This window comes from Rhinoderma darwinii, unplaced genomic scaffold, assembly GCF_050947455.1.
Source record: "Rhinoderma darwinii isolate aRhiDar2 unplaced genomic scaffold, aRhiDar2.hap1 Scaffold_425, whole genome shotgun sequence".
NCBI classification, from domain to species: Eukaryota; Metazoa; Chordata; class Amphibia; order Anura; family Rhinodermatidae; genus Rhinoderma; species Rhinoderma darwinii.
This window is the reverse complement of record NW_027463790.1, coordinates 1-229,365: the sequence shown is the minus strand read 5'-3', so window position 1 is coordinate 229,365 and position 229,365 is coordinate 1. Positions and strand designations below refer to the sequence as shown.

Genomic DNA, 229,365 nt, shown 5'->3' with positions numbered 1-229,365 from the left:
TGTATTGTGTGTGTACATCTGGGCGTGTATTGTGTGTTACATCTGGGCGTGTATTATGTGTGTTACATCTGGGCGTGTATTATGTGTGTTACATCTGGGCGTGTATTATGTGTGTTACATCTGGGCGTGTATTGTGTGTACATCTGGGCGTGTATTGTGTGTGTTACATCTGGGCGTGTATTGTTATTATGCTGCTGCAGAATCAACTGTAGCCTCTGGTGCCCAGATGTTGCACACATAATACACGCCCAGATGTAACACACACAATACACGCCCAGATGTAACACACACAATACACGCCCAGATGTAACACACACAATACACGGCCAGATGTAACACACATAATACACGCCCAGATGTACACACAATACACGCCCAGATGTAACACACATAATACACGCCCAGATGTAACACACATAATACACGCCCAGATGTACACACACACAATACACGCCCAGATGTACGCACACATAATACACGCCCAGATGTACACACAATACACGCCCAGATGTACACACACAATACACGCCCAGATGTACACATAATACACGCCCAGATGTACACACATAATACACGCCCAGATGTACACATAATACACGCCCAGATGTACACACATAATACACGCCCAGATGTACACACACAATACACGCCCAGATGTAACACACACAATACACGCCCAGATGTACACATAATACACGCCCAGATGTAACACACAATACACGCCCAGATGTAACACACACAATACACGGCCAGATGTTACACACATAATACACGCCCAGATGTAACACACATAATACACGCCCAGATGTACACACACAATACACGCCCAGATGTAACACACAATACACGCCCAGATGTAACACACACAATACACGGCCAGATGTAACACACATAATACACGCCCAGATGTAACACACATAATACACGCCCAGATGTAACACACATAATACACGCCCAGATGTAACACACATAATACACGCCCAGATGTAACACACATAATACACGCCCAGATGTAACACACATAATACACGCCCAGATGTAACACACAATACACGCCCAGATGTAACACACACAATACACGGCCAGATGTAACACACACAATACACGGCCAGATGTACACACACACAATACACGCCCAGATGTAACACACACAATACACGGCCAGATGTAACACACATAATACACGCCCAGATGTACACACAATACACGCCCAGATGTAACACACATAATACACGCCCAGATGTACACACACAATACACGCCCAGATGTAACACACATAATACACGCCCAGATGTAACGCACATAATACACGCCCAGATGTAACACACACAATACACGCCCAGATGTAACACACAATACACGCCCAGATGTAACACACACAATACACGGCCAGATGTAACACACATAATACACGCCCAGATGTACACACACAATACACGCCCAGATGTAACACACACAATACACGGCCAGATGTAACACACACAATACACGGCCAGATGTAACACACAATACACGCCCAGATGTAACACACACAATACACGGCCAGATGTAACACACACAATACACGGCCAGATGTACACACACAATACACGCCCAGATGTACACACACAATACACGCCCAGATGTTACACACACAATACACGGCCAGATGTAACACACAATACACGCCCAGATGTACACATAATACACGCCCAGATGTAACACACATAATACACGCCCAGATGTTAAACGCATAATACACGCCCAGATGTACACACACAATACACGCCCAGATGTAACACACACAATACACGGCCAGATGTAACACACACAATACACGGCCAGATGTACACACATAATACACGCCCAGATGTACACACACAATACACGCCCAGATGTAACACACACAATACACGCCCAGATGTACACACACAATACACGCCCAGATGTACACACACAATACATGCCCAGATGTTACACACATAATACACGCCCAGATGTACACACACAATACACGCCCAGATGTAACACACACAATACACGCCCAGATGTTACACACACAATACTCGCCCAGATGTAACACACACAATACACGCCCAGATGTACACACATAATACACGCCCAGATGTACACACACAATACACGCCCAGATGTTACACACATAATACACGCCCAGATGTACACACACAATACACGCCCAGATGTAACACACACAATACACGCCCAGATGTACATACACAATACACGGCCAGATGTACATACACAATACACGGCCAGATGTACACACACAATACACGCCCAGTTGTACTTTTACTTTAAACACACCCAGTTGGAATTTAGCAATACACGCCCAGATGTAACACACACAATACACGCCCAGATGTAACACACACAATACACGCCCAGATGTACACACACAATACACGCCCAGATGTACACACACAATACACGCCCAGATGTTACACACACAATACTCGCCCAGATGTAACACACAATACACGCCCAGATGTAACACACAATACACGCCCAGATGTACACACACAATACACGCCCAGATGTACACACACAATACACGCCCAGATGTTACACACACAATACACGCCCAGATGTTACACACACAATACTCGCCCAGATGTAACACACACAATACACGCCCAGATGTACACACATAATACACGCCCAGATGTACACACACAATACACGCCCAGATGTTACACACATAATACACGCCCAGATGTACACACACAATACACGCCCAGATGTAACACACACAATACACGCCCAGATGTAACACATAATACACGCCCAGATGTACATACACAATACACGGCCAGATGTAACACACATAATACATGCCCAGATGTAACACACACAATACACGCCCAGATGTAACGCACACAATACACGCCCAGATGTAACACACACAATACACGCCCAGATGTAACACACATAATACACGCCCAGATGTACACACACAATACACGCCCAGATGTAACACACACAATACACGCCCAGATGTACATACACAATACACGGCCAGATGTAACACACATAATACACGCCCAGATGTAACACACACAATACACGCCCAGATGTAACACACAATACACGCCCAGATGTAACACACAATACACGCCCAGATGTACACACACAATACACGCCCAGATGTAACACACAATACACTCCCAGATGTTACACACACAATACACGCCCAGATGTAACACACACAATACACGCCCAGATGTAACACACACAATACACGCCCAGATGTAACACACAATACACGCCCAGATGTAACACACACAATACACGCCCAGATGTAACACACACAATACACGGCCAGATGTAACACACAATACACTCCCAGATGTAACACACACAATACACGCCCAGATGTAACACACACAATACACGCCCAGATGTAACACACAATACACGCCCAGATGTAACACACACAATACACGCCCAGATGTAACACACATAATACACGCCCAGATGTACACACACAATACACGCCCAGATGTAACACACACAATACACGCCCAGATGTACATACACAATACACGGCCAGATGTAACACACATAATACACGCCCAGATGTAACACACACAATACACGCCCAGATGTAACACACAATACACGCCCAGATGTAACACACAATACACGCCCAGATGTACACACACAATACACGCCCAGATGTAACACACAATACACTCCCAGATGTTACACACACAATACACGCCCAGATGTAACACACACAATACACGCCCAGATGTAACACACAATACACTCCCAGATGTAACACACACAATACACGCCCAGATGTAACACACAATACACGCCCAGATGTACACACACAATACACTCCCAGATGTTACACACACAAGACACGCCCAGTTGTACTTTTACTTTAAACACGCCCAGTTGGACTTTAGCAAGCCTCATTTGCATAAATATAAAAATGGTCATAACTTGGCCAAAAATGCTTGTTTTAAAAAAAAAAAAACAAAACGTTACTCTTATCTCCATTGCAGCGCCGATCTGCTCCAATAGCACACAGGGGTTGCAAAATCTGGTGACAGAGCCTCTTTAAGCCAAAATGGGAAAAAGGTTTTATTTTATATTTAATAATATTTTGTAGAGAACTAATAACTTTATCTAACTATTATTACCAAATGGCATTACTCTTCTGGGGGACGTGATCTAGTGATGATTAGATCGCTGGTACAATACACTGTAACACTAATATCGCAGTATATCGTGATTACGTTTAAGGGGTTAATGGGAGCAGAAAGATGGCGGACCTTCATAACCACAGGCTGCCATGACAGCCATCCATACCCCGTGATCGTGTCGCGAGGGGCCGATGAGCTGTCACAGAGGACCCCCCCTCTCTTTCTTACAGCTTAGATTCTGCAGTCGCTATTGACCGCAGCATCGAAGGGGTGAAACGGTTATAATCATAGTCCTCTCCGGTCTCCGACCTTTGCAGCAGGTGTCCGGTCTTCCCTATGTCATGTGAACAACTCCTGTGCAAGAAGGGGTTAAATGAGTCAAATACAAGTTTATACAGAATCTTATCCCACAAAACAATGTATCACTCTGCTCCGCTCCAGACAATGACAGAGAGAAAACAAGAAAGCGCACAATAGTGCATGAAACTGTGTATACGGGTGTGAACAGAGTGCTAACCTTAGCATCACTTGCACTCTGGATGTCATAACCACACCAGGTTAGCATCACTTGCACTCTGTTCACACCTGTATACACAGTTTCATGCACTATTGTGCGCTTTGTTGTTTTCTCTATCATTGTCTAGCCACGTCTTTGGGATTGTCCTAGGAACCCATAGATTGAACCCAAGTGTTCTCTACCAAGCCGCAAAAGATAGTCTTTGGAACATCAAAGAAAAAGGAAAAACTATCTATATCATCCTACAGCTGACTCCCTGCAACGATGGAACATTTTAAACACCGAAAAGAGTCCCGAGAGAGACTCCTAAAACTACTGACTGCAAGTAATCCCTCTATCCGGCCACAAACGGATTCCGAGACTGTAGAACTTAATGATGAGGATTCACAGAAAATGACCCATCTTTTTAATGAGCTTGAAGACACATCTAGATTAGAAATGCAACATCATATTGATGTCATCTTTTTATCTATGTATCTAAAAGAAAAAATCACACCCAGAGGGCTTACAATGCCTTTCTACATTCAAAGATGACATTATCTTCACAACAGATTGGGAAGAGTATATGGAAGAATGCACTAAGGCCTCATTCACACGGCAGGGTTTCCCGGCCGGGTGCCGGCCGTTCATAAATCGGCCGGCACCCGGCTGCATTAGGAATAATAGACCCCTAATGGGGCTATTCACACGACCGATTTTTTGACGGCCGGGAAAACCGCCCGTCAAAAAATAGGACATGCTCTATTTTCGCCCGGGTACCCGGCCGCCCGGCTCCCATAGAAGTCTATGGGGCCGGGTAATACCCGGCCATCACCGGGATGTGTCCCGAGTGACGGCCGTGTTTTCCGGCTCTTGCGCTCTATCTCCTCCTCACAGCGCAGAGTGCATGTGAGGAGGAGGAGTTGATGCCATTCTGACGAATGGCATCGCTGTACACGGTGTGGCAGGGCCGGGGTGTACAGCAGGTGGAAGGGAGCGCTGCGCTGGCTCCCTTCTCCTGCTTGTTTTAAAAGCGCCCTGGCCCGGCGACACCTTTGATGGCGCCGCTAGCAGCTGCAGCAGCTGCTGCTGCTGCTACTACTGTAGCGACGCCACTATAGCAGAGCGGGGAGGTATCTCCCCGCTCTGCTATGTGCTAGCCGCACTTTAGCTCATTGAAGGAGCGGAATCCCCGTGTGTTCGGGGATTCCGCTCCTGGACAGAGCGCTTGATGTCTCTGTCCATATCTGGGCAGTGACATCAGGGGAAACTCCTGAAGCGGAATCCCCAAACACATGGGGATTCCCCTTCAGGAGTTGCCGCTGATGTCACTGTCCGGATCTGCCCGGCACGGATGCATAACTTTATGCAAACCGGCCGGGCAGAATGGCCGATTTTACCGGCCGGCACTCGGGCTCGGACGCGACCCGGTCGTGTGGGATGATCAATAGATTGTTATCCAAACGGAAAATACTATGTGTCAAACTCACCAGTAGAATTGAAACAATTATAGAACAACTAAAAACTTACTCCAAACATCAAGATTTCCACCACATCAACCATAATATCAATCATAGAATCTTCAAAGCCAATAAACTCACCAGAGATAGAACAGACTATCAAACTAACCAAATCAGATTTTGGAATAAACACCCTTCCCAATATATTCGTCCCGAACGAACACATACAATGAATAATATCCCTCAGCCAATCAGTACCCTTCCCCAATTAGACCCTAAAAAAATTGAATTAGAAAAAAGATTTGAAATGATCCAATCACGTAGAATATTCCTTAACAGCAAATTTGGCAAAGTAAATCATGGAAATTCACCAAACAACAAACCCAAACCAATAGAACAGAATATCAAAAATGCAAATTCAGTTAACCCCAGTTTCTCTGATTCTTCCACAGTTCAGAACCTATCCACAAGAAAATCATCAATTGACATGTCTATACTGACAGTTCACAATTCACCCGACCATTCCCCAATCAGAACTCAATTGAACCCCTCCCTTTCCCACCCACCCAATACACCTATGTCTTCCCCTAACCCTTTATCGCTGTGCCCCATTGATTGTTCCCTCCCCTCGGGAACCAATACTATTGATAACACCAGAGCTGGTTCGAATATGTCCGTTCCATTCCTAGCCTCTGCATTTTCTACGCAATTAGAAGAGCCTATACACTCCAGCTCTCAACCTTCTTCTCTTTTTTTAGAATCAATCCCCCCATCCAACTCACAAATGTTAACGATCACTCATTTTTTTCATCCCAAAAAAAGAAAAAACGATACAGAGGAACCAGGGGAGACAAAAAGAAAAAAAGAATAACCACCTCCCCCACACGACAAACCTCTATCTTTAATCTCTCAAACCACACTCTAAATGGCTCGGAAACGTCACTCCCGAATAAAGGTCTGGCTTTCTGTCCAACGGCCAGTACCAATGGCTTTGACTTATTCCTAGATCTACACAGACTGACTAGGAAATTAACACTACATAGACATTTTCAAGTCACAGCCACAAAAAACAATTCTCCTAACTCAGACAATGTTAATAAAGTAAATGCAATCCTAGATACAGAGACACCTGATGCATTTAGACATACAGATCTCAAACCCATATCTAAGTTCTATCCTGTGGGAAACCAAGGACATTTCATTAACACCTTCCACCACCTAGTTCTTAAAGGCAATGTGTTGCCAGAAAAACATGTTTTTTTTTTTTAAATTAAACATTTAGTGTGTGGGTGATTAAACATTGTTCAAATTTTTTTTATTTTTTTCACGAGTCAGGAAATATTATAAATTGGATTCAATTGGATTCAAATTTATAGTATTTACCATTTCTGGTCACTAGATGGAGCCATTCCCAAAAGCATGTGGTAAAGCAACCACATAGCTTTTCTGCTGCAAAATTGGGTAAAAAGCCCTCGCTCTAGTGAGCTCTCAGCATCCCCCCCTCCTTTATCCTGGCTAGTGCCGGGATAAACGAGGGGTTTGAACGGTGTAACCTCCTACACTGTGTGTCGCCATTTTTTGAGCTAACACACAGTGTAGTAGGTTTACATACAGTAGTAAACACACACAAACACGAACATACATTGAAATCTCTTACCTGCTCCTGCCGCCGCGGCTCCCTCCGGCCCGTCCGCTCCGTCTGCTGCCGCTGGTCCAAGTGCACAAGTCCGGAAGCCGCGACCGGAAGTAGTAATATTACTGTCCGGCCGCGACTTCCGGTCCACAGGAAAATGGCGCCGGACGGCGCCAATTTCAAATTGGACTGTGTGGGAGCGGCGCATGCGCAGTTCCCACACAGACGCCGTACACACAAGTGAATGGGACGGGAGCCGTTCGCAGTCCCTATGGGACTGTGGCTGCCGTATTCCATGTCTGTATGTGTCGTTAATCGACACACACAGAAATGGAACAAAAAATGGCAGCCCCCATAGGGAAGAAAAAGTGTAAAAATAAGAAAAAGTAAAACACAAACACACAAATAAATATAAACGTTTTTAATAAAGCACTAACATCTTGAACATATGAAATTTTTTTTTGTGATGACACTGTTCCTTTAAAGATCTGGAGGAGCTAGACTCGTATAAAATCCGTGGTAAAAACAATCGAACTCATAAAGAGAAAATAGCTCTAAAAAATGTAAAAAGCAATGATCAAATAGTCATCCGATCAGCAGACACGGGAGGGGGTACAGTAGTACAAAACATTATGGATTATCATGCAGAAGCCATGAAAATGTTATCAGACAAGAACTATTCTATTAACCTTACAGATAATCCACTATCGACCATTATGGAAGACCTCAAAACCATGGTCAACCAAGCCTTATCCAATCACATTCTCAATAAAAATGATAAAAACGATCTGATCCCGAGAAACACCAACATGCCTTATTTCTACCATTTACCAAAAATACATAAAACCCAACCAATCCCCCAGGCAGACCCATTATATCAGGTCTGCCATCTCCCACCTGCCATCTCTCCCATTATCTGGATTTCATTTGACAAAAGTATGTGATGGAGTTCCCCGGCTTCCTCAAAGATTCAACACAATTGATAAAGGATTTAAACAAAATTTCGATCAAAGAAAATGTATTGTTTATCACTCTAGATGTGACCTCATTGTACAGCAATATCGAACATACATTAGGTCTGGAAAACCTGAAAATAAGATGAGAGGGATACTGAATTACTTTCTGCACAATCCGACTTTTTATGCAGGAGTATGGAATTCATCCTAAAAAAGAACATTTTTACATTGGACCAGAAACTGGACCATCAAACAAAAGGCACGGCTATGGGGACGCGAGTAGCACCCAGTTATGCCAACATTTTCATGGGAATGTTTGAAGAAGAACACATTTCGCAACACCCGTGGGCAACTACTAATATTTTATTATTTAGGAGATACATAGACGATCTGTTCCTGATTTGGGAAGGTGATTTTACAACAGCGACAGATTTCTGTCAGACACTAAATAATAACACCTGGGGATAAAATTCACCTTCAATATACAGTCGACTGAAATAGATTTTTTAGATCTTACCATAGCAAAAACGACAAAATTATCACCCGTACACATTTTAAAAAAAGTGGATAGCAACAGCTATCTGGACTATAAGAGCAGTCACTATCTGAAGTGGCTAAAAAATATACGATCTAGCCAGTACAAGAGGATCCGAAAAAACTGTACATTAAACAAAGACTTCAATAATCAAAGCCGCATTCTGCAAAAACGGTTTAAAGAAAAAAACTACCCACAGACACTCCTTTCAGATGCATATAAAAGACAGTAACTTTAAGCCAAGAAGAATGCTTACCTTCTAACGATACAACATCAAACAGAACTAAAGAGAAGGACACAATGGGTACAAAAAAGGCGAAATACAAATACAAATACAATGCAGCACATAAAAACATAAAAGATATTATGAATAGACACTGGCACATCCTACGCGTTGACCCCTTTTTAAAAAATAGTTTACCATCGAAACCGATAATAACATTTAAAAGAGCAAAGACTGTCAAAAATATCTTGGCACCTAGCCGGATTAATTTTTCTGGGAAACAAGAAATACCTCAACAAATTACCGTTAATTCATGTTTATATACAAAAGGGAGCTCAAAATGTAGAAAAAAGAGATGCTTATGCTGCTCCAGCACACTCTCCAGCACACTCTCCAGCACACTCTCCAGCACACTCTCCAGCACACTCTCCAGCATACTCTCCGGCATACTCTCCAGCATACTCTCCAGCATACTCTCCGGCATACTCTCCAGCATACTCTCCAGCACACTCTCCAGCATACTCTCTCCAGCATACTCTCTCCAGCATACTCTGTCCAGCATACTCTCTCCAGCATACTCTCTCCAGCATACTCTCTCCAGCATACTCTCTCCAGCATACTCTCTCCAGCACACTCTCCGGCATACTCTCCGGCACACTCTCCGGCATACTCTCCGGCATACTCTCCAGCATACTCTCCGGCATACTCTCCAGCATACTCTCCAGCATACTCTCCAGCACACTCTCCAGCACACTCTCTCCAGCATACTCTCTCCAGCATACTCTCTCCAGCATACTCTCTCCAGCATACTCTCTCCAGCATACTCTCTCCAGCATACTCTCTCCAGCACACTCTCCAGCACACTCTCCAGCACACTCTCCAGCACACTCTCCAACATACTCTTTCCAGCATACACTCTCCAGCACGCTCTCCAGCATACTCTCCAGCACACTCTCCAGCATACTCTCCAGCATACTCTCCAGCATACTCTCTCCAGCATACTCTCCAGCACGCTTTCCAGCACGCTCTCCAGCATACTCTCCAGCATACACTCTCCAGCATGCTCTCCAGCACGCTCTCCAGCACGCTCTCCGGCGCACTCTCTCCAGCATACTCTCCAGCATACTCTCCAACATACTCTCCAACATACTCTCCAGCATACTCTTTCCAGCATACACTTTCCAGCACGCTCTCCAGCATACTCTCTCCAGCATACACTCTCCAGCACACTCTCCAGCATACTCTCCAGCACGCTTTCCAGCACGCTCTCCAGCATACTCTCTCCAGCATACACTCTCCGGCACGCTCTCCGGCACGCTCTCCGGCACACTCTCCGGCACACTCTCTCCAGCACACTCTCCAGCACACTCTCCAGCACACTCTCCAGCACACTCTCCAGCACACTCTCCAGCACACTCTCCAGCACACTCTCCAGCACACTCTCCAGCACACTCTCCAGCACACTCTCCAGCACACTCTCCAGCACACTCTCCAGCACACTCTCCAGCACACTCTCCAGCACACTCTCCAGCACAGTCTCCAGCACAGTCTCCAGCACAGTCTCCAGCACACTCTCCAGCACACTCTCCAGCACACTCTCCAGCACACTCTCCAGCACACTCTCCAGCACAGTCTCCAGCATACTCTCTCCAGCACACTCTCTCCAGCATACTCTCTCCAGTATACTCTCTCCAGCACACTCTCCAGCATACTCACTACAGACATTTTTCGATCAAATCAAACGAAAAATGAATATCAAATTGAAACCCATCTAAACTGTCAGTCAAATGATGTCATATATCTCATCAATTGTATTTGTGGTCTCCAATACGTGGGAAGAACCGCACAACCTTTACAAATAAGCATCGCTCTAATTGTAGAAAACAATCCTTCTACATAGTATCTCTAAACACTGCACTTTGTTTCACAATGATGATTTTAAATGTTTTAACATCATACCCATTGAACATATAAACGAAAGCCGAGTGGAGAGGTTCGACTCACTCTGTAAAAGAGAAATCTACTGGATCTATAAACTTAAGACCTTAAAACCTGAAGGTCTCAATGAAATCACAGAGATAATAATTTAATGAAACAAATTTATCTTAGATGAGGTCCATCGGACATAAATAGCTAATACATTCGTTATATATCACAATATATTTTTTTAATAACTGACAGACTGTATGAAAGAAGAAAACATAAAAGACACAAAATATGACCACTCCGTTTCAAAGAAATACTGAAACAGTCTTGAAAGTAAGATTGAGAAAAGAATCAGTACATCTATTACCATCTGTCACGAAAAAAGCACATTTATAGTGAAAGCGCATATACATATATATATATATGCACATAATATACAAAAAACTATCAAATCACTTTTCTTAGCTTAATACCTACGAATCTATATATTCAATTTAAGAACAAAATAAAATGATTAAAAATGGAATTTATACTTCAGTACAATCCCAAGAATAATTGAAAAATAGGATGATACTCCATTTGTATGCTGAGCTTCTTCTATGACAATCACGGATGTGAAATAAACCACAGATGGATCTTAAACTATTAATATAATAAGAAAATTATCGAAGATTTCTTCATAGATCCTTTTACCAACTTACATACATTTTTTAAGATAAAATACATACACATATATTTTTTTAAACCATAATAATAAAGGAATTTTTTAATTGTTATTTATTATATAATAATTGGAAGTCAAGTAAGTTTTTAACACAACAGACACTTTTTTATCTAACATTTTTATCTAATTGTTTATAATTATTTGTGTTGTTTCATACGTATGTTTATCAGATTTGACCTGTATACCTGACCCGGTAGTTCTTACCTCAAACCGACCTTTAACTCGGTTATATAACCGACACCCCACCCACCTGTTCATTTGTATTTTACCTGAGGAAGAAACCGCTCCGGTTTCGAAACAGTCCGCTGTTAAACAGTCTGCTGTTGTTTTATATACCTGCACCATTAAATCCTTCAACTACTTACCTTGTCTCCATTCTTGAGACATATGGATCGCACTCATCACGGATGATATTCCGACCGGCAGCGCCTGGAAAAGTACCCGTTTTTTCTTCTTTTTATTCCTTCCATGATGATAAGAGATCACACTGCATGTTCCCTATATATAATGTTACCTCAGCTGCTGCAGAACCTCACAGTTCATATCAAACACTGACTGCATAGTGTGCACCACGTCTTGTGAGATGTCAGCAATGTCTCCCCAGTATCCGCCATGTATCAGGTTGTCAGGAGTCAGGTCTTCATTGTCTGGGGGGGGGGGGGGTGTCTTCATTTTACTCTTCTCACCTGAGATATGCCATAAATGTCTGATATATGGGGGTCCCACCTCTATGTGGAGAATGGGGGTCCCCCGACCCGCCTGGTGAGGTGATGACTACATCCAGGTGGAGAATGAATGGAGAGGTGACCACACATGTACACGACTCTCTCCATTCACTTGTATAGGAGTTCCAGAAACAGCCGAGCACGGCCAGAGGTGGAGCCGCATCTATCAGACATTTCTGGCATATCCTGGGGAGAAATGTCCGTGTTGTGAATACCCCTTTATTCCATGTGGTGATGGCTCTGAGAAGATGTTTCTCTCAATGATGAATAAGTGAGGTTCTGTATGTCACACATGATGTTGTCCCCTGTATGATTTCCATCTTCTCCTCTCATAAAGACGTCTGCAGTACTAGATCCTCCAGTTTTCTCATCTTCTCCTCCACAACGTTCCTTCTCCTGAGTGACCCACCAAGGATGGACGAGGACAGGAATGAGATGAGCAGAAGAATATTAGACTTCACCTTGGAGATCATCTACCTGTTGAGCGGAGAGGTAAACTCTTCTACATTATAGAACAAGTCCCACATAGGGAAGGGACAATACATAATAGGAAGTAATAGGAAGAATCCAGTGTCCTGTATAACAGCGTCCAGACCTTCCAAGTGACATCAAGAAGCCACCAGCAGAAAAGCTGAAGATCAGCCACCAATATGGTCAGTTATGTGTCATGTCACCAATGCAGCAATAGTAATGTTGTAGAGCAATGACAAGGAACCAGGAGGATCAGGATGACCTATATAGAAACATAGAAGATGACGGCAGGAGGAGAGCACATGGTCCATCTAGTCCCCCCAATATTATTTCCTTTGTAGTTTTGGCCTCGTTCCATTTTCTCAATGTCTTTTTGTAGGTGAGGTCTCCAGTATTACAGATGTGGGGTCACTAGAGGTCTATACAGTGGGGTCACAATCTCCCTCTCTACTGAGGGGGGAATACTGTGTTCAGTTCTCTAAGTATCTCTCTCCATACACAGGAGTACACAATAGTGAAGAAGATATCAGGTGACTGTACGACTCCCATCATCCATGAGTCAGGAGGATGGAGCAGTAGTCAGAGCCCCATCACAGAGCCTCTCCCTCACTCCCGGATACATGAGAAGAAGATCTTAGAACTGATCTACAAGATGACTGAGCTGCTGACTGGAGAGGTGACACTGCTGGGAATGCTGGGAAATTCTACAGTAACAGCACTGGAGGAGTCTGGGTAATGACTATCATTGTGTGTGTCAGGTTCCTATAAGGTGTCAGGATGTCACTGTCTATTTCTCCATGGTGGAGTGGGAGTATCTAGAAGGACACAAGGATCTGTACGAGGAGGTCATGATGGAGGACTACCGGCCGCGCACATCACAAGGTGAGAAGATACAGATATTATATTTTGTATGTTTATTTTTTGAAGTGTTAATTTCGTCATGTGCAGTATATACAGACATGTGATCCCTGATCTCTGATCACACGTTCCTTGCTTTGCTGCAGTGCTGCACTAGGTTAAGTTCACACGCAGAAGTTTCCATATATCTGAATGTGGTTCTTTCTGCAGCAGGTGCATGAATTTGTAGTAACCACATTCGGATGAGTTGAATGCAATTTCATCACAAAGTACTAATGCCGCACATCACTGTCCGAACCGTAAAGTCATGGAACCTGCTCCCACAGGATTTGGTAATGGTAAAGTGTGGAGAGAGATAAGAAAGGGTTAAAGATCTTCCTTGTGAGACACAATACACAGGGTCACTGGTAGTAATGAGGAATGTGGATCCGATTGTAAGTAAAACAGGTTGAACAATGTGTGTCTGGAGATATAATTCTTTATTTATTTTAGTCTCCGTTACATTTTATTTTAAACAATTTATTGGAATGGAGTTTCAGGGGGATTGAACTCAAGAACAAGAGGAATCCAGCAGCAGGACGCTAGAAATGTAGAAGACCTGGTCAGGATGGTCATGGACCGTTAAACTTTACTGTTACTGTGCAGGGAGAAGCTGCTGCTCATTACACGCCGTTCACCCTGCAGTAACACTACTGTCCGAGCTGTGCTCAGTACTTTTCCCCCTGCATGAGCACAGCTCCGGACAAGCAGTGAGAGGGTTAAAGAGCGACTTCCATTGTATTATATTTTTGGGGTTCATGTGATTGGGAGTTGTGTAATATTACATACATATTAATTATGTGACCCCCCGCAGTTTTGTCCGGTGATATGAGCTGATTGTCGGATCTTTCAGCAGCAGGACCCATGGCGCACGGCTACTCTCTGGACCAGCCTCCTATTTGAGAAGATTTGCTCAGTTAGAACAATCCATTTAGTGTGGATGTGTCAGGTCTCTTATGTTCCCCTATCAGAGAGCAGCATAGGATCGGGGGGTAGACGCTGAGATCTGGGATATAACGTTTTCTATTACATCATTTAGTATTTTCATGTAAAGAACGGTATAAGTACTGCCAGGACTCCTAGAGAAAGACTGTGAGTCCTGCTTCCCCCGCCCACACACAATGATTTCCCTTTGTCATCCTGCTCATAAAATCGGAGAGTTTGTCAGACGGTCCTGATGGAGCCGATGCCTGAGCTCCAAACAGACGTTCCTTACTTTACCTCCTGCCTGTGCTGAACATGTAAGGAGCGATGCTGGAAGGGGTTAATATCGGCCCCCTGTCATTTGCGGTATGAGCTTCTAACCTTGTGTAAGGAGACCAGACTCCCTTAAGATTCTGTTCTGATTTATCTGTATTCTGTTAGGAAGCGTCTGTGTCTTTAAGATCGCCATGGCTACTGATGTAGCTTCTGGGGGGTTCTGTTTCCTTCCTGAGCCTGTCCCACTTCTCTGTCTTCTTCCTGTCAGGTGTGGGGGGGGGGGTATTTATACCTGGCCTCCTCCCGCTTTCTTTGCTTGTGAATTTTCTCCTTTCTTAGGTGTTGTGATCAAGCTCTCACTTACCCTGTGCCCTGGACTTCTTGGAAACTGACCTCGGCGTGTCTCTCGTTAACCCCTTGTTTACCAGTTTTGATTATCTGCTCCCGGCTGGTTGTGACCTCTGCTGTACCTGATTTCCACTAGCTCTGTTTTGGACTTTTTGTTTACCCTCTGGCTGTCTGGTTACCTCTTCAGGTGTAGCCTGCATTGCACCCCTTATACAACACTAAACTCTGTTAGAACAACCTGGGTTCTGTGCCTTAAAAACCATCCCGCCTTGCGGTGGACTCTGGCGAATACCTCAGAGTAGCCTTAGATTCTTTCGATCAGAGTTGTGACGGATTTGAGGTTGGGGTTTTATTTGCACGCTTACTCCCGACGGTCTCCAGCAGACTTTTGTGAATTGCTTAACCAGTGATTCTATAACATATTCAGGTCGTGCAGATGATTTTTTACAATAATTAATAACATAGAAATACATTGATATCTAAACAGTAGAGGTTCACACCTTCTAAGAAACCTTGATCAACAAATAATATCTAAGGGAACCTGTCAGTAGGTTTGGAGCCACTAAACCACCAGCATACCGATATACAGCCAGGGTCTAGTGTTCAATACCTGCCTACCTCATAAACAGACGTTAGGGAATAGTTAGTAAAGTAAATTACAACTTACCGAAAGGAGCTCGGGAGCGACATCAGGCGCATATGAAGCAGAGGACAGTTCACTGCGCATGCACAGTAAAGTGAGGTGTAGTGTCCTCGTCTTTATATGTGCATGCACCCGATGCTGCTCGACTTCTTCCCGTAAGTTGTCATTTACTTTACTAACCATTCTCTAAATGTCCTTTTTTTGAGGTAGGCAGGTTTAGAGAGCTAAACTCCGGCTTCATGACGGCATGCTGGTGGTTTACTGGCTTTAAACCTACTAACCGGTTCCTTTTAAAGGCTATGTACACCTTTTTGAACTGAATTTGTTTTTCTTGTTAATTTTTTTTCTCAATGCAAAATGAAGCAACTTTCTAAATAGTCTTCATTACAATTTCCTGCCATTTGGCTGCTATGGACTTTGCAAAACCCCTGTAGACAGCTGCAAATTCTAACTCAAATCCGTCAGTGCACTGCTCCTAATGGCTGACTCTACTGCTCTTCCCCCTCCCTTCTCTGTGTTAGAGATGGCAGCGGAGGGTTGCACAGACAAGATCACACAAGCTGTTCGTATCATAGTGAAGATAGGAAGGAGAGCACACAGGCTATCAAGATGATTTCCCTATACTCGGACCTGCTATGTACCACCCCCCCCCCCCCACACACACAAACACACACAAACACACACACACACACAGACACACACACACCCGGCTATCTCTAACACTAGAATAAGAAAGGAGGAGGGAGAGCGGTTGAGTCAGTCGTTAGCAGCAGTGGAGTGACGGATCTGAGTTACAATTTGCAAGAGACCAGCTGCCTACAGGAGTTACACAGGCTCTACAGCAGCCAAGTGGTAGGACGTTTTTAATGACATTTTAATTTAGTAAGTTGCTTAATTTGACATTTAGGAAGCAAATGAGCAATAAAAATAATTCAGTTCAAAGGTGTACATAGCCTGTAAGTAGTACAATATTAAATGACATCCGCTCATGATTAAAAGCCGGTAGATCATATGATCCTACATTACTTTTTATTTTCAGTGTCTGAAACTAAAGATAACAAGAAATTGTGGCCCCTTATCCTCAGTGCGTTAGAGCCAAACACGGATATTATACAACAAAATCTCCGCCCAAAATGAAATGTGTTCAGAAAGCAAAATATTCGAATCCAAATATCCAATAATAATTCTGAAGTTTATTTAATTATTCAAAATGTAGCAAGTGGCCATTCCATAGTGAAGTTCTCCTACATTTCCCTCCTCTCCTGATTCTATCACTCTTAGTAAGAAAGGTTTAGTAAACAATAAGGAGAAATTCTTCTCTTCTACTAACATTATTGTGTTATCTGCAGTATACATTGCCACCGTATTATTCATAGTTGATACACATCTGTTACTGGCCCCTAGGATTATTTTAATATCTTTGTATATAAGAAATCTTATGGCCATACCTTGAACCATTACCGGAGGCGTCTCACTGAACCATCTGTTTGGCCTTCATCGGGCTGATATACGTCAGTATACAGCAATAAAACTGTATAGAATAGCGTAGTACACTACAATATTCCATCCTGCGGAGTCCAGTAAAAAAACATATACCCTAAACGTCATTATTTTTTTTACAATGGGGGCCTATAGCTGGCAGATGGCACTATATGGCATCCGTCACAGGACTCCGTTAAACGGATAAGGTCAGAAGCTCCAATGATGTAACTGAACAGTTATCACTGGACCTTCCCTGGGCGAACTCAATCCTTGCAATACTGTGTAGTTCCGCCTCGGAGGATCGGAAGAGGGATATCCTTGACCCTCCTCAGGCACTGTAGTATGCTGATTCCTGTGAAATGGCGCTTGTGTAGACGCGGCTGGCCACAACGAGAGGCGCTCTGTGTGTTCCGACACCTTTCAGTCATAGCCAGCATTATGTTTTTGAACAGTTTGTTTTGCAGTAGTTCTCCTGTGGGATCGGACCAGACGGCCAGGCTTTTGTTCCCCACGCACATCAATGACCCTTTCACCAGTTGTCCTTCCTTGGACCACTTTTGATACGTACTAACCACTGCAGACTAGGAACACCCCAGAAGACCTTCCATTTTGGAGATGCTATGACCCAGTCGTCTAGCCATCACAATTGTCAAAGTCGCTCAGATTCTTTTATCTGCCCATGTTTCCAACACATCAACTTTAAAAACTGTTCATTTGCTGCCAAATATCTCCTCCCTTGTCAGGTACATTGTCAATGTTCTTCATGTCACCTGTCAGTGGGTTTAATGTTATGGTTGATTATTGTATATATTGAGGAGGACAGTGGGGGTCGTCTTAGTTTAAAAATATTGACGTATTTGTCCTCATAGGTCCATGAGTCTTGCTACAGAGGAGGATGGGGGTGTTCCCTCTCTATATAGAGCTTCTGTCTCCTGTCCAGGAGGGAGGCCGTCTCTCTAATGGTGCGGTCATGGGCTCACTGAAAACCAATGAACTAAATGTAATCATATATTTTTATTTTCTCATTCTTCATAACTGCACCAGGTAAAAGGAAACTTGGTGTCATAAAACCGTAGAGCTTCCTCCAACACCTCAGTGGTTTCCCATCCCTTATGGAGAGAAAACTTGGAGTAGTTGTTTTCCTTAATACAGGTACTTTGCGTGAGTAATAAAAGATGAGGGTCTTCACGGTGGGTTCCCTCTCTTGAAATGTAGAATTCCCTAATAAGCAGAGGTGTCATTGTTCCGGGGCGTACCAGGGCACTTTTTTTTGGTTGGCAGGGAGCTCTTAATAAATGTCCTCTGCGCCCGACCACTTTAAACTGTATCCGCAAATCTCAGGACGCGAGCTTTAGACTTTGATTAAATAAACATGGAAATGCCGGTGTAGAGAGAAGTGTGTGATATATAGGCAGATATACAGTAGTCATGTATTCAGTCACTGTGTGTTTCCTACAGATGGATCCAGTAGGAGAAATCCGCTAGAGAGATGTCCCAGTCCTCTGTATTCCCAGGACTGTCCAGAGGAAAATCACAATGTCCCAGAGAATCATCAGGTAGATGAAGCTGAGCCCTATACCACATTTATATAGGGGGGTGTGGAGCTGTTTGGTCCTGCGGTCATAGATGGGGTTATAGATTTTGGTGGTTTCTTATGTTGATCTGTTAGATTCTTCGCACTCTCTGATGTATTATACTGAAATATTACATATGTGACATCAGGGGGAAGATCTGACTAATAATAAAGCGGAGGATGAAGAAGAGCGGGTGAGGGGCGATCACCCGTGTAAGAGTGAAGTGGAGGAGGAAATTCCAGGAGGTGTTACCACAGGTCAGTAATAATGAATTTAGAAAGTGAATTGGGAGGTTTGGTAAGGTGGGGTTCCTCCTTAGTTCTACATTACAGTAACACTTCAGACAATGTGTTATACATAGTGCCGGACCTGAGGGAATTGTGACTGCACATAGAAGTTCTCTACAAGGTGATCTATGACTCTGGTCATGCACTAGGCTTAGTGTCAGATTTTGGGGGGCACCAGGAGCCTGTAAAAATGACAATAACTCAATACATTAGTATGTCTGACGATCGCTGGTTCAATGCCCGTGCAGGGACTAATAAAAAGTGTTAAAAATAGTTAAAAACATTTTTTAGTGGTGTACAAAAAATAAAAAAAAACCTTTTCCCACATTTCCTTTTAAAGTATTGTAAAAAAATAAACAAAATTGGTATCATCGCCTCCGTAAAAAGTCTGAATTATTGCAATATAACATTATTTAAATCGCATGGTGAACACCGTAAAAAAATGAAACCGCCAGAATCGCTATTTTTTTGGTCACTTTAGCGCTAAAAAGTAATGTAACAAAAAGTCGTATGTACAAACAAAAACTACAGCTCGCCCCACAAAAATAAGCCTTTACTCTGCTCAATCAACAAAACAAAAAAATAAAATTAACCGGCAGGATAAACGTAGCGTGATTTATACAGAACCGTGAACGCCACATTTAAAGAAAATTGCCCTTTTTTGATCAGTTTGCCTAAAACAAATGGAATAAAAAGTGTTTAAATAGTTGCATGTACCCCAAAATGGTACTAATAAAAAGCCCTCAAACCACTACGTCTATGAAAAATAAAAAAGATATGGCTCCCATTAGTCGAGGATGAAAAAATATGCAGATGAGTCGGTCCGAGGGGAACTTTCCTTCTGTTTCAGGAGGAGATTATCAGGGCTCTAATGTTTGGGAACCAGGAAGAGAAGGGCCCAAACATCTGCTGGAAGCGAGGGGGCCCGGATTATACCAGGACAACACTTTCCCAGCAAAATACCCCAAACTACAAAGGTGCAGAGTGTGGACCAAAAGGGGATAGGAAAGCACAGCATTTATCAGTGTGACACCGGCCTGTGCATAAAGGATTCATCACAGCGTAACCCACATCTATGGAGAATTGTATTATTTACCCCATTATTATACACATTTGCACTGGACTTTCTTTACAGCCTGTTGACTGTTCTTATTGAACTGTAATAAGTGGCTTATGCGTGAGGTGGCCAGCGGCCTGTGTAGGCTACATGGCCAGCTCACTTATTATATGAGGGGAGAGGTTGTGATGGTGCATTATGTGTGTTTTATTGTGAGTCCTCAGCAGAGAGGAATGACTCTGTAATCAGGTACCACAGGTCGTGTCTCCAGCCTATGGACAATCAGAGTATTTAGAGGTACAGTCCACGAGACATCAAGAGTTCTCATTGTCCAGTCCCCACAGGGGGTCATCAGGAGGCACCACCATTACTCAGCTAGAGTGCAGACCAGCAAATCAAGCAGATCCAATTATCTTCCCCATTGTGTTCTCATCCTGGCTGTGGCAGACAATAGTCGGGCAATACACCTAATAGTGCTAAAGACACAACTCACTTACAGACAGTAGAAATACAAACTAAAGTCATTATAATGATAGTGACTAGAAACTGGCAAGATGTTCCTCCCCTGACGGGTGTATAAGGACTTGTCCTGGGGAGGATGGAGATCTTCTGTAATGTGTATTCAGAATCCTGACCACTTCTCTGTGATTTACAGCAAAGCAGGCGTAGTCTCTCGAGATTACGCTGTAAACTGCCATTTACAGCGAGATCTCGCTGTGCTGTAAATTGCAGAGAAGTGACAGGATTCTGAATACACATCCCGTCCTGGCTGGAGGTAATGTATATTCATTGTCATGACACTGCAGTAATGTTATAGTGTGTTTATGTGGCTGCACATAGCGATATAGCTATATCGCTATGTGCAGTGTAAATGAATGGAGAGAAGTGTATGACGCTGATTGGTCACTGATTGGTCAGCGTCATACACTTCTCTCCACAACGCCCACTTGGCCATATAGTAAAACATGCCCAGTTGTCCATTGAGAAACTCATTAGCATAAAGCTAATATAGGTCATAACGCCGTCAAAAATTATCGTTTTTCTAAATAAAAAACACTGCTGTAATCTACATTACAGCGCCAATCACATTATGTACAAGATAGGCCACTTATAATGTGGTGACAGAGCCTCTTTAAATATATCACTTATTTTAAGCCCTATATGTTCTGAGAAAAACAAGACCAAATACTTATAGGTTGGCAGAGAAATAGAACAACAATTCGCTATTAAATTGTCACATGACTAAAACTTGAATGAGGCCACTTCATTTCATTAGATTCACATTATCAGTACTTGACAGAACACTATTTCCCCTTAGAACAGCCTGAATTCTTAGTGGAATGATATTACTGTGTACTGGAAACCTTTATTCCAGATTCCGATTGATAACTTCACTCTGCCTATTCCACTACATCCCACAGATGTCCTATAAAATTGAGATCCGGTTACTGTTCAGCCATTAGGATATGCAGACCTCATTATCATGTCCATGAATTCATCCTGTGATTTGTCTCATGACACATTATCTTGTTAAATGTAGACTGTAGACTGTCTGTAACAATATTAAGTTAAGATTGTGTAGGCCTCATTAGTATTTAAACAGCCAAATGTGTTAGCAGAGAACAGGCTTCATTGCCAGACAAGGTTCTGCTTTTCAAAAAAAAAAATTTTTATTAAGTCAAGCTTTATGTAATAAATTAATAGTGGAGGACTGAGTGTAGACCAGAATCCTGGACTGTCATGGATTTATTTTAAAGTGAAATACAAAGCGTTATAAGGCTGGAATGGAGTCAAAAGTCATGGCTTAAACTTCTTCCTGCTTGATCCATTTCTGACTTTGGCTCAAAACACTGCATGTGTGTTTCCAGCCTAATACGAATGTTATAAATTTGTCAACTTTTCTATTGTGAAACAAAATCAACATTTTTTTTTTTAATCCTAACAGAAAATCCCAGTAAAATCTCTGAGGGAAACTTCACGTTATTGCTAAATTATAAAGTAGAAGATGAAGATATCATGCAGCAGTCTTCAGGAGAAAACCTCATTACCCTTAATGTACATCCAGGACTTCACAGTAAAGACCTATCATATAATTTCACCAATCATGAGGAACCTTCTCCTGACCAATCACAGATTGTTACCACAAGTACAGCTCAGAAAGGGGGTAAAAGGTTTCAATTTGGTAAACAGTTCACAAAAATCTCAGGTCTTTTAACAAACAGAAGAATTCACAGAGGTCAGAAGCCGTATTCATGTCCAGAATGTGGGAAATGTTTTACAGATAAATCACATCTTGTTACACATGAGAGAATTCACACAGGAGAGAAGCCATATTCATGTCCAGAATGTGGGAAATGTTTTACAGATAAATCACATCTTGTTACACATGAGAGAATTCACACAGGAGAGAAGCCATATTCATGTTCAGAATGTGGGAAATGTTTTACAGATAAATCAAGTCTTGTTAAACATGAGAGAATTCACACAGGGGAGAAGCCATATTCATGTTCAGAATGTGGGAAATGTTTTACAGATAAATCACATCTTGTTACACATGAGAGAATTCACACAGGAGAGAAGCCATATTCATGTTCAGAATGTGGGAAATGTTTTACACAAAAATCGCATCTTGTTGCACATGAGAGAATTCACACAGGAGAGAAGCCATATTCATGTTCAGAATGTGGGAAATGTTTTACAGATAAATCAAGTCTTGTTAAACATGAGAGAATTCACACAGGGGAGAAGCCATATTCATGTTCAGAATGTGGGAAATGTTTTACAGATAAATCAAGTCTTGTTAAACATGAGAGAAGTCACACAGGAGAGAAGCCATATTCATGTTCAGAATGTTGGAAATGTTTTACAGATAAATCATATCTTGTTATACATGAGAGAAGTCACACAGGAGAGAAGCAGTATTCATGTTCAGAATGTGGGAAATGTTTTACAGATAAATCACATCTTGTTACACATGAGAGAATTCACAGAGGTGAGAAGCCGTATTCATGTTCAGAATGTGGGAAATGTTTTACAGTTAAATCAAGTCTTGTTAAACATGAGAGAATTCACACAGGAGAGAAGCCATATTCATGTTCAGAATGTGGGAAATGTTTTGCAGATAAATCAAGTCTTGTTAAACACGAGAGAAGTCACACAGGAGAGAAGCCATATTCATGTTCAGAATGTGGGAAATGTTTTACAGTTAAATCAAGTCTTGTTAAACACGAGAGAAGTCACACAGCAGAGAAATTATATTCATGTTCAGAATGTGGTAAATGTTTTACTACTAAAGGCAAACTTAGGTCTCATCAGAGAAACCACACAGGGGAGAAGCCATTTTGATGTTCTATATGTGAAAGATGTTTTACAAAGAAATTTACATTTTGGAACTCTGCAGAGAATTCACATAAAGTAGAAACCATAATCTCGTTTAGAATGTGGGAAATGCTATAAGGGAAAAAAAAACACATTTTAAACACATCAGATTATTCACAGACTTTAACCCCTTAGTGACCAGCCTATTTAAGGCCTTAATGACCAAGCTATTAAGTTTTTCCATCGTCTCATTCAAAGAGCTATAACTTTTTTATTTTTGTCGACATAGCTGTATAAGGTCTTGTTTTTTGCGGGACAAGTTGTATTTTGTGACAGCACCATTTTGGGGTACATAGAATTTATTGATTTAACTTTTATAAAAAAAATGTTTGGGGGGGTATAGAAAAAAACAGCAATTTTGCCACACTTTTTTGCGTCCTAAATTTACGCTGTTTACCGTGTGGTATAAATAACACAGTAACTTTCTATATTTTGTATGTTTTACTACTTTTTACCCAGTAAAAACACTTTTTGAAAAAAAATTATTTGTTTTTGTGTCTCCATATTTGAAGAGCCATATCTTTTTTTTATTTTTCCGCCGATGCAGTAGTATGAGGGCTTTTTTTGCGGGACAACTTGTCGTTTTTATTGGTACCATTTTGGAGTACATGCGACTTTTTGATCACTTTTTATCAAATTTTTTTAAAGGCAGGATTCACAGAAAACTTAGATTTTTTTATTTTTTTTTATTTTATTTTTTATGGCGTTCACTGTGCGGGTTAAATAATGTAATAACTTTATAGTTGGGGTCGTAACGGACGCGGCGATACCAAATATGTGAACTTTTTTACTTTTTTTTTTTATAATGCATTTTGTAAGGGCAAAAAGTGGGTTTTTAATTTTTTTTCATGTATTTTTTTTTTTATTAACTTTATTCAACTTTTTGTTTTACTAGTCCCACCAGGGGACTTAACTAAGCGATCCTCCGATCGTTTTTATAATACACTGCAATACTTCTGTATTGTTGGTATTAGTGCCTGTCCGTGTAAAACGGACAGGCATCTGCTAGGCCATGCCTCTGGCATGACCTAGCAGGTATACTCTACATGCAGACCCGGGGGCCTTTATTAGGACCCACCGGCTGCCATAGAACACCGGCACTCTGCCATCATGCGCAGGGTGCCAGTGTATTGAGAGAGGGAGTGACATATCTGAGGGGTTAAACTGATATCTATCTCACCCGTGAGATCAGGGATCGTGAAAAGGCGTATTCACGGTCACTAATGGGTTAAACAGCCAATAAGTGTTTATTAATTTTTTTAGGTGGAATTAGTCTGGATCTGCCAAACACTCAAATTATATTTACCTGAGAGCAATTGTGACCGGGATCTATGAAGAAAACATATTGTGGATATAAGGAAGAATAGAAGAGCCTAGTTTACTTACAAAGCAGAGAAGCCAAATTGTCCCCATGAACCTCACGTCTTATTACTGTATTCATAAATTCCCCCGCACTGCAGGGGAATCCAGACTGACCCTAAGGACAATGTAAACTTATTGTTTTTAACATATATGGATATTTTAGATTTGACTTTCATTAAAACAGTATAAAAAGATGAAGGTGATGGAATTGAAGAAAAATAAACACTTAACAAAGTAACTTTCTAATTGAATAAAATAAATATTCACAGATTTATTTTCATGAAAGGAAATGCCATAAGTGTATTTATCACTGAATTAGAATCAAGGTTGGTGCCCAAAATCACGCCCAGATCTGGTGGCGAATGGCCAGTTTTTCTTGTAATACCCCAATATTTACCGGCTAAATCGTGTGTCCATTTGACATCTATGTGGTTGTGGTTGACGTTCCGTCTGTTCTTACCCTCGGGATAGATTCACTTGCGGCAGATTTGTAGCATAAATTTCGGAAACTAAATAGTTCCATACATCTGAGTGGAGTTGTTTCTGCAGCATGCACATGGATTCTGAAATCACCATTCAGATGAGTGGAACAGCTGCTGACACAAAACTGCTATTTGTGAACTGGAATCACACATGCAATTTAGCTAAAAAAAAAGCTCATGAAAACTGCACCTCAAAGCCAGAAGTGGATCCAGCCGGAAAGAAAAGTGTAAGTCCTTCATTTATATTTCCCAATACTTTTCATTACGCTCTTAGATTTGCCTAAAAAAAAACATGTGTGATTCCAGAATTAGACAGGATCCAGGAGGAACGTGTCTCATTTTAAACCCCTGACGTTTGGTTTCCCTCTGTTAGTGAAATGTGCAGTATCACCATGCCGAGAACCAGAGCGCTCTCAGGCCTTCAGAAAGGTTATGGATGTCTATGATTCAGGAAAGGGCAGTTGTCTAAAATCTCCATGTAGATGGTTTTCTGGACAGTGGAATCATTAACATCTAATAGTTTGACCATTTTCCCTTTGGAACATGGAAATACCAGTAGACCCGCCACGGAATGGCCAAAAATAAATAAATGGAGGATTCTTGAATGGCCAAGTGAAAGTCTAGTTCTAATTACCATCAAGATTCTGTGGGGAGATGTAAAACTGGTTGTGCATGCTCCACATGAAAGAGTAGGAAACGTCATCTCCCCTATAAGAGAATAGTAGACCGTAATGCCCCATTCACATTTGCAAATTTTATACAGTATTTTGCATCACTATTTAAAAGACAAAACTAGGAGTAGGTCCAAGACATGGAAGACATGCAGATCTTTCCATTGTACTTTTCTCTGTTTATGTTCCGCTCCCAGTTTTGGCTTACAGATACTGATGCAAAATACTGACCGAAATATACAAGTGTAAATGAGGCCTTAAAAAAGAAACGCCTGCTGGAGGTTGTTTTTGCCAAAGGGGCAGAACCAGGTATTTGAGCCGTACAAGGAAGTGACATATCTGGGAGGTGGGTTTTTTTTTTTGTTAAGTTATTGCAAATTCAATTTATGAATTTTTCTTTCATATTTTTATACTGTATGAATGAAGATTAAATATTAATACACATGTCAACAGATGTAAAGAAAAAAGATTACATAGGGTCTCTTTACGTGACCGTAGTAGGAGACTTAGACACTGCAGGGTCCATACATGTGTAGTTTTGAAGGGTAAGATAATGATTGTGAGTAAGAATAAAACGACGTTAGGGTTTCACCTTACACATGAAAAAACGTTATAGTTCTGTTACAATCCACCGATCAGGGTTTACATGAACTACCGCTCCTGTCCTGACACAGCCGCGCAATGATCTCCCATCATCTCACACTAAACCTTATGTGTAACGTTGTGTTGTTAGAATTTAATTTTGTAATAAAGTGCTTGTTTCTCACAATGTTTTTTGTTATTTTCGGTGTTCGTTGAATTGGGTTTTATCAATGTACCTAAAAGGGGTTATCTGTCTGTTTACAAGGCAATGATGTCACATCACATGGTAAGGATTGGCTGCCTTGGAGACAAGACAAAGTGACATGACACCTTATAAACATAGAGAAGCGGGAACCTGCAATGTGAGAATGCTGCAGAATAAAGTATTCCCAACACAGGATATGCCATAAATGTCTGGTAGATGCAGGTCCCATCTCGGGGACCCTGCACATATGTAAAAAACAGGGTTCCCCTGACCTGCATGATGAGTAGGCTGCTGCATCATGGCGGAGAATGAATCGGGAGGTGGCCGTGAATGGGCATACACTAGATCCATTTTCCTAAAAAAAAAAGTCTTGGTTTAAGGCCTCAAATCTAGATTTTTCCGGCTTAGGATGTCCACAACCATGTTTTCTGATCCTTTTAGAGGGAATGATGAGAGGGACAGATTTTCCTTGGCCCAGATGACATAAATAGTATTGTCAGACAGAATCTTGACATGGTGATGTCTTGATTGTAGAACGGTCAATTTTGCAGTTTTCCAGACCGCTCTCAATTCCTGGTAATTTGAAGATCTTAACCATTTGTCCTGAGGCCAAGTTCCCTGTAGACATTTGTCCCGTAAATAAGACCCAAAGGTTGTTTCATATTTGCTCAGGAATGTAGAGATTATGTTAAGATTCTTCTGACTAAAGCCATGAACAAAAAATAAATAGAAATTCCACACTGTAAATGTTACATAGTTTGTACGGTTGAAAAAAGACACATGTCCATCAAGTTCAACAAGGGATGGGAAAGGGGAAGTGGGATGGGAAAGGGGAAGTAAAAAATTTCTACACATAGGAGCTAATATTTTTTTGTTCTAGGAAATTATCTAAGCCTTTTTTAAAGCCATCTACTGTCCCTGCTGCGACCAGCTCCTGCGCTCGGCTATTCCATAAATTCACCGTTCTCACAGTAAAGAAGGCTTGTCGCCTCTGCAGGTTGAAACTTTTTTTCTCCAGACGGAGGGAGTGCCCCCTTGTTTTTTGAGGGGGTTTTACAAGGAACAGGATTTCACCATATTTTTTGTATGCACCATTCATATATTTATATAAGTTAATCATGTCCCCCCTTAGTCGTCTTTTCTCAAGGCTAAATAGGTTTAGTTCTTTTAATCTTTCCTCATAACTTAGATTCTCCATGCCCCTTATTAGCTTCGTTGCTCTTCTTTGTATTTTTTCCAACTCCAGGGCATCCTTTCTATGAACTGGAGCCCAGAACTGGACTGCATATTCTAGATGAGGCCTCACTAATGCTTTGTAAAGTGGTAATATTACATCCCTGTCCCGCGAGTCCATGCCTCTTTGGATACACGACAATATTTTGCTGGCCTTTGAAGCAGCTGATTGACACTGCATGCTGAAATTTAGTTTATGATTTAAAAGTATACCCAGATCCTTCTCAACAATTGACTCCCCCAGTGTAGCTCCCCCTAGGACATATGATGCTTGCAGGTTTTTCGTACCCAGATGCATAACTTTACATTTATCTACATTAAACTTCATTTGCCAAGTGGACGCCCAAACACTTAGTTTGTTTAAATCTGCCTGCAATTCACAAACATCTTCCATAGACTGAACTATATTACATAGCTTGGTGTCATCTGCAAAAATAGAAATAGTGCTATTAATCCCATCCTCTATATCATTAATAAATAAGTTGAATAATAGTGGTCCCAGCACTGAAACCTGGGGTACACCACTTATTACCGGGGACCATTCAGAGTAGGAATCATTGACCACAACTCTCTGGATACGGTCCTTGAGCCAATTCTCAATCCAATTACAAACTATACTTTCTAAACCTATAGTCCTTAATTTACCCATTAGGCGTCTATGGGGGACAGTGTCAAATGCCTTTGCAAAGTCCAAAAACACTATATCCACAGCGGCCCCTCTGTCTAGGCTTCTGCTTACCTCTTCATAAAAACAAATCAGGTTGGTTTGACAGCTTCTGTCCTTTGTAAAACCATGCTGGCTGTCACTTATAATACTATTTATTGTCACATAATTCTGTATATAGTCCCTCAATAGTCCCTCAAACATTTTCCCCACAATTGATGTTAAGCTTACTGGTCTATAATTACCCGGCAAAGACCTAGAGCCCTTTTTGAAAATAGGCACCACATTTGCCCTGCGCCAGTCCCTTGGCACTATACCACTCATGAGAGACTCTCTAAATATTATGAAGAGGGGGACAGAAATAACTGAACTAAGCTCTTTAAGAACTCTAGGGTGTAACCCATCTGGTCCCGGGGCCTTGTGTACATTTATTTTATTTAATTTAGCTTGGACCATCTCTACATTCATCCAATTCAGTATATCAACTGATATATTAACAGCACCGGCAGCGGCTACATCAGCTGCTCCTTCTGTTGTATATACAGAGCGGAAGAACCCATTTAGTAACCCTGCCTTCTCTTGATCCCCTGTGACCAACTCCCCATTACCACTATCTAAGGGTCCTATATGTTCAGACCTGGGCTTTTTTGCATTTATATGCTTGAAGAATTTTTTAGGATTTGTTTTACTATCCTTGGCCACCTGCCTTTCATTTTGTATTTTTGCTGATTTTATTACATTTTTACAGATTTTATTAAGCTCTTTATATTTTACAGAGGCTACAGCTGTACCCTCAGATTTGTATTTTTTAAATGCCCTTTTTTTGTCATGTATTGCCCCTTTCACAGAAGGTGTAAGCCATGTGGGGTTTAATTTTAGTCGTTTATACTTGTTACCTGTAGGAATACATTTTGCACTATAATTACCCAAAGTAGATTTGAAAATCTCCCATTTATCATTTGTCCCATTATTTGACATTAGTTCTTCCCAGTCTATATCCTGAATTGCCGCCCTCATCCTGGGGAAATTGGCTTTCTTAAAATTAAATGTTTTTGCCCTCCCAGCCTGCGTTTGTTTTTTACAGTATAGGTAAAATATAACTATATTATGATCACTGTTACCGAGGTTTTCACGAACATTGACATTCCCAACAAGCTCTGCATTATTAGAAATGACCAGATCCAACAGAGCTTAACCTCTAGTCGGGTCTTCCACAAACTGGCCCATAAAATTTTCCTGCAACAGGTTGAGGAAATGTCTCCCCTTTGCAGTTGAAGCCGAACCATGACACCAATTAATATCCCGATAATTAAAATCTCCCATTATCACAACAGTACCCGCCTGTGCAGCCCGCTCCATTTGTTTATATGTTTGACCTTCTATCTCTTCAGTTATATTGGGTGGTCTATAGATTACACCAAAAGTAATTTTTTCAGTATTTACTTCCCTTTGTAATTCCACCCACAAGGTTTCAACCTCCTCACAGTCTTCACCCTCTAATGTCTCATTTACACTCACCTTCATATCGCTTCTCACATACAGACATACAGCACCGCCTTCATATAACTTCTCACATACAGCACCACCGCCTTCATATAACTTCTCACATACAGACATACACCACCACCTTTCCTATTTGCCCTGTCTTTCCGAAACAGTGTAAAACCCTGTAGATTTACAGCCCAGTCATGTGAAGAGAATTGTCCAAAGATAACGTGAAGTCATAAAGGATTGGAGGAACTGATGAAATCTTCTCATCCAGTTCCATGGGAAAAATAAAAAAAAAGTAATAGGGGAAAAAGAAATTAACAAAACGGCGCTACATAGGAGGAGTACAATCAACACATTCACCTTGTTTAGCCTATTACATAATTAGTACGGTTGAAAAAAGACACCTGTCCATCAAGTTCAACCAAAGGATGGGAAAATGGAAGGGATGAAACAAAAATTCTACACATTGAACATAGGAGCTGATATTTTTTAGGCTGGATTCACACGAGCATATTTACGTCCGTAATGGACGGAACGTATTCCGGCCGCAAGTCCCGGACTGAACACGATGCAGGGAGCCGTGCTCCTAGAATCATAGTTATGTACGATGCTAGGAGTCCCTGCCTCGCTGCAGGACAACTGTCCCGTGCTGTAATCATGTTTTCAGTATGGGACAGTAGTTCCACAGAGAGGCAGGGACTCCTAGCGTCGTACATAACTATGATGCTAGGAGCCCGTGTGAATCCAGCCTTAAAGCCATCTCCTGTCCCTGCTGTGACGGCTCCTGCGGTGACTATTCCATAGATTCACAGTTCTCACAGTAAAGAAGACTTGTCGTCTCTGCAGAGTGAACCTTTTTTTCTCCAGACGGAGGGAGTGCCCCCTTGTTTTTTGAGGGGGTTTTATATAGAACAGAATTTCACCATATTTTTTGTATGTGTCATTCATATATGTGTACAAGTTAATCATGTCCCTCTTAGTCGTCTCTTTTCAAGGCTAAACAGGTTTAGTTCTTTTAATCTAATTCATAACTTAGATTCTCCATGCCCCTTATTAGTGTCACGGCGCGGGGTGTGGACCCACTGGGCCGTAGCGGGGTAGCAGCTGGCCAACAAGGTATAAAACAATGTCTATAGTTCTGAATGGGTACCTGAGGCAATGTAGGCAGTGGCAGGAACACGACTTGGCTTTCACAGCAGGTGACGCCGAGGATGCAGCGGGAAGACACGCCTTGGCTTTCACAGAAGGTGACGCCGCAGATGCAGCGGAAGACACGACTTGGCTTTCACAGCAGGTGACGCCGAGGATGCAGCGGGAAGACACGTCTTGGCTTTCACAGCAGGTGACGCCGAGGATGCAGCGGGAAGACACGACTTGGCTTTCACAGCAGGTGACGCCGCGGATGCAGCGGGAAGACACGACTTGGCTTTCACAGCAGGTGACGCCGCGGATGCAGCGGGAAGACACGACTTGGCTTTCACAGCAGGTAACGATAGTACGGGATGCAGGGTACAGGCAGCAGGAACGGGTAACACTGTGAACTGGAAAACACTGGGAGACATTTAGCAAGACAGACTAGGGTATACAATAACGCTCAGGCAAGGAACCAGTGGGCAGAGCCCCTTTTTATAGTCCAGCAGCCATTTGGGCTGATAATTGATTTTTGACAGCTGGACGCGTACTGGCCCTTTAAGGGAAACAGCACGAGGACCCGGGAGAGAGTGCGGGTGTCTGCCAGGAGGAGGAGGAGGATGCCGAGCAGAGAGGTGTCCATGGCCGGGATCGTCAGGGGGTGAGTTAGAACGGCGACCCCCGGCCATGGACGTAACAATTAGCGACGTTGTTCTTCTTTGTATTTTTCATTTTTTATATGAACTGGAGCCCAGAACTGAACTGCATATTCTAGATGAGGCCTCACTAATGCTTTGTAAAGTGGTAATATTACATCCCTGTCCTGCGAGTCCATGCCTCTTTTAATACACAACAATATCTTGCTGGCCTTAGAAGCAGCTGATTGACATTGCATGCTGTTATTTCATTTATGTTCTACAGGTATACCCAGATCCTTCTCAACAAGTGACTCCCCCAGTGTAGTTCCCCCTGGGACATATGATGCATTCAGATTGTTGGTACCCAAATGCATAACTTTACATTTATCTACAATAACCCCTTCCCTCTTTGGCCACTTTTGACCTTCCTGACAGAGCCTCATATTTCAAATCTGTCATGTTTCACTTTATGTGGTATTAACTTCGGAATGCTTTTACCTATCCAAGCGATTCTGAGATTGTTTTCTCGTGACACATTGGACTTTATGTTACTGGTGATAACGCAGTTCCCAAAAGGTAGATAGATCGACACCAATATGGCCGGAGACAAAAACAGAACAGATGTGTATCTGATTACTGTAGACGTCTGAGCTAGTCCCGGCCCCTATAGTTTATTTATACTCATTCTATATTCATGCAATACCATAAGACAATAAATAATACAAGACAGTATTTTGGCTAACATGCAGTAACATTACATAACTTGGAGACAATCAATCCTTCACCTTTAGTACAATTCTAAGAATTATCAGAACAAACCTGTTTTCTTCCTCTTCCCCTTCACTCCCCCAGTCTGTGTATTCAATCCATAAAATTCTTGCGAAATGATGACTAACTCCTTCCTCCCTCCTTTCCTTAAACAACATCTGGAAAAAATGTCCGGATTAACTCTTAGAATTACAATTATTTTAACATTACTCCCCTCTTTTTATCATTTGGCTAGACCTGTGACTACTCTCCCTGCCTTATCAAGAAATCTTAAAGGTCCGCCCTACCTACACAAGATATAGAGATACTAATCTCCATAAATTGTGAGACGTTCAACATTCATCCAGACGATCATTAAGTTTGGATTTCTCCTGTTACCATTCCCCTTTTGCTAGTGCTAATATAGATTTTAAAGGAAAATATGAGGGCTAGAAGAGTTAGTTAGAAATATATATATATAAATTGTTACACACACATGATATATATATATTATGACAGTAATTTGTTCATTCTTGTCTTTGTCAAATCAATTTGTTTCCACAATAAATGCAGTCTTAGATGTCATTAAGTGATTCCTTTTCACATATGAAGCATTTGGGTTTGATAGGAGTAATCATGATCATTACTGGGTTATCGTCTCGTTCAGGGGGAGGTCTTTTGTGTGTACTGCTACAGTTTGACTCTAATATTTTCCTAAATACAACAAGTAGAACCTTAAACCAATTGAGCTGGTTCAGCCAAGATAACCATCCCGGAAAATGCAATTCGGATTGAGCGTTACTTTTGCGATATCGTTCCTTTAGCTCCTGTGCCTGTTTAATATCATAAGCAACTTGCATCATTCCAGTAGGATTGATATAGTGACAAGATGCTGGTCCTACTATTTGACAAAGTCCTCCTTGTTATGCAGTTAGATAATCCAATGCCATAGTGTGTTGATTAGTAACTACTATTAATTGTTACGTAACACTTATAAGATCAAAAAGATAGTCAGTAATATTATCGAATACATCTGCTAAGGCTTCCATACGTTGGCCATTTTGAGTAGTTCTAAGTAAAGAAGTGACTGGACTACCAACGATAGAGGAATGCGTAAAGGTGTTACCCTCTTATAATTTTACAAATTATTAGTGTAATGAAATCACACTAGGTGTACACCACCAATTGAATAGTATATATGAAAAAGGGGGAGAAGGGATAGAGGGAAAGTAGTGTGATCGTATTGAATTGAAAAAATAATACATACTTTATTGATAAATGGTTAAAAAATGGCAATCTTAGATGTTGAATTAACAGTGACAATGACCCCTCACTTGACACTGTAGACAAATCGATGTCTTAAGTGAACATACTCCGTTGTGAATAAAATTACTGGCCTTCAACCTGTATGGGACAATTAGCCTCAAGCTGGGATGTATATATGTTTGATACACAACAGTTAGCCTGTTCTGAGACGGGAGTAGCAAAGTATGGCATAGACCTTGCAGACATAGGAGAATATGTACATATCCAGCAATCATTACAAAAATATTTTGCTAAAACTGCTCAAATTTAGCTATAAATGAAGGAACTGCGCCATGTTTCGGGGGCAAGAGAGGGTTCCCCATTTACAAATGACCGAGTCAGGTATCTTATTATTTGTCTGTGTAAGTCGAACGAATGGATGCCTAAGTCGATTCCATCAGACCCGCGGTTCGTTGCTTATTATGAAATGCTCTGGGACATCATTGTGGAAAATAATTATTTATACCCATTATAGTGAAAAAGGCATAATTTTTTGGCCCGCTCCGCGGGCTACATCTGTTTTAAAGACTCAGAACACTGCTGTGAGTACCTCACCAGTAAGTACCTTTATGTGCTATTTTACTGTGAGCTCTATGTCAATCGCCTGAGATCCATGAGTGAACCTGGCAGTTAATGATAGAACTGCTGGTTTCAGTGCTTCAGAACTTTCATCCTGTAACCATAAAACATCAATATACTTTCTCTACCCCCTCACTGTAAAGCCATAGTGCTTACATAGCACCCAGAGTGCAATTTTGACATTTTAGGGCGGTAACCCCAAAATGTGAGTGCCCCCCAAATTTCATGTGAAGGCTCAGAACACTGCTGTGAGTGTGCCACATCAGTAATGCATCAGTATTTTTAACCACACAGTTTGTGTAAAGTGCCATCTGGGCCATGAACGCATCTGTGGTGATCCACAAAACAGGATCTAGCATCTCTGGTGATGCAAAAAAAAAATGAAGCCGGCATCACTGTAGATGCCAAAAGATCAACCTGTCATCTACAAAGATGACGTTAAAACCAATCTAAAGTTGACTCAAAAAAACGGAAAAAAAAATACAGAGATCTACAAACGAATGGGAGCCTCCATCGGTTGGCCCGTTATGACCAACCTCTCCTACGCCGGTTGGGCCTATGGGGCATTCAGAGACCTGGGTGGAAGGGATCATCGCACCTGTATGGCCTGGCATAAAAACTACCGGGGTTGACAGCAATAAATTATTGAGCACAGAGATTTGTATGCTCAACAATTTTGTCCACAATGCTGTCCGAAAAAAAGAGCTTGAAAAACTCAATTTCGGTCAGCCCTGCTGTCTGGACTTTGACCCCTGCGGCAGGAGCTCCTGAACTGGATTTATATAAATAGAACATAGTGTCCCGATGGGCAGTGTTAAAAGCATCACAGCCTCTAACGAGCGGTCTAAGGTTCAAGTGGCGAAAAAATTCAGAGCGCGCTAGAGCGTGTTTTAGAGTCTACTTTACCTTTTTGGACCGAAAGTTTTGTATGGACAGACGCGGTCAGTTAGTGACTTTCGCCATCACCACCGGTGGTGCAAAGTCAATAATGAAATCTTCGGGGAAGCGACCAGCGTAGTTTCTGACTCCGGAAGTTTACCACTAAAGGTCTCACCCAAAAATATATACAGTTTCATAGCGGTGGCATGCTCGGTTTACGCCCAACAAAAACGCTCGAAACGCGTAGTCGAAAACTTTGACCGAGTCAGAAACTGAACCGTGGCCAGATGGACCTTAGCTACGTATCCATTCGTTCAACACCTGACTCGGTTGTCTTTTCTTAAAGGGGACTCTTCTTTTGCCCCATAAACATGGCGGAATTCCCTTATTCAGAGCTTAATATTGACAGTTTTACCAAACTATTTCCGTAACCGCTCAATGTGGAGTTACGAGCCGCTAAACTATTATACGTCACCATGTCCTGAGTATGTACGCCAAAACTCGTGACGATACGTCTTGTGGTTAGCGAGGAAACTCCTCGTTAGCAACGCCTGTTTCTACACATGGCTTCAATTTATTTTTATTAAAAAATATGTTAAAAACTAGCAGTTGAATATATCTAATATTTGTTACACATGTAGCCCTTGACACTCTGACCTATCCTAAAAAATGTCAAGGTTCTGTGACGCGCGCTTGGCCCACAAAAGCCTTGTGAGCAACGGCTATTTTTACACACGTTTACAATTTAGTTCTAATGAAAAAATAATGTCTTAAAAGCGAATCGCCTCAAACACATCAAACTTCTGACACCTGTAGCAGTTGATACTCTGTTCTACCCAAAAAACTTTCAAGGGTCTGCGTTGCATTCTTAGCCCCCAAAAGCCTCTTTAGCTGCTCCTGTTTTATGCACAGAGTGGGTAATTTACGATTTAATTCTAATAAATAAACAATATCATAAACAATAGTAGTGCAAAAGCCCTTATTTTTTATACGCATCTAGCCTTTGACACTCTGACCTACCATATAAAAACTCAGGCCAGCAGGATAGATGTAGCCCGTGGAGCGGGACAAAAAAATTATACCTTTTTCACTATAAGGCTGGGATCACACGACCTATTTTCAGGCGTAAATGAGGCGTATTATGCCTCGTTTTACGCCTGAAAATACGGCTCCAATACGTCGGCAAACATCTGCCCATTCATTTGAATGGGTTTGTCGACGTACTGTGCAGATGACCTGTAATTTACGCGTCGTCGTTTGACAGCGGTCAAACAACGACGCGTAAATTCACTGCCTCGGCAAAGAAGTGCAGGGCACTTCTTTGCAACGTAATATGAGCCGTTCTTCATTGAAGTCAATGAAGAGCAGCTCAAGATATACGAGCGTCACAGACGCCTCGCATAATACGAGGAGCTGCTTTTACGGCTGAAACGAGGCAACTGTTTTCTCCTGAAAACAGTCTGTCATTTCAGCCGTAAAAGCCTCTCATCGTGTGCACATACCCTCATGGGTATAAATAATCATTTTCCACAATGATGTCCCAGAGCATTTCACAACAAGCAACGAACCGCGGGTGTGATGGAATCGACCTAGGCATCAATTCGTTCGACTTACACAGATGAATAATAAGATACCTGACTCGGTCATTTGCTGTACAGGGGGAACCCTCTCTTGCCCCCGAAACATGGCGGAGTTCCTTCATTTATAGCTAAATTTGAGCAGTTTTTGCAAAATATTTCTGTAACTGTTTATTGTGAAGTTCCGACCCCTGGAACGTTCATGCATCACCATGTCCTGAGTATGTCTACCACAACTCATGACCCTGTGTTGTGCGGTTCGCCCAGAAAAACGTTGTCACGACGGCTGTATTTTAGGCTCATTTACAATAAAGAAACAATATCTAATAAAGAAAGAATATCTGAGAAACTAATCGTCCAAAAGCCATAACATTTTATATACTCGTAAATCTTTGACACTCTTACCTACACCCTAAAAAATCAGTGCACACAAACAAAAGTAGCCCGCGCAGCAGGCCGAAAATCCTGCCATTTTCATGAAAATAGTTACAAATAATCATCCCTAGAGTTTGGGTTCCTTTAGGGTTCTTGCACACCACTATGAAACATCCCACAACCTATACCTGACCCCTGGGCTCCTTTACAAGCCTATTGAACATTTTACAAACAGCAATGAGCCTCCAGAGCTCCTCCATAACTCTATATTTCACTGTGTTTTTTTCACAGATCCATCTAAAAACAGATTTGACATGGATTTGAAACAGAACCGTGGGTCCGATGGACGTGATCTAGGCGTCCATTCGTTCACCTTGCAGAGCTGAACAATATGACACTTGGGTGGGAATGTGGCATCTGTGGGCTTTGTAATCAACCCAATATATATATATTTGTCCACAGTGTAAACAAATTAGATCAGGAGGAGAATCTCAGTGTTCCTTATTACCTAGTCCAGGAATGGATTCTATTTCCACGCCACTGTCCATTGTAAATGTCCGTGGACCCGAAATAAGAATGCGCCTCTTCAAAGATCGGGATACATGGTGCGTTGCAAATTCTGAATTGCAAGCACATGAGGGAAAGAGGGGAGTAGAAACAATGGGTATTACAAGGGCACTGAGATCTAACACATGGGTATGTGAGTGTGGAAACACTCGCAGAACAGACACCTCACAGTACAGCTCAAAATGTAATACAGGCAGGCAACCTCCGACTGCTCCTCACCATGAGGTTTTCCCAGTTATAACACAGGTTTCTGTAGGTCCTGTAGAGGGAGGGGGGCACCCTAAAACAGAAACCACTACCTGGTATAAACCATGGAGCAGGAGTGACCAGTTGATAATGGCAAGGGAGTTACCAGATCTATATAAGAACCCAATGGGTTTCTTTAAAGGGGTGGAAAGGATATGTCAAAACTATAAAGCCACTTGAAGTGATTTGGCTTCACTGTGTACCATATCTGCAGGCACACCAATAGTCAACAAGATACAGAAAGTAGAAATAGAGGGGGGGAGTGCCATCAGTGGAAGAGCAGAAAACGAAGAAATCTGGTCAAATATTTGTTCAGGGACTCCAGGTATTAGCAAAAAACCCTTGCAAATGAGCTGTCTACAGGATTGCCTGAGGCTTTCCAGGGTGTTGAGTAGTCAGTGGATAAATATTATGCACGTTGTACAAGCATATTTGAAGACCAGCATTTTGATGTACGTACTGCTTCTGGCAAGGATGCTCGTATACTAAGGACTTGTTTTATTAATGGGTCGAGGGAAGACCGCAGGATAGAGTTACTGAAGATACGTCCAGAATGTATGTTTACTCCTGTAGAGCAGTCACTTGTAGTAGTCAGAAGTAATGAGGAACAAAATAATAAAAAGAAACAGAAGAAAATGCAAAAACAAGCTGTTGTGCCTATTATAATGTCAATAACAGCACCTCCTAATGCAAATATTGTGCCTGAAGTTAGAGGTATGGAATTTAAGCAAAGAACTGGAAGAATTAATACTGAAGAATATAGGAGGAAGGGACTATGTTTTGGGGGTGGAGGTAAGGGACATATGAAAAGGGATTGTCCTTCTAGAGAGTTCGAGCACAGAAGCATGTGCAAATGGTTGATACTACCCAGATGCATGATGATTCATACTAGGAAGAAGGCAGACCCCAAGGTGCTCCCGTTGTAATGGTCCCACCACAACCAGGACTTAAAACTGCAGTTAAATTGACACTACCTCATGGGAAACGTATACATTTTTTTAGTAGATACGGGGGCAAGCCGGACTATTGTTAAAATTAAGGATGTCCCTTCACAATTTGTGACAAATACTGAAATAACAGGGACTGGGTTAGGGGGAAAACCATATGTTATGAAGCAAACCAAGCCCCTAAAGATACGTCTTGCAGATACTACAGAAGTATGTGCGCAGCTGTTAGTGTCTGATAGTTGCCCAGTCAATCTGTTAGGAGCCGATACATTGTCAGCCGTAAATGCAACTATACGGTTTGGAAGGAAAGGAGTGTCCGTAACCGGACCACTACCAGAAACTTTTAGGACTATGATGATGTATCTGGATAACTTGGAAAATCAGACAGAACCAGGTGATGAAGAGGTGAACCAAATGTTGTCTCATGTACCTTCCTCTTTATGGGTAAGGGATATTGTAAAGGATCTGCCAGGCACAGCTTCGGGGTTAACTTCCTTAGGTAATCAGTCTTCACCTGAGTCTATCTCTCTGAGACTGACTCCAGCTTCCACCACTCAGGCTGGCAGGCTTAGGAGTGGGAGAGCCTATCGCGGCCTGGCCAGACTCAGCTAGCTCCCGCCCTCTGTCTATTTATACCTGCCTTCCTGTTCCTCCTTGCTTGTGATTCTTTCCATGTGGTTTCCTGGCCCAGCTACAGCTCCTAACAATTTGATCCTGCTCCATTCTGACCCTGGCTTTCTGACTACTTTTCTGCTCTGCGTTTGGTACCTCGTGCTCTCCTGGTTTGACTTGGCTCGTTCACCACTCTGTTGCTCACGGTGTTGCCGTGGGCAACTGCCCCTTTCCCTTTGCTTTATATTCCCTTGTATGTTTTGTCTCGTGCACTTACTGAGCGTAGGGACCGCCGCCCAGTTGTACCCCGTCGCCTAGGGCGGGTCGTTGCAAGTAGGCAGGGACAGAGTGGCGGGTAGATTAGGGCTCACTTGTCCGTTTCCCTACCCCAATCATTACAGATATAACTGATGTTATAACACCAGTTAAAATTAAGTTGAAACCAGGAACTCTACCAATTACAATCACACAGTATCCCCTGAGCAGAGAGCAGAAAGCTGCTATTACCACCCAACTGGAAGAATACCCAAAGATGAGTACTATAAGGGAATGTCGATCCCCTGATAATACGCCACTTTTTCAAGTAAAGAAAGAACAAGAAGCAGGGAAGGTACAGGCATATTGGATGGTTCATGTTAAGGGAACTTAACAAATTGATGATTATTGATGCTCCTATTGTATCGCAACCCCCACACTTTGCTGAATCAAATTCCCCCTAGTTCAAAGTATTTCACAGTCATAGACTTGGCAAATGCTTTCTTTTCAGTGCCAGTTGATAAGGAGAGCCAGCTTCTGTTTGCATTCACTCATGAAGGGAGACCATATTGTTGGACCCGATTGCCACAAAGTGGCGCCACTTCCCCTTCAGAGTTTTCAGAAGCAATGGCACTGGTACTACTTTCCTGGCAGCCTGAAAATAAAGATACACAATTACTACAATATGTGGATGACTTACTCTTATGTACAGTAGACAAGGAAATTTGCTTAAAAGAAACTTTATCTCTACTTCTATTCCTACAAGGGGAGGGGTGTAAGGCTTCTAGAGAAAAGCTACAAGTAGCCAAAACAAAGGTGATTTTCTCAGGACATTGCAAACTAAGCACATCACCCCTTTACGGAAAAAAGCTATTTCCCAGGCACTAGAGCCTTCTAATGTAATGGAATTGAGAACTTTTCTGGGACTTATAGCTTACTGCAGAGAGTGGATACCATCTGCCTCTTCTTTAAAGGAAGGGTGTCACGAAAAAAATGTATTTTATATTAATTTGCTTTTAGTGTTTTATTAAAATAAATTTTATTTATTTGTGTTTGCGTTTTACTTTTTTTTTTCTAACTTTTTCTTCACTATGGGGGCTGCCATTTTTTCTTTTATCTCTGTATGTGTCACTTAATGTCACATACAGAGATGGAATACGGCACATACATCCCCATAGAGAATGCGAACAGGAGCCGTTCCATTCACTATGGTGTACGCCGTCTGTGAGGGAACGGCGCATGCGCTGCTCCAATACAGTCCAAATGGAAGGTCTTCGGCCGAGCGACATCCGGCGCCATTTTCTTGTGGGCCGGAAGCCGCGGACGGACAATACGAAGACTACTTCCGGTCGCGGCTTCCGGACATGTGTTCTGAAGCAAGCACTAGGAGCAGAGGGAGCAGACGGAGCAGACGGACCGGAGGGGGCAGCGGTGGCAGGAGCAGGTAAGTTATGTTTGTGTATGTTCGTGGTTTAGTGTGTGATTACCACTGTATGCAAGCCTACTACAATGTGTATTCGCTCAAAAAATGGCGGCACACAGTGTAGGAGGTTTGAACATTCAATCCCCTCCTTTCTTCTGGCACTAGCCAGGATAAGGGAGGGGGGATTCTGTGAGCTCACTAGAGCGAGTGTCTTTACACCAAATTTGCAGCATAAAGCAATATGGTTGCTTTACCACATGCCAATGCTGCAATTTTGGGAATTGCTCCCTCTAGTGACCAGCACAGGGAAATGTTATAAATTAGAATATAATTTATAATATTTCCTGACTTGTGAAAAAATTAAAAAAATTGGAACAATGTCTAATCATGTATATAATAACTAAAAAAAAGTCATAATTTTCTAGCGACACATTCCCTTTAATGCAACCGCTGTTTGATGTTGTAGCAGTTTGCAATAAAGGATCACCTTTTTGCCTCACACTGGAGGCAAAGAAAGGGTTTAATGCTCTCACGTCAGCTATAGTGTCCGCCCCAGCCCTGGGAATTCCCAACTATGATTTGCATTCTAACATATTTTGTCACGAGGCTGACGGACATGCCAAGGGAGTTTTGACTCAAAGCCATGGGGGAAAGCATCGTCCTCTGGCTTATTATTCAACCCAACTAGATGTAGTAGCACGGGGACTCCATCTCGTATCCGAGCAGTGGTAGCTTGTGCCGTGTTAAAGGAAAAAGTCACTGACATAGTATTAGATCATGCTCTTGTAGTACAGGTTCCACATTCAGTTCAAGAATTGTCACAGGTAAAAACTAAGCATTTGTCAATGGCTAGACTCACTAAATATGAAGTAGCTTTGTTAACTCCTCCTAACTTAACCATTAAAAGATGCATTACACTAAACCCAGCTACTCTGCTTCCGGAAGTGAGAGCAGAACAAGATATCTCACAGGATCATGACTGTTTTGAGCTAATGAAAATTGAAACTAAGGTGTTGGAAAATGTTACTGAGACACCTATTCCAGATGCAGACTTCTATGTAGATGACTCCCGCTATTATCAGGAAGGAAAGCCATATACAGGATATGCCATAGTAGACTCACAAAGGGAGGTCAAGTGTGGAGCATTGCCGGCTGGCATGTCTGCACAAGAGGCTGAACTAACAGCACTCACTGAGGCGTGTATCATGGCTGAAAATAAAATTGCAAATGTTTATACAGACTCCAGGTACACATTTGGCATAGCTCATGACTATGGACCAATATGGCACAGCAGAAACTTTGTTGCTTCCTCAGGTAAACCTATTAAAAATGCAGGATTAGTTGCTCATCTCTTTCGAGCCCTGGATCTACCTAAGCAGGTAGCTATCATTAAAGTACAGGCACATACAAAAGAAAGGACCAAGGAAGCCGAAGGAAATCGCAGAGCGGACATTGCGGCCAAAGCTGCCCCCATACTTCCTCTCCCCGTGACGGCTTATGCTGCAGAATCAATGCAAGAGGCTGGGGAGATGGAGCTGGACTTGTTAAAAAAGTTACAGGCGCGAGCTCCAATTGTGGAGAAAGAGAGTTGGCAAAGGAAAAAGGCTGTAAAGAACGAGAGTGGTCTGTGGGAACTAGGCTCTGAGCTATGTATCCCGAGGGTGCTTCACCCTATGTTATGTACTCTCTCTCACGGCCCTACACACCAGTCCAAGGATGCAATGGTAAGTCAAGTTGCTCAAGGTTGGGTGGCCTCAGGATTCAACAATGCCGCTGCTAAACATGTCCAGAGCTGTGCCATTTGTGCCTGCCATAATGCTGGTAAAACTGTGAAGTTGCCACAGAAGTGCACCCCCAAGTCATTATACCCGTTTCAGAGACTACAAATAGACTTTACTCAGCTTCCCAAGGTGGGTGTCTATGAGTATGTCCTGGTATGTGTTGACCTATTTTCAGGATGGCCTGAAGCTTGGCCTTCTGCTAAAGCTGATGCAAAAATAGTGGCTAAAAAGATTCTTTCAGAAGTAGTATGCAGATATGGGATACCAGAAGTCATTGAAAATGACAGGGGTACCCATTTTACATCAGAAATCCTTAAATAAATCATGCAAGCCTTTAATATCACCCAATCGTTCCATACTCCATACAGGCCAAAAAGTAGTGGGAGGGTAGAAAGACTAAATGGGACATTAAAATTAAAAATTCAGAAAGTAATGGCAGAAACTAATAAGCCATGGACTGAATGTTTACCTATTGCCTTACACTCTGTCCGCATGACCCCAACCATGAAAATGAGACTAAGTCCTCATGAAATTTTATTTGGCAGTGCCCCTAAAACTGACTTGTATTTCCCTCAACAGCTTCAGTCATTATACTCAAATATGACAGAATATGTAGGGGCTCTACAGAAAAACCTGCAACAGATTCATAATTATGTTTTCAGTTCTATTCCGGATCCCTCCTCCATACCCGGTGCACATCAACTAAAACCTGGAGATTGGGTTACGGTTCGAAAGCACGTTCGCAAATCACTGAAACCGCGATTTGAAGGTCCATTTCCGGTCCAACTGATCACCCCAACTTCAGTAAAACTGGAAGGAAAACCAACCTGGATACATGCTTCCCATTGCAAGAAGTTTTATAAGGTATAAAGACATAATGGGGAAGTATTTCTTATTATCTGTGTTTCTAATGAGCATGATGATATGTGGTTTTGTAAAAGGATATCAGCAGCTGGGGGAAGAGGAGTGGGACAATAAGTTCATTAAGTACCACGGTATAGTAACACAAACATACAACCTGACTGATTGCTGGATATGTACATATTCTCCTATGTCTGCAAGGTCTATGCCATACTTTGCTACTCCCGTCTCAGAACAGGAATTGTTCCAAGATAATTGTTGGGTGATGAAACCATTGGATATAGAGGAACCCAAGGGAAAAGTTCTAATGGCATTGCCTATTGCTGGATGGGTGCAGTATCCCTGGTGGCAAGCGAACCTAACATCCAAGCAGGGGAATTGGTTTGATTTTAGAAAACAAGATGGAATTTGGGGAACAAAAGAGATGATGTTCATACATGCTGGTAGACTGCCTGTAGAAAACCTAAAAATACGTTTTGCCAGTAACAGTTTAGAGGATCAGAAAATAGATCACTCACTAGTAAGGAAAATTCATAATTCTAGTTGGCACCATGCTGATAAATTTCCACTTTGGAATAGGGAACATTGTGAGGCCATAGAAGCATTTGCCATAAGCAAAGAAGATGAAGGAGATACCGCAGGAATGGAAGGAGATGGGGCGGAACTAACATCTATCGATCCAAGGAAAAAAGTAAACCCCCTCAGATGTAACCGTATTGCATATTACAAATGGGTAACTACCAATGACCCAGACTCTTGGTGTCTCTATTCTAACACGACTCTTATGGCATCTATTGTTAATGCACTAGTTGTCAAACGACAATTTCAACTCCCGAAAGGAATCTATTTAATCTGTGGAAATAATGCTTACAGATGGCTTCCTGAGGGGACTGGGGGAACATGTTCCCTAGCAAGAATAGAACCTGCCACCTGGACGTGCAAGTCTGATCAATTCTTGTATCAGAATATTCCTCAACATATGTTAAGTAAACGTAGTCTTAAGGTACAGCATACAGAACCATTATTACACATAGGTTGGAAGGAAGAGTTAATGATGGCTCTGCCTATCGTTGGTAGTCCAGTCACTTCTTTGCTCAGAACTACTCAAAATGGCCAACGTATGGAAGCCTTAGCAGATGTATTCGATTATATTACTGACTATCTTTTTCATGCTATAAGTGTTACTTCTGCATATACTAAACAATTAATAGTAGTTACTAATCAACACACTATGGTATTGGATTATCTAACTGCATAACAAGGAGGACTTTGTGAAATAGTAGGACCAGCATCTTGTCACTATATCAATCCTACTGGAATGATGCAAGTTGCTTATGATATTAAACAGGCTCAGGAGCTAAAGGAACGATATCGCAAAGGTAACGCTCAATCCGAATTGCATTTTCCGGAATGGTTATCTTAGCTGAACCCACTCAATTGGTTTAAGGTTCTACTTGTTGTTTTTAGGAAAATATTAGAGTCAAACTGTAGCAGTACGCACAAAAGACCTCCCCCTGAACGAGACGATAACCCAGTAATGATCATGATTACTCTTATCAAACCCAAATGCTTCATATGTGAAAAGGAATCACTTAATGACATCAAAGACTTTTATTTATTGTGGAAACAAATTGATTTGACAAAGACAAGAATGAACAAATTACTGCCATAATATATATATATATATCATGTGTGTGTAACAATTTATATATATGTTTCTAACTAACTCTTCTAACCCTCATATTTTCCTTTAAAATCTATATTAGTACTAGCAAGAGGGGAATGGTAACAGGAGAAATCTAAACTTAAGGATCGTCTGGATGAATGTTGAACGTCCCACAATTTATGGAGATTAGTATTATAATCGGAATAAACCCATAAACCCATAAAGACTTGTACATATATATATATATATATATATATATATATATATATATATATATATATATATATATATATATATACATTGATAATATATCCGCCAAACTAACACAGAATTCATTAACATTAAAAATATAATAAAAAAATCACGTTAGAAAATATTAAAACAATTCTATTTAAAAGGATATATCTAAAAGACATGAAAAATATATATATACACACCCCTATCTTGGAAACACGAGATAAGACCATCCAAAAGAATGTAAATGCATATATGCGCTAATTGAAAGATATATAAATAAATAAATGAATAGATAGATATCTGAACATAAAACAGATTAGTGCAGAAGATAAAAATGGCATTAAAAATTATCACATCGTATATCTATATCCACTATATATGGATCCGACAAAACATATTATATAGTGGTCTTGTTGAATTCATTCAGACCTGTTGGTTTTAGTATTTTTAGTTTGTAGATGGTTTTATTGAATTCGTTCAGACCTGTCGGTTTTAGTATTTTTAGTTTGTAGGTAAAAATATATTACAACAATCTGGATGACTGATTAGAGTCTAATCAATTAAAAAAGGCTTAGATCATTTCCTAGAATGAAAAAAATATCAGCTCCTATGTGAATGTGTAGAATTTTTGTTTCATCTCTTCCCTTTTCCCATCCTTTGGTTTAACTTGATGGACAGGTGTCTGTTTTCAACCGTTGTAACTATGTAATAGGCTACACAAGGTGAATGTGTTGAATGTACTCCTCCTATGTAGCGCCGTTCTGTTAATTTTTTTTACCTTATTACTTTTTTTTTATTTTTCCCATGGAACTGGATGAGAAGATTTCAGCAATTCCTCCAATCCTTTATGACTTCACGTTATCTTTGGACAACTCTCTTCACATTTACAGTGTGGATTTTCTATTTATTTTTGTTCATGGCTTTAGTCAGAAGAATCTTAACATAATCTCTACATTCCTGAGCAAATATGAAACAACCTTTGGGTCTTATTTACAAATGTCTACAGGGAACTTGGCCTCAGGACAAATGGTTAAGATCTTCAAATTACCAGGAATTGAGAGCGGTCTGGAAAACCGCAAAATTGACCTTTCTACAATCAAGACATCACCATGTCAAGATTCTGTCTGACAATACTATTTATGTTATCTGGGCCAAAGAAAATCTGTCCCTCTCATCATTCCCTCTAAAAGGATCAGAAAACATGGTTGTGGACATCCTAAGCCGGAAAAATCTAGATCTGAGGCCTTAAACCAAGACTTTTTTTTTTAGGAAAATGGATCTAGTGTATGCCCAACTCTCGATTCATTCTCCGCCATGATGCAGCAGCCTACTCATCATGCAGGTCAGGGGAACCCTGTTTTTTACATATGTGCAGGGTCCCCGAGATGAGACCTGCATCTACCAGACATTTATGGCATATCCTGTGTTGGGAATACTTTATTCTGCAGCATTCTCACATTGCAGGTTCCCGCTTCTCTATGTTTATAAGGTGTCATGACACTTTGTCTTGTCTCCAAGGCAGCCAATCCTTACAATGTGATGTGACATCATTGCCTTGTAAACAGACAGATAACCACTTTTAGGTACATTGATAAAACCCAATTCAACGAACACCGAAAATAACAAAAAACATTGTGAGAAACAAGCACTTTATTACAAAATAAAATTCTAACAACACAACGTTACACATAAGGTTTAGTGTAAGATGATGGGAGATCATTGCGCGGCTGTGTCAGGACAGGAGCGGTAGTTCATGTAAACCCTGATCGGTGGATTGTAACAGAACTATAAAGTTTTTTCATGTGTAAGGTGAAACCCTAATGTCGTTTTATTCTTACTCACAATCATTATCTTACCCTTCAAAACTACACATGTATGGACCCTGCAGTGTCTAAGTCTCCTACTACAGTCACGTAAAGAGACCCTATGTAATCTTTTTTTCTTTACATCTGTTGACATGTGTATTAATATTTAATCTTCATTCATACAGTATAAAAATATGAAAGAAAAATTCATAAATTGAATTTGCAATAACTTTTTAAGAAAAAAAAAACCCACCTCCCAGATATGCCACTTCCTTGTACGGCTCAAATACCTGGTTCTGCCCCTTTGGCAAAAACAACCTCCAGCAGGCGTTTCTTTTTTAAGGCCTCATTTACACTTGTATATTTTGGTCAGTATTTTGCATCAGTATCTGTAAGCCAAAACTGGGAGCGGAACATAAACAGAGAAAAGTACAATGGAAAAATCTGCATGTCTGCCATGTCTTGGACATACTCCTAGTTTTGTCTTATAAATAGTGATGCAAAATACTGTATAAAATTTGCAAATGTGACTGGGGCTTTACGGTCTACTAGTCTCTTATAGGGGAGATTACGTTTCCTACTCTTTCATGTGGAGCATGCACAACCAGTTTTACATCTCCCCACAGCATCTCGATGGTAATTAGAACTAGACTTTCACTTGGCCATTCAAGAATCCTCCATTTATTTATTTATTTTTGGCCATTCCGTGGCGGGTCTACTGGTATTTCCATTTTCCAAAGGGAAAATGGTCAAACTATTAGATGTTAATCATTCCACTGTCCAGAAAACCATCTACATGTGGAGATTTTAGACAACTGCCCTTTCCTGAATCATAGACATCCATAACCTTTCTGAAGGCCTGAGAGCGCTCTGGTTCTCGGCATGGTGATACCGCACATTTCACTAACAGAGGGAAACCAAACGTCAGGGGTTTAAAATGAGACACGTTCCTCCTGGATCCTGTCTAATTCTGGAATCACACATGCAGTTTTTTTTAGGCAAATCTAAGAGCGTATTGAAAAGTATTGGGAAATATAAATGAAGGACTTACACTTTTCTTTCCGGCTGGATCCACTTCTGGCTTTGAGGTGCAGTTTTTCATGAGCTTTTTTTTTTTAGCTAAATTGCATGTGTGATTCCAGTTCACAAATAGCAGTTTTGTGTCAGAAAGGTCTGCGGCTGTTCCACTCATCTGAATGGTGATTTCAGAATCCATGTGCATGCTGCAGAAACAACTCCACTCAGATGTATGGAACTATTTACAGTTTCTGAAATTTATGCTACAAATCTGCCGCAAGTGAATCTATCCCGAGGGTAAGAACAGATGGAACGTCAACCACAACCACATAGATGACAAATGGACACACGATTTAGCCGGTAAATATTGGGGTATTACAAGAAAAACTGGCCATTCGCCACCAGATCTGGGCGTGATTTTGGGCACCAACCTTGATTCTAATTCAGTGATAAATACACTTATGACATTTCCTTTCATGAAAATAAATCTGTGAATATTTATTTTATTCAATTAGAAAGTTACTTTGTTAAGTGTTTATTTTTCTTCAATTCCATCACCTTCATCTTTTTATACTGTTTTAATGAAAGTCAAATATAAAATGTCCATATGTTAAAAACAATAAGTTTACATTGTCCTTAGGGTCAGTCTGGATTCTCCTGCAGTGCGGGGGAATTTATGAATACAGTAATAAGACGTGAGGTTCATATTGACTATTTGGCTTCTCTGCTTTGTAAGTAAACCAGGCTCTTCTTTTCTTCCTTATGTCCACAATATGTTTTCTTCATAGATCCCGGTCACAGTTGCTCTCAGGTAAATATAATTTGAGTGTTTGGCAGATCCAGACTAATTCCACCTAAAAAAATAAACACTTATTGGCTGTTTAACCCATTAGTGACCATGAATACGCCTTTTCATGATCCCTGATCTCACGGGTGAGATAGATATCAGTTTAACCCCTCAGATACGTCACTCCCTCTCTCAATACACTGGCACCCTGCGCATGATGGCAGAGTGCCGGTGTTCTATGGCAGCCGGTGGGTCCTAATAAAGGCCCCCGGGTCTGCATGTAGAGTATACCTGCTAGGTCATGCCAGAGGCATGGCCTAGCAGATGCCTGTCCGTTTTACACGGACAGGCACTAATACCAACAATACAGAAGTATTACAGTGTATTATAAAAACGATCGGAGGATCGCTTAGTTAAGTCCCCTGGTGGGACTAGTAAAAAGAAAAAAAGTTTAATAAAGTTAATAAAAAAAAAAAATACATGAAAAATTAAAAACCCACTTTTTGCCCTAACAAAATGCTTTATTATAAAAAAAAAGTAAAAAAGTTACACATATTTGGTATTGCCGCGTCCGTTACGACCCCAACTATAAAGTTATTACATTATTTAACCCGCTCAGTGAGCGCCGTAAAAAAAAAATCAAAAAAAAAAAAAAAAAGTTTTCTGTGAATCTTGCCTTTAAAAAAATGTGATAAAAAGTGATCAAAAAGTCGCATGTACTCCAAAATGGTACCAATAAAAACGACAAGTTGTCCCGCAAAAAAAGCTCTCATACTACTGCATCGGTGGAAAAATAAAAAAAAGATATGGCTCCTCAAATATGGGGACGCAAAAACAAATAATTTTTTTTCAAAAAGTGTTTTTACTGGGTAAAAGTAGTTAAACATACAAAATATAGAAAGTTATTGTGTTATTTATACCACACGGTAAACAGCGTAAATTTAGGACGCAAAAAAGTGTGGCAAAATTGCTGTTTTTTTCTATTCCCCCCAAACATTTTTTTTTATAAAAGTTAATCAATCAATAAATTCCATGTACCCCAAAATGGTGCTGTCACAAAATACAACTTGTCGCGCAAAAAACAAGACCTTATACAGCTATGTCGACAAAAATAAAAAAGTTATAGCTCTTTGAATGAGACGATGGAAAAACTTAATAAATAGCTTGGTCATTAAGGCCTAAAATAGGCTGGTCACTAAGGGGTTAAAGTCTGTGAATAATCTGATGTGTTTAAAAAGTGTTTTTTTTTTGCCCTTACAGCATTTCCCACATTCTAAACGAGATTATGGTTTCTACTTTATGTGAATTCTCTGCGGAGTTCCAAAATGTAAATTTCTTTGAAAAACATCTTTCACATATAGAACATCAAAATGGCTTCTCCCCTGTGTGGTTTCTCTGATGAGCCCTAAGTTTGCCTTTAGTAGTAAAACATTTACCACATTCTGAACATGAATATAATTTCTCTGCTGTGTGACTTCTCTCGTGTTTAACAAGACTTGATTTAACTGTAAAACATTTCCCACATTCTGAACATGAATACGGCTTCTCACCTCTGTGAATTCTCTTATGTGTAACAAGACTTGATTTATCTGTAAAACATTTCCCACATTCTGAACATGAATATGGCTTCTCCCCTGTGTGAATTCTCTCATGTTTAACAAGACTTGATTTATCTGTAAAACATTTCCCACATTCTGAACATGAATATGGCTTCTCCCCTGTGTGAATTCTCTCATGTTTAACAAGACTTGATTTATCTGTAAAACATTTCCCACATTCTGAACATGAATACGGCTTCTCTCCTGTGTGAATTCTCTCATGTGCAACAAGATGCGATTTTTGTGTAAAACATTTCCCACATTCTGAACATGAATATGGCTTCTCTCCTGTGTGAATTCTCTCATGTGTAACAAGATGTGATTTATCTATAAAACATTTCCCACATTCTGGACATGAATACGGCTTCTCTCCTGTGTGAATTCTCTCATGTGTAACAAGATGTGATTTATCTATAAAACGTTTCCCACATTCTGGACATGAATATGGCTTCTCTCCTGTGTGAATTCTCTCATGTGTAACAAGATGTGATATATCTGTAAAACATTTCCCACATTCTGGACATGAATACGGCTTCTGACCTCTGTGAATTCTTCTGTTTGTTGAAAGACCTGAGATTTTTGTGACCTGTTTACCACATTGAAACCTTTTACCCCCTTTCTGAGCTGTACTTGTGGTAACAATCTGTGATTGGTCAGGAGAAGGTTCCTCATGATTGGTGAAATTATATGATAGGTCTTTACTGTGAAGTCCTGGATGTACATTAAGGGTAATGAGGTTTTCTCCTGAAGACTGCTGCATGATATCTTCATCTTCTACTTTATAATTTAGCAATAACGTGAAGTTTCCCTCAGAGATTTTACTCGGATTTTCTGTTAGGATTAAAAAAAAAATTTGATTTTGTTTCACAATAGAAAAGTTGACAAATTTATAACATTCGTATTAGGCTGGAAACACACATGCAGTGTTTTGAGCCAAAGTCAGAAATGGATCAAGCAGGAAGAAGTTTAAGCCTTGACTTTTGACTCCATTCCAGCCTTATAACGCTTTGTATTTCACTTTAAAATAAATCCATGACAGTCCAGGATTCTGGTCTACACTCAGTCCTCCACTATTAATTTATTACATAAAGCTTGACTTAATAAAAAAATTTTTTTTTGAAAAGCAGAACCTTGTCTGGCAATGAAGCCTGTTCTCTGCTAACACATTTGGCTGTTTAAATACTAATGAGGCCTACACAATCTTAACTTAATATTGTTACAGACAGTCTAATCTTAGCGCTACAGTCTACATTTAACAAGATAATGTGTCATTAGACAAATCACAGGATGAATTCATGGACATGATAATGAGGTCTGCATATCCTAATGGCTGAACAGTCACCGGATCTCAATTTTATAGGACATCTGTGGGATGTAGTGGAATAGGCAGAGTGAAGTTATCAATCGGAATCTGGAATAAAGGTTTCCAGTACACAGTAATATCATTCCACTAAGAATTCAGGCTGTTCTAAGGGGAAATAGTGTTCTGTCAAGTACTGATAATGTGAATCTAATGAAATGAAGTGGCCTCATTCAAGTTTTAGTCATGTGACAATTTAATAGCGAATTGTTGTTCTATTTCTCTGCCAACCTATAAGTATTTGGTCTTGTTTTTCTCAGAACATATAGGGCTTAAAATAAGTGATATATTTAAAGAGGCTCTGTCACCACATTATAAGTGGTCTATCTTGTACATAATGTGATTGGCGCTGTAATGTAGATTACAGCAGTGTTTTTTATTTAGAAAAACGATAATTTTTGACGCCGTTATGACCTATATTAGCTTTATGCTAATGAGTTTCTCAATGGACAACTGGGCGTGTTTTACTATATGGCCAAGTGGGCGTTGTGGAGAGAAGTGTATGACGCTGACCAATCAGTGACCAATCAGCGTCATACACTTTTCTCCATTCATTTACACTGCACATAGCGATATAGCTATATCGCTATGTGCAGCCACATAAAAACACTATAACATTACTGCAGTGTCATGACAATGAATATACATTACCTCCAGCCAGGACGGGATGTGTATTCAGAATCCTGTCACTTCTCTGCAATTTACAGCACAGCGAGATCTCGCTGTAAATGGCAGTTTACAGCGTAATCTCGAGAGACTACGCCTGCTTTGCTGTAAATCACAGAGAAGTGGTCAGGATTCTGAATACACATTACAGAAGATCTCCATCCTCCCCAGGATAAGCCCTTATATACCAGTCAGGGGAGGAACATCTTGCCAGTTTCTAGTCACTATCATTATAATGACTTTAGTTTGTATTTCTACTGTCTGTAAGTGAGTTGTGTCTTTAGCACTATTATGTGTATTGCCCGACTATTGTCTGCCACAGCCAGGATGAGAACACAATGGGGAAGATAATTGGATCTGCTTGATTTGCTGGTCTGCACTCTAGCTGAGTAATGGTGGTGCCTCCTGATGACCCCCTGTGGGGACTGGACAATGAGAACTCTTGATGTCTCGTGGACTGTACCTCTAAATCGTCTGATTGTCCATAGGCTGGAGACACGACCTGTGGTACCTGATTACAGAGTCATTCCTGTCTGCTGAGGACTCACAATAAAACACACATAATGCACCATCACAACCTCTCCCCTCATATAATAAGTGAGCTGGCCATGTAGCCTAAACAGGCCGCTGGCCACCTCACGCATAAGCCACTTATTACAGTTCAATAAGAACAGTCCACAGGCTGTAAAGAAAGTCCAGTGCAAATGTGTATAATAATGGGGTAAATAATACAATTCTCCATAGATGTGGGTTACGCTGTGATGAATCCTTTATGCACAGGCCGGTGTCACACTGATAAATGCTGTGCTTTCCTATCCCCTTTTGGTCCACACTCTGCACCTTTGTAGTTTGGGGTATTTTGCTGGGAAAGTGTTGTCCTGGTATAATCCGGGCCCCCTCATTTCCAGCAGATATGTTTGGGCCCTTCTCTTCCTGGTTCCCAAATATTAGAGCCCTGATAATCTCCTCCTGAAACAGAAGGAAAGTTCCCCTCGGACCGGCTCATCTGCATATTTTTTCATCCTCGACTAATGGGAGCCATATCTTTTTTATTTTTCATAGACGTAGTGGTTTGAGGGCTTTTTATTAGTACCATTTTGGGGTACAGCAACTATTTAAACACTTTTTATTCCATTTGTTTTAGGCAAACTGATCAAAAAAGGGCAATTTTCTTTAAATGTGGCGTTCACTGTTCTGTATAAATCACGCTACGTTTATCCTGCCGGTTATTTTAATTTTTTTGTTTTGTTGATTGAGCAGAGTAGAGGCTTATTTTTGTGGGGCGAGCTGTAGTTTTTGTTGGTACATACGACTTTTTGTTACATTACTTTTTAGTGCTAAAGTGACCAAAAAAATAGCGATTCTGGCGGTTTCATTTTTTTACGGTGTTCACCATGCGATTTAAATAATGTTATATTGTAATAATTCAGACTTTTTACGGAGGCGATGATACCAATTTTGTTTATTTTTTTACAATACTTTAAAAGGAAATTTGGGAAAAGGTTTTTTTTTATTTTTTGTACACCACTAAAAAATGTTTTTAACTATTTTTAACACTTTTTATTAGTCCCTGCACGGGCTTTGAACCAGCGATCGTCAGACATACTAATGTATTGAGTTATTGTCATTTTTACAGGCTCCTGGTGCCCCCCAAAATCTGACACTAAGCCTAGTGCATGACCGGAGTCATAGATCACCTTGTAGAGAACTTCTATGTGCAGTCACAGCTCCCTCAGGTCCGGCACTATGTATAACACATTGTCTGACGTGTTACTGTAAAGTAGAACTAAGGAGGAACCCCACCTTACCAAACCTCCCAATTCACTTTCTAAATTCATTATTACTGACCTGTGGTAACACCTCCTGGAATTTCCTCCTCCACTTCACTCTTACACGGGTGATCGCCCCTCACCCGCTCTTCTTCATCCTCCGCTTTATTATTAGTCAGATCTTCCTCCTGATGTCACATATGTAATAATTCAGTATAATACAACAGAGAGTGCGAATAATCTAACAGATCAACATAAGAAACCACCAAAATCTATGACCCCATCTATGACCGCAGGACCAAACTGCTCCACACCCCCCTATATAAATGTGGTATAGGGCTCAGCTTCATCTACCTGATGATTCTCTGGGACATTGTGATTTTCCTCTGGACAGTCCTGGGAATACAGAGGACTGGGACATCTCTCTGGTGGATTTCTCCTACTGGATCCATCTGTAGGAAACACACAGTGACTGAATACCTGACTACTGTATATCTGTCTATATATCACACACTTCTCTCTACACCGGCATTTCCATGTTTATCTAATCAAAGTCTAAAAGTCGCGTCCTGAGATTTGCGGATACAGTTTAAAGTGGTCGCGCGCAGAAGACATTTATTAAGAGCTCCCTGCCAACCAAAAAAAAGTGCCCTGGTACGCCCCGGAACAATGACACCTCTGCTTATTAGGGAATTCTACATTTCAAGAGAGGGAACCCACCGTGAAGACCATCGTCTTTTATTAGTCACGCAAAGTACCTGTATTAAGGAAAACAACTACTCCAAGTTTTCTCTCCACAAGGGACGGGAAACCACTGAGGTGTTGGAGGAAGCTCTACGGTTTTATAACACCAAGTCTCCTTTTACCTGGTGCTGTTATGAAGAATGAGAAAATAAAAATATATGATTACATTTAGTTCATCGGTTTTCAGTGAGCCCATGACCGCACCATTAGAGAGACGGCCTCCCTCCTGGACAGGAAACAGAAGCTCTATAGAGAGGGAACACCCCCATCCTCCTCTGTAGCAAGACTCATGGACCTATTATCAATATATATTTATTTTTAAATGAAGACGACCCCCACTGTCCTCAATATATACAATAATCAGCCATAACATGAAAACCACTGACAGGTGACGTGAAGAACATTGACAATGGCGCCTGGCAAGGGAGGAGATATTTGGCAGCAAATGAACAGTTTTTAAAGTTGATGTGTTGGAAACATGGGCAGGCAAAAGAATCTGAGCGACTTTGACAATTGTGATGGCTAGACGACTGGGTCAGAATCAGCATCTCCAAAATGGAAGGTCTTCTGGGGTGTTCCTAGTATGCAGTGCCTAGTACGTATCAAAATTGGTCCAAGGAAGGACAACTGGTGAAAGGGTCATTGATGTGCGTGGGGAACAAAGGCCTGGCCGTCTGGTCCGATCCCACAGGAGAACTACTGCAGAACAAACTGTTCAAAAACATAATGCTGGCTATGACTGAAAGGTGTCGGAACACACAGAGCACCTCTCATTGTGGACAGCCGCGTCTACACAAGCGCCATTTTGCAGGAACCCGCATACTACATAGCCTGAGGAAGGTCAAGGATATGACTGAAACGTTACTGGCAAAATAATAAATATCTACCTTGAAAATTACTCCCGTTGGTGTACATTGTATCTTCTTCATACCTTACTGGGTTGGTCCCCTACGTATGCACCCACCTGAGGACCTGGTGCTATCTAGCCCTCGATAAACTGGAACACAGAGCATTTCAGCTCTCTGCATTTAGGGCTGTATCACTGCGGACTAGTCCTAGTGCTGATACCTGTCCTCTGACAAAAGCTTCTACAATGGGCATCAGAAATGGGCCATAAAGCAATGGAAGAAAGTTGCACGATCTGATTAATAAAGTTAACTTTTACATCAAACGAACGGCCGGGTGCATGTGCGTCGCTTTCCTGGGGTAGGGATGGGAAGAACTACTATAGAAATAATTGCAGAGTGGCTGGCGGCTGAGGAAGGGAGATGCTTTGGGCAATGTTCTGCTGGTAAAACTTGGATCCTGGCATTCACGTAGATCTTATTTTGAAACATACCACCTACCTAAACATGGTCGTATATCAAGTAACCCCTTCATGGCAGCAGTATTGTCAAATGTCAGTGGCCTCTTTTAGCAGGATAATGTGCCCTGCCACACTGCAAACATTATTCAGGAACGGTTTGAGGGACATGACAAAGAGTTCAATGACTTCAAAGTGTTCAGGGCTCAAAGTGTTCACTTCAACTCCAAATTCCCCAGATCTTAATCCGATCGATCATCTGTAGGACACGCTGGAAAAACAAGTCCGATCCATGGAGGCCCCACCTCACAACTTACAGGACTTAAAGGATCTGCTGCTAACGTCTTGGTGCCAGATACAACAGGAACCTTCAGAGTGTTTTGTTGGCACGAAGGGGACATACACAATATTAGGAAGGAGGTTTTAATGTTATGGCTGATGGGTGTATATCTTAGGCTCTGTCCAAACCCAGTTTTGAGCCTCCTGTCGGAGTTACACGTCAGTAGAACTCCCGACGTATACCTTCCACGGAAAGCTGCAACGTATCTCACTGTATAGACCTACAATGAGACACGTTTTCGATACAGTTCTTTTCCCCTTGCAGGCAGTGCTTCACTGAACAATACACGGTATAGGGGTACAAGGGTGATCTTTACCACTCCCATGCGGAAGATGCAGTCAGTGTAATAGAGGTAAACAGTGATCACCCCACCTCGCCTTCACCTCTTCCATACTCCTCCTTGTTCCCCATATACTATGTATAGTTCATAGAAACAACGCCTGTCATGCTGTATGTACTGTAGTTTGTTCCCCTCTTGCAGCCGCCTCATTCGGGGAGTATGTATTGTGCCCAGCTATGAGGGCCGGAAGCGGGGGGAGTGTTCTTGTCTGTGGCACGAGCACCGCAAGGTGGACATGACTAAGCATGAGCCGGGGGCACGATATATACTGCTGTGCTGGTGTGGCGAGGAGAAGGGGGTCACATCCACCGTGCACACTGCAGGCTCTATTGTCTCTGTTCTAGAGAATGTTATTCAAGGAGCAAGATCAGGTCAAGCCTCCTCCCATCCTCCGAGGCGGAGAATCACCGTATTGCAAGGATTGAGTTCGCCCAGGGAAGCTCCAGTGATAACTGTTCAGTTACATCATTGGAGCTTCTCATCTTATCCGTTTAACGGAGTCCTGTGACGGATGCCATATAGTGCCATCTGCCAGCTATAGGCCCCCATTGTAAAAAAAATAATGATGTTTAGGGTATATGTTTTTTACTGGACTCCGCAGGATGGATTAGTGTAGTGTACTACGCTATTCTATACAGTTTTATTGCTGTATATTGACGTATATCAGCCCGATGAAGGCCAAACAGATGGTTCAGTGAGACGCCTCAGGTAATGGTTCAAGGTATGGCCATAAGATTTCTTATATAGAAAGATATTAAAATAATCCTATGGGCCAGTAACAGATGTGTAACAACTATGAATAATACGGTGGCAATGTATACTGCAGATAACACAATAATGTTAGTAGAAGAGAAGAATTTCTCCTTATTGTTTACTAAACCTTTCTTACTAAGAGTGATAGAATCAGGAGAGGAGGGAAATGTAGGAGAACTTCACTATGGAATGGCCACTTGCTACATTTTGAATAATTAAATTAACTTCAGAATTATTATTGGATTTTTGGATTTGAATATTTTGCTTTCTGAACACATTTAATTTTGGGCGGAGATTTTGTTGGATAATATCCGTGTTTGGCTCTAACGCACTGAGGCTAAGGGGCCACAACTTCTTGTTATCTTTAGTTTCAGACACTGAAAATAAAAAGTAATGTAGGATCATATGATCTACCGGCTTTTAATCATGAGCGGATGTCATTTAATATTGTACTACTTACAGGCTATGTACACCTCTGAACTGAATTCTTTTTATTGCTCATTTGCTTCCTAAATGTCAAATTAAGCAACTTACTAAATTAAAATGTCATTAAAAATGTAAAGGGAAGTGTCCATATATATGTATATATATATATATATATATATATATAGTATGTATATATACAGTGTATGTGTATGTATAGTACATATAATGTAAAGGGAAGTGTCCATATATATGTATATGTGTGTGTATATATATATATATAGTATGTATGTATACAGTGTATGTGTATGTATAGTACATATAATGTAAAGGGAAGTGTCTATATATATATATATATATATATATATGTGTATATATATATGTATGTATGCAGTGTATGTGTATGTATAGTACATATAATGTATCATGAGCCAGGGCTGTAACAACAACAGCCCTGGTCATGAATACGGTTGGAAGCAGAGCAGGACAATTAGCATGTCCCTGCTTTGTTAGGAAACCATGGAGACAAGGGATAGTTATCCCCTGTCTCCATTTCAAGTCTCCCGCGCGCACGGACTGTCTCGTGCGGGCTCTCATGAGTCGGCTGGTGATACATTATCACCATGCCGACCCATGCTAGCCTGGGGCAAGCGCCACACTCCCCGCTGCGAGCGTACCGACAGGGTTAAATAGCCCTGCATCTGTACGCTCAGAAGCCGAGCTGAAAACGATCAGCTGAGAGCTGCCTGCCTGCCTCACACACCACCTCTCTCCTCTAAAGACCTCGAACAAGTGTAGCAGCAGCTACACTTAACCCTGTCTCTCCCTGTCTCCTCCTGCTGTAACCCTTGCTTCCCTGAGTTAACCCCTTGATCTCCCTGAGTACTGTCCCTGAGTTAACCCTTGCTTCCCTGAGTTAACCCCTTGCTCTCCCTGAGTCCCTACTGTCCCAGAGTTAACCCTTGCTTCCCTGAGTTAACCTCTTGCTCTCCCTGAGTAAGTTAACCCCTTGCTCTCCCTAAGTTAACCCTTGCTTCCCTGAGTCAACCCTTGCTGTCCCAGAGTCCCTGAGTTAACCCTCGCTGTCCCAGAGTCCCTGAGTTAACCCTTGCTGTACCAGAGTCCCTGAGTTAACCCTTGCTGTCCCAGAGTCCCTGAGTTAACCCTTGCTATCCCAGAGTCCCTGAGTTAACCCTTGCTGTCCCAGAGTCCCTGAGTTAACCCTCGCTGTCCTACTGTCCCCGAGTTAACCCTTGCTGTCCCAGAGTCCCCGAGTTAACCCTTGCTGTCTGTTTTACACAGTAACCCATTCCCCTTGTTCCTCCTTATCCCGTATTAACCCTTAGTGTATAGGGAAAGTTATATTAGGAGGGAGTGGGATAGAGATAGAGAGCGTGTGAGAATCACAAGTAACTTATGTGTATTGTGTTGTAACGTAACTGTATTCTGTGTATGTTTAGGTAAGTGGGTGGCGGTATAATATCTTGATACCGTGTTTATACTGTACTGTGATTAGTTACTGTATTATACATATGAGAGTGATTACTGTATGTTAATAAATATTACCTTTATTTACTATACGGTCTTATTCCCTTGAGTAGCCGCTAAAGCAATTAGATCGACGTTCGTATAAGGAAAAGTTAGGGGAACTAGGCATAATCCTAGTGACCCTGTTTATAAAGGCGGTAGTAATAGTGGGTGCCACTAACCAGTGAATCCCGTTATTACCCCACCCCCTTTAACAAAAAACGTCCTACCACTTGGCTGCTGTAGAGCCTGTGTAACTCCTGTAGACAGCTGGTCTCCTGCAAATTGTATCTCAAATCAGTCACTCCACTGCTGCTGGCGGCTGACTCAACCGCTCTCCCTCCTCCTTTCATTTTTTAGTGTTAGAGATAGCCGTGTGTGTGTGTGTGTGTGTGTGTGTGTGTGTGTGTGTGTGTGTGTGTACATAGCAGGTCAGAGTATAGAGAAATCATCTTGCTAGCCTGCGTGCTCTCCTTCCTATCTTCACTATGATACTAACAGCTTGTGTGATCTTGTCTGTGCAACCCTCCGCTGCCATCTCTAACACTGAGAGAAGGGAGGGGGAAGAGAAGTTGAGTCAGCCATTATGAGCAGTGCACTGACGGATTTGAGTTAGAATTTGCAGGAGACCAACTGTCCACAGGGGTTTTGCATAGTCCATAGCAGCCAAATTGCAGGAAATTGTAATAAAGACTATTTAGAAAGTTGCTTAATTTTGCATTGAGAAAGTAAATTAACTATAAAAAGCATTTAAAAGGAACCGGTTAGTAGGTTTAAAGCCAGTAAACCACCAGTATGCCGTCATGAAGCCGGAGTTTAGCTCTCTAAACCTGCCTACCTCAAAAAAAGGACATTTAGAGAATGGTTAGTAAAGTAAATGACAACTTACGGGAAGAAGTCCAGCAGCATCGGGTGCATGCACATATGAAGCCGAGGACACTACACCTCACTTTACTGTGCATGCGCAGTGAACTGTCCTCTGCTTCATATGCGCCTGATGTCGCTCCCGAGCTCCTTTCGGTAAGTTGTAATTTACTTTACTAACTATTCCCTAACATCTGTTTATGAGGTAGGCAGGTATTGAACACTAGACCCCGGCTGTATATCGGTATGCTGGTGGTTTAGTGGCTCCAAACCTACTGACAGGTTCCCTTAGATATTATTGGTTGATCAAGGTTTCTTAGAAGGTGTGAACCTCTACTGTTTAGATATCAATGTATTTCTATGTTATTAATTATGGTAAAAAATCAGCTGCACGTCCTGAATATGTTATAGAATCACTGGTTAAGCAATTCACAAAAGTCTGCTGGAGACCGTCGGGAGTAAGCGTGCAAATAAAACCCCAACCTCAAATCCGTCACAACTCTGATCGAAAGAATCTAAGGCTACTCTGAGGTATTCGCCAGAGCCCACCGCAAGGCGGGATGGTTTTTAAGGCACAGAACCCAGGTTGTTCTAACAGAGTTTAGTGTTGTATAAGGGGTGCAATGCTGGCTACACCTGAAGAGGTAACCAGACAGCCAGAGGGTAAACAAAAAGTCCAAAACAGAGCTAGTGGAAATCAGGTACAGCAGAGGTCACAACCAGCCGGGAGCAGATAATCAAAACTGGTAAACAAGGGGTTAACGAGAGACACGCCGAGGTCAGTTTCCAAGAAGTCCAGGGCACAGGGTAAGTGAGAGCTTCATCACAACACCTAAGAAAGGATAAAATTCACAAGCAAAGAAAGCGGGAGGAGGCCAGGTATAAATACCCCCCCCCCCCCACACCTGACAGGAAGAAGACAGAAGTGGGACAGGCTCAGGAAGGAAACAGAACCCCCCAGAAGCTACATCAGTAGCCATGGCGATCTTAAAGACACAGACGCTTCCTAACAGAATACAGATAAATCAGAACAGAATCTTAAGGGAGTCTGGTCTCCTTACACAAGGTTAGAAGCTCATACCGCAAATGACAGGGGGCCGATATTAACCCCTTCCAGCATCGCTCCTTACATGTTCAGCACAGGCAGGAGGTAAAGTAAGGAACGTCTGTTTGGAGCTCAGGCATCGGCTCCATCAGGAATGTCTGACAAACTCTCCGATTTTATGAGCAGGATGACAAAGGGAAATCATTGTGTGTGGGCGGGGGAAGCAGGACTCACAGTCGTTCTCTAGGAGTCCTGGCAGTACTTATACCGTTCTTTACATGAAAATACTAAATGATGTAATAGAAAACGTTATATCCCAGATCTCAGCGTCTACCCCCCGATCCTATGCTGCTCTCTGATAGGGGAACATAAGAGACCTGACACATCCACATTAAATGGATTGTTCTAACTGAGCAAATCTTCTCAAATAGGAGGCTGGTCCAGAGAGTAGCCGTGCGCCATGGGTCCTGCTGCTGAAAGATCCGACAATCAGCTCATATCACCGGACAAAACTGCGGGGGGTCACATAATTAATATGTATGTAATATTACACAACTCCCAATCACATGAACCCCAACAATATACTACAATGGAAGTCGCTCTTTAACCCTCTCACTGCTTGTGCGGAGCTGTGCTCATGCAGGGGGAAAAGTACTGAGCACAGCTCGGACAGTAGTGTTACTGCAGGGAGAACGGCGTCTAATGAGCAGCAGATTCTCCCTGCACAGTAACAGTAAAGTTTAACGGTCCATGACCACCCTGACCAGGTCTTCTACATTTCTAGCGTCCTGCTGCTGGATTCCGCTTGTTCTTGAGTTCAATCCCCCTGAAACTCCATTCCAATAAATTGTTTAAAATAAAATGTAACGGAGACTAAAATAAATAAAGCATTATATCTCCGCACACACATTGTTCAACCTGTTTTACTTACAATCGGACAGATCCCTGGATCCACATTCCTTATTACTACCAGTGACCCTGTGTATTGTGTCTTACAAGGAAGATCTTTAACCCTTTCTTATCTCTCTCCACACTTTACCATTACCAAATCCTGTGGGAGCAGATTCCATGACTTTACGGTTCGGACAGTGATGTGCGGTATTAGGACTTTATGATGAAATTGCACTCAACTCATCCGAATGTGGTTACTACAAATTCATGCACCTGCTGCAGAAATAACCACATTCAGATATATGGAAACGTCTGCGTGTGAACATAACCTAGTGCAGCACTGCAGCAAAGCTAGGAACGTGCGATCAGAGATCAGGGATCACATGTCTGTATATACTGCACATGATGAAATTAACACTTCAGAAAATAAACATACAAAATATAATATCTGTATCTTCTCACCTTGCGATGTGCGCGGCCGGTAGTCCTCCATCATGACCTCCTCGTACAGATCCTTGTGTCCTTCTAGATACTCCCACTCCTCCATGGAGAAATAGACAGTGACATCCTGACACCTTATAGGAACCTGACACACACAATGACACAGTCATTACCCAGACTCCTCCAGTGCTGTTACTGTAGAATTTCCCAGCATTCCCAGCAGTGTCACCTCTCCAGTCAGCAGCTCAGTCATCTTGTAGATCAGTTCTAAGATCTTCTTCTCATGTATCCGGGAGTGAGGGGGAGGCTCTGTGATGGGGCTCTGACTACTGCTCCATCCTCCTGACTCATGGATGATGGGAGTCGTACAGTCACCCGATGTCTTCTTCACTATTGTGTACTCCTGTGTATGGAGAGAGATACTTAGAGAACTGAACACAGTATTCCCCCCTCAGTAGAGAGGGAGATTGTGACCCCGCTGTATAGAGCTCTAGTGACCCCACATCTGTAATACTGGAGACCTCACCTACAAAAAGACATTGAGAAAATGGAACGAGGCCAAAACTACAAAGGAAATAATATTGGGGGGACTAGATGGACCATGTGCTCTCCTCCTGCCGTCATCTTCTATGTTTCTATATAGTAGGTCAGACTAGTGGTAGAAATCCTCGTCTCCAGGACAGACTCCGGCCATGTGATTCTCCTCCTGCCGTCATCTTCTATGTTTCTATATAGAGGTCATCCCGATCCTCCTGGTTCCTAGTCATTCTCATTGCTCTACAACATTACTATTGCTGCATTGTTGACATGACACATAACTGACCATATTGGTGGCTGATCTTCAGCTTTTCTGCTGGTGGCTTCTTGACATCACTTGGAAGGTCTGGACGCTGTTATACAGGACACTGGATTCTTCCTATTACTTCCTATTATGTATTGTCCCTTCCCTATGTGGGACTTGTTCTATAATGTAGAAGAGTTTACCTCGCCGCTCAACAGGTAGATGATCTCCAAGGTGAAGTCTAATATTCTTCTGCTCATCTCATTCCTGTCCTCGTCCATCCTTGGTGGGTCACTCAGGAGAAGGAACGTTGTGGAGGACAAGATGAGAAAACTGGAGGAACTGGAGGATCTAGTACTGCAGACGTCTTTATGAAGAAAGGAGAAGATGGAAATCATGCAGGGGACATCATCATGTGTGACATACAGAACCTCACTTATTCATCATTGAGTGAAACATCTTCTCAGAGCCGTCACCACATGGAATAAAGGGGTATTCCCAACACGGACATTTCTCCCCAGGATATGCCAGAAATGTCTGGTAGATGCGGCTCCACCTCTGGGTGGCCATGTTAGGAGCTTTCTGTAACTCCTATACAAGTGAATGGAGAGACACCATCTGCTCAGGTCCTCCTGCTATATAATTTGCTGCCAACGGAACAGACTGGTGGTCAATGTGACTTAATACCCCCCTAATTTAAGTCTTTACAGATATTAGAAGTTACCTCAGAGATCCTGGACCTTCAGAGACATCTAAATTTTGTATTTATTACAGTAATGACCTATTCCTTCTAGATGGTTTTACCACGGTTCATGGAAATCACCAGCCCAGCGTACACGCGCGGGAGGCCACGGCCGCCCAGTCCTCTGCTTCTACAGGGTGGGCCATTTATATGGATACACCTAAATAAAATGGGAATGGTTGGTGATATTAACTTCCTGTTTGTGGCACATTAGTATATGGGAGGGGGGAAACTTTTCAAGCTGGGTCTTGATTATGGCGGCCATTTTGAAGTCGGCCATTTTGTATCCGTTAGTTTTTTCAATGGGAATAGGGTCATGTGACACATCAAACTTATCGAGAATCTCACAAGAAAAACAATGGTGTGCTTGGTTTTAACGTTACTTTATTCTTTCATGAGTTATTTACAAGTTTCTGACCACTTATAAAATGTGTTCAAAGTGCTGCCCGAGCATTCCTAGATGAACAGTTTCCTGGAAAGTGGATTGGTCGTCGTGGGCCAGTTGAATGGCTCCCTAGGTCTCCAGATCTGACCTCCTTAGACTTTTATCTTTGGGGCCATCTGAAGGCAATTGTCTATGCTGTGAAGATACGAGATGTGCAGCAACTGAAACTACGGATACTGGAAGCCTGTGCTAGCATTTCTTCTGCGGTGTTGCTATCAGTGTGTGAAGAGTGGGAGAAGAGGGTTGCATTGACAATCCAACACAATGGCCAGCACTTTGAACACATTTTATAAGTGGTCAGAAACTTGTAAATAACTCATGAAAGAATAAAGTAACGTTAAAACCAAGCACACCATTGTTTTTCTTGTGAAATTCTCAATAAGTTTAATGTGTCACATGACCCTCTTCCCATTGAAAAAACTAAAGTTGGATACAAAATGTCCGACTTCAAAATGGCCACCATGGTCAACACCCAGCTTGAAAAGTTTCCCCCCTCCCATATACTAATGTGCCACAAACAGGAAGTTAATATCACCAACCATTCCCATTTTATTTAGGTGTATCCATATAAATGGCCCACCCTGCACATTACACTGTGCTCCTCCTTCTAGTCCTGTCCTCTGCCTTCTACATTACTCTGTGCTCCTCCTTCTAGACCTGTCCACCACCTTCTACATTACTCTGTGCTCCTCCTTCTAGTCCTGTCCTCTGCTTCTACATTACTCTGTACTCCTCCTTCTAGGCCTGTCCTCTGCTTCTACATTACTCTGTGCTCCTCCTTCTAGACCTGTCCCCTGCATCTACATTACTCTGTACTCCTCCTTCTAGACCTGTCCTCTGCTTCTATATTACTCTGTGCTCCTCCTTCTAGACCTGTCCTCTGCTTCTACATTACTCTGTGCTCCTCCTTCTAGCCCTGTCCTCTGCTTCTACATTACTATGTGCTCCTCCTTCTAGACCTGTCCTCTGCTTCTACATTACTCTATGCTCCTCCTTCTAGACCTGTCCTCTGCTTCTATATTACTCTATGCTCCTCCTTCTAGACCTATCCTCTGCTTCTATAGTACTCTGTGCTCCTCCTTCTAGACCTGTCCTCCGCCTTCTACATTACTCTGTGCTCCTCCTTCTAGACCTGTCCTCTGCTTCTACATTACTCTGTACTCCTCCTTCTAGCCCTGTCCTCTGCTTCTACATTACTCTGTGCTCCTCCTTCTAGACCTGTCCCCTGCTTCTACATTACACTGTGCTCCTCCTTCTAGACTTGTCCTCTGCTTCTACATTACTCTGTGCTCCTCCTTCTAGACCTGTCCTCTGCTTCTACATTACTCTGTGCTCCTCCTTCTAGTCCTGTCCTCTGCTTCTACATTACTCTATGCTCTTCCTTCTAGACCTGTCCTCTGCCTTCTACATTACTCTGTGCTCCTCCTTCTAGACCTGTCCTCTGCTTCAACATTACTCTGTACTCCTCCTTCTAGGCCTGTCCTCTGCTTCTACATTACTCTGTGCTTCTCCTTCTAGACCTGTCCCCTGCATCTACATTACTCTATGCTGCTCCTTCTAGACCTGTCCTCTGCTTCTACATTACTCTGTGCTTCTCCTTCTAGACCTGTCCTCTGCTTCTACATTACGCTGTACTCCTCCTTCTAGACCTGTCCTCTGCTTCTACATTACTCTGTGCTGCTCCTTCTAGACCTGTCCTCTGCTTCTACATTACTCTGTGCTGCTCCTTCTAGACCTGTCCTCTGCTTCTACATTACTATGTGCTCCTCCTTCTAGACCTGTGCTCTGCTTCTACATTACTCTGTGCTCCTCCTTCTAGACCTGTCCTCTGCTTCTACATTACTCTGTGCTCCTCCCTCTAGACCTGTCCTATGCTTCTACATTACTCTGTGCTCCTCCTTCTAGACCTGTCCTCCACCTTCTACATTACTCTGTGCTCCTCCTTCTAGACCTGTCCTCTGCTTCTATATTACTCTATGCTCCTCCTTCTAGACCTATCCTCTGCTTCTATAGTACTCTGTGCTCCTCCTTCTAGACCTGTCCTCCGCCTTCTACATTACACTGTGCTCCTCCTTCTAGTCCTGTCCTCTGCTTCTACATTACTCTATGCTCCTCCTTCTAGACCTGTCCTCTGCCTTCTACATTACTCTGTGCTCCTCCTTCTAGACCTGTCCACCACCTTCTACATTACTCTGTGCTCCTCCTTCTAGTCCTGTCCTCTGCTTCTACATTACTCTGTACTCCTCCTTCTAGGCCTGTCCTCTGCTTCTACATTACTCTGTGCTCCTCCTTCTAGACCTGTCCCCTGCATCTACATTACTCTATGCTGCTCCTTCTAGACCTGTCCTCTGCTTCTACATTACTCTGTGCTCCTCCTTCTAGACCAGTCCTCTGCTTCTACATTACTCTGTGCTGCTCCTTCTAGACCTGTCCTCTGCTTCTACATTACTATGTGCTCCTCCTTCTAGACCTGTGCTCTGCTTCTACATTACTCTGTGCTCCTCCTTCTAGACCTGTCCTCTGCTTCTACATTACTCTGTGCTCCTCCCTCTTGACCTGTCCTATGCTTCTACATTTCTCTGTGCTCCTCCTTCTAGACCTGTCCTCCACCTTCTACATTACTCTGTGCTCCTCCTTCTAGACCTGTCCTCTGCTTCTATATTACTCTGTCCTCCTCCTTCTAGACCTGTCCTCTGCTTCTACATTACTCTGTGCTCCTCCTTCTAGACCTGTCCTCTGCTTCTACATTACTCTGTACTCCTCCTTCTAGACCTGTCCTCTGCTTCTATATTACTCTGTGCTCCTCCTTCTAGACCTGTCCTCTGCTTCTACATTACTCTGTGCTCCTCCTTCTAGCCCTGTCCTCTGCTTCTACATTACTATGTGCTCCTCCTTCTAGACCTGTGCTCTGCTTCTACATTACTCTACGCTCCTCCTTCTAGACCTGTCCTCTGCTTCTATATTACTCTATGCTCCTCCTTCTAGACCTATCCTCTGCTTCTATAGTACTCTGTGCTCCTCCTTCTAGACCTGTCCTCCGCCTTCTACATTACTCTGTGCTCCTCCTTCTAGACCTGTCCTCTGCTTCTACATTACTCTGTACTCCTCCTTCTAGCCCTGTCCTCTGCTTCTACATTACTCTGTGCTCCTCCTTCTAGACCTGTCCCCTGCTTCTACATTACACTGTGCTCCTCCTTCTAGACTTGTCCTCTGCTTCTACATTACTCTGTGCTCCTCCTTCTAGACCTGTCCTCTGCTTCTACATTACTCTGTGCTCCTCCTTCTAGTCCTGTCCTCTGCTTCTACATTACTCTATGCTCTTCCTTCTAGACCTGTCCTCTGCCTTCTACATTACTCTGTGCTCCTCCTTCTAGACCTGTCCTCTGCTTCTACATTACTCTGTACTCCTCCTTCTAGGCCTGTCCTCTGCTTCTACATTACTCTGTGCTCCTCCTTCTAGACCTGTCCTCCACCTTCTACATTACTCTGTGCTCCTCCTTCTAGACCTGTCCTCTGCTTCTATATTACTCTATGCTCCTCCTTCTAGACCTGTCCTCTGCTTCTACATTACTCTGTGCTCCTCCTTCTAGACCTGTCCTCTGCTTCTACATTACTCTGTACTCCTCCTTCTAGACCTGTCCTCTGCTTCTACATTACTCTGTACTCCTCCTTCTAGACCTGTCCTCTGCTTCTACATTACTCTGTGCTCCTCCTTCTAGACCTGTCCTCTGCTTCTACATTACTCTGTGCTCCTCCTTCTAGCCCTGTCCTCTGCTTCTACATTACTATGTGCTCCTCCTTCTAGACCTGTGCTCTGCTTCTACATTACTCTGTGCTCCTCCTTCTAGGCCTGTCCTCTGCTTCTACATTACTCTGTGCTCCTCCTTCTAGACCTGTCCCCTGCTTCTACATTACACTGTGCTCCTCCTTCTAGACCTGTCCTCTGCTTCTACATTACTCTGTGCTCCTCCTTCTAGACCTGTCCTCTGCTTCTACATTACTCTGTACTCCTCCTTCTAAACCTGTCCTTTGCTTCTACATTACTCTGTGCTCCTCCTTCTAGCCCTGTCCTCTGCTTCTACATTACTATGTGCTCCTCCTTCTAGACCTGTGCTCTGCTTCTACATTACTCTGTGCTCCTCCTTCTAGCCCTGTCCTCTGCTTCTACATTACTCTGTGCTCCTCCTTCTAGACCTGTCCTCTGCTTCTACATTACTCTGTACTCCTCCTTCTAGATCTGTCCTCTGCTTCTACATTACTCTGTGCTCCTCCTTCTAGACCTGTCTTCTGCTTCTACATTACTCTGTACTCCTCCTTCTAGACCTGTCCTCTGCTTCTACATTACTCTGTGCTCCTCCTTCTAGCCCTGTCCTCTGCTTCTACATTACTATGTGCTCCTCCTTCTAGACCTGTGCTCTGCTTCTACATTACTCTGTACTCCTCCTTCTAGGCCTGTCCTCTGCTTCTACATTACTCTATGCTCCTCCTTCTAGACCTGTCCCCTGCTTCTACATTACTCTGTGCTCCTCCTTCTAGACCTGTCCTCTGCTTCTACATTACTCTGTGCTCCTCCTTCTAGACCTGTCCTCTGCTTCTACATTACTCTGTACTCCTCCTTCTAGGCCTGTCCTCTGCTTCTACATTACTCTATGCTCCTCCTTCTAGACCTGTCCCCTGCTTCTACATTACTCTGTGCTCCTCCTTCTAGACCTGTCCTCTGCTTCTACATTACTATGTGCTCCTCCTTCTAGACCTGTGCTCTGCTTCTACATTACTCTGTGCTCCTCCTTCTAGACCTATCCTCTGCTTCTACATTACTCTGTGCTCCTCCTTCTAGCCCTGTCCTCTGCTTCTACATTACTATGTGCTCCTCCTTCTAGACCTGTCCCCTGCTTCTACATTACACTGTGCTCCTCCTTCTAGACCTGTCCTCTGCTTCTACATTACTCTGTGCTCCTCCTTCTAGACCTGTCCTCTGCTTCTACATTACTCTGTACTCCTCCTTCTAAACCTGTCCTTTGCTTCTACATTACTCTGTGCTCCTCCTTCTAGCCCTGTCCTCTGCTTCTACATTACTATGTGCTCCTCCTTCTAGACCTGTGCTCTGCTTCTACATTACTCTGTGCTCCTCCTTCTAGCCCTGTCCTCTGCTTCTACATTACTCTGTGCTCCTCCTTCTAGACCTGTCCTCTGCTTCTACATTACTCTGTACTCCTCCTTCTAGATCTGTCCTCTGCTTCTACATTACTCTGTGCTCCTCCTTCTAGACCTGTCCTCTGCTTCTACATTACTCTGTACTCCTCCTTCTAGACCTGTCCTTTGCTTCTACATTACTCTGTGCTCCTCCTTCTAGCCCTGTCCTCTGCTTCTACATTACTCTGTACTCCTCCTTCTAGGCCTGTCCTCTGCTTCTACATTACTCTATGCTCCTCCTTCTAGACCTGTCCCCTGCTTCTACATTACTCTGTGCTCCTCCTTCTAGACCTGTCCTCTGCTTCTACATTACTATGTGCTCCTCCTTCTAGACCTGTGCTCTGCTTCTACATTACTCTGTGCTCCTCCTTCTAGACCTGTCCTCTGCTTCTACATTACTCTGTGCTCCTCCTTCTAGCCCTGTCCTCTGCTTCTACATTACTATGTGCTCCTCCTTCTAGACCTGTGCTCTGCTTCTACATTACTCTGTGCTCCTCCTTCTAGGCCGGTCCTCTGCTTCTACATTACTCTATGCTCCTCCTTCTAGACCTGTCCTCTGCTTCTATAGTACTCTGTGCTCCTCCTTCTAGACCTGTCCTCCGCCTTCTACATTACTCTGTGCTCCTCCTTCTAGACCTGTCCTCTGCTTCTACATTACTCTGTACTCATCCTTCTAGCCCTGTCCTCTGCTTCTACATTACTCTGTGCTCCTCCTTCTAGACCTGTCCCCTGCTTCTACATTACACTGTGCTCCTCCTTTAGTACTCTCCTCTTATACCTCCTCCTGTAATGTCCTCTGATATCACATAATAACAGTCTGGACATGCTGGGAGTTGTAGTCCTCTCCTCTTATATCTCCTCCTGTAATGTCCTCTGATATCACATAATAACAGTCTGGACATGCTGGGAGTTGTAGTTCTCTCATATATCTCCTGTAATGTCCTCTGATATCACATAATAACAGCCTGGACATGCTGGGAGTTGTAGTTCTCTCCTCTTATATCTCCTCCCTGTAATGTCCTCTGATATCACATAACAGTCTGGACATGCTGGGAGTTGTAGTTCTCTCCTCTTATATCTCCTCCCTGTAATGTCCTCTGATATCACATAATAACAGTCTGGACATGCTGGGAGTTGTAGTCCTCTCCTTTTATATCTCCTCCTGTAATGTCCTCTGATATCACATAATAACAGTCTGGACATGCTGGGAGTTGTAGTTCTCTCCTCATCTCCTCCTGTAATGTCCTCTGATATCACATAATAACAGCCTGGACATGCTGGGAGTTGTAGTTCTCTCCTCTTATATCTCCTCCTGTAATGTCCTCTGATATCACATAATAACTGCCTGGACATGCTGGGAGTTGTAGTCCTCTCCTCTTATACCTCCTCCTGTAATGTCCTCTGATATCACATAATAACAGTCTGGACATGCTGGGAGTTGTAGTCCTCTCCTCTTTTATCTCCTCCTGTAATGTCCTCTGATATCACATAATAACAGTCTGGACATGCTGGGAGTTGTAGTCCTCTCCTCTTATATCTCCTCCTGTAATGTTCTCTGATATCACATAATAACAGTCTGGACATGCTGGGAGTTGTAGTCCTCTCCTCTCTTATATCTCCTCCTGTAATGTCCTCTGATATCACATAATAACAGCCTGGACATGCTGGGAGTTGTAGTCCTCTCCTCTTATACATTCTCCTGTATTGTCCTCTGATAACACATAATAGCAGTCTGGACATGCTGGGAGTTGTAGTTCTCTCCTGTTATATATCCTCCTGTAATTTCCTCTGATATCACATAACAGTCTGGACATGCTGGGAGTTGTAGTCCTCTCCTCTTATATCTCCTCCTGTAATGTCCTCTGATATCACAAAATAACAGCCTGGACATGCTGGGAGTTGTAGCCCTCTCCTCTTATAGCTCCTCCTGTAATGTCCTCTGATATCCCATAATAACAGTCTGTACATGCTGGGAGTTGTAGTCCTTTCCTCTTATATCTCCTCCTGTAATGTCCTCTAATATCACATAACAGCCTGGACATGCTAGGAGTTGTAGTTCTCTCCTCTTATGTCTCCTCCCTGTAATGTCCTCTGATATCACATAATAACAGTCTGGACATGCTGGGAGTTGTAGTTCTCTCCTCTTATACCTCCTCCTGTAATGTCCTCTGATATCACATAATAACTGTCTGGACATGCTGGGAGTTGTAGTCCTCTCCTCTTATACCTCCTCCCTGTAATGTCCTCTGATATCACATAACAGTCTAGACATGCTGGGAGTTGTAGTTCTCTCCTCTTATAAATTCTCCTGTATTGTCCTCTGATATCCCATAATAACAGCATGCACATGCTGGGAGTTGTAGTTCTCTCCTCTTATACCCCCTCCTGTAATGTCCTCTGATATCACATAACAGCTTGGACAAGCTAGGAGTTGTAGTTCTCTCCCCTTTTACCCCCTCCCGTAATGTCCTCTGATATCACATAATAACAGTCTGGCCATGCTGGGAGTTGTAGTTCTCTCTTCTTATATCTCCTCCTGTAATCTCCTCTGATATCACATAATAACAGTCTGGACATGCTGGGAGTTGTAGTCCTCTCCTCTCTTATATCTCCTCCTGTAATGTCCTCTGATATAACATAATAACAGCCTGGACATGCTGGGAGTTGTAGTCCTCTCCTCTTATACCTCCTCCTGTAATGTCCTCTGATATCACATAATAACAGCCTGGACATGCTGGGAGTTGTAGTTCTCTCCTCTTATACCTCCTCCTGTAATGTCCTCTGATATCACATAATAACAGTCTGGACATGCTGGGAGTTGTAGTTCTCTCCTCTTATATCTCCTCCTGTAATGTCCTCTGATATCCCATAATAACAGTCTGGACATGCTGGGGGTTGTAGTCCTCTCCTCTTATACCTCCTCCTGTAATGTCCTCTGATTATAACATAATAACAGTCTGGACATGCTGGGAGTTGTAGTACTCTCCTCTTATACCTCCTCCTGTAATGTCCTCTGATATCACATAATAACAGTCTGGACATGCTGGGAGTTGTAGTCCTCTCTTATATCTCCTCCTGTAATGTCCTCTGATATCACATAATAACAGTCTGGACATGCTGGGAGTTGTAGTTCTCTCCTCATCTCCTCCTGTAATGTCCTCTGATATCACATAATAACAGTCTGGACATGCTGGGAGTTGTAGTTCTCTCCTCATATCTCCTCCTGTAATGTCCTCTGATATCACATAATAACAGTCTGGACATGCTGGGAGTTGTAGTCCTCTCCTCTTATCTCCTCCTGTAATGTCCTCTGATATCACATAATAACAGTCTGGACATGCTGGGAGTTGTAGTCCTCTCCTCTTATATCTCCTCCTGTAATGTCCTCTGATATCACATAACAGTCTGGACATGCTGGGAGTTGTAGTTCTCTCCTCATATCTCCTCCTGTAATGTCCTCTGATATCACATAATAACAGTCTGGACATGCTGGGAGTTGTAGTCCTCTCCTCTTATCTCCTCCTGTAATGTCCTCTGATATCACATAATAACAGTCTGGACATGCTGGGAGTTGTAGTCCTCTCCTCTTATATCTCCTCCTGTAATGTTCTCTGATATCACATAATAACAGTCTGGACATGCTGGGAGTTGTAGTTCTCTCCTCTTATGTCTCCTCCTGTAATGTCCTCTGATATCACATAATAACAGCCTGGACATGCTGGGAGTTGTAGTCCTCTCCTCTCTTATATCTCCTCCTGTAATGTCCTCTGATATCACATAATAACAGCCTGGACATGCTGGGAGTTGTAGTCCTCTCCTCTTATACATTCTCCTGTATTGTCCTCTGATAACACATAATAGCAGTCTGGACATGCTGGGAGTTGTAGTTCTCTCCTGTTATATATCCTCCTGTAATTTCCTCTGATATCACATAATAACAGTCTGGACATGCTGGGAGTTGTAGTCCTCTCCTCTCTTATATCTCCTCCTGTAATGTCCTCTGATATCACAAAATAACAGCCTGGACATGCTGGGAGTTGTAGTCCTCTCCTCTTATATCTCCTCCTGTAATGTCCTCTGATATCCCATAATAACAGTCTGGTCATGCTGGGAGTTGTAGTCCTCTCCTCTTAAACATTCTCCTGTATTGTCCTCTGATATCCCATAATAACAGCCTGGACATGTTGGGCGTTGTAGTACTCTCCTCTTATACCTCCTCCTGTAATGTCCTCTGATATCACATAATAACAGTCTGGACATGCTGGGAGTTGTAGTCCTCTCCTCTTATATCTCCTCCTGTAATGTCCTCTGATATCACATAATAACAGTCTGGACATGCTGGGAGTTGTAGTTCTCTCATATATCTCCTGTAATGTCCTCTGATATCACATAATAACAGCCTGGACATGCTGGGAGTTGTAGTTCTCTCCTCTTATATCTCCTCCCTGTAATGTCCTCTGATATCACATAACAGTCTGGACATGCTGGGAGTTGTAGTTCTCTCCTCTTATATCTCCTCCCTGTAATGTCCTCTGATATCACATAATAACAGTCTGGACATGCTGGGAGTTGTAGTCCTCTCCTTTTATATCTCCTCCTGTAATGTCCTCTGATATCACATAATAACAGTCTGGACATGCTGGGAGTTGTAGTTCTCTCCTCATCTCCTCCTGTAATGTCCTCTGATATCACATAATAACAGCCTGGACATGCTGGGAGTTGTAGTTCTCTCCTCTTATATCTCCTCCTGTAATGTCCTCTGATATCACATAATAACTGCCTGGACATGCTGGGAGTTGTAGTCCTCTCCTCTTATACCTCCTCCTGTAATGTCCTCTGATATCACATAATAACAGTCTGGACATGCTGGGAGTTGTAGTCCTCTCCTCTTTTATCTCCTCCTGTAATGTCCTCTGATATCACATAATAACAGTCTGGACATGCTGGGAGTTGTAGTCCTCTCCTCTTATATCTCCTCCTGTAATGTTCTCTGATATCACATAATAACAGTCTGGACATGCTGGGAGTTGTAGTCCTCTCCTCTCTTATATCTCCTCCTGTAATGTCCTCTGATATCACATAATAACAGCCTGGACATGCTGGGAGTTGTAGTCCTCTCCTCTTATACATTCTCCTGTATTGTCCTCTGATAACACATAATAGCAGTCTGGACATGCTGGGAGTTGTAGTTCTCTCCTGTTATATATCCTCCTGTAATTTCCTCTGATATCACATAACAGTCTGGACATGCTGGGAGTTGTAGTCCTCTCCTCTTATATCTCCTCCTGTAATGTCCTCTGATATCACAAAATAACAGCCTGGACATGCTGGGAGTTGTAGCCCTCTCCTCTTATAGCTCCTCCTGTAATGTCCTCTGATATCCCATAATAACAGTCTGTACATGCTGGGAGTTGTAGTCCTTTCCTCTTATATCTCCTCCTGTAATGTCCTCTAATATCACATAACAGCCTGGACATGCTAGGAGTTGTAGTTCTCTCCTCTTATGTCTCCTCCCTGTAATGTCCTCTGATATCACATAATAACAGTCTGGACATGCTGGGAGTTGTAGTTCTCTCCTCTTATACCTCCTCCTGTAATGTCCTCTGATATCACATAATAACTGTCTGGACATGCTGGGAGTTGTAGTCCTCTCCTCTTATACCTCCTCCCTGTAATGTCCTCTGATATCACATAACAGTCTAGACATGCTGGGAGTTGTAGTTCTCTCCTCTTATAAATTCTCCTGTATTGTCCTCTGATATCCCATAATAACAGCATGCACATGCTGGGAGTTGTAGTTCTCTCCTCTTATACCCCCTCCTGTAATGTCCTCTGATATCACATAACAGCTTGGACAAGCTAGGAGTTGTAGTTCTCTCCCCTTTTACCCCCTCCCGTAATGTCCTCTGATATCACATAATAACAGTCTGGCCATGCTGGGAGTTGTAGTTCTCTCTTCTTATATCTCCTCCTGTAATCTCCTCTGATATCACATAATAACAGTCTGGACATGCTGGGAGTTGTAGTCCTCTCCTCTCTTATATCTCCTCCTGTAATGTCCTCTGATATAACATAATAACAGCCTGGACATGCTGGGAGTTGTAGTCCTCTCCTCTTATACCTCCTCCTGTAATGTCCTCTGATATCACATAATAACAGCCTGGACATGCTGGGAGTTGTAGTTCTCTCCTCTTATACCTCCTCCTGTAATCTCCTCTGATATCACATAATAACAGTCTGGACATGCTGGGAGTTGTAGTCCTCTCCTCTCTTATATCTCCTCCTGTAATGTCCTCTGATATAACATAATAACAGCCTGGACATGCTGGGAGTTGTAGTCCTCTCCTCTTATACCTCCTCCTGTAATGTCCTCTGATATCACAAAATAACAGCCTGGACATGCTGGGAGTTGTAGCCCTCTCCTCTTATAGCTCCTCCTGTAATGTCCTCTGATATCCCATAATAACAGTCTGTACATGCTGGGAGTTGTAGTCCTTTCCTCTTATATCTCCTCCTGTAATGTCCTCTAATATCACATAACAGCCTGGACATGCTAGGAGTTGTAGTTCTCTCCTCTTATGTCTCCTCCCTGTAATGTCCTCTGATATCACATAATAACAGTCTGGACATGCTGGGAGTTGTAGTTCTCTCCTCTTATACCTCCTCCTGTAATGTCCTCTGATATCACATAATAACTGTCTGGACATGCTGGGAGTTGTAGTCCTCTCCTCTTATACCTCCTCCCTGTAATGTCCTCTGATATCACATAACAGTCTAGACATGCTGGGAGTTGTAGTTCTCTCCTCTTATAAATTCTCCTGTATTGTCCTCTGATATCCCATAATAACAGCATGCACATGCTGGGAGTTGTAGTTCTCTCCTCTTATACCCCCTCCTGTAATGTCCTCTGATATCACATAACAGCTTGGACAAGCTAGGAGTTGTAGTTCTCTCCCCTTTTACCCCCTCCCGTAATGTCCTCTGATATCACATAATAACAGTCTGGCCATGCTGGGAGTTGTAGTTCTCTCTTCTTATATCTCCTCCTGTAATCTCCTCTGATATCACATAATAACAGTCTGGACATGCTGGGAGTTGTAGTCCTCTCCTCTCTTATATCTCCTCCTGTAATGTCCTCTGATATAACATAATAACAGCCTGGACATGCTGGGAGTTGTAGTCCTCTCCTCTTATACCTCCTCCTGTAATGTCCTCTGATATCACATAATAACAGCCTGGACATGCTGGGAGTTGTAGTTCTCTCCTCTTATACCTCCTCCTGTAATGTCCTCTGATATCACATAATAACAGTCTGGACATGCTGGGAGTTGTAGTTCTCTCCTCTTATATCTCCTCCTGTAATGTCCTCTGATATCCCATAATAACAGTCTGGACATGCTGGGGGTTGTAGTCCTCTCCTCTTATACCTCCTCCTGTAATGTCCTCTGATTATAACATAATAACAGTCTGGACATGCTGGGAGTTGTAGTACTCTCCTCTTATACCTCCTCCTGTAATGTCCTCTGATATCACATAATAACAGTCTGGACATGCTGGGAGTTGTAGTCCTCTCTTATATCTCCTCCTGTAATGTCCTCTGATATCACATAATAACAGTCTGGACATGCTGGGAGTTGTAGTTCTCTCCTCATCTCCTCCTGTAATGTCCTCTGATATCACATAATAACAGTCTGGACATGCTGGGAGTTGTAGTTCTCTCCTCATATCTCCTCCTGTAATGTCCTCTGATATCACATAATAACAGTCTGGACATGCTGGGAGTTGTAGTCCTCTCCTCTTATCTCCTCCTGTAATGTCCTCTGATATCACATAATAACAGTCTGGACATGCTGGGAGTTGTAGTCCTCTCCTCTTATATCTCCTCCTGTAATGTCCTCTGATATCACATAATAACAGTCTGGACATGCTGGGAGTTGTAGTTCTCTCCTCATATCTCCTCCTGTAATGTCCTCTGATATCACATAATAACAGTCTGGACATGCTGGGAGTTGTAGTCCTCTCCTCTTATCTCCTCCTGTAATGTCCTCTGATATCACATAATAACAGTCTGGACATGCTGGGAGTTGTAGTCCTCTCCTCTTATATCTCCTCCTGTAATGTTCTCTGATATCACATAATAACAGTCTGGACATGCTGGGAGTTGTAGTTCTCTCCTCTTATGTCTCCTCCTGTAATGTCCTCTGATATCACATAATAACAGCCTGGACATGCTGGGAGTTGTAGTCCTCTCCTCTCTTATATCTCCTCCTGTAATGTCCTCTGATATCACATAATAACAGCCTGGACATGCTGGGAGTTGTAGTCCTCTCCTCTTATACATTCTCCTGTATTGTCCTCTGATAACACATAATAGCAGTCTGGACATGCTGGGAGTTGTAGTTCTCTCCTGTTATATATCCTCCTGTAATTTCCTCTGATATCACATAATAACAGTCTGGACATGCTGGGAGTTGTAGTCCTCTCCTCTCTTATATCTCCTCCTGTAATGTCCTCTGATATCACAAAATAACAGCCTGGACATGCTGGGAGTTGTAGTCCTCTCCTCTTATATCTCCTCCTGTAATGTCCTCTGATATCCCATAATAACAGTCTGGTCATGCTGGGAGTTGTAGTCCTCTCCTCTTAAACATTCTCCTGTATTGTCCTCTGATATCCCATAATAACAGCCTGGACATGTTGGGCGTTGTAGTTCTCTCCTCTTATACCCCCTCCTGTAATGTCCTCTGATATCCCATAATAACAGTCTGGACATGCTGGGAGTTGTAGTTCTCTCCTCTTATACCTCCTCCTGTAATGTCCTCTGATATCACATAATAACCGTCTGGACATGCTGGGAGTTGTAGTCCTCTCCTCTTATACCTCCTCCCTGTAATGTCCTCTGATATCACATAACAGTCTGGACATGCTGGGAGTTGTAGTTCTCTCCTCTTATATCTCCTCCTGTAATGTCCTCTGATATCACATAATAACCGTCTGGACATGCTGGGAGTTGTGGTCCTCTCCTCTTATACCTCCTCCTGTAATGTCCTCTGATATCACATAATTACAGTCTGGACATGCTGGGAGTTGTAGTTCTCTCCTCCTATACCTCCTCCTGTAATGTCCTCTGATATCACACAACAGCCTGGACATGCTGGGAGTTGTAGTTCTCTCTTATACCTCCCCCTGTAATGTCCTCTGATATCACATAATAACAGTCTGGACATGCTGGGAGTTGTAGTCCTCTCCTCTTATACCTCCTCCTGTAATGTCCTCTGATATCATATAATAACAGTCTGGACATGCTGGGAGTTGTAGTTCTCTCCTCTTATACCTCCTCCTGTAATGTCCTCTGATATCACAAAATAACAGTCTGGACATGCTGGGAGTTGTAGTCCTCTCCTCTTATATCTCCTCCTGTAATGTCCTCTGATATCACAAAATAACAGCCTGGACATGCTGGGAGTTGTAGTTCTCTCCTCTTATATCTCCTCCTGTAATGTCCTCTGATATCACATAATAACAGTCTGGTCATGCTGGGAGTTGTAGTTCTCTCCTCTTATATCTCCTCCTGTAATGTCCTCTGATATCACATAATAACAGTCTGGACATGCTGGGAGTTGTAGTCCTCTCCTCTTATAAATTCTCCTGTATTGTCCTCTGATATCCCATAATAACAGCCTGCACATGCTGGGAGTTGTAGTTCTCTCCTCTTATACCCCCTCCTGTAATGTCCTCTGATATCACATAACAGCTTGGACAAGCTGGGAGTTGTAGTTCTCTCCTCTTATACCCCCTCCCGTAATGTCCTCTGATATCACATAATAACAGTCTGGCCATGCTGGGAGTTGTAGTTCTCTCTTCTTATATCTCCTCCTGTAATGTCCTCTGATATAACATAATAACAGCCTGGACATGCTGGGAGTTGTAGTCCTCTCCTCTTATACCTCCTCCTGTAATGTCCTCTGATATCACATAATAACAGTCTGGACATGCTGGGAGTTGTAGTTCTCTCCTCTTATATCTCCTCCTGTAATGTCCTCTGATATCACATAATAACATTCTGGACATGCTGGGAGTTGTAGTTCTCTCCTCTTATACCTCCTCCTGTAATGTCCTCTGATATCACATAATAACAGCCTGGACATGCTGGGAGTTGTAGTTCTCTCCTCTTATACCTCCTCCTGTAATGTCCTCTGATATCACATAATAACAGTCTGGACATGCTGGGAGTTGTAGTTCTCTCCTCTTATGTCTCCTCCTGTAATGTCCTCTGATATAACATAATAACAGCCTGGACATGCTGGGAGTTGTAGTCCTCTCCTCTTATACATTCTCCTGTATTGTCCTCTGATAACACATAATAGCAGTCTGGACATGCTGGGAGTTGTAGTTCTCTCCTGTTATATATCCTCCTGTAATTTCCTCTGATATCACATAATAACAGTCTGGACATGCTGGGAGTTGTAGTTCTCTCCTCATATATCTCCTCCTGTAATGTCCTCTGATATCACATAACAGTCTGGACATGCTGGGAGTTGTAGTCCTCTCTTATATCTCCTCCTGTAATGTCCTCTGATATCACATAACAGTCTATACATGCTGGGAGTTGTAGTCCTCTCCTCTTATATCTCCTCCTGTAATGTCCTCTGATATCACATAATAACATCCTGGACATGTTGGGAGTTGTAGTCCTCTCCTCTTATATCTCCTCCTGTAATGTCCTCTGATATCACATAATAACAGTCTGGACATGCTGGGAGTTGTAGTCCTCTCCTCTTATATCTCCTCCTGTAATGTCCTCTGATATCCCATAATAACAGCCTGGACATGCTGGGAGTTGTAGTTCTCTCCTCTTATATCTCCTCCTGTAATGTCCTCTGATATCACATAATAACAGGCTGGACATGCTGGGAGTTGTAGTCCTCTCCTCTTATACCTCCTTCTGTAATGTCCTCTGATATCACATAATAACAGTCTGGACATGCTGGGAGTTGTAGTCCTCTCCTCTTATACCTCCTCCCTGTAATGTCCTCTGATATCACATAACAGTCTAGACATGCTGGGAGTTGTAGTTCTCTCCTCTTATATCTCCTCCTGTAATGTCCTCTGATATCACATAATAACCGTCTGGACATGCTGGGAGTTGTAGTTCTCTCCTCTTATACCTCCTCCTGTAATGTCCTCTGATATCACATAATTACAGTCTGGACATGCTGGGAGTTGTAGTTCTCTCCTCCTATACCTCCTCCTGTAATGTCCTCTGATATCACACAACAGCCTGGACATGCTGGGAGTTGTAGTTCTCTCTTATACCTCCCCCTGTAATGTCCTCTGATATCACATAATAACAGTCTGGACATGCTGGGAGTTGTAGTTCTCTCCTCTTATACCTCCTCCTGTAATGTCCTCTGATATCACAAAATAACAGTCTGGACATGCTGGGAGTTGTAGTCCTCTCGTCTTATATCTCCTCCTGTAATGTCCTCTGATATCACAAAATAACAGCCTGGACATGCTGGGAGTTGTAGTTCTCTCCTCTTATATCTCCTCCTGTAATGTCCTCTGATATCACATAATAACAGTCTGGTCATGCTGGGAGTTGTAGTTCTCTCCTCTTATACCTCCTCCTGTAATGTCCTCTGATATCACATAACAGTCTGGACATGCTGGGAGTTGTATTCCTCTCCTCTTATAAATTCTCCTGTATTGTCCTCTGATATCCCATAATAACAGCATGCACATGCTGGGAGTTGTAGTTCTCTCCTCTTATACCCCCTCCTGTAATGTCCTCTGATATCACATAACAGTCTAGACATGCTGGGAGTTGTAGTCCTCTCCTCTTATAAATTCTCCTGTATTGTCCTCTGATATCCCATAATAACAGTCTGGCCATGCTGGGAGTTGTAGTTCTCTCTTCTTATATCTCCTCCTGTAATGTCCTCTGATATCACATAATAACAGTCTGGACATGCTGGGAGTTGTAGTCCTCTCCTCTTATACCTCCTCCTGTAATGTCCTCTGATATCACATAATAACAGTCTGGACATGCTGGGAGTTGTAGTTCTCTCTTCTTATACCTCCTCCTGTAATGTTCTCTGATATCACATAATAACAGTCTGGACATGCTGGGAGTTGTAGTCCTCTCCTCTTATATCTCCTCCTGTAATGTCCTCTGATATAACATAATAACAGCCTGGACATGCTGGGAGTTGTAGTCCTCTCCTCTTATACCTCCTCCTGTAATGTCCTCTGATATCACATAATAACAGCCTGGACATGCTGGGAGTTGTAGTTCTCTCCTCTTATACCTCCTCCTGTAATGTCCTCTGATATCACATAATAACAGTCTGGACATGCTGGGAGTTGTAGTTCTCTCCTCTTATATCTCCTCCTGTAATGTCCTCTGATATCACATAATAACAGTCTGGACATGCTGGGGGTTGTAGTCCTCTCCTCTTATACCTCCTCCTGTAATGTCCTCTGATTATAACATAATAACAGTCTGGACATGCTGGGAGTTGTAGTACTCTCCTCTTATACCTCCTCCTGTAATGTCCTCTGATATCACATAATAACAGTCTGGACATGCTGGGAGTTGTAGTCCTCTCTTATATCTCCTCCTGTAATGTCCTCTGATATCACATAATAACAGTCTGGACATGCTGGGAGTTGTAGTTCTCTCCTCATCTCCTCCTGTAATGTCCTCTGATATCACATAATAACAGTCTGGACATGCTGGGAGTTGTAGTTCTCTCCTCATATCTCCTCCTGTAATGTCCTCTGATATCACATAATAACAGTCTGGACATGCTGGGAGTTGTAGTCCTCTCCTCTTATATCTCCTCCTGTAATGTTCTCTGATATCACATAATAACAGTCTGGACATGCTGGGAGTTGTAGTCCTCTCCTCTCCTCATCTCCTCCTGTAATGTCCTCTGATATCACATAATAACAGTCTGGACATGCTGGGAGTTGTAGTTCTCTCCTCATATCTCCTCCTGTAATGTCCTCTGATATCACATAATAACAGTCTGGACATGCTGGGAGTTGTAGTCCTCTCCTCTCTTATATCTCCTCCTGTAATGTCCTCTGATATAACATAATAACAGTCTGGACATGCTGGGAGTTGTAGTTCTCTCCTCTTATATCTCCTCCTGTAATGTCCTCTGATATCACATAATAACAGTCTGGACATGCTGGGAGTTGTAGTCCTCTCCTCTTATATATCCTCCTGTAATGTCCTCTGATATCACATAATAACAGCCCGGACATGCTGGGAGTTGTAGTCCTCTCCTCTTATATCTCCTCCTGTAATGTCCTCTGATATCACATAATAACAGTCTGGACATGCTGGGAGTTGTAGTTCTCTCCTCTTATATCTCCTCCTGTAATGTCCTCTGATATCACATAATAACAGAGGACATTACAGGAGGAGATATAAGAGGAGAAGACTACAACTCCCAGCATGTCCAGACTGTTATTATTTGATATCAGAGGACATTACAGGAGGAGATATAAGAGGAGAGAACTACAACTCCCAGCATGTCCAGACTGTTATTATGTGATATCAGAGGACATTACAGGAGGAGATATAAGAGGAGAGAACTACAACTCCCAGCATGTCCAGGCTGTTCTTATGTGATATCAGAGGACATTACAGGAGGAGGTATAAGAGAGAACTACAACTCCCAGCATGTCCAGACTGTTATTATGTGATATCAGAGGACATTACAGGAAGAGATATAAGAGGAGAGAACTACATCTCCCAGCATGTCCAGGCTGTTATTATGTGATATCAGAGGACATTACAGGAGGAGATATAAGAGGAGAGAACTACAACTCCCAGCATGTCCAGGCTGTTATTATGTGATATCAGAGGACAATACAGGGGGAGATATAAGAGGAGAGAACTACAACTCCCAGCATGTCCCGGCTGTTATTATGTGATATCAGAGGACATTACAGGAGGAGGTATAAGAGAGAACTACAACTCCCAGCATGTCCAGGCTGTTATTATGTGATATCAGAGGACATTACAGGAGGAGGTATAAGAGAGGACTACAACTCCCAGCATGTCCAGGCAGTTATTATGTGATATCAGAGGACATTACAGGAGGAGATATAAGAGAAGAGAACTACAACCCTCAGCATGTCCAGACTGTTATTATGTGATATCAGAGGACATTACAGGAGGAGATATAAGAGGAGAGAACTACAACTCCCAGCATCTCCCGGCTGTTATTATGTGATATCAGAGGACATTACAGGGGGATATATAAGACGAGAGGACTACAACTCCCAGCATGTCCAGACTGTTATTATGTGATATCAGAGGACATTACAGGAGGAGATATAAGAGGAGAGAACTACAACCCTCAGCATGTCCAGACTGTTATTATGTGATAGTAGTATACCTACATGAAGAACACCACGAAAGAAATTCCCCAGATACATTTATCGCAGTCACAAAATCTGACCCATCACATAATAACCCATACACACATAATGGATTGTCTGGTGGTTCAGGACCCCAAAGTGTCAAGTCTATATTTATTACCGAAAATACACAAAAATCTTAACCTACCACCAGGGCGACCTATCATCTCCGGGAGAGAGAATGTTTGTGATAATGTGAGTAAATACATTGACACAATTCTGAAACCAATGGTGGAGACTTTACCATCTTATCTCCGTGATTCGGCTGATCTCCTTAAAAAATTGGAAGGTGTTCAACTTGAACCCAATATGCTACTGGCAACATGTGACGTTGAATCACTGTATACAAATATCCGCCACCAAGATGGCCTTCAGGCAGTGGCTTATTTTCTAAGGATGACAGACAATGATTCGGCCAAATCACAGTTGGTTTTAACTTTATTGGAATTTGTGCTCTCACACAATTTTTTCACTTTCAACGGATCTTTCTACCTCCAGCTCCAGGGAACGGCGATGGGGTCAGCTTGTGCTCCCTCATACGCTAATTTGTTCCTGGGGCTGTGGGAGAGGGACCTTTTCCTGTCAGACCGTTTTTCATCTATGAGTAAGGTGGTCCTCTGGACCAGATTCATCGATGACATTTTCATCATCTGGCAGGGCACCCAAGGGGAATTTGATTCCTTCATGGGTGAGTTGAATGTAAATGAGGTCAATATACGATTGACTTGGAAAACTAGCTCAACAGCCATCGATTTTTTGGATGTTTTGATCAAAAGTGATAGGACTGGCTGTATTCAAACTGATTTACACAGAAAGGAAACGTCGGTTAACTCCTATTTGCATGCCTCTTCTTCGCATCCTCCACATATGATTCGATCTATCCCGATCGGACAATTTTTGAGAATACGTAGATTATGCTCATCTGATGATGATTTTGAAAGACAAGCGACCATCCTTAAACAGCGTTTCTCCGATAGGGGCTACACCAGGAGATGCATTAATCGAGCGTACAATAGGGCGTGCAGAGCTACACGGACTCAATTGCTTCATCCCACTACTACAAAGAAAACTGCTGACACTAAAATCAGGTATGTCACTACGTTTCATGATAGATGGGGTGAGATGCAGAAATGTCTGTCTAAGCATTGGTCAGTTTTACAAACTGATGGTGTTTTAGCTGAGTTATTACCGGTCAAACCAGCATTTGCATCAAGAAGAGCTAGGAACCTTCGTGACACTCTGGTTTATAGCTATCATCAACCCCAGTTAGCTAAAACCATATTCGGAGCATCCAAACCCAGATGGGGGTGTAAACCATGTGGGAGATGCATTGCATGCCCGAATGTTGTTTGCAGTGATGACTTTGTGGACTCATCAGGGCAATATAAATATAAGATCACTTGGCCCATTAATTGTAACACAAAGGGTGTAATTTATTATGCTTATTGCCCCTGCCCTAAGATCTATATTGGGCTTACTACTAGAGAATTGAAAACACGTACGAGGGAGCATGTCAATAGTATTGAGGCAGCTAGGGGAACAGCTTTGGACAAAATTGAATTTTTGAAAACCCTGCCACGACATTTTGCTCAGTACCATAATTGCGCATCCAAATCTTTGAAGATTAAGGGCATTGACCATGTACAACTGGATATGAGGGGAGGATCCCTAATGAAGAAATTGTTAAGAGTTGAATCCAAATGGATTTGGAAATTAAAAACATTACAACCTAATGGCTTAAATGAAAGCCTGGGTTTCGCAGCTTTCCTGTAGAGTGTCAGTATCTTTCATGGTGTTGTTTTTAATATGTCCGTGGTTCGTGTATAAGTTTTAATATAAATATGCTTTGTGCTTTTGTTTTTAGTTATATGGATTGACTTTCCAACCTTTTGAGAACCTGATATGATCCACAATTCTGATGCTTCCCTATTTGGTTGAATGAGATTTTCCACCTTCCCATCCTTCTAATCTGTTTACTAAACGGGCCATTGGAAGAGAGAAATTTGTTTAGCGATTTATGTATTTTTATGTATTTAAGTGTGGTCTTTGCAACTCTTATGGATGGATCTATGTATTCACTTATTATAGCAGTAAAATATGAATATTAATATATATACGGATATATGGATTGACTTATGTGTTGACTTAGTGCCAATCATGTTTGATCATTCATTCATTCATTCATTAAATTGAAAGAAATGTATATATCTTGGCAATATTTTATTGTACGCATTGGTTTTTGCTATATTGAATGGTATTCACACATATGTGCATATATATATATGCATATGTGTTGTGAAGATATTTCTGTTGCAATAATATCTACATAATGTTTACATAATATTTATTTAATATTTATCTGATGGTTGATTTGTGTAGAAGTGTATGGTTTATAGTTTATAGTTTATTTTGCATTAATGTAAATGGACTGACAACAATTAGTTTTCCAATTCTTGTATTATATTTTAAATTGCAATATCATGGATTTTTTATGTGATATAAATATATACATATATTTTTCACCTACTATATAATTGTTTTTCTATATTATATTTATTTATTTATAATTGTGTATCCAATGCCTAGATAGATATACTTTATTATAGTTTATATATGATATTTATCTCTATATTCATATATTTTCTATTTTATTTTAATAAATTTATTCACATATTCTTATATATGTTTGTTTTGGGTATGTTAGCTTCTGTATTTAATGTATGATTAATCACACTTTTATTGGTGTTAAATAAGATATAAGTTTCACTTTTATTTTCACTCTTGTTGTTGTAATCTTGCATTTATTTATTATTGGTATATGTTTGATATTATGTACCTCTTGTTGTATGTCTTCATTTTACATTATTTGTTGGTATGCGTTTGTATTCATATACGCATACTATTTACCACTGTTCACACACCAATAGGGAAAGGTTAGGGAAAGGAATAATAAATAATAAAAATTAATAAAAATATATTTTTTTAAAAAATCTTTTTAAACAACAATATTCATAAATGAAATAGACATATATATTTGTACTTGTGATCTAATGTGTGTTGTGTATGTATGTATTCACTTATACACTTTGTATTTATTTTAGGAGTAAGTATTTGTTTTGGCATTGTGTATTCATTTATTCATTTTTTATTAATTTTTGATCCATTTTCTTTAGAAGTTATTCACCTATTTAATATTCGTTATTTATTAATTTTGTTGGCAAGTATGCATGTATGTATATATAACTCGTTTTCATGAATTCCATCTTTAATTGTAATGTTATTTTTGTGCTAGATCACTGAGTGCATGATACGGCCCGTAGTATATATTTTAATTTATCTTTTGAGCTGTTTTTCTTTCTCTCCCATGTTCCGCTTTGCCTCCCCCGTCCCTTTCGTACATCTGGTTTTTATGTATTAACCTTTGTGTATTCGTCTTGTCACTGTGTCTTGATGTGCGGCAAGCGTTGCTATGGTTGCATCTTCCGGCTTGGGGCCGGATCGTGGGTCAGGTGATCTCACTCTCCAGTGTGTTCGGATTTAACACACCGGCATTTATCTCCTGCAACGACGTCAGTACAATCTCCTGCACCGAGACACAGCTGCTGCATCCTTCTAATATAGAAGGTGATTGGACGAGGGCAGCTTTATAGGGACGGCATCTTCAATCACAACACCACCCCCAGACGAAGGCTTCCGGGCCGAAACGCGCGTCGGGGTTGACACCAGAGACGGTGACCTGTCACAATGGGTATGAACTCCGCTTCCAGCATATGTCTGTGTTCCAGCTAAAGCTTTTTTCTACCACATCTAATCTAATGGGTGTTTGAGTGTCTGCAACTGGGGCTGACATTACAGCTATTGCCCTGCTCGTATTTCATGTGTCTGTTTTCACTTGTTTAAATTTGAGCCATGTATTTTACTTGTGCATGGTACTAGTATTTGTATTGTTTCTTTACTGATTTTTGCATCTGGCCTTATTCAGGGGTATTTATACTTTTGTACGTCATTCATTGATGCTTACTTAATTTATACTTTAAAAATGTGAAAGAGATACATACGGGGGAGTTTTGCCCTATGTGCTGAATAGCCCATTTTGCTGGTGAATGTATCTGAATATGTATATGACGCTACACAATTGTAACCCACTGTGGATGTATTCCTGTATCTGAACAGTGTTGCCTTTTACCCATATATCTGGAATTATTATATACAATTAATCTGGTTGTCTTTCTGTACTGTGGATATCATCTCTGTTTTAACTTTTTGTGGCATTTTTTAGATGTATTCAATAAATTTTCTATTTTAAAGTTACTTTTGGTGTGTCAGACTCCGATTTATAGGTTTTTGTTATTATGTGATATCAGAGGACATTACAGGAGGAGATATAAGAGAAGAGAACTACAACTCCCAGCATGTCCAGACTGTTATTATGTGATATCAGAGGACATTACAGGAGGAGATATAAGAGGAGGGAACTACAACTCCCAGCATGTCCAGGCAGTTATTATGTGATATCAGAGGACATTACAGGAGGAGATATAAGAGAAGAGAACTACAACTCCCAGCATGTCCAGGCTGTTATTATGTGATATCAGAGGACATTACAGGAGGAGATATAAGAGGAGAGAACTACAACTCCCAGCATTCCTCTGGCTCCTCCTCTCACACAATTGCTGACAACCTATAGAAGAGTTAACACTGAATCATCACCTGATCACACGTCAAATAGCCCCGCCCCTCACAGCCCCGCCCTTCATGGCACGTGGTTATCGCCTGACCACACTTTTTACGGCACAGAAGCCCCGCCTCCTCGCATAGCCCCGCCCGTCATTTCACGCGTTTAAAGGGGTATTCCGGAACTAAAAAATTACATTTATTTAAATAAAACAATGAAAAAGATATAACTTTCCAATGTACTTACGTTTCATCAGATGGCTGTAGCGTCGTATATCCTCCTCCGTCGCCGTCCCCTTAGCAATGCAAAATCTGCACTTCCTGTGCAGACCCGTCCATTTGGTCTTCTGCCTTGCTTCCGGTTTCCGGCTTTCACACTGTACGGTTACGTCAAAAATGACGTAACCGTACCACGTGCTTCTTTATTGAATTAGAGCATGCGTGGTGAACACACTCCACCGCGCATGCTCTGTGAAATTATGTGGCTGCGTCTTCAGCGGCCGTGTATATTACACTGCGCATGCGCAAGGTTGAAGGTGTGTAGCGGTGTGTATACGAAGTTGCAGGAATAACGGCCGTTTCGGCCGTCTTCCCGACAGGTGCAGGAGCTGTGACAGCTGCTGTCTCGTACAGCAGCTGCCGCAGCTCCTACAGCGGGGACCGATCGCTGTGTCCCCGCTGATTAACCCCTTAAAAGCCGCGTTCTATAGAGATCGCGGGTTTTTAGGGGTTAAGTTACCATCGCCGGCCTGCTACACGATAGCGGCCGGCGATGGTTACTATGGCAACCGGACACCAAACAAAGGCGTCCGGCTATGCCATCGACGGAAGCCTAGTGGGTCCTGACAAAGTCAGGACCCACTATGCTTGCTGTCAGTGAATAGCTGACAGTTCTAATACACTGCACTACGGATGTAGTGCAGTGTATTAGAATAGCGATCAGGGCCTCCTGCCCTCAAGTCCCCTAATGGGACAAAGTAATAAAGTTAAAAAAAAGTTAAAAAAGATGTGTAAAAATAAGAAATTAAAAGTTAAAAAAATCCCCCTTTTTTTCCCTTATCAGTCCTTTTTTATTAATAAAAATATATAAATAAACGATACATAATTGGTATCGCCGCGTCCGTAACGGCCTGAACTACAAAATTATTTTGTTATTTATCCCGCGCGGTGAACGCCGTAAAAGAAAATAATAATATACCGTACCAAAATCACAATTGTTTGGTCACTTCACCTCCCAAAAAATGTATTAAAAATAGATCAAAAAGTTGCATTTACCGAAAAATGGTCCTGATCGAAACTACAGTTCGTTACGCAAAAAATAAGTCCTCGCACGGCTTTATTGATGGAAAAATAATAAAGTTCTTGCTCTTAGAATAAGGAACACAAAAAGTGAATGATTGTTTACAAAACGTATTTTATTGTGCAAACGCCATAAGACATAAAAAAAACTATAAACATCTGGTGTCACCGTAAGGCCGTGTTTACACAAGCGTGTGCATTTTGTGCAAGCAAAAAGCGCGGCGTTTTGCGTGCGCAAAAAGCACTTAACAGCTCCGTGTGTCAGCCCTTTATGATGCGCGGCTGCCTGGTTTTCGCGCAGCCGCCATCATTATGACACTCCGTTTGGATGTTTGTAAACAGAAAAGAACGTGGTGCTTTTCTGTTTTCATTCATCCTTTACAGTGCTGTTGCACGAATCACGCGCGTCCCACGGAATTGCTTCCGTGCGACATGCGTGGTTTTCACACACCCATTGACTTCAATGGGTGCGTGATGCGCGAACAGCGCACAAATATAGGACGTCGTGCGTTTCACGCAGCGGACATACGCTGCGTGAAAATCACGCCCACCTGGCTGCACGGCCCCATAGACTAACATAGGTCCCTGCGACGCGCGTTGCACGGATGTATAACACGCTCGTGTAAATGAGCCCTAATCGTATCGCCCCGCAGAATAAAGTGAATATGTCATTTATAGCGCACGGTGACGCTGTAAAAATAATAGATTAAAAAAACAATAGTAGAATTGCTGTTTTTTAGTCACCACGCCACCTAAAAATAGAATAAAAACTGATCAAAAAGCCGTATGGACCCCAAGAAAACTACAATGAATTCCTCAAGGGGGTCTAGTTTCCAAATTGGGGGCACCTTTTGGGGGTTTCCACTGTTTTGGTACCAGAAGACCTCTTCAAACCGTTTAACCCCTTAATGACCGGGCTATTTTGCACGACCAAGGATTATTTTTGTTTTTTTCACGGTCACATTCCAAGAGTCGTAACTCTTTTTTTATTCCGTCGCCATCGCCGTATAAGGGCTTGTTTTTTGCGGGACGAGTTGTATTTTGTAATTGTACCATTTTTAGATGCTTTTAATATATTGATTAACTTTTATTAACTTTATTTTAGGAGAGAATTGAAAATAAGCAGCTATTCCAGCATTGATTTTCACGTTATAAATTTACGCCGTTTACTATGCAGCATAAATAACATGTTACCTTTATTCTATGGCTCGGCACGGTTACGGGGATACCAAATATGTAAAGGTTTTATATGTTTTCCTACGTTTGCACAATAAAAACCCTTTTAGAAAAAAATTACTTGTTTTTGCATCGCCGCGTTCCAAGAGCCGTAACGGTTTTATTTTTCCGTCGATGTGGCCGTACGTGGGCTTGATTTTTGCGGGACAATGTGTAGTTTTCATTAGTACTATTTTGGGGTACATAGGACTTAGATTAATTTTTATTTAATTTTTTATGGTGGGAATGGGAGAAAAGAGCGAATTTTGCCGTTGTTTTTTTGGACGCCGTTCATCCAGCGGTTTAATTAATGTGTTAATTTTATTGTTCAAGTGGTTACGATCGCGGGGATACCATATATGTGTGTGTGTGATTTGTTTTGACACTTTTACTTTAAAAAAACCACTTTTTGGGCAAAAAAAGTAGTTTTATTTGATTTTCACTGTAATTTTTTTTTTGTTTTTTCACCAACTTTATTTAACGGATTGACATTTTTTTTTTAGTCCCACCATGGGACTTCACTATGCGATGTGCCGATCGCATATATAATGCTTTGGTATACTTCGTATACCAAAGCATTATTGCCTGTCAGTATAAAACAGAGGGAGCTCCCTCCCTCTGTCAAACACATTAGATGCCGCTGTCACTATTGACAGCGGCATTTAATGGGTTAAACTGCCGGAATCGGAGCGCGCTTCGATTCCCGCAGTTGCAGCAGGAGCCAGGCTGTGTATAACAGCAGTGCTCCTGCCGCTGATCGTGTGGGTACACTGGCAGTACCCGCGCCATCACAGGACGGATATATCCCTCCTCCTGCGCGAACTAGCAGCTGCAGAGGACTGATATATCCGCCCTTCGGCGTTAAGAGGTTAAAAACGCAGATATCCAGTGATTTCAGCTTGTGCTATCAGTTAGGCCTCATTTACACGAGCGTATTATACGCGCGTGCGACGCGCGTGCTTTTCACGCGTGTCGTACGCACCTATAATAGTCTATGGGGCTGTTTAGACGATGCGTGAATTTTGCGCTGCGTGAGTGCGTTGCGTAAAACTCACGACATGTTCTATATTCTTGCGTTTTTCACGCAACACGCACCCATTGACTTCAATGGGTGCGTGAAAACAACGCATGCCACACTGACGGTCCTGCGTTGCATGCGCGAAAATCACGCAAGAGCTGTCAAAAGGATGAATGTAAACAGAAAAGCACCACGTGCTTTTCTGGTTACAAACATCCAAACGGAGTGTCAAATTAGAGATGAGCGCACCGAACTTCACCGGGTTCGGCCGAACTCGTTTTAACCGAACCCGGCAAAAAATGTTCGGGTACGCGACGTCAGGAGACAGTCACTGCCCACGGTGCTCAAAGACTTAAACTGTTTCAGCACCATGGACAGTGACTTTCGATCACAATATACATATACGTGTAAAAAAAAACAGAAGTTCTGACTTACCGATAAGTCCCGGCTCCTTCCTCCAGTCCGACCTCCCGGGATGACAATTCAGGCCAAGTGACAGCTGCAGCCAATCACAGGCCAAGCACAGGCTGCAGCCAATCACAGGCTGCAGCGGTCTCATGGCCTGCCGCGTCATCCTGGGAGGTGGGGCCGGATGACAAGAGAGGGACGCGTCACCAAGGCAACGGCCGGGAGACCGGACTGGAGGAAGCAGGCAGTTCATGGTAAGTGTGAACGTCTTTTTTTATTCACAGGTTGGTGTATATTGTGTTCGGCATTCACTGTCGAGGGTGCTGAAAGAGTTACTGCCGATCAGTTAGCTCTTTCAGCACCTTGGACAGTGACGGGCGTTGACTAGCCTCATCTCTATGATGGCGGCTGCGCGAAAATCACGCAGCCGCGCATCATACACGGATGACACACGGAGCTGTCAATTGCCTTTTGCGCACGCAAAACGCAGCGTTTTTTTGCGCGCGCAAAACGCACACGCTCGTGTAAATGAGGCCTAATAGAATGAGAGCACCAAAATGAAGACTGAGATTGCAGAAGTTAGTAGAGCTGGGTGTAGTAGGCGGAGCAAGTGCACTGCTGCATGCACATTGCATGCTGGGACTAGAGCAGTGCATGCAGGGAGGAGAAACACAGGAAGAGAAGAGGAATGAACTTACTGAGCAAAACAAACCTCTCCAGGTAAACAATAGGGAGTTATGTTACTAAAACCATTTATTATCAGGAAAAAGATAGTCAGAGCACACTAATATATTAATAGAGGAACATTGCATTGATTTAAAAAAAAAAAAAAAGGATTGGAAAACCCCTTTAAACACGCCCAGTTGTACTTTTCAAGCCTCATTTGCATAAATACAAAAATGGTCATAACTTGGCCAAAAATGCTCGTTTTTTAAAAATAAAAACGTTACTGTAATCCACATTGCAGCGCCGATCACAGGCAATAGCACACAGGGGCTGCAAAATCTGGTGACAGAGCCTCTTTAAAGACAAAATGGGAAAAAGGTTTTATTTTATATTTAATAATAATTTGTAGAGAACTAAAAACTTTATCGAACTATTATTACCAAATGGCATTATTCTTCTGGGGGACGTGATCTAGTGATGATTAGATCGCTGGTACAATACACTGTACCACTAATATCGCAGTATATCGTGATTACGTTTAAGGGGTTAATGGGAGCAGAAAGATGGCGGACCTTCATAACCACAGGCTGCCATGACAGCCATCCATACCCCGTGATCGTAGTGAGAGGGGCCGATAATCTGTCACAGAGGACGCCCCCTCTCTTTCTTACAGCTTAGATTCTGCAGTCGCTATTGACCACGGCTGTTAGGGATCTGCCAGGTACTTCATCTAGGTATACTCCTGGGATTAATCAATCCACACCTGAGGCCAGACCTGTTCGACTGACACCATCTCCCACCAACCAGGGTGGCAGGCTCAGGAGTGGGAGAGCCTATCGCGGCCTGGTCTGTCGGAGTTAGCTCCGCCCCCTGTCCTTTATTACCTGCCCTGTTCTCTCCCTCAGTGCTTGTAATTCTTTTGGATTCCTGGCCCCACTGCTGCTTGCTCCAGCCTGCTTCTGCCGTGCTTCTGCCTTGCTGCAGTTCTGCTTGACCTTCTTTGCTTTGCCCCTGGCTTGCTTCTGTCTCCTTGCCCGCTTGGGTGTACTCACTTCGTCCTGGTCCTGACTGTCCGTTCGCCGCTCCGTTTCCTCGTGGCGTTCCGTGGCTACTGCCCCTTCCCTTGCATGTTCCCTGTTTGTTTTCCTGTGCACTTAGACAGCGTAGGGACCGCCGCCCAGTTGTACCTCGTCGCCTAGGGCGAGTCGTTGCAAGTAGGCAGGGACAGGGCGGTGGGTAGATTAGGGCTCACTTTCCCTTCACCTCCTTCCGGCCATTACATAATTACAAGCCCTTACCTAGTCTACCATTTCTCCTACGCTGACGCTATCATGGACCCCCTTGAGACCCTGGCCCAGCAGATGCAGGGCCTCTCCCTACAGGTCCAGGCCCTGGCCCAAAGGGTCAATCAGGGTGACGCTGCTTTAGTAGTACCCCTCAACTCACCTCTAGAACCCGACCTCAAATTACCTGACCGGTTCTCAGGGGACCGTAAGACGTTTCTCTCCTTCCGGGAGAGTTGCAGACTGTATTTCCGCCTAAAGCCCCACTCCTCAGGTTCCGAGAACCAGCGGGTGGGTATCATCATATCCCGACTCCAGGAAGGGCCCCAAGAGTGGGCCTTCTCCTTGGCTCCTGACGCCCCTGAACTTTCCTCTGTTGATCGTTTTTTCTCTGCCCTCGGACTCATTTACGACGAGACTGACAGGACTGCCTTAGCCGAGAGTCAGCTGGTGACCTTACGTCAGGGTAAGAGACCGGTTGAGGAATACTGTTCTGATTTTAGGAAGTGGTGCGTAGCTTCTCAGTGGAACGATCCGGCCCTAAGGTGCCAGTTTAGGTTAGGATTATCTGACGCCCTGAAGGATCTGCTGGTTAGCTACCCCTCGTCTGACTCCCTTGACCAGGTTATGGCCCTAGCAGTACGACTTGACCGACGTCTCAGGGAACGTCAGCTAGAACGCTTCAGTGTGCTCCCCTCTGACTTTTCTGCGATCCCCCCCGAGGTCCCGTCTCCTCGCCCCTCCACGGAGGACTCGGAGGTACCTATGCAACTCGGGGCCTCCATGTCCCCTCGACAACGTAGGGAGTTTCGCAGAATGAATGGTCTCTGCTTCTACTGTGGGGACGACAAGCATCTACTGAACACCTGTCCCAGGCGCAAGAATAAGAAGCCGGAAAACTTCAGCGCCTAAGTGATCATCGGGGAGGTCACTTGGGCGCACAGGTATTTCCCGTTAATGTGAAACGCAATAAAATTTTGCTTCCCTTTCAGGTCTCGTTTGCTGGCCGGGCTGCCACGGGCAGTGCTTTCGTGGATTCAGGGTCATCTGCTAATATCATGTCTGCGGAATTTGCTATGTCTCTAAAGATGCCTTGTATTGATTTACCTTATCCTATCCCTGTAGTAGGAATCGACTCAACCCCCCTTGCTAATGGTTATTTTACTCAGCATACTCCTGTTTTTGAACTCCTTGTTGGCTCCATGCATTTGGAGCAGTGCTCTGTACTGGTGATGCAGGGATTATCATCTGATCTGGTTTTAGGCCTTCCCTGGTTGCAGTTGCATAATCCCACGTTTGATTGGAATACTGGGGATCTCACCAAATGGGGTAATGAATGTCTTATGTCATGTCTTTCTGTTAACTCTATTTCTCCCCGGGAGGAGGTAAACACGCTTCCTGAGTTTGTTCAGGACTTCGCCGATGTGTTTTCTAAGGAGGCCTCCGAGGTGTTGCCCCCCCATAGAGATTACGATTGCGCTATCGATTTGGTGCCTGGTGCCAAGCTTCCTAAGGGGAGGATATTTAATCTTTCATGTCCTGAACGTAAAGCTATGAGGGAATATATCCAAGAATGCCTGGCCAAGGGTTTCATTCGCCCCTCGACTTCTCCTGTAGGTGCTGGCTTCTTCTTCGTGGGGAAGAAGGATGGTGGTCTTAGGCCGTGCATTTATTATCGTAACCTGAATAAGGTCACCGTAAGGAACCAGTACCCACTTCCTTTGATTCCGGATCTTTTTAATCAGGTTCAGGGAGCCCAATGGTTTTCTAAGTTCGATCTACGGGGGGCATATAACCTTATCCGCATCAAAGAGGGGGATGAGTGGAAAACTGCGTTCAACACACCCGAGGGTCATTTCGAATACCTGGTCATGCCCTTTGGGTTGTGTAATGCCCCTGCTGTCTTCCAGAATTTTATTAATGAAATCCTGAGAGAGTACCTGGGTAATTTTCTTGTTGTGTACCTTGATGACATACTGGTGTTTTCCAAGGACTGGTCCTCCCACGTGGAGCATGTCAGGAAGGTGCTCCAGGTCCTTCGGGAGAATAATCTGTTTGCTAAGACTGAAAAATGTGTCTTTGGGGTACAGGAGATACCATTTTTAGGGCAAATCCTCACTCCTCATGAATTCCGCATGGACCCTGCCAAGGTTCAGGCTGTGGCGGAATGGGTCCAACCTGCCTCCCTTAAGGCGTTACAGTGTTTTTTAGGGTTCGCCAACTATTACAGGAGATTTATTGCCAACTTCTCGGTCGTCGCTAAGCCTCTTACGGACCTTACCCGCAAGGGTGCTGATGTCTTCCATTGGCCCCCTGAGGCCGTCCAGGCCTTTGAGACCCTCAAGAAGTGCTTTATCTCGGCCCCCGTGCTGATTCAGCCCAACCAAGAGGAGCCATTTATTGTGGAGGTTGACGCTTCCGAGGTGGGAGTGGGGGCCGTCTTGTCCCAGGGTACCAGCTCCCTCACCCATCTCCGCCCCTGTGCATACTTCTCTAGGAAGTTTTCGCCCACGGAGAGTAACTATGATATTGGCAACCGCGAACTTCTAGCCATTAAATGGGCTTTTGAGGAGTGGCGGCACTTCCTGGAGGGGGCCAGACACCAGGTAACGGTCCTTACGGATCACAAGAATCTGGTTTTCCTAGAATCGGCCCGGAGGCTTAATCCTAGACAAGCTCGGTGGGCACTATTCTTTACCAGATTTAATTTCTTGGTTACCTATAGGGCTGGGTCCAAGAATATTAAGGCTGATGCTCTGTCACGTAGTTTCATGGCCAATCCTCCTTCTGAGAAGGATCCTGCTTGTATTTTACCCCCTGGTATAATCGTCTCTGCCACGGATTCTGATTTAGCTTCTGATATCGCGGCTGATCAGGGTGCAGCTCCCGGGAACGTCCCTGGGGACAAACTGTTTGTTCCCCTGCAATACCGGCTGAGGGTACTCAGGGAAAACCATGACTCCGCTCTATCTGGTCATCCTGGCATCTTGGGCACCAAACACCTCATTACCAGAAACTATTGGTGGCCTGGGTTGCCTAAAGACGTTAGGGCTTACGTCGCCGCTTGTGAGGTTTGCGCTAGGTCTAAAACCCCTAGGTCCCGACCTGCGGGCCTACTACGTTCCTTGCCCATTCCCCAGAGACCTTGGACCCATATCTCCATGGATTTTATCACCGATTTGCCTCCATCTCAGGGCAAGTCGGTGGTGTGGGTGGTAGTCGACCGCTTCAGCAAGATGTGCCACTTTGTGCCCCTTAAGAAGCTACCTAACGCCAAGACGTTAGCTACTTTGTTTGTGAAACACATCCTGCGTCTCCATGGGGCCCCAGTCAATATCGTTTCTGACAGAGGGGTACAATTTGTTTCCTTATTTTGGAGAGCTTTTTGTAAAAAGTTGGAGATTGATCTGTCCTTCTCCTCCGCCTTCCATCCCGAAACTAATGGCCAAACGGAAAGGACCAACCAATCCCTGGAACAATATTTAAGGTGTTTCATCTCTGACTGTCAATTCGATTGGGTCTCATTCCTTCCCCTTGCTGAATTTTCCTTGAATAACCGGGTCAGTAACTCGTCAGGGGTCTCCCCGTTTTTCTGTAATTTCGGGTTTAACCCAAGATTCTCCTCCGTCTCCCCTGGTTGTTCCAATAATCCTGAGGTAGAGGATGTTCATCGGGAACTGTGCACCGTCTGGGCCCAGGTTCAGAAGAACCTAGAGGCGTCCCAGAGCGCACAAAAGATTCAGGCGGATAGTAGACGTTCTGCTAACCCCTGGTTTGTCGTCGGGGATTTGGTCTGGTTGTCGTCCAGGAACTTGCGCCTTAAGGTCCCGTCCAGGAAGTTTGCTCCCCGATTTATTGGACCTTATAAGATCATTGAAGTCCTCAACCCTGTATCCTTCCGTCTGGAGCTCCCCCCATCATTTCGCATACATGACGTCTTCCATGCCTCCCTCCTTAAACGCTGCTCCCCGTCCTGGTCCCCCTCGAGGATACCTCCTGTTCCCGTTCTCACCCCTGAGGGGGTGGAATTCGAGGTGGCCAAGATTATGGACAGTAGGATGGTCCAGGGCTCCCTCCAGTACCTGGTCCATTGGAGAGGATACGGGCCGGAGGAGAGGACTTGGGTACCTGCCCGTGATGTTCACGCTGGGGTATTGATCAGGAGGTTCCACCTTCTCTTCCCCACTAAACCGGGTCCCCTTAGTAAGGGTCCGGTGGCCCCTCATAAAAGGGGGAGTACTGTTAGGGATCTGCCAGGTACTTCATCTAGGTATACTCCTGGGATTAATCAATCCACACCTGAGGCCAGACCTGTTCGACTGACACCATCTCCCACCAACCAGGGTGGCAGGCTCAGGAGTGGGAGAGCCTATCGCGGCCTGGTCTGTCGGAGTTAGCTCCGCCCCCTGTCCTTTATTACCTGCCCTGTTCTCTCCCTCAGTGCTTGTAATTCTTTTGGATTCCTGGCCCCACTGCTGCTTGCTCCAGCCTGCTTCTGCCGTGCTTCTGCCTTGCTGCAGTTCTGCTTGACCTTCTTTGCTTTGCCCCTGGCTTGCTTCTGTCTCCTTGCCCGCTTGGGTGTACTCACTTCGTCCTGGTCCTGACTGTCCGTTCGCCGCTCCGTTTCCTCGTGGCGTTCCGTGGCTACTGCCTCTTCCCTTGCATGTTCCCTGTTTGTTTTCCTGTGCACTTAGACAGCGTAGGGACCGCCGCCCAGTTGTACCTCGTCGCCTAGGGCGAGTCGTTGCAAGTAGGCAGGGACAGGGCGGTGGGTAGATTAGGGCTCACTTTCCCTTCACCTCCTTCCGGCCATTACAACGGCATCTAAGTAGTTAAATGTCCGGGGTCGACGTCCTCTCCGGTCTCCGGCCTTTGCAGCAGGTGTCCGGTCTTCCCTATGTCATGTGAACAACTCCTGTGCAGGAAGGGGTTAAATGAGTAAAATACAAGTTTATACAGAATCTTATCCCACAAAACAAAGTATCACTCTGCTCCGCTCCACCTGCGCTATAACATGATGATAAGAGACAATGACAGAGAGAAAACAAGAACGCGCACAATAGTGCATGAAACTGTGTATACGGGTGTGAACAGAGTGCTAACCTTAGCATCACTTGCACTCTGGATGTCATAACCACACCAGGTTAGCATCACTTGCACTCTGTTCACACCTGTATACACAGTTTCATGCACTATTGTGCGCTTTGTTGTTTTCTCTGTCATTGTCTAGCCACGTCTTTGGGATTGTCCTAGGAACCCATAGATTGAACCCAAGTGTTCTCTACCAAGCCGCAAAAGATAGTCTATGGAACATATCAAAGAAAAAGGAAAAACTATCTATATCATCCTACAGCTGACTCCCTGCAACGATGGAACATTTTAAACACCGAAAAGAGTCCCGAGAGAGACTCCTAAAACTACTGACTGCAAGTAATCCCTCTATCCGGCCACAAACGGATTCCGAGACTGTAGAACTTAATGATGAGGATTCACAGAAAATGACCCATCTTTTTAATGAGCTTGAAGACACATCTAGATTAGAAATGCAACATCATATTGATGTCATCTTTTTATCTATGTATCTAAAAGAAAAAATCACACCCAGAGGGCTTACAATGCCTTTCTACATTCAAAGATGACATTATCTTCACAACAGATTGGGAAGAGTATATGGAAGAATGCACTAAGGCCTCATTCACACGGCAGGGTTTCCCGGCCGGGTGCCGGCCGTTCATAAATCGGCCGGCACACGGCTGCATTAGGAATAATAGACCCCTAATGGGGCTATTCACACGACCGATTTTTTGACGGCCGGGAAAACCGCCCGTCAAAAAATAGGACATGCTCTATTTTCGCCCGGGTACCCGGCCGCCCGGCTCCCATAGAAGTCTATGGGGCCGGGTAATACCCGGCCATCACCGGGATGTGTCCCGAGTGACGGCCGGGTTTTCCGGCTCTTGCGCTCTATCTCCTCCTCCTCACAGCGCAGAGTGCATGTGAGGAGGAGGAGTTGATGCCATTCTGACGAATGGCATCGCTGTACACGGTGTGGCAGGGCCGGGGTGTACAGCAGGTGGAAGGGAGCGCTGCGCTGGCTCCCTTCTCCTGCTTGTTTTAAAAGCGCCCTGGCCCGGCGACACCTTTGATGGCGCCGCTAGCAGCTGCAGCAGCTGCTGCTGCTGCTACTACTGTAGCGACGCCACTATAGCAGAGCGGGGAGGTATCTCCCCGCTCTGCTATGTGCTAGCCGCACTTTAGCTCATTGAAGGAGCGGAATCCCCGTGTGTTCGGGGATTCCGCTCCTGGACAGAGCGCTTGATGTCTCTGTCCATATCTGGGCAGTGACATCAGGGGAAACTCCTGAAGCAGAATCCCCAAACACATGGGGATTCCCCTTCAGGAGTTGCCGCTGATGTCACTGTCCGGATCTGCCCGGCACGGATGCATAACTTTATGCAAACCGGCCGGGCAGAATGGCCGATTTTACCGGCCGGCACTCGGGCTCGGACGCGACCCGGTCGTGTGGGATGATCAATAGATTGTTATCCAAACGGAAAATACTATGTGTCAAACTCACCAGTAGAATTGAAACAATTATAGAACAACTAAAAACTTACTCCAAACATCAAGAGTTCCATCACATCAACCATAATATCAATCATAGAATCTTCAAAGCCAATAAACTCACCAGAGATAGAACAGACTATCAAACTAACCAAATCAGATCTTGGAATAAACACCCTTCCCAATATATTCGTCCCGAACGAACACATACAATGAATAATATCCCTCAGCCAATCAGTACCCTTCCTCAATTAGACCCTAAAAAAATTGAATCAGAAAAAAGATTTGAAATGACCCAATCACGTAGAATATTCCTTAACAGCAAATTTGGCAAAGTAAATCATGGAAATTCACCAAACAACAAACCCAAACCAATAGAACAGAATATCAAAAATGCAAATTCAGTTAACCCCAGTTTCTCTGATTCTTCCACAGTTCAGAACCTATCCACAAGAAAATCATCAATTGACATGTCTATACTGACAGTTCACAATTCACCCGACAATTCCCCAATCAGAACTCAATTGAACCCCTCCCTTTCCCACCCACCCAATACACCTATATCTTCCCCTAACCCTTTATCGCTGTGCCCCATTGATTGTTCCCTCCCCTCGGGAACCAATACTATTGATAACACCAGAGCTGGTTCGAATATGTCCGTTCCATTCCTAGCCTCTGCATTTTCTACGCAATTAGAAGAGCCTATACACTCCAGCTCTCAACCTTCTCTTTTTTTAGAATCAATCCCCCCATCCAACTCACAAATATTAACGATCACTCATTTTTTTCATCCCAAAAAAAGAAAAAACGATACAGAGGAACCAGGGGAGACAAAAAGAAAAAAAGAATAACCACCTCCCCCACACAACAAACCTCTATCTTTAATCTCTAAAACCACACTCTAAATGGCTCGGAAACGTCACTCCCGAATAAAGGTCTGGCTTTCTGTCCAACGGCCAGTACCAATGGCTTTGACTTATTCCTAGATCTACACAGACTGACTAGGAAATGAACACTACATAGACACTTTCAAGTCACAGCCACAAAAAACAATTCTCCTAACTCAGACAATGTTAATAAAGTAAATGCAATCCTAGATACAGAGACACCTGATGCATTTAGACATACAGATCTCAAACCCATATCTAAGTTCTATCCTGTGGGAAACCAAGGACATTTCATTAACACCTTCCACCACCTAGTTCTTAAAGATCTGGAGGAGCTAGACTCGTATAAAATCCGTGGTAAAAACAATCGAACTCCTAAAGAGAAAATGGCTCTAAAAAATGTAAAAAGCAATGATCAAATAGTCATCCGATCAGCAGACACGGGAGGGGGTACAGTAGTACAAAACATTATGGATTATCATGCAGAAGCCATGAAAATGTTATCAGACAAGAACTATTCTATTAACCTTACAGATAATCCACTATCGACCATTATGGAAGACCTCAAAACCATGGTCAACCAAGCCTTATCCAACCACATTCTCAATAAAAATGATAAAAACGATCTGATCCCAAGAAACACCAACATGCCTTATTTCTACCATTTACCAAAAATACATAAAACCCAACCAATCCCCCAGGCAGACCCATTATATCAGGTCTGCCATCTCCCACCTGCCATCTCTCCCATTATCTGGATTTCATTTGACAAAAGTATGTGATGGAGTTCCCCGGCTTCCTCAAAGATTCAACACAACTGATAAAGGATTTAAACAAAATTTCGATCAAAGAAAATGTATTGTTTATCACTCTAGATGTGACCTCATTGTACAGCAATATCGAACATACATTAGGCCTGGAAAACCTGAAAATAAGATGAGAGGGATACTGAATTACTTTCTGCACAATCCGACTTTTTATGCAAGAGTATGGAATTCATCCTAAAAAATAACATTTTTACATTGGACCAGAAACTGGACCATCAAACAAAAGGCACGGCTATGGGGACGCGAGTAGCACCCAGTTATGCCAACATTTTCATGGGAATGTTTGCAGAAGAACACATTTGGCAACACCCGTGGGCAACTACTAATATTTTATTATTTAGGAGATACATAGACGATCTGTTCCTGATTTGGGAAGGTGATTTTACAACAGCGACAGATTTCTGTCAGACACTAAATAATAACACCTGGGGATAAAATTCACCTTCAATATACAGTCGACTGAAATTGATTTTTTAGATCTTACCATAGCAAAAACAACAAATAAAATTATCACCCGTACACATTTTAAAAAAGTGGATAGCAACAGCTATCTGGACTATAAGAGCAGTCACTATCTGAAGTGGCTAAAAAATATACGATCTAGCCAGTACAAGAGGATCCGAAAAAACTGTACATTAAACAAAGACTTCAATAATCAAAGCCGAATTCTGCAAAAACGGTTTAAAGACAAAAATTACCCACAGACACTCCTTTCAGATGCATATAAAAGACAGTAATTTTAAGCCAAGAAGAATGCTTACCTTCTAACGAGACAACATCAAACGGAACTAAAGAGAAGGACACAATGGGTACAAAAAAGGCGAAGGAAAAACCACAAAAAAACTCTCTTTCCTTCAATTTTATAACAAAATACAATGCAGCACATAAAAACATAAAAGACATTATGAATAGACACTGGCACATCCTACGCGTTGACCCCTTTTTAAAAAATAGTTTACCATCGAAACCGATAACATTTAAAAGAGCAAAGACTGTCAAAAATATCTTGGCACCTAGCCGGACTAATTTTTCTGGTAAACAAGAAATACCTCAACAAATTACCGTGAATTCATGTTTATATACAAAATGGAACTCAAAATGTAGAAAAAAAGAGATGCTTATGCTGCTCCAGCATACTCTCCAGCATACTCTCCAGCACACTCTCCAGCACACTCTCCAGCACACTCTCCAGCACACTCTCCAGCATACTCTCTCCAGCATACACTCCAGCATACTCTCCAGCACACTCTCCAGCACACTCTCCAGCATACTCTCCAGCACACTCTCCAGCACACTCTCCAGCACACTCTCCAGCACACTCTCCAGCATACACTCTCCAGCACACTCTCCAGCATACACTCTCCAGCATACTCTCCAGCATACTCTCCAGCATACTCTCCAGCATACTCTCCAGCACACTCTCCAGCATACTCTCTCCAGCATACTCTCTCCAGCATACTCTCTCCAGCATACTCTCTCCAGCATACTCTCTCCAGCATACTCTCTCCAGCATACTCTCTCCAGCATACTCTCCAGCACACTCTCTCCAGCACACTCTCTCCAGCACACTCTCTCCAGCACACTCTCTCCAGCGCACTCTCTCCAGCGCACTCTCTCCAGCACACTCTCTCCAGCACACTCTCTCCAGCACACTCTCTCCAGCACACTCTCTCCAGCATACACTCTCCGGCACACTCTCCGGCACACTCTCCGGCACACGCTCCGGCACAGTCTCCGGCATACCCTCTCCGGCATACTCTCTCCGGCATACTCTCTCCGGCATACTCTCTCCGGCACACTCTCTCCAGCACACTCTCTCCAGCATACTCTCTCCAGCATACTCTCTCCAGCATACTCTCTCCAGCATACACTCTCCGGCATACTCTCCGGCACACTCTCCGGCACACGCTCCGGCACACGCTCCGGCATACCCTCTCCGGCACACTCTCTCCAGCACACTCTCCAGCATACTCTCTCCAGCATACTCTCTCCAGCATACTCTCCAGCAAACTCTCCAGCATACTCACTACAGACATTTTTCGATGAAATCAAACGAAAAATGAATATCAAATTGAAACCCATCTAAACTGTCAGTCAAATGATGTCATATATCTCATCAATTGTATTTGTGGTCTCCAATACGTGGGAAGAACCACACAACCTTTACAAATAAGCATCGCTCTAATTGTAGAAAACAATTCCTTCTACATAGTATCTCTAAGCACTGCACTTTATTTCACAATGATGATTTTAAATGTTTTAACATCACACCCATTGAACATATAAACGAAGGCCGAGTGGAGAGGTTCGACTCACTCTGTAAAAGAGAAATCTACTGGATCTATAAACAGAAGACCTTAAAACCTGAAGGTCTCAATGAAATCACAGAGATAATAATTTAATGAAACAAATTTATCTTAGATGACGTCCATCGGACATAAATAGCTAATACATTCGTTATATATCACAATATATTTTTAAATAAACGGCAGAGACTGTACGAAAGAAGAAAACATAAAAGACACAAAATATGACCACTCCGTTTCAAAGAAATACTGAAACAATCTCGTAAGCAAGACAGATCAGAAAAGAATCAGTACATCTATTACCATCTGTCACGAAAAAAGCACATTTATAGTGAAAGCGCATATACATATATATATATATGCACATAATATACAAAAAACTATTAAATCAGTTTTCTTAGCTTAATACCTACGAATCTATGTAATTAATTTAAGAACAAAATAAAATGAGCAAAGTGGAAAGTAGACTCCAGTACAATCCCAAGAATAATGGAAAAATAGGATGATACTCCATTTGTATGCTGAGCTTCTTCTATGACAATCACGGATGTGAAATAAACAAGATTTTAAACCACAGATGGATCTTAAACTATTAATATAATAAGAAAATTATCGAAGATTTCTTCATAGATCCTTTTACCAACTCACACACATTAATAATAATAAAGGAATTTTTTAATTGTTATTTATTATATAATAATTGTAAGTCAAATAAGTTTTTAACACAACAGACACTTTTTTTATCTAACATTTTTATCTAATTGTTTATAATTATTTGTGTTTCATACGTATGTTTATCAGATTTGACCTGTATACCTGACCCGGTAGTTCTTACCTCAAACCGACCTTTAACTCGGTTATATAACCCACACCCCACCCACCTGTTCATTTGTATTCTACCTGAGGAAGAAACCGGTCCGGTTCCGAAACAGTCCGCTGCTGTTATATATACCTGCACCAATAAATCCTTCAACCACTGACCTTGTCTCCATCCATGAGACATATGGATCGCACTCATCACGGATGATATTCCGACCGGCAGCGCCTGGAAAAGTACCCGTTTTTTCTTCTTTTTATTCCTTCCATGATGATAAGAGATCACACTGCATGTTCCCTATATATAATGTTACCTCAGCTGCTGCAGAACCTCACAGTTCATATCAAACACTGACTGCATAGTGTGCACCACGTCTTGTGAGATGTCAGCAATGTCTCCCCAGTATCCGCCATGTGTCAGGTTGTCAGGAGTCAGGTCTTCATTGTCTGGGGGGGGGTGTCTTCATTTTACTCTTCTCACCTGAGATATGCCATAAATGTCTGATATATATGGGGGACCCACCTCTATGTGGAGAACGGGTGTCACCTGACCCGCCTGGTGAGGTGATGACTACATCCAGGTGGAGAATGAATGGAGAGGTGACCACACATGTACACGACTCTCGCCATTCACTTGTATAGGAGTTCCAGAAACAGCCGAGCACGGCCAGAGGTGGAGCCGCATCTATCAGACATTTCTGGTATATCCTGGGGAGAAATGTCCGTGTTGGGAATACCCCTTTATTCCATGTGGTGACGGCTCTGAGAAGATGTTTCTCTCAATGATGAATAAGTGAGGTTCTGTATGTCACACATGATGTTGTCCCCTGTATGATTTCCATCTTCTCCTTTCTCCATAAAGACGTCTGCAGTACTAGATCCTCCAGTTCCTCCAGTTTTCTCATCTTCTCCTCCACAACGTTCCTTCTCCTGAGTGACCCACCAAGGATGGACAAGGACAGGAATGAGATGAGCAGAAGAATATTAGACTTCACCTTGGAGATCATCTACCTGTTGAGCGGAGAGGTAAACTCTTCTACATTATAGAATAAGTCACACATAGGGAAGGGACAATACATAATAGGAAGTAATAGGAAGAATCCAGTGTCCTGTATAACAGCGTCCAGACCTTCCAAGTGATGTCAAGAAGCCACCAGCAGAAAAGCTGAAGATCAGCCACCAATATGGTCAGTTATGTGTCATGTCACCAATGCAGCAATAGTAATGTTGTAGAGCAATGACAAGGAACCAGGAGGATCAGGATGACCTCTATATCGAAACATAGAAGATGACGGCAGGAGGAGAGCACATGGTCCATCTATTCCCCTCAATATTATTTCCTTTTTAGTTTTGGCCTCGTTCTATTTCCTCAATGTCTTTTTGTAGGTGAGGTCTCCAGTATTACAGATGTGGGGTCACTAGAGCTCTATACAGCGGGGTCACAATCTCCCTCTCTCTACTGAGGGGGGAATACTGTGTTCAGTTCTCTAAGTGTCTCTCTCCATACACAGGAGTACACAATAGTGAAGAAGACATCGGGTGACTGTACGACTCCCATCATCCATGAGTCAGGAGGATGGAGCAGTAGTCCGAGCCCCATCACAGAGCCTCCCCCTCACTCCCGGATACATGAGAAGAAGATCTTAGAACTGATCTACAAGATGACTGAGCTGCTGACTGGAGAGGTGACACTGCTGGGAATGCTGGGAAATTCTACAGTATCAGCACTGGAGGAGTCTGGGTGATGACTGTATCATTGTGTGTGTCAGGTTCCTATAAAGTGTCAGGACATCGCTGTCTATTTCTCCATGGAGGAGTGGGAGTATCTAGAAGGACACAAGGATCTGTACGAGGAGGTCATGATGGAGGACTACCGGCCGCGCACATCACAAGGTAGGTTATGTTCGCACGCAGAAGTTTCCATATATCTGAATGTGGTTCTTTCTGCAGCAGGTGCATGAATTTGTAGTAACCACATTCGGATGAGTTGAATGCAATTTCATCCGAAAGTCCTAATGCCTCACATCACTGTCCGAACCGTAAAGTCACGGAACCGGCTCCCACAGGATTTGGTAATGGTAAAGTGTGGAGAGAGATAAGAAAGGGTTAAAGATCTTCCTTGTAAGACACAATACACAGGGTCACTGGTAGTAATGAGGAATGTGGATCCAGGGATCTGTCCGATTGTAAGTAAAACAGGTTGAACAATGTGTGTGCGGAGATATAATGCTTTATCTATTTTACTCTCCTTTACATTTTATTTTAAACAATTTATTGGAATGGAGTTTCAGGGGGATTGAACTCAAGAACAAGAGGAATCCAGCAGCAGGACGCTATAAATGTAGAAGACCTGGTCAGGGTGGTCATGGACTGTTAAACTTTACTGTTACTGTGCAGGGAGAAGCTGCTGCTCATTACACGCCGTTCTCCCTGCAGTAACACTACTGTCTGAACTGCGCTCAGTACTTTTCCCCCTGCATGAGCACAGCTCCGCACAAGCAGTGAGAGGATTAAAGAGCGACTTCCATTGTATTATATTGTTGGGGTTCATGTGATTGGGAGTTGTGTAATATTACATACATATTAATTATGTGACCGCCCGCAGTTTTGTCCGGTGATATGAGCTGATTGTCGGGTCTTTCAGCAGCAGGACTCATGGCGCACGGCTACTCTCTGGACCAGCCTCCTATTTGAGAAGATTTGCTCAGTTAGAACAATCCATTTAGTGTGGATGTGTCAGGTCTCTTATGTTCCCCTATCAGAGGGCAGCATAGGATCGGGGGGTAGACACTGAGATCTGGGATATAACGTTTTCTATGAAATCATTCAGTATTTTCATGTAAAGAACGGTATAAATACTGCCAGGACTCCTAGAGAAAGACTGTGAGTCCTGCTTCCCCCGCCCACACACAATGATTTCTCTTTGTCATCCTGCTCATAAAATCGGAGAGTTTGTCAGACGTTCCTGATGGAGCTGATGCCTGAGCTCCAAATAGACGTTCCTCCTGCCTGTGCTGAACATGTAAGGAGCGATGCTGGAAGGGGTTAATATCAGCCCCCTGTCATTTGCGGTATGAGCTTCTAACCTTGTGTAACGAGACCAGACTCCCTTAAGATTCTGTTCTGATTTATCTGTATTCTGTTAGGAAGCGTCTGTGTCTTTAAGATCGCCATGGCTACTGATGTAGCTTCTGGGGGGTTCTGTTTCCCACCTGAGCCTGTCCCACTTCTCTGTCTTCTTCCTGTCAGGTGTAGGGTGGGGTATTTATACCTGGCCTCCTCCCGCTTTCTTTGCTTGTGAATTTTCTCCTTTCTTAGGTGTTGTGATCAAGCTCTCACTTACCCTGTGCCCTGGACTTCTTGGAAACTGACCTCGGCGTGTCTCTCGTTAACCCCTTGTTTACCAGTTTTGATTATCTGCTCCCGGCTGGTTGTGACCTCTGCTGTACCTGATTTCCACTAGCTCTCTTTTGGACTTTCTGTTTACCCTCTGGCTGTCTGATTACCTGTTCAGGTGTAGCCTGCATTGCACCCCTTATACAACACTGAACTCTGTTAGAATAACCTGGGTTCTGTGCATCAAAAACCATCCCGCCTTGCGGTGGGCTCTGGCGAATGCCTCAGAGAGTAGCCTTAGATTCTGTCCATCAGAGTTGTGACGGATTTGGGGTTGCGGTTTTATTTGCATGCTTACTCCAGACGGTCTCCAGCAGACTTTTGGGAATTGCACAACCAGTGATTCTATAACATATTCGGGACGTGCAGCTGATTTTATACCATAATTAATAACATAGAAATACATTGATATCGAAACAGTAGAGGTTCACACCTTCTAAGAAACCTTGATCAACAAATAATATCTAAGGGAACCTGTCAGTAGGTTTGGAGCCACTAAACCACCAGCATACCGATATACAGCCAGGGTCTAGTGTTCAATACCTGCCTACCTCATAAACAGACGTTAGGGAATAGTTAGTAAAGTAAATTACAACTTCCCGAAAGGAGCTCGGGAGCGACATCAGGCGCATATGAAGCAGAGGACAGTTCACTGCGCATGCGCAGTAAAGTGAGGTGTAGTGTCCTCGGCTTCATATGTGCATGCACCCGATGCTGCTGGACTTCTTCCGGTAAGTTGTCATTTACTTTACTAACCATTCTCTAAATGTCTTTTTTTTTTGAGGTAGGCAGGTTTAGAGCGCTAAACTCCGGCTTCATGACGGCATACTGGTGGTTTAGTGGCTTTAAACCTACTAACCGGTTCCTTTTAAAGGCTATGTACACCTTTTTGAACTGAATTTGTTTTTCTTGTTAATTTTTTTTCTCAATGCAAAATGAAGCAACTTTCTAAATAGTCTTCATTACAATTTCCTGCCATTTGGCTGCTATGGACTTTGCAAAACCCCTATAGACAGCTGCAAATTCTAACTCAAATCCGTCAGTGCACTGCTCCTAATGGCTGACTCTACTGCTCTTCCCCCTCCCTTCTCTCAGTGTTAGAGATGGCAGCGGAGGGTTGCACAGACAAGATCACAGAAGCTGTTAGTATCATAGTGAAGATAGGAAGGAGAGCACACAGGCTATCAAGATGATTTCCCTATACTCGGACCTGCTATGTACCACACCCCCCCCCCACACACAGACACACACACACACCCGGCTATCTCTAACACTAAAAAAAGAAAGGAGGAGGGAGAGCGGTTGAGTCAGTCGTTAGCAGTAGTGGAGTGACGGATCTGAGTTACAATTTGCAAGAGACCAGCTGTCTACAGGAGTTACACAGGCTCTACAGCAGCCAAGTGGTAGGACGTTTTTAATGACATTTTAATTTAGTAAGTTGCTTAAAGGAACAGTGTCATCACAAATTATTTTTTTATATGTTAAAGATGTTAGTGCTTTATTAAAAACGTTTATATTTATTTGTGTGTTTGTGTTTTACTTTTTCTTATTTTTACACTTTTTCTTCCCTATGGGGGCTGCCATTTTTTGTTCCATTTCTGTATGTGTCGATTAACGACACATACAGACATGGAATACGGCAGCCACAGTCCCATAGGGACTGCGAACGGCTCCCGTCCCATTGACTTCTGTGTACGGCGTCTGTGTGGGAACTGCGCATGCGCCGCTCCCACACAGTCCAATTCGAAATTGGCGCCGTCCGGCGCCATTTTCCTGTGGACCGGAAGTCACGGCCGGACAGTAATATTACTACTTCCGGTCGCGGCTTCCGGATTTGTGCACTTGGACCAGCGGCAGCAGACGGAGCGGACGGGCCGGAGGGAGCCGCGGCGGCAGGAGCAGGTAAGAGATTTCAATGTATGTTCGTGTTTCTGTGTGTTTACTACTGTATGTAAACCTACTACACTGTGTGTTAGCTCAAAAAATGGCGACACACAGTGTAGGAGGTTACACCGTTAAAACCCCTCGTTTATCCCGGCACTAGCCAGGATAAAGGAGGGGGGATGCTGAGAGCTCACTAGAGCGAGGGCTTTTTACCCAATTTTGCAATGCTGCAATTTTGGGAATAGCTCCATCTAGTGACCAGAAATGGGAAATATTCTAAATTAGAATTAATTTATAATATTTCCTGACTCGTGAAAAAAATAAAAAAAATTTGAACAATGTTTAATCACCCACACACTAAATGTTTAATTTAAAAAAACAAAACATGTTTTTCTGGCAACACATTACCTTTAATTTGACATTTAGGAAGCAAATGAGCAATAAAAATAATTCAGTTCAAAGGTGTACATAGCCTGTAAGTAGTACAATATTAAATGACATCCGCTCATGATTAAAAGCCGGTAGATCATATGATCCTACATTACTTTTTATTTTCAGTGTCTGAAACTAAAGATAACAAGAAATTGTGGCCCCCTATCCTCAGTGCGTTAGAGCCAAACACGGATATTATACAACAAAATCTCCGCCCAAAATTAAATGTGTTCAGAAAGCAAAATATTCGAATCCAAATATCCAATAATAATTCTGAAGTTTATTTAATTATTCAAAATGTAGCAAGTGGCCATTCCATAGTGAAGTTCTCCTACATTTCCCTCCTCTCCTGATTCTATCACTCTTAGTAAGAAAGGTTTAGTAAACAATAAGGAGAAATTCTTCTCTTCTACTAACATTATTGTGTTATCTGCAGTATACATTGCCACCATATTATTCATAGTTGTTACACATCTGTTACTGGCCCATAGGATTATTTTAATATCTTTGTATATAAGAAATCTTATGGCCATACCTTGAACCATTACCGGAGGCGTCTCACTGAACCATCTGTTTGGCCTTTGTCGGGCTGATATACGTCAGTATACAGCAATAAAACTGTATAGAATAGCGTAGTACACTACAATATTCCATCCTGCAGAGTCCAGTAAAAAACATATACCCTAAACGTCATTATTTTTTTTACAATGGGGGCCTATAGATGGCAGATGGCACTATATGGCATCCGTCACAGGACTCCGTTAAACGGATAAGGTGAGAAGCTCCAATGATGTAACTGAACAGTTATCACTGGACCTTCCCTGGGCGAACTCAATCCTTGCAATACTGTGTAGTTCCGCCTCGGAGGATCGGAAGATATCCTTGACCTTCCTCAGGCTATGTAGTATGTGGGTTCCTGCAAAATGGCGCTTGTGTAGATGCGGCTGGCCACAATGAGAGGCGCTCTGTGTGTTCCGACACCTTTCAATCATAGCCAGCATTATGTTTTTGAACAGTTTGTTCTGCAGTAGTTCTCCTGTGGGATCGGACCAGACGGCCAGGCCTTTGTTCCCCACGCACATCAATGACCCTTTCACCAGTTGTCCTTCCTTGGACCACTTTTGATACGTACTAACCACTGCAGACTAGGAACACCCCAGAAGACCTTCCATTTTGGAGATGCTATGACCCAGTCGTCTAGCCATCACAATTGTCAAAGTTGCTCAGATTCTTTTATCTGCCCATGTTTCCAACACATCAACTTTAAAAACTGTTCATTTGCTGCCAAATATCTCCTCCCTTGTCAGGTACATTGTCAATGTTCTTCACGTCACCTGTCAGTGGGTTTAATGTTATGGTTGATTATTGTATATATTGAGGACAGTGGGGGTCGTCTTAGTTTAAAAATATTGACGTATTTGTCCTCATAGGTCCATGAGTCTTGCTACAGAGGAGGATGGGGGTGTTCCCTCTCTATAGAGCTTCTGTTTCCTGTCCAGGAGGGAGGCAGTCTCTCTAATGGTGCGGTCATGGGCTCACTGAAAACCAATGAACTAAATGTAATCATATATTTTTATTTTCTCATTCTTCATAACCGCACCAGGTAAAAGGAAACTTGGTGTCATAAAACCGTAGAGCTTCCTCCAACACCTCAGTGGTTTCCCTTCCCTTGTGGAGAGAAAACTTGGAGTAGTTGTTTTCCTTAATACAGGTACTTTGCGTGAGTAATAAAAGATGAGGGTCTTCACGGTGGGTTCCCTCTCTTGAAATGTAGAATTCCCTAATAAGCAGAGGTGTCATTGTTCCGGGGCGTACCAGGGCACTTTTTTTTGGTTGGCAGGGAGCTCTTAATAAATGTCCTCTGCGCCCGACCACTTTAAACTGTATCCGCAAATCTCAGGACGCGAGCTTTAGACTTTGATTAAATAAACATGGAAATGCCGGTGTAGAGAGAAGTGTGTGATATATAGGCAGATATACAGTAGTCATGTATTCAGTTACTGTGTGTTTCCTACAGATGGATCCAGTAGGAGAAATCCGCTAGAGAGATGTCCCAGTCCTCTGTATTCCCAGGACTGTCCAGAGGAAAATCACAATGTCCCAGAGAATCATCAGGTAGATGAAGCTGAGCCCTATACCACATTTATATAGGGGGGTGTGGAGCTGTTTGGTCCTGCGGTCATAGATGGGGTTATAGATTTTGGTGGTTTCTTATGTTGATCTGTTAGATTCTTCGCACTCTCCGTTGTATTGTACTGAAATATTACATATGTGACATCAGGGGGAAGATCTGACTAATAATAAAGCGGAGGATGAAGAAGAGCGGGTGAGGGGCGATCACCCGTGTAAGAGTGAAGTGGAGGAGGAAATTCCAGGAGGTGTTACCACAGGTCAGTAATAATGATATTAGAAAATGAATTGGGAGGTTTGGTAAGGTGGGGTTCCTCCTTAGTTCTACATTACAGTAACACGTCAGACAATGTGTTATACATAGTGCAGGATCTGAGGGAGCTGTGACTGCACATAGAAGTTCTCTACAAGGTGATCTATGACTCTGGTCATGCACTAGGCTTAGTGTCAGATTTTGGGGGGCACCAGGAGCCTATAAAAATGACAATAACTCAATACATTAGTATGTCTGACGATCGCTGGTTCAATGCCCGTGCAGGGACTAATAAAAAGTGTTAAAAATAGTTAAAAACATTTTTTAGTGGTGTACAAAAAATTAAAAAAAACCTTTTCCCACATTTCCTTTTAAAGTATTGTAATAAAAATAAACAAAATTGGTATCATCGCCTCCGTAAAAACTCTGAATTATTACAATATAACATTATTTAAATCGCATGGTGAACACCGTAAAAAAATGAAACCGCCAGAATCGCTATTTTTTTGGTCACTTTAGCGCTAAAAAGTAATGTAACAAAAAGTCGTATGTACAAACAAAAACTACAGCTCGCCCCACAAAAATAAGCCTTTACTCTGCTCAATCAACAAAACAAAAAAATAAAATTAACCGGCAGGATAAACGTAGCGTGATTTATACAGAACCGTGAACGCAACATTTAAAGAAAATTGCCCTTTTTTGATCAGTTTGCCTAAAACAAATGGAATAAAAAGTGTTTAAATAGTTGCATGTACCCCAAAATGGTACTAATAAAAAGCCCTCAAACCACTACGTCTATGAAAAATAAAAAAGATATGGCTCCCATTAGTCGAGGATGAAAAAATATGCAGATGAGCCGGTCCGAGGGGAACTTTCCTTCTGTTTCAGGAGGAGATTATCAGGGCTCTAATGTTTGGGAACCAGGAAGAGAAGGGCCCAAACATATCTGCTGGAAGCGAGGGGGCCCAGATTATACCAGGACAACACTTTCCCAGCAAAATACCCCAAACTACAAAGGTGCAGAGTGTGGACCAAAAAGGGATAGGAAAGCACAGCATTTATCAGTGTGACACCGGCCTGTGCATAAAGGATTCATCACAGTGTAACCCACATCTATGGAGAATTGTATTATTTACCCCATTATTATACACATTTGCACTGGACTTTCTTTACAGCCTGTGGACTGTTCTTATTGAACTGTAATAAGTGGCTTATGCGTGAGGTGGCCAGCGGCCTGTGTAGGCTACATGGCCAGCTCACTTATTATATGAGGGGAGAGGTTGTGATGGTGCATTATGTGTGTTTTATTGTGAGTCCTCAGCAGACAGGAATGACTGTAATCAGGTACCACAGGTCGTGTCTCCAGCCTATGGACAATCAGAGTATTTAGAGGTACAGTCCACGAGACATAAAGAGTTCTCATTGTCCAGTCCCCACAGGGGGTCATCAGGAGGCACCACCATTACTCAGCTAGAGTGCAGACCAGCAAATCAAGCAAATCCAATTATCTTCCCCATTGTGTTCTCATCCTGGCTGTGGCAGGCAATAGTCGGGCAATACACCTAATAGTGCTAAAGACACAACTCACTTACAGACAGTAGAAATACAAACTAAAGTCATTATAATGATAGTGACTAGAAACTGGCAAGATGTTTCTCCCCTGACGGGTGTATAAGGACTTGTCCTGGGGAGGATGGAGATCTTCTGTAATGTGTATTCAGAATCCTGACCACTTCTCTGTGATTTACAGCAAAGCAGGCGTAGTCTCTCGAGATTACGCTGTAAACTGCCATTTACAGCGAGATTTCGCTGTGCTGTAAATTGCAGAGAAGTGACAGGATTCTGAATACACATCCCGTCCTGGCTGGAGGTAATGTATATTCATTGTCATGACACTGCAGTAATGTTATAGTGTGTTTATGTGGCTGCACATAGCGATATAGCTATATCGCTATGTGCAGTGTAAATGAATGGAGAGAAGTGTATGACGCTGATTGGTCACTGATTGGTCAGCGTCATACACTTCTCTCCACCACGCCCACTTGGCCATATAGTAAAACACGCCCAGTTGTCCATTGAGAAACTCATTAGCATAAAGCTAATATAGGTCATAACGCCGTCAAAAATTATCGTTTTTCTAAATAAAAAACACTGCTGTAATCTACATTACAGCGCCAATCACATTATGTACAAGATAGGCCACTTATAATGTGGTGACAGAGCCTCTTTAAATATATCACTTATTTTAAGCCCTATATGTTCTGAGAAAAACAAGACCAAATACTTATAGGTTGGCAGAGAAATAGAACAACAATTCGCTATTAAATTGTCACATGACTAAAACTTGAATGAGGCCACTTCATTTCATTAGATTCACATTATCAGTACTTGACAGAACACTATTTCCCCTTAGAACAGCCTGAATTCTTAGTGGAATGATATTACTGTGTACTGGAAACCTTTATTCCAGATTCCGATTGATAACTTCACTTTGCCTATTCCACTACATCCCACAGATGTCCTATAAAATTGAGATCCGGTGACTGTTCAGCCATTAGGAAATGCAGACCTCATTATCATGTCCATGAATTCATCCTGTGATTTGTCTCATGACACATTATCTTGTTAAATGTAGACTGTAGTGCCAAGATTAGACTGTCTGTAACAATATTAAGTTAAGATTGTGTAGGCCTCATTAGTATTTAAACAGCCAAATGTGTTAGCAGAGAACAGGCTTCATTGCCAGACAAGGTTCTGCTTTTCAAAAAAAAAAATTTTTATTAAGTCAAGCTTTATGTAATAAATTAATAGTGGAGGACTGAGTGTAGACCAGAATCCTGGACTGTCATGGATTTATTTTAAAGTGAAATACAAAGCGTTATAAGGCTGGAATGGAGTCAAAAGTCAAGGCTTAAACTTCTTCCTGCTTGATCCATTTCTGACTTTGGCTCAAAACACTGCATGTGTGTTTCCAGCCTAATACGAATGTTATAAATTTGTCAACTTTTCTATTGTGAAACAAAATCAACATTTTTTTTTTAAATCCTAACAGAAAATCCCAGTAAAATCTCTGAGGGAAACTTCACGTTATTGCTAAATTATGAAGTAGAAGATGAAGATATCATGCAGCAGTCTTCAGGAGAAAACCTCATTACCCTTAATGTACATCCAGGACTTCACAGTAAAGACCTATCATATAATTTCACCAATCATGAGGAACCTTCTCCTGACCAATCACAGATTGTTACCACAAGTACAGCTCAGAAAGGGGGTAAAAGGTTTCAATGTGGTAAACAGTTCACAAAAATCTCAGGTCTTTTAACAAACAGAAGAATTCACAGAGGTCAGAAGCCGTATTCATGTCCAGAATGTGGGAAATGTTTTACAGATAAATCACATCTTGTTACACATGAGAGAATTCACACAGGAGAGAAGCCATATTCATGTCCAGAATGTGGGAAATGTTTTACAGATAAATCACATCTTGTTACACATGAGAGAATTCACACAGGAGAGAAGCCATATTCATGTTCAGAATGTGGGAAATGTTTTACACAAAAATCGCATCTTGTTGCACATGAGAGAATTCACACAGGAGAGAAGCCATATTCATGTTCAGAATGTGGGAAATGTTTTACAGATAAATCAAGTCTTGTTAAACATGAGAGAATTCACACAGGAGAGAAGCCATATTCATGTTCAGAATGTGGGAAATGTTTTACAGATAAATCAAGTCTTGTTAAACATGAGAGAAGTCACACAGGAGAGAAGCCTTATTCATGTTCAGAATGTGGGAAATGTTTTATAGATAAATCACATCTTGTAACACATGAGAGAATTCACACAGGAGAGAAGCCATATTCATGTTCAGAATGTTGGAAATGTTTTACAGATAAATCACATCTTGTTACACATGAGAGAATTCACAGAGGTGAGAAGCCGTATTCATGTTCAGAATGTGGGAAATGTTTTACAGATAAATCAAGTCTTGTTAAACATGAGAGAATTCACACAGGGGAGAAGCCATATTCATGTTCAGAATGTGGGAAATGTTTTACAGATAAATCACATCTTGTTACACATGAGAGAATTCACAGAGGTGAGAAGCCGTATTCATGTTCAGAATGTGGGAAATGTTTTACAGATAAATCAAGTCTTGTTAAACATGAGAGAATTCACACAGGAGAGAAGCCGTATTCATGTTCAGAATGTGGGAAATGTTTTACAGATAAATCAGGTCTTGTTAAACACGAGAGAAGTCACTCAGGAGAGAAATTATATTCATGTTCAGAATGTGGTAAATGTTTTACTACTAAAGGCAAACTTAGGGCTCATCAGAGAAACCACACAGGGGAGAAGCCATTTTGATGTTCTATATGTGAAAGATGTTTTACAAAGAAATTTACATTTTGGAACTCCGCAGAGAATTCACATAAAGTAGAAACCATAATCTCGTTTAGAATGTGGGAAATGCTATAAGGGCAAAAAAAAAAACACTTTTTAAACACATCAGATTATTCACAGACTTTAACCCCTTAGTGACCAGCCTATTTTAGGCCTTAATGACCAAGCTATTTATTAAGTTTTTCCATCGTCTCATTCAAAGAGCTATAACTTTTTTATTTTTGTCGACATAGCTGTATAAGGTCTTGTTTTTTGCGGGACAAGTTGTATTTTGTGACAGCACCATTTTGGGGTACATAGAATTTATTGATTTAACTTTTATAAAAAAAATGTTTGGGGGGGAATAGAAAAAAACAGCAATTTTGCCACACTTTTTTGCGTCCTAAATTTACGCTGTTTACCGTGTGGTATAAATAACACAATAACTTTCTATATTTTGTATGTTTTACTACTTTTTACCCAGTAAAAACACTTTTTGAAAAAAAATTATTTGTTTTTGTGTCTCCATATTTGAAGAGCCATATCTTTTTTTTATTTTTCCGCCGATGCAGTAGTATGAGGGCTTTTTTTGCGGGACAACTTTGTCGTTTTTATTGGTACCATTTTGGAGTACATGCGACTTTTTGATCACTTTTTGATCACTTTTTATCAAATTTTTTTAAAGGCAGGATTCACAGAAAACTTTTATTTTTTTTATTTTATTTTTTACGGCGTTCACTGTGCGGGTTAAATAATGTAATAACTTTATAGTTGGGGTCGTAACGGACGCGGCGATACCAAATATGTGAACTTTTTTACTTTTTTTTTTATAATAAAGCATTTTGTAAGGGCAAAAAGTGGGTTTTTAATTATTTTTCATGTATTTTTTTTTTTTATTAACTTTATTCAACTTTTTGTTTTACTAGTCCCACCAGGGGACTTAACTAAGCGATCCTCCGATCGTTTTTATAATACACTGCAATACTTCTGTATTGTTGGTATTAGTGCCTGTCCGTGTAAAACGGACAGGCATCTGCTAGGCCATGCCTCTGGCATGACCTAGCAGGTATACTCTACATGCAGACCCGGGGGCCTTTATTAGGACCCACCGGCTGCCATAGAACACCGGCACTCTGCCATCATGCGCAGGGTGCCAGTGTATTGAGAGAGGGAGTGACATATCTGAGGGGTTAAACTGATATCTATCTCACCCGTGAGATCAGGGATCGTGAAAAGGCGTATTCACGGTCACTAATGGGTTAAACAGCCAATAAGTGTTTATTAATTTTTTTAGGTGGAATTAGTCTGGATCTGCCAAACACTCAAATTATATTTACCTGAGAGCAACTGTGACCGGGATCTATGAAGAAAACATTGTGGATATAAGGAAGAATAGAAGAGCCTAGTTTACTTACAAAGCAGAGAAGCCAAATTGTCCCCATGAACCTCACGTCTTATTACTGTATTCATAAATTCCCCCGCACTGCAGGGGAATCCAGACTGACCCTAAGGACAATGTAAACTTATTGTTTTTAACATATATGGATATTTTAGATTTGACTTTCATTAAAACAGTATAAAAAGATGAAGGTGATGGAATTGAAGAAAAATAAACACTTAACAAAGTAACTTTCTAATTGAATAAAATAAATATTCACAGATTTATTTTCATGAAAGGAAATGCCATAAGTGTATTTATCACTGAATTAGAATCAAGGTTGGTGTAAAGGATCTGCCAGGCACTACGTCTGTGGAGACTCCCAGGGTTAATCAGTCGACACCTGAGGCCAGACCTCTTAGACTGACACCGGCTCCCACCAATCAGGGTGGCAGGCTCAGGAGTGGGAGAGCCTATCGCGGCCTGGTCAGTCAGAGTTAGCTCCGCCCCCTGTCCATTTATACCTGCAGTTTTCTCTTCCTCATTGCTTGTTATTCTTTTGGATTCCTGGCCCCACTGCTGCTTGCTCCAGCCTGCTTCTGCCGTGCTTCTGCCTTGCTGCAGTTCTCCTTGACTTGACTTGCTTGCTTTGCTTTGCCCCTGGCTTGCTTCTGTCTCCGTGCCCGCTCGGGTTACTCACTTCGTCCTGGTCCTGACTGTTCGTTCGCCGCTCCGTTTCCTCGTGGCGTTCCGTGGCTACTGCCCCTTCCCTTGCGTGTTCCCTGTTTGTTTTCCTGTGCACTTAGACAGCGTAGGGACCGCCGCCCAGTTGTACCTCGTCGCCTAGGGCGGGTCGTTGCAAGTAGGCAGGGACAGGGCGGTGGGTAGATTAGGGCTCACTTTCCCTTCACCTCCTTCCTGCCATCACAGAATAACAAGCCCTTACCTAGTCTACCATTTCTCCTACGCTGTCGCTATCATGGACCCCCTTGAGACCCTGACCCAGCAGATGCAGGGCCTCTCCCTACAGGTCCAGGCCCTGGCCCAAAGGGTTGGGCGCACCACCTCACCTCTAGAACCCGACCTCAAGTTACCTGACCGGTTTTCAGGGGACCGTAAGACGTTTCTCTCCTTCCGGGAGAGTTGCAGACTATATTTCCGCCTTAAGCCCCACTCCTCAGGTTCCGAGAACCAGCGGGTGGGTATCATCATATCCCGACTCCAGGAAGGGCCCCAAGAGTGGGCCTTCTCCTTGGCTCCTGACGCCCCTGAACTTTCCTCTGTTGATCGTTTTTTCTCTGCCATCGGACTCATTTACGACGAGACTGACAGGACTGCTTTAGCCGAGAGTCAGTTGGTGACCTTACGTCAGGGTAGGAGACCGGTTGAGGAATACTGTTCTGATTTTAGGAAGTGGTGCGTAGCTTCTCAGTGGAACGATCCGGCCCTAAGGTGCCAGTTTAGGTTAGGATTATCTGACGCCCTGAAGGATCTGCTGGTTAGCTACCCCTCGTCTGACTCCCTTGACCAGGTTATGGCCCTAGCAGTACGACTTGACCGACGTCTCAGGGAACGTCAGCTAGAACGCTTCAGTGTGCTCCCCTCTGACTTTTCTGCGATCCCCCCCGAGGTCCCGCCTCCTCGCCCCTCCACGGAGGACTCGGAGGTACCTATGCAACTCGGGGCCTCCATGTCCCCTCGACAACGTAGGGAGTTTCGCAGAATGAACGGTCTCTGCTTCTACTGTGGGGACGACAAGCATCTACTGAACACCTGTCCCAGGCGCAAGAATAAGAAGCCGGAAAACTTCCGCGCCTAAGTGATCATCGGGGAGGTCACTTGGGCGCACAGGTATTTCCCGTTAATGTGAAACGCAATAAAATTTTGCTTCCCTTTCAGGTCTCGTTTGCTGGCCGGTCTGCCACGGGCAGTGCTTTCGTGGATTCTGGCTCATCTGCTAATATCATGTCTGTGGAATTTGCTATGTCTCTAAAGATGCCTTGTATTGATTTACCTTATCCTATCCCTGTAGTAGGAATCGACTCTACTCCCCTTGCTAATGGTTATTTTACTCAGCATACTCCTGTTTTTGAACTCCTGGTTGGCTCCATGCATTTGGAGCAGTGCTCTGTACTGGTGATGCAGGGATTATCGTCTGATCTGGTTTTAGGCCTTCCCTGGTTGCAGTTGCATAATCCCACGTTTGATTGGAATACTGGGGATCTCACCAAATGGGGTAATGAATGTCTTATGTCATGTCTTTCTGTTAACTCTACTTCTCCCCGGGAGGAGGTAAACACGCTTCCTGAGTTCGTTCAGGACTTCGCCGATGTGTTTTCTAAGGAGGCCTCCGAGGTGTTGCCCCCCCATAGAGATTACGATTGCGCTATCGATTTGGTGCCTGGTGCCAAGCTTCCTAAAGGTAGGATATTTAATCTTTCATGTCCTGAACGTGAAGCCATGAGGGTGTATATCCAGGAATGCCTGGCCAAGGGTTTCATTCGCCCCTCGACTTCTCCTGTAGGTGCTGGCTTCTTCTTCGTGGGGAAGAAGGATGGTGGTCTTAGGCCGTGCATTGATTATCGTAACCTGAATAAGGTCACTGTAAGGAACCAGTACCCACTTCCTTTGATTCCGGATCTTTTTAATCAGGTTCAGGGAGCCCAATGGTTTTCTAAGTTCGATCTACGGGGGGCATATAACCTTATCCGCATCAAAGAGGGGGATGAGTGGAAAACTGCGTTCAACACACCCGAGGGTCATTTCGAATACCTGGTCATGCCCTTTGGGTTGTGTAACGCCCCTGCTGTCTTCCAGAATTTTATTAATGAAATCCTGAGAGAGTACCTGGGTAATTTTCTTGTTGTGTACCTTGATGACATACTGGTGTTTTCCAAGGACTGGTCCTCTCACGTGGAGCATGTCAGGAAGGTGCTCCAGGTCCTTCGGGAGAATAATCTGTTTGCTAAGACTGAAAAATGTGTCTTTGGGGTACAGGAGATACCATTTTTAGGGCAAATCCTCACTCCTCATGAATTCCGCATGGACCCTGCCAAGGTTCAAGCTGTGGCGGAATGGGTCCAACCTGCCTCCCTTAAGGCGTTACAGTGTTTTTTAGGGTTCGCCAACTATTACAGGAGATTTATTGCCAACTTCTCGGTCGTCGCTAAGCCTCTTACGGACCTTACCCGCAAGGGTGCTGATGTCCTCCATTGGCCCCCTGAGGCCGTCCAGGCCTTTGAGACTCTCAAGAAGTGCTTTATCTCGGCCCCCGTGCTGATTCAGCCCAACCAAGAGGAGCCATTTATTGTGGAGGTTGACGCTTCCGAGGTGGGAGTGGGGGCCGTCTTGTCCCAGGGTACCAGCTCCCTCACCCATCTCCGCCCCTGTGCTTACTTCTCTAGGAAGTTTTCGCCCACGGAGAGTAACTATGATATTGGCAACCGCGAACTTCTAGCCATTAAATGGGCTTTTGAGGAGTGGCGGCACTTCCTGGAGGGGGCCAGACACCAGGTAACGGTCCTTACGGATCACAAGAATCTGGTTTTCCTAGAATCGGCCCGGAGGCTTAATCCTAGACAAGCTCGGTGGGCACTATTCTTTACCAGATTTAATTTCTTGGTTACCTATAGGGCTGGGTCCAAGAATATTAAGGCTGATGCTCTGTCACGTAGTTTCATGGCCAATCCTCCTTCCGAGAAGGATCCCGCTTGTATTTTACCCCCTGGTATAATCGTCTCTGCCACGGATTCTGATTTAGCTTCTGATATCGCGGCTGATCAGGGTGCAGCTCCCGGGAACGTCCCTGGGGACAAACTGTTTGTTCCCCTGCAATACCGGCTGAGGGTACTCAGGGAAAACCATGACTCCGCTCTATCTGGTCATCCTGGCATCTTGGGCACCAAACACCTCATTACCAGAAACTATTGGTGGCCTGGGTTGCCTAAAGATGTTAGGGCTTACGTCGCCGCTTGTGAGGTTTGCGCTAGGTCCAAAACCCCTAGGTCCCGACCTGCGGGCCTACTACGTCCCTTGCCCATTCCCCAGAGACCTTGGACCCATATCTCCATGGATTTTATCACCGATTTGCCTCCATCTCAGGGCAAGTCGGTGGTGTGGGTGGTAGTCGACCGCTTCAGCAAGATGTGCCACTTTGTGCCCCTTAAGAAGCTACCTAACGCCAAGACGTTAGCTTCTTTGTTTGTGAAACACATCCTGCGTCTCCATGGGGCCCCAGTCAATATCGTTTCGGACAGAGGGGTACAATTTGTTTCCTTATTTTGGAGAGCCTTTTGTAAAAAGTTGGAGATTGATCTGTCCTTCTCCTCCGCCTTCCATCCCGAAACTAACGGCCAAACGGAAAGGACCAACCAATCCCTGGAACAATATTTAAGGTGTTTCATCTCTGACTGTCAATTCGATTGGGTCTCATTCCTTCCCCTTGCTGAATTTTCCCTGAATAACCGGGTCAGTAACTCGTCAGGGGTCTCCCCGTTTTTCTGTAATTTCGGGTTTAACCCAAGGTTCTCCTCCGTCTCCCCTGGTTGTTCCAATAATCCTGAGGTAGAGGATGTTCATCGGGAACTGTGCACTGTCTGGGCCCAGGTTCAGAAGAACCTAGAGGCGTCCCAGAGCGCACAAAAGATTCAGGCGGATAGTAGACGTTCTGCTAACCCCCGGTTTGTCGTCGGGGATTTGGTCTGGTTGTCGTCCAGGAACTTGCGCCTTAAGGTCCCGTCCAGGAAGTTTGCTCCCCGATTTATTGGGCCTTATAAGGTCATTGAAGTCCTCAACCCTGTATCCTTCCGTCTGGAGCTGCCCCCATCCTTCCGCATACACGACGTCTTTCATGCTTCCCTCCTTAAACGCTGCTCCCCGTCCTGGTCCCCCTCGAGGAAACCTCCTGTTCCCGTTCTCACCCCTGAGGGGGTGGAATTCGAGGTGGCCAAGATTGTGGACAGTAGGATGATCCAGGGCTCCCTCCAGTACCTGGTCCATTGGAGAGGATACGGGCCGGAGGAGAGGACTTGGGTACCTGCTCGAGATGTTCACGCTGGGGTATTGGTCAGGAGGTTCCACCTTCTCTTCCCCACTAAACCGGGTCCTCTTAGTAAGGGTCCGGTGGCCCCTCATAAAAGGGGGAGTACTGTAAAGGATCTGCCAGGCACTACGTCTGTGGAGACTCCCAGGGTTAATCAGTCGACACCTGAGGCCAGACCTCTTAGACTGACACCGGCTCCCACCAATCAGGGTGGCAGGCTCAGGAGTGGGAGAGCCTATCGCGGCCTGGTCAGTCAGAGTTAGTTCCGCCCCCTGTCCATTTATACCTGCAGTTTTCTCTTCCTCATTGCTTGTTATTCTTTTGGATTCCTGGCCCCACTGCTGCTTGCTCCAGCCTGCTTCTGCCGTGCTTCTGCCTTGCTGCAGTTCTCCTTGACTTGACTTGCTTGCTTTGCTTTGCCCCTGGCTTGCTTCTGTCTCCGTGCCCGCTCGGGTTACTCACTTCGTCCTGGTCCTGACTGTTCGTTCGCCGCTCCGTTTCCTCGTGGCGTTCCGTGGCTACTGCCCCTTCCCTTGCGTGTTCCCTGTTTGTTTTCCTGTGCACTTAGACAGCGTAGGGACCGCCGCCCAGTTGTACCTCGTCGCCTAGGGCGGGTCGTTGCAAGTAGGCAGGGACAGGGCGGTGGGTAGATTAGGGCTCACTTTCCCTTCACCTCCTTCCTGCCATCACAGTTGGTGCTCAAAATCATGCCCAGATCTGGTGGTGAATGGCCAGTTTTTCTTGTAATACCCTAATATTTACCGGCTAAATCGTGTGTCCATTTGTCATCTGTGGTTGTGGTTGACGTTCCGTCTGTTCTTACCCTCGGGATAGATTCACTTGCGGCAGATTTGTAGCATAAATTTCTGAAACAGCCGGAAAGAAAAGTGTAAGTCCTTCATTTATATTTCCCAATAATTTTCAATACGCTCTTAGATTTGCCTAAAAAAAACCATGTGTGATTCCAGAATTAGACAGGATCCAGGAGGAACGTGTCTCATTTTAAACCTCTGACGTTTGGTTTCCCTCTGTTAGTGAAATGTACAGTATCACCATGCCGAGAACCAGAGCGCTCTCAGGCCTTCAGAAAGGTTATGGATGTCTATGATTCAGGAAAGGGCAGTTGTCTAAAATCTCCACATGTAGATGGTTTTCTGGACAGTGGAATGATTAACATCTAATAGTTTGACCATTTTCCCTTTGGAACATGGAAATACCAGTAGACCCGCCACGGAATGGCCAAAAATAAATAAATGGAGGATTCTTGAATGGTCAAGTGAAAGTCTTGTTCTAATTACCATCAAGATTCTGTGGGGAGATGTAAAACTGGTTGTGCATGCTCCACATGAAAGAGTAGGAAACGTCATCTCCCCTATAAGAGACTAGTAGACCGTAAAGCCCCATTCACATTTGCAAATTTTATACAGTATTTTGCATCACTATTTATAAGACAAAACTAGGAGTAGGTCCAAGACATGGAAGACATGCAGATCTTTCCATTGTACTTTTCTCTGTTTATGTTCTGCTCCCAGTTTTGGCTTACAGATACTGATGCAAAATACTGACCGAAATATACAAGTGTAAATGAGGCCTTAAAAAAGAAACGCCTGCTGGAGGTTGTTTTTGCCAAAGGGGCAGAACCAGGTATTTGAGCCGTACAAGGAAGTGGCATATCTGTGAGGTGTTTTTTTTTTTTTGTTAAGTTATTGCAAATTCAATTTATGAATTTTTCTTTCATATTTTTATACTGTATGAATGAAGATTAAATATTAATACACATGTCAACAGATGTAAAGAAAAAAGATTACATAGGGTCTCTTTACGTGACTGCAGTAGGAGACTTAGACACTGCAGGGTCCATACATGTGTAGTTTTGAAGGGTAAGATAATGATTGTGAGTAAGAATAAAACGACGTTAGGGTTTCACCTTACACATGAAAAAACTTTATAGTTCTGTTACAATCCACCGATCAGGGTTTACATGAACTACCGCTCCTGTCCTGACAAAGCCGCGCAATGATCTCCCATCATCTTACACTAAACCTTATGTGTAACGTTGTGTTGTTAGAATTTTATTTTGTAATAAAGTGCTTGTTTCTCACAATGTTTTTTGTTATTTTCGGTGTTCGTTGAATTGGGTTTTATCAATGTACCTAAAATGGGTTATCTGTCTGTTTACAAGGCAATGATGTCACATCACATGGTAAGGATTGGCTGCCTTGGAGACAAGACAAAGTGTCATGACACCTTATAAACATAGAGAAGCGGGAACCTGCAATGTGAGAATGCTGCAGAATAAAGTATTCCCAACACAGGATATGCCATAAATGTCTGGTAGATGCAGGTCCCATCTCGGGGACCCTGCACATATGTAAAAAACAGGGTTCCCCTGACCTGCATGATGAGTAGGCTGCTGCATCATGGCGGAGAATGAATCGGGAGGTGGCAGTGAATGGGCATACACTAGATCCATTTTCCTAAAAAAAAAAGTCTTGGTTTAAGGCCTCAAATCTAGATTTTTCCGGCTTAGGATGTCCACAACCATGTTTTCTGATCCTTTTATAGGGAATGATGAGAGGGACAGATTTTCCTTGGCCCAGATGACATAAATAGTATTGTCAGACAGAATCTTGACATGGTGATGTCTTGATTGTAGAACGGTCAATTTTGCAGTTTTCCAGACCGCTCTCAATTCCTGGTAATTTGAAGATCTTAACCATTTGTCCTGAGGCCAAGTTCCCTGTAGACATTTGTCCCGTAAATAAGACCCAAAGGTTGTTTCATATTTGCTCAGGAATGTAGAGATTATGTTAAGATTCTTCTGACTAAAGCCATGAACAAAAAATAAATAGAAATTCCACACTGTAAATGTTACATAGTTTGTACGGTTGAAAAAAGACACATGTCCATCAAGTTCAACCAAGGGATGGGAAAGGGGAAGTGGGATGGGAAAGGGGAAGTAAAAAATTTCTACACATAGGAGCTAATATTTTTTTGTTCTAGGAAATTATCTAAGCCTTTTTTAAAGCCATCTACTGTCCCTGCTGCGACCAGCTCCTGCGGTGTCTCCTGTCCCTGCTGTGACAGCTCCTGCGGTGTCTACTGTCCCTGCTGTGACCAGCTCCTGCGGTGTCTCCTGTCCCTGCTGTGACGGCTCCTGCGGTAGGCTATTCCATAGATTCACAGTTCTCACAGTAAAGAATGCTTGTCGCCTCTGCAGGTTGAACCTTTTTTTCTCCAGACGGAGGGAGCGCCCCCTTGTTTTTTGAGGGGGTTTTACAAGGAACAGGATTTCACCATATTTTTTGTATGCGCCATTCATATATTTATATAAGTTAATCATGTCCCCCCTTAGTCGTCTTTTCTCAAGGCTAAATAGGTTTCGTTCTTTTAATCTTTCCTCATAACTTAGATTCTCCATGCCCCTTATTAGCTTCGTTGCTCTTCTTTGTATTTTTTCCAACTCCAGGGCATCCTTTCTATGAACTGGAGCCCAGAACTGGACTGCATATTCTAGATGAGGCCTCACTAATGCTTTGTAAAGTGGTAATATTACATCCCTGTCCCGCGAGTCCATGCCTCTTTTGATACACGACAATATTTTGCTGGCCTTTGAAGCAGCTGATTGACACTGCATGCTGAAATTTAGTTTATGATTTAAAAGTATACCCAGATCCTTCTCACCAATTGACTCCCGCAGTGTAGCTCCCCCTAGGACATATGATGCATGCAGGTTTTTCGTACCCAGATGCATAACTTTACATTTATCTACATTAAACTTAATTTGCCAAGTGGACGCCCAAACACTTAGTTTGTTTAAATCTGCCTGTAATTCATGAACATCTTCCATAGTCTGAACTATATTACATAGCTTGGTGTCATCTGCAAAAATAGAAATAGTGCTATTAATCCCATCCTCTATATCATTAATAAATAAGTTGAATAATAGTGGTCCCAGCGCTGAACCCTGGGGTACACCACTTATAACCGGGGACCATTCAGAGTAGGAATCATTGACCACAACTCTCTGGATACGGTCCTTGAGCCAATTCTCAATCCAATTACAAACTATACTTTCTAAACCTATAGTCCTTAATTTACCCATTAGATGTCTATGAGGGACAGTGTCAAATGCCTTTGCAAAGTCCAAAAACACTATATCCACAGCGGCCCCTCTGTCTAGGCTTCTGCTTACCTCTTCATAAAAACAAATCAGGTTGGTTTGACAGCTTCTGTCCTTTGTAAAACCGTGCTGGCTGTCACTTATAATACTATTTATTGTCACATAATTCTGTATATAGTCCCTCAATAGCCCCTCAAACATTTTCCCCACAATTGATGTTAAGCTTACTGGTCTATAATTACCCGGCGAAGACCTAGAGCCCTTTTTGAAAATAGGCACCACATTTGCCCTGCGCCAGTCCCTTGGCACTATTCCACTCATGAGAGACTCTCTAAATATTATGAAGAGGGGGACAGAAATAACTGAACTAAGCTCTTTAAGAAATCTAGGGTGTAACCCATCTGGTCCCGGGGCCTTGTGCACATTTATTTTATTTTATTTAGCTTGGACCATATCTACATTCATCCAATTCAGTATATCAACTGATATATTAACAGCACCGGCAGCGGCTACATCAGCTGCTCCTTCTTCTGTTGTATATACAGAGCGGAAGAACCCATTTAGTAACTCTGCCTTCTCTTGATCCCCTGTGATCAACTCCCCATTACCATTATCTAGGGGTCCTATATGTTCAGACCTGGGCTTTTTTGCATTTATATGCTTGAAGAATTTTTTAGGATTTGTTTTACTATCCTTGGCCACCTGCCTTTCATTTTGTATTTTTGCTGATTTTATTACATTTTTACAGATTTTATTAAGCTCTTTATATTTTACAAAGGCTGCAGATGTACCCTCAGATTTGTATTTTTTAAATGCCCTTTTTTTGTCATGTATTTCCCCTTTCACAGAAGGTGTAAGCCATGTGGGGTTTAATTTGAGTCGTTTATACTTGTTACCTGTAGGAATACATTTTGCACTATAATTACCCAAAGTAGATTTGAAAATCTCCCATTTATCATTTGTCCCATTATTTGACATTAGTTTTTCCCAGTCTATATCCTGAATTGCAGCCCTCATCCTGGGGAATTGGCCTTCTTAAAATTAAATGTTTTTGCCCTCCCAGCCAGCGTTTGTTTTTTTACTGTATAGGTAAAATGTAACTATATTATGATCACTGTTACCGAGGTTTTCACGAACATTGACATTCCCAACAAGCTCTGCATTATTAGAAATGACCAGATCCAACAGAGCTTCACCTCTAGTCGGGTCTTCCACAAACTGGCCCATAAAATTTTCCTGCAACAGGTTGAGGAAATGTCTCCCCTTTGCAGTTGAAGCCGAACCATGACACCAATTAATATCCCGATAATTAAAATCTCCCATTATCACAACAGTACCCGCCTGTGCAGCCCGCTCCATTTGTTTATATATTTGACCTTCTATCTCTTCAGTTATATTGGGGGGTCTATAGATTACACCAAAAGTAATTTTTTCAGTGTTTACTTCCCTTTGTAATTCCACCCACAAGGTTTCATCCTCCTCACAGTCTTCACCCTCTAATGTCTCATTAACACTCACCTTCATATCGCTTCTCACATACAGACATACACCACCACCTTTCCTATTTGCCCTGTCTTTCCGAAACAGTGTAAAACCCTGTAGATTTACAGCCCAGTCATGTGAAGAGAATTGTCCAAAGATAACGTGAAGTCATAAAGGATTGGAGGAACTGCTGAAATCTTCTCATCCAGTTCCATGGGAAAAATAAAAAAAAAGTAATAGGGGAAAAAGAAATTAACAAAACGGCGCTACATAGGAGGAGTACAATCAACACATTCACCTTGTTTAGCCTATTACATAATTAGTACGGTTGAAAAAAGACACCTGTCCATCAAGTTCAAGCAAAGGATGGGAAAATGGAAGGGATGAAACAAAAATTCTACACATTGAACATAGGAGCTGATATTTTTTTAGGCTGGATTCACACGAGCATATTTACGTCCGTAATGGACGGAACGTATTCCGGCCGCAAGTCCCGGACTGAACACGATGCAGGGAGCCGTGCTCCTAGAATCATAGTTATGTACGATGCTAGGAGTCCCTGCTTCGCTGCAGGACAACTGTCCCGTGCTGTAATCATGTTTTCAGTACGGGACAGTAGTTCCACAGAGAGGCAGGGACTCCTAGCGTCATACATAACTATGATGCTAGGAGCCCGTGTGAATCCAGCCTTAAAGCCATCTCCTGTCCCTGCTGTGACGGCTCCTGCGGTGACTATTCCATAGATTCACAGTTCTCACAGTAAAGAAGACTTGTCGTCTCTGCAGAGTGAACCTTTTTTTCTCCAGACGGAGGGAGTGCCCCCTTGTTTTTTGAGGGGTTTTTATATAGAACAGAATTTCACCATATTTTTTGTATGTGTCATTCATATATGTATACAAGTTAATCATGTCCCCCTTAGTCGTCTCTTTTCAAGGCTAAGCAGGTTTAGTTCTTTTAATCTAATTCATAACTTAGATTCTCCATGCCCCTTATTAGTGTCACGGCGCGGGGTGTGGACCCACTGGGCCGTAGCGGGGTAGCAGCTGGCCAACAAGGTATAAAACAATGTCTATAGTTCTGAATGGGTACCTGAGGCAATGTAGGCAGTGGCAGGAACACGACTTGGCTTTCACAGCAGGTGACGCCGAGGATGCAGCGGGAAGACACGCCTTGGCTTTCACAGCAGGTGACGCCGAGGATGCAGCGGAAGACACGACTTGGCTTTCACAGCAGGTGACGCCGAGGATGCAGCGGGAAGACACGTCTTGGCTTTCACAGCAGGTGACGCCGAGGATGCAGCGGGAAGACACGACTTGGCTTTCACAGCAGGTGACGCCGCGGATGCAGCGGGAAGACATGACTTGGCTTTCACAGCAGGTAACGATAGTACGGGATGCAGGGTACAGGCAGCAGGAACGGGTAACACTGGGAACTGGAAAACACTGGGAGACATTTAGCAAGACAGACTAGGGTATACAATAACGCTCAGGCAAGGAACCAGTGGGCAGAGCCCCTTTTTATAGTCCAGCAGCCATTTGGGCTGATAATTGATTTTTGACAGCTGGACGCGTACTGGCCCTTTAAGGGAAACAGCACGAGGACCCGGGAGAGAGTGCGGGCGTCTGCCAGGAGGAGGAGGACGCCGAGCAGAGAGGTGTCCATGGCCGGGATCGTCAGGGGGTGAGTTAGAACGGCGACCCCCGGCCATGGACGTAACAATTAGCGACGTTGTTCTTCTTTGTATTTTTCATTTTTTATATGAACTGGAGCCCAGAACTGAACTACATATTCTAGATGAGGCATCACTAATGCTTTGTAAAGTGGTAATATTATATACCTGTCCCGCGAGTCCAGGCCTCTTTTAATACACCACAATATCTTGCTGGCCTTAGAAGCAGCTGATTGACACTGCATGCTGTTATTTCATTTATGTTCTACAGGTACACCCAGATCCTTCTCAACAAGTGACTCCCCCAGTGTAGTTCCCCCTGGGACATATGATGCATTCAGATTGTTGGTACCCAAATGCATAACTTTACATTTATCTACAATAACCCCTTCCCTCTTTGGCCACTTTTGACCTTCCTGACAGAGCCTCATATTTCAAATCTGTCATGTTTCACTTTATGTGGTATTAACTTCGGAATGCTTTTACCTATCCAAGCGATTGTGAGATTGTTTTCTCGTGACACATTGGACTTTATGTTACTGGTGATAACGCAGTTCCCAAAAGGTAGATAGATCGACACCAATATGGCCGGAGACAAAAACAGAACAGATGTGTATCTGATTACTGTAGAGGTCTGTGCTAGTCCTGGCCCCTATAGTTTATTTATACTCATTCTATATTCATGCAATACCATAAGACAATAAATAATACAAGACAGTATTTTGGCTAACATGCAGTAACATTACATAACTTGGAGACAATCAATCCTTCACCTTTAGTACAATTCTGAGAATTATCAGAACAAACATGTTTTCTTCCTCTTCCCCTTCACTCCCCCAGTCTGTGTATTCTATCCATAAAATTCTTGCGAAATGATGACTAACTCCTTCCTCCCTCCTTTCCTTAAACAACATCTGGAAAGCATGTCCAGATTAACTCTTAGAATTACAATTATTTTAACATTACTCCCCTCTTTTTATCATTTGGCTAGACCTGTGACTACTCTCCCTGCCTTATCAAGAAATCTTAAAGGTCCGCTCTACCTACACAAGATATAGAGATACTAATCTCCATAAATTGTGAGACGTTCAACATCCATCCAGACGATCCTTAAGTTTAGATTTCTCCTGTTACCATTCCCCTTTTGCTAGTACTAATATAGATTTTAAAGGAAAATATGAGGGCTAGAAGAGTTAGTTAGAAATATATATATATAAATTGTTACACACACATGATATATATATATATATATATATATATATATATATATATATATATATATTATGACAGTAATTTGTTCATTCTTGTCTTTGTCAAATCAATTTGTTTCCACAATAAATGCAGTCTTAGATGTCATTAAGTGATTCCTTTTCACATATGAAGCATTTGGGTTTGATAGGAGTAATCATGATCATTACTGGGTTATCGTCTCGTTCAGGGGGAGGTCTTTTGTGCGTACTGCTACAGTTTGACTCTAATATTTTCCTAAAAACAACAAGTAGAACCTTAAACCAATTGAGCTGGTTCAGCCAAGATAACCATTCCGGAAAATGCAATTCGGATTGAGCGTTACTTTTGCGATATCGTTCCTTTAGCTCCTGTGCCTGTTTAATATCATAAGCAACTTGCATCATTCCAGTAGGATTGATATAGTGACAAGATGCTGGTCCTACTATTTGACAAAGTCCTCCTTGTTATGCAGTTAGATAATCCAATGCCATAGTGTGTTGATTAGTAACTACTATTAATTGTTACGTATATGCAGAAGTAACACTTATAGCATCAAAAAGATAGTCAGTAATATTATCGAATACATCTGCTAAGGCTTCCATATGTTGGCCATTTTGAGTAGTTCTAAGTAAAGAAGTGACTGGACTACCAACGATAGAGGAATGCGTAAAGGTGTTACCCTCTTATAATTTTACAAATTATTAGTGTAATGAAATCACACTAGGTGTACACCACCAATTGAATAGTATATATGAAAAAGGGGGAGAAGGGATAGAGGGAAAGTAGTGTGATCGTATTGAATTGAAAAAATAATACATACTTTATTGATAAATGGTTAAAAAATGGCAATCTTAGATGTTGAATTAACAGTGACAATGACCCCTCACTTGACACTGTAGACAAATCGATGTCTTAAGTGAACATACTCCGTTGTGAATAAAATTACTGGCCTTCAACCTGTATGGGACAATTAGCCTCAAGCTGGGATGTATATATGTTTGATACACAACAGTTAGCCTGCACGTATTAGTAGTGTGATCGTATTGAATAGCCTGCACGTATTAGACTTGAAACAGAGGATGTTGTTAAACTTCCTCTGAAAAATCAATGACTTTATTAACAGTCAGAATGACGTGTCTCACATGTTGGGCTATGAATATACCCTTCTTATTGATATGCCTATGATCAGGTTATAATCAAAACCCTACAGTAAAGGATCCTGCTGAAGGGACATTCACTGTGTGTAACCGAGGAGATTTACAGCCTGTGAGCCGGGTGTTTTAATTATAAGCAATGTTACTTGTCCATATATATACTCCGTTCACCGAGATATCAGCTCTCAACCTCCAATTGTGGCAGAATATCTGCCGGGATTAGGGACTTTCATCCGCCTCTGGCGCTGAGTCTGCACACTGTATGTGCGCTCAGTGAGCTATTACAAACAAAGGGACCGTGCTGAGCTGTACTGGATGTGCTGACAAGCACCCAAACAGCTGATCTCCTGTCTATCTCCTGCAATCCTTCAGGTTATCAGACTACGCACGGCAGTGTACAGTGCATGCCGTCTCTGTCTCCGTGCAAATTGCTAGACACGCTGAGACTGTTGCCACAATAGGTTCTTCCATCGAAGGGCTTATATTACAGCCCAATGAAGGAACCTTAAAGAGGCTCTGTCACCAGATTTTGCAACCCCTATCTGCTATTGCAGCAGATAGGCGCTGCAATGGAGATTACAGTAACGTTTTTATTTTTAAAAAACGAGCATTTTTGGCCAAGTTCTGACCATTTTTGTATTTATGCAAATGAGGCTTGCAAAAGTCCAAGTGGGCGTGTTTAAAGTAAAAGTACAAGTGGGCGTGTATTATGTGCGTACATCGGGGCGTTTTTACTACTTTTACTAGCTGGGCGTTCTGACGAGAAGTATCATCCACTTCTCTTCAGAGCGCCCAGCTTCTGGCAGTGCAGACACAGCGTGTTACATAGTTACATAGTTACATAGTTAGTACGGCTGAAAAAAGACACATGTCCATCAAGTTCAACCAAGGGAAGGGAAAAGGGAAGGAAAAATTTCTACACATAGGAGCTAATATTTTTTTGTTCTAGGAAATTATCTAACCCTTTTTTAAAGCCATCTACTGTCCCTGCTGTGACCAGCTCCTGCGCTCGGCTATTCCATAAATTCACCGTTCTCACAGTAAAGAAGCCTTGTCGCCTCTGCAGCTTGAACCTTTTTTTCTCCAGACGGAGGGAGTGCCCCCTTGTTTTTTGAGGGGGTTTTACAAGGAACAGGATTTCACCATATTTTTTGTATGTGCCATTAATATATTTATATAAGTTAATCATGTCCCCCCTTAGTCGTCTTTTTTCAAGGCTAAATAGGTTTAATTCTTTCAATCTTTCCTCATAACTTAAATTCTCCATGCCCCTTATTAGCTTCGTTGCTCTTCTTTGTATTTTTTCCAACTCCAGGGCATCCTTTCTATGAACTGGAGCCCAGAACTGAACTGCATATTCTAGATGAGGCCTCACTAATGCTTTGTAAAGTGGCATTATTACATCCCTGTCCCGCGAGTCCATGCCTCTTTTAATACACGACAATATCCTGCTGGCCTTTGAAGCAGCTGATTGACACTGCATGCTGTTATTGAGTTTATGATTTACAAGTACACCCAGATCCTTCTCAACAAGTGAATCCGCCAGTGTAGCGCCCCCTAGGACATATGATGCATGCAGGTTGTTGGTACCAAGATGCATAACTTTACATTTATCTACATTAAACTTCATTTGCCAAGTGGACGCCCAAACACTTAGTTTGTTTAAATCTGCCTGTAATTCATGAACATCTTCCATAGTCTGAACTATATTGCATAGCTTGGTGTCATCTGCAAAAATAGAAATAGTGCTATTAATCCCATCCTCTATATCATTAATAAATAAGTTGAATAATAGTGGTCCCAGCACTGAACCCTGGGGTACACCACTTATAACCGGGGACCATTCAGAGAAGGAATCATTGACCACAACCCTCTGGATACGGTCCTTGAGCCAATTCTCAATCCAATTACAAACTATATTTTCTAAACCTATAGTCCTTAATTTACCCATTAGGCGTCTATGGGGGACAGTGTCAAATGCCTTTGCAAAGTCCAAAAACACTAAATCCACAGCGGCCCCTCTGTCTAGACTTCTGCTCACCTCTTCATAAAAACAGATTAGGTTAGTTTGACAACTTCTGTCCTTAGTAAAACCGTGCTGGCTGTCACTTATAATGCTATTTATTGTCACATAATCCTGTATATAGTCCCTCAATAGCCCCTCAAACATTTTCCCCACGATGGATGTTAAGCTTACTGGTCTATAATTACCCGGGGAAGACCTAGAGCCCTTTTTGAAAATAGGCACCACATTTGCCCTGCGCCAGTCCCTTGGCACTATACCTGTCACTAGAGATTCTCTGAATATTATGAAAAGGGGGACAGAAATAACTGAACTAAGCTCTTTAAGAATTCTAGGGTGTAACCCATCTGGTCCCGGAGCCTTGTGCACATTTATTTTATTTAATTTAGCTTGGACCATCTCTACATTCATGCAATTCAGTATATCAGCCGATATATTAACAGCCCTGGCACCGGCTACATCAGCTGCTCTTTCTTCTGTTGTATATACAGAGCTAAAGAACCCATTTAGTAACTCTGCCTTCTCTTGATCCCCTGTGATCAACTCCCCATTACCATTATCTAGGGGTCCTACATGTTCAGACCTTGGCTTTTTTGCATTTATATGCTTGAAGAATTATTTAGGATTTGTTTTACTATCCTTGGCCACCTGCCTTTCATTTTGTATTTTTGCTGATTTTATTACATTTTTACAGATTTTATTAAGCTCTTTATATTTTACAAAGGCTACAGCTGTACCCTCAGATTTGTATTTTTTAAATGCCCTTTTTTTGTCATGTATTGCCCCTTTCACAGAATGTGTAAGCCATGTGGGGTTTAATTTGAGTCGTTTATACTTGTTACCTGTAGGAATAAATTTTGCACTATAATAACTCAAAGTAGATTTGAAAATCTCCCATTTATCATTTGTTCCATTATTTGACATTAGTTCTTCCCAGTCTATATCCTGAATTGCAGCCCTCATCCTGGGGAAATTGGCTTTCTTAAAATTAAATGTTTTTGCCCTCCCAGCCTGCGTTTGTTTTTTACAGTATAGGTAAAATGTAACTATATTGTGATCACTGTTACCGAGGTTTTCACGAACATTGACATTCCCAACAAGATCTGCATTATTAGAAATGACCAGATCCAACAGAGCTTCACCTCTAGTCGGGTCTTCCACAAACTGGCCCATAAAATTTTCCTGCAACAGGTTGAGGAAATGTCTCCCCTTTGCAGTTGAAGCCGAACCATGACACCAATTAATATCCCGGAAATTAAAATCTCCCATTATCACTACAGTACCCGCCTGTGCAGCCCGCTCCATCTGTTTATATATCTGACCTTCCATCTCCTCAGTTATATTGGGGGGTCTATAGATTACACCAAAAGTAATTTTTTCAGTGTTTACCTCCCTTTCTAGTTCCACCCACAAGGTTTCAACCTCCTCACAGTCTTCACCCACTATTGTCTCTTTCACACTCGCCTTCATATCACTTCTCACATACAGACATACACCACCACCTTTCCTATTTGTCCTGTCTTTACGAAAAAGTGTAAAACCCTGTAGATTTACAGCCCAGTCATGTGAAGAGTCCAGCCATGTTTCAGCAACACCAACTATATCTATATTTTCTTCCAGTATCAAGGCCTCCAGCTCCCCCATTTTGCTTGCTAGACTTCTGGCATTTGTGAACATACACTTTAACTTGCCTGTCAGTTGTTCACTTTTATTATCAGAAATGTGATTGGACATTAATCGGTCCTTTTTATTTACACTGATGTTTTGTAACGAAAGGATCTCCTTATCTTGTTGTCTAGTCCTCTCCCCACATTCTGTTTCTCCCCCCACCAATATAGTCTGACCCCTCTCTAACCTGGCTACCCCTTTTTTTTCTACATTGACCTCCCTCCTCAGCCCTAGTTTAAATACTCTGCCACCCCAGCTAGAATTCTCTCCCCCAGCACAGCGGACCCCCTTCCATTTAGGTGCAAATCATCTGCAGAATACAGTTTGTACCCCAATGAAAAGTCAGCCCAGTGCTCTAGGAACCCAAATCCTTCTCCTCTACACCAAGACTTCAGCCATGCATTTAACTCCCTAAGCTCCCGCTGTCTTTCCTGTGATGCGCATGGCACAGGCAGTATTCCTGAGAATACAACCTTGGAGGTCCTTCCCTTCAGCTTGTAGCCTAGTTCTTTAAAATTATTCTTAAGGCTCCTCCACCTACCATTTATTCTGTCGTTGGTACCGACATGGACCACGACAGCTGGATCATCACCAGCCCCTCCCAGCAATTTGTCCACCCGTTCCACCACATGCCGAACCCTGGCACCAGGGAGACAGCAAACCATTCGGTTGAGGCGGTCTTGGCGACAAATTATTCTATCCGTCTTCCTGATTATAGAATCCCCTACAACTATCAATTGTCTTGGCTTGCCTGCATTACCATCCCACCGACTACTAGCTAGGCTGTTCTCCCGGCTGTTAGGGAGATCAGTATCCACTAGGGCTGCCTTTTCTGAGACTGACACCCTCGCATCATCACCCAACCTGGCAATTTTGCTTGGAATGCCAGAAACCGGATCGGCCTTCCTTGTCTTTGACCCCTTTCTACTGCCCCTAACTACATTAACCCAGCTACTTACCTGATCCTGCTCACCCATGTCTTCACCCTCCAGTTCTAACCCACTAACTGCATGCTCTGTGAGCAGCAAGCTCCGCTCAAAATTGTCTATCCTCCTCAGTGTTGCATTCTGCTCCTCCAGATCTCTAATACGAGCTTCCAGGTGAACAACATGCTCACATCTGCCACAGAGATATTCACCCTGGAACTCCGGCTCCAGTCGTGCATACATATGACAAACTGTGCACTGAAGAAAACCTCCAATCTTGCTATCCATTATCCAAGTTACACCAAAACAGCGAACAATTGTCAAAGAAAAAGAAGAGTACTTACTGGGGCTTCAACTCCTCTTTTCAAATCCGGTTTTAGAACTCCACTTAGTTCACAAGCCACTTAAACCACCAAGCTCAGAAAGAGCAAGCTCAAAATGAGGTCTGATGACTAATTTATACCACCTGTGTCCAGTTAACCCCTTCCCCCTCGTCAACTGCTGAGCTGGAACGAATCTGCAAGGGAAAAAAAAAAAAAAAAAATGTACAATTTTTTTTTTTAAATTGTGTGAGTTTTTGCTATCTTCTATTTGCTAGCAATCAAAACAGATTCACAAACACAGAAATACAGCAACACAATACAGAAGTACAGCAACACAATCCGGTTTTAGAACTCCACTTAGTTCACAAGCCACTTAAACCACCAAGCTCAGAAAGAGAGATCACGCTGTGTCGTCACTCACAGGTACTGCATCGTGTCGGACGAGCGAGGACACATCGGCACCAGAGGCTACAGTTGATTCTGCAGCAGCATCAGCGTTTTCAGGTAAGTCGATGTAGCTACTTACCTGCAAACGCTGATGCTGCTGCAGAATCAACTGTAGCCTTTGGTGCCGATGTGGCCGACACGATGCAGGACCTGTGAGTGACGACACAGCGTGATCTCTTGAGAACACGGCTGTGTCTGCACTGCCAGAAGCTGGGCGTTCTGAAGAGAAGTGGATGATACTTCTCGTCAGAACACCCAGCTAGTAAAAGTAGTAAAAACGCCCCGATGTACGCACATAATACACGCCCACTTGGACTTTTACTTTAAACACGCCCACTTGGACTTTTACTTTAAACACGCCCACTTGGACTTTTGCAAGCCTCATTTGCATAAATACAAAAATTGTCATAACGTGGCCAAAAATGCTCGTTTTTTAAAAATAAAAACGTTACTGTAATCTACATTGCAGCGCCGATCACAGGCAATAGCAGATAGGGGTTGCAAAATCTGGTGACAGAGCCTCTTTAAGCATGGTGTTATCAGACACCTTTGTGCCTCTGCAATTCACTAACAGCAGGATATATTAGCATTGCAGTTTGAATGAAGGAGCTGTGTTTAGCTGTGCTGGATGTGCTGATAAGCTTCCAGACAGCTGATCCCGGTTCACAGGCTGTAAATCTCCTCGGTATCCCGGTTCACAGGCTGTAAATCTCCTCGGTATCCCGGTTCACAGGCTGTAAATCTCCTCGGTTACACGCAGTGAATGTCCCTTCAGCAGGATCCTTTACTGCAGGGTTTTGATTATAACCTGATCATAGGCATATCAATAAGAAGGGTATATTCATGGCCCAACATGTGAGACACGTCATTCTGACTGTTAATAAAGTCATTGATTTTTCAGAGAAAGTTTAACAACATCTGTACCTCTGTGCCTTGAATAGCAAGTGGTTTGTATATTAAGTGGAGTTCCAAAAACCGGATTGATTTACTGTGTTGTGTGTGACAAAGTGGGGGGCCATTGTATGTGATATATGTATTGATTGCTTGCTTGCTACAAAGTTTGCAAAAGTGACATAATTTGTAACCTTTTTTTTCCTTTGCAGTTTCCTGAGTAGCTGAGTAAGGGGGAGGGCTTAGCTGCTACCAGGTGGTATAAATCAGGCCTCACTACTCTGTAGAGCCTGCTCTTTGGCTTGAATTGCAAGTGGTTTGTATATTAAGTGGAGTTCCAAAAACCGGAGTTCAAAAGAGGAGTTAAAGCCCAAGTAAGTGCTCTTCTACTTTATCTTTTTGGTTAACACCTGTTCGCTGTTTTTTTGTAACTGGGATAATGGACAGCAAGATTGGAGGTTTTCTTCAGTGCACAGTTTGCCATATGTATGCACGACTGGAGCCGGAGTTCCAGGGTGAATATCTCTGTGGCAGATGTGAGCATATTGTTCACCTGGAAGCTCGTATTAGAGATCTGGAGGAGCAGAATGCAACACTGAGGAGGATAGACAATTTTGAACGGAGCTTGCTGCTCACAGAGCATGCAGTTAGTGGGTTACAACTGGAGGGTGAAGACATGGGTGAGCAGGATCAGGTAAGTAGCTGGGTTAATGTAGTTAGGGGCAGTAGAAAGGGGTCAAAGACAAGGAAGGCCGATCCGGTTTCTGACATTCCAGGCAAAATTGCCAAGTTGGGTGATGATGCGAGGGTGTCAGTCTCAGAAATGGCAGCCCTAGTGGATACTGATCTCCCTAACAGCCGGGAGAACAGCCCAGCTAGTAGTCGGCGGGATGGTAATGCAGGTAAGCCAAGACAATTGATAGTCGTAGGGGATTCTATAATCAGGAAGACGGATAGAATTATTTGTCGCCAAGACCGCCTCAACCGAATGGTTTGCTGTCTCCCTGGTGCCAGGGTTCGGCATGTGGTGGAACGGGTGGACAAATTGCTGGGAGGGGCTGGTGATGATCCAGCTGTCGTGGTCCATGTCGGTACCAACGACAGAATAAATGGTAGGTGGAGGAGCCTTAAGAATAATTTTAAAGAACTAGGCTACAAGCTGAAGGGAAGGACCTCCAAGGTTGTATTCTCAGGAATACTGCCTGTGCCATGCGCATCACAGGAAAGACAGCGGGAGCTCAGGGAGTTAAATGCATGGCTGAAGTCTTGGTGTAGAGGAGAAGGATTTGGGTTCCTAGAGCACTGGGCTGACTTTTCATTGGGGTACAAACTGTATTCTGCAGATGATTTGCACCTAAATGGAAGGGGGTCCGCTGTGCTGGGGGAGAGAATTCTAGCTGGGGTGGCGGAGTATTTAAACTAGGGCTGAGGAGGGAGGTCAATGTAGAAAAAAAAGGGGTAGCCAGGTTAGAGAGGGGTCAGACTATATTGGTGGGGGGAGAAACAGAATGTGGGGAGAGGACTAGACAACAGGATAAGGAGATCCTTTCGTTACAAAACATCAGTGTAAATAAAAAGGACCGATTAATGTCAAATCACATTTCTGATAATAAAAGTGAAAAACTGACAGGCAAGTTAAAGTGTATGTTCACAAATGCCAGAAGTCTAGCAAGCAAAATGGGGGAGCTGGAGGCCTTGATACTGGAAGAAAATATAGATATAGTTGGTGTTGCTGAAACATGGCTGGACTCTTCACATGACTGGGCTGTAAATCTACAGGGTTTTACACTTTTTCGTAAAGACAGGACAAAAAGGAAAGGTGGTGGTGTATGTCTGTATGTGAGAAGTGATATGAAGGCGAGTGTGAAAGAGACAATAGTGGGTGAAGACTGTGAGGAGGTTGAAACCTTGTGGGTGGAACTAGAAAGGGAGGTAAACACTGAAAAAATTACTTTTGGTGTAATCTATAGACCACCCAATATAACTGAGGAGATGGAAGTTCAGCTATATAAACAGATGGAGCGGGCTGCACAGGCGGGTACTGTAGTGATAATGGGAGATTTTAATTTCCGGGATATTAATTGGTGTCATGGTTCGGCTTCAACTGCAAAGGGGAGACATTTCCTCAACCTGTTGCAGGAAAATTTTATGGGCCAGTTTGTGGAAGACCCGACTAGAGGTGAAGCTCTGTTGGATCTGGTCATTTCTAATAATGCAGATCTTGTTGGGAATGTCAATGTTCGTGAAAACCTCGGTAACAGTGATCATAATATAGTTACATTTTACCTATACTGTAAAAAACAAACGCAGGCTGGGAGGGCAAAAACATTTAATTTTAAGAAAGCCAATTTCCCCAGGATGAGGGCTGCAATTCAGGATATAGACTGGGAAGAACTAATGTCAAATAATGGAACAAATGATAAATGGGAGATTTTCAAATCTACTTTGAGTTATTATAGTGCAAAATTTATTCCTACAGGTAATAAGTATAAACGACTCAAATTAAACCCCACATGGCTTACACCTTCTGTGAAAGGGGCAATACATGACAAAAAAAGGGCATTTAAAAAATACAAATCTGAGGGTACAGCTGTAGCCTTTGTAAAATATAAAGAGCTTAATAAAATCTGTAAAAATGTAATAAAATTAGCAAAAATACAAAATGAAAGGCAGGTGGCCAAGGATAGTAAAACAAATCCCAAAAAATTCTTCAAGCATATAAATGCAAAAAAGCCCAGGTCTGAACATGTAGGACCCCTAGATAATGGTAATGGGGAGTTGATCACAGGGGATCAAGAGAAGGCAGAGTTACTAAATGGGTTCTTTAGCTCTGTATATACAACAGAAGAAAGAGCAGCTGATGTAGCCGGTGCCAGTGCTGTTAATATATCAGTTGATATACTGAATTGGATGAATGTAGAGATGGTCCAAGCTAAATTAAATAAAATAAATGTGCACAAGGCCCCGGGACCAGATGGGTTACACCCTAGAATTCTTAAAGAGCTTAGTTCAGTTATTTCTGTCCCCCTTTTCATAATATTCAGAGAATCTCTAGTGACTGGTATAGTGCCAAGGGACTGGCGCAGGGCAAATGTGGTGCCTATTTTCAAAAAGGGCTCTAGGTCTTCCCCGGGTAATTATAGACCAGTAAGCTTAACATCCATCGTGGGGAAAATGTTTGAGGGGCTATTGAGGGACTATATACAGGATTATGTGACAATAAATAGCATTATAAGTGACAGCCAGCACGGTTTTACTAAGGACAGAAGTTGTCAAACTAACCTAATCTGTTTTTATGAAGAGGTGAGCAGAAGTCTAGACAGAGGGGCCGCTGTGGATTTAGTGTTTATATGAGAGGTGAGGAGAAGCCTAGACAGAGGGGCCGCTGTGGATTTAGTGTTTTTGGACTTTGCAAAGGCATTTGACACTGTCCCCCATAGACGCCTAATGGGTAAATTACGGACTATAGGTTTAGAAAATATAGTTTGTAATTGGATTGAGAATTGGCTCAAGGACCGTATCCAGAGAGTTGTGGTCAATGATTCCTTCTCTGAATGGTCACCGGTTATAAGTGGTGTACCCCAGGGTTCAGTGCTGGGACCACTATTATTCAACTTATTTATTAATGATATAGAGGATGGGATTAATAGCACTATTTCTATTTTTGCAGATGACACCAAGCTATGTAATATAGTTCAGACTATGGAAGATGTTTGTGAATTGCAGGCAGATTTAAACAAACTAAGTGTTTGGGCGTCCACTTGGCAAATGAAGTTTAATGTAGATAAATGTAAAGTTATGCATCTTGGTACCAACAACCTGCATGCATCATATGTCCTAGGGGGAGCTACACTGGCGGATTCACTTGTTGAGAAGGATCTGGGTGTTCTTGTAAATCATAAACTCAATAACAGCATGCAGTGTCAATCAGCTGCTTCAAAGGCCAGCAAGATATTGTCGTGTATTAAAAGAGGCATGGACTCGCGGGACAGGGATGTAATATTACCTCTTTACAAAGCATTAGTGAGGCCTCATCTAGAATATGCAGTCCAGTTCTGGGCTCCAGTTCATAGAAAGGATGCCCTGGAGTTGGAAAAAATACAAAGAAGAGCAACGAAGCTAATAAGGGGCATGGAGAATTTAAGTTATGAGGAAAGATTGAAAGAATTAAACCTATTTAGCCTTGAAAAAAGACGACTAAGGGGGGACATGATTAACTTATATAAATATATTAATGGCACATACAAAAAATATGGTGATATCCTGTTCCTTGTAAAACCCCCTCAAAAAACAAGGGGGCACTCCCTCCGTCTGGAGAAAAAAAGGTTCAAGCTGCAGAGGCGACAAGGCTTCTTTACAGTAAGAACTGTGAATCTATGGAATAGCCACCGCAGGAGCCGTCACAGCAGGGACAGTAGATGGCTTTAAAAAAGGGTTAGATAATTTCCTAGAACAAAAAAATATTAGCTCCTATGTGTAGAAATTTTTCCTTCCCTTTTCCCTTCCCTTGGTTGGACTTGATGGACATGTGTCTTTTTTCAGCCGTACTAACTATGTAACTATGTAACTATGTAACATCCTCTGTTTCAAGTCTAATACGTGCAGGCTATTCAATACGATCACACTACTTTCCCTCTATCACTTCTCCCCCTTTTTCATATATACTACCAACGATAGGCAGAGCCATCATTAACTCTTCCTTCCAACCTATGTGTAATAATTGTTCTGTATGCTGTACCTTAAGACTACATTTACTTAACATATGTTGAGGAATATACTGATACAAGAATTGATCAGACTTGCACGTCCAGGTGGCAGGTTCTATTCTTGCTAGGGTACATGTTCCCCCAGTCCCCTCAGGAAGCCATCTGTAAGCATTATTTCCACAGATTATATAGATTCCTTTCGGGAGTTGAAATTGTCGTTTGACAACTAGTGCATTAACAATAGATGCCATAAGAGTCGTGTTAGAATAGAGACACCAAGAGTCTGGGTCATTGGTAGTTACCCATTTGTAATATGCAATACGGTTACATCTGAGGGGGATTACTTTTTTCCTTGGATCGATGGATGTTAGTTCCGCCCCATCTCCTTCCATTCCTGCGGTATCTCCTTCATCTTCTTTGCTTATGGCAAATGCTTCTATGGCCTCACAATGTTCCCTATTCCAAAGTGGAAATTTATCAGCATGGTGCCAACTAGAATTATGAATTTTCCTTACTAGTGAGTGATCTATTTTCTGATCCTCTAAACTCTTACTGGCAAAACTTATTTTTAGGTTTTCTACAGGCAGTCTACCAGCATGTATGAACATCATCTCTTTTGTTCCCCAAATTCCATCTTGTTATCTAAAATCAAACCAATTCCCCTGCTTGGATGTTAGGTTCGCTTGCCACCAGGGATACTGCACCCATCCAGCAATGGGCAATGCCATTAGAACTTTTCCCTTGGGTTCCTCTATATCCAATGGTTTCATCACCCAACAATTATCTTGGAACAATTCCTGTTCTGAGACGGGAGTAGCAAAGTATGGCATAGACCTTGCAGACATAGGAGAATATGTACATATCCAGCAATCATTACAAAAATATTTTGCTAAAACTGCTCAAATTTAGCTATAAATGAAGGAACTGCGCCATGTTTTGGGGGCAAGAGAGGGTTCCCCATTTACAAATGACCGAGTCAGGTATCTTATTATTTGTCTGTGTAAGTCGAACGAATGGATGCCTAAGTCGATTCCATCAGACCCGCGGTTCGTTGCTTATTATGAAATGCTCTGGGACATCATTGTGGAAAATAATTATTTATACCCATTATAGTGAAAAAGGTATCATTTTTTGGCCCGCTCCGCGGGCTACATCTGTTTTGAAGACTCAGAACACTGCTGTGAGTACCTCACCAGTAAGTACCTTTATGTGCTATTTTACTGTGAGCTCTATGTCAATCGCCTGAGATCCATGAGTGAACCTGGCAGTTAATGATAGAACTGCTGGTTTCAGTGCTTCAGAACTTTCATCCTGTAACCATAAAACATCAATATACTTTCTCTACCCCCTCACTGTAAAGCCATAGTGCTTACATAGCACCCAGAGTGCAATTTTGACATTTTAGGGCGGTAACTCCAAAATGTGAGTGCCCCCCAAATTTCATGTGAAGGCTCAGAACACTGCTGTGAGTGTGCCACATCAGTAATGCATCAGTATTTTTAACCACACAGTTTGTGTAAAGTGCCATCTGGGCCATCAACGCATCTGTGGTGATCCACAAAACAGGATCTAGCATCTCTGGTGATGCAAAAAAAAAAATGAAGCCGGCATCACTGTAGATGCCAAAAGATCAACCTGTCATCTACAAAGATGACGTTAAAACCAATCTAAAGTTGACTCAAAAAAACGGAAAAAAAAATACAGAGATCTACAAACGAATGGGAGCCTCCATCGGTTGGCCCGTTATGACCAACTTCTCCTACGCCGGTTGGGCCTGTGGGGCATTCAGAGACCTGGGTGGAAGGGATCATCGCACCTGTATGGCCTGGCATAAAAACTACCGGGGTTGACAGCAATAAATTATTGAGCACAGAGATTTGTATGCTCAACAATTTTGTCCACAATGCTGTCCGAAAAAAAGAGCTTGAAAAACTCAATTTCGGTCAGCCCTGCTGTCTGGACTTTGACCGCTGCGGCAGGAGCTCCTGAACTGGAGTTATATAAATAGAACATAGTGTCCCGATGGGCAGTGTTAAAAGCATCACAGCCTCTAACGAGCGGTCTAAGGTTCAAGTGGCGAAAAAATTCAGAGCGCGCTAGAGCGTGTTTTAGAGTCTACTTTACCTTTTGGGACCGAAAGTTTTGTATGGACGGACGCGGTCAGTTAGTGACTTTCGCCATCACCACCGGTGGTGCAAAGTCAATAATGAAATCTTCGGGGAAGCGACCAGCGTAGTTTCTGACTCCGGAAGTTTACCACTAAAAGTCTCACCAAAAAATATATACAGTTTCATAGCGGTGGCATGCTCGGTTTACGCCCAACAAAAACGCTCGAAACGCGTAGTCGAAAACTTTGACAGAGTCAAAAACTGAACCGTGGCCAGATGGACCTTAGCTACGTGTCCATTCGTTCAACACCTGACTCGGTTGTCTTTTCTTAAAGGGGACTCTTCTTTTGCCCCATAAACATGGCGGAATTCCCTTATTCAGAGCTTAATATTGACAGTTTTACCAAACTATTTCCGTAACCGCTCAATGTGGAGTTACGAGCCGCTAAACTATTATACGTCACCATGTCCTGAGTATGTACGCCAAAACTCGTGACGATACGTCTTGTGGTTAGCGAGGAAACTCCTCGTTAGCAACGCCTGTTTCTACACATGGCTTCAATTTATTTTTATTAAAAAATGTATATCTTAAAAACTAGCAGTTGAATATATCTAATATTTGTTACACGCGTAGCCCTTGACACTCTGACCTATCCTAAAAAATGTCAAGGTTCTGTGACGCGCGCTTGGCCCACAAAAGCCTTGTGAGCAACGGCTATTTTTACACACGTTTACAATTTAGTTCTAATGAAAAAATAATGTCTTAAAAGCGAATCGCCTCAAACACATCAAACTTCTGACACCTGTAGCAGTTGATACTCTGACCTACCCAAAAAACTTTCAAGGGTCTGCGTTGCATTCTTAGCCCCCAAAAGTCTCTTTAGCTGCTCCTGTTTTACGCACAGAGTGGGTAATTTACGATTTAATTCTAATAAATAAACAATATCATAAACAATAGTAGTGCAAAAGCCCTTATTTTTTATACGCATCTAGCCTTTGACACTCTGACCTACCATATAAAAACTCAGGCCAGCAGGATAGATGTAGCCCGTGGAGCGGGACAAAAAAATTATACCTTTTTCACTATAAGGCTGGGATCACACGACCTATTTTCAGGCGTAAATGAGGCGTATTATGCCTCGTTTTACGCCTGAAAATACGGCTCCAATACGTCGGCAAACATCTGCCCATTCATTTGAATGGGTTTGCCGACGTACTGTGCAGATGACCTGTAATTTACGCGTCGTCGTTTGACAGCGGTCAAACAACGACGCGTAAATTGACTGCCTCGGCAAAGAAGTGCAGGGCACTTCTTTGCAACGTAATATGAGCCATTCTTCATTGAAGTCAATGAAGAGCAGCTCAAGATATACGAGCGTCACAGACGCCTCGCATAATACGAGGAGCTGCTTTTACGGCTGAAACGAGGCAGCTGTTTTCTCCTGAAAACAGTCTGTCATTTCAGCCGTAAAAGCCTCTCATCGTGTGCACATACCCTCATGGGTATAAATAATCATTTTCCACAATGATGTCCCAGAGCATTTCACAACAAGCAACGAACCGCGGGTCTGATGGAATCGACCTAGGCATCAATTCGTTCGACTTACACAGATGAATAATAAGATACCTGACTCGGTCATTTGCTGTACATGGGGAACCCTCTCTTGCCCCCGAAACATGGCGGAGTTCCTTCATTTATAGCTAAATTTGAGCAGTTTTTGCAAAATATTTCTGTAACTGTTTATTGTGAAGTTCCGAGCCCTGGAACGTTCATGCATCACCATGTCCTGAGTATGTCTAACACAACTCATGACCCTGTGTTTTGCTGTTCGCCCAGAAAAACGTCGTCACGACGGCTGTATTTTAGGCTCATTTACAATAAAGAAACAATATCTAATAAAGAAAGAATATCTGAGAAACTAATCGTCCAAAAGCCATAACATTTTATATACTCGTAAATCTTTGACACTCTTACCTACACCCTAAAAAATCAGTGCACACAAACAAAAGTAGCCCGCGCAGCAGGCCGAAAATCCTGCCATTTTCATGAAAATAGTTACAAATAATCATCCCTAGAGTTTGGGTTCCTTTAGGGTTCTTGCACACCACTATGAAACATCCCACAGCCTATACCTGACCCCTGGGCTCCTTTACAAGCCTATTGAACATTTTACAAACAGCAATGAGCCTCCAGAGCTCCTCCATAACTCTATATTTCACTGTGTTTTTTTCACAGATCCATCTAAAAACAGATTTGACATGGATTTGAAACAGAACCGTGGGTCCGATGGACGTGATCTAGGCGTCCATTCGTTCACCTTGCAGAGCTGAACAATATGACACTTGGGTGGGAATGTGGCATCTGTGGGCTTTGTAATCAACCCAATATATATATATTTGTCCACAGTGTAAACAAATTAGATCAGGAGGAGAATCTCAGTGTTCCTTATTACCTAGTCCAGGAATGGATTCTATTTCCACGCCACTGTCCATTGTAAATGTCCGTGGACCCGAAATAAGAATGCGCCTCTTCAAAGATCGGGATACATGGTGTGTTGCAAATTCTGAATTGCAAGCACATGAGGGAAAGAGGGGAGTAGAAACAATGGGTATTACAAGGGCACTGAGATCTAACACATGGGTATGTGAGTGTGGAAACAGTCGCAGAACAGACACCTCACAGTACAGCTCAAAATGTAATACAGGCAGGCAACCTCCGACTGCTCCTCACCATGAGGTTTTCCCAGTTATAACACAGGTTTCTGTAGGTCCTGTAGAGGGAGGGGGGCACCCTAAAACAGAAATCACTACCTGGTATAAACCATGGAGCAGGAGTGACCAGTTGATAATGGCAAGGGAGTTACCAGATCTATATAAGAACCCAATGGGTTTCTTTAAAGGGGTGGAAAGGATATGTCAAAACTATAAAGCCACTTGGAGTGATTTGGCTTCACTGTGTACCATATCTGCAGGCACACCAATAGTCAACAAGATACAGAAAGTAGAAATAGAGGGGGGGGGGAGTGCCATCAGTGGAAGAGCAGAAAACAAAGAAATCTGGTCAAATATTTGTTCAGGGACTCCAGGTATTAGCAAAAAACCCTTGCAAATGAGCTGTCTACAGGATTGCCTGAGGCTTTCCAGGGTGTTGAGTAGTCAGTGGATAAATATTATGCACGTTGTACAAGCATATTTGAAGACCAGCATTTTGATGTACGTACTGCTTCTGGCAAGGATGCTCGTATACTAAGGACTTGTTTTATTAATGGGTCGAGGGAAGACCGCAGGATAGAGTTACTGAAGATACGTCCAGAATGTATGTTTACTCCTGTAGAGCAGTCACTTGTAGTAGTCAGAAGTAATGAGGAACAAAATAATAAAAAGAAACAGAAGAAAATGCAAAAACAAGCTGTTGTGCCTATTATAATGTCAATAACAGCACCTCCTAATGCAAATATTGTGCCTGAAGTTAGAGGTATGGAATTTAAGCAAAGAACTGGAGGAATTAATACTGAAGAATATAGGAGGAAGGGACTATGTTTTGGGGGTGGAGGTAAGGGACATATGAAAAGGGATTGTCCTTCTAGAAAGAGAGTTCGAGCACAGACGCATGTGCAAATGGTTGATACTACCCAGATGCACGATGATTCATACTAGGAAGAAGGCAGACCCCAAGGTGCTCCCGTTGTAATGGTCCCACCACAACCAGGACTTAAAACTGCAGTTAAATTGACACTACCTCATGGGAAACGTATACATTTTTTAGAAGATACGGGGGCAAGCCGGACTATTGTTAAAATTAAGGATGTCCCTTCACAATTTGTGACAAATACTGAAATAACAGGGACTGGGTTAGGGGGAAAACCATATGTTATGAAGCAAACCAAGCCCCTAAAGATACGTCTTGCAGATACTACAGAAGTATGTGCGCAGCTGTTAGTGTCTGATAGTTGCCCAGTCAATCTGTTAGGAGCCGATACATTGTCAGCCGTAAATGCAACTATACGGTTTGGAAGGAAAGGAGTGTCCGTAACCGGACCACTACCAGAAACTTTTAGGACTATGATGATGTATCTGGATAACTTGGAAAATCAGACAGAACCAGGTGATGAAGAGGTGAACCAAATGTTGTCTCATGTACCTTCCTCTTTATGGGTAAGGGATATTGTAAAGGATCTGCCAGGCACAGCTTCGGGGTTAACTTCCTTAGGTAATCAGTCTTCACCTGAGTCTATCTCTCTGAGACTGACTCCAGCTTCCACCACTCAGGCTGGCAGGCTTAGGAGTGGGAGAGCCTATCGCGGCCTGGCCAGACTCAGCTAGCTCCCGCCCTCTGTCTATTTATACCTGCCTTCCTGTTCCTCCTTGCTTGTGATTATTTCCATGTGGTTTCCTGGCCCAGCTACAGCTCCTAACAATTTGATCCTGCTCCATTCTGACCCTGGCTTTCTGACTACTCTTCTGCTCTGCGTTTGGTACCTCGTGCTCTCCTGGTTTGACTTGGCTCGTTCACCACTCTGTTGCTCACGGTGTTGCCGTGGGCAACTGCCCCTTTCCCTTTGCTTTATATTCCCTTGTATGTTTTGTCTCGTGCACTTACTGAGCGTAGGGACTGCCGCCCAATTGTACCCCGTCGCCTAGGGCGGGTCGTTGCAAGTAGGCAGGGACAGAGTGGCGGGTAGATTAGGGCTCACTTGTCCGTTTCCCTACCCCAATCATTACATAATCACAAGCCCTGGTCCCTGACACTACTATGGACCCCCTTGAGACCCTGGTTCAGCAAATGCAGGGTCTCTCCCTACAGGTCCAGGCCCTGGCTCAGAAGGTCAACCAGCCTGAGGCTACCTTGGTAGTTCCCCTCACCTCTACTCCTGAACCCCACCTCAAGTTGCCCGACCGGTTCTCAGGGGACCGGAGGGCTTTTCTCTCCTTTCGGGAGAGTTGCAGGCTTTACTTTCGCTTAAAGCCCCACTCCTCAGGTTCTGAGAGCCAGCGAGTGGGTATAATTATGTCCCGGCTCCAGGACGGGCCCCAAGAATGGGCCTTCTCCTTGGCTCCTGACGCCCCTGAACTTTCCTCCGTTGATCTTTTCTTTTCTGCTCTCTGACTCATTTATGACGAGACTGACAAGACTGCCTTTGCCGAGAGTCAGCTGGTGACCTTACGTCAGGGTAAGAGACCTGTTGAGGAGTATTGTTCTGACTTTAGGAAGTGGTGCGTAGCTTCTCGGTGGAATGACCCTGCCTTAAGGTGCCAGTTTAGGTTGGGTCTGTCGAATGCCCTGAAAGACCTGCTAGTTAGCTATCCCTCTTCTGACTCCCTAGACCAGGTTATGGCTTTAGCGGTACGACTTGACCGACGTCTCAGGGAACGACAACGCGAACGTTTATGTGTTTTCTCCTCCGACTCCCCCATGATGCCTCCCGAGGGTCCGTTGCTTCGTTCTTCCCCGGAAGACTCAGAGGTACATATGCAACTCGGGGCCTTCGTGTCCCCCCAACAACGTAGAGATTTCCGCAGGAAGAATGGTCTCTGCTTCTACTGTGGGGATGATAAGCATCAAGTGAACAACTGTCCTAAGTGTAAGAATGCAGCCGGAGAACTTCCGCGCCTAAGTGATCATCGGGGAGGTCACTTGGGCGCACAGGTATTTCCCGTAAATATGAAACGTAATAAGATCTTGCTTCCCTTTCAGGTCTCTTTTGGTGGTAGGTCTGCTACCGGCAGCGCCTTCGTGGATTCAGGGTCCTCTGCTAATATCATGTCTGTGGAATTTGCTATGTCTCTTGCTATGCCTTTGATTGATTTGCCTAAACCTGTCCCGGTAGTGGGTATCGACTCCACTCCTCTTGCTAATGGTTATTTTACACAGCATACCCCTGTTTTTGAACTCCTTGTTGGCTCCATGCATTTGGAGCAATGCTCTGTACTGTTGATGCAGGGATTATCGTCCGATTTGGTTTTAGGCCTTCCCTGGTTGCAGTTGCATAATCCCACGTTTGACTGGAATACTGGGGAGCTTACCAAATGGGGTAATGAATGTTTGACGTCATGTTTTTCTGTTAATTCTATTTCTCCCCCTGAGGAGGTGAACACGCTACCTGAGTTTGTTCGGGACTTCGCTGATGTTTTCTCTAAGGAGGCCTCCGAAGTGTTACCTCCTCATAGAGAATACGATTGCGCTATCGAATTGGTACCAGGAGCTAAGCCTCCTAAGGGTAGGATATTTAATCTTTCTTGTCCCGAACGTGAAGCCATGAGAGAGTATATCCAGGAATGCCTGGCCAAGGGTTACATTCGCCCCTCTACTTCTCCGGTAGGTGCTGGCTTCTTCTTCGTAGGGAAGAAGGATGGTGGTCTTAGGCCATGCATTGACTACCGTTACCTGAATAAGGTCACTGTAAGGAACCAGTATCCCCTTCCTTTGATTCCTGATCTGTTTAATCAGGTTCAGGGGGCCCAATGTTTCTCTAAGTTTGATCTACGGGGGGCGTATAACCTTATCCGCATCAAAGAGGGGGATGAGTGGAAGACTGCGTTTAACACGCCCGAAGGTCATTTCGAATACCTCGTCATGCCCTTTGGGTTGTGTAATGCGCCGGCGGTCTTCCAGAATTTCATAAATGAGATTTTGAGAGACTACCTGGGGATATTTCTTGTAGTGTACCTTGATGACATACTGGTGTTTTCCAAGGACTGGCCCTCCCACATTGAGCATGTCAGGAAGGTGCTCCAGGTCTTTCGGGAAAACAAACTGTTTGCTAAAACCGAAAAATGTGTGTTTGGGGTACAGGAGATACCATTTTTGGGTCAAATCCTCACTCCTCATGAATTCCGCATGGACCCCGCCAAGGTTCAGGCTGTGGCAGAATGGGTCCAACCTGCCTCCCTGAAGGCGTTACAGTGTTTTTTGGGGTTCGCTAATTATTACAGGAGATTCATTGCTAACTTCTCGGTCATCGCTAAGCCTCTTACGGACCTCACTCGCAAAGGTGCTGATCTCCTCCACTGGTCTCCAAAGGCGGTCCAGGCTTTTGAGGTCCTTAAGAAGTGCTTTATCTCGGCCCCGGTGCTGGTTCAGCCCAACCAAATGGAGCCATTTATCGTGGAAGTTGACGCATCCGAGGTGGGAGTGGGGGCTGTCTTGTCCCAGGGTACCAGGTCCCTCACCCATCTCCGCCCCTGTGCCTACTTCTCCAGGAAGTTTTCGCCCACTGAGAGTAACTATGATATTGGCAACCGTGAACTCTTAGCCATTAAATGGGCATTTGAAGAGTGGCGCCACTTCCTGGAGGGGCTAGGCACCAGGTAACGGTCCTTACCAACCACAAGAATCTGGTTTTCCTAGAATCTGCCCGGAGGCTAAACCTGAGACAAGCTCGATGGGCGCTATTTTTTACCAGATTCAACTTTTTGGTTACCTATAGGGCTGGGTCTAAAAATATTAAGGCCGATGCACTGTCGCGTAGCTTCATGGCCAGCCCTCCTTCGGAGGAAGATCCTGCTTGTATTTTGCCTCCCGGTATAATAATTTCTTCTATTGATTCTGATTTAGTCTCTGAAATTGCAGCTGATCAAGGTTCAGCTCCCGGGAACCTTCCTGAGGACAAGCTGTTTGTTCCCCTGCAATACCGGCTAAGGGTACTTAGGGAAAATCATGACTCCGCACTATCTGGTCATCCAGGCATCCTGGGTACCAAACACCTCATTGCCAGAAACTATTGGTGGCCTGGCCTGCCTAAAGACGTTAAGGCCTACGTCGCCGCTTGTGAGGTTTGTACTAGGTCCAAGACTCCCAGGTCCCGACCAGCGGGCTTACTACGTTCGTTGCCCATTCCCCAGAGACCTTGGACACATATCTCCATGGATTTTATCACCGATTTGCCTCCATCCCAAGGCAAGTCGGTGGTGTGGGTGGTAGTAGACCGCTTCAGTAAGATGTGCCACTTTGTGCCCCTCAAGAAACTACCCAACGCCAAGACGTTAGCTACCTTGTTTGTCAAACACATCCTGCGTCTCCATGGGGTCCCGGTCAATATTGTTTCGGACAGAGGGGTACAATTTGTTTCTTTGTTTTGGAGAGCCTTCTGTAAGAAGTTGGAGATTGATCTGTCCTTCTCCTCTGCTTTCCATCCTGAAACCAATGGCCAAACTGAGAGGACTAAACAATCTCTAGAACAATATTTAAGGTGTTTTATCTCTGACTGTCAATATGATTGGGTCTCATTCATTCCCCTCGCTGAATTTTCCCTTAATAACCGGGTCAGTAACTCGTCAGGGGTCTCCAGCTTTTTCTGTAATTTTGGGTTTAATCCACGGTTCTCCTCCGTTTCACCTGGTAGTTCCAACAATCCTGAGGTAGAGGTCGTTCATCGGGAGCTGTGCACAGTCTGGGCCCAGGTTCAGAAGAACCTAGAGGCGTCCCAGAGCGTACAAAAAACTCAGGCTGATAGAAAACGTTCTGCTAACCCCTTGTTTATGGTCGGGGATCTGGTGTGGTTATCATCTAGGAACTTGCGTCTTAAGGTCCCGTCCAAGAAGTTTGCTCCTCGGTTTATTGGGCTGTATAAGGTCATTGAAGTCCTCAATCCTGTCTCCTTCCGGCTGGAGTTACCCCCATCTTTTCGTATACACGACGTGTTTCATGCCTCCCTCCTTAAACACTGCTCCCCGTCCTTGGCTCCCTCGAGGAAACCTCCTGTTCCCGTTCTCACCCCTGAGGGGGTGGAATTCGAGGTGGCCAAGATTGTGGACAGCAAGATGGTCCAAGGCTCCCTCCAGTACCTGGTCCATTGGAGAGGATACGGGCCTGAGGAGAGGACTTGGGTACCCGCCCGGGATGTTCACGCTGGGGTATTGGTCAGGAAGTTCCACCTTCGTTTCCCCAGTAAACCAGGTCCACTTAGAAAGGGTCCAGTGGCCCCTCATAAAAGGGGGGGGTACTGTAAAGGATCTGCCAGGCACAGCTTCGGGGTTAACTTCCTTAGGTAATCAGTCTTCACCTGAGTCTATCTCTCTGAGACTGACTCCAGCTTCCACCACTCAGGCTGGCAGGCTTAGGAGTGGGAGAGCCTATCGCGGCCTGGCCAGACTCAGCTAGCTCCCGCCCTCTGTCTATTTATACCTGCCTTCCTGTTCCTCCTTGCTTGTGATTCTTTCCGTGTGGTTTCCTGGCCCAGCTACAGCTCCTAACAATTTGATCCTGCTCCATTCTGACCCTGGCTTTCTGACTACTCTTCTGCTCTGCGTTTGGTACCTCGTGCTCTCCTGGTTTGACTTGGCTCGTTCACCACTCTGTTGCTCACGGTGTTGCCGTGGGCAACTGCCCCTTTCCCTTTGCTTTATATTCCCTTGTATGTTTTGTCTCGTGCACTTACTGAGCGTAGGGACCGCCGCCCAGTTGTACCCCGTCGCCTAGGGCGGGTCGTTGCAAGTAGGCAGGGACAGAGTGGCGGGTAGATTAGGGCTCACTTGTCCGTTTCCCTACCCCAATCATTACAGATATAACTGATGTTATAACACCAGTTAAAATTAAGTTGAAACCAGGAACTCTACCAATTACAATCACACAGTATCCCCTGAGCAGAGAGCAGAAAGCTGCTATTACCACCCAACTGGAAGAATACCCAAAGATGAGTACTATAAGGGAATGTCGATCCCCTGATAATACGCCACTTTTTCAAGTAAAGAAAGAACAAGAAGCAGGGAAGGTACAGGCATATTGGATGGTTCATGTTAAGGGAACTTAACAAATTGATGATTATTGATGCTCCTATTGTATCGCAACCCCCACACTTTGCTGAATCAAATTCCCCCTAGTTCAAAGTATTTCACAGTCATAGACTTGGCAAATGCTTTCTTTTCAGTGCCAGTTGATAAGGAGAGCCAGCTTCTGTTTGCATTCACTCATGAAGGGAGACCATATTGTTGGACCCGATTGCCACAAAGTGGCGCCACTTCCCCTTCAGAGTTTTCAGAAGCAATGGCACTGGTACTACTTTCCTGGCAGCCTGAAAATAAAGATACACAATTACTACAATATGTGGATGACTTACTCTTATGTACAGTAGACAAGGAAATTTGCTTAAAAGAAACTTTATCTCTACTTCTATTCCTACAAGGGGAGGGGTGTAAGGCTTCTAGAGAAAAGCTACAAGTAGCCAAAACAAAGGTGATTTTCTCAGGACATTGCAAACTAAGCACATCACCCCTTTACGGAAAAAAGCTATTTCCCAGGCACTAGAGCCTTCTAATGTAATGGAATTGAGAACTTTTCTGGGACTTATAGCTTACTGCAGAGAGTGGATACCATCTGCCTCTTCTTTAAAGGAAGGGTGTCACGAAAAAAATGTATTTTATATTAATTTGCTTTTAGTGTTTTATTAAAATAAATTTTATTTATTTGTGTTTGCGTTTTACTTTTTTTTTTCTAACTTTTTCTTCACTATGGGGGCTGCCATTTTTTTTTTTATCTCTGTATGTGTCACTTAATGTCACATACAGAGATGGAATACGGCACATACATCCCCATAGAGAATGCGAACATGAGCCGTTCCATTCACTATGGTGTACGCCGTCTGTGCTCGAACGGCGCATGCGCTGCTCCAATACAGTCCAAATGGAAGGTCTTCGGCCGAGCGACATCCGGCGCCATTTTCTTGTGGGCCGGAAGCCGCGGACGGACAATACGAAGACTACTTCCGGTCGCGGCTTCCGGACATGTGTTCTGAAGCAAGCACTAGGAGCAGAGGGAGCAGACGGAGCAGACGGACCGGAGGGGGCAGCGGCGGCAGGAGCAGGTAAGTTATGTTTGTGTATGTTCGTGGTTTAGTGTGTGATTACCACTGTATGCAAGCCTACTACACTGTGTATTCGCTCAAAAAATGGCGGCACACAGTGTAGGAGGTTTGAACATTCAATCCCCTCCTTTCTCCTGGCACTAGCCAGGATAAGGGAGGGGGGATTCTGTGAGCTCACTAGAGCGAGTGTGTTTACACCAAATTTGCAGCATAAAGCAATATGGTTGCTTTACCACATGCCAATGCTGCAATTTTGGGAATTGCTCCCTCTAGTGACCAGCACAGGGAAATGTTATAAATTAGAATATAATTTATAATATTTCCTGACTTGTGAAAAAATGTAAAAAATTGGAACAATGTCTGATCATGTATATAATAACTAAAAAAAAAGTCATAATTTTCTAGCGACACATTCCCTTTAATGCAACCGCTGTTTGATGTTCTAGCAGTTTGCAATAAAGGATCACCTTTTTGCCTCACACTGGAGGCAAAGAAAGGGTTTAATGCTCTCACGTCAGCTATAGTGTCCGCCCCAGCCCTGGGAATTCCCAACTATGATTTGCATTCTAACATATTTTGTCACGAGGCTGACGGACATGCCAAGGGAGTTTTGACTCAAAGCCATGGGGGAAAGCATCGTCCTCTGGCTTATTATTCAACCCAACTAGATGTAGTAGCACGGGGACTCCATCTCGTATCCGAGCAGTAGTAGCTTGTGCCGTGTTAAAGGAAAAAGTCACTGACATAGTATTAGATCATGCTCTTGTAATACAGGTTCCACATTCAGTTCAAGAATTGTCACAGGTAAAAACTAAGCATTTGTCAATGGCTAGACTCACTAAATATGAAGTAGCTTTGTTAACTCCTCCTAACTTAACCATTAAAAGATGCATTACACTAAACCCAGCTACTCTGCTTCCGGAAGTGAGAGCAGAACAAGATATCTCACAGGATCATGACTGTTTTGAGCTAATGAAAATTGAAACTAAGGTGTTGGAAAATGTTACTGAGACACCTATTCCAGATGCAGACTTCTATGTAGATGACTCCCGGTATTATCAGGAAGGAAAGCCATATACAGGATATGCCATAGTAGACTCACAAAGGGAGGTCAAGTGTGGAGCATTGCCGGCTGGCATGTCTGCACAAGAGGCTGAACTAACAGCACTCACTGAGGCGTGTATCATGGCTGAAAATAAAATTGCAAATGTTTATACAGACTCCAGGTACACATTTGGCATAGCTCATGACTATGGACCAATATGGCACAGCAGAAACTTTGTTGCTTCCTCAGGTAAACCTATTAAAAATGCAGGATTAGTTGCTCATCTCTTTCGAGCCCTGGATCTACCTAAGCAGGTAGCTATCATTAAAGTACAGGCACATACAAAAGAAAGGACCAAGGAAGCCGAAGGAAATCGCAGAGCGGACATTGCGGCCAAAGCTGCCCCCATACTTCCTCTCCCCGTGACGGCCTATGCTGCAGAATCAATGCAAGAGGCTGGGGAGATGGAGCTGGACTTGTTAAAAAAGTTACAGGCGCGAGCTCCAATTGTGGAGAAAGAGAGTTGGCAAAGGAAAAAGGCTGTAAAGAACGAGAGTGGTCTGTGGGAACTAGGCTCTGAGCTATGTATCCCGAGGGTGCTTCACCCTATGTTATGTACTCTCTCTCACGGCCCTACACACCAGTCAAAGGATGCAATGGTAAGTCAAGTTGCTCAAGGTTGGGTGGCCTCAGGATTCAACAATGCCGCTGCTAAACATGTCCAGAGCTGTGCCATTTGTGCCTGCCATAATGCTGGTAAAACTGTGAAGTTGCCACAGAAGTGCACCCCCAAGTCATTATACCCGTTTCAGAGACTACAAATAGACTTTACTCAGCTTCCCAAGGTGGGTGTCTATGAGTATGTCCTGGTATGTGTTGACCTATTTTCAGGATGGCCTGAAGCTTGGCCTTCTGCTAAAGCTGATGCAAAAATAGTGGCTAAAAAGATTCTTTCAGAAGTAGTATGCAGATATGGGATACCAGAAGTCATTGAAAATGACAGGGGTACCCATTTTACATCAGAAATCCTTAAATAAATCATGCAAGCCTTTAATATCACCCAATCGTTCCATACTCCATACAGGCCAAAAAGTAGTGGGAGGGTAGAAAGACTAAATGGGACATTAAAATTAAAAATTCAGAAAGTAATGGCAGAAACTAATAAGCCATGGACTGAATGTTTACCTATTGCCTTACACTCTGTCCGCATGACCCCAACCATGAAAATGAGACTAAGTCCTCATGAAATTTTATTTGGCAGTGCCCCTAAAACTGACTTGTATTTCCCTCAACAGCTTCAGTCATTATACTCAAATATGACAGAATATGTAGGGGCTCTACAGAAAAACCTGCAACAGATTCATAATTATGTTTTCAGTTCTATTCCGGATCCCTCCTCCATACCCGGTGCACATCAACTAAAACCTGGAGATTGGGTTACGGTTCGAAAGCACGTTCGCAAATCACTGAAACCGCGATTTGAAGGTCCATTTCCGGTCCAACTGATCACCCCAACTTCAGTAAAACTGGAAGGAAAACCAACCTGGATACATGCTTCCCATTGCAAGAAGTTTTATAAGGTATAAAGACATAATGGGGAAGTATTTCTTATTATCTGTGTTTCTAATGAGCATCATGATATGTGGTTTTGTAAAAGGATATCAGCAGCTGGGGGAAGAGGAGTGGGACAATAAGTTCATTAAGTACCACGGTATAGTAACACAAACATACAACCTGACTGATTGCTGGATATGTGCATATTCTCCTATGTCTGCAAGGTCTATGCCATACTTTGCTACTCCCGTCTCAGAACAGGAATTGTTCCAAGATAATTGTTGGGTGATGAAACCATTGGATATAGAGGAACCCAAGGGAAAAGTTCTAATGGCATTGCCTATTGCTGGATGGGTGCAGTATCCCTGGTGGCAAGCGAACCTAACATCCAAGCAGGGGAATTGGTTTGATTTTAGAAAACAAGATGGAATTTGGGGAACAAAAGAGATGATGTTCATACATGCTGGTAAACTGCCTGTAGAAAACCTAAAAATAAGTTTTGCCAGTAACAGTTTAGAGGATCAGAAAATAGATCACTCACTAGTAAGGAAAATTCATAATTCTAGTTGGCACCATGCTGATAAATTTCCACTTTGGAATAGGGAACATTGTGAGGCCATAGAAGCATTTGCCATAAGCAAAGAAGATGAAGGAGATACCGCAGGAATGGAAGGAGATGGGGCGGAACTAACATCTATCGATCCAAGGAAAAAAGTAAACCCCCTCAGATGTAACCGTATTGCATATTACAAATGGGTAACTACCAATGACCCAGACTCTTGGTGTCTCTATTCTAACACGACTCTTATGGCATCTATTGTTAATGCACTAGTTGTCAAACGACAATTTCAACTCCCGAAAGGAATCTATATAATCTGTGGAAATAATGCTTACAGATGGCTTCCTGAGGGGACTGGGGGAACATGTACCCTAGCAAGAATAGAACCTGCCACCTGGACGTGCAAGTCTGATCAATTCTTGTATCAGAATATTCCTCAACATATGTTAAGTAAACGTAGTCTTAAGGTACAGCATACAGAACCATTATTACACATAGGTTGGAAGGAAGAGTTAATGATGGCTCTGCCTATCGTTGGTAGTCCAGTCACTTCTTTACTCAGAACTACTCAAAATGGCCAACGTATGGAAGCCTTAGCAGATGTATTCGATAATATTACTGACTATATTTTTCATGCTATAAGTGTTACTTCTGCATATACAAAACAATTAATAGTAGTTACTAATCAACACACTATGGCATTGGATTATCTAACTGCATCACAAGGAGGACTTTGTCAAATAGTAGGACCAGCATCTTGTCACTATATCAATCCTACTGGAATGATGCAAGTTGTTTATGATATTAAACAGGCTCAGGAGCTAAAGGAACGATATCGCAAAGGTAACGCTCAATCCGAATTGCATTTTCCGGAATGGTTATCTTGGCTGAACCTGCTCAATTGGTTTAAGGTTCTACTTGTTGTTTTTAGGAAAATATTAGAGTCAAACTGTAGCAGTACACACAAAAGACCTCCCCCTGAACGAGACGATAACCCAGTAATGATCATGATTACTCCTATCAAACCCAAATGCTTCATATGTGAAAAGGAATCACTTAATGACATCAAAGACTTTTATTTATTGTGGAAACAAATTGATTTGACAAAGACAAGAATGAACAAATTACTGTCATAATATATATATATATATCATGTGTGTGTAACAATTTATATATATGTTTCTAACTAACTCTTCTAACCCTCATATTTTCCTTTAAAATCTATATTAGTACTAGCAAGAGGGGAATGGTAACAGGAGAAATCTAAACTTAAGGATCGTCTGGATGGATGTGGAACGTCTCACAATTCATGGAGATTAGTATCTCTATATCTTGTGTAGGTAGGGCGGACCTTTAAGATTTCTCGATACGGCAGGGAGAGTAGTCACAGGTCTAGCCAAATGATAAAAAGGGGGGAGTAATGTTAAAGTAATTGTCATTCTAAGAGTTAATTTGGACATCTGTTTTCCAGATGTTAAGGAAAGGAGGGAGGAAGGAGTCAGTCATCTTGTCGCAAGAATTTGATGGATTGAATACACAGACTGGGGGAGTTAAGGGGAAGAGGAAGAAAACATGTTTGTTCTGATAATTCTCAGAATTGTACTAAAGGTGAAGGATTGATTGTCTCCAAGTTATGTAATGTTACTGCATGTTAGCCAAAATACTGTCTTGTATTATTTATTGTCTTATGGTATTGCATGAATATAGAATGAGTATAAATAAACGATAGGGGCCAGGACTAGCTCAGACCTCTGCAGTAATCAGATACACATCTGTTCTGTTTTTGTCTCCGGCCATATTGGTGTCGATCTATCTACCTTTTGGGAACTGCGTTATCACCAGTAACATAAAGTCCAATGTGTCACGAGAAAACAATCTCAGAATCGCTTGGATAGGTAAAAGCATTCCGAAGTTAATACCACATAAAGTGAAACATGACAGATTTGAAATATGAGGCTCTGTCAGGAAGGTCAAAAGTGGCCAAAGCGGGAAGGGGTTATTGTAGATAAATGTAAAGTTATGCATTTGGGTACCAACAATCTGAATGCATCATATGTCCCAGGGGGAGCTACACTGGGGGAGTCACTTGTTGAGAAGGATCTGGGTGTACCTGTAGAACATAAATGAAATAACAGCATGCAGTGTCAATCAGCTGCTTCTAAGGCCAGCAAGATATTGTTGTGTATTAAAAGAGGCATGGACTCGCAGGACAGGGATGTAATATTACCACTTTACAAAGCATTAGTGAGGCCTCATCTAGAATATGCAGTTCAGTTCTGGGCTCCAGTTCATATAAAAAATGAAAAATACAAAGAAGAGAAACGTCGCTAATTGTTACGTCCATGGCCGGGGGTCGCCGTTCTAACTCACCCCCTGACGATCCCGGCCATGGACACCTCTCTGCTCGTCGTCCTCCTCCTCCTGGCAGACGCCCGCACTCTCTCCCGGGTCCTCGTGCTGTTTCCCTTAAAGGGCCAGTACGCGTCCAGCTGTCAAATATCAATTATCAGCCCAAATGGCTGCTGGACTATAAAAAGGGGCTCTGTCCACTGGTTCCTTGCCTGAGCGTTATTGTATACCCTAGTCTGTCTTTCTAAATGTCTCCCAGTGTTTTCCAGTTCCCAGTGTTATCCGTTCCTGCTGCCTGTATCCTGCATCCCGTACTATCGTTACCTGCTGTGAAAGCCAAGTCGTGTCTTCCGCTGCATCCGCGGCGTCACCTGCTGTGAAAGCCAAGACGTGTTCCTGCCACTGTCTACATTGCCTCAGGTACCCGTTCAGAACTATAGACATTGTGTTCTACCTTGTTGGCCAGCTGCTACTCCGCTACGGCCCAGTGGGTCCACACCCCGCGCCGTGACACTAATAAGGGGCATAGAGAATCTAAGTTATGAATTAGATTAAAAGAACTGAACCTGTTTAGCCTTGAAAAGAGACGACTAAGGGGGACATGATTAACTTGTATACATATATGAATGACACATACAAAAAATATGGTGAAATTCTGTTCCATATAAAACCCCCTCAAAAAACAAGGGGGCACTCCCTCCATCTGGAGAAAAAAAGGTTCACTCTGCAGAGACGACAAGTCTTCTTTACTGTGAGAACTGTGAATCTGTGGAATAGTCACCACAGGAGCCGTCACAGGAGATGGCTTTAAGGCTAGATTCACACGGGCTCCTAGCATCATAGTTATGTACGACGCTAGGAGTCCCTGCCTCTCCGTGGAACTACTGTCCCGTACTGAAAACATGATTACAGCACGGGACAGTTGTCCTGCAGCGAGGCAGGGACTCCTAGCATCGTACATAACTATGATTCTAGGAGCACGGCTCCCTGCATCGTGTTCAGTCCGGGACTTGCGGCCGGAATATGTTCCGTCCATTACGGACGTAATATGCTCGTGTGAATCCAGCCTAAAAAATATCAGCTCCTATGTTCAATGTGTAGAATTTTTGTTTCATCCCTTCCATTTTCCCATCCTTTGGTTGAACTTGATGGACAGGTGTCTTTTTTCAACCGTACTAATTATGTAATAGGCTAAACAAGGTGAATGTGTTGAATGTACTCCTCCTATGTAATAGGCTAAACAAGGTGAATGTGTTGATTGTACTCCTCCTATGTAGCGCCGTTTTGTTAATTTCTTTTTCCCCTATTACTTTTTTTTAATTTTTCCCATGGAACTGGATGAGATTTCAGCAGTTCCTCCAATCCTTTATGACTTCACGTTATCTTTGGACAATTCCCTTCACATTTAGGGTATGTGCACACACACTAATTACGTCCGTAATTGACGGACGTATTTCGGCCGCAAGTCCCGGACCGAACACAGTGCAGGGAGCCGGGCTCCTAGCATCATAGTTATATACGATGCTAGGAGTCCCTGCCTCTCCGTGGAACTACTGTCCCGTACTGAAAACATGATTACAGTACGGGACAGTTGTCCTGCAGCGAGGCAGGGACTCCTAGCATCGTACATAAGTATGATACTAGGAGCCCGGCTCCCTGCAGTGTGTTCGGTCCACTACTTGCGGCCGAAATACGTCCGTCAATTACGGACGTAATTAGTGTGTGTGCACATACCCTTACAGTGTGGAATTTCTATTTATTTTTTGTTCATGGCTTTAGTCAGAAGAATCTTAACATAATCTCTACATTCCTGAGCAAATATGAAACAACCTTTGGGTCTTATTTACGGGACAAATGTCTACAGGGAACTTGGCCTCAGGACAAATGGTTAAGATCTTCAAATTACCAGGAATTGAGAGCGGTCTGGAAAACCGCAAAATTGACCTTTCTACAATCAAGACATCACCATGTCAAGATTCTGTCTGACAATACTATTTATGTCATCTGGGCCAAGGAAAATCTGTCCCTCTCATCATTCCCTCTAAAAGGATCAGAAAACATGGTTGTGGACATCCTAAGCCGGAAAAATCTAGATCTGAGGCCTTAAACCAAGACTTTTTTATTAGGAAAATGGATCTAGTGTATGCCCATTCACGGCAACCTCCCGATTCATTCTCCGCCATGATGCAGCAGCCTACTCATCATGCAGGTCAGGCGAACCCTGTTTTTTACATATGTGCAGGGTCCCCGAGATGGGACCTGCATCTACCAGACATTTATGGCATATCCTGTGTTGGGAATACTCCTTTATTCTGCAGCATTCTCACATTGCAGCTTCCAGCTTCTCTATGTTTTTAAGGTGTCATGACACTTTGTCTTGTCTCCAAGGCAGCCAATCCTTACCATGTGATGTGACATCATTGCCTTGTAAACAGACAGATAACCCCTTTTAGGTACATTGATAAAACCCAATTCAACGAACACCGAAAATAACAAAAAACATTGTGAGAAACAAGCACTTTATTACAAAATAAAATTCTAACAACACAACGTTACACATAAGGTTTAGTGTAAGATGATGGGAGATCATTGCGCGGCTGTGTCAGGACAGGAGCGGTAGTTCATGTAAACCCTGATCGGTGGATTGTAACAGAACTATAACGTTTTTTCATGTGTAAGGTGAAACCCTAACGTCGTTTTATTCTTACTCACAATCATTATCTTACCCTTCAAAACTACACATGTATGGACCCTGCAGTGTCTAAGTCTCCTACTACGGTCACGTAAAGAGACCCTATGTAATCTTTTTTCTTTACATCTGTTGACATGTGTATTAATATTTAATCTTCATTCATACAGTATAAAAATATGAAAGAAAAATTCATAAAGTGAATTTGCAATAACTTTTTAACAAAAAAAAAACCCACCTCCCAGATATGCCACTTCCTTGTACGGCTCAAATACCTGATTCTGCCCCTTTGGCAAAAACAACCTCCAGCAGGAGTTTCTTTTCTAAGGCCTCATTTACACTTGTATATTTTGGTCAGTATTTTGCATCAGTATCTGTAAGCCAAAACTGGGAGCGGAACATAAACAGAGAAAAGTACAATGGAAAGATCTGCATGTCTTCCATGTCTTGGACATACTCCTAGTTTTGTCTTATAAATAGTGATGCAAAATACTGTATAAAATGTGCAAATGTGAATGGGGCTTTACGGTCTACTATTCTCTTATAGGGGAGATTACGTTTCCTACTCTTTCATGTGGAGCATGCACAACCAGTTTTACATCTCCCCACAGAATCTTGATGGTAATTAGAACTAGACTTTCACTTGGCCATTCAAGAATCCTCCATTTATTTATTTATTTTTGGCCATTCCGTGGCGGGTCTACTGGTATTTCCATGTTCCAAAGGGAAAATGGTCAAACTATTAGATGTTAATCATTCCACTGTCCAGAAAACCATCTACATGTGGAGATTTTAGACAACTGCCCTTTCCTGAATCATAGACATCCATAACCTTTCTGAAGGCCTGAGAGCGCTCTGGTTCTCGGCATGGTGATACCGCACATTTCACTAACAGAGGGAAACCAAACGTCAGGGGTTTAAAATGAGACCCGTTCCTCCTGGATCCATGTTTGCCGACGTATTGCAGCCCTATTTTCAGACGTTAAACAAGGCATAATACGCCTCGTTTACGTCTGAAAATAGGTCGTGTGAACCCAGCCTAATGTCCACAATATGTTTTCTTCATAGGTCCCGGTCACAGTTGCTCTCAGGTAAATATAATTTGAGTGTTTGGCAGATCCAGACTAATTCCACCTAAAAAAATAAATAAACACTTATTGGCTGCTTAACCCATTAGTGACCGTGAATACACCTTTTCACGATCCCTGATCTCACGGGTGAGATAGATATCAGTTTAACCCCTCAGATACGTCACTCCCTCTCTCAATACACTGGCACCCTGCGCATGATGGCAGAGTGCCGGTGTTCTATGGCTGCCGGTGGGTCCTAATAAAGGCCCCCGGGTCTACATGTAGAGTATACCTGCTAGGTCATGCCAGAGGCATGGCCTAGCAGATGCCTGTCCGTTTTATACCAACAATACAGAAGTATTGCAGTGTATTATAAGAACGATCGGAGGATCGCTTAGTTAAGTCCCCTGGTGGAACTAGTAAAAAAAAAAAGTTTAATAAAGTTAATACAAAAAAAAAAATACATTAAAAAAAATAAAAAAAACACTTTTTGCCCTTACAAAATGCTTTATTATAAAAAATAAGTTAAAAAAAGTTACACATATTTGGTATCGCTGCATCCGTTATGACCCCAACTATAAAGTTATTACATTATTTAACCTGCACAGTGAACGCCGTAAAAAAAATAAAAATAAATAAAAAAATAAATCAACGTTTTCTGTGAATCCTGCCTTTAAAAAAATGTGATAAAAAGTGATCAAAAAGTCGCATGTACTCCAAAATGGTACCAATAAAAACGACAAGTTGTCCCGCAAAAAAAGCCCTCATACTACTGCATCGGCGGAAAAATAAAAAAAAGATATGGCTCTTCAAATATGGAGACACAAAAACAAATAATTTTTTTTCAAAAAGTGTTTTACTGAGTAAAAGTAGTAAAACATACAAAATATAGAAAGTTACTGTGTTATTTATACCACACGGTAAACGGCGTAAATTAGGACGCAAAAAAGTGTGGCAAAATTGCTGTTTTTTTCTATTCCTCCCCAAACATTTTTTTTATAAAAGTTAATCAATCAATAAATTCTATGTACCCCAAAATGGTGCTGTCACAAAATACAATTTGTCCCGCAAAAAACAAGACCTTATACAGCTATGTCGACAAAAATAAAAAAAGTTATAGCTCTTTGAATGAGACGATGGAAAAACGTAATAAATAGCTTGGTCATTAAGGGGTTAAAGTCTGTGAATAATCTGATGTGTTTAAAATGTGTTTTGTTTTTTTTGCTCTTATAGCATTTCCCACATTTTAAACGAGATTATGGTTTCTACTTTATGTGAATTCTCTGCAGAGTTCCAAAATGTAAATTTCTTTGTAAAACATCTTTCACATATAGAACATCAAAATGGCTTCTCCCCTGTGTGGTTTCTCTGATGAGCCCTAAGTTTGCCTTTAGTAGTAAAACATTTACCACATTCTGAACATGAATATAATTTCTCTCCTGAGTGACTTCTCTCGTGTTTAACAAGACCTGATTTATCTGTAAAACATTTCCCACATTCTGAACATGAATATGGCTTCTCTCCTGTGTGAATTCTCTCATGTTTAACAAGACCTGATTTATCTGTAAAACATTTCCCACATTCTGAACATGAATACGGCTTCTTTCCTGTGTGAATTCTCTCGTGTTTAACAAGACCTGATTTATCTGTAAAACATTTCCCACATTCTGAACATGAATACGGCTTCTCTCCTGTGTGAATTCTCTCATGTGTAACAAGACTTGATTTATCTGTAAAACATTTCCCACATTCTGAACATGAATACGGCTTCTCTCCTGTGTGAATTCTCTTATGTTTAACAAGACTTGATTTATCTGTAAAACATATCCTACATTCTGAACATGAATACGGCTTCTCACCTCTGTGAATTCTCTCATGTGTAACAAGATATGATTTATCTGTAAAACATTTCCCACATTCTGAACATGAATACGGCTTCTCTCCTGAGTGACTTCTCTCATGTTTAACAAGACTTGATTTATCTGTAAAACATTTCCCACATTCTGAACATGAATATGGCTTCTCCCCTGTGTGAATTCTCTCATGTTTAACAAGACTTGATTTATCTGTAAAACATTTCCCACATTCTGAACATGAATACGGCTTCTCTCCTGTGTGACTTCTCTCATGTCTAACAAGATGTGATTTATCTGTAAAACATTTCCAACATTCTGAACATGAATACGGCTTCTCTCCTGTGTGAATTCTCTCATGTTTAACAAGACTTGATTTATCTGTAAAACATTTCCCACATTCTGAACATGAATACGGCTTCTTTCCTGTGTGAATTCTCTCATGTTTAACAAGACTTGATTTATCTGTAAAACATTTCCCACATTCTGAACATGAATACGGCTTCTCACCTCTGTGAATTCTCTCATGTGTAACAAGATATGATTTATCTGTAAAACATTTCCCACATTCTGAACATGAATATGGCTTCTCCCCTGTGTGAATTCTCTCATGTTTAACAAGACTTGATTTATCTGTAAAACATTTCCCACATTCTGAACATGAATATGGCTTCTCTCCTGTGTGAATTCTCTCATGTTTAACAAGACTTGATTTATCTGTAAAACATTTCCCACATAAGGAACATGAATACGGCTTCTCTCCTGTGTGACTTCTCTCATGTCTAACAAGATGTGATTTATCTGTAAAACATTTCCCACATTCTGAACATGAATACGGCTTCTCTCCTGAGTGACTTCTCTCATGTTTAACAAGACTTGATTTATCTGTAAAACATTTCCCACATTCTGGACATGAATACGGCTTCTGACCTCTGTGAATTCTTCTGTTTGTTAAAAGACCTGAGATTTTTGTGAACTGTTTACCACATTGAAACCTTTTACCCCCTTTCTGAGCTGTATTTGTGGTAACAATCTGTGATTGGTCAGGAGAAGGTTCCTCATGATTAGTGAAATTATATGATAGGTCTTTACTGTGAAGTCCTGGATGTACATTAAGGGTAATGAGGTTTTCTCCTGAAGACTGCTGCATGATATCTTCATCTTCTACTTTATAATTTAGCAATAACGTGAAGTTTCCCTCAGAGATTTTACTGGGATTTTCTGTTAGGATTAAAAAAAAATAATTGATTTTGTTTCACAATAGAAAAGTTGACAAATTTATAACATTCGTATTAGGCTGGAAACACACATGCAGTGTTTTGAGCCAAAGTCAGAAATGGATCAAGCAGGAAGAAGTTTAAGCCATGACTTTTGACTCCATTCCAGCCTTATAACGCTTTGTATTTCACTTTAAAATAAATCCATGACAGTCCAGGATTCTGGTCTACACTCAGTCCTCCACTATTAATTTATTACATAAAGCTTGACTTAATAAAAAAATTTTTTTTTGAAAAGCAGAACCTTGTCTGGCAATGAAGCCTGTTCTCTGCTAACACATTTGGCTGTTTAAATACTAATGAGGCCTACACAATCTTAACTTAATATTGTTACAGACAGTCTAATCTTGGCGCTACAGTCTACATTTAACAAGATAATGTGTCATGAGACAAATCACAGGATGAATTCATGGACATGATAATGAGGTCTGCATATCCTAATGGCTGAACAGTCACCGGATCTCAATTTTATAGAACATCTGTGGGATGTAGTGGAATAGACAGAGTGAATGTAATGGCAGGAAGGAGGTGAAGGGAACAAGTGAGCCCTAATCTACCCACCGCCCTGTCCCTGCCTACTTGCAACGACCCGCCCTAGACGACGGGGTACAACTTGGCGGCGGTCCCTACGCTGTCTAAGTGCAAGGGAGTACAAACAGGGAACACGCAAGGGAATACAGTAGCCCACGGAACGCCGCGAGGAAACGGAGCGGTGAATGAGCCAGTCAGGATCAGGATGTAGTGGAGTATACAAACGGGAGCACGGAGCAGAAGCAAGCCAGGGGCAGAGCGACGCAGGATAAACGGAACTGAAGCAAGGCAGAAGCACGGCAGAAGCAGGCTGGAGCAAGGCAGCAGTGGGGCCAGGAATCCAAGAAGAATTACAAGCAAAGAGGAAGAGAAAACGGCAGGTATAAATGGACAGGGGGCGGAGCTAACTCTGCCTGACCAGGCCGCGATAGGCTCTCCCACTCCTGAGCCTGCCACCCTGATTGGTGGGAGCCGGTGTCCGTCTCAGAGGTCTGGCCTCAGGTGTCGACTGATTAATCCTGGGAGTATACCCAGACGTAGTGCCTGGCAGATCCTTTACAGTGAAGTTATCAATCAGAATCTGGAATAAAGGTTTCCAGTACACAGTAATATCATTCCACTAAGAATTCAGGCTGTTCTAAGGGGAAATAGTGTTCTGTCAAGTACTGATAATGTGAACCTAATGAAATAAAGTGGCCTCATTCAAATTTTAGTCATGTGACAATTTAATAGCGAATTGTTGTTCTATTTCTCTGCCAACCTATAAGTATTTGGTCTTGTTTTTCTCAGAACATATAGGGCTTAAAATAAGTGATATATTTAAAGAGGCTCTGTCACCACATTATAAGTGGCCTATCTTGTACACAATGTGATTGGCTCTGTAATGTAGATTACAGCAGTGTTTTTTATTTAGAAAAACGATAATTTTTGACGGCGTTATGACCTATATTAGCTTTATGCTAATGAGTTTCTCAATGGACAACTGGGCGTGTTTTACTATATGGCCAAGTGGGCGTGGTGGAGAGAAGTGTATGACGCTGACCAATCAGTGACCAATCAGCGTCATACACTTCTCTCCATTCATTTACACTGCACATAGTGATATAGCTATATCGCTATGTGCAGCCACATAAACACACTATAACATTACTGCAGTGTCATGACAATGAATATACATTACCTCCAGCCAGGACGGGATGTGTATTCACAATATATAATCCTGTCACTTCTCTGCAATTTACAGCACAGCGAAATCTCGCTGTAAATGGCAGTTTACAGCGTAATCTCGAGAGACTACGCCTGCTTTGCTGTAAATCACAGAGAAGTGGTCAGGATTCTGAATACACATCACAGAAGATCTCCATCCTCCCCAGGACAAGCCCTTATATACCCGTCAGGGGAGGAACATCTTGCCAGTTTCTAGTCACTATCATTATAATGACTTTAGTTTGTATTTCTACTGTCTGTAAGTGAGTTGTGTCTTTAGCACTATTATGTGTATTGCCCGACTATTGTCTGCCACAGCCAGGATGAGAACACAATGGGGAAGATAATTGGATCTGCTTGATTTGCTGGTCTGCACTCTAGCTGAGTAATGGTGGTGCCTCCTGATGACCCCCTGTGGGGACTGGACAATGAGAACTCTTTATGTCTCGTGGACTGTACCTCTAAATCGTCTGATTGTCCATAGGCTGGAGACACGACCTGTGGTACCTGATTACAGAGTCATTCCTCTCTGCTGAGGACTCACAATAAAACACACATAATGCACCATCACAACCTTTCCCCTCATATAATAAGCGAGCTGGCCATGTAGCCTACACAGGCCGCTGGCAACCTCACGCATAAGCCACTTATTACAGTTCAATAAGAACAGTCCACAGGCTGTAAAGAAAGTCCAGTGCAAATGTATATCCGGGGCAAAGAGCAATGTCTGGGAACACAATCACCAGTTTCAAGAAATTTCCACAAAAGTTCCACGGAATCTGTTCATTTTGGAAGAGCTGATCCGGTGGCTTCCAGGATAGTGCAGCCTGTGAGATATAGTCTCTGGGGTCAGGAGGTTTCTTGGGACCTTTTATCCAGTTTACAGGTTTCTGCAGACTCCGCATGGTCCATCCAGACACTTTCCTCCCCACTGCATCCCACCACACTACAGGGTGGGCCATTTATATGGATACACCTAAATAAAATGGGAATGGTTGGTGATATTAACTTCCTGTTTGTGCCACATTAGTATATGGGAGGGGGGAAACTTTTTAAGCTGGGTGTTGACCATGGCGGCCATTTTGAAGTCGGCCATTTTGTATCCAACTTTAGTTTTTTCAATAGGAAGAGGGTCATGTGACACATCAAACTTATCGAGAATTTCACAAGAAAAACAATGGTGTGCTTGGTTTTAACGTTACTTTATTCTTTCATGAGTTATTTACAAGTTTCTGACCACTTATAGACAATTGCCTTCAGATGACCCCAAAGATAAAAGTCTAAGGGGGTCAGATCGGGAGACCTAGGGGGCCATTCAACTGGCCCACGACGACCAATCCACGTTCCAGGAAACTATTCATCTAGGAATGCTCGGACCCGACACCAATAATGTGGTGGTGCACCGTCTTGCTGGAAAAACTCAGGGAACGTGCCAGCTTCAGTGCATAAAGAGGGAAACACATCATCATGTAGCAATTTCCGATATCCCGTGGCCTTGAGGTTTCCATTGATTGTCTATGCTGTGAAAATACGAGATGTGCAGCAACTTAAACTACGGATACTGGAAGCCTGTGCTAGCATTTCTTCTGCGGTGTTGCTATCAGTGTGTGAAGAGTGGGAGAAGAGGGTTGCATTGACAATCCAACACAATGGGCAGCACTTTGAACACATTTTATAAGTGGTCAGAAACTTGTAAATAACTCATGAAAGAATAAAGTAACGTTAAAACCAAGCACACCATTGTTTTTCTTGTGAAATTCTTGATTAGTTTGATGTCTCACATGACCCTCTTCCCATTGAAAAAACTAAAGTTGGATACAAAATGGCCGACTTCAAAATGGCCACCATGGTCAACACCCAGCTTGAAAAGTTTCCCCCCTCCCATATACTAATGTGCCACAAACAGGAAGTTAATGTCACCAACCATTCCCATTTAGGTGTATCCATATAAATGGCCCACCCTGTATATTGGGTAATGCTGGCATACTAACTGACCCATCACCGAGGCAAAGATCCTACCAGAAAATACAGTCACTGTTCAGAATTGTAGTGAGTCCATAGAAGTTGGTGGCAGAAGATGGGGAGATAGAATTCCAATCGATTTGAGAAAACAAGGGCCTTGGGCATATTTGAAAAGGGACTGAAGTCTCATTATCATGAAGGTCATCACTGCTGTTGGGACCAGTGTCTTGTTGTCCTTCACAGACCTGCTCCTCCAACACTTCTTCTTCCACCTTAGAACTCACTGACTCTCCAGTGTTCTCCTCATCCATGTTGGAAGACTGTGAGCCTGGAGAGTCCATACTGACCGTAACATCCACAACATCATTGGACAAAGACAAATCAGACCTCAAGGTAACAATACAGCTGGATTCCTCAACCTCTTGGAAATCCTGGGCTGAAGGGAATGCATCGCCAGGAGAAGCACAAATATCATTGCTCACTAGTGGGTCTGTTTCGTGTGACTTAACCTCAGTTGGGCTTTCAGAACTGGCACTGGTGATCTCAGTGCTAAAGGTTTCAGGAGGTCCAGCACTAGTTAGATCTCCTGTGTCTTCATCATCCACAGGATTTGTTTCTGTAGAAATATAGACATCCTCTGTATCCATTCCTTCCGGTCCTGAATTAAGTTCAGATTCTTTTCCCTCTTCCTGGTGCTCCCACATCTTATGGGATATGCTTTCCCCACACTCCACATCACTCATCTCAGAACACTCTGGAGCTTTCTCTGGGGATCTGTAGTGATCCGAGCCTGGAGCAGCAGCACAATCCTTATAACACTGTGCTGGCCGTACACACCATGTTTGCGGCACCTCTCACTCTGCTTGTGCCAGACACCAAATTCCAGTCCCAGAACTTATCATCCTTGGAGGCCAAACATCCCAGAACATCCATGGTCTCCTGGTACAACTCCCTAGCTTGCACAAGAACTTGTTCCTTCCTTGCCATAATCTGAGCCTTATCCCAAGCCCAGCGTTCAATGACTTTTGTAGCCTTTGGTCCGAGACAGTCCATTGTCTCCTGGTAAACCACAATTGCTCTCCTCACGATAGACATCCCGGTGTGCAGACCTCTGTCCATCTCTCCTGCATTCGCTTGATCCCACTTCTGACACCAGTTGTCATGGGGTTCGTTAGGTTAATACACGATCAACAGAGCCAGTGACGACAGGGCAACCCCAACAGGGTTTATTTCATCCAATAATGACAGAACAAATCGCGTTCAATGCAGGAACAGCACACAGTCCACAAAATAAGGTAATCACAGGAACATCTTCAGAGCGCTGGCCTCAGCTTCAGCTCTCCTGAAGGTCTAAATCCAGAAGATCTCCATCCTCCCCAGGACAAGCCCTTAGGTGGAGGAACATCTTGGCATTTTCTAGTCACCATCATTATAATGACTTTCGTTTCTAGTTCTACTGTCTGTATGTGAATTGTGGTCCTTTGTGCTATCATGTGTATTGCCACAGCCGGGATGAGGACACACGGGGGGAGATAATTGGATCTGCTTGGTTTGCTGGTCTGCACTCCAGCTGAGTAATGGTGGTGCCTCCTGATGACCCCCTGTGGGGACTGGACAATAAAAACACTTTATGTCTTGTGGACTGCACCTCGGACTCATCTGATTGTTCATTTCCTGGAGACACGACCTGTGGTACTGGATTACAGAATCATTCCTCTCTGCTGAGGACTCAGAATAAACCACACATAATGCACCATCACATCATGGATCTGTTTCAGAATAATTTGTTGTATGTGTGTACAGGAGCAATAACACTATTTCTGGCCATTACATGACTTGTATCTGGCATTCTTTTAGCAGTTTTCCCTCTGCGGGCTCTATCTTTAATTCTCAGTTTTCCCTGAGGTAGTAGATGGAGCTTAACTGCTATCATGTCTTCTATACACTGCACACAGAGCAGAGAGCCACCCTGGTATACTATCTCTCTGTAGCACACCCTTAGAAGCTGCAGAAGCATGGATTTCATCATAAAGCAGTAAGAAGTGTAGCGGAAAATCCAGCACAGAGGTGACATATAACTCTTACCAGCAGCCTATGTCTACTCTCTCTGCTTCTGCTCCCCCTCTCCTCTTCAAAGACTTTTATTGACAACAGCATCTGTGTCTTTGTGCTCCTGCTCCCTACTTCTGCTTCCCCTTCTTTTCCCATAGACTTCTATAAGCAGCAGCATCCGTGTGTCTCTCACCTAGTGGCACTAACTGTAGCGTCCATCGGGTTTACTTACCTCTCGACGCCCACAGCCATGAATCTGTGAGCGCTGGTCCATATCTCCATCCTAGGAGACGCCAGCACTCACTTCCACTCCGTACCACTGTGTCCCGTAGGGTGCGCGCACACGCTCGTGCCTGCTCTTAAAGGGCCAGCGCGCTAATGAAAACAATCATCAACTCACATGATTTCCTGGACTCTAAGGCCCCTGCCCTTCTGATCCTTGCCTAAACGTTGTTTGTCGTATCCTAGTTTGTCTAAGCAAATGGTCCCCTAGTGTTTTTCAGTGTTCCCTGTTCCTGTATCCCGTGCTATCCTGGTCAAGTGGCATGCTGTAGTCATGCTGTGCTGTATTCTACGCTTGTCTTGCTACTCCACGCCTGACGTCTACCTGCTGCCGAGTCCCAGCCGAGCCTGCCTTGCTACTGTCCGAGCTGCCACAGGTACCCTATACAAACTATAGACTGTGACCTGCGCCCTGTTGGCCAGCTGCCATACCGCCAAGGCGGTACGGCCCAGTGGGTCCACAAACCCTAAACTATAACAGTAAGTAAATTACAAAGTTGATGTTGATATATATCAGGAATACTATTAGATTACCACAAGTTGTTAGAAAAGTTAATGTCCATTTAAAGAAGACATGTTCCAAAAAGCTATTTAGTGTATAGTAGATTACAGCGGAGATCTGATTGCTTGACATTGAGGCCTAAGGTTGCACTACGGAAATATCCTGAAGACAAGATGTCCCCTTGTGACTTGTGTGCAGAGTTGTCATGGGGACCCTCTGTGTTTTCTAATAGCTCCTAAATTCTTGTCCCAGGCTCATATTAAATATAGAACTACCGTGTTTCCCCGATAGTAAGACACCCCCGATTGTAAGACGTATCGGGGGTTTCAGGGGGGTCAGCTAATATAAGCCGTACCCCGAAAGTAAGACATAGGTCTTACTTTCGGGGAAACACGGGGGTATTTAACTTGCTGCCCGCGCGATCGGGCAGCTGAATGTCGGGTCTCCGGCTGTCAGTGACTGCCGGGGACCCTGAGGAGAGGATAGGAGCAGCTTTAGCTGCTTCTGTCTTCTCCGATGTGTTTTTACACAGCGTTCAATGAACGCTGTGTATAGGAATAGAGACAGCAGCAGCGGCGCTGTCTCTATTCCTCCCGGTGATCATGTGACAGGTCACATGAACGCCGGGTCCTGTTAGTGACAGACTGCTGCTGGGTCTAACAAGACCCAGCACAGCCCTATTAGTGACAATCGTCACTATGAGAGGGCTGATTTCCCCTGTAACTGGGGCTGCTGTGCAGCTCCAGTTACAGGGGAAAAGATGGTGTAAAAGAAAGAAAAAAATATATATAAAGTTCCCCAAAGGTCTTTTTTGACCTTTGAGGGACAGACCATAGTAATAAAAAAATAATAAATAATAAAGTAAAGTGCAAAAAATTCGACAATTTTTTTCCAATATAAGACATACCCCGAAAGTAAGACATAGTGGGGCTTTTGGGGATAAAAAGAAAGTAAGACACTGTCTTACTTTCGGGGAAACACGGTATAATGAGGATCTTTCTTCTCAGCTGTTATTATTAGATTTGTAATGGAAGAACCAAATAAATGACAAAGTACAAAGGAAATAACCAAAATGTATGTGTTTTATCATTTCGATTGTCTCCTAAAATGATGTTTAACCGGTTGAGGACTGCCCACTGTGTATATATGGTGCAGGTTTAAGTTTGCTGCCTAAATGATTGAGCAGCTAAATGTCGGGTGCCCGGTCGTCAGAGACTGCCAAGGACCCTGGAAAGAAGACAAAAGTATTTTTTACCACTTGACTTCTCTTCACTCACGTACACAACGCTCAATGAGCGCTGCTGCCTCTATTGATCCCGGTGGTCATGTGACTAGTTGCCGAGAAGCCGGTAGTAGGAGGCTGCTGCTGTATCTAACTAGACCAAGCACAGCCCTATCACGGACAATAGTCACTATAACAGGGCTGATCTCCCCTACTGTAAAGCGCCAGTTACAGAGGAAAAGTATAGTGTCCAAAAAATAAAATTAAATAATAAAAGTTCCGCAAATGTCTTTTCTGATGAAAAGGCTATAAAAATAAAAGTTAAAAACAAACAAAAATAAATGAAGTCAAAACTACACATAAACCCCTGCACTAACGCATTGTCACCTATATGTATGTAAAAAGTGTTAAAGGGAAGAATGGAGCACGCTCATGGGCTGAGCACGCTCCGTACTCAAAGGGTGTCGGCTGTGTAATATAGCTGACACCTTACTGCAACGGGTGGAATCAAAGATCATTTGATTCCTCCCATTTTATGTTATTTAACCCGCACGGTGAACGCTGTACAAAAAAAATAATTAAAGACGCCAGAATTGTTGTTTTTTTGTCACCTTAGTTCCACTAAAAAAGTGATAAAAAAATTCACATGTATCGCAGAATGGTATTAATAAAAACTACAGGGAATATGTAATAGGTGAGGAGTACATCAGGGTATATGTAATATGTGAGGAGTACATCAGGGTATATGTAATATGTGAGGAGTACATCAGGGTATATGTAATATGTGAGGGGTACATCAGGATATATGTAATATGTGAGGAGTACATCAGGGTATATGTAATATGTGAGGAGTACATCAGGGTATATGTAATATGTGAGGAGTACATCAGGATATATGTAATATGTGAGGAGTACATCAGGGTATATGTAATATGTGAGGAGTACATCAGGATATATGTAATATGTGAGGAGTACATCAGGATATATGTAATATGTGAGGAGTACATCAGGGTATATGTAATATGTGAGGAGTACATCAGGATATATGTAATATGTGAGGAGTACATCAGGGTATATGTAATATGTGAAGAGTACATCAGTATATGTGTAATATGTGAGGAGTACATCAGGGTATATGTAATATGTGGAGTACATCAGGATATATGTAATATGTGAGGAGTACACCAGGATATATGTAATATGTGAGGAGTACATCAGGATATATGTAATATGTGAGGAGTACATCAGGGTATATGTAATATGTGAGGAGTACATCAGGGTATATGTAATATGTGAGGAGTACATCAGGATATATGTAATATGTGAGGAGTACATCAGGGTATATGTAATATGTGAGGAGTACATCAGGGTATATGTAATATGTGAGGAGTACATCAGGATATATGTAATATGTGAGGAGTACATCAGGGTATATGTAATATGTGAGGAGTACATCAGGGTATATGTAATATGTGAGGAGTACATCAGGGAATATGTAATATGTGAGGAGTACATCAGGGTATATGTAATGTGTGAGGAGTACATCAGGGTATATGTAATATGTGAGGAGTACATCAGGGTATATGTAATATGTGAGGAGTACATCAGGGTATATGTAATATGTGAGGAGTACATCAGGGTATATGTAATATGTGAGGAGTACATCAGGATATATGTAATATGTGAGGAGTACATCAGGATATATGTAATATGTGAGGAGTACATCAGGGTATATGTAATATGTGAGGAGTACATCAGGGTATATGTAATATGTGAGGAGTACATCAGGATATATGTAATATGTGAGGAGTACATCAGGATATATGTAATATGTGAGGAGTACATCAGGATATATGTAATATGTGAAGAGTACATCAGGGTATATGTAATATGTGAGGAGTACATCAGGATATATGTAATATGTGAGGAGTACATCAGGGTATATGTAATATGTGAGGAGTACATCAGGGTATATGTAATATGTGAGGAGTACATCAGGGTATATGTAATATGTGAGGAGTACATCAGGATATATGTAATATGTGAGGAGTACATCAGGGTATATGTAATAGGTGAGGAGTACATCAGGGTATATGTAATATGTGAGGAGTACATCAGGGTATATGTAATATGTGAGGAGCACATCAGGGTATATGTAATATGTGAGGAGCACATCAGGGTATATGTGATATGTGAGGAGTACATCAGGGTATATGTAATATGTGAGGAGTACATCAGGGTATATGTAATATGTGAGGAGTACATCAGGATATATGTAATATGTGAGGAGTACATCAGGGTATATGTAATATGTGAGGAGTACATCAGGGTATATGTAATATGTGAGGAGTACATCAGGGTATATGTAATATGTGAGGAGTACATCAGGATATATGTAATATGTGAGGAGTACATCAGGATATATGTAATATGTGAGGAGTACATCAGGGTATATGTAATATGTGAGGAGTACATCAGGGTATATGTAATATGCGAGGAGTACATCAGGATATATGTAATATGCGAGGAGTACATCAGGGTATATGTAATATGCGAGGAGTACATCAGGGTATATGTAATATGCGAGGAGTACATCAGGGTATATGTAATATGCGAGGAGTACATCAGGGTATGTGTAATATGCGAGGAGTACATCAGGGTATATGTAATATGCGAGGAGTACATCAGGGTATATGTAATATGCGAGGAGTACATCAGGGTATATGTAATATGCGAGGAGTACATCAGGGTATGTGTAATATGCGAGGAGTACATCAGGGTATGTGTAATATGTGAGGAGTACATCAGGATATATGTAATATGTGAGGAGTACATCAGGGTATATGTAATATGTGAGGAGTACATCAGGGTATATGTAATATGTGAGGAGTACATCAGGGTATATGTAATATGTGAGGAGTACATCAGGGTATATGTAATATGTGAGGAGTACATCAGGGTATATGTAATATGTGAGGAGTACATCAGGGTATATGTAATATGTGAGGAGTACATCAGGGTATATGTAATATGTGAGGAGTACATCAGGGTATATGTAATATGTGAGGAGTACATCAGGATATATGTAATATGTGAGGAGTACATCAGGATATATGTAATATGTGAGGAGTACATCAGGATATATGTAATATGTGAGGAGTACATCAGGGTATATGTAATATGTGAGGAGTACATCAGGGTATATGTAATATGTGAGGAGTACATCAGGATATATGTAATATGTGAGGAGTACATCAGGGTATATGTAATATGTGAGGAGTACATCAGGGTATATGTAATATGCGAGGAGTACATCAGGGTATATGTAATATGCGAGGAGTACATCAGGATATATGTAATATGCGAGGAGTACATCAGGGTATATGTAATATGTGAGGAGTACATCAGGGTATATGTAATATGTGAGGAGTAAATCAGGGTATATGTAATATGTGAGGAGTACATCAGGGTATATGTAATATGTGAGGAGTAAATCAGGGTATATGTAATATGTGAGGAGTACATCAGGGTATATGTAATATGTGAGGAGTACATCAGAGTATATGTAATCTGTGAGGAGTACATCAGGATATATATAATATGTGAGGAGTACATCAGGGTATATGTAATATGTGAGGAGTACATCAGGATATATGTAATATGTGAGGAGTACATCAGGGTATATAATATGTGAGGAGTACATCAGGGTATATGTAATATGTGAGGAGTACATCAGGGTATATGTAATATGTGAGGAGTACATCAGGGTATGTGTAATATGTGAGGAGTACATCAGGGTATATGTAATATGTGAGGAGTACATCAGGGTATATGTAATGTGTGAGGAGTACATCAGGGTATATGTAATATGTGAGGAGTACATCAGGGTATATGTAATATGTGAGGAGTACATCAGGATATATGTAATATGTGAGGAGTACATCAGGGTATATAATATGTGAGGAGTACATCAGGGTATATGTAATATGTGAGGAGTACATCAGGGTATATAATATGTGAGGAGTACATCAGGGTATATGTAATATGTGAGGAGTACATCAGGGTATATGTGAGGAGTACATCAGGATATGTGTAATATGTGAGGAGTACATCAGGGTATATGTAATATGTGAGGAGTACATCAGGATATATGTAATATGTGAGGAGTACATCAGGATATATGTAATATGTGAGGAGTACATCAGGGTATATATAATATGTGAGGAGTACATCAGGATATATGTAATATGTGAGGAGTACATCAGGATATATGTAATATGTGAGGAGTACATCAGGGTATATGTAATATGTGAGGAGTACATCAGGATATATGTAATATGTGAGGAGTACATCAGGATATATGTAATATGTGAGGAGTACATCAGGGTATATGTAATATGTGCGGAGCACATCAGGATATATGTAATATGTGAGGAGTACATCAGGATATATGTAATATGTGAGGAGTACATCAGGGTATATGTAATATGTGCGGAGTACATCAGGGTATATGTAATATGTGAGAAGTACATCAGGGTATATGTAATATGTGAGGAGTACATCAGTGTATATGTAATATGTGAGGAGTACATCAGGGTATATGTAATCTGTGAGGAGTACATCAGGATATATGTAATATGTGAGGAGTACATCAGGGTATATGTAATATGTGTGGAGTACATCAGGATATATGTAATATATGAGGAGGACATCAGGGTATATGTAATATGTGAGGAGTACATCAGGATATATGTAATATGTGAGGAGTACATCAGGGTATATGTAATATGTGAGGAGTACATCAGGGTATATGTAATATGTGAGGAGTACATCAGGGTATATGTAATATGTGAGGAGTACATCAGGGTATATGTAATATGTGAGGAGTACATCAGGGTATATGTAATATGTGAGGAGTACATCAGGATATATGTAATATGTGAGGAGTACATCAGGATATATGTAATATGTGAGGAGTACATCAGGGTATATGTAATATGTGAGGAGTACATCAGGGTATATGTATTATGTGAGGGGTACATCAGGGTATGTGTAATATGTGAGGAGTACATCAGGGTATATGTAATATGTGAGGAGTACATCAGGATATATGTAATCTGTGAGGAGTACATCAGGATATATGTAATATGTGTGGTGCATGGGATGTGTAGTAAGAAATAATAAATGAATAGTGTGTGTGCAAGTGTAATACTATAAGTGAAATATAGGGGGCAGTAATAAATGAAGTGCCTCAATAGAAATAAATGGATAATGGGGTGCAAGTGAGTGAAACATGGAGGGATAGTGTGTACGTCATGAGGCACAACGTGTATAGCCCCCTATATTTCACTTATAGTATTACACTTGCACACACACTATTCATTTATTATTTCTTACTACACATCCCATGCACCACACACCACTCCCCTCAAGACTAGTGGGAGTGGCTATTATTATTTAAAGCACCTGCTCGCCCTTTCATCAGCATTTCTGGCCTGGCTGTGTCCATTTGCAAGTATGGCCTTTGTCGGTGTTTTTGTATATGTCCCTGTGTTTTTATTGGTTCTGTTTGTGCATCAGGAACGTTCTGTTCCAGTTTAGGAGTTAGGGACTCGCAAGTCTGGGGATCCTTGTCGTGGATTGCGAGCTTGCGTCCTTTTGGCCAAAATGATTACCAATACCCCAGGTATTTTTCATTATTATGTATATTCGCTTCTCTTGGACACAGCCGGGTCTTTGATGCTGGGAGAGCACGGTGTGTTGTTGTTTGGCATAGCAAGCAGGGTAGCCCGCTCTATGAATTATCAAGGCGTCACAAATAGGCTTCTACCTGGCTATACACGTTGTGCCTCATGACGTACACACTATCCCTCCATGTTTCACTCACTTGCACCCCATTATCCATTTATTTCTATTGAGGCACTTCATTCATTACTGCCCCCTATATTTCACTTATAGTATTACACTTGCACACACACTATTCATTTATTATTTCTTACTACACATCCCATGCACCACACACCACTCCCCTCAAGACTAGTGGGAGTGGCTATTATTATTTAAAGCACCTGCTCGCCCTTTCATCAGCATTTCTGGCCTGGCTGTGTCCATTTGCAAGTATGGCCTTTGTCGGTGTTTTTGTATATGTCCCTGTGTTTTTATCGGTTCTATATGTAATATGTGAGGAGTACATCAGGGTATATGTAATATGTGAGGAGTACATCAGGGTATATGTAATATGTGAGGAGTACATCAGGGTATATGTAATATGTGAGGAGTACATCAGGATATATGTAATATGTGAGGAGTACATCAGTGTATATGTAATATGTGAGGAGTACATCAGGGTATATGTAATATGTGAGGAGTACATCAGGGAATATGTAATATGTGAGGAGTACATCAGGATATATGTAATATGTGAGGAGTACATCAGGGTATATGTAATATGTGAGGAGTACATCAGGGTATATGTAATATGTGAGGAGTACATCAGGGTATTTGTAATATGTGAGGAGTACATCAGGGTATATAATATGTGAGGAGTACATCAGGGTATTTGTAATATGTGAGGAGTACATCAGGGTATATGTAATATGTGAGGAGTACATCAGGGTATATAATATGTGAGGAGTACATCAGGGTATATGTAATATGTGAGGAGTACATCAGGGTATATAATATGTGAGGAGTACATCAGGGTATATGTAATATGTGAGGAGTACATCAGGATATATGTAATATGTGAGGAGTACATCAGGGTTTATGTAATATGTGAGGAGTACATCAGGGTATATGTAATATGTGAGGAGTACATCAGGGTATATGTAATATGTGAGGAGTACATCAGGATATATGTAATATGTGAGGAGTACATCAGGATATATGTAATATGTGAGGAGTACATCAGGGTATATGTAATATGTGAGGAGTACATCAGGATATATGTAGTATGTGAGGAGTACATCAGGGTATATGTAATATGTGAGGAGTACATCAGGGTATATGTGAGGAGTACATCAGGATATGTGTAATATGTGAGGAGTACATCAGGGTATATGTAATATGTGAGGAGTACATCAGGGTATATGTAATATGTGAGGAGTACATCAGGGTATATGTAATATGTGAGGAGTACATCAGGATATATGTAGTATGTGAGGAGTACATCAGGGTATATGTAATATGTGAGGAGTACATCAGGATATATGTAATATGTGAGGAGTACATCAGGGTATATGTGAGGAGTACATCAGGATATGTGTAATATGTGAGGAGTACATCAGGGTATATGTAATATGTGAGGAGTACATCAGGATATATGTAGTATGTGAGGAGTACATCAGGGTATATGTAATATGTGAGGAGTACATCAGGATATATGTAATATGTGAGGAGTACATCAGGGTATATGTAATATGTGAGGAGTACATCAGGATATATGTAATATGTGAGGAGTACATCAGGGTATATGTGAGGAGTACATCAGGATATATGTAATATGTGAGGAGTACATCAGGGTATATGTAATATGTGAGGAGTACATCAGGGTATATGTAATATGTGAGGAGTACATCAGGATATATGTAGTATGTGAGGAGTACATCAGGGTATATGTAATATGTGAGGAGTACATCAGGGTATATGTAATATGTGAGCAGTACATCAGGATATATGTAATATGTGAGGAGTACATCAGGGTATATCTGAGGAGTACATCAGGGTATATGTAATATGTGAGGAGTACATCAGGGTATATAATATGTGAGGAGTACATCAGGGTATATGTAATATGTGAGGAGTACATAAGGGGATATGTAATATGTGAGGAGTACATCAGGGTATATGTAATATGTGAGGAGTACATCAGGATATATGTAATATGTGAGGAGTACATCAGGATATATGTAATATGTGAGGAGTACATCAGGATATATGTAATATGTGAGGAGTACATCAGGGTATATGTAATATGTGAGGAGTACATCAGGGTATATGTAATATGTGAGGGGTACATCAGGGTATATGTAATATGTGAGGAGTACATCAGGGTATATGTAATATGTGAGGGGTACATCAGGGTATATGTAATATGTGAGGAGTACATCAGGGTATATGTAATATGTGAGGAGTACATCAGGGTATATGTAATATGTGAGGAGTACATCAGGGTATATGTAATATGTGAGGAGTACATCAGGGTATATTTAATATGTGAGGAGTACATCAGGGTATATATAATATGTGAGGAATACATCAGGGTATATGTAATATGTGAGGAGTACATCAGGGTATATGTAATATGTGAGGAGTACATCAGGGTATATGTAATATGTGAGGGGTACATCAGGGTATATGTAATATGTGAGGAGTACATCAGGATATATGTAATATGTGAGGAGTACATCAGGGTATATGTAATGTGTGAGGAGTACATCAGGGTATATGTAATATGTGAGGAGTACATCAGGGTATATGTAATATGTGCGGGTACATCAGGGTATATGTAATATGTGAGGAGTACATCAGGGTATATGTAATATGTGAGGAGTACATCAGGGTATATGTAATATGTGAGGAGTAACATCAGGGTATATGTAATATGTGAGGAGTACATCAGGGTATATGTAATATGTGAGGAGTACATCAGGGTATATGTAATATGTGAGGAGTACATCAGGGTATATGTAATATGTGAGGAGTACATCAGGGTATATGTAATATGTGAGGAGTACATCAGGGTATATGTAATATGTGAGGAGTACATCAGGGTATGTGTAATATGTGAGGAGTACATCAGGGTATATGTAATATGTGAGGAGTACATCAGGGTAGATGTAGAGTACATCAGGGTATATGTAATAGGTGAGGAGTACATCAGGGTATATGTAATATGTGAGGAGTACATCAGGGTATATGTAATATGTGAGGAGTACATCAGGATATATGTAATATGTGAGGAGTACATCAGGATATATGTAATATGTGAGGAGTACATCAGGATATATGTAATATGTGAGGAGTACATCAGGATATATGTAATATGTGAGGAGTACATCAGGGTATATGTAATATGTGAGGAGTACATCAGGGTATATGTGATATGTGAGGAGTACATCAGGGTATATGTAATATGTGCGGGTACATCAGGGTATATGTAATATGTGAGGAGTACATCAGGGTATATGTAATATGTGAGGAGTACATCAGGGTATATGTAATATGTGAGGAGTACATCAGGATATATGTAATATGTGAGGAGTACATCAGGATATATGTAATATGTGAGGAGTACATCAGGATATATGTAATATGTGAGGAGTACATCAGGGTATATGTAATATGTGAGGAGTACATCAGGGTATATGTAATATGTGAGGAGTACATCAGGATATATGTAACATGTGAGGAGTACATCAGGATATATGTAATATGTGAGGAGTACATCAGGATATATGTAATATGTGAGGAGTACATCAGGATATATGTAATATGTGAGGAGTACATCAGGGTATATGTAATATGTGAGGAGTACATCAGGGTATATGTAATATGTGAGGAGTACATCAGGGTATATGTAATATGTGAGGAGTACATCAGGATATATGTAATGTGTAAGGAGTACATCAGGATATATGTAATATGTGAGGAGTACATCAGGGTATATGTAATAGGTGAGGAGTACATCAGTGTATATGTAATATGTGAGGAGCACATCAGGGTATATGTAATATGTGAGGAGTACATCAGGGTATATGTAATATGAGAGGAGTACATCAGGGTATATGTAATATGTGAGGAGTACATCAGGGTATATGTAATATCTGAGGAGTACATCAGTGTATATGTAATATGTGAGGAGTACATCAGGATATATGTAATATGTGAGGAGTACATCAGGATATATGTAATATGTGAGGAGTACATCAGGATATATGTAATATGTGAGGAGTACATCAGGGTATATGTAATATGTGAGGAGTACATCAGGGTATATGTAATATGTGAGGAGTACATCAGGGTATATGTAATATGTGAGGAGTACATCAGGATATATGTAATGTGTAAGGAGTACATCAGGATATATGTAATATGTGAGGAGTACATCAGGGTATATGTAATAGGTGAGGAGTACATCAGGATATATGTAATATGTGAGGAATACATCAGGGTATATGTAATATGTGAGGAGTACATCAGGGTATATGTAATATGTGAGGAGTACATCAGGGTATATGTAATATGCGAGGAGTACATCAGGGTATATGTAATATGTGAGGAGTACATCAGGGTATATGTAATATGTGAGGAGTACATCAGGGTATATAATATGTGAGGAGTACATCAGGATATATGTAATATGTGAGGAGTACATCAGGATATATGTAATATGTGAGGAGTACATCAGGGTATATGTAATATGTGAGGAGTACATCGGGGTATATATAAGGTGTGAGGAGTACATCGGGGTATATATAAGGTGTGTGGAGTACATCAGGATATATGTAATATGTGAGGAGTACATCAGGATATATGTAATATGTGAGGAGTACATCAGGATATATGTAATATGTGAGGAGTACATCAGGGTATATGTAATATGTGAGGAGTACATCAGGATATATGTAATATGTGAGGAGTACATCAGGGTATATGTAATATGTGAGGAGTACATCAGGATATATGTAATATGTGAGGAGTACATCAGGGTATATGTAATATGTGAGGAGTACATCAGGGTATATGTAATATGTGAGGAGTACATCAGGGTATATGTAATATGTGAGGAGTACATCAGGGTATATGTAATATGTGAGGAGTACATCAGGGTATATGTAATATGTGAGGAGTATATCAGGGTATATGTAATATGTGAGGAGTACATCAGGATATATGTAATATGTGGAGTACATCAGGATATATGTAATATGTGAGGAGTACATCAGGATATATGTAATATGTGAGGAGTACATCAGGGTATATGTAATATGTGAGGAGTACATCAGGATATATGTAATATGTGAGGAGTACATCAGGATATATGTAATATGTGAGGAGTACATCAGGGTATATGTAATATGTGAGGAGTACATCAGGATATATGTAATATGTGAGGAGTACATCAGGGTATATGTAATATGTGAGGAGTACATCAGGGTATATGTAATATGTGAGGAGTACATCAGGGTATATGTAATATGTGAGGAGTACATCAGGATATATGTAATATGTGAGGAGTACATCAGGGTATATGTAATATGTGAGGAGTACATCAGGGTATATATAAGGTGTGAGGAGTACATCGGGGTATATATAAGGTGTGTGGAGTACATCAGGGTATAATAAGAGGGTATAATAATGGGGTAAATAATACAATTCTCCATAGATGTGGGTTACGCTGTGATGAATCCTTTCTGCACAGGCCGGTGTCACACTGATAAATGCTGTGCTTTCCTATCCCCTTTTGGTCCACACTCTGCACCTTTGTAGTTTGGGGTGTTGTCCTGGTATAATCCGGGCCCCCTCGCTTCCAGCAGATATGTTTGGGCCCTTCTCTTCCTGGTTCCCAAATATTAGAGCCCTGATAATCTCCTCCTGATACAGAAGGAAAGTCCCCCTCGGACCGGCTCATCTGCATATTTTTCCATCCTCGACTAATGGGAGCCATATCTTTTTTATTTTTTCATAGACGTCGTGGTTTGAGGGCTTCTTATTAGTACCATTTTGGGGTACAGCAACTTTTTAAACACTTTTTATTCCATTTGTTTTAGGCAAACTGATCAAAAAAAGGGCAATTTTCTTTAAATGTGGCGTTCGCTGTTCTGTATAAATCACGCTACGTTTATCCTGCCGGTTATTTTTTTGTTTTGATGATTGAGCAGAGTACAGGATTATTTTTGTGGGGCGAGCTGTAGTTTTTGTTAATACATACGACTTTTTGTTACATTATTATTTAGCGCTAAAGTGACCAAGAAAATAGCGATTCTGGCGGTTTCTTGTTTTTTTTACGGTGTTCTCCATGCGATTCTGGCGGTTTCATGTTTTTTTTACGGTGTTCACCATGCGATTCTGGCGGTTTCATGTTTTTTTTACGGTGTTCACCATGCGATTCTGGCGGTTTCATGTTTTTTTTACGGTGTTCTCCATGCGATTCTGGCGGTTTCATGTTTTTTTTACGGTGTTCTCCATGCGATTCTGGCGGTTTCATGTTTTTTTTACGGTGTTCACCATGCGATTCTGGCGGTTTCATGTTTTTTTTACGGTGTTCTCCATGCGATTCTGGCGGTTTCATGTTTTTTTTTTACGGTGTTCACCATGCGATTCTGGCAGTTTCATGTTTTTTTTTACGGTGTTCTCCATGCGATTCTGGCGGTTTCTTGTTTTTTTTACGGTGTTCTCCATGCGATTCTGGCGGTTTCATGTTTTTTTTACGGTGTTCACCATGCGATTCTGGCGGTTTCATGTTTTTTTTTACGGTGTTCTCCATGCGATTCTGGCGGTTTCATGTTTTTTTTACGGTGTTCTCCATGCGATTCTGGCGGTTTCTTGTTTTTTTTACGGTGTTCACCATGCGATTCTGGCGGTTTCATGTTTCTTTTACGGTGTTCTCCATGCGATTCTGGCGGTTTCATGTTTTTTTTTACGGTGTTCACCATGCGATTCTGGCGGTTTCATGTTTCTTTTACGGTGTTCTCCATGCGATTCTGGCGGTTTCATGTTTTTTTTTACGGTGTTCTCCATGCGATTCTGGCGGTTTCATGTTTTTTTACGGTGTTCTCCATGCGATTCTGGCGGTTTCATGTTTTTTTTACGGTGTTCTCCATGCGATTCTGGCGGTTTCTTGTTTTTTTTACGGTGTTCACCATGCGATTCTGGCGGTTTCATGTTTCTTTTACGGTGTTCTCCATGCGATTCTGGCGGTTTCATGTTTTTTTTTACGGTGTTCACCATGCGATTCTGGCGGTTTCATGTTTCTTTTACGGTGTTCTCCATGCGATTCTGGCGGTTTCATGTTTTTTTTACGGTGTTCTCCCTGCGATTCTGGCGGTTTCATGTTTTTTTTACGGTGTTCTCCATGCGATTCTGGCGGTTTCATGTTTTTTTACGGTGTTCACCATGCGATTCTGGCGATTTCATGTTTTTTTACGGTGTTCTCCATGCGATTCTGGCAGTTTCATGTTTTTTTTACGGTGTTCTCCATGCGATTCTGGCGGTTTCATGTTTTTTTTACGGTGTTCACCATGCGATTCTGGCGGTTTCATGTTTTTTTTTACGGTGTTCTCCATGCGATTCTGGCGGTTTCATGTTTGTTTTTTTTTACGGTGTTCACCATGCGATTCTGACGGTTTCATGTTTTTTTTACGGTGTTCTCCATGCGATTCTGGCGGTTTCATGTTTTTTTTACGGTGTTCACCATGCGATTCTGGCGGTTTCAGTTTTTTTTTTACGGTGTTCTCCATGCGATTCTGGCGGTTTCATGTTTTTTTTACGGTGTTCACCATGCGATTCTGGCGGTTTCATGTTTTTTTTACGGTGTTCTCCATGCGATTCTGGCGGTTTCATGTTTTTTTTACGGTGTTCACCATGCGATTCTGGCGATTTCATGTTTTTTTTACGGTGTTTTCCATGCGATTCTGGCGGTTTCAGGTTTGTTTTTTTTACGGTGTTCTCCATGCGATTCTGGCGGTTTCATGTTTTTTTTACGGTGTTCTCCATGCGATTCTGGCAGTTTCATGTTTTTTTTACGGTGTTCACCATGCGATTCTGGCGGTTTCATGTTTTTTTTACGGTGTTCTCCATGCGATTCTGGCGGTTTCATGTTTTTTTTTACGGTGTTCTCCATGCGATTCTGGCGGTTTCATGTTTTTTTTACGGTGTTCTCCATGCGATTCTGGCGGTTTCATGTTTTTTTTACGGTGTTCTCCATGCGATTCTGGCGATTTCCTGTCTTTTTTACGGTGTTCTCCATGCGATTCTGGCGATTTCATGTTTTTTTTTACGGTGGGCTCCATGCGATTCTGGCGATTTCATGTTTTTTTTTTACGGTGTTCACCATGCGATTCTGGCAGTTTCATGTTTTTTTTACGGTGTTCTCCATGCGATTCTGGCGGTTTCATGTTTTTTTTACGGTGTTCTCCATGCGATTCTGGCGGTTTCATGTTTTTTTTTTACGGTGTTCACCATGCGATTCTGGCGGTTTCATGTTTTTTTTTTACGGTGTTCACCATGCGATTCTGGCGGTTTCATGTTTTTTTTTACGGTGTTCACCATGCGATTTCTGGCGGTTTCATGTTTTTTTTACGGTGTTCACCATGCGATTCTGGCGGTTTCATGTTTTTTTTTACGGTGTTCTCCATGCGATTCTGGCGGTTTCATGTTTTTTTTACGGTGTTCTCCATGCGATTCTGGCGGTTTCATGTTTTTTTTACGGTGTTCACCATGCGATTCTGGCGGTTTCATGTTTTTTTTACGGTGTTCTCCATACGATTCTGGCGGTTTCATGTTTTTTTTTACGGTGTTCTCCATGCGATTCTGGCGGTTTCATGTTTTTTTTTACGGTGTTCACCATGCGATTCTGGCAGTTTCATGTTTTTTTTTACGGTGTTCACCATGCGATTCTGGCGGTTTCATGTTTTTTTTACGGTGTTCTCCATGCGATTCTGGCGGTTTCATGTTTTTTTTTACGGTGTTCTCCATGCGATTCTGGCGGTTTCATGTTTTTTTTTATGGTGCTCTCCATGCGATTCTGGCGGTTTCATGTTTTTTTTTACGGTGTTCACCATGCGATTCTGGCGGTTTCATGATTTTTTTTTACGGTGTTCACCATGCGATTCTGGCGGTTTCATGTTTTTTTTTTACGGTGTTCACCATGCGATTCTGGCAGTTTCATGTTTTTTTTTACGGTGTTCACCATGCGATTCTGGCGGTTTCATGTTTTTTTTACGGTGTTCACCATGCGATTCTGGCGGTTTCATGTTTTTTTTACGGTGTTCACCATGCGATTCTGGCGGTTTCATGTTTTTTTTTACGGTGTTCTCCATGCGATTCTGGCGGTTTCATGTTTTTTTTTACGGTGTTCACCATGCGATTCTGGCGGTTTCATGTTTTTTTTACGGTGTTCTCCATGCGATTCTGGCGGTTTCATGTTTTTTTTACGGTGTTCACCATGCGATTTAAATAATGTCATATTGTAATAATTCAGACTTTTTACGAGGCGATGATACCAATTATGTTTATTTTTTTACAATACTTGAAAAGGAAATGCGGGAAAAGATTTTTTTTACATTTTTTTGTACACCACTAAAAAAATGTTTAAACACTTTTTATTTATCCCTGCACGGGCATTGAACCAGCGATCGTCAGACATACTAATGTATTGAATTATTGTCATTTTTACAGGCTCCTGGTGCCCCCCAAAATCTGACACTAAGCCTAGTGCATGACCGGAGTCATAGATCACCTTGTAGAGAACTTCTATGTGCAGTCACAGCTCCCTCAGATCCTGCACTATGTATAACACATTGTCTGACGTGTTACTGTAATGTAGAACTAAGGAGGAACCCCACCTTACCAAACCTCCCAATTCACTTTCTAAATTCATTATTACTGACCTGTGGTAACACCTCCTGGAATTTCCTCCTCCACTTCACTCTTACACGGGTGATCGCCCCTCACCCGTTCTTCTTCTTCATCCTCCACTTTAATATTAGTCAGATCTTCCCCCTGATGTCACATATGTAATAATTCAGTATAATACAACAGAGAGTGCGAATAATCTAACAGATCAACATAAGAAACCACCAAAATCTATGACCACATCTATGACCGCAGGACCAAACAGCTCCACACCCCCCTATATAAATGTGGTATAGGGCTCAGCTTCATCTACCTGATGATTCTCTGGGACATTGTGATTTTCCTCTGGACAGTCCTGGGAATACAGAGGACTGGGACATCTCTCTGGTGGATTTCTCCTACTGGATCCATCTGTAGGAAACACACAGTAACTGAATACCTGACTACTGTATATCTGTCTATATATCACACACTTCTCTCTACACCGGCATTTCCATGTTTATTTAATCAAAGTCTAAAGCTCGCGTCCTGAGATTTGCGGATACAGTTTAAAGTGGTCGGGCGCAGAGGACATTTATTAAGAGCTCCCTGCCAACCAAAAAAAAGTGCCCTGGTACGCCCCGGAACAATGACACCTCTGCTTATTAGGGAATTCTACATTTCAAGAGAGGGAACCCACCGTGAAGACCCTCATCTTTTATTAGTCACGCAAAGTACCTGTATTAAGGAAAACAACTACTCCAAGTTCTCTCCACAAGGGATGGGAAACCACTGAGGTGTTGGAGGAAGCTCTACGGTTTTAGAACACCAAGTTTCCTTTTACCTGGTGCGGTTATGAAGAATGAGAAAATAAAAATATAATTACATTTAGTTCATTGGTTTTCAGTGAGCCCATGACCGCACCATTAGAGAGACTGCCTCCCTCCTGGACAGGAAACAGAAGCTCTATAGAGAGGGAACACCCCCATCCTCCTCTGTAGCAAGACTCATGGACCTATTATCAATATATATTTATTTTTAAATGAAGACGACCCCCACTGTCCTCCTCAATATATACAATAATCAGCCATAACATTAAACCCACTGACAGGTGACGTGAAGAACATGGACAATGGCACCTGACAAGGGAGGAGATATTTGGCAGCAAATGAACAGTTTTTAAAGTTGATGTGTTGGAAACATGGGCAGGCAAAAGAATCTGAGCGATTGATTGATGTGTCGGAACACACAGAGCACCTCTTATTGTGGCCAGCCGCGTCTACACAAGCGCCATTTTGCAGGAGCGCCTCTCATTGTGGCCAGCCGCATCTACACAAGTGCTATTTCGCAGGAACCCGCATACTACAGTGCCTGAGGAAGGTCAAGGATATGACTGAAACGTTACTGGCAAAATAATAAATATCTACCTTGAAAATTACTCCCGTTGGTGTACATTGTATCTTCTTCATACCTTACTGGGTTGGTCCCCTACGTATGCACCCACCTGAGGACCTGGTGCTATCTAGCCCTCGATAGAACACACAGAGCATTTCAGCTCGCTGCATTTAGGGCTGTATCACTGCGGACTAGTCCTAGTGCTGATACCTGTCCTCTGACAAAAGCTTCTACAATGGGCATCAGAAATGGACCATAAAGCAATGGAAGAAAGTTGCACGATCTGATTAATAAAGTTAACTTTTACATCAAACGAACGGCCGGGTGCATGTGCGTCGCTTTCCTGGGGTAGAGATGGGAAGAACTACTATAGAAATAATTGCAGAGTGGCTGGCGGCTGAGGAAGGGAGATGCTTTGGGCAATGTTCTGCTGGTAAAACTTGGGTCCTGGCATTCACGTAGATCTTATTTTGAAACATACCCCCTACCTAAACATGGTCGTATATCAAGTAACCCCTTCATGGCAGCAGTATTGTCAAATGTCAGTGGCCTCTTTTAGCAGGATAATGTGCCCTGCCGCACTGCAAACATTATTCAGGAACGGTTTGAGGGACATGACAAAGAGTTCAATGACTTCAAAGTGTTCAGGGCTCAAAGTGTTCACTTCAACTCCAAATTCCCCAGATCTTAATCCGATCGATCATCTGTAGGACACGCTGGAAAAACAAGTCCGATCCATGGAGGCCCCACCTCACAACTCACAGGACTTAAAGGATCTGCTGCTAACGTCTTGGTGCCAGATACAACAGGAACCTTCAGAGTGTTTTGTTGGCACGAAGGGGACATACACAATATTAGGAAGGAGGTTTTAATGTTATGGCTGATGGGTGTATATCTTAGGCTCTGTCCAAACCCAGTTTTGAGCCTCCTGTCGGAGTTACACGACAGTAGAACTCCCGACGTATACCTTCCACGGAAAGCTGCAACGTATCTCACTGTATAGACCTACAATGAGACACGTTTTCGATACAGTTCCTTTCCCCTCGCAGGCAGTGCTTCACTGAACAATACACGGTATAGGGGTACAAGGGTAATCTTTACCACTCCCATGCAGAAGATGCAGTCAGTGTAATAGAGGTAAACAGTGATCACCCCACCTCGCCTTCACCTCTTCTATACTCCTCCTTGTTCCCCATATACTATGTATAGTTCATAGAAACAACGCCTGTCATGCTGAATGTACTGTAGTTTGTTCCCCTCTTGCAGCCGCCTCATTCGGGGAGTATGTATTGTGCCCAGCTATGAGGGCCGGAAGTGGGGGGAGTGTTCTTGTCTGTGGCACGAGCACCGCAAGGTGGACATGACTAAGCATGAGCCGGGGGCACGATATATACTGCTGTGCTGGTGTGGCGAGGAGAAGGGGGTCACATCCACCGTGCACACTGCAGGCTCTATTGTCTCTGTTCTAGAGAATGTTATTCAAGGAGCAAGATCAGGTCAAGCCTCCTCCCATCCTCCGAGGCGGAGAATCACCGTATTGCAAGGATTGAGTTCGCCCAGGGAAGCTCCAGTGATAACTGTTCAGTTACATCATTGGAGCTTCTCAACTTATCCGTTTAACGGAGTCCTGTGACGGATGCCATATAGTGCCATCTGCCAGCTATAGGCCCCCATTGTAAAAAAAATAATGATGTTTAGGGTATATGTTTTTTACTGGACTCCGCAGGATGGATTAGTGTAGTGTACTACGCTATTCTATACAGTTTTATTGCTGTATACTGACGTATATCAGCCCGACGAAGGCCAAACAGATGGTTCAGTGAGACGCCTCAGGTAATGGTTCAAGGTATGGCCATAAGATTTCTTATATACAAAGATATTAAAATAATCCTATGGGCCAGTAACAGATGTGTATCAACTATGAATAATACGGTGGCAATGTATACTGCAGATAACACAATAATGTTAGTAGAAGAGAAGAATTTCTCCTTATTGTTTACTAAACCTTTCTTACTAAGAGTGACAGAATCATGAGAGGAGGGAAATGTAGGAGAACTTCACTATGGAATGGCCACTTGCTCCATTTTGAATAATTAAATTAACTTCAGAATTATTATTGGATTTTTGGATTTGAATATTTTGCTTTCTGAACACATTTAATTTTGGGCGGAGATTTTGTTGGATAATATCTGTGTTTGGCTCTAACGCACTGAGGATAAGGGGCCACAACTTCTTGTTATCTTTAGTTTCAGACACTGAAAATAAAAAGTAATGTAGGATCATATGATCTACCGGCTTTTAATCATGAGCGGATGTCATTTAATATTGTTCTACTTACAGGCTATGTACACCTCTGAACTGAATTCTTTTTATTGCTCATTTGCTTCCTAAATGTCAAATTAAGCAACTTACTAAATTAAAATGTCATTAAAAAGGTCCTACCACCTGGCTGCTGTAGAGCCTGTGTAACTCCTGTAGACAGCTGGTCTCTTGCAAATTGTAACTCAGATCCGTCACTCCACCGCTGCTGGCGGCTGACTCAACCGCTCTCCCTCCTCCTTTCTTTTTTTAGTGTTAGAGATAGCCGGGTGTGTGTGTGTGTGTGTCTGTGTGTGTGTGTGTGGGGGGGGGGGGGGGTGGTACATAGCAGGTCCGAGTATAGGGAAATCATCTTGATAGCCTGTGTGCTCTCCTTCCAATCTTCACTATGATACTAACAGCTTGTGTGATCTTGTCTGTGCAACCCTCCGCTGCCATCTCTAACACAGAGAAGGGAGGGGGAAGAGCAGTAGAGTCAGCCATTAGGAGCAGTGCACTGACAGATTTGAGTTAGAATTTGCAGCTGTCTACAGGGGTTTTGCAAAGTCCACAGCAGCCAAATGGCAGGAAATTGTAATGAAGACTATTTAGAAAGTTGCTTAATTTTGCATTGAGAAAAAAAATTAACAAGAAAAACAAATTCAGTTCAAAAAGGTGTACATAGCCTTTAAAAGGAACCGGTTAGTAGGTTTAAAGCCTCTAAACCACCAGTATGCCGTCATGAAGCCGGAGTTTAGCTCTCTAAACCTGCCTACCTCAAAAAAAGGACATTTAGAGAATGGTTAGTAAAGTAAATGACAACTTACCGGAAGAAGTCCAGCAGCATCGGGTGCATGCACATATAAAGACGAGGACACTACACCTCACTTTACTGTGCATGCGCAGTGAACTGTCCTCTGCTTCATATGCGCCTGATGTCGCTCCCGAGCTCCTTTCGGTAAGTTGTAATTTACTTTACTAACTATTCCCTAACGTCTGCTTATAAGGTAGGCAGGTATTGAACACTAGACCCGGCTGTATATCGGTATGCTGGTGGTTTAGTGGCTCCAAACCTACTGACAGGTTCCCTTAGATATTATTGGTTGATCAAGGTTTCTTAGAAGGTGTGAACCTCTACTGTTTCGATATCAATGTATTTCTATGTTATTATTTATGGTATAAAATCAGCTGCACGTCCCGAATATGTTATAGAATCACTGGTTGTGCAATTCCCAAAAGTCTGCTGGAGACCGTCTGGAGAGAGTGTGCAAATAAAAACGGAACCCCAAATCCGTCACAACTCTGATCGAAAGAATCTAAGGCTACTCTGAGGTATTCGCCAGAGCCCACCGCAAGGAGGGATGGTTTTTGATGCACAGAACCCAGGTTATTCTAACAGAGTTCAGTGTTGTATAAGGGGTGCAATGCAGGCTACACCTGAACAGGTAATCAGACAGCCAGAGGGTAAACAGAAAGTCCAAAAGAGAGCTAGTGGAAATCAGGTACAGCAGAGGTCACAACCAGCCGGGAGCAGATAATCAAAACTGGTAAACAAGGGGTTAACGAGAGACACAAGGGCACAGGGTAAGTGAGAGCTTGATCACAACACCTAAGAAAGGAGAAAATTTACAAGCAAAGAAAGCGGGAGGAGGCCAGGTATAAATACCCCACCCTACACCTGACAGGAAGAAGACAGAGAAGTAGGACAGGCTCAGGTGGGAAACAGAACCCCCCAGAAGCTACATCAGTAGCCATGGCGATCTTAAAGACACAGACGCTTCCTAACAGAATACAGATAAATCAGAACAGAATCTTAAGGGAGTCTGGTCTCCTTACACAAGGTTAGAAGCTCATACCACAAATGACAGGGGGCTGATATTAACCCCTTCCAGCATCGCTCCTTACATGTTCAGCACAGGCAGGAGGAACGTCTGTTTGGAGCTCAGGCATCGGCTCCATCAGGAACGTCTGACAAACTCTCCGATTTTATGAGCAGGATGACAAAGGGAAATCATTGTGTGTGGGCGGGGGAAGCAGGACTCACAGTCTTTCTCTAGGAGTCCTGGAAGTACTTATACCGTTCTTTACATGAAAATACTGAATGATTTCATAGAAAACGTTATATCCCAGATCTCTGTGTCTACCCCCCGATCCTATTCTGCTCTCTGATAGGGGAACATAAGAGACCTGACACATCCACACTAAATGGATTGTTCTAACTGAGCAAATCTTCTCAAATAGGAGGCTGGTCCAGAGAGTAGCCGTGCGCCATGAGTCCTGCTGCTGAAAGACCCGACAATCAGCTCATATCACCGGACAAAACTGCGGGCGGTCACATAATTAATATGTATGTAATATTACACAACTCCCAATCACATGAACCCCAACAATATACTACAATGGAAGTCGCTCTTTAACCCTCTCACTGCTTGTGCGGAGCTGTGCTCATGCAGGGGGAAAAGTACTGAGCGCAGTTCAGACAGTAGTGTTACTGCAGGGAGAACGGCGTGTAATGAGCAGCAGCTTCTCCCTGCACAGTAACAGTAAAGTTTAACAGTCCATGACCACCCTGACCAGGTCTTCTACATTTCTAGCGTCCTGCTGCTGGATTCCGCTTGTTCTTGAGTTCAATCCCCCTGAAACTCCATTCCAATAAATTGTTTAAAATAAAATGTAAAGGAGAGTAAAATAGATAAAGCATTATATCTCCGCACACACATTGTTCAACCTGTTTTACTTACAATCGGATCCACATTCCTCATTACTACCAGTGACCCTGTGTATTGTGTCTTACACGGAAGATCTTTAACCCTTTCTTATCTCTCTCCACACTTTACCATTACCAAATCCTGTGGGAGCCGGTTCCATGACTTTACGGTTCGGACAGTGATGTGCGGCATTAGTACTTTGTGATGAAATTGCATTCAACTCATCCGAATGTGGTTACTACAAATTCATGCACCTGCTGCAGAAAGAACCACATTCAGATATATGGAAACTTCTGCGTGCGAACATAACCTACCTTGTGATGTGCACGGCCGGTAGTCCTCCATCATGACCTCCTCGTACAGATCCTTGTGTCCTTCTAGATACTCCCACTCCTCCATGGAGAAATAGACAGCGACGTCCTGACACTTTATAGGAACCTGACACACACAATGATACAGTCATCACCCAGACTCCTCCAGTGCGGATACTGTATAATTTCCCAGCATTCCCAGCAGTGTCACCTCTCCAGTCAGCAGCTCAGTCATCTTGTAGATCAGTTCTAAGATCTTCTTCTCATGTATCCGGGAGTGAGGGGGAGGCTCTGTGATGGGGCTCTGACTACTGCTCCATCCTCCTGACTCATGGATGATGGGAGTCGTACAGTCACCCGATGTCTTCTTCACTATTGTGTACTCCTGTGTATGGAGAGAGACACTTAGAGAACTGAACACAGTATTCCCCCCTCAGTAGAGAGAGGGAGATTGTGACCCCGCTGTATAGAGCTCTAGTGACCCCACATCTGTAATACTGGAGACCTCACCTACAAAAAGACATTGAGAAAATGCAACGAGGCCAAAACTACAAAGGAAATAATATTGAGGGGACTAGATGGACCATGTGCTCTCCTCCTGCCGTCATCTTCTATGTTTCTATATAGAGGTCATCCTGATCCTCCTGGTTCCTTGTCATTGCTCTACAACATTACTACTGCTGCATTGGTGACATGACACATAACTGACCATATTGGTGGCTGATCTTCAGCTTTTCTGCTGGTGGCTTCTTGACGTCACTTGGAAGGTCTGGACGCTGTTATACAGGACACTGGATTCTTCCTATTACTTCCTATTATGTATTGTCCCTTCCCTATGTGTATAATGTAGAAAAGTTTACCTCTCCGCTCAACAGGTAGATGATCTCCAAGGTGAAGTCTAATATTCTTCTGCTCATCTCATTCCTGTCCTTGTCCATCCTTGGTGGGTCACTCAGAAGGAACGTTGTGGAGGAGAAGATGAGAAAACTGGAGGAACTGGAGGATCTAGTACTGCAGACGTCTTTATGGAGAAAGGAGAAGATGGAAATCATACAGGGGACAACATCATGTGTGACATACAGAACCTCACTTATTCATCATTGAGAGAAACATCTTCTCAGAGCCGTCACCACATGGAATAAAGGGGTATTCCCAACACGGACATTTCTCCCCAGGATATACCAGAAATGTCTGATAGATGCGGCTCCACCTCTGGCCGTGCTCGGCTGTTTCTGGAACTCCTATACAAGTGAATGGAGAGAGTCGTGTACATGTGTGGTCACCTCTTCATTCATTCTCCACCTGGATGTAGTCATCACCTCACCAGGCGGGTCAGGCGACCCCCGTTCTCCACATAGAGGTGGGTCCCCCATATATCAGACATTTATGGCATATCTCAGGTGAGAAGAGTAAAATGAAGACACCCCCCCCCAGACAATGAAGACCTGACTCCTGACAACCTGACACATGGCGGATACCGGGGAGACATTGCTGACATCTCACAAGACGTGGTGCAGACTATGCAGTCAGTGTTTGATATGAACTGTGAGGTTCTGCAGCAGCTGAGGTAACATTATATATAGGGAACATGCAGTGTGATCTCTTATCATCATGGAAGGAATAAAAAGAAGAAAAAACGGGTACTTTTCCAGGCGCTGCCGGTCGGAATGTCATCCGTCATGAGTGCGATCCATATGTCTCATGGATGGAGACAAGGTCAGTGGTTGAAGGATTTATTGGTGCAGGTATATATAACAGCAGCGGACTGTTTCGGAACCGGACCAGTTGGGGTGGGTGGGGTGTGGGTTATATAACCGAGTTAACGGTCGGTTTGAGGTAAGAACTACCGGGTCAGGTATACAGGTCAAATCTGATAAACATACATATGAAACAACACAAATAATTATAAACAATTAGATAAAAATGTTAGATAAACAAGTGTCTGTGTTGTGTTAAAAACTTAATTGACTTCCAATTATTATATAATAAATAACAATTAAAAAATTCCTTTATTATTATGGTTTAAAAAAATATATGTGTATATATTTTATCTTAAAAAATGTGTGTGAGTTGGTAAAAGGATCTATGAAGAAATCTTCGATAATTTTCTTATTATATTAATAGTTTAAGATCCATCTGTGGTTTATTTCACATCCGTGATTGTCATAGAAGAAGCTCAGCATACAAATGGAGTATCATCCTATTTTTCCATTATTCTTGGGATTGCACTGGAGTCTACATTCCACTTTGCTCATTTTATTTTGTTCTTAAATTGAATATATAGATTCGTAGGTATTAAGCTAAGAAAAGTGATTTGATAGTTTTTTGTATATTATGTGCATATATATATATGTATATGCGCTTTCACTATAAATGTGCTTTTTTCGTGACAGATGGTAATAGATGTACTGATTCTTTTCTGATCTCAGTCTTGCTTACGAGATTGTTTCAGTATTTCTTTGAAACGGAGTGGTCATATTTTGTGTCTTTTATGTTTTCTTCTTTCGTACAGTCTCTGCCGTTTATTTAAAAATATATTGTGATATATAACGAATGTATTAGCTATTTATGTCCGATGGACCTCATCTAAGATAAATTTGTTTCATTAAATTATTATCTCTGTGATTTCATTGAGACCTTCAGGTTTTAAGGTCTTATGTTTATAGATCCAGTAGATTTCTCTTTTACAGAGTGAGTCGAACCTCTCCACTCGGCTTTCGTTTATATGTTCAATGGGTATGATGTTAAAACATGTAAAATCATCATTGTGAAACAAAGTGCAGTGTTTAGAGATACTATGTAGAAGGATTGTTTTCTACAATTAGAGCGATGCTTATTTGTAAAGGTTGTGTGGTATTCCCACGTATTGGAGACCACAAATACAATTGATGAGATATATGACATCATTTGACTGACAGTTTAGATGGGTTTCAATTTGATATTCATTTTTCGTTTGATTTCATCGAAAAATGTCTGTAGTGAGTATGCTGGAGAGTGTGCTGGAGAGTATGCTGGAGAGAGTATGCTGGAGAGTATGCTGGAGAGAGTATGCTGGAGAGTGTATGCTGGAGAGTGTATGTTGGAGAGTGTGCTGGAGAGAGTATGCTGGAGAGTATGTTGGAGAGTATGTTGGAGAGTATGCTGGAGAGTATGCTGGAGAGTGTGCTGGAGAGTGTATGCTGGAGAGAGTATGTTGGAGAGTGTGCTGGAGAGAGTATGCTGGAGAGAGTATGCTGGAGAGTATGTTGGAGAGTGTGCTGGAGAGTGTGCTGGAGAGTGTGCTGGAGAGTGTGCTGGAGAGTGTGCTGGAGAGAGTGTGCTGGAGAGAGTGTGCTGGAGAGAGTGTGCTGGAGAGTATGCTGGAGAGAGTGTGCTGGAGAGTATGTTGGAGAGTGTATGCTGGAGAGAGTATGTTGGAGAGTGTGCTGGAGAGAGTATGCTGGAGAGAGTGTGCTGGAGAGTATGTTGGAGAGTGTGCTGGAGAGTGTGCTGGAGAGTGTGCTGGAGAGTGTGCTGGAGAGAGTATGCCGGAGAGAGTATGCTGGAGAGTATGCTGGAGAGAGTATGCTGGAGAGTATGCTGGAGAGTATGTTGGAGAGTGTGCTGGAGAGTGTGCTGGAGAGTGTGCTGGAGAGTGTGCTGGAGAGAGTGTGCTGGAGAGAGTGTGCTGGAGAGAGTGTGCTGGAGAGAGTGTGCTGGAGAGAGTGTGCTGGAGAGAGTGTGCTGGAGAGTGTGCTGGAGAGTGTGCTGGAGCAGCATAAAGATCTCTTTTTTCTACATTTTGAGCTCCCTTTTGTATACAAAAAAGAATTCACGGTAATTTGTTGAGGTATTTTTTGTTTCCCAGAAAAATTTATCCGGCTAGGTGCCAAGATATTTTTGACAGTCTTTGCTCTTTTAAATGTTATTATCGGTTTCGTTGGTAAACTATTTTTTAAAAAGGGGTCAACGCGTAGGATGTGCCAGTGTCTATTCATAATGTCTTTTATGTTTTTATGTGCTGCATTGTATTTTGTTATAAAATTGAAGGAAAGAGAGTTTTTTTGTGGTTTTTCCTTCGCCTTTTTTGTACCCATTGTGTCCTTCTCTTTAGTTCCGTTTGATGTTGTCTCGTTAGAAGGTAAGCATTCTTCTTGGCTTAAAATTACTGTCTTTTATATGCATCTGAAAGGAGTGTCTGTGGGTAATTTTTGTCTTTAAACCGTTTTTGCAGAATTCGGCTTTGATTATTGAAGTCTTTGTTTAATGTACAGTTTTTTCGGATCCTCTTGTACTGGCTATATGGTATATTTTTTAGCCACTTCAGATAGTGACTGCTCTTATAGTCCAGATAGCTGTTGCTATCCACTTTTTTAAAATGTGTACGGGTGATAATTTTATTTGTTGTTTTTGCTATGGTAAGATCTAAAAAATCAATTTCAGTCGACTGTATATTGAAGGTGAATTTTATCCCCAGGTGTTATTATTTAGTGTCTGACAGAAATCTGTCGCTGTTGTAAAATCACCTTCCCAAATCAGGAACAGATCGTCTATGTATCTCCTAAATAATAAAATATTAGTAGTTGCCCACGGGTGTTGCCAAATGTGTTCTTCTGCAAACATTCCCATGAAAATGTTGGCATAACTGGGTGCTACTCGCGTCCCCATAGCCGTGCCTTTTGTTTGATGGTCCAGTTTCTGGTCCAATGTAAAAATGTTATTTTTTAGGATGAATTCCATACTCTTGCATAAAAAGTCGGATTGTGCAGAAAGTAATTCAGTATCTCTCTCATCTTATTTTCAGGTTTTCCAGGCCTAATGTATGTTCGATATTGCTGTACAATGAGGTCACATCTAGAGTGATAAACAATACATTTTCTTTGATCGAAATTTTGTTTAAATCCTTTATCAGTTGTGTTGAATCTTTGAGGAAGCCGGGGAACTCCATCACATACTTTTGTCAAATGAAATCCAGATAATGGGAGAGATGGCAGGTGGGAGATGGCAGACCTGATATAATGGGTCTGCCTGGGGGATTGGTTGGGTTTTATGTATTTTTGGTAAATGGTAGAAATAAGGCATGTTGGTGTTTCTCGGGATCAGATCGTTTTTATCATTTTTATTGAGAATGTGGTTGGATAAGGCTTGGTTGACCATGGTTTTGAGGTCTTCCATAATGGTCGATAGTGGATTATCTGTAAGGTTAATAGAATAGTTCTTGTCTGATAACATTTTCATGGCTTCTGCATGATAATCCATAATGTTTTGTACTACTGTACCCCCTCCCGTGTCTGCTGATCGGATGACTATTTGATCATTGCTTTTTACATTTTTTAGAGCTATTTTCTCTTTAGGAGTTCGATTGATTTTACCACGGATTTTATACGAGTCTAGCTCCTCCAGATCTTTAAGAACTAGGTGGTGGAAGGTGTTAATGAAATGTCCTTGGTTTCCCACAGGATAGAACTTAGATATGGGTTTGAGATCTGTATGTCTAAATGCATCAGGTGTCTCTGTATCTAGGATTGCATTTACTTTATTAACATTGTCTGAGTTAGGAGAATTGTTTTTTGTGGCTGTGACTTGAAAGTGTCTATGTAGTGTTCATTTCCTAGTCAGTCTGTGTAGATCTAGGAATAAGTCAATGCCATTGGTACTGGCCGTTGGACAGAAAGCCAGACCTTTATTCGGGAGTGACGTTTCCGAGCCATTTAGAGTGCGGTTTTAGAGATTAAAGATAGAGGTTTGTCGTGTGGGGGAGGTGGTTATTCTTTTTGTCTCCCCTGGTTCCTCTGTATCGTTTTTTCTTTTTTTGGGATGAAAAAAATGAGTGATCGTTAACATTTGTGAGTTGGATGGGGGGATTGATTCTAAAAAAAGAGAAGAAGGTTGAGAGCTGGAGTGTATAGGCTCTTCTAATTGCGTAGAAAATGCAGAGGCTAGGAATGGAACGGACATATTCGAACCAGCTCTGGTGTTATCAATAGTATTGGTTCCCGAGGGGAGGGAACAATCAATGGGGCACAGCGATAAAGGGTTAGGGGAAGATATAGGTGTATTGGGTGGGTGGGAAAGGGAGGGGTTCAATTGAGTTCTGATTGGGGAATTGTTGGGTGAGTTGTGAACTGTCAGTATAGACATGTCAATTGATGATTTTCTTGTGGATAGGTTCTGAACTGTGGAAGAATCAGAGAAACTGGGGTTAACTGAATTTGCATTTTTGATATTCTGTTCTATTGGTTTGGGTTTGTTGTTTGGTGAATTTCCATGATTTACTTTGCCAAATTTGCTGTTAAGGAATATTCTACGTGATTGGGTCATTTCAAATCTTTTTTCTAATTCAATTTTTTTAGGGTCTAATTGAGGAAGGGTACTGATTGGCTGAGGGATATTATTCATTGTATGTGTTCGTTCGGGACGAATATATTGGGAAGGGTGTTTATTCCAAGATCTGATTTGGTTAGTTTGATAGTCTGTTCTATCTCTGGTGAGTTTATTGGCTTTGAAGATTCTATGATTGATATTATGGTTGATGTGATGGAACTCTTGATGTTTGGAGTAAGTTTTTAGTTGTTCTATAATTGTTTCAATTCTACTGGTGAGTTTGACACATAGTATTTTCCGTTTGGATAACAATCTATTGATCATCCCACACGACCGGGTCGCGTCCGAGCCCGAGTGCCGGCCGGTAAAATCGGCCATTCTGCCCGGCCGGTTTGCATAAAGTTATGCATCCGTGCCGGGCAGATCCGGACAGTGACATCAGCGGCAACTCCTGAAGGGGAATCCCCATGTGTTTGGGGATTCTGCTTCAGGAGTTTCTCCTGATGTCACTGCCCAGATATGGACAGAGACATCAAGCGCTCTGTCCAGGAGCGGAATCCCCGAACACACGGGGATTCCGCTCCTTCAATGAGCTAAAGTGCGGCTAGCACATAGCAGAGCGGGGAGATACCTCCCCGCTCTGCTATAGTGGCGTCGCTACAGTAGTAGCAGCAGCAGCAACAGCTGCTGCAGCTGCTAGCGGCGCCATCAAAGGTGTCGCCGGGCCAGGGCGCTTTTAAAACAAGCAGGAGAAGGGAGCCAGCGCAGCGCTCCCTTCCACCTGCTGTACACCCCGGCCCTGCCACACCGTGTACAGCGATGCCATTCGTCAGAATGGCATCAACTCCTCCTCCTCACATGCACTCTGCGCTGTGAGGAGGAGGAGATAGAGCGCAAGAGCCGGAAAACCCGGCCGTCACTCGGGACACATCCCGGTGATGGCCGGGTATTACCCGGCCCCATAGACTTCTATGGGAGCCGGGCGGCCGGGTACCCGGGCGAAAATAGAGCATGTCCTATTTTTTGACGGGCGGTTTTCCCGGCCGTCAAAAAATCGGTCGTGTGAATAGCCCCATTAGGGGTCTATTATTCCTAATGCAGCCGTGTGCCGGCCGATTTATGAACGGCCGGCACCCGGCCGGGAAACCCTGCCGTGTGAATGAGGCCTTAGTGCATTCTTCCATATACTCTTCCCAATCTGTTGTGAAGATAATGTCATCTTTGAATGTAGAAAGGCATTGTAAGCCCTCTGGGTGTGATTTTTTCTTTTAGATACATAGATAAAAAGATGACATCAATATGATGTTGCATTTCTGATCTAGATGTGTCTTCAAGCTCATTAAAAAGATGGGTCATTTTCTGTGAATCCTCATCATTAAGTTCTACAGTCTCGGAATCCGTTTGTGGCCGGATAGAGGGATTACTTGCAGTCAGTAGTTTTAGGAGTCTCTCTCGGGACTCTTTTCGGTGTTTAAAATGTTCCATCGTTGCAGGGAGTCAGCTGTAGGATGATATAGATAGTTTTTCCTTTTTCTTTGATATGTTCCATAGACTATCTTTTGCGGCTTGGTAGAGAACACTTGGGTTCAATCTATGGGTTCCTAGGACAATCCCAAAGACGTGGCTAGACAATGACAGAGAAAACAACAAAGCGCACAATAGTGCATGAAACTGTGTATACAGGTGTGAACAGAGTGCAAGTGATGCTAACCTGGTGTGGTTATGACATCCAGAGTGCAAGTGATGCTAAGGTTAGCACTCTGTTCACACCCGTATACACAGTTTCATGCACTATTGTGCGCGTTCTTGTTTTCTCTCTGTCATTGTCTCTTATCATCATGTTATAGCGCAGGTGGAGCGGAGCAGAGTGATACTTTGTTTTGTGGGATAAGATTCTGTATAAACTTGTATTTTACTCATTTAACCCCTTCCTGCACAGGAGTTGTTCACATGACATAGGGAAGACCGGACACCTGCTGCAAAGGCCGGAGACCGGAGAGGACGTCGACCCCGGACATTTAACTACTTAGATGCCGTGGTCAATAGCGACTGCAGAATCTAAGCTGTAAGAAAGAGAGGGGGGGTCCTCTGTGACAGATTATCGGCCCCTCTCACTACGATCACGGGGTATGGATGGCTGTCATGGCAGCCTGTGGTTATGAAGGTCCGCCATCTTTCTGCTCCCATTAACCCCTTAAACGTAATCACGATATACTGCGATATTAGTGTTACAGTGTATTGTACCAGCGATCTAATCATCACTAGATCACGTCCCCCAGAAGAGTAATGCCATTTGGTAATAATAGTTCGATAAAGTTTTTAGTTCTCTACAAAATATTATTAACCCCTTCACGACCAGCCCACGTAGATTAACGGGCTGCCGTGCTGGGCTTCTCTCCTGCAGCCCGTTAATTCACGTGGTGCCAGAACAGAGTGCACAGCGCTCTCCCTGTGCTCTGAATCTCTCGGCACACGCTGCTACTAGCCGCCTAAGTGCTGAGAGAAGACATCAGGACCGGATTGGTGTCGGTCCTGATGACGTGATCACCATGATAAAGCTATCATGGTGTTCACAGCAAAGTTTGTTGCAGCAACAAACTTTCTGTGCTGTTCGTTACAATGTGTGTGTGTATATATATATATTTATATACTGTGTGTGTATATTATATATATATATACACACACACACACACGTAATATATAGATTATATATAGACATATATTTGAAATTTGTTAATACTAAATATTAATAATTAGGGATGTTATATATCTATAGCATCATATAGATATATACGTACATGTAATATATACATATACACACATATACACACATATACACACATATACATACATATACACACATATACACACATATACACACATATACATACATATACACACATATACACACATATACACACATATACACACATATACATACATATACATACATATACACACATATACACACATATACACACATATACACACATATACACACATATACATACATATACACACATATACACACATATACATACATATACATACATATACACACATATACACACATATACACACATATACACACATATACATACATATACATACATATACACACATATACACACATATACACACATATACACACATATACACACATATACACACATATACACACATATACACACATATACATACATATACATACATATACACACATATACACACATATACACACATATACACACATATACACACATATACACACATATACACACATATACACACATATACATACATATACACACATATACACACATATACACACATATACACACGTATACACACATATACACACATATACACACATATACACACATATACATACATATACACACATATACACACATATACACACATATACACACATATACACACACATACACACACACATATACTTATATAAATCTCTTCATATATTTTACACGTCAAAAAATGTAATTGTATGTAAATTCTAAATACATTGATTCATTGTTAGGCTGTGTTCACACTGAGTTTTTTGCAGGAGGAAAATTCCTCTTGCAAAAACTGCTCCAGACGTTTTTTGCACAGTGGTTTGATAAAAACTCGCCAAAACACTCGTCGAGGTGTATTTTTTACCCTTCTGACTGATTGAAATGGGGTTTTGGAGGCGGAAACCGCCTCAAGATAGGTCATGTCGCTTCTTTTTACCGCGATGCGTTTTTTTTGCTCACGGTAAAAAAACTCGTCCAACTCCCATTGAAATCAATGGGAGACATTTTTGGGCGGTTTTTGACGAGTTTTGCGGAGCGGTTTCCGCGCCGAAAAACTCGTAAAAAAACTCTGTGTGAACAGGGCCTTAGGGTTGTTCATAAATTTATTGATCAATGGATTAGTGGACTTTTTCTTTGTTACTTTTATTAAAACGGTTACAAAAAATAAGTAAAAAAACAAATACGTAAAAAATGGCACGCAAGTTATATACCACTGAAGAGGCATTTGCGCTCTTGGATTCTGATAGTGAATGGGGTCACTTTTGGGGGGTTTCTGCTGTTTTGGTCCCTCCAGGGCGTTGCAAATGGGACATGGCATCGAAAACCATTATAGCAAAATTTGAGCTCCAAAACCCAAATGGCGCTCCTTCCCTTCTGAGGGCTGTAATGCGTTCAAATATAAGTTTAGGACCACATATGGGGTATTGCCGTAATCAGGATAAATTTCTTTACAAATGTTGGGCGGCTTTTTCTCCTTTATTCCTTGCAAAAATTAAAAATGTCTGTTTCTTCAGAAGAAATGTCGATTTTCATTTTCACAGACTAACGCCAATAAATTCAGCAAAAAACCGGTGGGGTTAAAATGCTCACTATACAACTAGATAAATTCCTTGAGGGGTGTAGTTTCCAAAATGGGGTCACTTTTTGGGGGTTTCCACTGTTTAGGTACCACAAGACCTCTTCAAACCTGACATGGTGCCTAAAATATATTGTAATAAAAAGGAGGCTTCAAAATCCACCAGGTGCTCCTTTGCTTCGGAGGCCGGCGTTTCAGTCCATTATCACACTAGGGCCACATGTGGGGTATTTATAAAAACTGCAGAATCTGGGCAATAAGTATTGAGTTGCGTTTCTCTGATAAAACCTTCTGTGTTACAGAAATTTTTCTATTACAAATGAATTTCTGCAAAAATAATTACATTTGTAAATCACACCTCTACTTTGCTTCCTGTGAAATGCCTAAAGGGTTAAGAAACTTTCTGAATGCTGTTTTGAATACTTTGAGGGGTGAAGTTTTTAAAATGGGGTGATTTATGGGGATTTTCTAATATATAAGGCCCTCAAAGCCACTTCAGAACTGAACTGGTCCATGAAAAAATAAGTTTTGGAAATTTCTTGAAAATGTGAGAAATTGCTGCTAAAGTTCTAAACCTTGTGAGGTCATAGAAAAATAAAAGGACGTTCAAAAAACGATGCAAACATAAAGTAGACATGTGGGGGATGTGAACTAGTAACTATTGTGTGTGGTATTACTGTCTGTTTTACAAGCAGATACATTCAAATTTAGAAAAATGCAATTTTTTGCAAATGTTCTCTAAATTTTGGTGTTTATTATAAATAAATACTGAATTTATCGGCCAAATTTTTTCACAGACGTAAAGTACAATATGTCACGAGAAAACAATCTCAGAATCGCTTGGATAGGTAAAAGCATTCCCAAGCTATTACCACATAAAGTGACACATGTCCGATTTGAAAAAATCGCCTGCGTCCACAAGGCCAAAACAGGCTGTGTCCTGAAGGGGTTAAATATAAAAAACTGCAGCTCGTCCTACAAAAAAAAAAGCCCTCACTCCGCTCCATCGACAGAAAAATAAAAAGTTCAGGGACACTTAGGTTGTGGCTTCCTTGGTGGGTGTGTCTTATGGGGTGTGACTTATCCGGTGGATGTGGGTTATGGGGCGCGACTTTCTTCCCAGAAGGGGGGGCTGTGTGGCAGGCACTGCCTACGGGGGGGCTGTGTGACAGGCACTGCCTACGGGGGGGCTGTGTGGCAGGCACTGCCTACGGGGGGCTGTGTGTCAGGCACTGCCTACGGGGGGCTGTGTGGCAGGCACTGCCTACGGGGGGGCTGTGTGGCATTACCCACAGGGGGGGCTGTGTGGAATTAACTACAGGGGGGCTGTGTGGCATTACCTACAGGGGGGCTGTGTGGCATTACCTACAGGGGGGCTGTGTGGCATTACCTACAGGGGGGCTGTGTGGCATTACCTACAGGGGGCTGTGTGGCATTACCTACAGGGGGCTGTGTGGCATTACCTACAGGGGGGCTGTGTGACATTACCTACAGGGGGCTGTGTGGCATTACCTACAGGGGGCTGTGTGGCATTACCTACAGGGGGCTGTGTGGCATTACCTACAGGGGGAGGTGGCATTACCTACAGGGGGCTGTGTGGCATTACCTACAGGGGGCTGTGAGGCATTACCTACAGGGGGCTGTGAGGCATTACCTACAGGGGGCTGTGTGGCATTACCTACAGGGGGCTGTGTGGCATTACCTACAGGGGGCTGTGTGGCATTACCTACAGGGGGCTGTGTGGCATTACCTACAGGGGGCTGTGTGGCATTACCTACAGGGGGCTGTGTGGCATTACCTACAGGGGGCTGTGTGGCATTACCTACAGGGGGCTGTGTGGCATTACCTACAGGGGGCTGTGTGACATTATCTACAGGGGGCTGTGTGACATTACCTACAGGGGGCTGTGTGACATTACCTACAGGGGGCTGTGTGACATTACCTACAGGGGGCTGTGTGACATTACCTACAGGGGGCTGTGTGACATTATCTACAGGGGGCTGTGTGACATTATCTACAGGGGGCTGTGTGACATTATCTACAGGGGGCTGTGTGACATTATCTACAGGGGTATCTGTGACATTACCTACAGGGGGCTGTGTGACATTACCTACAGGGGGCTGTGTGACATTACCTACAGGGGGCTGTGTGACATTACCTACAGGGGGCTGTGTGACATTACCTACAGGGGGCTGTGTGACATTACCTACAGGGGGCTGTGTGACATTACCTACAGGGGGCTGTGTGACATTACCTACAGGGGGCTGTGTGACATTACCTACAGGGGGCTGTGTGACATTACCTACAGGGGGCTGTGTGACACTACCTACAGGGGGCTGTGTGACATTATCTACAGGGGGCTGTGTGACACTACCTACAGGGGGCTGTGTGACATTATCTACAGGGAGCTGTGTGACATTACCTACAGGGGGCTGTGTGACATTATCTACAGGGGGCTGTGTGACATTATCTACAGGGGGCTGTGTGACATTATCTACAGGGGGCTGTGTGACATTATCTACAGGGGGCTGTGTGACATTATCTACAGGGGGCTGTGTGACATTACCTACAGGGGGCTGTGTGACATTATCTACAGGGGGCTGTGTGACATTATCTACAGGGGGCTGTGTGACATTACCTACAGGGGGCTGTGTGACATTACCTACAGGGGGCTGTGTGACATTATCTACAGGGGGCTGTGTGACATAACCTACAGGGGGCTGTGAGACATTATCTACAGGGGGGCTGTGTGGCATTACAGGGGGCTGTGTGACATTACAGGGGGCTGTGTGACATTATCTACAGGGGGCTGTGTGTCATTATCTACAGGGGGCTGTGTGACATTATCTACAGGGGGCTGTGTGACATTACCTACAGGGGGCTGTGTGACATTACCTACAGGGGGCTGTGTGACATTATCTACAGGGGGCTGTGTGACATTATCTACAGGGGGCTGTGTGACATTATCTACAGGGGGGCTGTGTGACATTATCTACAGGGGGCTGTGTGACATTATATACAGGGGGCTGTGTGACATTATATACAGGGGGCTGTGTGACATTATCTACAGGGGGCTGTGTGACATTATCTACAGGGGGCTGTGTGACATTATCTACAGGGGGCTGTGTGACATTACCTACAGGGGGCTGTGTGACATTATCTACAGGGGGCTGTGTGTCATTATCTACAGGGGGCTGTGTGACATTACCTACAGGGGGCTGTGTGACATTATATACAGGGGATCTACAGGGGGCTGTGTGACATTACATACAGGGGGCTGTGTGACATTATATACAGGGGGCTGTGTGACATTATCTACAGGGGGCTGTGTGACATTATCTACAGGGGGCTGTGTGACATTATCTACAGGGGGCTGTGTGACACTATCTACAGGGGGCTGTGTGACATTATCTACAGGGGGCTGTGTGGCATTACCTACAGGGGGCTGTGTGACATTATCTACAGGGGGCTGTGTGACATTATCTACAGGGGGCTGTGTGACATTACCTACAGGGGGCTGTGTGACATTATCTACAGGGGGCTGTGTGTCATTATCTACAGGGGGCTGTGTGACATTACCTACAGGGGGCTGTGTGACATTATATACAGGGGATCTACAGGGGGCTGTGTGACATTACATACAGGGGGCTGTGTGACATTACATACAGGGGGCTGTGTGACATTATCTACAGGGGGCTGTGTGACATTATCTACAGGGGGCTGTGTGACATTATCTACAGGGGGCTGTGTGACACTATCTACAGGGGGCTGTGTGACATTATCTACAGGGGGCTGTGTGACATTACCTACAGGGGGCTGTGTGACATTACCTACAGGGGGCTGTGTGACATTATCTACAGGGGGCTGTGTGACATTACAGGGGGCTGTGTGACATTATCTACAGGGGGCTGTGTGTCATTATCTACAGGGGGGGCTGTGTGACATTACCTACAGGGGGCTGTGTGACATTATATACAGGGGGCTGTGTGACATTACCTACAGGGGGCTGTGTGACATTATCTACAGGGGGGCTGTGTGGCATTATCTACAGGGGGCTGTGTGACATTACCTACAGGGGGCTGTGTGACATTATCTACAGGGGGCTGTGTGACATTATCTACAGGGGGCAGTGTGACATTATATACAGGGGGCTGTGTGACATTATCTACAGGGGGCTGTGTGACATTATCTACAGGGAGCTGTGTGGCATTATCTACAGGGGGCTGTGTGGCATTATCTACAGGGGGCTGTCTGACATTATATACAGGGGGGCTGTGTGACATTATATACAGGGGGCTGTGTGACATTATATACAGGGGGCTGTGTGGCATTATCTACAGGGGGCTGTGTGACATTATCTACAGGGGGCTGTGTGACATTACCTACAGGGGGCTGTGTGACATTATCTACAGGGGGCTGTGTGACATTATCTACAGGGGGCTGTGTGACATTATCTACAGGGAGCTGTGTGATATTATCTACAGGGGGCTGTGTGACATTACCTACAGGGGGCTGTGTGTCATTATATACAGGGGGCTGTGTGACATTATATACAGGGGGGGCTGTGTGACATTATCTACAGGGGGGCTGTGTGACATTACCCACAGGGGGCTGTGTGACATTATCTACAGGGGGCTGTGTGGCATTATCTACAGGGGGCTGTGTGACATTATCTACAGGAGGCTGTGTGACACTATATACAGGGAGCTGTGTGACATTATATACAGGGGGCTGTGTGACATTATCTACAGGGGGCTGTGTGACATTATATACAGGGGGGCTGTGTGACATTATCTACAGGAGGCTGTGTGACATTATCTACAGGGGGCTGTGTGACATTACCTACAGGGGGCTGTGTGACATTATCTACAGGGGGCTGTGTGACATTATCTACAGGGGGCTGTGTGTCATCATATACAGGGAGGCTGTGTGTCATCATATACAGGGGCTGTGTGACATTACCTACAGGGGGCTGTGTGACATTACCTACAGGGGGCTGTGTGACATTATCTACAGGGAGCTGTGTGACATTACCTACAGGGGGCTGTGTGACATTATCTACAGGGGGCTGTGTGACATTATATACAGGGGGCTGTGTGACATTATCTACAGGGGGCTGTGTGACATTATCTACAGGGAGCTGTGTGGCATTATCTACAGGGGGCTGTGTGGCATTATATACAGGGGGCTGTGTGACATTATCTACAGGGGGCTGTGTGACATTATATACAGGGGGGCTGTGTGACATTATATACAGGGGGCTGTGTGACATTATATACAGGGGGCTGTGTGGCATTATATACAGGGGGGGCTGTGTGACATTACCTACAGGGGGCTGTGTGACATTATCTACAGGGGGGCTGTGTGACATTACCCACAGGGGGCTGTGTGACATTATCTACAGGGGGCTGTGTGACATTATCTACAGGGGGCTGTGTGACATTATATACAGGGGGCTGTGTGACATTATATACAGGGGGCTGTGTGACATTATCTACAGGGAGCTGTGTGACATTATCTACAGGGGGCTGTGTGACATTATCTACAGGGGGCTGTGTGACATTATCTACAGGGGGCTGTGTGACATTATCTACAGGGGGCTGTGTGGCATTATCTACAGGGGGCTGTGTGACATTATCTACAGGGGGCTGTGTGACATTATATACAGGGGGCTGTGTGACATCATATACAGGGGGCTGTGTGACATTATATACAGGGGGCTGTGTGGCATTATCTACAGGAGGCTGTGTGACATTACCTACAGGAGGCTGTGTGACATTACCTACAGGGGGCTGTGTGACATTACCCACAGGGGGCTGTGTGACATTATCTACAGGGGGCTGTGTGACATTACCTACAGGAGGCTGTGTGACATTATCTACAGGGGGCTGTGTGACATTACCCACAGGGGGCTGTGTGACATTATCTACAGGGGGCTGTGTGACATTACCTACAGGGGGCTGTGTGGCATTATCTACAGGGGTCTGTGTGACATTATCTACAGGGGGCTGTGTGACATTATCTACAGGGGGCTGTGTGACATTATCTACAGGGGGGGCTGTGTGTCATTACCCACAGGGGGCTGTGTGACATTACCCACAGGGGGCTGTGTGACATTATATACAGGGGGCTGTGTGACATTACCCACAGGGGGCTGTGTGACATTATCTACAGGGGGCTGTGTGGCATTATCTACAGGGGGCTGTGTGACATTATATACAGGGGGGCTGTGTGACATTATCTACAGGGGGCTGTGTGACATTATATACAGGGGGGCTGTGTGACATTACCTACAGGGGGCTGTGTGACATTACAGGGGGCTGTGTGACATTACAGGGGTCTGTGTGACATTATCTACAGGGGGCTGTGTGACATTATCTACAGGGGGCTGTGTGACATTATCTACAGGGGGCTGTGTGACATTATCTACAGGAGGCTGTGTGACATTATCTACAGGGGGCTGTGTGGTGTGGCATTATCTACAGGGGACTGTGTGACATTACCTACAGGGGGCTGTGTGACATTACCTACAGGGGGCTGTGTGACATTATCTACAGGAGGCTGTGTGGTGTGGCATTATCTACAGGGGGCTGTGTGACATTACCTACAGGGGGCTGTGTGACATTACCTACAGGGGGCTGTGTGACATTATCTACAGGGGGCTGTGTGACATTACCTACAGGGGGCTGTGTGACATTATATACAGGGGGCTGTGTGACATTATCTACAGGGGGCTGTGTGACATTACCTACAGGGGGCTGTGTGGCATTACCTACAGGGGGCTGTGTGACATTATCTACAGGGGGCTGTGTGACATTATCTACAGGGGGCTGTGTGACATTATCTACAGGGGGCTGTGTGACATTATCTACAGGGGGCTGTGTGACATTATCTACAGGGGGCTGTGTGTCATCATATACAGGGGGCTGTGTGACATTACCTACAGGGGGCTGTGTGACATTATCTACAGGGGGCTGTGTGACATTATCTACAGGGGGCTGTGTGACATTATCTACAGGGGGCTGTGTGACATTATCTACAGGGGGCTGTGTGACATTATCTACAGGGGGCTGTGTGACATTACCTACAGGGGGCTGTGTGGCATTATCTACAGGGGGCTGTGTGACATTATCTACAGGGGGCTGTGTGACATTATATACAGGGGGCTGTGTGACATTATCTACAGGGGGCTGTGTGACATTATCTACAGGGGGCTGTGTGACATTATCTACAGGGGGCTGTGTGACATTACCTACAGGGGGCTGTGTGACATTATCTACAGGGGGCTGTGTGTCATTATCTACAGGGGGCTGTGTGACATTACCTACAGGGGGCTGTGTGACATTATATACAGGGGATCTACAGGGGGCTGTGTGACATTACATACAGGGGGCTGTGTGACATTATATACAGGGGGCTGTGTGACATTATCTACAGGGGGCTGTGTGACATTATCTACAGGGGGCTGTGTGACATTATCTACAGGGGGCTGTGTGACACTATCTACAGGGGGCTGTGTGACATTATCTACAGGGGGCTGTGTGGCATTACCTACAGGGGGCTGTGTGACATTATCTACAGGGGGCTGTGTGACATTATCTACAGGGGGCTGTGTGACATTACCTACAGGGGGCTGTGTGACATTATCTACAGGGGGCTGTGTGTCATTATCTACAGGGGGCTGTGTGACATTACCTACAGGGGGCTGTGTGACATTATATACAGGGGATCTACAGGGGGCTGTGTGACATTACATACAGGGGGCTGTGTGACATTACATACAGGGGGCTGTGTGACATTATCTACAGGGGGCTGTGTGACATTATCTACAGGGGGCTGTGTGACATTATCTACAGGGGGCTGTGTGACACTATCTACAGGGGGCTGTGTGACATTATCTACAGGGGGCTGTGTGACATTACCTACAGGGGGCTGTGTGACATTACCTACAGGGGGCTGTGTGACATTATCTACAGGGGGCTGTGTGACATTACAGGGGGCTGTGTGACATTATCTACAGGGGGCTGTGTGTCATTATCTACAGGGGGGGCTGTGTGACATTACCTACAGGGGGCTGTGTGACATTATATACAGGGGGCTGTGTGACATTACCTACAGGGGGCTGTGTGACATTATCTACAGGGGGGCTGTGTGGCATTATCTACAGGGGGCTGTGTGACATTACCTACAGGGGGCTGTGTGACATTATCTACAGGGGGCTGTGTGACATTATCTACAGGGGGCAGTGTGACATTATATACAGGGGGCTGTGTGACATTATCTACAGGGGGCTGTGTGACATTATCTACAGGGAGCTGTGTGGCATTATCTACAGGGGGCTGTGTGGCATTATATACAGGGGGCTGTGTGACATTATCTACAGGGGGCTGTCTGACATTATATACAGGGGGGCTGTGTGACATTATATACAGGGGGCTGTGTGACATTATATACAGGGGGCTGTGTGGCATTATCTACAGGGGGCTGTGTGACATTATCTACAGGGGGCTGTGTGATATTATCTACAGGGGGCTGTGTGACATTACCTACAGGGGGCTGTGTGTCATTATATACAGGGGGCTGTGTGACATTATATACAGGGGGGGCTGTGTGACATTATCTACAGGGGGGCTGTGTGACATTACCCACAGGGGGCTGTGTGACATTATCTACAGGGGGCTGTGTGGCATTATCTACAGGGGGCTGTGTGACATTATCTACAGGAGGCTGTGTGACACTATATACAGGGAGCTGTGTGACATTATATACAGGGGGCTGTGTGACATTATCTACAGGGGGCTGTGTGACATTATATACAGGGGGGCTGTGTGACATTATCTACAGGAGGCTGTGTGACATTATCTACAGGGGGCTGTGTGACATTACCTACAGGGGGCTGTGTGACATTATCTACAGGGGGCTGTGTGACATTATCTACAGGGGGCTGTGTGTCATCATATACAGGGAGGCTGTGTGTCATCATATACAGGGGCTGTGTGACATTACCTACAGGGGGCTGTGTGACATTACCTACAGGGGGCTGTGTGACATTATCTACAGGGAGCTGTGTGACATTACCTACAGGGGGCTGTGTGACATTATCTACAGGGGGCTGTGTGACATTATATACAGGGGGCTGTGTGACATTATCTACAGGGGGCTGTGTGACATTATCTACAGGGAGCTGTGTGGCATTATCTACAGGGGGCTGTGTGGCATTATATACAGGGGGCTGTGTGACATTATCTACAGGGGGCTGTGTGACATTATATACAGGGGGGCTGTGTGACATTATATACAGGGGGCTGTGTGACATTATATACAGGGGGCTGTGTGGCATTATCTACAGGGGGCTGTGTGTCATTATATACAGGGGGCTGTGTGACATTATATACAGGGGGGGCTGTGTGACATTACCTACAGGGGGCTGTGTGACATTATCTACAGGGGGGCTGTGTGACATTACCCACAGGGGGCTGTGTGACATTATCTACAGGGGGCTGTGTGACATTATCTACAGGGGGCTGTGTGACATTATATACAGGGGGCTGTGTGACATTATATACAGGGGGCTGTGTGACATTATCTACAGGGAGCTGTGTGACATTATCTACAGGGGGCTGTGTGACATTATCTACAGGGGGCTGTGTGACATTATCTACAGGGGGCTGTGTGACATTATCTACAGGGGGCTGTGTGGCATTATCTACAGGGGGCTGTGTGACATTATCTACAGGGGGCTGTGTGACATTATATACAGGGGGCTGTGTGACATCATATACAGGGGGCTGTGTGACATTATATACAGGGGGCTGTGTGGCATTATCTACAGGAGGCTGTGTGACATTACCTACAGGAGGCTGTGTGACATTACCTACAGGGGGCTGTGTGACATTACCCACAGGGGGCTGTGTGACATTATCTACAGGGGGCTGTGTGACATTACCTACAGGAGGCTGTGTGACATTATCTACAGGGGGCTGTGTGACATTACCCACAGGGGGCTGTGTGACATTATCTACAGGGGGCTGTGTGACATTACCTACAGGGGGCTGTGTGGCATTATCTACAGGGGTCTGTGTGACATTATCTACAGGGGGCTGTGTGACATTATCTACAGGGGGCTGTGTGACATTATCTACAGGGGGGGCTGTGTGTCATTACCCACAGGGGGCTGTGTGACATTACCCACAGGGGGCTGTGTGACATTATATACAGGGGGCTGTGTGACATTACCCACAGGGGGCTGTGTGACATTATCTACAGGGGGCTGTGTGGCATTATCTACAGGGGGCTGTGTGACATTATATACAGGGGGGCTGTGTGACATTATCTACAGGGGGCTGTGTGACATTATATACAGGGGGGCTGTGTGACATTACCTACAGGGGGCTGTGTGACATTACAGGGGGCTGTGTGACATTACAGGGGTCTGTGTGACATTATCTACAGGGGGCTGTGTGACATTATCTACAGGGGGCTGTGTGACATTATCTACAGGGGGCTGTGTGACATTATCTACAGGAGGCTGTGTGACATTATCTACAGGGGGCTGTGTGGTGTGGCATTATCTACAGGGGACTGTGTGACATTACCTACAGGGGGCTGTGTGACATTACCTACAGGGGGCTGTGTGACATTATCTACAGGAGGCTGTGTGGTGTGGCATTATCTACAGGGGGCTGTGTGACATTACCTACAGGGGGCTGTGTGACATTACCTACAGGGGGCTGTGTGACATTATCTACAGGGGGCTGTGTGACATTACCTACAGGGGGCTGTGTGACATTATATACAGGGGGCTGTGTGACATTATCTACAGGGGGCTGTGTGACATTATATACAGGGGGCTGTGTGACATTATCTACAGGGGGCTGTGTGACATTACCTACAGGGGGCTGTGTGGCATTACCTACAGGGGGCTGTGTGACATTACCTACAGGGAGCTGTGTGACATTACCTACAGGGAGCTGTGTGACATTATCTACAGGGGGCTGTGTGACATTATCTACAGGGGGCTGTGTGACATTATCTACAGGGGGCTGTGTGACATTATCTACAGGGGGCTGTGTGTCATCACATACAGGGGGCTGTGTGACATTACCTACAGGGGGCTGTGTGACATTATCTACAGGGGGCTGTGTGACATTATCTACAGGGGGCTGTGTGACATTATCTACAGGGGGCTGTGTGACATTATCTACAGGGGGCTGTGTGACATTATCTACAGGGGGCTGTGTGACATTACCTACAGGGGGCTGTGTGGCATTATCTACAGGGGGCTGTGTGACATTATCTACAGGGGGCTGTGTGACATTATCTACAGGGGGCTGTGTGACATTATCTACAGCGGGCTGTGTGACATTATCTACAGGGGGCTGTGTGACATTATATACAGGGGGCTGTGTGACATTACCTACAGGGGGCTGTGTGACATTATCTACAGGGGGCTGTGTGACATTACAGGGGGCTGTGTGACATTATCTACAGGGGGCAGTGTGACATTACAGGGGGCTGTGTGACATTACCTACAGGGGGCTGTGTGACATTACAGGGGGCTGTGTGACATTACCTACAGGGGGGGCTGTGTGACATTATCTACAGGAGGCTGTGTGACATTATCTACAGGGGGCTGTGTGACATTACAGGGGTCTGTGTGACATTATCTACAGGGGGCTGTGTGGCATTATCTACAGGGGGCTGTGTGACATTATCTACAGGGGGCTGTGTGACATTACAGGGGTCTGTGTGACATTACATACAGGGGGCTGTGTGGCATTATCTACAGGGGGCTGTGTGGCATTATCTACAGGGGGCTGTGTGACATTATCTACAGGGGGCTGTGTGACATTATATACAGGGGGCTGTGTGACATTATATACAGGGGGCTGTGTGGCATTACCTACAGGGGGGGCTGTGTGACATTATATACAGGGGGCTGTGTGACATTATATACAGGGGGCTGTGTGACATTATCTACAGGGGGCTGTGTGACATTATCTACAGGGGGCTGTGTGACATTACCTACAGGGGGCTGTGTGACATTATATACAGGGGGCTGTGTGACATTACAGGGGGCTGTGTGACATTATCTACAGGGGGCTGTGTGACATTATCTACAGGGGGCTGTGTGGCATTATCTACAGGGGGCTGTGTGACATTATCTACAGGGGGCTGTGTGGCATTATCTACAGGGGGCTATGTGGCATTATATACAGGGGGCTGTGTGGCATTATCTACAGGGAGCTGTGTGACATTATCTACAGGGGGCTGTGTGGCATTATCTACAGGGGGCTATGTGGCATTATATACAGGGGGCTGTGTGGCATTATCTACAGGGGGCTGTGTGACATTATCTACAGGGGGCTGTGTGACATTACAGGGGGCTGTGTGACATTATCTACAGGGGGCTGTGTGACATTACAGGGGGCTGTGTGACATTATCTACAGGGGGCTGTGTGACATTATCTACAGGGGGCTGTGTGACATTATCTACAGGGGGGCTGTGTGACATTATCTACAGGGGGCTGTGTGACATTATATACAGGGGGCTGTGTGACATTATCTACAGGGGGCTGTGTGACATTATCTACAGGGGGCTGTGTGGCATTATCTACAGGGGGCTGTGTGACATTATCTACAGGGGGCTGTGTGACATTACCTACAGGGGGCTGTGTGACATTATCTACAGGAGGCTGTGTGACATTATATACAGGGGGCTGTGTGACATTACATACAGGGGGCTGTGTGGCATTATTTACAGGGGGCTGTGTGACATTATCTACAGGGGGCTGTGTGGCATTATCTACAGGGGGCTGTGTGACATTATCTACAGGGGGCTGTGTGACATTATCTACAGGGAGCTGTGTGACATTATATACAGGGGGCTGTGTGACATTATCTACAGGGGGCTGTGTGACATTACCTACAGGGAGGCTGTGTGACATTATATACAGGGGGCTGTGTGACATTATATACAGGGGCTGTGTGACATTACAGGGGGCTGTGTGACATTACCTACAGGGGGCTGTGTGACATTACAGGGGGCTGTGTGACATTATCTACAGGGGGGGCTGTGTGACATTATCTACAGGGGGCTGTGTGACATTATATACAGGGGGCTGTGTGACATTACCTACAGGGGGCTGTGTGGCATTATATACAGGGAGCTGTGTGACATTATCTACAGGGGGCCGTGTGACACTATCTACAGGGGGCTGTGTGACATTACCTACAGGGGGCTGTGTGACATTATCTACAGGGGGCTGTGTGGCATTATATACAGGGGGCTGTGTGGCATTATATACAGGGGGCTGTGTGACATTATCTACAGGGGGCTGTGTGACATTATCTACAGGGGGCTGTGTGACATTATCTACAGGGGGCTGTGTGACATTACCTACAGGGGGCTGTGTGACATTATCTACAGGGGGCTGTGTGGCATTATATACAGGGGGCTGTGTGACATTACCTACAGGGGGCTGTGTGACACTATCTACAGGGGGCTGTGTGACATTACCTACAGGGGGCTGTGTGACATTATCTACAGGGGGCTGTGTGGCATTATATACAGGGGGCTGTGTGACATTATCTACAGGGTGCTGTGTGACATTATCTACAGGGAGCTGTGTGACATTATCTACAGGGGGCTGTGTGACATTATCTACAGGGGGCTGTGTGACATTATCTACAGGGGGCTGTGTGACATTATCTACAGGGGGCTGTGTGACATTATATACAGGGGGCTGTGTGACATTATCTACAGGGGGCTGTGTGACATTATATACAGGGGGCTGTGTGACATTATCTACAGGGGGCTGTGTGACATTATCTACAGGGGGCTGTGTGGCATTACCTACAGGGGGCTGTGTGACATTACCTACAGGGGGCTGTGTGACATTATCTACAGGGGGCTGTGTGGCATTATATACAGGGGGGCTGTGTGACATTATCTACAGGGGGCTGTGTGACATTATCTACAGGGGGCTGTGTGACATTATCTACAGGGGGCTGTGTGACATTATCTACAGGGTGCTGTGTGACATTATCTACAGGGGGCTGTGTGACATTATATACAGGGGGCTGTGTGACATTACCTACAGGGGGGCTGTGTGACAATACCTACAGGGGGCTGTGTGGCATTATCTACAGGGGGCTGTGTGACATTATCTACAGGGGGCTGTGTGACATTATCTACAGGGGGGCTGTGTGACATTATCTACAGGGGGCTGTGTGACACTATATACAGGGGGCTGTGTGACATTATCTACAGGGGGCTGTGTGACATTATCTACAGGGGGGCTGTGTGACATTATCTACAGGGGGCAGTGTGACATTATCTACAGGGGCTGTGTGACATTATCTACAGGGGGCTGTGACATTATATACAGGGGGCTGTGTGACATTATCTACAGGGGGCTGTGTGACATTATCTACAGGGGGCTGTGTGACATTATCTACAGGAGGCTGTGTGACAGGCACTGCCTACAGGGAGCTGTGTGACATTATCTACAGGGGGCTGTGACATTATATACAGGGGGCTGTGTGACATTATCTACAGGGGGGCTGTGTGACATTATCTACAGGGGGCTGTGTGACATTATCTACAGGGGGGCTGTGTGACATTATCTACAGGGGGCTGTGTGACATTATCTACAGGGGGGCTGTGTGACATTATCTACAGGGGGGCTGTGTGACATTATCTACAGGGGGCTGTGTGACATTATCTACAGGGGGCTGTGTGACATTATCTACAGGGGGCTGTGTGACATTACATACAGGGGGCTGTGAGACATTATCTACAGGGGGGGCTGTGTGACATTATCTACAGGGGGCTGTGTGACATCATCTACAGGGGGGCTGTGTGACATTATCTACAGGGGGCTGTGTGACATTATCTACAGGAGGCTGTGTGACATTACATACAGGGGGCTGTGTGACATTATCTACAGGGGGCTGTGTGACATTATCTACAGGGGGGCTGTGTGACATTATCTACAGGGGGCTGTGTGACATTACCTACAGGGGGCTGTGTGACATTATATACAGGGGGCTGTGTGACATTATCTACAGGGGGCTGTGTGACATTATCTACAGGGGGCTGTGTGACATTATCTACAGGGGGCTGTGTGACATTATCTACAGGGGGCTGTGTGACATTATCTACAGGGGGCTGTGTGACATTATATACAGGGGTCTGTGTGACATTATCTACAGGTGGCTGTGTGGCATTACCTACAGGGGGCTGTGTGACATTACATACAGGGGGCTGTGTGACATTATCTACAGGGGGCTGTGTGACATTATCTACAGTGGGCTGTGTGCCATTATCTACAGGGGGCTGTGTGACATTATCTACAGGGTGCTGTGTGACATTATATACAGGGGGCTGTGTGACATTATCTACAGGGGGCTGTGTGCCATTATCTACAGGGGGCTGTGTGACATTACATACAGGGGGCTGTGTGACATTATCTACAGGGGTCTGTGTGACATTACAGGGGGCTGTGTGACATTATCTACAGATGTAAACCGGTCGGGTAAAACGGACGTTTGTATTGGCCGACTCTCGGACGCTGTGGTGTGAATGAGGCCTTATAGATCTGAGAAGACAGGGAGGGAATAACTACAGCAGAACCGGGCCTGGTCATTAAGGGGTTAACCTGCGGTGCGGATTATAAACACGCAGGATATCGGATTTATACCGCGGATTCGCTGCGCATTTGTTGCAGATTTTTTCCATTAAGTTCAATGGGAAAGTCAAGTTCCGCAACAAACGCCATTGTTCCCAGAATCCTCTGCGGCTCCGCCGCGTGTTCACAGCAACGCTGCAGGTTACACAGATATAAAGAAGAAGGCGTCATGTGACCCCTGCAGCCAATCACAGGCCAGAGAGGTCACA

At 43.1% G+C, this 229,365-nt stretch overlaps 2 protein-coding genes and 1 long non-coding RNA gene across 3 annotated transcripts; 2 read left to right on the top strand and 1 right to left on the bottom strand.

Annotated features, from left to right (window-relative positions):
* The first annotated feature begins 13,244 nt into the window (after positions 1-13,244).
* On the top strand, positions 13,245-122,023 carry LOC142710433 (uncharacterized). Its single transcript, XM_075848559.1, has 8 exons — positions 13,245-13,324; positions 13,806-13,979; positions 14,062-14,185; positions 19,332-19,429; positions 19,596-19,704; positions 22,737-24,010; positions 98,534-98,545; positions 119,431-122,023. Exons 1-8 carry the CDS (start codon positions 13,247-13,249, stop codon positions 120,382-120,384), a joined length of 2,823 nt encoding a protein of 940 aa, XP_075704674.1. The 5' UTR covers positions 13,245-13,246; the 3' UTR covers positions 120,385-122,023.
* LOC142710434 (uncharacterized) lies at positions 51,592-203,141 on the bottom strand. The gene is made up of 6 exons (XM_075848560.1): positions 202,999-203,141; positions 202,791-202,914; positions 196,410-196,507; positions 196,132-196,243; positions 171,103-172,707; positions 51,592-52,462 (listed from the first exon to the last, which is right to left on the bottom strand). The coding sequence occupies exons 1-6, from the start codon at positions 203,020-203,022 to the stop codon at positions 51,660-51,662; spliced, it is 2,766 nt and encodes a 921-aa protein (XP_075704675.1). The 5' UTR covers positions 203,023-203,141; the 3' UTR covers positions 51,592-51,659.
* On the top strand, positions 86,054-88,067 carry LOC142710435 (uncharacterized). The gene is made up of 3 exons (XR_012869475.1): positions 86,054-86,153; positions 86,936-87,046; positions 87,823-88,067. It is a non-coding gene; the product is annotated as an uncharacterized LOC142710435 (long non-coding RNA).
* Positions 203,142-229,365: the final 26,224 nt, after the last annotated feature.

Coding starts and splice junctions, on each gene's coding strand:
- LOC142710434 (XM_075848560.1), bottom strand. CDS start 203,022: ATGACTGAGCTGCTGACTGGAGAG. Junction 172,708..196,131: donor TCCAGGAGGTGTTACCACAG/GTCAGTAATAAT, acceptor TAATCCTAACAG/AAAATCCCAGTAAAATCTCT. Junction 52,463..171,102: donor ATGTTTTACAGATAAATCAG/GTCTTGTTAAAC, acceptor CAAAAATCTCAG/GTCTTTCAACAAACAGAAGA.
- LOC142710433 (XM_075848559.1), top strand. CDS start 13,247: ATGGACGAGGACAGGAATGAGATGAGCAGAAGAATATTAGACTTCACC. Junction 13,325..13,805: donor TCTACCTGTTGAGCGGAGAG/GTAAACTCTTCT, acceptor CTCCATACACAG/GAGTACACAATAGTGAAGAA. Junction 14,186..19,331: donor CCGGCCGCGCACATCACAAG/GTGAGAAGATAC, acceptor TGTTTCCTACAG/ATGGATCCAGTAGGAGAAAT.